General features: G+C 39.2%; 1 protein-coding gene and 3 pseudogenes across 3 annotated transcripts; 1 reads left to right on the top strand and 3 right to left on the bottom strand.

Annotated features, from left to right (window-relative positions):
• Positions 1-21,116: 21,116 nt before the first annotated feature.
• LOC101135021 (keratin, type I cytoskeletal 18-like) lies at positions 21,117-22,419 on the bottom strand (annotated as a pseudogene).
• Positions 22,420-37,276: 14,857 nt separating this feature from the next.
• On the top strand, positions 37,277-166,053 carry RASA2 (RAS p21 protein activator 2). Of its 3 annotated transcripts, none has more exons than XM_031009715.3 (24): positions 37,277-37,502; positions 62,449-62,566; positions 66,594-66,697; positions 79,942-80,036; positions 90,772-90,848; positions 104,053-104,136; positions 106,039-106,111; positions 109,082-109,158; positions 110,088-110,189; positions 121,128-121,284; positions 121,624-121,772; positions 122,835-122,949; positions 123,373-123,447; positions 124,164-124,287; positions 127,210-127,316; positions 130,581-130,664; positions 131,315-131,392; positions 136,227-136,300; positions 136,846-136,952; positions 158,335-158,417; positions 159,147-159,355; positions 160,078-160,181; positions 160,535-160,724; positions 162,997-166,053. In XM_031009715.3, the coding sequence occupies exons 1-24, from the start codon at positions 37,370-37,372 to the stop codon at positions 163,025-163,027; spliced, it is 2,550 nt and encodes an 849-aa protein (XP_030865575.2). In that variant the 5' UTR covers positions 37,277-37,369; the 3' UTR covers positions 163,028-166,053. The 3 variants fall into 3 exon arrangements, with proteins under 3 accessions (XP_030865575.2, XP_030865574.2, XP_055239081.2); XM_031009714.3 differs by having other exon boundaries at positions 37,282-37,502; positions 136,846-136,955; XM_055383106.2 differs by lacking the exons at positions 37,277-37,502; positions 158,335-158,417; positions 159,147-159,355; ... (1 more) ...; positions 160,535-160,724; positions 162,997-166,053 and adding an exon at positions 37,718-37,973 and having other exon boundaries at positions 136,846-140,210.
• On the bottom strand, positions 72,526-73,171 carry LOC129532650 (putative uncharacterized protein MSANTD5; annotated as a pseudogene).
• Positions 150,102-156,748, bottom strand: LOC101138179 (14-3-3 protein theta-like; annotated as a pseudogene).
• Positions 166,054-208,023: the final 41,970 nt, after the last annotated feature.

Genomic DNA, 208,023 nt, shown 5'->3' on the forward strand with positions numbered 1-208,023 from the left:
ATGTCGGTGGCTCAGGCAGCACAGTCCATCGCCAACACAGAGAAAATTACTGCCAGGCCTACCAGTGGCTGGCCAGTAGCATCAATTTTGTATTGGAAGGGCAATCCAAACCAGATTCACCAAAAATTTGATAACTGTTATCTGCTAAAACTAACTTCATTATGTACAAGAACAACAGATTTAATATTGAAAGAATCTGTAACAATTGCGAAAGTAAAAGCATAAAACAAAAGTGTTAGTATATTTTTTTCCATTACTTCAGATATTTTCATTCTTGCTACTCATCTTTTCTCATCACCTATTGATTGATTTAGTTGTACTCCCATCTGTCTCTTATCAGTTTATTTTTACAGAAGCAACAGCTCTTCCACTTCAGTTTCCTCCAAATCTGAGAATTCATCCCCCTCGCCCTCCCCAAATCCTGACCAGCTATTGATTTCTATTCTGGAGAGAGAAGCCTCCTTTACTCCCTCCCTAGTTTTGTACATCCTAACCCAGTTCTTCAAGCAAGATGGTCAGTGAGCAAGAAAGTTGGCTGGGTGTGCAATTTAGAACTATTCACTCTAAATTTAGACAATGAATGAAGAACTAGTTAGAAATGTTTTATTATTTCATTAGTAACATCTGAAACATTCTATTTAGAATGTTTTTCTGGAAAATCAAACACTTTTTTGCAATAATTTTAAAATATATGACTTGTATGTAATTATAGGTGAAAGTATTTTATTCCAGTTAGAGAAACTGGTAAACAGACATTTTAAAGATGTAATAATGTGGCCGGGCGTGGTGGCTCACAACTGTAATCCCAGCACGTTGGAGGCGGAGGCGGGAGTTCAAGAATGGGCTGGCCAACATGGTGAAACTCCGTCTCTACTAAAAATACAAAACTTTAGCTGGGCATAGTGGTGGGTGCCTATAATCCCAGCTACTGGGGAGGCTGAAGCAGGAGAATCACTTGAACCTGGGAGGCGGAGGTTGTAGTGAGCCGAGATCGTGCCTCTGCACTCTGGCCTGCGCAACAGAGCAAGACTCCATCTCAAAATATAATAATGCTAACTTATGTAAAATTGTAATTAATTCATTCAAAATATACTTAATTTTTACTGCTGAACTAGGACTACAGAGATGTGAGGTAGCTTGTGCCTTTGAGGAACTTAAGTCTGGTGAAGGAGATTGATGAGACAATAGATGATTATAAAACAAAACTCTGAGCTCTTAAGAGGCCTAGAACCAAAGCAGAGAGAAGTGATACTGAGCGGGGGCTGGTGGATCTGGGCTTCACCAGAGGCGTCAGGTCCAGAGAGGAGCAACTAAAACAAAGGAGCCACCAGGGAATGTAGGTTGTTCCAAAAGTCTGGGGTTTGGGATGATGAACCTGGAGAGGCACATGGGACATATCATCAGGGCCTTGGCTTTGCCAGAGTTGGACCTCTATCCTGACAGCATAAGGCAGTGGGCAAGCAAAGAAGGGGGCTGGGTAGTAAGAGATGAACTCAGAGAGAGTTAACACAATATCCAAGCAAGATGAGAAGCCTTTGGAGGACTTCAGCAGAGAGTGGAAAGATCTGATGGTTTACAAGGATCACTCTTACTGCGTGTAGTGAATAGACCACAGCCCGGGGCAAGGGTGGAGGCAGGGAGATGAGAAAGGAGACTGTGGCAGCACAGGCGGGAAATGACAGTGGCTTGGAAGAGGGTGGGAGTAGCGGGGATGGTAAGAAATGGGTCACATTCTGGAGATAGATTTTTAATTTTGTAATATGGAAATTTTCAAGCCTATGCAGAAGTAGAATAGTTTGGTGAAACCCAGTGTACCCATCATTCAACAATCAACAATTCACAGCCAATGTTGTTTCATCAATACCCTCACCTACTTTCCTTCTCCACTGTATTATTTTGAAGCAGATCATAGACATCATACAATTTCATCTGTAAATATGTCAGTATACATCTCTAAAAAGGTAAACAACATTTTTAATATAACCATATCATTACCATTCCTTAAAAATTAACATTTCCTTAATATCAAGTTCCATTCGTTAAACTTTCTGGTTGTCTCATCATTATATATATATTTTTTACAATTGGAATCAGAATCCAACTAAAGTCCCATACTACAATTAGTTGATATACCTGTCTTGTAATCTACAGATTTTCTATTTTTTCCCTTCGCAATTTCATTCCGAAGAAATTCTGTGTTCACAGTCTAGGAAGAAACAAGGCAACTTCTTAGGTTGGGTTATGTTCTTCCGTTAGGAGGTACACTCTGTGTGGCTTAGATATTGGATGTATTTTGAAGACAGATCTGATAGATTTGCTAATGGTGTAGATACCAGGGGTTGAAAAAGACAGGGATCAAAAATGACACCAAGGTTTGGGCCTGAACAATTAGAAGGATGGTGTTGCCAACTACCGGGGTTGGAAGTTCAGAAGAGGAGACTGACTTGAGGTAAGGATTTGAAAGTTGTATTTTATTCATTCAAAATATATTTGAGGTGGGAGTACAGCACAAGAATGGACAAAACAAATAGTCCCTGGAGCCTGTGACATAGTGGGGAACACAAAAGGCTAAAAAGCTGATTAATTACAACCATACTAAATGCTATGCAGAAGAGCTGCATGGTGCTCTGAGGACATCTAATGGGGGAATGTAACCTAGTTGGCAGGTTCAAGGGAGGCTGTCTTTGAGGAAGTAACTTTTTTTTTTTTCAGACCTAGACCTGAGGAAGTAACTTTTGAGCTGAGGTCTGAAAGATAAATAAGAGTTGAAAGGAGAGAGAGTTTCTAGGTTGAGGGACTAACAGATATCAAGGGCAGCCTGTGGAGGGAACACAGTTCTTTGGAGGCCAGTGTTGGCCAGAGTACATGATAAATTGATTTAAAATCAGACTAGAGGACAGGAGCCATACCATGCAGAACCTTCAAGGTCATGCTAAGAATTTGGATCTTATTCTTAAGATCCGGAAGATCTTAAGAGCATCAGAAAGCCATTGAATTATTTAAAGCAGGTCGGGACAAGAAGAGGTATATTTAATCAGTTTTGTATTACAAAAAAGTCACTGTGGCTGAAATGTAGACAATGGCTTGGAAGACAGTAGCAGCCAGAAGTAGAGCAGTTAGGAAGCTACTGCAGTTGTGCAGGCTGGAGATTATAGTGGCTTGGATTTGTTAACTGGAAAAACCTTAAACAAGTTAAATGTAACAGAGTTTAATTGAGCAAAGAACCATTTGTGAATTGGGGACCCCTAAGAACCAGAATAGGTTTTAAGAACTCCAGCCTACAACGTAGTCAGGCAGCATTTATAAGAAGAAAATGGAAGAAGTAAGGTACAGAGGCAGCTTCATGGGCTATAGCTCACTGTTTTGCCTTATGTCAATCAGTCAGCTGCCTGAGATTGACTGAAGCTCAGCTGCTGAACTGACTGAGACTCAGCTGTTAGTTTAGGCATTTAGTTAGTTTACATACTAAGTAAGGTTGCAGTTCATTTTGGACTTGAGTATGAAGGCATCCTTAGGCCAAATTTAGTTTAGTTTAACTGATGATGTGATTGCAGTGAAGATGGAGAGAAAGGGGAGGATTTGGGAGATACTTAAGGGAGAGAATCAGCAGGACTTGATGTTTGATGATATATGGGAAGTGAGGGCTAGGGATGGATCAAGGATAGTCTTTGGGTTTTAGAATTGTTGAAGCTAGGAGTGCAAGATGTCCCGTCCATGAAGCTTGTATAGAGAAGGAAGAATCCAGAAAACACCAATACAAATGACCCCTGACTTCTGAGGTTTCCACTTACAATTTTTTGACTTCATGATTATGCAAAAGCAATACACATTCTGTAGAAACCATATTTTGAGTACCCATACAAGCATTCCATTTTTCACTCAGTACAGTATTCAATAAATTTCATGAGCTATTCTACACTTTATCATAAAATAAGCATTGCATTGGATGAGTTTGCCCAACTGCAGGCTAAAGTAAGCATTTGACCCACATTTAAGGTAGACTAGGCTAAGCTATTTGGTAGATTTTTTTTTTTTTTTTTGAGATGGAATCTCGCTCTGTTGCCCAGGCTGGAGTGCAATGCTGCGATCTTGGCTCACTGCAACCTCCGCCTCCCGGGTTCAAGTGATTCTCCTGCCTCAGCCTCCGGAGTAGCTGGGATTACAGGCACGTGCTACCATGCCCGGGGAATGTTTGTATTTTTAGTAGAGATGGGTTTCACCACGTTGGCCAGGCTGGTCACGAACCCCTGACCAGGGGGTTGAGGGGCTTGCCCAGGCCAGACAGGACCAACTCTGAGCATTTTGGTCTCCAAGACACTGTTTTCATCCCCACCTACTTATTCCACATTGACTAAGGTATTTTTTGGAAGAACCTAGAGCTGAAACAATAAAAAATACTGTCCTTTCCTGAAAATGAGTGTTTATTGGCCTGAGACTCTAATACTTTCAGAGACCTAGGTCATTCCTTTTTTTATTCGACATATTCTATATGGCAACTAGTACTGCCAGGCGCTATTCTAAGCATCTAATGAAGATTAACTCATTTAATCCTCATATCACCCCATGAGGGAAACACTATTATCATTGCCAACAATGTTTAGTTTGGTTATCTTTTTGCTGCACAGTGTCACAAAACAGTGGCTTAAAACAACCATTTATTATTATTTCACATGGTTCTGTGGTTTGACTGGGATCAGCTGGGCAGAGCCTCTCACGCAGTTGCAGTTAGATGGTGATGAGGCTGGAGTCATCTAAAGGCATGACCAGGCTGGCATTAAAGCAGCCACAGCCCACCCAGTTTCAAGGGGTTGAAGGAGTAGACTCTAGTCCTCAGTGGGGGAGTCACAGACACTTACAGGGAGGGAAGGAATTGATGGCAGCCATCTTCAGAGGTAAGCTACAATGACGGGTCATTCCCAATGAGAAAACCAAGCACAGAGAAGTTAAATTACTTACCAAAGGCCACACAGCTGGTATGTGAATAAACAGAGTTCATCCCAGGCAGTTGTGTTCCAGAGCCTGCTAGGAGAGGCAAAAGGGATTGGAGCTCAATAGCGCAGCCCGGACTCTCACAGCAGAGTCAGGGTGTGAAGAGCACAGCATTATTCATAGCAGAACTGGAGAGTCCTAGAGTCATCTATCAGGGATTGGTGAAAAGGAAGAAATTCTAAAAATACTAGGAAATGTCAAGGACTGCCTAAACAAAGCTGTTATTATGTTGGGGGGTGAAAATATGGTCTCATGTGGCCCAAGGCAAGTGGAAGCCTTCATACTTTCATTTATCTTTTCCATCAAGAAAAAATGAAAATATGAGTGTTGGGGGGCAGGAGTGGGTGGGGTATGTGTGTGGTATTTTTCCTTATAAATAATTAACATCTGGAACCTTTAGTCAGATACTCAAAGGGGTCATATATGGGAGAAACTAAGGCTTGGACCAGGGAGTTAAAATTTGCAGTGCAGACCAGCTTCAGAAGGTATCTTCAAGCTCCTCTGCTAAACGTCTGGGTCATCGATGACCTTATGCACATTTGCTCCCTCTAATGGAAGGACAAGGAAATGACATGTCTACTTCAAAAAGGTTAGTCGCATCACAGGAGTAGTGGGTATTGCCAGAAATAAGTCGACTCACCTCTGGAGTGGTTGGTTTCTCTCTGGAACTCTAGCGACCTGAGACAGTTGGGTAGCTTAGGCCATTTTCAATGTCTAGCTTCTCAGAACTTCTGGGTCAGAAAGGGAGGTTCCACACATTGATTTGGACGTGCTCGACATCTGCGTGAGTGTGGTGAGTGGAAGAGCATCAGGCCATGTCCCAGGTCTTTCCAAATCAGACTCCATTATTTCTGACATTCCTCTTCCTAAAAACCAGAGGTAGGAATTCAGGGCCGCCATTTTCGTCGTCTCTTATCGCGATGGGAATCAGCGTTCTCTGCTGCTGCTCCTGCTGAACACGACGACATTCCAGCCACCGGGAAATGCTCGGGACTCAGTATCATTCTCAGACCTAGGCAGGAGGGTTCCGTGCTTGCCCTCCTCCACAGGTGCCCCGCCGCACGGGGCAAAGAGTCTGCAGGGCCAACAGGGATGTGCCCCCCCAATGTCCACGCCATCCCCAGAGACCGCATTCTGGTACCCAGAACCTGAGAATTCCCTGCAGACTTTCAAGGCCTGCTCTGGCCGCTTCCTTGCCAGTGCCACACCCCTGGGGCAGCCAAAGGGCAGCTGTTTGCAGGGGTTGTGGACCGAGTTTGTGATGGAGTTTCAGCGTCCACATGTGTGCCTGAGGCCCCTAGCAGCCTGGGAGGGAGCAGGGTGAGGGGAGGAGGGGATGGGAGAAGATCTGGCCCACCTCTTCCCCTGCTGTCTCGTTCCTGCAGGAAATGCCAGAAACTAGGAATTCCACATTCCAACACGGTCTTCCAGATTGCTGTGAAAGTATATTTGTCAAGGGAGGAGAATAGAATATATTTAATTAAGAACTTGCTAGCCTGGTTTATACCTTTTAAATATTTAGACACATGATATATACGCCTCCATCTGTACACTTGCTCCCCGCCTTGCGAGTGTTGAGGGGGCGGCTGTCATCACTCTCCAAAATGCCTGGCTTCTCATCACGCTGCCTGTGTATACAAGCTCCTGACCATGCTGAAATGTTCATTCCCATCCCTACCCCAGCCCCATCCACAGACGTGATCATTTCTCAATACCTAATTCAAAGGCCCCATCAAAAGCCTCTTCCTTGCAGTGTTGTGTGAGACAGCCCCTCACGCCTCTGCTTGCCTTGACCTCCAGGCCCACCACAGCTCTCTGGATTCAGCCGTTTTCAATTCTGCCTCTGCCGTCAGCCAGCGAGCTCCTCCGGGATGTTCCCAGCATCAGCATGCTGCGGTCAAATGCAAGTCATCTATGAAGTGTGCCGATTCGCCACTCCAGATGACCAACTGCCTCGGTGTGCCTCGCACTGAAGACTCTCCCAAGATGCAAAACATTCAGTGCTAAAACTGAGACAGTCCCAGGCAAATGAGGATGATAGGTCACCCTAACGGGGAAGAGCCTCTTCAGAAAGGAAGGGAGCATCAGCAGTCATGGTAGAAGTAGAACTCACTGGCCAATTTCAGTTTCAAACAACTAATAGGACGTTCTTTCCTGAGCAGTGAGGAAACACCTAGGCCACACAGAAATCTGGCCAGGCTGCACAAGTCTGGCCTGAGAAAATGGAGGGAAGAACCTTGGGACCCAATCTCCAGAGCCCTACTAAAATCCTTCAGTGATTTCACAGTCACTCCTACTTCTCTCATTTCTCTAAAAAACCTCCTGGGAAACCAAGCTCACCATACTGCTTCCAGCTGCCCACACAAGGCATTTGCCTCTCAGAATTTTTGATAGCGTCCACCCTAAAAAACAGTGAGTACGAGTCTTCCATTACATCCTGCCCAGTGTGGAGGAAAGCTACGGGTTTTCCTGCTGAGTCCTTTTCTATGTTTATGGGTGAAAGCATCTGAATTTCCTTTAGAAAAAACTCCTAACCCTCTTATTCATCAGCCCCACCTTCAGACCATATCTGAAATCAGGATCAGGTGACCGGTGGCCACCTGATGGGATTGGGAAGGAAGCATATAAGCCAGTTTCTAGCACGTGTTTTTTTAAATCTCAACACAAGAATGAGGAAACTGAGTCAAGACCTTCTCCATTGCCAGAGATAGAAATCCAGTTGTTCATGATATGGGGAGGATATAGCTGGCTTTAAGCAAAACTGAATTCAAGGGCTCTAGCAAAATGATATCTCTCTCAACCCCTCACTCTCTGTCCCTTTTCTCTCTTACTTTCCTCTGCATTAGCTTCAGTCTCAGACTGGTTCTCCCCAGTTGATAGACAAAGATATCCATGCTGAGTGAAATCAAGTTCTCCAAAACAAGTGAAAACACACTCTTCAAAAAAAAAAAAAAGAAAGTCTTCAAAGGGAGCAGAGATATTTCTAATGATAACCTCTCAAGAGAAGAGTCTGAATCCACATCCAGGACATCTAACATCAGAGCTGACACTCAGAATCTCTACTAATATAGGGTACGCACCTCCTTTCAGGACACATTAAAGAAAAATTTATCAAAATGACCACAAAACACTCTGCATCGAGCTAAGACTAACTGAGCCAGGCACATACTTTCATCTTTATTCAGAAGAACCTGGAAAGAAGGTCTTGTTTTCACCATTTAATCAATGCAACAAGTGAAGGCCCAAGTCCAAGGACTCTGCTGCTCTGAGTGATGACAATCCACACAGGAATGACAGCCCCAGTTTACTGACTGGCAGTTCCTCAACCTCAGATATCAACTTACTGGTGCTCAGACTACACTCTCCATGTTTCCCTTCTGCCCTCACTTTGTGTGGTTCCAGGAACACCAGCCTTCACTTCTTCCTGCCTTTACCTGGCCACTCAATGGTTTTTATGCATGAAAGCAAACATGTTAGATAGAATAGGTGACCCAACCAGTGTGGACATGTATGAAGATCTGCCTACCTCAAGTTCCAGGAACTCGTATGATTAAGAGAAATGACTACTCTGTAATTGTAGTAGAAAGAGAGATAATACATTTTTGTGTACTTGTGTATTATGTATGTATTTTAAAAGTTAATACATGTACACAGAAAAAATAATTTTCAAATACTGCAAAAGGGTACACAGAGAAAAATGGTCTCCCTCCCTCTCTGCCCCCAGGTTTCTCCCTAAAAGTATACACTGTTACCAGATCTTGGGTGTCGTTCCATAGATATCCCATGCATATCTAAGCATATATACATTTTATATATATATAATATATATATGTGTGTGTGTGCATTTAAACTTACAAATTTTTTCCTTTCTTTTCCTTGTTGTATATAAATGAGAGCACACTACACATGCCACTCAATACCTTATTTCATTTATTTAACAATAGATAATGGAAAACTTTCTATGCTGGGACATATGGATCTCTCTTATTCTTTTAGTGACTGCATAGTATTCCATTGTATGAATTTGTTTAGGCTCCCTCAAATCATGGGACATTGTATGAATATTTAACCCATTGTCTAATAATTGGCTAGCATTTGTTTCTAATCTTTTGCTTTTGTGTTTACATTTTAGACATATTTTTATAATAGAGATATAAACAAAGAGAAAAAAAGTTTTCTGCTTAACTGTTATTTAACCAGAAAATATGATGAACAGAGGCCATACAATATTCTGAGGGTTCTTGGTAGTTGGAATGAAGGTAATTCCAATTCTGAGCTCTCAAGTAAAACTTTTTTGGAATTCTTCTGCTGTGTATTAAATGCAAACTAAACAGAAGTTCGTGTCTTAGGGATCTTTAGTTGCTTAAGCAAAATGTGATGTTGGAAGGAAAAAAGATAGAAACTAAGGGAGGACAGGGAAAAGCTGGAAACAGGAAGCAGAAAACTTCCCTCTCTCCACCTCTTGTCATCTCTGTGTCCCCCGTGTCACCTTTCTTCATTTCTGTCTGTGCTAATCATCAGCCTTCTCTGCCTCTCCCTGCCTGTGGATGGAAGATACTAGCCAGCCCTATAGGACCTCACAGGCAAAGGAATCCACGGCCGTCCCTCCCCACCCCCACTAAAGAGACTGGTTCTCCCATGATCTGATGAGCTCTGGTGAAAGGGACAGAGCCCTATAGTAGAAGATAGCTGCAGGGGCCCCACCCCAAGGACAAACACGGTGATCACAGAAGGTTGGGTGGGCTGGGAATGGCCATCAAGTGCCACCACGTGGTCCCACGGGGACAAGAGCTTTGTGGACAAGAGCTGCTTAGTCAGTAACTCTGCATGAGGGACCCTCAAAGCCATCACGATGGCTTCAACTTGGCTGTCTAGCTTTCTAGCCTGGAGTATTCCATTATAGATATGTCAGGATGGGTAAGAAAAAGTTCTGCAGAGGCCTTGTCCAACAACAGCATTTCACACTTATTTGTGGGTAAGATGTGGTGTGCTGAATTGAGGAGTAGGATTCATGTATTTGTAAAGGATGCTTCAGCTCCTGTCCTCTACACACACACAAAAGTTTTGAGAGTGTTTTCACATCACCTTGTCAGATTGTAAATATGTTATTCTCAAGAAATGTCATGGATTTGTTTGGGTGACACCTGTTGTTGTTTTTGTTTTCAGACAAGGGCTTACTCTGTTGCCCAGGCTGGAGTGCAGTGGCGCGATCTCAGCTCACTGCAGCCTCGAACGCCCAGGCTCAAGCTATCCTCCCACCCCAGCCTCCTGAGTAGCTGCGATTACAGGTGCGTGCCACCAAACCCAGCTAATTTTTTTTATGTTTTGTAGAGATGGCATCTCACCATGTTACCCAGGCTGGTCTTGAACTCCTGGGCTCAAGCGATCCACCCGCCTTGGCCTCCTAAAGTGTTAGGATTACAGGTGTGAGCCACTGCGCCCAGCAACCCTTGTTTTGTTCTTTATGAGAACATATTTTTAAAGAAATAAGTTTAGATCTGAAAATGAGTAACGTAAAGAAGCCATATGTGTTTGAGAGAAAGTTCACTGAAGCAAGGGTAAGAATCTGTCTCAACTCCTGACTGCGTAACCCCAGCCCTTAGTGACAGTTTTAGCAGGAAAGCCCAGTCGGCCCTCTCCCTGAGCATCAGTCTTGGGGCATCTCTCTGAAGAACACTACTGAACCACACAGACTCCGAGGGAACTCCTACTCTGTGTGCACACTGGAGAGGAAAATCCTGCCAGCAGAGGTCACTGCCGTACCAGCTGGGAGTCAGCAGCGGGACAGCGTCATCCCAATAAGGCTGTGCCCACCTCTCCCCTGCCCTCTTCTTAACCTGATGGCTGCTTAGCTCAGTGAAGGAGATAAATGGCAGTGTTGCACTAACCAAGTGTGCGTGGGCCATCAGCAGTTTTTTTTTTCTCGGTAGTAGGCTTTGATATCCCAAACCTAAGGGTGTTTAACATTAATACTCAGAATAAGACACACAGAGAACAGCGGGTTCTGCTTTCACCTTGGATTGTATTTTTCCGTGTTTAGCCCAATCATAAACTTAATCCACCTGCTTCTTGCCTGGATGACTGAGAGGAGACTCCCACCCCAGGACACAAACCCGTGTGCATACACATGCACATACACACACCCCACACACACAACGTGGCCTGAGGTAACATACATAGATCCTCGTAGAGGAGGAAATGATACCATGATATGGCACCTCAAATATTTATCATTTCTTGATGTTGGGAACATTTCAAATCTTCTAACTATTTTAAAATATACAATGAATTATTGTTAACGATAGTCACCCTACTGTGCTATTGAACACTAGAACTTACTCCTTCTAACTGTATCTTTGTACCCATTATTCAACCTCTCTGATCCCCCCTGCTTCCCAGCTGCTGGTAATCATCATTATACTCTCTACTCCCATGATATCCACCTTTCAAGCTCCCACAAACAAAAGGCATCTATGAGCCACTTGTGGACCAACAGCTAGCCACAGACAGTACCTATGTATAATGGACTGACTTGCCAGCCCTCTCAAATGGCCACCATCAGAGCAAAGACATGTCACCAGGGCTCATCCACCAATTAAAGGTGGAGGGGAAGAAACTGTAAAATGTGGGAGGAAGCAGTTGGGCACCTACAGACCATTGAATTGCCACATGATGTCATCTACCTCACATACTGGCCAGGGCCAAGAGGCTGCCGGCCTCAGAGGCCAGGTGAAAATAACAACTACAGGAGCCATTAGGATGTATGGCCTGTCCCCGACCCAAGCACCAGGTAATTGAGCAGCCAGGTCATTGAACCTTACAGCCTTTGGGCAATGGATGTGTGATATGCTTGTTCCCATGCAAACATCTAGGCCATTCTGAATCTTTGTGACCATTCCTGACCCAAAGTGGGACCTAGCAATTGCAAGGCACAAATCTGAAATCTAAGATTAACACAGAGATAATAACTGTCCTATTACATGTTGTCTGCAAAAAACGACACATACTTAAAAGCATCTTATTGGAAATGAAGTTGAAACTGAAGATTTAGAAGAGATTCTAGCAGAAGAGGAATGATAAATAGAAATTAATTGGACCATTCCCACTGTTGTGAATTTAAAATGTGTAAAATATTACAAATATTCCCTTTATTCAAAGAAGTGCCTTTATTCCTTTTAGTGATGGTAAAAGATATTTAGGACATTTTCTTCTTTTGTTACTTTTTGGGTTTTTTTGTTAAAGTAAGACATGCCCACAGTACAGCATGCAAATCTTACATGCAGCTTAATGAATTTTAACATACGTAAAACGAGTGACAAGCTCTACGGATCTGTGTCCTCATTTGTCAAGTGAATGTTACTGAGACAGCATTTCTTAAGTCTCCTCTTAGAAACTTTCTTCTAAGCCAGCAAAATTCATTCTGCATGTTTTGATGCAATAGCTCCTATATCACTATTGCAGTATGTCTTTTACCCCACACCTAATGCAGTGGCCCTGGCATAATTGGCACTGGATAAATCTTTGTTAGGCTGAGTTATCCAGAACTGTCTCTGATGCTACCTCCAAAAGAGCCTAGCTTTGGGAGGAGAAGGATGTGAACCAAAGAGCCCACAGTCCATGGTCCACAGCAATGCCAGTCATCACAGTGCACACAGAGATCCCATCACCCCCACTGGCAAATGCTCACATGGAGGGGGCTTAATAGATATGGATGGATGGATGGATGGATGGATGGATGGATGGATGGATGGATGGATGGATGGATGGATTTCTGTTCCAAATTCTTCAGGGAGAGAAAAAGAACTAAACAAAAAAGGAAGCGGGTTCTGAGGTTAAAGGACTGTGGTCTTGACAGAAAAGGGGATTCCCTGGCCATCCAGCCTGATGCTGATTGTTCAAATCAATTTCCAGTTCCTCTGTAGTGTAATGACACAATGAAAAGAAATCAGAAATCCTCTGGAGTTCAGCATCTTGCCTGAAGCCATAACAATACCAGAGTGTTGATATCAACTATTTGCTGAAGGTTTTGTTTTGTGGCTGATTATGTTAGGTCAGCTGGGAAGAAGTATCTGTATCAGTTAGGAAGCTTCAGTCTGCAATCCACAGAAAAACCACCTTAACAAGGTGTCCCAAAGGAAGCAATTCCAAAGCCCAGCTGTGTCAACAAAGACTCAGGCCTTTATTCACACCTGTCAACTCTGTTTGTAGTATCTACCCTCATGGCCAGAAGAAGGCCAAAGCCAGTCAAAGCATCCAACCCTTAAACGAGTCCAAAAGCAAGAAGAAAGTGCAGCATGACAGGACCCTCTCCCTTCCTTATAGACCCTCAGCACTTCACAATAGCCCAATCCCTAGCAAAGAGGAAAGGGATGGCTCCTATGAGGGTTCTCCATTGACAGTGGTGGCATGGTTACTGAATAGCTGTACAGAATCGAGGCTCCATGAGCATGGACAGAGAAGACATGAGTTATGGGTAAACAACAAACATGTTCAACAAACATGGCCGCAGTGGCAGTCCTTGGCAATTATCCAGGCCAATCAAAACCCAACTAAATAAATTACCTTTTAACTTTAAATAACCAATTGCCATAGTAAAATTGGATCATAGGCCTTGACCAGGCAACCAAGGGCTCTGTGTAAAAAACTGGCTTCTGGGGTCAGGCATGGCGGCTCACACCTGTAATCCCAGCACTTTGGGAGGCCAAGATGGGCGGATCACCTGAGGTTGGGAGTCCGAGACCAGCCTGGCTAACATGGTGAAACCCCGTCTCTACTAAAAATACAAAATTAGCCAGGCGTGGTGGTAGGCGCCTGTAATCCCAGCTACTTGGGAGGCTGAGGCAGGAAAATCACTGGAACCCAGGAGGCAGAGGTTGCAATGAGCTGGGATCACGCCACGTCACTCCAGCCTGAGCAACAGATAAGACTCCGTCTCCAAAATAATTAACTAACTAACTAACTAAATAAATAAATAACTGGTTTCTGAAGGCCCTCAGTGACAATGTGGGCCTTCTTGCTCTGTTTACCACAGATTCGCTGCAGCAAATGCAGACACTTGATAAGTGTGCTTGGCCTCTTCCTGGCTAAAGGGCATGGCTTTAGGAGAAAGCAATTCATTGTGTGGCCTTGCAGAACAGTCATCGTTTGTTCCTTCTCAATGAAACTCTGCAGTCTGGGAACAGAATCGACTAACTTTCAACTTCCCTTGCTAGCTCCACCTCGAGAGCACACCCACGTGAGCCTGGATAAATTGCACTGTGAGGAGGAGTGCGGGGGTGGGCAATGACCCTGGAAGGACCAGAGGTGAGGGGAAAGGGTGATTTCCCAGGAAGTACCAAAAATGTCACCTAAGAGGTTCGTATACTAACAATTGGTCTTTTATTTCCATCCTTTCTCTGTAGTTATAGAGGCAAGACCAAGGCTATCCCTGAATGCCAGGACAGAGAGAGAGAGAGAGAGAGAGATCAGGGTCTGAGTCTGAGTGTGGTGAAGTGGGCAGGGCCAGAGTGAGTTATACCTGTAGCGATTAACCCACCCCCAGGGCTTGCGCTGGTTCCACAGGGTGCCAGTCTTTCCCCTCCCTCTCATGGTTGGGAGGAGGTCATGGGACCAACTTGGTAAAAAACAGGTGTGTTTGGGGTCATCATTGCTGTCACATGCTCTCCCAGCCTCTTTTCCACCTTCTTCTTTGTTCTGCTTCTACTTCCATCCTTTTTCCGTGACTCTGCATTGGCTGCAGTAGAAGGAGACATTTCCCTTAAGACCCCTAAGACCAGGGTATGTGTACCACAAGAGGTGCCCGAGATCATTTCAGTGGCACATTTTATAGTTTAATAGATATGCACTTATTTTACTTCTCTTTACCAAAAAACCACAAGTTGTGTGGTAGCCATATATACTAGTGTGTTCTCATGCTGCTACAAAGAACTGCCCAAGATTGGGTAATTTATAAAGGAAAGAGTTTGAATTGACTCACAGTTCCACAGAGCTGGGAAGTCCTTAGAAAACTTACAATCATGGCAAAAGGGGAAGCAAACATGTCCTTCTTCATGTGGCAGCAGGAAGGAGAAGTGCAGATCAAAGCAGGGGAACAGCCCCTTATAAAACCATCAGATATCATGAGAACTTACTATCATGAGAACAGCATGGGGGTAACCGCCCCCATGATTCAATGACCTCCCATCAGGTCCCTCCCACAACATGTGAAGATTATGGGAACTACAATTCAAGATGAGATTTGGGTGGGGACACAGAGCCAAACCATATCACCATAAGAATTCCATTGACTCTTGAGCTCTTCCTCCGGGAGGAGAATGCTGAACTCCCCATAGAGGCTGAGGAAAACAAGACCCAAATGAAAGGGACTTGCCTGGCATCTTGGAGCATAAAAACAGTGATTTCAGGATTAAAAACCATGTCTCGGGTTCCAATGCTTTTCTCTCCACACCACTCTTCTGTTAAATACATCTGTTTCATCTGGTGCACTTTCTATTTTTATATTAACAAAATTTTTCTTGTAAATTAATGGAAATGGCTGCTTTCTAGAGGACAATATAGAGAACTGGTAATTTCTGGATTCTAACCTGATTTGTAATGCCACTTGCACCTACAGCTTTTAACAACTCTCTGAATATCTTTCTATTTCCTCATCCAGGAAATTACAGGACATTTCTGACATTTCAATGAGTTTTTAGTTAGGGACTTTAAAGGTAATAAGTATCTATTGCCTGGTGTCAAAGGAAGCATAACTGAAATTAAAGTCTAATACACCAAATAAAAAGCTACATCATAGACAAGACAGCACAGCTTACATTTCTTTGTCAATCTGTTTTGTAAATGTCTGCATTTCTCATTGCAGACTCAATGTAACTGAGACATCTAGTGTTCAGTCCTAAGAAAAACAAATTTCCATGAATCTGGGTTTAAGGAATTCACAAAATCCCTTTTATGTTCCCTCTGAGTAAAACTGAATTCTTCTCCCCACCCCCGATCCTGGGAAAACTCTTTATGGCTCTTCCTGGGCTTAGCCCTTTCCCAGGTGAAAATTTTTTTCATATCACAGACGCTTATGAAATGTTTCCCACATTTAGTGTTCTTGTTATTATAACTGTGTTGTGAGTCACATGGATAAAACCCATCCCCTCAGTCCAACCTCACCCTCCTCTAACTTTTAAAGCAATTGTCTCAGATAGAAAATGCCTTTCCTCGGCTGGGCGCGGTGGCTCATGCCTGTAATCCCAGCACTTTGGGAGGCCGAGGCAGGTGGATCACGAGGTCAGGAGATCGAGACCATCCTGGCTAACACGGTGAAACCCCATCTCTACTAAAAGCACAAAACTATTAGCCGGGTGTGGTGGTGGGCACCTGTAGTCCCAGCTACTCGGGAGGCTGAGGCAGGAGAATGGCGTGAACCTGGGAGGCAGAGCTTGCAGTGAGCCGAGATCGCGCCACTGCACTCCAGCCTGGGCGACAGAGCGAGACTCCGTCTCAAAAAAAAAAAAGAAAAGAAAAAGAAAATGCCTTTCCTCTTCAATGGGGCTGCATGTAGGTCACACCTTGTTTTCTGGATTTCTAGTAATTAAGAATGTACACATAAACCCAAAATATTTAAATTATTTCATATGAATGTAAACAACATTAATTTCTATCACATAATGAATAATATTTGCATATCAGGATAACTTATAAAGGTGAATTGTATATTAAATATGGCAGCAAAAGCGCAAGCAACAAAAAATAGGTGAACTGGACATCACCAAAATTTAAAACTTTATGCTTCAAAGGGCACTATCAAGAAAATGAAGACAACCCACAGAATGGTAGAAAACATTTGAAAATCGTGTATCTGATAAAAGACATATTTAAAATATGTAAAGTACTATTACAACTCAAAAAGACAACCCAATCTATAAATGGGCAAGGAATCTAAATAGACATTTTTGTCCAAATTTTCAATTTGGGGTGATGAGTACAGTAGAAACCCGCCCACCATTATACAATATACTCATGTAGCAAACATGCACATTTGTATATTTTTTCAGATATACAAATGGCTAATAAACACATGATGCTCAACATAATAAGCACAAGATGTCCAACATCATTAGCCATTAGGGAACTGCAAATCAAAACCACAATGAAATACTACCTCACACCAACTATAGTGGCTGTAATACAAAAAAAAAGATAAAAACAAGTATGAGGGAAAATGTAGAGAAATTGGAACCCCCATGCATTGCTGGTGGAAATGTAAAATGGTGCAGCTGCCTTAGAAACAATTTGGCAGTTCCTCGAAAGATTAAACAGAGTTACCACATGACCCAGCAATTTCACTCCTGGCTGAAGTGAAATTCACTGAAAACAAATGAAAGCCTATGTCTATACACACACTTGAAGACAAGCATCCTTCATAATAACCAAAAAGTGTAAACAACCCAAATATCCATCAACTCATGAAAGGGTAGATAAAATGTGGCGTATCCTCACAATGAAATATCATTTGGCCATAAGAATAGGCTAATCTACAGAGACAGAAAGTTGATTATCAGTTGCTTAGGGATAGGGTGGGGACGGAATGGGAGGGAGAATGAGTTGGAGGGAAATGGAAAGTGACTCCTAATGGGTATGGAGTTTCTTTGGGGGGGTGAGGAAAATATTATAAAATTGATTGTGATGATGGTTGTACAACTCTGTGAACATACTAAAAAACAGTTAAGGTCAGGTGTGGTGGCTCACGCCTGTAATTCCAGCACTTTAGGAGGCCGAGGTGGGTGGATCACCTGAGGTCAGGAGTTCGAGACCAGCTGGCCAACATGATGAAACCCCATCTCGACTAAAAATACAAAAAATTAGCTGGGCTTGGTGGCAGGCACCTGTAATCCCAGCTACTTGGGAGGCTGAGACAGGAGAATCACTTGAACTTGGGAGGTGGAGGTTGCAGTGAGCTGAGGTTGTGCCACTGCACTCCAGCTTGGGCAACAAGAGTGAAACTCCGTCTCAAAAGAAAAATGTTTTTAAAAAAAAAATTAAAAACATTTAATTATATTTTAAAGTATAATGGGTGAATTTTATGGTAGGTGAATTATACCTCAACAAAGCTTTTATTTAAAAGTAGGTTATAAGTAGTAACTTTTTCCATTAAAAGTTCCATTTACATTTACATAAAAGAGTTAATTTCTTACTTAGTGGTTAGAAGTTCATGATGTTTTCTTTTTTAATTAAATTAATTTTTAAAATTTTTGATTCATAGGGTACATGTGCATGTTTGTAACATGGGCATATTGCATAATGGTGAGGTTTGGGCCTCTAGTGTACTAGTCGCCCTAAATTGAACATTGTCTCCAATAGGTAACCTTTCAACAATCATCCCCTTCCTCCCTTCCCCTTTTTGGAATCCCCAGTGTCTGTTATTTCCATCTTTATGTCCATGTGTATCCATTGCTTAGCTCCCACTTATAAGTGAGAACAGGCAATATTTGATTTTCTGCTTCACTTGGGATAATGGCCTCCACCTCCATTCATGTTGCTGTATGAAAGGAAATTATTTCTTTTTTTTATGGCTGCATATCACATTTTCTGTATCCAATCAACCACTGATGGATACTGCGTTGGTTCCTTGACTTTGCTATGATAAATAATAGTGCTGCAATAAACACACAAGTGTGGGTGGCTTTTTTTTTTGTATTATTTCTTATGTTTGGGGTAGATTCCCTTAGTGCGATTGCTCTATTTTTAGTTCCTTGAGATTTTTCCATAAAGGTTGAACCAATCTACATTCCTACCATCAGGGTACAAGAGTTCTCTTTTTTTGCATCCACGCCAACATTTGTTGTTTTTGACTTTGTAATAGTATTCTAAATGATGTAAGACGGTATCTCAGTGTGGTTTTTAATTTGCATTTCGTTAATGATTGAGTGATGTTGAGCATTTTTTCATGTGTTTGTTGGCTGCTTATATTTCTTCTTTTAAGAAATGTCTGTTCATGTCCTTTGCCCAGTTTTTAATGGAGTTATTTGTTTTTTTCTTGTTCAATTGTTTGAGTTCCTTGTAGATTCTGTATATTAGTCCTTTGGTGAAGGAATAATTTGCAAGTATTTTCTACCATTCTATAGGTTGTCTGTTTATTCTGTTGATTATTTCAGAAGTATTTTAGCTTAATTAAATCCTATCTGTCTGTTTTCATTTTTATTGTGTTTGCTTTTGACATCTTTGTCATAAATTCTTTACCTAGGCTGATATTCAGAAGTGTTTTTCCTAGATTTTCTTCTAGGATTTTAATAGCTTCAGGCTTTACATTTAGGTCTTTAATCCATCTTGAATTAGTTTTTGTATGTGATGAGAGAACGAGGTCCACTTTCCTTCTTCTGCAGGTGGCTAGCCAATTTTCCCAGAACCATTTACTGAATAAGGGTGTCCTTTCCCTATTGTTTATTTTTGTCAACTTTGTCAAAAATCAGTTGGTGGTAGGTATGTGACTTTATTTCTGGGTCCTCTATTCTGAACCATTGATCAATGTGTCTATTTTTGTACCAGTACCATGCTGTTTTAGTTACTATAGCCTTGTAGTATAATTTGACATCAGGCAATGTAATGCCTCCAGATTTGTTCTTTTTGTTTAGGATTGCTTTGGATATTTGGGCTTTTATTTAGGCTCCATAAGAACTTTAAGATAGCTTTCTTCTAGTGAGTAGTAACTTTTAAATTGATAGATAATAATTGTACATATTTATGGAGTACATGTGATATTTTGATACATGCATACAATGTGTAATGATCAAATAATGGTGAATAGAATACCCATTACCTCAAACATTTATCATTTCTTTGTGTTGGGAACATTTCAAATTTTCTCTTCTAGTTATTTTGAAATATATGATAAATTATTGTTAACTTAGTCATCCTCCTGTGCCATCAAACACTAGAACATATTCCTTCTATCTAACTGTATTTTTGTACCCATTAACCAACCTCTATTGATCCTCTGATCTTCCCAGCCTCTGGCAACCATCACTCTACTCTCCGCCTCCATGAGATCAACTTAAGATCCCACACGTGAGTGACAGAATGCGGTATTTGTCTTTTTTCACTTTTCTAACCTAGTTATTTCGCTTAACATAGCAATCTCTCGTTTCATCCATGCTGCTGCAAGTGACAAGATTTCATACTTTTTTATGATTGAACTGTATTTCATTGTGTATATATACCATATTTTCTTTATCCATACATCCATTGATGGACACTTAAATTGATCTCATATCTTAGCTATTGTGAAGAATGCTGCAATAAACATAGGTATGCAGATATCTCTTCAATATACTGATTTCCTTTCTTTTGCATGCATACCTAGCAGTGGGATTGCTAGATCATAGCGTAGATCTATTTTTAGATCTCAGTGTTTTGAGGAACCTCCACACTATTTTCCATAGTGACTGTACTGATTTATATTTCCATCTGCAGTGTATGAGTGTTCCCCTTTCTCCACATCCTCACCAGCATCTGTTATTTTTTGTGTTTTTCATAATAGCCATTCTAACTGGGATGAGATGAGATCTCACTGTGGTTTTGATTTGCATTTTCCTGATAATTAGTAATGTTGAGCATTTTTTATATGCCTGTTGGCCATTTGTATGTCTGCTTTTGAGAAATGTCTCTTCAGTTCATTTGCCCATTTTTAAATTGTATTACTTGGTTTTCTTTGTTTTGTTTTGTTTTTTGCTGTTGAGTTGAGTTCCCTATATATTCTGGTTATTAATCCCTTGTTGAATGGATAGTTTGCAAATATTTTTTCCCAATCTATAGATTGTCTCTTCACTTTGTTGATTGTTTCCTTTGCTATGCAGAAGCTTTTTAGCTTTATGCAATCTTATTTGCCTATTTTTGCTTTAGTTGTCTATGCTTTTGAGGTTTTAACCCAAAAAAATTTGCCCAGACCAATGTCATAAAGCACTTTCTCAATGTTTTTCTCTAGTAGTTTCAAGTCTTACATTTAAGTTTTTAATCCATTTTGATTTGTTTTTTCTATATGGTGAGAAATAGGGGTTTGTTTTTTCTTTTTTCTTCTTTCTTTTTTGACCTCTGAACTTTTTATTGGCCTCCTGCTCCCCAAAGGGCATCCTGCTTCTGCTGTCTTAATGTCTCAGAACTTTGGTGTCATTGGTCTCAGACACCACTTTGCCAACCACTGTCTGGCAGATGGTGGTCTTTTGGATGGTTTGCAAGAAGTTGCTACTGTCCAGGGCATCACCAAGATTGAAGTCCTCGCCGTCTTCCAGCAGGCGGCGGTGGGTGGTGCTCTCAGCCTCCAGCTTGGCCTTGATGTTCAGCAGGGCCTCATACTCCTGGGCCTAACACTGCCCCTCTGCCCGGGTCTGTGCCAGCTCTGACTCCAGATACAGCAGGATCCCTTTGAGCTGCTCCATCTGCAGGGCATAGCGGGCCTCCACCTCCTTCAGGGTGTTCTCCAAGCTGGGCTTCAGATTTCTCGAGTCCAGGTTGATCTCCAAGGACTGTACTCTATGTCTCAGCTCCCTGAGCATCATCTCAGCAGCTCTAATCTCAGCGGACTGCGTGGTGACTACTGTGGTACCCTCCTCAATCTGCTGAGACCAGTACTTGTCTAGCTTCTCTCAGTTCTTCTGAGCCAGCTCGTCATATTGGGCCCAGATATCTGCCATGATCTTGGCGAGGACCTGAGATTTGGGGGCATCTACCTCCATGGTCAACCCAGAGCTGGCCACCTGGGCTTGTAGGCCTTTTACTTCCTCTTTGTGGTTCTTCTTCATAAAAAGCAGCTCCTTCTTGAGAGCCTCGGTCTCTGTCTACAGCTGCAGCTGAGTAACATTGGTGTCATCAATGACCTTGGGGAGTTCATGGATGTCGCTCTCCACAGACTGGCACATGGCCAGCTCTGTCTCATACTTAACTCGAAAGTCAGCAGCAGCAAGACAGACATTGTTGATCTGAAAAACCATGCGAGCATTGTCCACAATATTTGCGAAGATCTGAGCCCTCAGGTCCTTGATGGTCTTAAAGTAATGGCCCCAGTCTCTGATCTGGGGTCCCTTCTTCTCCAGGTGCTCCTGGATTTTGCTCTCCAGCTTCTGGTTCTCTGTCTTCAGGTAGGAGGCCAGGCGGTTGTTCAGGCTTTGCACGGTCTCCTTTTCATTTTGGATGCCTCCCATTCTTACCAGACCCCCGGCCATCCCCGCAGCCAGGCCCCTGGACCCCAAGCCACCCTGGAAGCTGATGGAGTGGGACACAGAGATCCAGAAACCAGAGCCCCCCCACGGCTGCATAGACACTGGCCATGCTGCTGACCGGCCAGGTGCTGTAGCTGGGTGCCTGGACAGACCCCAGGGACCAGTAGTTGGTGGAGAAGGTGGACCGAGTGGTGAAGCTCATGCTGTCCAGGGAGGAGAGCAAGAGGACAGGACTCAGGCTTTGCTGATGACCGAGATAGGGGTTTCATCTTTCTGTCTATGAATATCCAGTTTTCCCAGAACCATTTACTGAAGAGACTGTCATTTCTCCATTGAATGTTCTTGGTACTTTTGTCAAAAATTTATTGGCTGTAAATACATGGATTCATTTCTGGGTTCTCTACTGTGTTCCATTGGTCTATGTGTCTGGTTTTATACCAGTACCATGCTGTTTTGTTTACTTTAGTTTTGCAGTATATTTTGAAGTCAGGTAATGCGATGCCTCCAGTTTTGTTGTTTTTCACTCAGGACTGCTTTGGCTATTTGAGGCCTTCTGTGGCTTCTTTTGTTTAAAAAAAAAATTTTAAGCTAATGTTCTTACTGGACTTCTGTGGTTTCACATGACTTTTAGGGTCATTTTTTCTACTTCTGTGAAGAATGTCTTTGGTATTTTGATAGACATTGCACTGAATCTGTAGATCATTTTTGGTGGTATGGTCATTTTCATAATATAAATTCTTCCAGTCCATGAACAGGGATGTGTTTCCATTTTCTCTGTGACCTCTTCAATTTCTTTCATTCATGTTTTATGGTTTACCTTATAGAGATCTTTCATCAACTTGGTTAAATTTACTCTTACATTTTTTATAGCTGTTGTAAATGAGACTGATCTCTTGATTTCTTTTTCCACTAGTCTGTTATTGGTGTATAGAAATGATACTGATTTTTGTACGTTAATTTTTTATCCTGCAACTTTACTGAATTTGCTTATGAGTTCTAAGAGTTTTTTGTTTTGTTTTGTTTTGGTGGAACTTTTAGGGTTTTCTATATATAAAATCATGTCGTCTGCAAATAGGGACAGTGTGACTTCCTCCTTTCTAATTTGAATGCCCTTTATTTCTTTCTTTTGCTTATTTGCTCTGGCTAGGAATTCCAGTACTATGTTGAATAAGAGTGGTAAGAATGGGCATTCTTGTCTTGTTCTAGTTCTTAGAGAAGAAATTTTCAGTTTTTCCCCATTCAGTATAATATTAGCTGTGAGTTTGTCATATATGGCCTTTATTGTATTGAGGTACATTTTCTCTATATGTAATTTTTGGAGGGTTTTTTTTTAATCATGAAGGGATATTGAATTTTATAAAATGCTTTCTCTGCATCTATTGAGATGATTTTTTATACTTCATTCTTTTGACATAATATATCACATTTATAGATTTGCATATGCTAAACTATCCTTGCATCCCTGGAATAAATCCCACTAGATCATGATGCATGATCTTTTTAATGTGCTGTTGGACTCAGTTTACTAGTATTGTGTTGAGGATTTTTGCATCTATGTTCTTTAGGGACATTGTCCTATAGTTTTCTTATATTGTTGTTGTGTTCTTGTCTGGTTTTGGTATCAGAATGAGCTGGCCTCAAAGATGCATTTGGAAGAATTCTCTCCTCTTCAACTTTCTGGAAAAGTTTTTTAAAAAGGTATAGTTCTTCTTTAAATATTTGGTAGAATTCAGCAGTGAAATCATCAACTCCTGGACTTTTCTTTGATGGGAGACTTTTAATACTGATTCAATCATGTTACTCACAATTGGTCTATTCAGGTTTTCTGTTTCTTCTTGGTTCAATCTTGGTAGTTTGTACATGTCTAGGAATTTATGCATTTCCATTATGTTTCTCATTTTTTGGTGTACAGTTGTTCACAATAGTCTCTAACAATCTTTTGGACTTCTGTAGTAGCAGTTGTAATGTCTCCTTTTTTTGTTTCTGATTGTATTTGTTTGGGTCTTTTCTCTATTTTTCTTGTTTAGTCTGCCTAATGGTTTGGCAATTTTGTTTATCTTTTCAAAAAAACACCTTTTTTCTTTTGTATTTTTTTGGTCTCAGTTATATTTATTTCTGCTCTTATCCTTGTTATTTCTTTTCTCCTACTAATTTTGAAGTTGGCTTCTTCTTGATTTTCTAGTTCCTTGAGATGCATCATTAGGTTGGTTATTTGAAATCTTTATACTTTTTTAAAGTAAGCATTTATTGTTATAAACTTCTCTCTTAATACTGCTTTTGCTGTATGCCATAGGTTTTGGTATGAGTATTTCTTCTCAATAATCTTCTTAATGGATGTGTTGCCATACCATCACTGTAGAGTGTATTTCTACCACAGATATCTGTGTCTTCAAGTGATCCATGCATGTCGCATAAGGTAATTTATTAATGCGATACTTCAATTCCCTGACTATTTTTGTGAATCAGAAATTTTACTACGATTTACTACATAAGATTTCTTTATCTGAAATATGGAAAATGGGGTGAAACAAAGCTACTATTTAATAGAGAAAGAGTGAGAAAACAGTAAGTTTAGCTGAGGAAATGAAGCCAAATATAAAAATTTGTTAATGCCAGAGGAGATGCCACAAAATTCAGATGGGACTACATGTTTCTTTGCAAAGGGAAAATGTGATTGTGCAAAAAGCCGAATTTTCTGTTTTATCCAACAGGGGGCACTACATTAGCACCAGGCCTCAGCTGCCAGGAACTACCAAGAGCACCTCACGTAACAGCAACTGTAGGATCCATTATTTATTTGTGTTTGATTGTGGCCTTTAAGAAGCTCATTTTGTTAAAAACAAACAAATATACCCCACACAGACACTCGGTAAAGTGTACTTGATGAAGAGATTCCAATTACTCTTCCTAGAAGTACATTCATGTGTTGATTCGTTTATTGAGTGCTTTTTTTTTTTTTTTTTTTTTTGAGACGGAGTCTCACTCTGTCGCCCAGGCTGGAGTGCAGTGGCGCAATCTCGGCTCACTGCAAGCTCCGCCTCCCGCGTTCACGCCGTTCTCCTGCCTCAGCCTCCCGAGCAGCTGGGACTACAGGTGCCCGCCACCACGCCTGGCTAATTTTTTGTATTTTTAGTAGAGACAGGGCTTTGCTGTGTTAGCCAGGATGGTCTCGATCTCCTGACCTCATGATCCGCCCACCTTGGCCTCCCTAAGTCCTGGGTTTACACGCGTGAGCCACCGTGCCCGGCCTATCGAGTGCCTTTTTTATATGTCAGGCACATACTTGGTGCTAGAGATACAATCGTGAGTAAAATAATGAGCCCTGTTCTTATGAACCTCATGGTTTAGTGGAGGAAACAGATATTAATGAGATGCTTATGTTAATGAAATAATCCAAATTGTGGTAAGTGACCCAAAGGAAAAAGGCAAGCCATATTATGATACAGGCACCAAGGTGGAAGGCCTGTGCAGATGTGGACTAAGTTCTGTACAGAAGAGACAGAAATTGTCTAAAATGTTCAAATCTACCTTGTGCATATTTGTTGGATTTTAAAGAGTGTCTGTGGCTCTCTTAAAAATCACCTGGTCCCCCATGGCAACCAACAGACACAATAATTAACAGACGTAGAAAAAGTGCCCCATTCATGTCACACTAGATGTTACACTTCAGCCAAAGTCTGGGATAGGTTCCATGCTTTCTTTCCTGAATGGCTTTCCTTCCTCTCACTTCTCTGCCACAAAATGCAGTAATTCCACCAGAAGCTGCACATAACCTACAACTTAAATTTCCCAAATATGGTTTCCTCTTAGCCAATTCCCTCTTCATTGAAACAGACAGAAGCTCTGACTTTCTCAAAGCTGACATTCTAGTCCTCACCCTGTTTGTTACTCAAGGATCTCCAGGACATGCTCCGGCGTCCTTTCGGTCCCACCTCCCATAGGCCCCCATGCAAATCCTGTGGGCAAAGAAGTATGCCTACTAGCCTTGGAATGACCTTGTTTATCTCCCTTCTCTGGATCTGTTCCATGCCTTTGCTCCATGCCATCCAGGCATCTGAAGTGGCTTTCTTGCTTGTCAGCAAATGACGCCTTCCTTAAAATAAAATGATCAACTTTTCAGGTATTAAACGAAACACTGACAATACAAATAATGCTTTTACTTTTTTTAAAAGAAACATTTACAATACAAATAATGCTTTGTTTTAAACATCCGTGCTTGGCAAAAAAAAAAAGTGATACTCCTATGTTAGTCCTCTTAGTAAAAATATTTTATTTTGCTAATCTTTTGAATTGTAGATTCAGGGAAGCAGAGCCCTACAAAGAAGTGTCCCTTCGAAGACCCTGGCCTGACTCCATTTGAGAGAGAAAATTGGCCCACACGTGGGAGGACTGTCCTGAGGCTCCTGTGAGGCCGGGCCAAGAAACCTTGAGATGGCCAAGAACCCTTGAGATGGCAAAGAATGCTTTCTCCTGTCTGCTAAGATTGCCCTCAGAGTTCTGGTTTCCTGTCTGAGGACCTACATCTTCTTCCAGCCATTGGCTGGACAGATGTGGTCTACCCACAGGGCTGTGGTCTCAGCCTTGCAAGCCTCTATGGAACAACCACATTAGAACATGATGTGCGTAGGAAAAATTATCAATGTATATAATGGTGATAATATCATTTTGAAGTCCCTCAACTCGCTGCCTTCTTTTACATTTTCTTGTACTTACCTTTCCCCCAATCTTTAGAGGTTTCCAGTTGCCTCAGGGAGGTTTAGGATTGTTACAGTGGGAATGCAAAAAAAAAAAAAAAAAAAAAAAAGAAGAAGAAGAAGAAGAAGGAGAAAAGAGAAAAAAACAGTTAATTATCAGCTTCTAAATAGGATTTGGGGGCTTTTTGGCCAGGTAGTAGCTTAAAAGCTAGGCTTTATAAGAGAGAGAAAAGACGTTCTCCATTCCATCTTGGAGGTTGTTTTCGTTTGTTTGTTTTGTTTTTTTGAGATGGCATTTCACTCTTGTTGCCCAGGCTGGAGTGTAATGGCACAATCTTGGCTCACTGCAATCTCCGCCTCCTGGGTTCAAGCGATTCTCCTACCTCAGCCTCCTGAGTAGCTGAGATTACAGGCGCATGCTACCATGCCCAGCTAATTTTTGTATTTTTAGTAGAGATGGGGTTTCACCATGTTGGCCAGGCTTGTCTCACACTCCTGACCTCAGGTGATCTGCCTGCCTCAGCCTCCCAAAGTGCTGGGATTACAGGCGTGAGCCACTGTTCCTGGCCAATCTTGGAGTTTTACACAAGGAAAGACAAGAAGAAAAAGAGGAAACCCCTTCCCCGCTATTCATCCCAGGGGACTACCTAGGAAAAGGGAGGTAAGGGAGGCCACATCTAATCTTCCTTTTCCTGATCCTGCCCAAAGTGAGGAGGTTTGTTAAGCAGATAGGGGAAAGGCTGAGGGCTTCGGAGTACTGCGTCTTTGGGACCCTGGGAGGAGTTCACCTTATTGGTTGCCTGACACCACCCCAGAAGTGGCTATATCAAAGTTTAACTCAATAGCACAGCATAGCTTGCAGGGAAAGTGGTGAAATATAATTTCCTGAGCTTCTCCCAAGACCAGTACGGACTAGACTGGACCAAGGAGTTCCCACATACTCCAGGGAAGAGGCGTGGAAAGCAGCTGAGGTGGTAGCCACCAGGCTTCCAGGCACTGGCCATCGCAAGGGAAAGGTGAATCAGCAGCGAGGCTGGGGAGAGATATTCTAGTGAAGAGCCAGATGGAGGATGTAGGGTCTGAGAGGCAGCCAGAGTGGGGTCTGAGTCATCAGGGAAAACAAGCAGGCGCTGCCAAGCCAGGAGGAACCAAATCATAGGTACTATAGATACAGCCTCAATAGCAGGCCCTCACACAACTCCCAGGATTGAGCCCGTCTCACCCTCAAAAGAAGTATCCAGAAAGTATCCAGACCACCCACCCACAACAGAAATCTGCAAAGATGCAAAAGATACTGCATTGATATGAGGACACCACCTCTTCTCTGTCTCTATGGGGTCATTTAGCCACAACTCCATCAAAAACTCAGACACCATCTCAAAAAAATAGAAAAAAAGAACACAGATATCTAACAGGCTGAGCATTATTTACCTAAATGGATGGACCATTTATATAATGTCGATTTAGGTCGCTGACACCTGTAATTCCAGTACTTTGGGAGGTCAAGGCAGAAGGATTGCTTAAGCCCAGGAATTTGAGACCTGCTTGGGCAACAAAGCAAGACCCCCATCTCAACAAAAAATAAAAATAAAAATAAATGGCTTATACCTATAGTCCCAGCTACTCAGGAGGCCAGGATGGGAGGATCCCTTGAGCCCAGGAATTCGAGGTTGCAGTGAGCTATGATCATCCACTGCACTCCAGCCTAGGTGACAGAGTGAGACCCTGTCTCAAAACAAACAAACAAACAAACTGGTGCATCAGAATATTTTCCCCTCTATTCAGTTATTGGAGACTCATAAGGAAGAGAAGAACAATTTTAGAGAAATGAAGATGCTACATCTTCTTTGCACATCTGTGGGTAGGATGAAAAAAATCTGCAACCCTTCACACATACTAGTGTTGCCAGTTTTTCTTGTCCTCCTCCCCACTGCTAAATTTGGTGCTGCTTGGGCTGCTCAGTTCCTCCCATCCACCCACACCCAACTGTAGAGAAGAGCATGGAGGGTCCAGACCGGATCTTTGGGACTTTCGATGCAAAATTTAAAAAAATAAGAGAGGAATAGAAATGACATAAGCCACATGGGTACATTCTAGGGAGAAAAGACTCAAAGCCAAGCTTTTCTTGCAAGAAGCAACTGAGAGTGGGGGCCATTGATGTGTTCAGAGGCATCAAGTGGGAGCAGGAGGACAGTCAGAGATAGAAAGAGAGAACGGGTGGGTGGGAGAGTGTGCTACTCTGGGGAAAGAGGGTGAGGGATCTTGGTTTTGTTGGATATTGGAGAAGATAAGATGAAAAACATTTTGATAAGAACTGCTCCAGCCTGGTGCTGTGACACACACCTATGGTCCCAGCTACCTGGGAGGCTGAAGCAAGAGAATCCCATAAGCGGGAGTTCGAGACTCACCTAGGCAACATAGCGAAACCCCATCTGAAAAAGAAGAAGAAGAAGAAGAAGAAGAAGAGGAAGAGGAAGAGAGGAAGAAGAAGAAGAAGAGGAAGAACTGCTCTAGATTATATACTTGTATCTCATTTTTTAACAGTAGAATTACTATCAGGACTTTGCTTCTTTGAACTCTACCCACTCAGGCACTGAACAACACAGACCTCAGCTTTGACAGGTTTACAAACACAATGACCCTGTTAATACAAGAGATGTATTAACATATAGCAGAGATTCTCGACGGGGCGGTGATTTGTCTCCCAGAGGATATTTGGCAGTATCTGTAGACATTTTTGATAGTCACAACTGGAATATGCTGGTGGCATCTAGTGGATAGAGTCTAGGGTGCTGCTAAATGCCCTATAATGCACAGGACATTTCCCAACAAGAAAGAATTACCCATCCTAGCCAAAATGTCAGTAGTGCCACAGTTGGGAAACCCTGAAATAGAGAAATGGAGGAAGGGCAGTTGTTTCCTTACAGCTTCCCTTTCCAATGACAAAATAAAAGACAGCTTTGTTTCATTCAAAACACGTTTTCAAGTGTGTGATATTCATTCTTAATCAGCACTACATACGTATAATAATCTCAGCCAAACCATATAAATCAGTTCCCTAAAACCCTTTAAGGTAAAAGAATTCCCATTGAAGAATTCCAGATCCTGTGGAAAAAACGGAGTTGAATAAAGAAGGCTCCAGAAAATTTTGGAAAATCTTTATAAATATTTGTATTTTCAATATGAAATATGAAAATATAATAAAACTAGCACAGCAAATAAAATAGCTATGACATGTAAGACATGCTTATTATGGGTAATCAGGTTACTCTCTATGCTTTGCTCATGGCTAGAAAGAATCCTCAGAATCTAGCTTATATTCCATCACGCCCCTTGAGAAACTTTAGCTGAGGTGTTAGTACGTTTGTTTTGCCTCATTGCAGATAAGACATTCACTAAGAAGGATTATTTGGAGTTAAGCGTGCTGGGGACAGTGGTATATTTGGCCTTCCATACAGATGCTCTATAAATGCCTCTGGATTTTTATTTCAATCTCCCTGGCCCCTCTCTCCAACAGCCCTTCCCAGTTCTATCTCTGCACAGACAGCCCAAGAATTCAGTCCTAAGGACCCACCTTACATGGCTTAAAACAACAATACACAAACTAGATGTTTTACGTTCTGGTGGCCATGTCGAGTCAATTATTTGATAGGCCACGAGCTTTCATTTGTGGCTGTATATCCAAGTCAGTTTTCCAAAATTCAGTTATATGCTTATAAAATAAGTACCAATGTCTTTAGAACTAGATAAAATACAATTTATTAAAATATTTTCTCTTTATATGTGTGATAAGGATTGAGGGGTTCACTCCCTCATTCCATCCCCAATCTTGCCCTCTTTTAGATGAAAGGCAGGAGGCAGTTGCCTAGGAGAGGGCAACCAATAGCCCTGGCCTAGGCAGGTCAATGCAGGCCTCTCTCCTTCCCTTGGACCCTCAACTGTGAGGGCTAGGATACCAGGCCGGGCTGTTCCTAAAGACTCTGAGCCCAAGCAGTGCAGCTTTGGGCCTAGAAATGGGGAGGTAACCCTTCTTGCCAGCTTTGCTGAAAATGTGGAAGCCCTGCAGGTTCTGAAGGATAACGCTCTCAGCTTGGGCCTTGATAGTCTCACAGCAGGCATCCTAAAGTGGTGAGGGTCCCTTTTTGTGACAGTGGCAGGGGGAGCCAGAGCGGGAGAGGAAGAATATAACAAATCCAGCAACCCCATCATGTTCCCCACACCCTACTCTGCCAACGTAACCCACTGGGCACTCCTGAAAATCAATAACTGGGAAGAGGTTTAATCATTTGGGCAGGTAGAAAGTGGAGACACGATAGAGAACTGTGGATTATTTATGTTGACAGGATTTCATTTGTAGCCACAGACTGACATGCTGCCTGGATATTTGGTCATAATAACAAGTATGAAAACACCTTGCAACTTTGACATCAGTTTTCCCAGCTTCTACAACCACCCACAAAAAATTGAAGACGTTTGTATCTAGCCTACGTTTAGAACACAGATTATGATCGATGAGCTTCTGCTCTCCTTGGCTGTCTGTGACAAAAATGAGCTGCTTGTGACAGACGCAGCCCCAGCCCAGTGTGAGGATTGGAAACCTCAGACCCTGACTCTTTCCCTTTCTCCTTCCTCATCCGACTCCTGAGCTATTGCCTTTTCTCTGCACCTAAGCTTTCTGCAAAGCCCAGACCCAGCCAGCTGGTTCTGTGGTCTGCTCTGATCTCCCTTGTGGATTTTAAATTCAGAATTCTGGGCTCATTTGTTAGCAGCTTCTCTGAACACATTATCTCATTTATTTGCTCATTCATTCATTCGTTCATTTATCAAACATTTAATAAGTGCCTTCTGTGTTCTTCTATATATTTTCTATGCGCTAGGGAGGCAAAGACAAAACATTGTCCAGTCTTTGAGATGGTTTCAGACAGGTAAACAAACAGGAATAGTAAATGTGTTATGAGCACTACAATGATTATGTGTATTCTTATATACATGGTACATAATGGCCTAAAGGAAAAAGAGGCCAGTTCTGTGAGACAAAGTCAGGAGGTGAAGATTGGGCATTAAATGTATTGAAATATTTTCATTTGAACTTAGGCACTATTATTGGAAGATAAGTATGTTGATATGGTGAACAGAGTTGGCTGCCTACTCCATGTCTTACTGCTCCCCTTTCTGTGTCACAAGAAAACATTGGTTTGGTTCAGGCTTCAGGTCTCAAGTAGCAATGTACTTTGGGAAGGAGGGTTCATCCCCAGACCCAGGCGTATCAATGTTGCTTAGACTAAGAAAATTATATATTCCTTGTGATTGTGAATGAGCCTTAAGAAGATACCTCATGGTGGTGATTTACAGGAAAGCTACCTGGAAAAGCATTCCTCCCTAATATTAGGTTGGTGCAAAAGTAACTATGATCTTGCCACTGAAAGTAATGAAAAAGACATTTTAGAAAAAAAAAATACACCTTCCTGCCGTTGGATGTTGAGATATTTGGAGGTACAGGAGCCATATTGTGACCACCAGGCAAAAGCCAAAAGAATTGCAAAGAAGCTAACCCAATAAAGTCCTGTTTATGAATGAATACAGAGTAGAAAATGAAACAAGCGAATGGCTGCACAACATTTCCAGTTTTCTTTTTACACTTGTTGTTTTGTATGTTTTTATTTGTTTGGTTGGTTTTGAGTTTTGGGGGTTTTTGTTGTTTTTGTTTTTTGATTTTTTTAAAAATAGATTTGGGGTCTCACTATGTTGCCCAGGCTCGTCTTGAACTCCTGGGCTCAAGTGATCCACCCAACTCGGCCTCTGAAAGTTCTGGGATTATAGGCATGAGTCACCATGCCCAGCCTACACCCATTGTTTTGTTTTATCACTAAAATGACAAGAATGCACTGGAGATGGAATGGATATGGCAAAATAGTTCAAAAGGAGGGGGATTGAGAAATAACTGAAGTCACACTGACCTAAGGGCATCAGCTGTATTGTGCTCAGATATTCAGGCCTTTAAAGTTCTCTTGCAAGAGGTGACAGAATTTGAAAAAAAAAAAAAAAATTCTATTTTTAGAGACAGGGTCTCTCTCTGTCACCCAGGCTGGAGTGCACTGGGATGATCATAGCTCACTGCAGCCTCAAATTCCTGAGCTCAAACAATCCTCCCACCTCAGCCTCCTGATTAGCTAGGAGTACAGGCAGGCACGTGCCACCATGCCCAGCTAATTTATTTATTTATTTATATTTGTAGAGACAGAGTCTCACGGTGTTGCCCAGGCTGGTCCTGAACTCCTAGCCTCAGGTGATCCTCCTGTCAAAGTTAGTATTACAACCGACTGTCGGATTACAGGCATAAGCCATCACATCTGGCCTTGAAAATATTTGTACCGAAGGAGTTGGAGGTTTTAAGGTAAAAATTTGTCCACATTTTTGTCCACACAGCCTTGTCAATGGCCTTATCTGGTCTTCAAATGAAATGTTGAAAGTACGTTTTCTGAACATTTAAGGTCTCTCCTCACCTTCTACCACTCCAATTTTATTTTTTAAAATGCCAGTTGGATTGAGAGATTTTTTTTTAATAATGTAATTGAGTGCATAATGCTTAACATCAAACAGTACCCTGATGGGGCAAATGGGGAAACCAAGTCATCAATGATCAAAGGAACTTGCTTTCCCACCAGTCCAGCAGAAACAGTTCTGTCTCATGAGTGTCCAGCCCTATGAAAATGATCTACATTTAAATATTAAAAAGAAAGCACATTTCTCTTCCCCCTACTCGCCAGAAAAAATGTAATAAATAACTCAAGGCCAGGAGACAACCCCTTACAATGCCATGTTATAGGTTGGTGGGTGCTGATTCAAAAATATGCCGTAACAGACAAGTTATGGAATTAGTTTCTAGCTGCAGGTTATAGTCTTCTTATTAAGAGACAATGTAGTTTTCCTACATCATCTGCCATAAAGCAAGCCGATGTATGGGTTGAAATGACTGAATGAGTTTAAAACTGGTGAAGAAATAGGAAAAGACATAGTAGTGAATGGTTGCTCATCAGAACGAAGAGTGGTAGGGATAGAAGGGATGGCCTTAAACACATTCATTAATAATTTGAGGAAGGAAGTGAAGTTCAAGTTTGTGATGATGCAATATTGTTCCAGTTACTAAACATCATGAAGAAAAGAGAGGAACTCTAGATGAATTTGAAACATAATGCAAGGGCAATAAGGGGAATGAGATGTAACAGCCTTCTTGTAATTATACCGTATGTCTTGTTAGTCTTTAGAAAACTTTATTTTCGGCCGGGCACGGTGGCTCACGCCTGTAATCCCAGCACTTTGGGAGGCCGAGATGAAGACCACAGTGAAACCACGTCTCTACTAAAAACACAAAAAAAATTAGCCGGGCGCAGTGGCGGGTGCCTGTAGCTACTAGGAAGGCTGAGGCAGGAGGATGGCATGAACCCGGGAGGCGGAGCTTGCAGTGAGCCGAGATCGCGCCACTGCATTCCAGCCTGGGCAACAGAGCAAGACTCCATCTTAAAAAAAAAAAAAAAGAAAGAAAGAAAACTTTATTTTCCAAATATTTTATATTAAGGAAACATTGACATTACCCAAGATCTCTTCAAAGTAGGCAAGTATCAGTAAAAACAGAATAATTAGAAGTGACTTCGGATGAAAAAGCAATGGAGTTTGGGGATTTTAGTGAAACGGTATAAGTCCGAAATCTGCAAAAGGAAGACTGTCTGGAAGAACAAAAAAGTGGAGTGTCCCTTTATGTAAAATTGTTTTCATACCTTTAGTGACCATTTAGTAACAGAGTTATGCACTTGGGGTTAAGCTAGTGAAAAGGAAGGGAAGTTAGAAGATTTTGACACTAATGGACAAAGATATTGATACTTTGTCCATTGGATACGTTTGTCCATTGGATACATTTGTCCATTTGTACATTGATACTTTATCCATGGATGCATTTGTCCAAAGGTTCAAATAATTTCTCTGTTTATTGGAGAAAGAAATAGATGGATGAGGCATCGCTTGGCCAAGCAGGAGGAAGGCCAGAATCAGGCTGGTGAGAAAAGGGGCTCAGTGTGGCTGGAGATCAGAGGAGTCAGGTAGGCTGGATCCAGTTCCAACTCTTGGCTGAAGAATTTGAACTTTAGTCATTTCTAGCATTGTTCATTACCTGTAGTGTGCTCTTGCTAGCTGGCTGAAGGGATAAATGAAGCCACTGATGTCCTCTTGAGCAGGCAACTGATAAGCTCCATTTTTTTTGTTAGGAAAGTTAATTTAAGTGGTATGTAGGAGGAATGAGAGGGATGGGGGACTTATTACCAGAGTTCCAGTCAAAAGCATGAGGTCAGTTACTGAGGTAATCCTACTACGTGCTCAGCATTCCACTAGACACTTCACATCCTGCTCCCAATAATTATTTAATCTTAATAACAACCCTTCAAAGAAGAAAGTTTAGCATTTCCACTTTACTGTTAAAGAAACAGGTTCAACCGGGCGCAGTGGCTTACACCCAGCACTTTGGGAGGCTGACGCGGATGGATCACTTGAGCCCAGGAGTTCAAGACCAGCCTGGGTAACATGGCAAAACCCCATCTCTACCAAAAATACAAAAATTAACTGGACAAGGTGGCACGCACCTGTAGTCCCAGCTACTTAGGAGGCTGACATGGGAGGATAGCTTGAGCCCAGGAAGTTGAAGCTGCAGTAAGCTGAGATCATGCCACTGCACTGCAGCCTAGGCAACAGAGCAAGACTGTCAAAAAAAAAAAAAAAAAAAAAAAAAAAAAAGAAAAAGAAAGAAAGAAAGAGAAGAAACAGAAACAGGTTTAGGAAGGTTGAGTAACTTGCCCAAATGTAAAAGGGGTAGAAACAGGCTCTGTGTCTGATTCTAAAAAGGGATGCCTTTAAAAATAAGGGGGAAAAAAACCCTGTAACACGTTGATACTCTTTAAATGAGAATAATTTTAACAAGGGCAATGACAGAGAATGGAAAGGAAGGAAGAGATTTCAGCAGAGTCGGAAGGATGTGGCAACTGAAAACAGCATTGGGACAAGGGATAAGAAAAAGTCAAAGTTTCTGGCCTGAATAACAGTATAAGATGTGAACTCAGATTTGGAAAGGGAGACAGGAAATTAAGTTTTGGACTTATGTTTGAAATGACAGCAAAACATTCATATAAGAGGAAGTGGTTCACTGTATCCAACAAGTGTAAAGATCACATGGGGGAATAGGAGTCACCTGCAACACAGGCAGAACTGGAAGCTTCGCTGGCCAGGTCCATGTTAAACTCTGACCATTCTCTGGGGCGGTCCAGCCTTTGCACAGGCGGCGCGTTTGTCTTCAGTTTTCAGGTTTCCCCGTCCTATTTCTTATCTCCCAGTGCCTCTGGCCTTTTCTGTGTCTCCCTCCAGAATGAGCTGGAGCTCTCTTCATCTTGACCTTTGTGTAGTCTCTGAGGTCTGAGGCCATCACTATGTCTGACCCTCAAAAAATATTTGTTGACTGACTGGCTTATTCCTGTTGTTGCCCTGGAAAAGAATTACCCTGCCCGATTAAGTCACAGTTTCTTCCTTCTTAGGGCAGCGTAGTTAACAACCTCAACACCAGGAAATTGTCTTCCTCATCACATACCAGGGTATTATTCATGCAGTTTACTCACTGTAAAGAGTTCCCTTGAAATAAAGCTAACAATTAGTCAAAGATTTACACATTTCCTAGGGTCAGTCAACTTTTCGACAAAGCCAACTTTTAGTAGTGGTGGTGGCGGGGGGGAGCCCTTCTTTGCTTTTTCTGTTCCTGAAATACAAAAGTGATGGTAAATGCTTCGGAATTTCTCTATGAGAGGGTCTCAGGCACTGCACTCACGCTGGAGTTGGGGGTGGCTGGTCCTTTTCTTGAACCAGGTTTTGCAGAGAAGTGGTCCTAGTAAAGAGCATTTGTGTGGGAGGAGTTTGGCTTGCTGGCGGGGAGTATTTGGATAATACTGGAAGAGCCTCAAATGCATCTCTTGCCTCCTTTTGAATAAGATACTTTTGAGGTCCACCCACCTGCCAAATTCCATTCTATTTTCTTCCCACAGGGAGTTTCCCTGATTGGGAAGGGCCTGTATTTCCCGCGAGCGTTAGGAGATGTGCAGGTCTATTCATTGGGGGAGCCCAATTCCCGGGAGGATTTAGGGATCACGGGAGGGCCGGGGCGTTCTCCTGGTGGGGATTTTAAGGCCGCTCAGAGCCACGACTGGGAGCTACCCTTAGCCAGCGCCCCAAGCCGGGAGTACGGTTCTCGGCACGGTAGCCCGGCTCGGGGGTGGCGAAGGCGGTGAATGGAGACCCGGGTGGGGCGGGGGCGGGGCCGCGGCGGGCGGGGCGGGGCGAGTCGGGCCGAGGCCCGGGGGCGGGGCCAGGCGCGCGGCTGGCCTGGGCCTAGGCCGCTGCTGGGCTCCGCCTCGCCCGGCTACGCAGGCGGCAGGGCTGCGGCACGGGCCGGGCGGCACCATGGCGGCGGCGGCGCCTGCTGCTGCGGCGGCTTCTTCCAAGGCGCCAGCGGCGAGTGCAACTGCAGAGCCCGAGGCCGGGGACCAGGATAGTCGCGAGGTTCGAGTGTTGCAGAGCCTGCGGGGCAAGATCTGTAAGCGGGGGCTGGGCTGAGGGGACGCCCTGGCGGCGCTGGGCGCGAGGCTGAGGGGGCGGCGGGTTCGCGGCGGTGGCGGCGCCGAGCTGCGCTGGGATCACGGGCCCGGGAGGGGGCCTGGGCCGGGCGCGGTTGAGGCTGGAAGGGGGTGTGTTGGGGGGCGGCGTCGCCTCGACGGGGCGGCGTGGGCCGGGGCTGCTGCTCTCCGGAGGGAGTGGGAGCTGGAGATGGGCCTGGGGTGGGAGAGCCCGGGCTGCGCCGGCGTGAGGGGCTCGGTCGTGGGGAGCGGCCTGGACGCGGGGACGCTGGAGTCCGGGGCGCGGCCGGGGGCGCGGTCCGGGGGCGTGAGGAGCTTCCGGCCGCCCTCAGACTCAGGCCTTCGCGCGGCTGCGGGCGCTGGGCAGCGGCCCCGCGGTGGGAGCCGAGCAGTAATTATACGGAGGCGCGGCCCGAGGAGGTGGCGGGCTGGTAAGTGGGGCTGGCCCGAGGGGAGGGGGCTGTTCGTTTCCTGGGCTCGGCGAGCCTGGGAGAGGTTGAAAAAGGCGCCCTGAGCTGCAGGAAACGGGCCGCCCTGGGGCCCGAGTGGCTACCGCGCGGTCTGTTCGCGGGTGAGCGCCCCGGGAGGAGCTCGGCGGGACACCTGTGCTTGCCCCACCTCGCTGCGGCGGGGACTTGAATCGAGGGACGGCGTGACAGGCGGGACTAAAGGCAGGATGTAGTGGCTTCCTGTGAGCAGGTCTCAAAACACAATCACCCAGCCCGCACTCAGCCCGCTTAATTCCCTTCCTTCTCATGCGTGTAATTGCTACTTTAGTGAGCGAGCCTACCAGTTGACTAAATACGAAATTTTGCTCAGAGTTGTCCGAGCATTACTGTGGACAGATCATTTGAGTTCTGTCATTTGAACATTTTAGTTTTAAAAACGACCCTTTGGTGTCAGGTTGCCATTTTTTTTTTCACGGTGGTTTATTTAGATGAAGTGCTTTTTGTTTTCTGTTTGTAAGAGAGATCAATAACATTTATTTTTGCATTTGTCGAAAATTAGCATTATTTTCTTCATGCAGTATTCTCAGATTGGAAACATGCTTCATGTTTTTTATAAATAACCCTCAATTATGAGGGCGTACTTTTCACTTTGAAGAAAATTGACTTGCATTAAAGTGGCTAACAATTCTTTCCTGGGCAGGATGTAAAATTTTCCTCTCCTCTAATACCAGTACTGTTGAGCTCACATTCTCCCACTTTTCCTCTTTTCAGGTGGTTCACGTATTTGGGATTTTATGAAACCTCAGAAGCAGACATGTTAACTTTTCTTATCTTTTTATTCCCTGAGGTAGTCCTGGGGCTCTTAAGAGATTACAGTTCTTAAAACCTGGAAAGTGACACCAGAGAGGTAGATCTTAGTTCCCAAAATTAAAGTTACTTTCTAGGGCATAAAACCTTTTCAGAATTCAGATTAAATTTTATTTATTTTTTCTTTTTTCTGTAACCTTATATTTGAGGGGAAAATTTTATTTTCAACTTTTGCATATATCTAATTTAACATTTGGGAAAACTGTAAATGGGCCAAAGTTTCTCCCTTTATATGATTTTCCAGATTTTTACCACTTTCTTAGTGCCACTTGATGCTAGGCATTGTCTATTGGAGACTCACTGGTACGTAACTGCAGGTTTTACCATGGAACTACATATACACATGTCTTGGAATTGAGGGTTAGGATTTCCAGAAGGACTTAGTTGTCCTGTGCTTTTGTCTGCCCCATGCCAAAGACCACTAAGAACAGTTTTGTAAGTGAAACTTGGGTCTACACATTAAAAGAAAGAAAAACAAAAAAACCACTTTGTTTCTATGGTTTAAAGCAACCCTGGCTTGGAGATTGATCATCCAGCTGCTGGGAATGATATTACTGCTTTAACCACAGTTGAAGTATTGTATCTGTTATCCTAGTCAGTTTCTTGCTTTTTAAATTGCTTATCTTATAGCTCAGGTTATGGAGTGTCTGCTTTCTAGAAAAAAAAAATGTATTTTTATACTTATATACAGAAGCTTCCTTCCCATTTCTTTGTCCTCCTTTTAAATGATGTAATCCACAGTTGGTTGACATTCAGAACCTTGTGAAGAGATGCTGTTTTCTGTTTCCCTGAAACTAACATGTGGGTTTTGTAGGGTGGGGACTGAGGGGTTGGAAGAGTCATTAGCAGGTGTCAAGGTCACAGAAATGAGACGGTGGTGGTTCTGACAAGATATTAAGCAGCTTGGGGAGGGTGTAACTGTGTCAGCTTTTCTCTTCACCACAGTAGGAAACCTTGGAAGAAAGCCTGATAGTGCCCACTAGGAGATGTGCTGGCAGATTTTATACTACTGATTGAGAGCCTCTTTTCTGGAGAGTTAGAGATCTGTAGGGGCTGAAAATTAGCCTGAAGAAATTTTCTTATTTCTGGACTTGCATAGGACTTTTAACTGCACATCACCCCAGTGAAAAGTGAGGATGGATTGGTTTATGTATCTTGAATGTTCAAGAGATAGTAGTCCATAACCTTCTTTAGGGGTTTCATTCCTGTAATTATTTCCCCTTATACTTCACAAGGTGAAATATCTGTCAGTTGGACAGATATTTGTCTATTGGACAAGAGGAAACTTAACAAAAAGTGGTAACCAAAAAGGTGGAGGTCACAAAATAACAACATGAGACCTCAATATATATAAAGGATGAAGCCCCAATACCCCTTTTTTGCTTGAGTGTACTTTTTTTTTTTTTTTTTGCCGGGGGGCTGGGGAGGAGGGAAGAAGGGGCATGCAAATATGTTTCAGGTGTTTTGTATGCGCTCAAACGAACCCAGGGAATTCGAGATCCATCTATAAGACAAAATATTGTCAGCAACCCTGGATTTGCTGCAGTTTGCGCTAGGAAACCATGACAGTTCTGAATTGTCTGCTTCCTTAAACTTTTTCAAGAGGTGAGTTTGGTTGTTTGATATCCTAAGGTTGTCATATGAACCCTTGATAAAGGAAATTAGGGGTGTACTCGACTCCATTCTTCGGTCTGAACTCCTGTGTAGCGAGTAGCAAGTATGCTAGAACACCTGAAACACATTTGCATGCTCCCTCCTCCCCTCAAAAAAAAAAAAAAAACACACAACAAAAAACCGTACTCAAACAGAAAAGAGGGATTGGGGCTTCCTCCTTTATGTATCTTCAGGCTTCATGCTGTTATTTGGTTACCTCCTTTTTGATTAGCACTTGTTAAGTTTCCTCTTATCCAATTACATTAGATTGTAAAAATGTTGCGGAGAGCACCCATGCCACCATATGTGTGGGCTTATCTACTCAAGGAATACCAGATCAATAAGAGAGCCAAATGGGAAAATTTTGTGTGAATTTTCAGATGTGTGATACAGTGCGAGATCTGTGGGACTGTGTGTTCCAAAACTCACTTAGTTTCTCTGGTGTTTTCAGACCAAGAATAGCCTAGGGTTATTTGACAGAGTAGGGAAGATCTCTAGGGTATGGTTAAGTGCTTGAGCTTAGAGGCTGGGTGAAGAAGTTAGTTACCTGGGTTTGAATCTTCACCTAATTTCCAACTTTTGTTAATGTCTTTGGGCCTTCATATTCTCATATATAAAATGGGGATAGTAAAAATACCTATCTCACAGGATTGTTATGAGGTTTAAATAAGCCTCCCTCCCTACTCTGCCCCTCCTCATCTCTGCCCGCTCTTTCTCACTCCCCAGGATCTGGGTCATACACCGACCATCTCTTAGGAAGGAGTAAAGTAGGAGATAAAAACTAATCTTTATCTGATGTTCTTGTCCAACGTATACTGGAGTTTCCAGGTGTACAAAGCTGATTAAAATCTGAAGACCTATATTCTTCTTTAAACGTTGTTAATTAATCTTCATATGGCGTTAGCCAGCTCACTTATCTTGAAGCTTACCTTCCACATCTTTTAAATGGGAATGATGCTTTTCCACTATCCATTGTATACAGGTTGTTCCCTCTGCTTGGGATTGTCTTTCTTCTTTACTCCACCCCACCTTTATGTCAGGAAGCTCCTACTCATCCCTCAAAAGCCTGCTCTATGTGATCTCCTTCCCAAAACCTTCTGAGACACTTCCAGTGCCATCTCTGGCCAGCATCTCTGCTGTTGGGGAATCACAATTCCTTGCTCATTTCCTTATGATAGCACATTTCATAGAAATCATTTGTTCACTTCTCCTGTTAGATTGTGAGCTCTTTCAAGATAGAATTGATTCTTGTTCATTTTTTAAAAATCATCCCGGTGTCAGCACAATGCCTAGAACAGAATAGGCCTTTAGAATATGCCCTACCTCACAATGTTATCCTGTGGATAATTACTAGATATGAAAGTATTTTATAAATTGTATACCTAAAAAAACTAGAAGGTGTTAGTATTAAGAGAAAACTGTATGAGTCTGCATCAGGAAGTTCATCCCTTTCAAAATCACAGTGCCCACTAAGCTTAGGTTTGAATTGATGCCAAAGTTGCCTTGTTACGAAAAAGATTAAATTTTTCTTAATGCTCTGATTACTTATTATTAGGGTATTTGAATATTGTTACTAATTGGTCCTGGAGCTTGGAAAAGAAAATCTCATATTCATACTTTACACATTAAGTGTTTTAATTTGACATGACAGGTTTGAATAAAACCGTCTATTTAATTCTGTGAAGTATAAATCAAAACATTTTATTGACTATCCAGTAAAGTTGAGTGGAAGAGATTAAAAAGGGTATATTCATGATAAGAGTTCATTTTTATCAGATATTTGAAATGAGATGATGAGTTATTTAGGATGGAGGAAGAATCCATCTTTCAGATGGATAGAAACTAGGGAGAAAAGGGTTCTTTGTAAAAGTTCACAGAGCAGTCTGCTAATCATTTGCTCTGTGGAAGACGGAAGGTAAACCTCAATGAGTTCATAGAGTTGTTTTTTTAAAACTCAGAACTCTTTGAATAGATCCTTAAGTGACTAATATAGCCAGAATAAAACCATCTTTTTATCCTTTAATCATAGCTGCTAATCCTATTTCCTTGTTAATGTGCTTTATGAAATTATTTGACAATAATATCAGATTACATGTTTTTGCTACTAATAAAGTTCTATTCCCTTTTGAGAACTGCAAACAAAATGTTGTTGTATAGTCATATATTCATGTAAGTTAAGCTTTTTATGTGTATTAAGACATTTTTATGGCATCTCTTTAGGTTTGTATGTAATTTTAGTTATCAAAAACCCCTATCTAAAGTGATAAACATTAAAAGTTTGTATCAGTACACATACAGAGAACCATAAATGACAAATTTGTTTTCCTGTCATTAATGACAATGACTTTGGTCAAATTCTTTAACCTTGCTGAGCCCGTATTTCCTTACTTGTGAAATTAGAGGTTTGGATGTGGTCTTTAACATCCCTTCTACCATTTTGATTATTGCTTTTTAACTTGAACCATTTGCTTTAAGGCAGTACATCAGATGCTTTATTTTAGTGTTTAAATGTATTTAGTACACTTGTTTTGCATGATTCACTGTTTTAAAAATATTTAAGATTTATTAGATAAGAGCGTTTGAATTCTAAATTTTTTTTCTGTGACTTAATTAATTCAGCAGCACATAATACATATCTAAGGGTCTGTTAAGAGACACTAACCCACTGGACTGAAAAAGCCATGAATCGGATGAAAGATCCTATTTTATCCTAAAGTCTATACTAAGCAATAGCTGTTTTTAGACATCTGTATTCTTAGACAATTATAGAAATTTAAAGCTGGAAGGTAGAGAACATGAAGGTAGAGAAAATAAAGGTTCTTACCCTTCATTTTACAAATGAAGAATCTAACAGAGACAGCAAGTGTCACACAGTTGATGGCCTGTTCGGCACTGGTCCACTATTATCAAAGTTCTTTCTAGAATGCTATATGAGATTAACTTATTACTATGAATGTTGCAAATGTACTACATTTAATACACAGAGATTATACTACTTATCTGTTTATATATTGAGAGGTGGTAAGATTTTCACTGTGCCGTCTACACACTCTCAACTGTTCCTTCTTAAGAACTTTGTGAAGTGGTTAGGATTAGTGATGAAACTATGGTTATGACCTAGGTGGAGATTGAACCTGGATGTTTAGTTACTTGTGCCATGGTCTACCTCAGCTATTTTCAGTTCTGACTGTCTGTCACCATGACCTGTGAACTAAAAAAATTATGATGCCTAGACTCTACCCTAGACCTACTAAGTCAGAATTTCTGGTTTCAAAAGTTCCATAGGGGGTGATGTTGGGCAGCTAGGATGGTGAATTTCAGCTTTTGTCACAAATAGATTAGCCACAAACCCTACCTAAATGATGGCAACCTGCCGTGCTATCATTTAAAAGGTATCAGTAGAAAGGTTGGTGTAGTTACAGTGAGATTTTAGTTTGTTTGCATATATATTTGATGTATTAATTCTATTTGATTAGATAATATGAACACTTGGTACAAAATTCAAGAGGTACAAAACAGTATATACATTGAAAAGTATTCCTTCCTTTCATTATCTTCTAGCCATTCCCTCCCAAGAAGCAAGCATTACCAATTTGTTATATCCTTTTTGTTGTGTGTTCTTCCAGAAATTAAGCATTTACAAACATAAATTTATGTGCACTAATATATTCCTTCCACCAACATACAAATTATATCAAAATATATACATTTTTCTGTATCTTGCTTTTTTACACTTAACAGCATAGCTTGAAGATTTTTTCACATTCACATAAAGAGAGATCTGCCTTATTTTTTAAACAACTGCATAATATTTCATCATTTGGCTGTACCACAGTTTGTTTAGCCAGTCCCCTATTAGTTGACACTTAGGTTGTAAACAGTCATTGCTATTACAGACATTACTACAATGAATAACCTTGTAAGCATGTCATTTTTAATATGAGTGTCTTTTTGTAGGATACATTTCTAGATAGATGTTAAATTGATGAATTGAAGGATATGTGCATTTTTATTTTGGAAAGACAATGCTAAACTATAGCAATTTAAGCTCTCGCCAGCAATGTATGACTGCCTATTTCTTTATACCCACGTAGGGTGTATTTTAAAACTTCTTAATCTTTACTGGTCTATGAAATAAAAAGGAACATTTAATTTGTAGTTTTAATTTGCACTTTTAAATGAGAGTGAGGATTGCTCTGTCACCAGGGCACGATCTTGGCTCACTGCAACCTCCGCCTCCCGGGTTCAAGCGATTCTCCTGCCTCAGCCTCCCAAGTAGCTGGGATTACAGGCATGTGCCACCACGCCCAGCTAATTTTTGTATTTTTGGTAGAGACGGGGTTTCACCATGTTGGCCAGGATGGTCTCGATCTCCTGATCTCGTGATCTGCCTGCTTCAGCCTCCCAAAGTGCTGGGATTACAGGCGTGAACCACTGCGCCTGGCCCTAATTTTTAAATTTTAAATTTTTCTAAGGCTTGAAATTAAGTTATAGGATCTCTTCATATTTTTAAGAGCCATTTTTTTTGATGTGCTATGTGAACTTGTCTATTTCTTTTGTCCTTTTTTTTTCTTGTGAGTTACAGTCTTCTTGATTTGTGAGAAAATGCTTTATGCTGTAAGGAAGTTAGCTATTATTTTAAAACCTGTGCAAAGATTTAAAAAATCTGTATACTTTGGCTGATGCCTGAATTTATTCTTAAGGTGATTGTGAGATCCAGTGAGGGCAGTCAGTTGTAAGTTTCATCTACTTATATAACGTCTGATGGTTGAGAAATTGAGAAAGAACTGCTTGAGAAAAGGTAAGTGAAGACTTATAAACAAAAGTTAAAAGACAATAGATTGGGAGAAAATATTTGCAGTGTACCCTTCAGACAAAGGAAATGTGTATAACACTTAATTATTTGCCAGGCACTGTTTTAAAGCACTTTATGCGTATTAACTAATTTAATCCTTACAGTAACTCTAAAAATACCATTATTATCCCCATTTTACATATTATGAGGAAACAGATACACAATAGCTAAGCTAAGTAAATTGACCAAGGTTAGATGGCTGGTGAATGGTGGAGCTATCAATCAGACTGGGCAGATTGGCTCTAGAGTCCATCCTGTTAACTCTTAACCTACTATGCTATTATGCCTCTCTATTTATTATGTCCAGATTATATAAATAATTCATACAGACTTAAAAACAAGAGGCCATTAGAAAAATAAAGGATACGAATAGGCATCTCACAGGAAAGGAAATACAAATGTCCAGTAAACATGAAAATATTGGTAAAGTAAAAATTAGGGAAATAAAATTTTGAAACATCAATTTACAAAAAAAGGAAAGTTTATCTCAGTCTTTGGTGAGGGTTTAGGGAAATAAGTATTTTCCTCGTTGCTGTGAGTTTAAATTGATAAAGCAATGTTGGAGAGCATTTTGGCTATATCTGTTAAGAATTTAAATGTCTATACACCATGCATTTTTACTTCTACCTATTTGCCCTGCATCAACAGTTGTACATTTAGAGAAGAGGCATATACAAAGATATTCAATGTTGCCTTGTTGGTAAAACAGAATAATTGGAGACGACTTAAATGTACATCGGTAGGAAAATGGATAATATGTTCATACACGTATTCTATAGCAACTAAAAAGAATGAGGTATATCTATGTTATGAAAGGAAAGAACTCCAGGATGTCTTGTTGGGTAAAAACAGCAAGTTGTAGAATAATATGTGTAGTATCCTGTGTATTTTTTTAAATCTCAAAACATTTTACTTTTCTGCATGTAGATGGATAAATACATAAAAAGAGGTCTGAACAGTTGTACAGATAGCAGTGATTGCCTCAGTGGTGGATAAAGGGAGTTAGCCGGTGCTGGGAAAACTGGCTAGGCATGTGTAGAAAGCTGAAACTGGAACCCTTCCTTACACCTTGTACAAAAATTAATTCAAGATGGATTAAAGACTTAAATGTTAGACCTAAAACCGTAAAAACCCTAGAAGAAAACCTAGGCAATACCATTCAGGACATAGGCATGGGCAAGGACTTCATGTCTAAAACACCAAAAGCAATGACAACAAAAGCCAAAATTGACAAATGGGATCTCATTAAACTAAAGAGCTTCTGCACAGCAAAAGAAACTACCATCAGAGTGAACAGGCAACCTACAGAATGGGAGAAAAATTTTACAATCTACTCATCTGACAAAGGGCTAATATCCAGAATCTACAAAGAACCCAAACAAATTTACAAGAAAAAAACAACCCCATCAAAAAGTGGGTGAAGGATATGAACAGACACTTCTCAAAAGAAGACATTTATGCAGCCAACAGACATATGAAATAATGCTTATCATCACTGGCCATCAGAGAAATGCAAATCAAAACCACAATGAGATACTATCTCACACCAGTTAGAATGGTGATCATTAAAAAGTCAGGAAACAACAGGTGCTGGAGAGGATGTGGAGAAATAGGAACACTTTTACGCTGTTGGTGGGACTGTAAACTAGTTCAACTATTGTGGAAGTCAGTGTGGCAATTCCTCAGGGATCTAGAACTAGAAATACCATTTGACTCAGCCATCCCATTACTGGGTATATACCCAAAGGATTATAAATCATGCTGCTACAAAGACACATGCACATGTATGTTTATTGCGGCATTATTCACAATAGCAAAGACTTGGAACCAACCCAGATGTCCATCAGTGATAGACTGGATTAACAAAATGTGGCACATATACACCATGGAATACTATGCAGCCATAAAAATGGATGAATTCATGTCCTTTGTAGGGACATGGATGAAGCTGGAAACCATCATTCTCAGCAGACTATCACAAGGACGAAAAACCAAACACCACATGTTCTCACTCATAGGTGGGAATTGAACAATGAGAACACTTGGACACAGGAAGGGGAACATCACACACCGGGGCCTGTCGTGGGGTGGGGGGAGAGGGGAGGGGGGAGGGATAACATTAGGAGATATACCTAATGTAAATGACGAATTAATGGGTGCAGCACACCAATATGGCACATGTATACATATGTAACAAACCTGCACATTGTACACATGTACCCTAAAACGTGAAGTATAATAAAAAAAAAAGAAGAGGGAGTTAGCCTTACCTGTAATGGTTTGATTTCCTATAGGGAGTATATTTATATATTATATTGTCAAAAGTAACTATTTATATAAATGAACTTGATACAGTATTAATCTTAAGCTGTGCCAGTCTCTGTTGCTCTACTTTGGAAGACTATCCTATCTGCAAAACAAGAGTAATCAAATGTTAGGTTTTGTAACATTTTGAGTGCTATAGAAGAAATAAAGTCAACTTTTCTGTTAAGTTTTTTTGGTAACTTTTGATATAATTTCAAACTTACAAATTGTAAGAATAGGCTGAGGAGGGTGGATGGCTTGAGCTCAGGAGTTTGAGACCAGCCTGGGCCACATGGCAAAACTCCGTTTCTACAAACGAAAAAAAAAAAAAATGCCAGGCATAGTGGTGTGTGTCTTTAGCCCTAGCTATTAATACTTGGAATGCTGAGGCCAGAGAATCACTTGAGCCCAGGAGGTTGAGGCTGCGGTGAGTTGAGGTCGCACCACTGCACTCCAGCCTGGGTGACAAAGTGAGACCCTGTCTCAAAAAAAAAGTAGGAATAATACAGCAAATTCTTATATACTTTGCCTGTTTGACTAATTGTTTATGTTAGAAAAACTTTTTTAAATTTTAATACATTGTTTCAGAGAAATGTGGTAAAAAGGGTCTGAAAATTTTTGAACCTTTAAAATATGACGTTTGTGTGAGTGGTACAGAATTTTAGTTTTGAATTTTACAGTTTTATATAAAATATTCTTGGTAGATGGGGTGAACTAATGTTTATTGAGTATTTACTGGTTTCCAGATGTAGTGTTAGGATACTTTGCAAAATATTTCATGTAATCCAATTTCATGAAGAAGATTGTTATTCCTATTTTAGAGAAGAAGCAACAGACAGAGGTTATTTGCTCAGGACTGTAAAGGAGCAGAGCCAAGTTTTCAGAAAGTCTTTATGTTACCAAAGCCCACATCCCTTTCTCTACAAAGCTGCCTGTCGGATGATATATTGGAAGGAATTGATGAATACATTTATATTGTCAAGAAGTTGATAATTACTCCTAAATTGGCTATGGTCTAATGTAATGGATATTCAATAAAATGATGTTTGAATGCCATAAGAATTTATCTTCTGGCCTGTTTTGGGGGTTCATGAATGTAATTATTTTAGCTGCCTAACTGCTTATGTGGGTTTGTATGTACTTTTGAGTGGTTCTTGGATATGTGTACACAGATACATACACACACACAGATATACACATACACACCTTTATATGCTCATGGGTGTAACTTCTTTATGTGTCTAGGTGTCTTTTTTTTTGTGGGGGTGGGGGTGAAGATCAATATGAATCCTATTTTGGCCCCCTGGATGCTGTCACCAGAAATAACAGCCATATCCCATATATAGCCTGTCCATGTAGCCCTGAGTTCTGCCAGCACCTGGCTTTTTGCCTTCCTTTTGTTTGTCATACCAGGCTCTCTTGGTCACCTTGGTAGCCTTGCTAAGCTTCTTGTAGCTATAGGTACCATTGGCTTAGCCCAGAAGAGATTCCTGCCATATGTACTTCAGAGTTTGGTTTGCCACTTGAGGAAGGGGTCTGTAGGGAGCTTGTAGATCAGCACACATTCAAAACTGAAACCGGAAGTGGGCAAGGCAAACCACAGGAAGATCCTGCCCGCAACTTGGTGACGTATCTATATAACCCATAGACACTTCCTGGCAATACCTTGTGAAACTTGCCTTTTCGCGTATAGTAGTTTCCTAACTTCTTGTTCTAGACTAAGCTTCAGTGAAAAGTGATTAATATGATAGCAATGTAGATAACTGTATGATAGTTATTGTGCACATGACTTCCATGCAGCAACTAGCCCCGATTATGTTCTGTAGACTTTATCACTGAGGAGTTGCAGTGGTATTTATGCATTTACTTTGTCTTGTCACTAGCCATTGTCTTACTTATGTGTAATTGTACTTATATATAGTTCAGGTTTTATAGCCACAAAAACCCTTGTGATATAATACCACTATACAGGATTGCCTTATTTATGTGGAATTGTACTTATATATAGTTCAGGTTTTATAGCCACACACACGAAAAAACAGTTCTTTGCTTCACTGAGTCTCAGCTAGCCACCCAAACTGTGTCATATTCCTAGAGTCCTGTGCCCACTCAAGTGTTTGCTCACTGGTACTACCTCATTTTATCATAGTGCCTTGTTCTTAGGCAGAACCAGATTTCTGGTAGGAGTTATTTAATGTGTTGATTTTTTTTTTTTTTTTTTGAGACGGAGTCTCCCTCTGTCACCAGGCTGGAGTGCAGTGGTGCGATCTCAGCTCACTGCAACCTCCACCTCCCAGGTTCGACAATTCTCCTGCCTCAGCCTCCCGAATAGCTGGGACTGCAGGTGCACGCCACCACATCCAGCTAATTTTTGTGTTTTTAGTAGAGGCGGCATTTTGCCATGTTAGCCAGGATGGTCTCGATCTCCTGACCCGCCCACCTCGGCCTCCCAAAGTGCTGGGATTACAGGCATGAGCCACCGTGCTTGGCCAATGTGTTGATTTTTTAAAGATTGCCAATCGAGTGGGATTATAGACTCTTGGATTATTTTACAGATACAAGTCATTTGCCAGGAGTGAGGAAAATTGCTTGACAACTGAGTTATCTCACCATGTTAATTTATGCATTGGAAAACTCTGCTTGCTGGTAGATATTCCAGCAGTCACCATATGCCTATTGGTACTATTTCTCATTCTCTGTCTGATTAATATCACAAATGTGTAACTTTCCAGTGGTGTTTTCAAGATGACAATTAAGGAGCCACTAAGGAAGGAAATAACAGCTACATAACTTTTTTCTTTTCAGTAGTTCTTGACAGTCCCCCCTCCTTTTTTTGTTTTTGTTTCTTCATACCCTGCAGCAATCTGATGTACTCTGAAGGGGGTAAATTTGAGACTCTTTGGAAGGTCATGTGTGATAAAGACAGTTCTTCTCTTCCTTTCTCCATTCAGAACTGTTAAAGATAAATCAATGGGAGTGTTTTTTTCTTGTGTAAGATTTATTATATACAAAATATTTTTTAAGTGTGTGAAAACTGATTAAATGATAAAGGCTAAGGTAGCATGTTTAAAGCATGGTTTTCTGCTACTTTTCTACTAATCACTTAACCTCTCTGAGCCTCAGCTTCCTTGTCTACAAATTAGGAATAGTAGTTTTACTAATCATATGGCATAGTTGTGAAAAGGTTAAATGACTCGGTATACTGCCTGGCATTTTGTGCTCAGTTAAGTGTTGGTTCTAACATGAGCAGTAGTGATACTCATAAAGTATCTTTTCATAGTTTTCTTAATGGATAACTTATTTGATAGAAATGTACTGGAGTATTCGTACTTACATGTATATCCAGTTCTTGTAGTGTTCATCAGGTTAAACTGGCAATAAGTGTTAATATCTGAAAGCATTAGAAATCAGTGTTACTCTGTGCTTTTTAAATTTCAAGTGTTGTCTCTCAGATTTTATTTTTTTATTTTTTATTTTTTTTGTCTCTCAGATTTTATAGCTGTGGAGAACCTAGAAGATTAACTGGCTAAGGAGTTGCAAACTCAAATATACACAGACCAGGTATAATGCAGTAAAGCCCAGCAGAGATTATTATGATTTAGTAAGATACACCTGTCTGCAGTTTCCACTCAAAATCGTTTTGCCAGATTTTGATTATTAAAGAGAAACCAGAAATACAAATTTATTTATTGTTAACTCTCAGTTTCTAGATGGTCACAAATTATTTTTTAAATTTGGTGCAGGCCAAACAAATCTCTGGCTAGCCAACCTCAGATTTGTATCCTCATTTTAGAGATGTGGAGCTTGAGGTATAAAGGTTGGACGTGTTTCCATGTATTTCCTATAATAGAAATGCATTGATTCTGTAACAAAGGACTCATTTTAAAAAATGACCTCCTCTGTTATACCCAGTTGTTACATTACAGGTTATTTTTGGTCAGGAGCTAATGGCTTGGATGAAGGGAATTGTATATAGATGCTAATTTTTAAGAATGTCTAGCCAAGAAAGGGCACTAATAGTTACTATCCATTGAATATTTACTCTGTCTTAGGCATTGTGCCAAGCGCTTTACCTTAGTTAATGCTCACAGCAATCTTGAAGCATTATAGTTACCTCTTTTTACATAAGAGGTTGAGAGTAAGGACATACAGATAGTTAAATGCAAAGTTCATGTTGAAACGCAGATGTCTGCCTCTGTAATGCATTCATTTAACTTGCTCTACTATACTAGTACTGTATATGTTTTTATAATTATGCATACCTTTTATCATATTGCAAAAATTGAAATTAAACTTTAGAAGAAAATTTCAAAGACCTTATGATATATTACTATTATATAGGATTGTCTTATTTATATGTAATTAGATTGGCACAACAGCATTTTAATTTTACTCTAAACTAGTCAATACCAGAGACTATATCATATTTTTAAATGTGCATTAGATTCATTCTTTCTCACTCTTTTTTTGTTGTTGCTGTTGTGAATGTAAATGACAAAATGTGCATATTTTATATCTTTTCATCACCTGAAGTTCTACTGTTCTGTTTAGGTTGATATTTCTATTACTGGTTGAGCATTCCAAATCTCAAAGTCCAAAATTCCAAATGCTCCAGGATGCAAAACTGAGCACCAACATGATTCTCAAAGGAAATACTCATTGGAGCATTTCAGATTTTCAGATTTGGGATGCACAACTGGTAAGTATATATAATGCAAAATTTCAAAATGTAAAAACATTTGAAATCTGAAATACTTCTGGTCCTAAGCATTTCAGATGAAGGATATTCGATCTGTATTAGAACATTATGTCCTGAGTCATTCAAGCCAGTTAATGCCAAATTCTGTGTATTTTGTCTCCATAGTAGCTCTTCTATTTTTTCTTTCCTCCTATCTCCCTTTGTTACCTTAATGTAGGCTCTTCAGACTATCAGAGTACTTTTCCTGAAGTATGAACCACACAGAAACTTTTAGCGACCCTTGTTGCCTACTGAATAAAGTTAAACCTTAGCTTGGCATTTTAGGTTCTCTGTTTGATACTAGCTGTCCTTTATAATCTTTTCCCTCTCATTCCCCCTTCATCTCTCTTTATGCTTTAGTCAGTTTATACTATTCACTGCCTCCTTGATGGTGCTCTTCTTGTTGCCACCCTCCAGAACTTGTTCACGTTATGCCTTCCTCCTGGAATGTTATCCTCCGATCCCCAATTTCTGTATTTTGAAAATATATATCATTCAGAAGAGTTATTGTGAAGATTAAGTAAAATAATATATATGAAGTCAATGAAAAATCTGTGTAATACATGTATTAATTTATTCAGTAAGTGGTAGCTATTATTATGATTTGGCTTTCTGTCACCCCAAATAATCCTTAACTTTGGATCATCTTGTCCAGGACCCTGGCTCTTTGCGGTTTTTCTAGGGGATTAATCCCACTGGGACCCATGTTGGCTCCTACCCTTGTACTTCAGGTAACCTTTGAAGCAGACCTGGACCTACTACATCTCTTTCAGATGGGAATAGTTTCTCAGCACAGCTGTATTCAGAAAGACCTTAAGAGTTGAATGGAAAGACTCTAGGCTTTGGAGTTTGATTTGTGCCAGATAACCTTACCAGCTATGTAACTGAATTTTTTTTTCTTAATTTATGAAAGGGAATAGTAATGCTTATCTCACAGGGTTGTCGTACCGATCAAATGAAACATTTGAGAAAATATTTAACACTGTCTTGGAGCATCTAACTACTTAATAAATCTTTATCTTCTTTTCTGTCTTATCCCTGTAGTGTCCTCCCCTAGGACATGAAGAAACATACATGCAAACCTTCAGGTATAAATGCATGCACATAATCCTCAAACATCCACATAGGCACATATGTACATACTCACATACATGAACAGAAGCATATACATCAGAATCTCTACCTTTGATAGTAGCCTGATATTGGAATTTTTGTCCTAGATAAAATTTATATGGTAGGATTTGAATTTACTGTCTGATGACTGTTACATGGAATCATTGATCTTGTACATAGAGAGTTGGCTGTTTTTCCATTTCTGTTAATCTTAACAGTTTTGATTTGATGGTGTTTATCTTCCGTGCTTTAAACTATTTACTTTTTAACAATATCTAAAAGCTGCTGTTTTCTATAGTTACATGTCTCTCCTCTTTTTTTTCAGGTATTTATGCCGAAGTTACTTTCTCAATGAAGCCTTCCTTGAGCTACCTCATTTCTTGTGGTGCCCATACTTATTAGTATTAGGCCATACATTTTTACTTATTTATCTTATTTGTTGTCGATCTCTCCATGTGTGTTAGCCTAATAAGGACACAGACTTTTTGTCTGTTTTGCTCACTGTCATATCCTAGCAGCTTAGTAGGTACTCAGTAAATATTTGAATGTGTGAACTTCAGCACTGGTTTATTTTCAAAACGTCTCTGTATTAATACAATAAAGATTCTTTAAGTGCTTTTGGTAACTGTATACAGGAGACTTTTTAAAAAATCTTTGGAGTAGTTGACATAAATCAACTTAAATGAAATGGAAAAAAGAAGCTTACATACAATTTTATGGTTTGTGATGTGGTGTTGGAACCTCTTTTTTGCCCATGCCAAAGTTATATACACATGCATTGATACTTATTCAGCAGCTGTTTCATTATATATCTTATGCTAAGGATGGTGCTAAGAATTGGTCCCCTTCCTCAAGAAGTTTATAGTTCAGTGAAGAGACAACCAAACTGCCTTTGCTTGGTTGTGTCTCATCTTTACCACCTCAAAACATTAGAGAGCCCTGAGGCTCAGTCTTCAAATTTCTTTTCTATATTTGCTCCCATTGTGATTTTGTATTGTCTCTTGGTTTTGTAAATTTTATGTACTTACTGATGATTCTCAAATTTTTTCTCTATCTAGGACCCTTTGTCCTTGGACAGATTGTCTGCACTTGGATGTATAAGGCATCTCAGATTTAATATTCAATACAGTCCCTTGAATTTGGTCCCCAACAAGAGGCTGTGTCTCTAGAAATAGCATCTCTATTCATCCAGCTGCTCAGACTAAGACTCTTAGAAGTCATTCTTGACTACTCTATTTCTCACACCCTACAGTAAATCCTGTTGGCTCCATCTTCAAAATACATGCCCAAATGACCCATTCTCTCCAGACCCGTGTCTGCTCTGCCCCTCCCCTGACCTGCAAGTTTTCGCTCATTGAGATTACTACAGTAGCCTCCTATCTAGTCACCTGCTTCTACTTTTCCCCTCTGCATTGATTTTAAAACAAAAAATCTTGCCATTTTTATGCTCAGAATCCTTCAAAACCTTACCATCTGACACACAAAAAAAGCCTAAGACTTTCCAGTGCCTGTAAGACCTTATTTAACCTGCCTCCTCCCATACCCTTACTCCATCTCTTACTATCTCCTCCCTCTCCCCACTTTGCTTATTGCTTTGTAGCCATACTGCCCTCCTTGCCACTCCTCCTGTGTGCCAAACTATCCTGTCTCAGGGCCTTTGCACATTTTATCCTTTCTGCCTGTCCGTGTCCTTCCCCAGATATCTGTATGGCTTATACCCTCAATGACTTCCTTCAGGTATCTGCTTAAATATTTTAATTGAAAGGCCTTCCCTGCTTCCCTATATAAAATAACATTGACCTCCTCCCTGTCTCTACCCTCTGGGCCTGCCATTCCCCAACTCTCTTAACCTGCTTTGTTTTCTTGAATAGCAATAAATATTTATTTCTTCCATGACAATAAATACTATATGCTTATTTAAGAGTTTGTGGTATTTGTCGTCCCTGTATATATTGTACAACAGTTTCGTATGGGCAGAGACCTGTTTTTATTCACTGTTATATCCCCAGCACTTAGAACAGTGCCTCGTGTGTTTAGGCACTTAGTAAATATTTGTTGAGTGAAATGCAACAAGTACAAAACAATATGATCACTGTAGTAGAGATGCAAGGTACAGTAGAAACACATGGGAAAGAGTGACATGACTACCTAGGAATTGAGGAAGACTTTGCAAAGATGCCCTTAAGCAGAGCTCTTTGGAGAGAAAAACAGGTAGGGCATTTCATACAAAGAAAATAGCATTGCAGATACACAGAGGAATGAGAGAACAGTGTGTTCAAGGAACTAAAATATAGTACTGCTACAGCATAATTTGTGGGGGTAAAGATGAACTAGATGAGGTTGAACATGTAGTAGATAGCACCTGATCATGGAGGGATGGAGGGTTTTTGTGCCAGACTAAGGAATTTTAGATTTTGTCCTGCCAAGTGGGCAGTGGTAGATAGTGTGAGCCATTGAAGACTTCTAAGCAAGGGATGTTTTATTTATATTTATTTATACGTGTCTCTGTGTTTGTGTGTGTGTGTGTGTGTGTGTGTGCGTGTACGTACGTATTAAAAAGGTAACTCTAGCAACATTGTGAAGGTTGAGTATCAAAGCTAAACAGCATTTTATTTAAGATATGTATGATTTAGGAAGATATGATGTAGAAAAACAATTACTATCACATGTGGGCGAGAGGATATTTCATTTTATATTTGGACAAAATCATGGATGTGTAGTGGGAAGATGTTCTTGGCATACTTGCAGTACATTTGTGAAAGAGAAGAAATGCACAATGGAGGATTATTCTGTTTGTCTTTGAAAATCCACCCTTTAAGAAAGAAGACTTTAAAAAATTATTTAACAGTTATGTTGTAAGTCGTAATGTACACTAGAAAAGTGCTTAAGGAGTACCAGTTATGAATCAACAAGAAAAGATGTTACAGAATAAAATAAATTGTGCTTGAATGTCAACCTCCTTTCTTCATAGAGGAACAGTTGGTTGTCATTGATATACCTCCTGATCTTGATTTATTGTTGAAGGAAATAGTGATAGTTGTACACACAATCAAATCTATACTGTTTGCTGTGGGAACAATGTATCTGCCTTTGTAGGACAAATGTCTGCTTTTGCATATTGCAGGACTCCGCATGCACAGAATTTTTGAAATGAGGGATGAACTATAAAAACATTTCTTCCTTTCATTCAAATGCAAGTAAAAGCCATTTTTATTATTTCAGCTGGCTTGCTTGTGTCATATCTTAGCAATATATTGAATTTCTTGAATACTTTATTCTTATTAATTTAGGGTCAAACTATGATTTGTGAATTTAAGGATAAAATAGAGGCACCCAAAATGGTGCACACGATTTGAATGTTAAGAATTTGGATTTGGCACTCCCAGCCAGGCATGGTAGCTCATGCCTATAATCCCAGCACTTTGGGAGGCCAAGGCAGGCAGATCTCTTGAACCCAGGAGTTCAAGACCAGCCTGGGCAACATGGCAAAACCCTGCCTCTCCATAAAATACAAAGCAAATTAGTCAGGCATGGTGGTATGTGTCTGTAGTCCCAGCTACTCAGGAGGCTGAGGTGACAGAATCACGTGAGTCCAGGAAGGCGAGGCTGCAGTGAGCCATGATTGTGCCACTGCACTCCAGCGTGGGTGACAGAGCGAGACCCTGTCTCAAAAAAAAAAAAAAAGAAAAAGAAAAAGAAAAAAGAATTTGGCATTCCAAATTCATGAAAATATGAATACTGTATTATTGAATATATTTTTAAAATTTTATCCAAATGCTACAGAAGATGAAGAAATATTTTGTGAAGGTAGATACAACTATATATGGAGTTAAGATCCATTTCCCAAGTTAAAGGATTCCCTTTTTAAGTGTGCTGCTATTCAACTCACTATCTGATGGAACAATGAAAATAATTTTCAGTGAAAAATTGCTTTGTAATTTCTGAGTCCATGTTTGATCCAGATAGCCACGTGTAGCCGGCGGATTTTTACCCAACCATGATGACCAGTAACTCAAAGTGGGATTTTCTAATTTGTTGGAAACAAAGGTTAGAAAAGAATTGAGATTAGGTGACAGCATCAACTCTAGTTAGTTTAAGCAGAAAGAGCTTTAATAAAAAAATTTTAAGTGGCTTATAAAATTGTTGACAAGGCTGAAGAAACAGACTCTAGATCTAGAAAAAGCCACATTGCATCTAGGCCACCAAGAGAGTTATTGCCTCTTTTAGGATCAGAAAGACTTTTGCAGAATTGTGAAACTGTAACTTTTAGATGCCTGTCTTAGAACCTTACCACCTCTGCCATGATCAGGAGTCTACTACTGTTAGGAAATAGCCATTAGCAAGCAGCCACCTTCATCAGTAAGCCGTTGTCGTTGCTGGCCCTAGAGCCAAGCCCTGCCTACCACAACCTGTACTGCAGAATGGATGCCTTGTGCCTTTCTTAATATTCATGAAATCTGTGACTGAATACTAGGACTTCAACAAATACTGCTGCAGAACATGAACATCTCCATGACAATGTTTGCTAGTAAAACAACCCAAACTCAACCTCCCTTCTCTTCTGTCCTTAAAATTTCTAGTGAGTGCATCTGGTTGGTGGAACTTAAATCACATTTACAACTGTAGCCACAAGAGAGGCTGGGAAATGTATTTTTTAACTTTCTCTTCTCTGCAGCACAGGAAGACATACACTGAAGGAGGTTGAAATGGATGTGAACAGTAATCTACCATATTTACTGCAGGTTTAGAACCTGGTTCTCCTTAAGGATGGCTGTCATTAAACGGGCTATAGATAAGTTGAGAAAGTTTGTAAATAATACCGTCAAACAATGTTGAGAAATCATGTTTCTTTGTATATTTTTATTGTTTTATAATGACTACATTAAAAAAAAAAAACTAGAATTTATCCTTCACCTCTATGATGAATTAAGTGGTCTGTGGATACCGAAAGTTTCCTCACGTTTAAGATGTGGTTAGTGGATAAAAAGCCCAAAAGAGGGAGTATAAGAAAAACCCTCATACAAGGTTACCTGAGCTGAGGAAAGGTTCGTGTTGTCAAATAATGAAGAGTGGTCAAATAAGGTGGGACTGAAAAGCAGTGATACGATTTGGGCACTTAATATTAGTGGTTTTTTGGTTTTTTTTTTTTTCTTTCTTTACTATTGAGACAGGGTCTTGCTCTTTTGTCCCAGGCTGGAGTGCAGCGGCAGCTCACTGCAACTCCCATCCCCTGGGCTCAAGCCATCCTCACACCTCAGCCTCCCAAGTAGCTGGGACCACAGGCATGCACCACCACGCCTGGCTAATTTTTTGTATTTTTAGTAGAGATGAGGTCTCACCATGTTGCCAAGGCTGGTTTCAAAATCCTGTGCTCAAGCAGTTTGCCCACCTTGGCCTCCCAAAGTGTTGGGATTACAGGCATGACCACTGCGCCCAGCCTGTTAGTGTTCTTCAAGGTTCTAAACAAGAAGTAGAGAAGTAGGATAAGAGGGCAAGTTGCAGGTTTAGGCTGTGAGTTGAAGGGAGCACTTGAAAGTAGAGATTATAGAATAAGTTTTCAAGAAATTTGGCAATAGATTTTTTTTTTTTTTGGTCCAAGGCGCATGCTCATTTATATACCAGAATTGGCTAGAGTTCATGAGGCCCTGAACAAATATCACACACAAGCAAGTACAGTCTTCCAAAGTTCTTCACTTTTGTCTGTTTGTGTAGCTTGATGTAAAGTGTGGCTCTTAACATATTCTCTTTATGCTTAGAGATATAATAGGCACAACATTACTTTTATTATATCTGTAACCATTACTTCCTTTTTGATTATGTTGTTTATAAAGTGCCAATTAATCACTACTATAGTTTGGAGTTACAGTATCTGACTTAACATATTTGTACAATTGATTGTTGAGCCGGGCATTGATTAGATGAATTAACTTTCAACAAAGTTTATTTGAACTTCATTCAGTCAGTGGTGGATATTTAAGAAGTACAGATTATGATAACTGCTTTTATAGGAAAGGATGCTTGGTACATTTTTTCATATGACATAGATCTTACATTTTTATTTATTCTGGATAAATATCTGATAATGTCAGGTTCATTGGATTCTTCAAAATAACCTCATTGTCTCTCTCTTAAGAGGGAGAGGGAAGTAGAATATGTGTAAATTTATATAATGTTGTTTTCTCAAAACTGCACCTATGTGAATGAAACAGAAACATGTTCAGGGACAGTTAGTGTTTCAAATTCTCCCAATTAGATATGGAGCATATTTATTATGGAGCATATTTATTAAGTAGAAAATTATTATGGTCTAATTCCAAATTTTTTATATTTTAGGTCCTATATTGTGACCTAGTTGGACTTTCGTTTAAAAAAAAGTCTAAATTATGCAGAAGGGAGACGTCAAAGAAAAAGGAGAGACTGAAGAACAAGAAGGCTGAAAGTAATGAAAATAGAATTGCTAGACAGTGTCCTGGAGGGACAAGAGGGAATGGGGTAGAGAGAGCACAGGTAGATGGATGAGCTTTGGATGAGAAGAGGAATAACTAGTCTTTGGAGGAAGAGGAAAATGGATGAATACCAGTTCAGATATAGATTATTTTTCTTAGTGACCTGATTTATTTGTAAGGACTAACCCATTTTAGGCAGTTAATTAAATTAATCATTTAAAAGGTGAGATTCCTCAATTCTGACTTGAGATGGACCTAAATTTGTTTATTCTGTTTAAGTAGTAACTTTATTTTTTTTAGTGACAGATTTAAGAAGTATCTTACTGGTACTATTCCATTGGTTTTCTTATTTTAATTTTATAAATAATGTGTTTACTGAGTTTTTTTATAGGTGCTTCTTAGGTTTCTAATAGACTTCTCTAAAATATATTGGTTTAAATGGCCTTTAAAGTTGATAAGCAGAAAGATACTTGAGTTTATCTAGTCCAAACCTTCATCAGGAAAGCTGTGATTGAGTGATTTGTCTGAAGTCATACAGCCACTTAGTAGCAGAGTAAGAGAGGAATATTGGTTTTATGGTTCTTGGGGTAATGCTGTTTCCCTTATGCCAACTGATTGCATAAGGGAACTAGTGTACTGATTTCAGCGCCCATACTTGTGTATGTCCTTTGAGCTAGAGTATCAAAGGACTTCAAAACTTCAAAACTAGACTTTTTAGGTTATTTAATATTCCTTCAACAAATGTTTCTGAGCTGTCTACTGTATGACAGTCACTGTTTAAGATCTTGAAGATCAACAAGTTCTTGGGCCTCAAGAATGAGGGAACCAAAAAATAAACACTGAATTAAAAATGAACAGAAATTTAGATAATCATCAGTGCTATCAAAGAAACAAAATGGAGAAATAGAATATGGTAGCAGAACTATGTGCTTTAGATAGAATAGTCAAGGAAGATTTCTCTGAGTTAGTGATATTTGAGCTGAGACTGAATGATAAGGCGCTAGCCATTGAAGATATCTAGGAGTGTAGCATTCCAGACAAAAGCCCTAAACTTGAACATGATGTGGCACAGTTGATGAATGAAAAAAACTAAACACTGACCGGGGTTGGGGGAATGGAAGGAGAAGAGATCAGAGAGACCATTAAGTAGGGCTTTGTAGACTGTGGTATAGAAAGATAATTTTATTCTAAGTGAAATGGTGTGGTATTGGAGGAGGAGAGTGAGTGAGTAACCTAAAGAATATGTTTCAAATATCACACTGCTTGATGGAGAATGGATTGTAGGAGGGCCAAAAGTGGAAGCAGGGGCACCAGTTAGGCAACTCTCACGTTTGTTCGTATAAAAGATTGTGGTGGCTTGGACTCGGTGATTCTGGTCAAGGCAAAGAGAACTGGTTGGATTTGGGATTTATTTTGGAGGTCTGCTGGATTTGCTAAGAGACTGGGTATGGGAGTTTGGGGAAATAGAGGATGGTGAGAGTAAGAGAGAAAAATGGTAGACTGGGGAAAGGGCACATTTTGGGGAAAGAAATCAGATGGTTTTTCTGGGACTTGTTAAATTTGAAATGCCTACTGGATATCCAAGGAGACAGTTAAATAGTCACATCTAGTGTTTGTTGAGGAGAGGTTAGACCTGGTGTTGCAGATCTGGGAGGCGTTCACATTAACACCATATACTGCAGAGTTGGCAAAGAGAAGGAAGAAAAGGTGGTTTGGAATTGAGGCATTGCATGTTTAGAGGTAGGCAGGGGGAGAAGTCAGCAGAGAGCCAGTGATGTAGGAGAAAAGTCAGAAATACTGTGTTGTGGAAGCCAAGAGAAGAGAGCATTTTAAAGAGGGATATTAATGTTCACTTGGGTTAAATCATGCCGCCTGGCCGGGTATGATGAAAACAGAGAAGTGACCATTGATTTGGCAATGTGGAAGGCATTAGTGTCCTCAGCTAGAGCAGTTTTAGTGGCATGGTGGGGTCAGAAGCTGATTGGAGAGGGTTGAAGAATGAATGGAAGGTAAGAAGAGACAACGACTAGAGATGATGCTTTTAAGAAGTTTTTTTTCCTTTTCTTTTTGTGTGTTTTTTTAAGTTGAGAAATTCCCATCATCGTTTATATGCTGATGGGAATGATCGCTAGAGAGGAAAATTAATGGTGATTTGGGAAAGAAAGATTAATTGTGTAGTAAAGTCCTTGAGGTAGCACTGGTGGAATGGGATAGAGAGCACAAGTAGAGGGATTACCCTTTCATAGGAGTGGGGATGCAATTATGTAATATAAAAAAGGGACCTCAAGTCACTTTACACACAGCCCCTCCCTTCAGTCTTAACAATCTCCTTTAGACCAGCTTGATCTTTCTGTAATCACTAGTGTTTTTTTTTTTCTGTGCCACATTAATATGTTCTTTCAGATTGAAGTCATCCTATATAAGGCTTAGTATGAAGCAGTTGATGATATTTAATAACAATTTTAAATTTTATGCCAACAGGTGAAGCAAAAAATTTATTGCCATATCTTGGACCCAACAAAATGAGAGATTGTTTCTGTACCATAAATTTGGACCAGGAAGAAGTTTATCGTACCCAAGTTGTGGAAAAATCTTTAAGGTTGGTAGAAAAAATTGGTAAATTATAATTTTTACTATATAGATTGGTAAATATTATGCATTTTCCAGATTATAATAATCAAGAAGACAAGATAGAAACAGTGCTTGCTTTCATGTGGCTTTTCATTGCCTCAAAGTGTATCTTCCTCTTAATTGTTCCTAATTTTATCTTTGTTTTCTGGAGAAAAGTTTTTTCACATGACAGGCTAAATATTGCCTATTCGTTTGAACTTTCCTCAAAGTACATCTTTATTTTATTTATCTAAAGAATAAGTTACTTAAAGTTCATACACGTTGCTTAACTTAGTAGTGCATTATCAGGGAATGAATTCTCAGATAGATGTCTCATCTTTGAAAGTGTAATTGCCCTTTGAGAGTATCATATTAAATTCTAATTCATAAAACTGGAATATACCACCTCTGCACCGTAGCAGTGTGAACATAATTCTAGTGCAGAGTTGTGCTGAGAATCTTGTTCAGAGACAACAGTCAAAATAAGGAGGCCGGGCGTGGTGGCTCACGCTTGTAATCCCAGCACTTTGGGAGGCAGACGCGGGCAGATCACCTGAGGTCAGAATTTCGAGACCAGCTTGGGCAACATGGTGAAACCCCGTCTCTACGAAAAATACAAAAATTAGTTGGGCGTGGTGCTGGGTGCCTGTAATCTCAGCTACTTGGGAGGCTGAGGCAGGAGAATCGCTTGAACCCAGGGGTCGGAGGTTGCAGTGAGCCAAGATTATGCCATTGGACTCTAGCCTGGGCAACAAGAGTGAAACTCCGTCTCAGAAAAACAAAAAACAAAAAACAGGGTGTGGGGTATTATTGGAATGAGCATGTGGTGGATGAAATATTGAATGCCATGCCTTATCTGAATCATATTTTAGGTCAGTTGTATTTTAGGGATCTGTTTTTTTTTATGCCTTTAAAAAAATATCTTTCTTTTACATTTGCCTTTGAAGTTTCCCTTTATGTCTTTATTTTCATTTTTTATAACTTTAAATATCTATTGAATTCTTCTTAGAAAAGGTATTGTATAAAACTGAAAATACTTTAGTAGCCCAAAAACATTTCAAGTAGTAAACTTGAAATCTTTAGTCTTAATTCTCATATTGTTCTTATTTGGCTTTAGAATGTACTTTAAACATAATATTTGAATGTGGATGTGATATATAAAGGAAATTCTGCATTTATAATTGTTTATAAAATAATGCAAAGAGATACATACCTACACATGTCTTGTCTTTCATATCATGTTTTCATATCATATTTGACTAATAGTTCTTTTTGCATTGATTTCTATGTTGAAATTAATTAGAAGGCTCTAGTTACTTTGTGAGACCAACTTTTAAAAGTTTAGTTTGGTTGCATTTGAAGGGAAAAATATAGTGACAAAAGTTCACCAGGCATTTTAACAACTAAAAAGCTGAACCAACTGTTTTCTAGACAAGATCAGATATGACTTCTGTAGGAGTATTTTACTTTATATTTCAGCTTCTCATTTAGTTATGACATCATAAAGATACTGCATTTCATAGCGATATTGCTAGAGAATCTTTTTGTTCTTTAAACTTTCTCAGGAAAGAGGTACACTTGACAAAAGAAACTATCATTTCAGAGATTCACGTCTTCATAGAAGAATCATAGAAGGATAAATATATCAAAATGGCATTCTTAAAATGAACTTATAAAAATAAGCTTTGCAACATGAGGATGGGCAAAGATTTCTTGCTTTGAATGCAAGAAGCACCACTAATTATAAAAGATGAAAATTGGTAAATTAGATTTTATCAAACTTAAAGGCTCCTTTTCTTTAAAAGACACTGTCAAGAAAATTAAATGGCAAGCCACACCTGGGAGAAAGTATTCTGACAAAAGACTTGTATCCAGAATTTATTTAAAAACAAAAACCCTGATAACTCAAAAGAAGACTGATGGCCATTTAAAATATGGGGAGAATACTTAAACAGATATTTCAGAAAAGACATGGCCAAGAGCACATGAAAAGGTATTGGACATTGTTAGTCATCGGGAAATCAATTTAAAACCATTTTTGTCACTATAGATTCTAGAACATAATCTGCAGTGATAGAAATCATATCACTGGTTGCCTGTAAGAATATGGTGGGAGTGACTGCAGAGTCACAAGGGAAATTTCTGGGGAGATAAAAATGTTTTGTATCTTGATTATAAGGTAGAGATTACATAGGTGTATACATTTTATCATGTTACATTCACTAGAATAGCTAAAGTTAAAGGCTGTCAGTACCAAGATGTGGAACAACTGGAGCATTGCTGTTAGGGGTGTAAAACAGTACAACCACTTTGAAAACAGTTTGACAGTTTCTTGTAAATTACACATTCACCTGCCTTTTAACTCAGCAGTTGCACTCTCTGTAATCAAAAGCATGTGTCTAGAAAAAGCTTTGTACAAGAATGTTCATAGCAGCTTTACTTTTGATAGCCCAAACTGGAAACAACTCAAATAACATCACTAGGAGAATGGATTTGGAATGCAATGGAATACTATGCAGCGATTAAAACAGTTGAACTACTATATACACAACAACATCGAAAAAATCTCACAGACATTAAGCTGAATGGACAAAGCTGGACATGAGTACATACTATATGATTCTATTTATGTGAGATTTTAGGATAGATGTATAGTGATAGAAAACACATCACAGGTTGGGGCAGGTATGATGGGGTAACTGAAGGAGAGGCATAAGATAACTTTCTGGGGAGATAGCAGTGTCCTGTATTTTGATTGGGGTGGAAGCTACACAGTTGTATAAATTTATCAGAAGTCATCAACCTCTATACTTTAAATTGGATTTTTATTGTTTGTAACTTATAGCTCAATAAAACTGATTTAAAAATACCTTGTTTTAATTTTTAAAAAATATTTTTTAAAGTTGATTTTAAAATTGCATATTTTAATTTTTTAAAAATAGCTTAATTTAAAAAAGAATTTTGAAGTAGCCTTTCACATAACATTGGCTGTTTTAGGTATTATGTATTGTAAATAATACAGCTTTACACATTTCTAAGACAAGGATGGTATGAATGACACTATCCTCACCTCTCAAGTGGTCCACCTTAGGTGAGCATGACCCCAGGCAGTTACTGTATCTTCTATCCACAGGACTGCTGAAAAGCTATTTGTTCAGAACTCATACTGGCAACTTAGATCACCTCAGTGTTCAGCTTGGTTTGTATAGAACTTAGTTGAAATTTAGCATTGAGAATTATTTTGGGGCTTTTCAAATTCTTTTCAATGGCATTTTAGTCCATAATTTCATTAACTTTATTGAAAGTGATATTATTTGGCCAGGAACATTAGCTCACTCCTGTAATCCCAGTACTTTGGGAGGCTGAGGCGGGTGGATCACAAGGTCAAGAGATTGAGACCATCCTGGCCAACATGGTGAAACCCCATCTCTACTAAAAATACAAAAATTAGCTGGGCGTGGTGGCATGTGCCTGTAGTCCCAGCTACTCGGGAGGCTGAGGCAGGAGAATCGCTTGAACCTGGGAGCTGGAGGTTGTGGTGAGCTGAGATCACGCCACTGGACTCCAGCCTGGCAACAGAGCAAGACTCTGTCTCAAAAAAAAAAAAAAAAAGTGATATTATCATTCTCAGCAAACTATCGCAAAGACAAAAAAACCAAACACCGCATGTTCTCACTCATAGGTGGGAATTGAACAATGAGAACACATGGACATAGGAAGGGGAACATCACACACCGGGGCCTGTTGTGGGGTGGGGATGGGGGAGAGATAGCATTAGGAGATATACCTAATGTAAATGACGAGTTAATGGGTGCAGCACACCAACATGGGACATGTATACATATGTAACAAACCTGCACGTTGTGCACATGTACCCTAGAACTTAAAGTATAATAAAATATATATATTAAAGAAAGTGATATTATTTGAGTATTTATACAATTATTATTGAAAGTGATATTAATTATTATTTATTTTATATTATTTGAAGTAATGAGCTTTCCTTTTCTTTCTAGCCCATTTTTCAGTGAAGAATTTTACTTTGAGATTCCAAGAACTTTCCAGTATTTGTCTTTCTATGTTTATGATAAGAATGTTTTACAAAGAGATCTCCGTATAGGTATGTACTATTCATAATTATCTTTAATCACAATGTTAATGTTTATATTCATTCGTTCTCAGTATAGTTTTGAAAATTGCAGAATAATATATGCTCAACATCTCTGATCTTTTTCTGTAGACTACATGTTCATTTGTGAAATTTCATTTTTAATTTGTATGTTCAGCTTATATGACACTTTCTCAGGGAGACCTTTGCAGCTCCCCTAGTCACTATGTCATATGTTTTTATAATTCCTGATGGTTCCCTTTCCGTGGTACTCATTATGCTTATTCGTTAGTTGGCTGTTTCATATCTAGGTTCTCTAGTTAAATGTGATATTTAAAAGGGCAGGGACTCTTTTTTTGTTTTTTTTTTGACACAGAATCTTGCTCTATCTCCCAGGCTGGACTGCAGTGGTGCGATCTTGGCTCACTGCAACCTCTACTTCCCAGGTTCAAGCGATTTCTCCTGTCTCAGCCTCCTGAGTAGCTGGGATTACAGGCGTGTGCCACCACGCCTAGCCAATTTTTGTATTTTTAGTAGAAACAGGGTTTCACCATGTTGGCCAGGCTGATCTTAAACTCCTGCAGGAAATCCACCTGCCTCGGCCTCCCAGAGTGTTAGGATTACAGGCATGAGCCACCACGCCTGGCCGGGCAGGGACTCTTTCTTTCGGAGCACCTTACATTTAGTAAGTGTTGGGTAAGTATTTGTTTAGTGGTTCAAATAATGTTTTTATAGAAAGATTGCAGTTTTGATCCTTCCAAAGAACATCTGTTGTTGAGGTTTTTCTAATAGAAGTAATAATTCACTTTAATCTATTTATACATTTTCTTCCTGTCTGTATTAGTGACTGTATTAGTCCATTCTCACACTGCCATAAAGACATACCTGAGACTGGGTAATTTATAAAGAATATAGGTTTATTGGCTCACAGTTTTTCAGGCTGTACAGGCTTCTGCTTCTGGAAGGCCTCAGGAAACCTACATGAGTGAAAGGCAAAGGGGAAGCAAGCACATCTTCACATGGCTGGCAGGAGAGAGGAGAGTTGGGATGTGCTACACACTTTTACAATAACCAGATCTCATGAGAACTCACTGTCATGAGAGCAGCAAGGGGATGTCTGCCGCCATGGTTCAGTCACCTTATGCCAGGCCCCTCCTCCAACAGTGGGATTACAGTTTGCCATGACATTTTCGTGGGGACACAGAGTCAAACCATATCGGTGACCAATAAATATATTTCTCTTTTTTTTTTGAGACGGAGTCTCGCTCTGTCGCCCAGGCTGGAGTTCAGTGGCACGATCTCAGCTCACTGCAAGCTCCGCCTCCTGGGTTCACGCCATTCTCCTGCCACAGCCTCCCGAATAGCTGGGACTACAGGCTCCCACCACCACGCCCGACTAATTTTTTTGTATTTTTAGTAGAGACAGGGTTTCACCGTGTTAGCCAGGATGGTCTCGATCTCCTGACCTCGTGATCTGCCCACCTCGGCCTCCCAAAGTGCTGGGATTACAGGCGTCAGCCACTGCTCCTGGCCAATAAATATATTTCTTAAATAATTGTCAGACTAGAGTGTGATCTGTGGGTATGAACTAGAACAGAGCTAACTGGCCACATATGTGTCACATTCCTGATCTTTGCACCACTATCTTTGTATTTTAATCATAGGCAGAGGTCTAATTTACATTTATTCTCTTTCTTTTTAGTATCCTAAATTTCATCTCCATTTCCTTTTTTATTTGAAATATGGTCAAGTCTCCTACAGCTTAAAAAATTAAGCATTATTTGGCCAGGTACAGTGGCTCATGCCTGTAATCCCAGCACTTTGGGAGGCCGAGGTGGGCAGATCACGAGGTCAGGAGTTCAAGACCAGCCTGGCCAATGTGGTGAAACCGTCTCTACTAAAAATACAAAAATGAGCCTGGAGTGGCGGTGTGCACCTGTAGTCCCAGCTACTCAGGGGGCTGAGGCAGAAGTATCGCTTGAATCCGGGAGGCAGAGGTTGCAGTGAGCTGAGGTTGTGCCACTGTGCTCCAGCCTCGGCAACAGAGCGAGACACCATCTCAAAAAAAAAAAAAAAAAATTAAGCGTTGTCTTTGTCCTCTTAGCTAACTTCTGATGTTTCTGTGTGTTTGATATTGAACTCCTTAACAAATGGTCTGTGTCAGTCCTCTGCTTGCTACTTATTTCTTTTAAAATCTCTATAATCTGGCTTCTATGTTTTTTTGATAAACCTTTCTTGAAATTTGCCAACATCATTTTAATCAAATAACCTTTAAAACAATATGTTTTTCTTAATTATAAAACTGTTATATGTTCTTAGTATCTGGTAGTGATTCTCTACAGAAATAACTACAGTTAATAATTTGGTGTATTTCTTCCATTCTTTATTTCATACATTTGTATTACTACATTTTATTCAGATTTTTTCCTTTTCGATTAATATCATAGTGATCCTTTCCCCATATCATTAATATTTGTCAAAACTATTTGTTACATAATATCCTTTATAGAAAAGTGCTTTATTTTAACCACATCCTTGTTGGTGAACATTTACATTTCCAAATTTTGGGCATCCTCAATGGTGTTGCTATGAACAAATGTCCTTTGGCATAAATTTTTGCATGTCTCTTTTTCCCCAGGATAAATTCCTAGAAGTGAAAATACTGAGTCAAGGGGTATGAACATTTTTATGATTTCCTCTGTAAATTTCTGTATTGCCCCTCTGCCCCACACAGTATCATACTAATATGGACGACATAAATGTTGTACTAATTTACATTTCCTCAAAGATGTCATGGGCATAACCATTTTACCACCCCCTGGCCATTCTTGCATATTATCATTGAAAAAAATTTGCCAATATGATAGGTGAAAAATAACACATTATTCTTTTAATGTGTGTTTTCTGATTTTGAAGGAATTTGAGGAATTTTTCATATGTTTATTGGTATTTACATTTTTCTTCTGTGAATTGATTGCTCATTCCTTTGCCTATTTTTCTTTTGGTTGGAGTTCTAACGTTTATCCTTAAGCCTTCTTATTTTTAGATATGTTAACTTTTGTCAGCTATATACATACCAAATACTCTGTCTCACAAAAGGCATTTTCTTAGTTTTTATTGTTATCTGCCTCTGTGTCACATTTCACTCTCTTGATTGCTTATTCGGTTTGTTGAAAGTGAAAGAAAAGACATTTTCATGGTGGTGTATTTTTTTAGATGTGTTTCTCCCTTTGATGGCTTCTTATATGCAGACTCTTCTGTTTGTAGCAAACCGTTGATTATAGATCACCCTTGAAGCTGTATCCTCAATTCAGTTTAACATTTACCAAACACTTCTCTGTGGCACACAAAGGATGGGACTTTTAAGATGAGTAAGACTCGTTGCTCATCAGAGAGGCAGACTTCTAGTCTAATACTAATATATTAATACTAATATATTAGGGTCTGTGCTGGAGATATGAACAGAATACTTAGAATAGTAGGGAGAACAACTCATTTTATTTGGTAGGGGAATAACAGAGACTACATAGGTAGGAAAAGGAAGAACAATTTCTTTTCTTTTTCTCTTTTTTTTTTTTTTTTTTGAGATGGAGTCTTGCTCTGTTGCCCGGGCTGGAGTGCAGTGACATGACCTCCGTTCACTGCAACCTCCACCTCCTGGGTTCAAGCGATTCTCCTGCCTTAGCCTCCAAGTAGCTGGGATTACAGGCGTGCAACACCACACCCAGCTAATTTTTGTATTTTTAGTAGAGTCAGGGCTTCACCATGTCAGCCAGGCTGGTCTCGAACTCCTGACCTCGTGATCTGCCTGCCTTGGCCTCCCAAAGTGCTGGGATTACAGGTGTGAGCCACCACGCCCCATCAGGAAGAACAGTTTCAAGGTGACAGGGATTGGCAGAAGCAGAGGGGGAAGAATGAATCATGTTTGTGGTGTACCTGCTGGAGGAGGGTGATAGAAGCTGAGGATATAAATTGGGACCAAACTGATGAACCCTAGAAACCATTCTTAATTCCAAAAGCTAAGGAACTTGGACTTTATTCTGTAGACAGTGGTTTTGAACCTTTTGAGAATGTATGTAACTATATATAACTGGAGTGTGTGTGTGTGTGTGTGTGTGTGTGTTATAATATACATGCATTTGTACTGCTAGAAACAGAAGAATCTGCATATTGTATTATATGATATACAGTTATATATAGTTACATACACAGTTATATATATATGCACACACATATATACACATACACTTATATACACAGATATATATACACACACAGTTATATACACACGCAGATATTATATATTCTAATTTAAATATGTAATCTATATACATTGAGTTTGTAGTACTGTTGTAGGCCATAAGAAGTTGTTGATTTGGAATAGGGAGCGGTTAGAGGCAGGAAGACCAACAGGTATGCTGTTATCAAATGAAATGAGTTAGGGCAGTTGCAGTGGAAATACAGATGAGGGAATGTACTTCAGGGGTTTCAAATAGGGCATAGGGACCAAGATGAACAGGAGATGTGAAAAGGAGAAGAGTTTAAAATGGTCTTGTTTGTATGGCTGTCATTAAATTAGATAAAGAACACAGCAAGAACATTCACTTTTGAGTGAGAAGGGGAGAGGATGACTTTGGTTTCAAACAAGTTAAACTTAGTATTACCGGGGTACATCTTAGTGGACATGTTGGTTGACAGTTGGAAATATAGATCTGAAGCTTAGAGAAAAGAGCTAGAGATGTAGATTTGAGAGTTATTAGCATTAAGTGATAGGTGAAGCCTGTGTTGGAATGAACGAAATTACCTGGGAGTGGATAAGGAGGGTTTCAGGGAAGAAGAGACTTGAAGATAGATAAGGCATATCAGGAAGTAGAAAGAAAGATGGGAGAGATTAATGTCAGAGAAGATAAGGAAACCTTTTAATGTCAGCAACTAGAGAAAGGTGGAGTCAGATAAGGATTGATAGAGGCTATTGGTAATTATTAATAACCTTTGAGAGAATGTATGACTTCGGCCATCATATCTTAAGAAAAATGTTTAGTAATTTTCATCTCTTTACATGTTATAATCTTAAGGTAATATTTCTTGAAAAGGCCTTTAAGGCCTTTTAAATAGCAGCATAAAGTTGAGGTTTATGATTTCCGGAAGTTGCCTTTGTTTTTTGTTTATTTCGAAAGTAAAAATCAACTTTAAGTAAAATAATTGCTAGTAAAAATCAGTTGTTTAGGGAGTGGTGTCAGAAAGCTGTAACTGTTGGTGTGATAACTTTTTCTTAAATGTTTATTCTTTCTAAGGGATAAAATTTATACATTTAACAGAAAATTCTTTTTCCTTTTGCATATAGACTTATTATTAAACACACTACATACCCTTTAAGGTTGGAAGTGGTTGATGGTTTTACTTATACATTTTTAACATTTTTCTAGTTCAGTATCATTTTCTTTTGTCATTAACACACAGGTTTGTTTTTTTTTTTAATTTTGAGCTATTGGAAGTTGAGTTTTCTTAATTTATAATTTGGAGCCACTCAATTGTAGATTAAACACTGACACAGCATTTTCTGGAAATGAAATTTGAGCTAGAATTTAGAGAATCATCTTTTAAACTTAAGATCTGAGATTCAGTACAAGTTGAGCATAGATAGATTTTAGGGGTTTTTTATTTTTAATTACATGAGTAATGTATGGATTTTTTTTTTGTCATTCATTTATTTCACATTTATTCTCATTGTACCAGGCAAAGAGAGGAAGGAGTCATGCACCAACACACACAGATTGTGCTGTTTTTCAGTCTTTCTAATAGAATCAGGATCGAGATTCTAACTGTCTTCTAAATCTGGATCAGTCAGTAGAGATGGACCACTGTGGTGGAGGGCCCGGGGCTGCTGAGAGAAAGGCAGGATACATCTGTAGAACTGACCATGGCGGGTTCATGTTCCAGGGCTCCCATCTGGGTACCTGAGCATTTTCCATATAGATCACAGGTGTTGGGGCCCACATGGGCTCCTGAAAGTCTCCGGGAATGCCATAGGCGTGGGGCTGGTGCTCGGGAGGTGCAAGGTCAGCCACATCAGCACAGGGAGGACCTGAGAAGACGCTGATCTTCCATCTGTATCCCAGAATCCTGTGCAGGGCTTCTCCATAAGGACATTGCAAGGGGTGGCACCTTGGCCTCTGGTTGGCCTCATGAATAGTGAAGTATAAGTCCTGCAAGCTTATCAGCATCTGGAGACATTCCTGCCAGCTCTTCCTTATACCTCTGTGTTTGAGATGCAGGGCAATTGCTTTTGATACTGTGTGATACTTCTTCACCCCGTACACTTCACGCTCAAGAAATTCCCATTCTTGCAGGAAACTCTGGACTTCCTGGCTACTCCATGGTTTAATTAACTGGACTGAGGGCTTTTCTGGTCCCTGGACTGCTTTTTTTCTGCTTCATTTTCAGGATGTTTCTGGTAGTTTCAGTCTGAAGTATCACTTTCTCCATTTTTATTCCTGAGTTTTCTTCTGGGATGATTCTCACTGAGTCTGCAGGGCCTGTTCCTGGGTTGGTGGAACACTGGCACTTACTCTGCTTTAATGGAACCTAGGAGAGTCAGAAGGAGCCTGAGTGTGGAAATGTGTTTGCTTCTCTCTGCTTCTTATGTATGGATATTTTTATTTTTGTAAAAAAATTTTAAATTATGGCATAGATAATCCCTTTTTTTTTTTTTTTTTGAGACGCAGGCTTGCCCTGTTGTCCAGGCTGGAGTGCGTTGGCATGATCTCAGCTCACTGCAACCTCCGCCTCCTGGGTTTAAGCAATTCTGCCTCAGCCTCCTGAGTAGCTGGGATTACAAATACCTGCCCCCACACCTGGCTAATTTTTATATTTTTAGTAGAGACGAGGTTTCGCCATTTGGCCAGGCTGGTCTCAAACTCTTATCCACCTGCCTTAGCCTCCCAAAGTGCTGGAATTGCAGGCGTGAGCCACCGCGCCCAGCCTAAATTACTTTTGACCACTGCCTCCTCCCAGTCCTCTTCCCAGAGGTAATAATTGTTATTAATTCGGGGCATAATTGTTTATATTAGGCATCTTTATATGCTAGGAACTGTTAGTACAAAATGAGAGAAAAAGAAAAACTTTAAGCATATATTTTTATTTCCAATGAGGATTCTAATAATATTGAAATTAAAACATAAATGTTTTACCTCCTATTATGTGTTTTTTAGTTATTTTGTTATTCAAGAGCTCAAACAAGTAAACTATGACTATTTTTCTAGAGCTCAAACAAGTAAACTGACTATCTTAGTAGACTCTGGCAGTTCTCCCCGACCCCTCACCCCACCTTGGTTCAGAACCGTATAGAAATGAAAGGATTTTACTAGAATGTCAGAGACCTGAATACCAGTCATGACTATGTCACTATCTATCTATGTGATCTTTATTGAGTAATTTTCTTAGGCCTGGTTCATCCATAAAATAAGATTGGGTTTAAAATTGCTAAGGTCTTTTCCAACACTTTGAATTGTAATTTCTGCTGACATTTAGCTTTTAAGCAAAATTTACTGTGTATAAATTGCTTATGGCTACACTTTGGTGTCTGTTTGCACAGGGACTATATCAGTTATCTACTGCTATGTAAGTACTCCAATACTTACTGGCTTAATACAGCAACCGTACATTTACTCATGATCCTATTGTTTGTCAGTTTGAGCTGAACCTAGCTGAGTGGCTCGGCTGGACTCACCTGGGGCTGATGTGCAGTTATCTGGGAGATTGGGGCTGGCTGGTCTGATTCATATGTCTGATGGTTGGTGCTGACTATTAGCTGGACCTTCCTAACCACATGGTCTCCTGATTGCTTCTAAGAAGTCAAGCCCTAATGCAAAGGTGTGTCACATTTGCTGATGTCCCATTGGTAAAAGCTAGTCACATAATCCAAGAGTCAGTGCTATAGGAGACCACACAATGGTGTAGATAACCAGGAGTTATGGAGGCCATTAATATACCAGTCTACCACAAAGACCAAAATATATCTGTCGAAACCTCGTACACTAAGGCTTCGAAGTGCTGCCATTGTCTCTAAGTTGCTGCTGTTGACTATTTGCCAGGATTTGTTCAGTCCTCTGGTCCTGTTTCATTTTTCTATAGACAGTAATATTTGTCACTGTTTTTGTTTGTTTTTTTTTTGAGATGGAGTCTTGCTCTGTCGCCCAGGCTGGAGTGCAGTGGCGTGGCATGATTTCATCTTACTGCAGCCTCTGCCTCCTGGGTTCAAGCAATTCTCTTGTCTCAGCCTCCCGAGTAGCTGGGACTACAGGCGCACACTGCCACGCTCGGCTAATTTTTTGTATTTTAGTAGAGATGGGGTTTCACCGTGTTGCCCAGGCTAGTCTCAAACTCCTGAGCTCAGGCAATCCACCCACCTCAGCCTCCCAAAGTGCTAGGATTACACGCGTGAGCCACCATGCCCGGCCTGTCACTGTTTTTATCTCCTCTTTTAGCCATTTCTGCTAGTGCTCAAGTAGGAACAGGACTATCAGGATTTTGCTAATTGGTGAATTGTATCAGGCTGAAATTTCTAAGAATATATTGTATCTAAAAATGGGTCCCAAGGGTAACACAGTATTTACTGATGGCAAGAAAATGTTGCTGAAAAATGGTATTAGAAAGCTAAAAATGCTTTTTTTATTTAAAGATCAACAAAGGTGGTTTCTGTGCCCACAGTTCCTTCATTTCCTTTTGTGTTTCCTTTCTTTGTCTGATTTTAAGGAACTAATACAGCATCTGGTGTGTATATGTTTGGTTTTAAGCTCTTTCTGTCCGTGAGTTTGTCAGGACAGTGAGGAAATGAAGTACTAAGTTTAAATGATTTGTTGGGACATTTGTTTCTTGTTGACTTTTTTTTTTTTTTAAGAGTTGGGGGTCTCACTGTGTTGCCCAGGCTGGACTTGAACTCCTGGGCTCAAGCAGTCCTCCTGTCTCAGCTTCCCAGGTACCTGGAACTACAGGCATGCACCACTGCACCCAGATGTGTTTGATTTTTTTTGAAGTTGATAACTTCATAGCTAGTGAAATAATGAATTAATTTTGTTTAAAATAGTAATCAACAACTGGCCACAGTGGCTCATGTCTATAACCCCAGCACTTTGGGAGGCCAAGGCAGTTGGACTGCTTAAGCTCAAAAGTTCAAGACCAGCCTCGGCAACATGGTGAAAACCCATCTCTACAAAAACTGTAAAAAGTAGCCGACTGGGACCAACTATAAAAGTTACTTCTGGCTACTTGGGAGGCTGAAATGGGAGGATCACCTGAGCCCAGGAGATCGAGGCTGCAGTGAGCTGTAATCATGCCACTACACTCCATCCTGGGCAGCAGAGCAAGACTCTGTCTCAAAAAAAAAATTTAAAAAAATACATAAATAAAAGAAAATAGTAAACACTAAACTAAAACAATCTTTGGGACTATTAGAGGCACAAAAAGGGTTTTTAAGATCATTAAGTTAAAAGTCATTTTAATGCAGAGGAGGCACTTCAGATGTAGAGTTTGAGTAATTCACCCAAGATTACACAGCTAATAAGTAACAGGATTGACACTAGGTTATGGAATTAGTGTTTGTGTTGGAAGGAGCACAAACAGGCATGCCTTGGTTTCGAAATCTGGCTGCAGCACCTGTTAGCGGCAAGTTTAAAAATATTGTTCAGCTTTCCTCATCTGTAAGATGGTGATTATACCCTCTACCTCCAAGATTGTTAGGAAAATTAAACAAGAAAATATATAAGAATGTCTCCTACCTGGTAGAGACTCAGTAAATGCTGGCTTTTCTTTCAGTTCAGTGCTCTTTCCACTGTGTCGGGCTGCCTACCTTTTACTGTTAATGCCTGCCAGTTTAGTGATTAAACAACAAATCAGAATTGTGAGGCTTTTTTTTTTATTCTATTTGTGTTTCAGAAACTTGTTCCTTCCTTCCCCATCCTCTCTTCTCCCTCTCCCGTACTTCCTTCTCATTTATCCTTCCACCTTTTTTCCTCCTTCATTCTTTGTCTGTCTTCCCCTCTCCCTCTTCCCTGTTTTATTCCCTTGGGCTGATGATGTATATTTCTTTTTATATGTTATATTGCCTGATAAAGTGCTGGACATGTTGTAGGTATCCTGCTACCTATTGACTTCAAATATTTTTCTTAATTTTCCTGTGCCATTCTTATATATCGTTTTCTCTAACTTTGTGGGATCATGTACTCTTTCTTCTCTGCTTCTTCAGGCCAACTGGCCTCATGCAACTAGATCTTTACATATCAGAAACTGACATCTTAAAAAGGAGCTTAAGAATAAGAGCTGGCAATAAAATTACAGATTATTCTCAACTCACAAATGACTTGTTTATGCAGCTAGTCAGAGAAGGGTTTCCCTCTCATAGGACAAGAAACATTCAACTCTTCAGTGACAGTGAATGTCATGATACTCATGATGCAGAATAGGAGGAAGAGGCTGCTTGCTTTAGAATATATTACCTGTGTGACTAAGAGAGGATTCTCTTTTGGGAAGGCACCTGTGACAGATGAGATGTATTTCCAGTGATCTGAGAGTAGTGAGTCATAAATAGGACAGGTAAATTTCTACTCTAGTTTTTAGCAGCATTGTTAGTTAAATAGAGTTTGGTTAGGGAAGCCTGGAAATCAAATCAGCATTTACAACACAGTGCCATTGTGATTGTTGAATGAGGGAATGAATTTGTCAAACCAATAAACTCCTAAATAAACTTTGTAGGCAACCCTCTTTTAGAATTTGGGACTTGTTTTAGTGGTGTTTGTATGTATTATATGAATGTACATATGTACATCTATATACATATTCATAAATTGTGTACAAAACTAAAAATTATGGAAATTGTAAAGTAGAAATTTCACCAGAAGTCTACTGATTCGTTTCTGGATGGTAAGTAAACTCTCTTAAAATTTTGTGCCAGATATTATCTGTGCCTTTTTCTGGGGAGAAGACGTAAAAGATACACAGTTACAAAGATTCTTAAAGGGAGGGGAATGGTTCTCAAAAGGTAAGAGCTTCAGCTATAGGATGTATAGATGTATTTCTGTATGTACATATATATTTTTTGAGTATCAAACTGTTATGCATTGCCTTAACATTTTATTTATGTCTGGTGTGGAATCTGTGGTAATTAGGACTACTTGATAGAATTATGGTAATCATTTGTGGTGTGCAATATTGAATACTTTGTCATAATTTTATATCTTAAGCCATTCCTGGTAATATATGGATTTGCCAGGAATTTGATACAATTCATAGATAAAACATATCCAGAGATTTGGATGATTTGTCTCTTAACCTAAATTCTTCCTGCAGTTTAAGGAACATTTGAGTATTCCAGTTAGTACCTGAATTTTATATTTGGCTTTTAATCTGTGTATTTAATACTATAAGAATTTCTGTTTTCCCATCATTTTTATCTTAAATTTAACCAAAAAAGAACTAAAAGACATTATTTCCCTAGTGTCATTTTCCATGTGATTTGAATGAACTATAAATGCTGTATATTCACATAAAGATTTTGATCGTCAATTACATTTTATCCAAAGTATTCAAAAGAAAGTTGGGAAGATATGTATTTGTTATCAGGACCAATTTATTTTAAAATTTTATATGTTTTAACTTCATGTATTCATAGACATATAAAGATGAACTTTCAATAGGCCTCCTCCGATTGTATTTTTTTAATACAGTTACCACTCTTTAATAAAATACAGCTGTGTACTTTACTATTTTCTTTAAAATTAGATGTATCGATTGTCTTTACAGTTTGAATTCCAAGACATGAATGAGAAGCTTATCAAAAACTGTAATGTGGTTACATTCTAAAAATAACAGTTTTATTGAGATGTAATTCACATACCATTAAATTCATCCTTTTAAGGTATACATTATATTTGCTTTTCAGTGGTTCAGAAAAAGAATCATTATATACGTTAGAGGGAGAGAAACATTATAAAAGTTAACAGTAGGGGAATGTGAGTAGAAAATATGGAAATTTTTAGTGTACGGTTCTTGTAACTTTTCTCTGTTTGAAATTATTTCAAAATACATCTTTTTTTCTTTTTTCCAGCACTAATGGCTTGGGTGAATTAAAATATTTTTTAAATTAAAAAAAGTATATGGTGTGGTGGGGGCCTTAATATATTCACAGAGTTGTGTAACTGTCACCACTATCTAATTCCAGAATGAAATTTTAAGCATAGTTTGTGTTTGTTTTCCTGTTCCTTCCTTTTCACTTGATATACAAAAGTTGACGTATCTTGACAGAAAAATTTCTTTACAAGTTTCTTAAAGTTTTCAAATGTTGAACTAAAAGACCAAGGTATATCATAAGTACAAGGAAATAAAGTAGAATTAGGGCGTATAAAATGAAAATTCTTACTTGACAAAAGAAAGTGAACTGCTTTTAACTTTATATATCCTTTGTTGAAACTTTTGTGTAGAATCCTGGAATAAATCATCAGTCTTATGCAAAACTGTGTCTACTTCTTAAAACTTGAATTGAGGAAGGAAATGCTTTGTACCAAGATGGCAAATATTTTATTATAAGAACATTTCTGTTTCTTCCTCTCATACTACTTTGTTCATTGTACTGTATCTTCCTCTGAGAGGGTTTAAACTCTTTAGAGAACTGCCTTAATTTTTGTATGTGTTGGAGCAATATAATCAGTGTTTGCAATGTTTTGATAAAAGTAAATTCTTAATAATAAAATTGTTATAATCTCCCATAATTTTCAAGTCAGTTTTCACTGTTGTTAATGATGTATGATATTGTTTTTCCTTTTCTCTTAATTGGAATTTATAAACTCTTACTAAATGCAGATACATCTGCTCAAAACTTGTCATTTGTTCTTAGGGTCAAAAAATTGGGAAGATTAGTTTGCACTACCATTGTACCTTGCTTTTTATAGTGAGTGTACTCTGGGTAAAAACATGAATCTGAATAAGTACTAAAAAAATGCAGTTGCCTGTAATACAACTGAGGTTTTATCTAATCCCCTGATTCAAAATGACCCAGACAAATGTCTGCCAAGGGGCAAGGAGAAATGAGACACTTTTTCATTCTTTAGAATGTAGAAAAAATGCTTTATAAAAATGGATTTTTATGTCAATAGGTACAAATCATTTTAAAATATTTTCTATAAAGTGTTATATAAAACAGTGCTAATGAGTCTTAGGATTATACGAAGCATGTTTTCTTATATTGTTTTACTTATTTTCTGTAGGAAAAGTAGCCATCAAAAAAGAAGACTTGTGTAATCACAGTGGCAAAGAAACTTGGTTTTCATTACAGCCTGTTGACTCCAATTCAGAGGTTCAGGTAAATATTAAGGCTTATGTAATACAAGAGATTGTCACAGGAAATGAGTAAAAAATGAACTAATTAAACTGGTTCATGTAAATAGAGCATATTATACCTTATTTTAAATTCTGGCATCAAATATTATAGACTTTTGGGTAATATAGGACAGGAAGGTAATGGCTTTGTCATATTGTTTCAAGAATAATACTCATGTATATGCATATGTGTAGATTTGTGGAGATTAGGGCATTTCTTTCTTACCTTCTGTTTGAGTCACAATAGCAAATTATTATTTTGTCTTTGAGGGGAAAAGTTTTAAGGGAAAATATGTGTTTTATTAACTCTGACTTTGGGGAGAATCCCTGGAAGTCTGATTTTGTCTGTCTTGATTCTCTGTTTACTCTCTAGTAAACTGGACTTGGGGAAATGTTATTCATGTAAACCCTGCCTGAGCCCACTGTGCACAGCCTTCACTCCCACACCCACCCTTTCCTGTTGTTCACCTCGCTTTTTATTTGAAAGGGTATCATTACTCTTTAATCTTTTTTTTTCCAAAATAAGAGACCTTTTTCAGATTCTGAGTAAAGATGTGTGTTTAGCCATGTAGCTGAAGTTTCTATTTGTTTTTAGAAAATCTGAGTTGCTCTTAGAAATTATTATTTCTAACTAAAGGGAATCTTTTTGCTGTAGCCTTATTTATTTATAAAATATGGTAAGGATTGTGAAACCATTTCCCGAGGGCATAATTGCAAGCAGGATTCTTCCTCTCTAAAAGAAGTTTTAATTTGCCACTGTGACTCAAACAGAAGTTTAAGACAAGAAAAAGTGCTACACCCACACCACAGATAATTTGCAAATAAGTGCCTGTGTCTCCATTTCCTCATAATCTCTCAAGCATTCTCTTTGATTAATTATTAAATTCTCAAAAAATTAAGTACTTATGCACTAACCCCCCTTCTTAACTGCAAAATTTAACATACTTTTCCTGTTTAACCTACTTTGCCGTGTTTTAATATTCTTGTCTTTCCTTATGACCATAGCTATTATTCACATCCCAATTGTACAGTATTGTAAATGATCCATGTGAGAAGCAATGTGAAGAAGTGGAAAGGGTTTAAATTAAAAGGCAGAAAACTTAGGTCCTAGTTTTTATATGTAGTTACTTAAATGACATTGAATTTCATTTCTATAAAGTGGGAATAAAAGTTGCTGTGTTTGATTCATATGGTTGTGAGAATTAAGTGAAATATCTGTAAGAATAGTTTAAAAGCTGTTAATGCTATACAGATGTAAAATATTGTCTGTTTACCACCAGTCAGTCTGGTGGCTATTTCCCTAATATTCCTTTACCAAAAGGCAGATATGAAAGTTTTAAAGAACCAGTTTTTCTTTGAATAGTTTTAAGAAAAGGCATGATAGGAAAAGGCTTTGAAAATTTAAACTGAAATTTTATGAACCATTACATTTTATAAAACTCATAAATTTTGTGAATTTTATGTAAATTTGCTAAACAGTTTAAGAGTTCCAGCTCTCAAAAGGTAAAAATCTATACAGAATATAGAATTCTTGGAGATGGTACTAAAGATTAATACAGAGACACAAGACTTTATTTGATGGTGTGTGTGTGTATATATATGTGTGTATATATATATATGCATATGTGTATATATATGCATATGTGTGTATGTATATGCATATATATATACACACACATTACATACACATGGGTATGCATATTTATAGATATACATATATATGCATATATGCATGTATATATACACATTTGAGAGATATATATCTCATCTATGAAACATGAAAATTGTGGAAGCAGCAGTTACCCAGATATAATATAGTCATTTAAAAATTTTGTACAAGTTATTTTCATGACTGTGAGTTATTAAACTTTACAACTCTTTTGTCTTAAATGATACTTACTTAATAAGATTTGCCCACTATTTAAAACAGATTTTAGAAGGAAAAGTACTTTGTGGGGTGGAAGAGACATATAACACTTTTGGGTTAATATGGTACCATTGAAAATGTTGTTGTCCCACTACTGATAAGGGAATACTAAATTATGAGTCTAGAAAAGATAGAAAATCATCCCATGGTTCATACAAATCCTACTTTGTTAATAAATTTGTTCACTTCCATAAACTTTATAAAATTTTACAAAAACACCATGAAACATAAGAGCAATTAATAGGGAAATAGGTGAAAGCTATGAAACAGATTGCGTTCAACAGGAACTCAGTCTGATAATTACTGTTAGTAATTATACCAGTATATCCTAAGCACAGTACTAAGTACTTAATGTCATTTAACTTTCAGAGTAGCATTATGAGGTAAATAGCATCACCTGCATTTTACAAATAAGGCAAATGAAATTCAGAGGTTAAATGTCTTCTCCAGAGTCACAGAACTACTAAGTAGTGGAGCCTTGATTCCAAAAGAGATCTGTCTGATTCTAAAACTCCTAACCACAGTGCCTTTACTACCTTTCACCATTCTGTACTTAGTCATAAAAAAAAATAGATTAGGAGTATCACTTAAGTAACATCTGAGTGTAAGGAACAGAAGCCTGCTCAGATTTGCTCAAAGAAAATGGGAGAGGCCATTGGAAAGCTCCTAAAGAGTTTCTTGGAATGTCATCATAGGAACTTTACATTGCCAGTGTGAGCTAGAAAGTTGTCAGGCATTTGCAGAGGAGATGCATCTTAAGTGGAGGCTAGATTCTTAGAACAACAGACATTAAAATTTGCCTAAGTTCATCTGTAAAATGAGTATACAAAATGAAAAGTTAAAAATTTTTGCGTAAGTTACAATTATTTTTGAAAAGAGTTTAGTTTCTTATAAAATACCCTAAGGTATTTGGGTGGTTTGTTTGTTTTTGGTTGACTACCACATAAAATAATTGGCTTGCATTCTGGGCCATGGTAAATGAAAACTATATACTGTATCTTTAAACTGTAGACCTGCCCCCTGCCCTGACTCAGTACAGCAATAGATACTGCAAGTGGCACATGGAAACTGAGACCCACTAATCATTTCTTCTATTCTATGTTCACTGTGCTTATTCAGCATAAGTTCTCACTGTTTAAATATTGTTTTTTTCTTTCCCTTTCATGAAGTGAATAATGTTTTCTCTCAGTCTTTCCCTCTCGTTTTAATAACTATTCGCTTTGCAAAATATAAAGGAAAGAAAAAAACACCATTTTGAGATTCCATTGTATTCTTTTTGTGTGTATGATGAGACATACATCATACATCTTTTTGTATGTATGTCTCTTCCTCTGCTTCTCTGTAAATCTACTCCAGTCTCTTTTTGAGACCTAAAAGAGGCCACCCCAATTTTTGAGTCCGTATGACCATACAGCTTCCTCACCTCCAACATCTGACTCAGTTTTCTGCCACAGTCTAGAAAGAAAGTTTGGCTAAACTTGGGTCAGATGTCTACTTCAATCTAATTTGATACGGTTGGAGGAAAATTCACTTTAGGGCTTTGAGTAGGCATGTTCCCTAAGGAAGGGGTTTGAGTAGAGGAAATGATTGGCATTGCTACCTCAGAGGGAGAGATGCTTGTTTCCTAGTTCTACCACTAATTAGCATTTGTGCCCCAAATAATCGCAAGCCTGTTACCTGAGGATCTTCATCTATGAAATGATAATGTCAGCGCAAAGGGTTCCCTTGGTTGTGAAGTTCTAGGGAAATAACATGCAGAAATGTAATTTAGCTTTCCAGTGGAAAGATCCCAATAGTACTAAGATGGGCTTTATGCCAAAACAGTTGAAAAATTGTTTAGAACTATAACCTCTTACCTTGAATTGTCTCCCAGAGATAATTTTTTATTATTGCTGATACTGTTATACTTGTCAATAATGTTAATAGTTCTTTTCAGTTTCATCTTCAGTAGTTCAAAATATTGTTAGTAACATTTCATGAGTGTATTTTTCTACTTTTTTTTGGTATTTAGGTTTTGGCTTGATTCTACCTTTTGTAATTTTTCCTTCTGGGCTGAACCATTTTTTTCCTCAACCTATTCTAATCTGCTTTCAGACTCTGCAGTGGGTCAGAGAGAGAGCAGAAGTGGTTCTTTTTACCAATGACATTGTGTCAATAAGTCTAGTGGACATTTTTCAGTCCTCATCTTACTTGATCTTTGAGCAGCTTTTGATACTGGTGACCACTCCCTCCATTTTGAAGCATTCTCTTCCTTAGTTTCTGATCCTGTTTATGGTCCTAGTTATCATCTATTTCATTTGGTATTCTTTCTCAATATTCTTTGCCACATATGTGAAGTTAATATGGGTTGTGCTGGTGCCTTCTATAAATCCTCTTTTGGCTTCAGTGAACTACAGCCGTGCTATTAGTTATTAGGTCCTGTAACTCACCAGGAACATTAGGTATTTATCCTTTCTTTATTTCTTAGGCACTGTGATAAAAAGCATACTTTACATATGGTTGATTAAACCAGGCCGGGTATGGTGGCTCACTGTAGTCCCAGCACTTTGAAAGGTTGAGGCAGACAGATTGCTTGAGCCCAGAAGTTTGAGACCAGCTTGGGCAACATAGCAAGACCCCATCTTTATAGGGGGGGAAGAAAGAGTGATTAAACCAAATCTCCCATATGGAGAATTTGCTGCTCTCATTAATTAAGGAGTTTGTCTCACACAACTTGTCCAAGCAGTAAATCCAGATGTGCTATCAACCATGTCCTATATGATGCAATTACTTAGTTAATAGGTCTTTACCAACAAGCATATCTTGAATTTCTGGATCATGCCATAAGTTATTGATTGTTTTATAGGTGTTTTTTTTTAAAGACCTCTGCCTTACCTGTTTAAAAAGACATTTAAAAAGAAATGCAATGATTATAGCTAATAATAAATACATGAGGATTTTTAAAACATGCCCTATTCAAGACATAACAAATGTAAAAACATAATTCATTATTGCAGGTTGATTTTTTTTAACTTCATTTTAAATTTTTGTATGTGAATTAATAATGAGCCATTCTAGATCATATTAAATACTTCTTTAAAGAGAAAACAACACCTTCATAAAGAACTGCTATTAATATAAGAGATACTAAATAAAATTTGTATTTTGCTTTTTCATCTGATGGGCGATTGTGTCCAAAATTATTTATAGAGGTAATTTCTACGTATTAAAACATCCATCAGAAACTCCGAAGTTGGGATATTTTTCACCTCATGTACAGGCATACCTTCTTTCGTTGTACTTCACTGTGTTGTGCTTCACAGATATTGCATTTTTTACAAATTGCAGGTTTGTGGCAACCCTGTGTCAAGCAAATCTATCTGCCTCATTTTTCCAACATCATATGCTCACCTCATTTCTCTATGACAGCCTTTTTTAGCAATAACATTTTTAAATTAAAATATGTATATTGTTATTTAAGACATATTGCACACTTAATAGACTGCAATATAGTATAAATGTAACTTATATGCACTAGAAAACCAAAAAATTTTTGTGACTTTCTGTTTAGATATTTGCTTTATTGAAGTGGTCTGGACCCTTAGACAGTATTTCCAAGGTATGCCTGTAAAAACATTTTTTACCAGTTGAAACATACTGAGTTATTTTATATGGAAATGGTTGTTAAAATTTAGTGTTTTGTGATAAAAACAAAGTTTAGACTTGAGAGGATTTTAAGTGCATGTATTATGTTTTGCTCAAATACCTCTATATTAGTCCATTTTTGTGTTGCTATAAAGGAACATCTAAGGCTGAGTAATTTATAAAGGAAAGAGGTTTATTTTGGCTTACAGTTCTTCTGCAGGCTGTACAGGAAGTATGGTGCTGGCATCTGCTTCTGGTGAGTGCTTCAGGAAGCTTACAATCATGGTGGAAGGTAAACGGGGAGGAGGCATATTACATGATGAGAGAGGGAGCAAGAGACAGAAGGCAGAAGTCCCAGACTCTTAAACAACTAGATCTCACATGAGCTAACTAAGCAAGACGCACTTATCACCAAGGGGGTGGCACTCAGCCATTCATGAGGGATCTGCCCCTATGATCTGACACCTCCCACTAGGCCCCACCTCCAACACTGGGGATCACATTTCATCATGAGATTTGGAGGGACAAACATTCAAGCCATATCAACCTCTGTTCATCTTATTTTCCCAAACTGTATGCAGAAATTTACACAGTATCTTCTATATGGTACCAAGAATATATGTAATACACAATTGAAATAATCACAGATATTTTTGTGTGAAATTCTTGTAAAATGAATTGAAATAAAGTTAGCATATAAAATACTAAATCTTCAAATAGTACCTGTATTAGCCCGTTTTCACGCTGCTGATAAAGACATATCCAAGACTGGGAAGAGAAAGAGGTTTAATTGGACTTATAGTTCCACATGACTGGGGAGGCGTCAGAATCATGGCAGGAGGTGAAAGGCACTTCTTACATGGCAGTGGCAAAAGAAAATGAGAGAGAAGCAAAAGCGGAAACCCCTGATAAACCCATCAGATCTTGTGAGACTTATTCACTCTTATGAAAATAGCACAGGAAAGACTGGCCCCCATGATTCAATGACCTCCCCCCAGGTTCCTCCCACAACACATGGGAATTCTGGGAGATACGATTCAAGTTGACATTTGGTGGGGACACAGCCAAACCATATCAGTACCAGAGTAATGTAAGTTCCTCAGAATGCCCCTTAATATAAGATAATGTGATATTATAACTGCATGTATCAGCCTAACATAATCAGTGCTATGGAAGTCATATAGAGCAATACCTTCCAAGAATTTGGTTTATTTTTTATTAAAGACGTATAATACAGTGCAAGGTATCTGATCTTCCAACATTTTCTGACATACATGAAAAGTATACTGTCATTGAGCTTCCTTTAGGAGATTGAATAATAAGAATGCAGTTGTAGACCAAATCACATTACATGTTTATTATCAAACATAGTACCTTGTTAGATTCTTTTTTTTTTTTTTTTTTGAGATGGAGTTCTGCCGGAGTGCAATGGTGTGATCTCAGTTCACCACAACCTCTGCCTCCTGGGTTCAAGTGATTCTCCTGCCTCAGCCTCCCGAATAGCTGGGATTACAGGCATGCGCTGCCACACCCGGCTAATTTTGTATTTTTAGTAGAGACGGGGTTTCTCCGTGTTGGTCAGGCTGGTCTCAAACTGCTGACCTCAGGTGATCTGCCTGCCTTGGCCTCCCAAAGTGCTGGGATTACAGGCATGAGCCACTGCGCCCAGCCTCCTTGTTGGATTCTTAATGTTACTTCTTTGTAGGTTCTTTATTTTTCTTATTTGTCCCTAGGAGTTCTTGAATCTGTGGCTTGTCTTCTATCAGTTTTGGAAAATTCCAGGCAATTATCTTATCTCCTTTTTTTTTCTGCCCTGTTCTTTTTTTCTCTTCTCTGCTGTGACTCCAGTTACATGAATAATAGGCCATTTCACCATGTCTCATATGTCTCCTATGCTTTTTCCCTCTCTGTGCTTCATTGTGGATATTTTCTACTGACCTGTCTCCCATTTCACCAGTCCTCTTTTCAGCTGTGGCTACTCTGCTACTAAATACATTTTCATTTTGGTTTATTGCTTAGTTTTAACTTCTTTATTTCATTCATTTTATAGTTTCCAGGTATCTGCTGGATTTTTCATTTTGTTTTACGTCTTTTAAAAAATAGCTATTTTAGGCTGGATGCAGTGGCTCACACCTGTAATCCCAGCACTTTGGGAGGCCAAGGTGGGAAAATTACTTGAGGTCAGAAGTTCAAGACCAGCCTGGCCAACATGGTGAAACCCTGTCTCTACTAAAAATACAAAAATTAGCCGGGCGTGGTGGCACATGCCTGTAGTCCCAGCTACTCGGGAGGCTGAGGCAGGAGAATCGCTTGAACCCGGGAGGCAGAGGTTGCAGTGAGCTGAGATCACGCCACTGCACTCTGGCCTGCGTGACAGAGCTAGACTCTGTCTCAAAGAAAAAAAAAGCAATTTTAAATTCTGTCAATTCCAATATCTGCGTCTCTTGTAAGTCCACTGCTTTCCTCATTTTTTCTCTTGGTTTTTGATCTTCTGGCATATTCTGTAATTTCTAATGGAATGCTGGAGAATAAAATATAAAATATATTGGAGATAATTTGAGGGCCTGAATGGTGTATTTCCTCTAGAGAAGAAGTATGATTCCCTGCCAGCAACTGCTGTTTCTATCTTGTTGGCCAGAACTACATCATATGGCTATCCCTGATCTCAAGGGAGGCTACAGAATGTCAGTTTGCTGGGCTCATAACTGCCCCATCAAAAAACAAAACACACACACACACACACACACACACACACAGACACACAAACTTGTTTTGCTGCAATTCAAATCTATTAAATGATTACAGATATAAGTAAAACTGAACTTTTGTGTGAAAAGAGACTAAAAAGTATTCTAAAATGTTCACTGATTTGAGTTTCTAAAACTGAAAAGCAGTTTTAAATAATTTAAAACTTTGTTCATTTTTCTTTACTAAGAACAACACAGTAGTAGTAAAAACTTTGAAAATTAAATTGGTAGTATAAACTTTTAAAATCTGAAAATTAAATTGGTAGTATGAACTTTTAAAATCTAGAGCAAAAAAGCAAAGAAAATCTTCTGAAATTTCACCAACCAAAGGTATCTTCTATCAACATTTTGGTAGATGATCTTGTAATTTTATACATATATGTTTTTTATTTTTATAAGTTAACATTATAGTATGTACCCTATTTTGTGATTTATTTCTTTTGCTAAGTATAGTATGTATTTCCTTGTTAAAGTATATAATGAGTTAGTGTTTTACAGTTTAGAAATTATAATTTCCTTAATTTAACTCATAATGCCTTTTAATTTAGTGTTCCACCCTAACAGTATGTGTTTTGTGTCTGTCTGTTCTGTCCTCACACTTTTCTTGACCAGGTTAATATATAATTATGTTATTGTTGATTAATACCTAAGGAATGTTTTATTTACCAGTCAGTGGGAGTAATGAACATATTAGGTAGGCTCTGACTCAATAATAATGATTTCTGGCAGAATCTCATTAAATATCCTTTTGACTTGCTATAATACTATGATTTTAGTTGTAAATAAAATTATTATCTTTTTCTACTCTATTGTCATAGTTTTTATTTCTTAGAACTGGAATAGATCCTAGACATTTCCTGAGAGACAGTTGTGTTAGCATACGATTTCTGTAATAAAATGTATATATGTTAAAATTGTAAAACTGCAAATTTTTGTGCTGTTGGCTTGGCTCCCTTGCTAGCCAAGTAATACATACATGCTGTCACAACAGAAAATATGATTTCAAAATTCTAGTTGAGTAATATTACAAATTACAGATCATGGACCTTCAAGATCACCCTTGAATAGTAGAGATTGTAAATACTAAATGCAGGAATAATGAAAGACCTAGTTTACAAATTATATATGATTTTATGAATATTTGTGCCTAGATTTTTAGTGGAAGATTTGCTTAATTTAGTGCCAGCTCCACATAACTGCTATTAATTTTTCTACCACAGATGTGTTTGCTCCTTTAGACCTTAGCTTTCTCAGGCAGACTTTTGTTTTAAGATCCATCAGTATTTATTGCTCATCTCTTACTATTCATCTAACCCTGAGCTTTGTACCTGGTGGACCTCAGATTCATTCTTGTATAAGTCCCCTTAAAATAGTGAGGGTGTTTCAGGTTAGGTTTCTGTGAAACAATTTTTGAAAGGGGTTGTTCTAAAGAGGAACAGTGACTAGATAATGAACTTTCCTACCTCTAATGAAATCACTCACGTCATCAGTCCCTAGATACCACTCCCCTGAAATCTCCACATGGCAATGTGAGAATTTGTCTTGTCAACTGGATGGAGGTAATCCAGTACTGTTTCTTAACCAGTTTAGAATTGCTCATGATTAGCGCAGAATTGCTCATCACCAGCGGCAGGCACAAGCTCTAGATTATATTGTTCCTAAGCCTTTATTTCTTGAGAAGTTGATTGTTTGAATTCTTTTCAACTTACACTACTTAATTTTTAAAAATTCGTCTATTAATATCTCTTTAAGAAAGTACTCCTTTATTTTCAGTGTCCCATCTTTCCATCAAGACTCTTGGCCATATGTTATCTTTTGTTTATTGTCTTCCCAACTAGATTGTACGCTGCTTGTAAGCAGTGACTTACATCTTTAACATCTATGGATTCCTACCCACTCCCACAGTGCCTTCTGAAACATAGTAGACATTCCATAAATCTTTATTGTTAGATCAAAGTAAGTAGTGACAAATTGAGTTTTATTGGCTGTAACTTAGTTTTTAGTTGTTTTAGAATTGTATGATTTCTCTGTCTTTTAATGATACTGCTTCTCTCCTTAATGCTGCTTTATCTTCTGGAAAAAGCATCCTACATTTTATAATTTGGTTTTATCTCAAAATTTCCTTAAATTTAGGTATTGTCTTTCCTTTTAGTCTATGATAATTAGATATATAAATATTTATTGAATTGGACATAAAATTCTTAAATTTGAATACCATGTTTGACATAAGTATTTGTTTCATATCTTTCAGAACTTTGATCTCTGGTTTTGGTTATTATTCATTTAACAAGTACTTAGTGTAGGCAAAGCCATGTGCTAGTGGTCAGTGGATAAATACTGTGGTGATTTGAAAAGGCACATACCTTTAATATTTGTCAGTAAAATAGACTACTCAGTTTGTAATCTTTTTGTCATTATAGGGTAAAGTTCACCTTGAATTAAAACTGAATGAACTGATAACGGAGAATGGAACTGTATGCCAGCAGCTTGTTGTACAGTAAGCATTTTTTTTAACCAAAATCAACTAGAAATAATTCTCCATTTTGTATTCTTTCGATTTTAAGCCAACTCCTTATTTTAACTTCAGAAACTTTTTTCAAAAATGAAATTCTGCTATGTCATTCCTTTTGTGAAGTTGATTTTCAATTTAATTTTCTCATAGTCTACTCAGGTTGTGGTGAGTCATTAATTTATTCAACTAATATTTATTGAATATGGGTTAAATGATATATATGGGCATTAAGGTTAAGGGTGTCTGACTCTCTGGCAGTGGAGAATTGGAAAGGCTTCCCAAAGAAGGTCCTCTAGAAATTGTCATACCACAGAGCAGAGCTTTAGAGACTTTGGAGCTAGAACTAATGTCCACTCAGAGATGACCAGTATTGATTCCTACCTACTTTGAATTCCTTTTTACCTCTTCCACCCTCAAGTCATTTTTTACCACCCAGACTCTAATCTCCTGGCTGTTCTGGAAATCTGTTGTAGCCCAATCCCCTACTCTTTTCCTCCCCTCCAAACCCTTACTCTGTGATATCAATAGACTGCCAGATAACCTTCACTTCTTCTGGGTGTTTTCTGTATTTTTGCATTAGTTGACATCTGAATATCCCACAAAGTACAGCAGTTTCACAGCCTTCTCAGTTAGAGGCTTTGTTTTTCTTCATGTCCACATATTGTAAGGTCAGGGAGTAGAGTAGATATTACTCTCCTATTGCTGCTCCAGACTGTAACTTATTCTCATCAATTGTGAACCCCAGCTCCTTTGAGGTATTCTATCTGTATATAAATATGTCTGTTTGCTACTATATATAATATTTATTTCATTAATTTTTTCTGACCTTTTTGAAAGAAGATTGCATGTGTATGACTCTTAATATATCAGTATGTATTTCCTAAGAATAAGGAATATTATCTTAAATAACTCCAGTACAGTTACCAAATTCAGGAAGTTTAACATTGTTACAATACTTTTTAAAAATCTATAGTTATTTTCTAATATTTTAATCTGCAGTTATTATATTCCACTTTTGTTAACTGTCCCAATGATGTCTATTAAGGCATTTTTTTCCTTCTAAGAAAGGATCTGCTCCAAGATTATGTTTTATGTTTAGTTGACATGTCTCTTTAATCTCCTTTAACATGGAATAGTTTTTTGCTTTTCTTTGATTGTATTAACATTTTTTAAGAATATAAGCCAGTTTTGTTTTTTTTTAAATGTTTCTCAATTTGGATTTACCTACTAAAAACAGTTCAAGATCTGTTTGCAGCTTTTTCTGCACAGACTGACTCTATAGACCAACTGAGAGCATATGGTGAAAGTATCTGGATTAGGTCTTCCACTCCTCCCTCCCCTGCTTCAGTTTAATTATAATAGTAATTTGAAATATAGTTAGTTTGGTTGGTTTGGTTTGTTTGCATTCAATTTAAGGGTTTTCTTGTGCCCCTTCCCCCCAGTTTAAGTTTTTTCCCCCATCCTTCTAGGCTTAATTTTATTTTTGAATAGAATATTTGCATGATTTCAAAAACGAAACTATAACAAAAGGTGTTACTCAGAGATGTGTAGTTCAGTTCCCTCTCCCCACACCCAGCTCCAAGCAACCATGATCTGATTTCTGTCCCTACAGTTTTTGCCTTTTCCAAAGTGTTATTTGAACAAAAGTATATGATATGTCTTTTTTGTGTCTGCTGTCTTTCACTTAGCATAATGCTTTTGAGATTCATCCACACTGTACATATATCATTTCCTTTTTGGCGTGTTATTTGTTTCTTGCCATAATTTGGTAGATACTGTTATCCTCATTTTGCAGATGACAAAACTGATGCCCATATTGGTTAAATAAGCCTAATTTCACACAGGAAGTGTTGGAGCCTGGCAGTTTGATTTTTTTCCCCCAACTTTAAAATTTTGAAATAATTACAGATTTACAGAAAGTTGTAAGGATAGTACAGAGAGGTCCTGTTTTTACCTTCATTCTTTTTCCCTCAGTGGGTACATCTTGCATGACTATAGCACAATACCAAAACCAGGAAATTTACATTGGCATAATGTATGTATATAGTTATAGATCATTTTATCATGTGTGTTGATTTGTGTAACTACCACCACCAAGATACGAAACTCTTCTGTCACCATAAAGATATCCCTCATCCCATAGCTTTATAGTCATAACCACTCCTCTCTTCTAACCCTTGGCAACCTCTAATCTGTCTTTATATCTATAATTTTGTCATTTCAAGAATGTTATGTGAATGGAATCTTATAATATGTGACCTTTTGAGACTGGCTTTTTTTACTCAGATCTATCTGAATGACTGTGTGTAGTTTTTTGTAGACAGAATATAGTTGGGTCACTTTTTAAAAAAAAATCATTTTTGCCAATCTCTGTCTTTTTTTGGTGAGTTTTTTCCATTTATTTTTAAAGTAATTATTGAATATTAGGCTTAACTATGCCATTTTTTTGTTTTCTGTTTGTCTCCTATTTTATAGTTTTCTGTTTTCTTTTTCCTGTGGGTTACTTGAACACTTTTTAGAATTCCATTTTGATTTATTTATATTGTGTTTTTAAAAAATCTATAGTCTCTTTGTATAGATTTTTTTTTAGTGGTTGCTCTAGGTATTACATTATACATGCATAACTAATCATAATGTACTGATGTCAACATTTTACCAATTAGAATAAAATGTATATACTTTACCTTTCTTTAAATCCCTTTACCCTCCCCCATTTGTAATATACTTTGTCTTGAATATTTTGTCTACATATATTGAGAACCACATCAAACAATGTTATAATTTTTGCTTCAGCCATCTAACACAGTTGAAAAGAGTTAGAGAAAAAGGAAAGTGTAAGTCTGTTGTCTCTACCCACATTTTTGCCCTTTCCATGTTATTTTTTTCCTTTCTGATGTTTCAAGATTCCTTCTGTGATTAAGTGTATAGAGTTTCCTCTTAACATTCTTTTAGAGTAAGTCTCTTGGTGATACATTCTCTTGGTTTTCCTTCATCTCAGAAGGTCTTGATTTCCTCTTCATTTGTAAAAGATAATTATACTAGATATAGAATTCTGAGTGGACAGTTCTTTTCTTTCCACATTTGAAAATGTACCACTTCCTTGTGTCCTCAATGGTTTCTGATGTGAAGTTCATTGTCATTCAAATTGTTTTTCCCTATAGGTAACACACCGTTTTTCTCTGCCTTCTTTTAAGGTTGTTCTTTGCCTTTAGATTTCTTTTCTCTTTTTCTTTCTTTCTTTCTTTTTTCTTTTTTTTTTTTTTTTTTTTTTTGATATGGAGTCTAGTTCTGTCACTCAGGCTGGAGTGCATTGGTGTGATCTCAGCTCACTGCAACCTCTGCCTCCTGGATTCAAGCGATTCTCATGCCTCAGCCTCCTAAGTAGCTGGAATTACAGGCATGCACCATCATGCCCAGCTAATTTTTACATTTTTAGTAGAAACGGGGTTTCGCCATATTGGCCAGGCTGCTCTCGAACTCCTGGCCTGAAGTGATCCTTCTGCCTTGGCCTCCCAAAGTCCTGGGATTATAGGTGTAAGCCACCACGCCCAGCCTGCCTTTAGATTTCTATATGTTTTAGCTTGATTGTGATGTATCCTGGAATAGATTTCTTTTAGTTTATCCTGTTTGGGGTTCGCTCAGCTTCTTGACTATGTATATTTATGTCTTTTGCCAGATTTAGGGAATTTTCAACCATTATTTCTTCTATTAATTCTTTATCACCTCTGCTATCTTTCTCTTCTTCTTTCAGAACGCCAGTGGCACAAATGTTAGGTCTTTTTTTTACAGTCCCAGAGGTCCTCCTGAGGCTTTGTCCTTTGCTTTTCACCCCAGTCTATTTTCCGTCTGTTGTTCAAATTGGGTGATTTCTATTGTTATGTCTTCAAGTTCACTGATTCTTTCCACTGTCTTCTTCATTCTTCTGTTTAGCTTATCTGTTGAGTTTTTTATTTTGGTTATTTATATTTTTAAGTTCTAAAATTTATGTTTGATTCTTCTTTATAACTTTTTTCCTTTGGTGAGAGTTTCTTTTGCTGAGACTTTCTTGTTTTTTTGTTTCAAACATATTCATAATTGCTCATTGCATTATTCACAATAGCAAAGACATGGAATCAACTTAAATGGCCATCAATCGCAGACTGGATAAAGAAAATGCAGTACATATATGCCATGGAATACTAGCCGTAAAAAAGAATGAGATCATATCCTTTGCAGGAACATAGGTGGAGCTGGAGGCCATTATCCTTAGCAGACTAACGCAGAAACAGAAAACAAAACCAAATACTGCACGTGCTCACTTATAGTGGGAGCTAAATGATGAGAATGCATGGACACATAGAGAAGAACAACAGACGTTAGGGCCTACCAGAGGATGGAGAGTAGGAGGAGGGAGAGGATCAGGAACAATAACTAATGGGTGCTAGCCTTAATACCTAAGTGACAAAATAATCTGTACAACAAACCCTTGTGACACAAGTTTACCTATATAACAGACCTGCACATGTACCCCTGAACTTAAGTTAAAAAAAAATTGCTCATTGAATTATTTTTATGATGGCTGCTTTCAGATCCATGTCACATAATCATAACAATCATGTTATCTTGGTGTTAGTGTCTTGTATTAGTCCACTCTCACATTGCTATAAAGAAATACCTGAGACTGGGTAATTTATAAAGAAGTTTAATTCACTCAACGGTTCTGCAGGCTGTACAGGAAGCATGGCAGCATCTGCTTCTGGGGAGGCCTCAGGAAGCTTCCAATCATAGCAAACACCAAGCGGGAGCAGGTGTCCTACATGGCAGGAGCAGGAACAGGAGAGAGAGTGGGGAGGTACTACATACTTTTTTTTTTTTTTTTTTGGGGATGGAGTCTCGCTCTGTCGACCAGGCTGGGGTGCAGTGACACGACCTCCACCTCCTGGGTTCAAGTGATTCTCCTGCCTCAGCCTCCGAGTAGCTGGGATTACAGGTGTGCACCACCACACCTGGCTAATTTTTGTATTTTTAGTAGAGTTGGGGTTTCATCATGTTGGTCAGGCTGGTCTCGAACTCCTGACCTCGTGATGTGCCCACCTCAGCCTCCCAAAATGCTGGGATTACAGGCATGAGCCACCAAGCCTGGCCCTCTTTTAGTTATTTTTAAATGTATAATAAATTATTGTTGACTGTAGTCACCTTCTTATGCTGTTAAATACGAGATCTTATCCATTATATCTAACTATATTTTTGTACCCTCACTTCCCGTCCCAGCCCCTGGAAAACATTGTTCTACTCTCTGTTATCATGAGTTCAATTGTTTGAGTTTTTAGCTCCCACAAGTGAGACCATACGAGGTTTGTCTTTCTGTGCCTGGTTTATTTCACTTAACGTAATGATCTCCAGTTCCATCCCTGTTATTTTGAATGACAGGACCTGATTCTTTTTTGTGACTGAAAAGTACTCCATTATGTATATATACCACATTTTCTTTATCAGTTCGCCTGTTGATGGACACTTAGATTGCTTCCAATTCTTGACTATTGTGAATAGTGCCACAGTAACCATGAGAGCGCAGATACCTCTTCAATGTACTGATTCCCTTTCTTTAGTGGGATTGCTGGATCATATGGTAGCTCTATTTTTAGTTTTTTGAGGAACCTCCAAACTGTTCTCCATAGTGGTTTTATTAATTTACATTGCCACCAGCAGTGTACAAGGGTTCCCTTTTCTCCATATCCTCACCAATATTTGTTACGCATGTCTTTTGGATAAAAGCCATTTTAACTGGAGAAAAATTATAATTTCATTGTAGTTTTGATTTACACTTCTCTGATGATCAGTGATGTTGAGCACCTTTTCATAAACTTGTTTGCCATTTGTATGTCTTCTTTTGAGAAATATTTATTCAGATCTTTTGCTCATTTTTAAATCAGATTATTATATTCTTTTCCTGTAGAGTTGTTTGACCTCCTTACATATTCTGGTTATTAATCCCTTCTCAGATGGATAGTTAGCAAATATTCTCCCATTCTGTGGGTTGTCTCTTCACTTTGTTGATCGTTCCTTTGTTGTGTAGAAGCTTTTTAACTTGGTGTGATCCCATTTGTCTATTTTCACTTTAGTTGCCTGTGCTTGTGTGCTTGTGGCAACCATTATGCAAGAAATTTTTGTCTAGTCCAATGTCCTGGAGAGTTTCCCAATGTTTTCTTGTAGTAATTTCATAGTCTGTGGTCTAGATTTAAGCCTTTAATCCATTTTTATTTGATTTTTTTAATATGGCGAGAGATATGGGTTTAGTTTCATTCTTCTGCATATGGATATCTATTTTTCCCAGCACCATTTATTGAAGAAACTGTCCTTTCCCCAATGTATGTTCTTGGCACCTTTGTTAAAAATGAGTTCACTGTAGATGTACGGATTTGTTTCTAGGTTCTCTGTAATGATCTGTTGGTCTATGTGTCTGTTTTTATGCCAGTACAATGCTGTTTTGATTATTATAGCTCTGTAGTATAATTTGAAATCAGATAATTGTGATTCTTCCAGTTTTGTTCTTTTTGCTCAGGATAGCTTTGGTTATTCTGGGTCTTTTGTGGTTTCATATAAATTTTGGGATTTTTTTTTTCTGTTTCGATGAAGAATGACATTGGTATTTCAATAGGGATTGCATTGAATCTGTAGATTGCTTTAGGTAGTATGGACATTTTAACAACATTGATTCTTCCAGTCCATGAACTTGGAATATCTTTCCATTTTTGAGTGTCCTCTTCAATTTCCTGCATCAGTGTTTTACAGTTTTCATTATAGATATCTTTCACTTCTTTGGTTAATTCCTAGCTATTTTGTTTTATTTGTAGCTATTGTGTAAGCAGTATTACTTTCTTGATTTATTTTTCAAATTGTTCACTGTTGGCATACAGAAACCCCACTGATTTTTGTTGTGTTAATTTTGAATCCTGCCACTTTACTAAATTTGTTTATCAGTTCTAATAGTTTTTTGGTGGAGTCTTTAGGTTTTTTCCAAATAAGATCATATCATCTGCGAACAAGGATAATTTTACTTCTTTCTTTCCAGTTTGGACGCCTTTATTTCTATCTCTTGTCTGATTGCTCTAGCTAGGACTTGAATAACAGTGGTGAAAGTGGGCATCCTTGTCATGTTCCAGATCTTAGAGAAAAGACTTTCAGTTGTTCCCCATTCAGTATGATACTAGCTATGGATATGTACTATATGGCTTTTATTGTGTTGAGGTTTGATCCTTCTGTACCTATTTTTTGAGGGTTTTATTATTATGAAGGACTGTTGAATTTTGTCAAATACTTTTTGGCATCAGTTGAAATGATCATATGGTTCTTGCCCTTCATTCTGTTGATATGATGTGTCACACTGATTAATTTGCACATATTGAACCATCCTTGCATCCCTGAGACAAATCCCACTTGGTCATGATGAATGATCTTTTTAACGTGTTGTTGAATTGGGTTTGCTGATATTTGCATCAAGGTTCATCAGGGATATTGGCCTGTAGTTTTCTTTTTTTGATGTATCTCTCTCTGGTTTGGTATCAGGGTAACACTGGCCTCATAGGATGAATTTGGAAGTGTTCCCCTCTCTATTTTTTGGACTAGCTGAGTAGGATTGGTATTAGTTCTTCTTGAAATATTTGGTAGAATTCAGCAGTGAAGCCATCAGGTCCCAGGCTTTTCTTTGCTGCAAGACTTTTTATTGTGGCTTCAATTTCATTGCTTGTTATTGGTCTCTTCAGGTTTTGGATTTTTTCATGGTTCAATCTTGGTAGGTTGTATATGTCCAGGAATTTATCCATTTCTTCTAGGTTTTTCCATTTATTCTTTTTTTCAAAGTTTCTTAAGCTTTTGCTCTCCATACTCACTGTCTTGTAGCAGCAGAGTTCCAGTGGTAGCTTTATGGAATTTATTGTTGATTTCTCATCCTTATAGATATTCTGAAATTCATGACATTCTCTGTTTTTTAGTATTGCTAAAGGCATGGTTTCACATATGGCTTTCTTTGTGCTTCTTGCTGGACTTTGGTTTTGGGGGAGTAATGTATGGGAAGATTCATATCCTAGTAGTTACTATTATCCTCCAGACCTAGAAAGTCCCCACTACAACATTTTTTGAACTTTAGTGAGACCTCCCTGCCATCCATTGATCTTCACTGTGTTCCTGTTTTCACTTCTTTCTACATCTTTTTCCGTGACCTATTGTTGTAGTCATTTTCTCGCAGGTTCCGTAAACTCCCCTATTGTTCTCATCATTCTTATTTATCTGGAAAAACTCTGATTGAAAATGACCTCTTCCTCTGTGTTCAGTCTGCACATGAATATAGCTGGAGAAAATCACGTAGGCTGATTTCACTTTAAATTTATCATCACAGGCCTCACATGGGCACTTATATCTGCCCTGGAATTTAACTGTGCTTCTCTAATACAGCTATAAGATTCTCTACCACCACAGCCTGGAAATTGCTTACATCTTCCTGAATCCAAATCTATAAACCTAATTTGCATCCATAATTTTGTCCTTAGAGCAGAGGAGGTACTCCTTTTCTTGACATTGAATTCTTCCATCTGAGCTCTGGATTCCATTTATTTCCTCTACTTAATGAGTTTTGCTCCTTCAGTTATGCCTTCTTTTTCTTGTTTTGTCAGCTTTACCTTCTCTCCTACATGGTTCTCACCACAAATAAACATGGTCTAGTATCTCTATCCTAAAAGGCATGCCTCCCCAGACCGCGTCTCTGCCCACCCATACCCCAGTCCTTTTTATCATTCCCATTCCTCTGCTCTCCTTTGAAGGCAGACTTCTCTAGGGAAAAATAGTGGTAGGGGTGTGTATGAGTGTGTGTGTGTGCATGTGTGTGTGTGTGTTTGCAATTCTCCAGTCAGCACTCTCCAGTAGATTTTTCTGTGATGTAGAAAATGCTTTGTATCTTCACTGTCCAAAACAGTAGCCACTAGCCATGTGTGGATATTGAAAACTTGAAATACAGCTAATGTGACCAAAGAGCTGAAGTTTAATTTTGTTTAATTTTAATTAAATGTAAATAACCACACGTGGCTAATGACTACAGCATTAGTGCAGCTTCGGTAAAAGAACCTGGACTCCTTTTTAGCAGTAGCTTATTTCAGGACTTGGGCAGGGAAAATATGAGATGAGTCTGGAGCATCTTGGGGTCTGAAAAAGTAAGAAAGTACTAAAAAATAATGGGGATATGTAAAAAGGACATTGAAGCCAATGTAAAGGGACTTCAAATGACCAAATCTGGAACAATTTGAGCTTCAGAATAAATAATAATAGTGGATTAAAACTTACAGAATAAAATAAATATAAGCGAATACTGGTACAAATAAACAATTAAAAACTCAAATACTTGGTAGGGAGAAAGGACTGATTTTTCCTATAGTAGAATTCTAATTAATGAATGTAGGAGGAATGATGGAAATGAAAATCAACATTGGCAAACATCACAATAATAAGTGGGTGAGGGGACAATTCAAAAAATCATCTATGGATGCTAAGTGAGCATAAGTATGATGACAAGATGTCTGATAGATGCCATCTTAATTGAGTGATCAAAGTTAACATCACCAATAATGAGACATCCAGTACCTCCCAATAGGATGCATTGAGAAGGACACCAAGATACATAACCTCAACCTAATCATGAGTAAACATCAGACAAACTCAGATTAAGGAATACACTACAAAATAACTGGCCAATACTGGCAAGATCATGGGGCAAAGAAGGAAAACTAATGAACTGTCTCAGGATGGAGAGGAATAAGAAGACATGACAACTAAATGCACTATGGGATCCTGTATTGTGTCCTAGATCAAAAAAGGACATTGGTGAAATTTGAGTAAGGGCTAAAGATTTCAGTAATTCTGCTGTGGTTCTACAAAATGTTAACATTTGTTGATGAGTATACAGAAACTATTATTTTAACAGCTTTTTTGAATATCTGAAATTATTTCAAAATAAGGTTTTTAAAATTGCCTGTACCTTGTGCATTCAACCCAGGTCTGTTTTCTGAGTTTCAGATTAATATGTCTACTTTGATGAATCACATTGCAAACTTAACACATTTAAAACTGAAGTACAGGGAGACTGAGGCAGGAGAATGGCGTGAAACCGGGAGGCGGAGCTTGCAGGGAGCCGAGATTGCGCCACTGCACTCCAACCTGGGCGACAGAGTGAGACTCTGTCTCAAAAACTGAAGTACTGATTCTCATGTCTATCCAACTCCTCCCCCAAAGTCTTAGCAAATGTTTAATTCCGCTCAGTATGTTTTTCATCTCTAGATTTTTCTATTTTTATTGTCTTCTGTGTCTGGATGGATCATATGGAATATAATTATAACTTTTAAATGTCTTTGCTAGTTCTATCTTCTTTGTCATTTCTGATTCTGTTTCTGTTGATTTTTCTTTTCATTATGGATCATAATTTCTTAGTTCCTTGCATTCCTGGTTATTTTCTGTTGCATGCCAGACATTGTGAAGTTGCTGGATATTTTAATATTTCTATGAATGTACTTGAGCTTTGTTCGGCACTTGGTTAAGTTACTTAGAAACAGTTTGATCCTTTTGTGGTTTACTTTTAACTTTTGTTAAACAGACAAGCACAGTCTTTACTGGAGGGCTTATGTTTTCCTACTATTAAGGCAGTACCCATGAATTACCAGGTTTTCTACTGTGGCTGATGGTACCTCTTGCTAGCCATGTGTGGGTTTTAGGAACTGTTGCCTCTATTCTTTTCAAATGGTTCTTTCCCCAGCCTCAGATGATTTCCTCATATATATACACGTATGAATACTCAGCTGAATACTCAGTGGGGATTCTTGTAGCTCCCTGGAGGTTTTTCTTTCTCTGTGCAACTTTCTTCCCTTTAGTACTCTGCCCTGGGGTCCCTAGTCACTTTGACCTCCTCCTGCTGACACTTTGTCTCTTCTTCTCAGAGAAACCATTTAGCTGTAAGCTGGGGCAGTTGGAGGGCTCACCTGTCCTTCACTGCTGATTTTGTTCAATTTGTTTTGAGTGGAGAGTAAATCTAGTTCCTGTTACTCCATCTTACCTGGATGTAGAAGTTAAAATTTTCTTTTAGTTTAAAAAAAAATCCAAAGAAAAGAATTAGATCAGTCTTATTCTAAACTGTTTATAATATTTTCTTACCTTTGTAAATTTTAGATACTATATTGTAAATGCTTTATATGTCACATATAAATAAAATATCAAATTCCTTATATTGAGGTTATTTTCAACATTTGTTTTCTGCCCATCCATGATTTATGATATGAAATTGCTTGACTTACAGATTGGAAGAACAGTGCTATGCTAGGTAATTAGAAAAATAATATTTCCAAATATATGTAATGAATAACCTATATTTAATAATATTACTTAAGTTTTGCAGAAAACTCAATTTTTAACTGTTTTATATTTAAAAATTAAGAGTATTGATGATTTCTGTAGGGTGCACTTCTGGTTTATGGGCATCCTTGTTTTGGTTTGTGGGTATTCTTATCCTTTCATAAGTTTTTTATAAGTCAGTACTGCATTTTCCTCTTTTTTTTAATACCTCATAAAATAGAAAATTGGATTTCTGTCATTAAGGTTTCTCATAATTGGTGTTTATGTGAGATAAATGTGGTATTACAAGGACAGTAGTATTGTATTTAGGGGCACAGTGGGAATGTAGAAGGGCACTGGACTTCAGTAACAAAATTAAAAAGTAGAAGTTGAGTCTTGGCCAGCTTCTTACAAGTTACGCTACCTCTTTGAGCCTTACCTTGTAACTTCCTCACATAACCTGTGAGCCTTACTTCTTTTAAATGGCATAATTCTCTTCACAAAGGCAGTTGTGAGAATTAGGTGCATTTTGTGAAAGTGCATAGTAAACTGCAAATGCCGTATCAGATATCATTTTGAGGTTTAGCCTGAGAAGGGTAAGTTTTAAGCAGTATGTACAGTGGGAAAATCTGACTGTACCTCAACCCAGCATTAAAACCCAGAATTATCTTGGCTTGTGTTTTCTTTGGCTAGTTTCAAAATTTCTTTATTTTTTTATGCTCAGCTATAATAGAAATGAGTCGTATTATCATTTCTGTCTTTACTCTGCAGTATACCAATAGCACTTCACTCACATCTGTGACCTGTGGGTTGTGGAGAGAAATAAGGATGTTACTCAACAGCTTGCATCTTTCAACAAAGAATACTTTTCAGCAACACTCATGAGTTTCTCTTAGGCATTAGAAAATGCAGACCCTTAGACATTAAACTAAACTCATAAACTCAGTAATATTTAGTGAGAAAATTGGAGGAACAAATCACTAAAGTTAGATTCTGTGTTCTCTGTAAATGCCAACAACTGTGAGCCATGGAGTAGATGAGAAGACCTTGGTTTTTATGGTGTAAAACGTTTTCTACAGAATGGTGCTTACTGAGGAGCTGTTTACTGAGAATTGGAATAAAAGGCTACAGAATTGTGTGAGGCTTGCCCTATATTTATGAATCAGATTTTTATGTGGAAGCCGCAGTTGTTTCCTTGTTTGTCATTCATGCTTTAGCAGAGGATATGATGCCATAGAGCTGGCTTGGTTTGTAGCTTCTCATTTAGGGTTTGCACCGCTTTCTTTTCCTTTTTAGAGGCCACAGCAGTTTTGATGTATTATCAAACCGCAAAATGTACCTTGTTGGGTATTTAGCAGAAGGAAATGTGTTGACTATTACACATCCCTTATCTACAATGCTTGAGACTGTTTTGAATTTCTTATTCTTATTGTTTTTTTTTTTTGAATATTTGCATTATATATACTTGCCCATTAAGCATCCCAAATCCAAAAAGCCCAAATTTGAAATGCTGCAGTGAGCATTTCCTTGGAGCATCATGTCAGTGCTCAGAAAGTTTTGAATTTTGGAGGACTTTGGATTTTTGAATTTGGAATGCTCAGCCTGTGTTTGATAGTTTCATTAGTGATTGTGGCATTCCTGTTTAGTCTCATTTTGAAAATACAACATAAATTTAAAAATGCATGCATATATATGTATGGAATAGGTAGTATATAGCCATACAACTGCAGACACATGGAAAACAATTCTTAACCTTTTGAATGTATTAGTTTGTGTTTAAAGATAATGTTTTATCTTGTTTAACTGGAATCTAATATGTTAAATCTCTTTTATTCTACCTTAGCATCAAGGCATGCCATGGGTTGCCTCTCATAAATGGCCAAAGCTGTGACCCTTATGCAACAGTTTCTCTAGTGGGCCCTTCTAGGTAATGTTTATTGAATTATTATTAGGTTTTAAAGTTTTGATGTTTGATTTAAAAATTTAAAAAGTAAGATTCTACGAGCAAATGATAAATAGCTATTTATAACACACAGTAATAAATGCTTTGAAAGAAAAATCTTTAGTGAGTTCTATTATACACTTGTCAATAACAAAGCCCTCTTTTTACAGACAGAAATTGGTACCCCATTTTAAATCTGCCATGCTCTTAGGCTTTAGGGAACAACTTCAGTTTTATACTATTACAATGTAGTACTTTAAAACATAAACTTGACTTTTCATGCATCAGCATTCCTACTTTTCAAATATCCTGAATTTTATGCATGTAAAATCCTGTTTTAATGAATGCCAGTTCGGAATAACAAGACAGTTTATATATTTTTATCTGGAAGGCAGCTCAGGACTGAAAATTGCCTTTTCTACTCATGAAATCTGTCCTCTACAGAGAGAATTCCAACTGTAGAAAAACTGCTGAAGTACTAGAGCATGGCAAAGTGTACCATATCATTGATTTAAATGATTTATAATAATTCGTGAAAAAACCTATAGCACTTTGTAATACGGTGTGTTATATGACTTCATTATGGTTTCTTTAAGGAACTGACACATCTGAAATATGTCTACAACTTGAAGGTTTAGAATCAGGAAGCAAGAAACACAGTATTCCCTCTACACACACATACATGCATACACACACACCCCTTTTCCCCATCCCCAGAATCTCTAGTTATTCTTACTTTGTAGAAAATCACTACTAAGTCACTTTGAAAAATGTATTTATGTATGTATGTAAAGTACCTAGTACCATGCCGGTATTTATTAGGTGCTCAAACAATAGTATGCTATTAGCAGATACTCAGTCGTATGACATTAAATGCTATTAGAGAGATTTTTTTGTGTGTGTTAAAAATGTTCAATCTAGTGGAGCTATTTTTGTTTTTTTTTTTAATAATCTCTACCTGACAAATTATTTGGTAACATACAGTTAGAGACAATTTGGCATATGAATTTGTGTTTTAAAAAGTCTGGCCAGGCGCAGGTGGCTCACGCCTGTAATCCCAGCACTTTGGGAGGCCGAGGCGGGTGGATTACCTGAGGTCAGGAGTTCGAGACCAGCCTGACCAACAAGGAGAAACCCCATCTCTACTAAAAATACAGAATTAGCTGGGTGTGGTGGCTCATGCCTGTAATCCCAGCTACTCGGGAGGCTGAGGCAGGAGAATCGCTTGAACCCTGAGGCAAAGGTTGTGGTGAGCCGAGATTGTGCCATTGCACTCCATCCAGCCTGGGCAACAAGAGCAAAACTCCATCTCAGAAAACTAAAAAATAAAAAGTCATTGTTGGTTTTGCTATTGTACTGTAGTTGTGTAAGATGTTAACACTGGGAGAGGCTGGGTAAAAACACAAGATTTCCTTATGCGTTTTTTGTGACCTCCTCTGAATCTATAATTAAATTAAAAGTTTTTTTAGAAGTCTCTATTATACCTGAAGCCCAAGAAGTAAGCTGAGTTAAGAATGTTTTTCAAGTTCCTTGGGTATTTTTCAACATAGATGAAGGTACTCTAAATCTTATTGTCTTCCTTCTATTTATTCTGAGTTGCTTATAGAATAGAATGTGTTTTTGAAACCCCTGAAAAAGGTTGGCAATCTAGTGTGTCCGTAGAGAGAATGATACAATCTTGGCACATAGGGGATGCCTAAAGCTTATATATTCTTTGATTTGAGTTTATAAGGACAGTTACTTTTTTCCAAGCAATATTTAAAACTGAATCTTCCCTGAGTCACCTTAACTTTTAAATGGAGGTCAGGCTCCCTGGTTGGAAATAGCATGTTTTATAATTGTGTACTGTTAAGTTCTACAAGGTAAAACTCTACCACATTGGAACAGGAACGACCAAAAGAAGACAAAAGTAAAGAAGAAAACAAGCAATCCGCAGTTTAATGAAATCTTTTATTTCGAGGTAATTTTTTGTTTTACGTAAATGTTAACATTAAATATGTAATATTTAATGCTAGTTGATTTCTTTTTTCAAACCACAGTCATAGTAATCATTTTATCAATTAATGCAGATAAGCATTTCTCTCCTGAAAGCAGTAGAACCATGGTGTGATACAATGGATGCCCAATATATAAAATGAATAAAGGCAGAGCTCTAATTTGGGATCAGGAAGGGCCAGGGCCATACCCACTCCCCAGTCATCCTCACTATCATGCCCTCCTTTGCACCCTCCCTTACCCTACCCAGCTCCCTACCTAACACATAGTGGCCACAGGATTCTTCTGCAGGGTACCCTTTGACAGTCACTAGTGAAGTAAGTGTAATTATCACTCAAGAAATCGGAGTTCCAGTCAAGTTGACTGAAAGAGTCACTAAATGTGACTCAAGTTTCTTATCCTGTGAAAGAATAATCGGAAGGGAAAATAGCAGCACTACCTGACTCAGAGTTTTTGTAAGACCCAAAGCATGTGAGAATCCTTTGAGACCATAAAATACTTTATGATTACAGCCTTATTATTACTTTTTTTTTTAAGCCTAATTCATTCTGTGGACGCCTGCTTATCTTCGTAGACAGCTTCAGCTGCCTTGAAGTTGTCCCAAATACAGTTTGGACAAAAGCTTTGGAGTGCTTTTCTTTGGAGCATTTGTTAAAGAAATCCTTTTTCATATTATTTGCAAACTACAGAAAAAAAAATCAAACTCTCAAAAAGATTGTATTCTAATAAAGCATGTTGCAGTTCATATCAACGTGTAGGGAAGGTTTGAAAAAAGGAGTTACATTTTGTGCCTTTTCTTCTGTGTGTATTTTTCTTGGTATTTCACAGTGGAGAGAATAAGGGTACCTCTAGTCATGCCTGATTGCTGTACTTTAATAAAGGAACACAGGCCGAAGAAAATGCCAAAAGTGAAGCAGGAAGAATTGTGGAGGGGGAAGCAAGGGAGAAAAAAAAACAAAAGAAAAAGTACCAATGTGAGACTTTTCCATTTCCTGGCTAAGGACTTGGTGCAGTTGTTCTACGTTTATTAATGGCGGTTGCATCTAACCTGGAGAAAACAAAGAAGGCAGCAATGTAAAGGGCCGCTGACTAAAGGCACTCACACTCCCCATTAGCCCACATACCTTAAACCTCAGCTGGATGGAATCTACTCTGCTTCATGGATCCTTACAGTCAGCAGATGACCTTTTAAAAGTAGAAGGCCTGACCTGCCTGCTGTAGCAGGAGTACTTGTTAGGCCTTGCAACATTCATTCAGAGGGCCTTTTGTTGGTTATAAAGATAGATACATTTCCATCTCTGTCCTTTAACTAAAGCAAGGAACACAAAGCAGACATATGTGCATATACACAACAGTAAAATGCAGTAGATATTGGGGAGGTCAGATGAACTCTGCTCCATTAAAGGCTTGAAGAAATATTGGATTTTCTAAGATTGAGGAAAGAGAGTATTAGAGATGATGAACATTTTGAGCAGAGGCACAGAGACAGAAAAGCAGAAAGTTATGTCCAAAGTACAGTGAGTACTGATTTTACTGGGCTTGTGTAAGGAAATAATGGGAACTAAGATTAGAAAGGTAGAGTAGGGCCAGCTGATGAAAGGCCTTGAGTGCCTAGTTATGGTGCTTAAGTAAATGATTTTGAGCCTATAAGTTATGAGTAAAACAGTGTTTGGGAAGGAATTAACTATGATCTGAGGTCCAGGTGGCTTAGGGAGAAAGAACAAAGCTGGGGAGACTGTTGTACTTTAGGTGTAAGAAAAATGGGGAGGGGATGGGGTATCTTTCAAGAGAGTGCTATGGAAATAGAGAGGAAGAGGCAGATAAAAGAGAGAATGCAAAGGGCAAGGTAACAAATTGGTTATAGAAAAAAAGAGAAAGGAAGTAGTTGAATGCTGCCCCCAAGGTTCCAAATCTGGAAAAATCGAAAAGTAGGGAGGAAGGAAAATAAAAGTGGCTTAGTTTGGAGCATAATTAGCTTGAGGGCTGACATTTTAAATCCTCCAGTAGGGAGTTTATGACTGAAACTTAATATGAGTGATAGTTATTGACCAACACTCAAGGTTTGTTTATATAAACAGCCAAGAAAGCCAAGAGAATAGAGGTATACAATACAGGAGAAAAGTGAAGAAACTAATTTCTGAGACTCAAGTATTTAACTTTCAGCATGTCATTTAATTTCTGTACTTCAGCTTCCTCATTTTTAAGTGAGGGTAATAAATCTAGCCCTGTCCGCCTCTGAGCAGCGTTCTGATGAACAAAGGAGATAATGCATGTGAAAGCACTTTGTAGATTTTACAGCACTGTGCAGCTCCAAGTTGTTTTTAGTGCAAAATAAAACATAAAATTTTGAAGAATAATTTATCTATAGATTCTGAAAAAGAAACAAAGACAGCAGCATAAGGTTGCCAACGTAGTGCCCAGGTAAACTCTATAGAGTGTTTCTGGGAAAGGAGATACAGTTGTATGATCACTAAATTAAATAGGAGATCAAGGGAGATAAGAACTGAGAATTTATCGTCAGATTTGGTGATGAAGAGAGATTTTAGGAGAGTGATCTGTGAGGAAGCCAAGATTATAAGGAGTTACTATAGTGAGTGGGTGGTGAGGAAGTACAAGCTGTAAGGATGGATTACAGTTTTCAGATATTTGTCTGAGAAAGGAAAGAGATAGGAAGACCATAATTTAAGGGGAGAATTTTTCTTCGACTTGAGTGAGATGAACAAGCTGGTATTATTTTGATTTTTTTTTTATACTACCTTATTCTTTTCTGCTACTTCCATAGTTGCTTTTATATTCAGCTATTGAGTAAAATATTACTTGGACATTTTCCTCTGCTTTTATCCACAATTGAATATTTTGCAGATGATCATTTTTAAGCTGTAGGAAAAATGTATTTTTTTAAAAAAAAATTTTTACTAAAATATTTTGTTTACAGGTAACCAGATCCAGTAGTTACACCAGAAAGTCCCAGTTCCAGGTAGAAGAGGAGGACATTGAAAAGCTAGAAATCAGGTATGTGCCTTGGGGTTTTACAGAATTGCTTTTTTGTATACCAAAAGAAAATCCTAGATTCAACCAAAAAAGGTAAACCAACTTTAATAGAATTCTCTATAGCAAGTTAGTTGATGAAACTTAGAGGAATATGCAACTAATTTAAATCCAGATTATCTTTCCAAAGTCTGATTTGTTTACAGAAATAGTCAAGGTGTATTAATTTTATAAACAAAGATGATCTAATTTTCATCTGTTTTATTGTATTGATTTTTAATTTTTCCCAAATTGTTCCTTACATTTCTGGATTATAGTGTAATGGATGGAAAGGAAGTTATATCTCAGCCAATTTAGAAATTTTTTTTTATTCTTCTTAACATATCTGCTGTCTAACAGAAATTTCAGTGAGGTAAGAAGATAATTCAACAGGTGCATGTGTTTGAAGTTTGTGCTGTTTCCTGGGTCTTAAATATCTATGCCTTTTGCAAAGGAAAAATCTTATAAATGCATGTGTAGGTGTGATGTTAACAGTGTGTTCATCTAGATGGTATATTAATCATGTGTTTGGAGTGATCAGGTAATGTATTTTTCTAATTTTTCTATATATATTAATTGGTGGTAATCTAGAGAGAAACTGTAGTCTTATTGTAGTTTCTTTCTGTAGTCCTTATTGCTATAGGTTAAAATAAAGCCTCGACTTTCAAACTAAGACAGTTTAAGTGCCTTCTTTCAGACTATTTAAAATTACTTTCTGTGCTTTTTAAATTAAAGCTGCTGTAGTATTTTGCTTCTCTAGTCTGGATAGTGAGGTATGTATATGGTGTTGCTAACATCTTTTAAGCATGTAAAATTAATGCTATAATACAGATCAAAGTAATTTGAAGCTGTTTTGTGGTGTGAACTCTCTTAAACATTGTTTGCAAAACATAAAGCCAGTTTTCAATTTTCAGGATCGACTTGTGGAACAATGGAAACCTAGTCCAAGATGTTTTCCTAGGTGAGATTAAGGTTCCTGTGAACGTATTAAGAACTGATTCCTCTCATCAAGCCTGGTAAGAGCCCAGCATTTTAGTGAACTCCATAGTTTAATTCTCTTTAGTACAGTATATATATGCAGATAAATGCTTACTCTGAACATATTTTAAATTTGCCATGTAATAAGCTAAACGTCATTAATATTGATATGTTCATTAATTCATTGTTGCAGAAGTAAATTGTAAGTTTTATGACTTGACCTGTGGTACTGAGATAAAAGAACTGAATCATCTAGGAATATTTTTCTGTTCAGAAGTGAAGACTTGACTCTTAAGGAGAAAAATGGGAAACATTTAAAACATTACATAAGAGTTGTTCATGTAAGAAAACACTTGGTCACAAATCAGTGTCTGCATTTCAGAAGTTTTATTAGTGGTCATAGGAACTGTGGGTATTTGAAAGGAAAGGATTTTATTTAGGGGACTCAGTTGTTTATGGGAACTAACCACTGTTCTTCCTTCACCACACCCCATTGAAATGTACTGTAGATGGCCCTAATGTTACTTTTTGAATGTCTAAGGTCTTATGTTGTTGAGCTGGCACTTTTTAGGGCTCTTGGTTTTCAATAATGACTATAATATTATTTTAGTTTTCAGTGACTCTAATAATAACATTACACTGATGTTAAATTCAAATTAATGTTCAGACATTACATTGAGCTAGTTGCCTTAGCAGAATCAATGTGAAACTATTGTTTTTTTCTGTCTATAGCACTTAAAAGCGTGTGTATCCTTTCAGTATGTTGCCCAGCATCTCTCTTGCTAGATTTTGGTTTCAACTGGATATAAATGAACATGCCTTTCTCATTTGCCTTTTAAAGAGCACTTTTTGGAGCTCAGTTTCTGCTGCCTCAAAGAGGAGTGTTTAGGTGTTTCTTATGGATATCAGTTTCATCTGTCCCTAAAAGAGCCTGCCTCTTCTGATTGGCCATCAGACATCTTCATTTTAGAGTCTTGTCCTAGAGCAGTTATCACTTGTACACTGATATGGAGACTCTCAAAATTTTTACTTTATTTTTGCCTCTCTGTAGTCCAAGGCAGATCTAAGATTTATTGGTCTTTATGTTGGCATTTTGTGTATTATAGTTTGTAAAATGCATCCACAGAGGGGGAAAAAAATCAAACGTAGTCACTATGAAAAATTGATGAAGATTTGGGACCTGTCATCCTCCCACTACACCATGTCTTCCACCTTCCATCAAATAGCATACATTTTAAAATGAAAATTTCTGAGCTCAGTTTGTCAAGTTTTTCAAATTATGTGCCAGACCACTCAGTACAGAAGAGAAAAACGCGTTGTAGTGCCTCCGGGTCCCTCAAAATGAACTTGAAATGTGCCACATAATCTGTTTTTTAAGTAAGACTGTCTCCAGAGATGCCTTCCAAATTTGGCAAAACTTTGTGCAGCTTCCTTGGCAGTATGTTAGAACATTAACAAGCTAATTTTATTTTTATAGATGTTTTTGGCCCATGATATTTTAAAGTAACCTGCCAGAAATATAAGTGCTGAAATTTATATAGCATGAAATAGGAACATCTGGTAATTCATATATAATTCCACAGTTGTAAGGAAACATAAAAATGTGAATGCCACTTCTTTTGAGTTGGAAATAAAACTCTTAACCTCCTCCGTCAATTGTAGAGCCATAGCATCCCCTTGTGGGGTTGTTAGTAACTGCATGAAAACTCAAGAAAAGATTTATTTACCCTCAGGATTTCAGGCAAATTCTTTCTAATCTTGATGTTAAGAGAGTAATCATCAGTAATTTAATTCTGTTGTTTGAAAAGTCTCAAAATAGATATAAACATCTTTTCAGTTTTAATTTTTAAATTTGAAAGTAAGATTCAAATAATAGATAAAATGAATTACTGGGTTTTTCTTTTCAACAGAAGCACTTTATACATGATTTTAGACTAGATGAATATTTGATATGATTTAGCTTTCCAGTTTGTTAATTTTGACACCTTTTGTCCTCAAACTTTTTTTTGGTGGGGGGGGTCTTAACTTTTTTTGAGACAAAGCCTCACTCTGTTGTCCAAGCTGGAGTGCAGTGGCATGATCTCGGCTCACTGCAATCTCCACCTCCCGGGTTCAAGCGATTCTCCTGCCTCAGCCTCCCAAGTAGCTGGGACTTCAGGCACACACCACCATGCCGAGCTAATTTTTATATTTTTAGTAGAGACGGGGTTTAACTACGTTGGCCAGGCTGGTCTTGAACTCCTGACCTCGTGATCCACCCACTTCGGCCTCCCAAAGTGCTGGGATTGTGAGCCACTGCGCCCAGACTTTGGTCTCACATTTTTAACATATCTGTTTAATATTTGAATTTAGAAAATATAACAAGTCTCCTGTCTTCAGTTAAAAAAAAAAAAAAAGAAAGAAAGAGGCCTGGCACGGTGGCTCAAGCCTGTAATCCCAGCACTTTGGGAGGCCAAGGCAGGCGGATCATGAAGTCAGGAGATCGAGACCATCCTGGCTAACACGGTGAAACCCCATCTCTACTAAAAATACAAAAAATTAGCTGGGCTTGGTAGTGGGCACCTGTAGTCCCAGCTACTCAGGAGGCTGACGCAGGAGAATTGCGTGCACCCGGGAGGCGGAGCTTACAGTAAGCTGAGATCGCACCACTGCGTTCCAGCCTGGGAGGCAGAGCGAGACTCCGTCTCAAAAAAAAGAAAACAAAAAACAACAACAGCAAACACAAAAAAAAACAGAAATAACGTTCAACTTTTTTTTTTTTTTATACGGAGTCTGGCTCTGTCGCCAGGCTGGAGTGCAGTAGCGCCATCTTGGCCCACTGCAATCTCCACCTCCCGAGTTTAAGCCATTCTCCTGCCTCAGCCTCCTGAGTAGCTGGGATGACAGGCATCCGCCACCACACTCAGCTAATTTTTGTATTTTTAGTAGAGACGGGGTTTCACCATGTTCACCAGGCTGGTCTTGATCTCCTGACCTCGTGATCCCCCCGCCTCGGCCTCCCAAAGTGCTGGGATTACAGGCGTGAGCCACCGCACCCGGCCCACGTTCAGTTATTGATAGAACTGCTTCTTTATTCTCTCATTTACATAGCATTATGTACAAATAATTGCACTTTGGGTTTGTCTACCTCAATTTTAATTACACAGACCCTATGGTTAGAATTGTTTAAATGCTGATTTTTTTCTGTTAAGGGACTGTCAAAACTGCTTACTCTTGAGAGCATAAGGATTGCTTTTATGCCTGTGAATGAAAAGTACATGTTTAGAGCAACTGAATGCTACTTTCAGTTAAAAATTTCTCTTTATTTCCTGTTTCTTTTTCTTTCAAACGGAAATATTTCATTCAAAAACTGACATATATGTATGAGTTTTTTGTTTTGTTTTCACTTAGAAATGCCAGATAGTCCTGAACTATTTAACAAATCTTGAGCCTTTTCTCTTTAGCTCTAATTCATACAGAATTATTTAATTCACAAGGATCCTTCAGGCAGTTTATTAAATTGAGCTTTTGTAATAATATTTTAAAATAATCACATTTATATAGTTATACAAATAACTATTGATAGTTATTCATATATTTAAGTGGTAATAGTTATACATCACATATATAAATGTTATATGTGTAACATTTACATAGTGATTACTGTGTGCCAGGAACTATTCTAAGTGCTTTACTTATAATAACTTTTTTAGGGCTGTTGTAGGGTTTTAATGTGTTAAGACACTATTAATACTCCTTATTTGACAAATGAGGAAAAAGCACAGAGAAATTTAGCAACTTGTCTAAGGTCACACAGCTGGGATTTGAACCAAACTGTTTGACCCCGAAGTTTGTGCTTTTAACCAGTGTACTGGAAGTTTGAACTTTGGCATGTTTCTGAATATATTTAAAACTCAAAAACATTCTTTTAAGCCATTAGCAAAGATTTGAGTGTCCCTTGCTTATAAAATATTATATAAAAAAGAATCAGAGAGTTCCCTACTCATTTAAAAAATGATCTTTTCAAGGGATGGGTAAAACAACAACATGTTGTGAAGTCTTTTTTTTTTTTTTTCAAGTAGACATAGATGAGATATTTTGTCTATGGGGATTTCTTATCCTGCAAAGAAAATCCAAGGAAACAAGTTTAGAAAGTATGGCAGGAGTGAACCCTTCTGGAGTTCTTAAGCATCCAAAAACAATGTGTGCATAAAAATGAGTAATTGGTATAGCACTACCCTAATTCCTCTACATAGAGCAATGCTATGTTAAGACTGTAGGCCTGGTAATTTTCAGTTATATGAGAGTAAAGAGGGATGTCATACCCCTCCGTCAGTTATTTGGAGCTAAAGGAAATAAAGTTGCGCTCTGAGCAAAATTTCTGTAGTAAAAACCAAAACAGAGTTTGTTTTGACTGTAGAGTTTAGAGACACTGTTTAAGATGGATAGGGATGGTCCCAGAGAGGCAGAACCAGTTGTAACTGAGTAAGCAGTAATACAAGTAATGTTACTCTACTGTGCATGGAAAACATTAGTTCAATAGGAGGAAAAGATTCATCTAGAGTAATAAAAAAGGATTCCAAAGAGGTAGTCATGGTACTGCCTATTCAAGCACAATTGAGGGGGTAGGGGATTCTGGTCCAGAAGAATTACTGTTTCCTTGGCAAGACTATTGTCTTAGCTGAGAGATTAAGGCTGCATAAAACTCCTTGTCATGCCTCTGTACTCACCACAACGCCTTTTGATAATTTGCCTTTCCAAATAGCCTACCAACAGGTAAAAAAATACAGTGAAAGATATAGATGAAAACCCTATGGTAAATGGTGATAATTGTTGTAACCAAGTGACGAGCACATGGGGGTGGTGGTAAGAAAGGGTGTTCATTATTACTATTATCACTCTTCTCCCTACTTTTGTAAGTGAGCATTTCTATAATAAAATGCATTGGTCACTTAACAATCCAGGTACTTATGCCACTTGACTATATTTCTTTTTCATAAATTTAATAATTGACCTGCTTTTAAGTATATCAGGCTCTGCACTCAGTCATTGCAATTCAGGTGCACCTTATTCTTTTTTTTTATTTTTTTGAGATGCAGTCTCTCTGTCGCCCAGGCTGGAGTGCAGTGGTGCTATCTTGGCTCAGTGCAACCTCCACCTCCTGGGTTCAAGTGATTCTCCTGCCTCAGCCTCCCAAGTAGCTGGGACTACAGGCCTGTGCCACTATGCCTGGCTAATTTTTGTATTTTGGTAGAGATGGGGTTTCACCATGTTGGCCAGCCTGGTCTCGAACTCCTGACCTCAGGTGATCCACCCGCCTTGGCCTCCCAAAGTGCTGGGATTACAGGCGGGAGCCACCACACTTGACCTTCAGGTTCACTTTAGATGTGCTGATAAAACGAGATGTCTGAATTTGCAAGGTTGCCGAACATGCCCTGGATTGTGAAAAATTGACCAAAGTATCAATTGTCAGGATGCTTGGTCATCAACCAGCTAAACTTCCTGATATGGTTTGGCTGTGTCCCCACCCAAATCTCACCTTGAATTGTAATCATCCCCACATGTCAAGGGCAGGGCCAGGTGAAGATAATTGAATCATTGGGTGGTTTCAAACCCCCATACCGTTCTTGTGGTAGTGAATAAGTCTCACGAGATCTGATGGTTTTATAAATGGGAGTTCCCCTGCACAAGCTCTCTTGCCTGCCGCATGTAAGACGTCCCTTTACTCTTCTTTGTCTTCTGCCATGATTGCGAGGTCTCCCCAGCCATGTGGAACTATGAGTCAATTAAACCTCTTTCCTTTATAAATTACCCAGCTTTGGGTATGTCTGTATTAGCAGCATAAGGACAGACTAAATACACTTCCCTTAGAGGTACTTCTGAGTCACCTTTGCTAACAGGCTTGTTTCTAATTATTTCATTGACCATATCTTTACATCACTATTTCTTAAATCAGACAGTAGATGTTCTGAAGGTTGATCTTCCTCTTTTGTGGGATAGTGATGTAATTTCTTCTTGTATTAACCATCCCTTCATCCTTTAAATTTGCCTTGGTTAATTTGCTAGTTGTCTTTTCTGTCTTTATCTTATCTTTCTCAAAGCTAATAAATGTTCTATTAAAGCCTTCTTCCTTCTATTTTTAAATGAATTAATATATTAGAGGAGGTCATAGCTGATAAATATATAAATTAAGTATTAAAACTACTGTTTCTTTTATAAAAAGCATCTCAGCATTCCAGCTAAGTGAAGGAGGAGTGATAGAGTTATAAAATTATCATTTTGATGATTAATGGCTCTAAGCCGTGATCATCAGTGGCTGCTGATATTGCAAAAGGAGAAACAACCAGACATTTGTGCCTCTTGGTAGAACTACACAGCATTATCAATGAAGCATTCTTGCCAGAACATCAAATCTGAATCTAACCAAGCCTCTAGATCTAACTACCAATATAGAGGAAATACAGAGAGGATGGAGGAATATGGTAAATGACATTGTGGAGGTAGAGATAAGAGTTAACACAATTCCAAAGGTGGAAAACTCTATAGGACCAACAGTGAGGAATCTGTAGAAGAGACTTAAGAATGCTATTACCAATTCTAATCTATGCACCTTATTTGGATTCGAACAAACTGTAGAAAAACATTTATGATAAGTTTGGGGAAATTTGAATACTAAGTGAATAGTGATGACTTTTAAAAATTATATATGAAATTATACCTGGAAATTGCTTTAAAACAATAATGCAGGAACAGGATGGGAGAGTGAGTGAAGGTATGGCTGAAACAAGATCAGTCTTTTATTAAAAAAAAATCAGTGTATGTATTTTTAAATTTTGTTTGGCATTGCCTTTAGATAGAGAATAGAGAAGATGGCAGCTTTTTTCTCATGTTAGTTAGAAACTTCTTTCTAATTGCTTTCAAAAAGTGACCCAAGGCTTCAAAACCAAAGCATTCATTCACTCACTCTCTAGTCAACATCCATGGAATGTCTACTACTAAGCCCATGTGCCCTATGCTGACCTATCTACTGAAAATAAAATCGTGGGTTCAAACAGCAATGCTTAAAAAATTCAAACTGCTTAAAAATATTGCACCTGTGAATCTGTTTTAGTATTTTTAGGGAATTACTTTCCTACTGGGCTTTGTAATTTTAAACTTCAGAAAGGCCTTAGCGCAGGATTTATAAAACTTGAAAACTATGAGTATAAATAAATAATTCCAGGCCAGGCATGGTGGCTTACACCTGTAATCCCAGCACTTTGGGAGGCTGAGGCAGGTAGATCACCTGAGGTCAGGAGTTCAAGACCAGCCTGGCCAACATAGTGAAACCCTGTCTCTACTAAAAATACAAAAATTAGCCTCGTGTGGTGGCACGCGCCTGTAGTCCCAGCTACTCGGGAGGCTGAGGCGGGAGAATCGCTTGAACCCAGGAGGCAGAGGTTCAGTGAGCCGAGAGCATGCCATTGCACTCCAGCCTGGGTGACAGAGTGAGACTCCGTCTCAAATAATAATAATAATAATAATTCCAAACATTCTACATTCTTAGATAAAATATGTAATTTATTTCTCAAACAGTATAGGGGAAATATTGACAACATTTAAAATGCATTTTAATGTATTTTAAAACTTTTTAAATGTATTTTTAAAACATTAAAATGCATTCTTAATGTATTTTACATGTATTCACAAAATATAAGAAAATGCAATTCGTGTCATAATTGTGACATGATACCAAAAGAGAGAATCCCTCCCTTTACTGTAGCAAGTGTATACCATAGAGGCAGTGAGTAAGAGAGGAACAGAATAGAGCAGTAACAAGATGAAAATGGAAAGACAAACTCTTCCTCAGTATAAGTAACCAGTGCTATAAATTTGCCGTGCCTAGTACAAATGTTGAACAATTGTATAAACAGAGGTTGAGGATTTTCTGCAAATAATAAAAGAAGTATCAGTGCAGATTATTCTGGGAGAAGAATGGCAAAGAAAATCCACAAAAGCATTTTAGCAGAACTTGGGTAACAGAGGACTGAGAGAGAGAATTTCCCAGACCCACAAAGCAAATAAATAATTTTCCCCAGTCTCTTAGTAAGGAGGGTTGAAATTAAATTCAAAATTTTAATGTTTGCTGTTTATTGCTTTCTGAACACAATTATTTTTAAGTTACTTATGGCCTATTAAGCTGTATAGCATTTTCACTTCACAAGACAGTACAATTATTTTTCATTATATTCATAAATACCTCTCTTAAAGAACTCGAGTCCATTCATTGCATGAATATTATGTACCCGTTAAAAAGAACAAACTGGATCTATGAAAAGTAGTTTCAGAGAGTTAACTAGGAAGTGCTTTCAGGTAAAAAAACAAGATACAGGAGAGTAGAATATGATAACATTTTTGTAAACTGACTAATAGGCTCAGAACTCATTTATAAATGTGTATATATGCACACATTTTTAAAAATCTATATAAAATTATATAAGCATGAAGAAAATAGAGAAGGGTCCATAGTAGGTAGTTAACAGGTTCCTAAGAGAAGCGGAGGTGCAGAATGGTAGTGTTTTGAAGATAGGAAAAAAGATAAGAGAAAAACAAAGTTAAAAGAGAAAAAAAAGAAAACGTTCCTTAAAAAAACAAAAGCATTGATTTGATGACATTGTTTATATATGTATGCATCGTTATCTATTTGTCTATGTGTAGTAAGGATTTTTTAATATTAAATAAAGAAGATTCTGGTTCAAAGAGTGATGAAAATAGTAAGTGGCACTCCACACAGATTCTTTCTTGGTTCTTGAAGTTTGAGCTTCACTACAAAAAGAATCTCCATTCAGTTGCTTTTATCTACCCTACAGCGTTTGTTAATAGCAAATCCAAATTTGTAAATTTAATTTGGAGTTATTTCTGAAAATAAATTTTGTGGGCAATATGATGATAAGCCACAGGAAAAAAAATATGCAGATAAATATTTATAAATAAATTCCCTTAATATATTCTAATTGTGATAGTTTCTGCAGCATGATTTAAAATTATGCTATTTTCAGTGTCCAAATAAGGATGTTATCAGTGTTAGTATTGATCATCTGGCTGCACATAGTAACTTAAAATAATTTTGTTTTAGAATGTACTAATAAAAGACATATGTAATACAGTTTTTCTGCAGTTTGGTTTCTGGTTATAGTTAAGTAAAGCAAAGATTCACTATTTTATATACAGCGCAAGAAAACGCCTTTTTAAAATAATGAATTATTGAAGAATAAGAATACAGTTAAGTTTTTTTTCCTGGATGTTTTTAGATATTTTGCTCTAATGTTATAAAGGGGATGAAGTATTTGTAATTGGCATATTATTTTAGATAAATAAATTTTTAAGAGTTTGAACAATTTTTTAACTCCTGGAACTCCTGTGATATCTTGAATGAGTAGCAAACTTTTTTTTTTCCAGTCCTAGAAAGATATATTTTGGCTAAAACCCAGCAATTCTGAAGTTTTAATGTCCAAATTAGTTGAGTTCAATTGTTTTTGCCAACTTAGGCTACTTTAAGAGTAAAAATTGCCTTTCTCTAATCCTGATATAGTCTAGAAAAAAATAGGTATTTACACTAACAACAAATCATAAATTTCAAATTTAGGCAAACATATTGCTGAGTATCCCCCCAAAAAGGAAATATGAATACTTGATTGTCAATGGTACTTTACAATTTTTATCAGCCTTCATCCAATTTTGTTTTGTTTTGTTTTTTAATTTTAGATTCAGGGGTACATGTACAGGTTTGTTACATGGGTATATTGTGTAATGCTGAGGTTTAGGCTTATTATCCCTTCACCCAAGTAGCGAACAGAGTACCGGATGGTTTTTTCAATCCCTACCCCCTATCTCCCTCCCCACTTTTGGAACCCCCAGTGTCTATTGTTACCATCTTTGTGTTTGTGCATACCCAGTGTTTAGCTCCCACTTACAAGTGAGAACATAGGGTATTTGGTTTTCTGTTTCTGCATTAATTCGCATAGGGTAGTGGCCTCCAGCAGCATCCATGTTAGTGCAAAGGACATAATTTTTTTCTTTCTGTGACTGCGAACAAGATTAGTCTTCAGTTGATAATTGTTTAAGCTAGATAATGGGTACATGAGAGTTCAATATTCTCTTCTCTTTTGTTTGTGTTTTTAAATTCCCATGATAAAAAGCTTTTTTTTTTTTAAACTCTTAGATTTCTGGTTTTGGTCCTGCAAATTTCTCTTAAGTTCAAATTTTTGGAAAAAGAATTTACTTTAAAACAAGGTTACTTATGCATTCTGATATGTCTTATCTACTTTTTTTTTTTGAGACGAAGTCTTGCTCTGTCATCCAGGCAAGCCCAGACTGGAGTACAGTGGCGGGATCTCAGCTCACTGCAACTCCGCCTCCTGAGTTCAAGTGATTCTCCTGCCTCAGCCTCCCAAGCAGCTGGATTACAGGCAGCTGCCACCATGCCGGACTGATTTTTGTATTTTTAGTAAAGACAGGGTTTCACCATGGTGGCCAGGCTGGTCTCCAACTCCTGACCTCAAGTGATCTGCCTGCCTCAGCCTCCCAAAGTGCTGAGATTACAGTCATCAGCCACTGCACCCGGACTGTCTTAATTTTCAGCTAAATGCCTCTTTCTTAAATTTAGTTGGTAAAAATTTATTTTTGATAATACATTGGATTTTAAATGTTTACCTTTTATTATCATTTTTTCTAAACCTGCAAGCTAATCAAACTCTTGTTCAACTCCTTTGAGATCTTAATTTCTGTAATATCTATGCTTTTTGTTTCCTGGATAAAAATGTGTTTATAGCTTTGTAATCCAATGTATAACCAATATTAGTTTTCTGAAGATGAGTATCGTGCTACTTATGAAGCTTCCTAACCGTAAATACTAAGTTGACTTTTTTGGTTTAGTTTTTTTATAACTTAACTCTTAACTTGCCTCATTGGCTTGAATGCATTTCCATCACATGGAATCACTTATATTTTTACTTTAGGTACTTGCTACAGCCAAGAGACAATGGAAACAAGTCATCCAAAACTGATGACCTGGGGTCTCTTCGATTAAATATATGTTATACAGAAGACTACGTGCTTCCTTCAGAGTACTATGGTCCTTTGAAAACTTTGCTGCTAAAATCACCAGATGTTCAAGTATGTTAAGAATCTTAAGGATATGATTTAACACGAAACGGCTAAAATAATTCTATAAATGATAAGGAAAAGATTTCAAGAGTATCAAGTCTTATTAAAACAGTAAAAATTATATACATACATATATATATACACACACACGTTTCTATTTATCTGAACCAGAGTACTATGATTCCTACATGTGCTCCCACAATCATCTCTGATAAAAAATTTCGAAAATTAAATGTCCTGTATAACAGCTTTAGTGACATTATTTCAGTTACTTTTACAGGCTAGTGATTGAACAGTTAATCATGTTTCCTTGATGTTTGTGCTTGTTTTCTACCTTTCTGTATTTAGCCAATATCTGCCTCAGCTGCTTACATTTTGAGTGAAATATGTCGAGATAAAAATGATGCTGTTTTGCCCCTTGTACGACTGCTGCTGCACCATGATAAACTTGTTCCTTTTGCCACTGCTGTGGCTGAATTAGACTTGAAGGATACACAGTAAGAGTTATATTTTATTAAATGTTAATTACATGTTGTTGAAATTGGACCTTAGTTTGACAGATTGATTTTGTAGTCTGAATTTTTTTGTATTGATCAGCCTTACTGTATAGTAGGCTGAAAAGAAGTACTTAACAAATAAAAAAAGGCAGTTAAACTATCAAACAGTATTCACCTACCTTAAGGACAACAATTAATGAAGGATGTTTTTCTTTAACTCAGGAAATTTCATTTGTTACTAATCTGCTGCTTAGTGTAATGATTCATGTGTCACGAGTTAAAACACCAGAGCAGAAGTGTTTTTTTCTTTATTCATTGTGTATCACCCTTATATGCATATGTATGACATTCTAAAAAGCAATCAAGTGACTTCTCATTCACATCATAGTCTAACACTGTTGTTTTTTTACACACAGAGACATACATATACTCCACATTTTTGGTTCATAAACATGATTTGCCTTTTTAAAAAAACATATATATATATATATACATATATATATATATATATACACACACACACACACACACATATGTATTGAGTTTTTTGTTTGTTTGTTTTTAAGACAGAGTCTCGCTTTTTCACCCAGGTTGGAGTGCAGTGGCATGATCTTGGCTCACTGCAGCTTCTGCCTCCTAGGTTCAAGCGATTCTCCTGCCTCAGCCTCCTGAGTAGCTGGGATTACAGGCACTCGCCACCACACCCAGCTAATTTTTGTATTTTTGGTAGAGATGGGGTTTCACCATGTTGGCCAGGCTAGTCTCACACTCCTGACTTCAAGTGATCCACCTGCTTCGAACCCCCAAAGTGATGGGATAACAGGCATGAGCCATCACACCTGGTCATTATTTTAATATATTTTTGGTAAGTTTGAAAAACCTAATGGCAGCAAGCTTTTAAATAAATGGTAAAAATTACTAAAATTGTAGGTCACTTATGCCTTCTAGTATGTCTTAATCTATTTCAGCTAAATGCTTCTTTCTTAAATTGGTCAAGTATGTTATATTATTGGTTTCAAAACCTTTGTTTACTACATTTGGTTTCATCTATTTCTATTTCAGAGATGCAAACACAATTTTTAGAGGAAATTCCCTGGCTACCCGATGTCTGGATGAGATGATGAAAATAGTGGGAGGGCACTACCTGAAAGTAACATTAAAACCTATTCTTGATGAGGTACAGAATATATCTCCAACAATGATAGTTTGTGGCCTTATGATAGTTGTTCTTTTATCAAGTGATCTATTGATGGGAAGGATTTATTCATTCATGTGTTACTGAAAAAACAGACTGAACACTTTAGAAGCAAATTATTTACTTCTCTGTCAATGGATTTTTACTCAAAAGGTACAGTATAGTATAATCTACATTATTTCTTTGTTATGGGATTTCTATTTTAGCTAGAGTGTCAAATATATGACAAATACTTTTTGATATCATGTTTTAAGAAAATTGTATATGTTATCCCTGCATAGGACATTTTACGCTTTGCTACAATTTAAATTTCTATAATTAACTTTTATTATCAGAAAAATAAGTTATTTTCATTTTGTCAGACTACTTAGAAAAAAATCATTAACTGAAAAATTTATTTTTCAGATATGTGACTCCTCAAAATCCTGTGAAATCGATCCTATTAAATTGAAAGAGGGAGATAATGTAGAAAATAATAAGGTAAGTCCTTGTTATATTATTTATAATTGCATTAAAATTGGTCTTAATGGTGTACCTTTCTCCCACTTACATTATAATAAAGCCATATAGAGGGAAGCAGTGCTGTTTATTCTTCACATAAGCCTTTATTATTAGCAGCACTTCCTAGGATTAGTTTTTAGAATGTTATTTCCTCAGTGGTTTCACTTTATTTTTGTTCTTGATTGTCTCTTTTTGGCTCTAGTAACAATAGTGAGCTTAAGCTATAGCTAGTTGCAGCCCCCATTCTAGCCATTCCTTTGGGCTCAAACTGATCAGGCTAAGTGACACAGTGACTTTATCAGTCAGTAGTTTCAGTGGCCTCTGAAAAAACAATGATTGTGTTAGGGTCACAAATTTTTATTGCAGTGGATAATAGTGTCACAATGTCCTTGTGCTTGTGTATCCGAGTTATTTTGTGATTTCCTTTTGGATCACTTTATTCCCTCTTGCTTCTTGTGAGGTTTATTCATAGATTCACCTCTTACGCCTAGCAAATCTAAATTTAATTTATTAAATTAAGTCAGTATATAAATTGTCCTTAAACTGAATGAGTTTGGAAAAGGGTAACAGTACTTTAAAAAATGTTAGATAGTGACTGTCTAATAAACCTCATTTTCTTACATTTTTCTTTCATGAAGGCTATTGAAGATGTGTGAACATCAAAATCTTAATGTTTACCTTTTTAAATCCTGCAGGAGAATCTGCGCTACTATGTAGACAAGTTATTCAATACAATTGTAAAATCAAGTATGAGCTGCCCCACTGTAATGTGTGATATCTTTTATTCTCTAAGGCAGATGGCTACTCAGAGATTTCCTAGTAAGTGCCTTGTTTTACTAAAACATGCCATTTATTTTTCTTTGACTTTTTTGTAGATATTAATTACATGTTTGGTTTGTGTGAGATATTTAAGGTTTTTATTTATTTATTTTTATTTTATTTTATTTTTTTTGAGACGGAGTCTTGCTCTGTCACCCTGGCTGGAGTGCAGTGGCGCTCTCTTGGCTCACTGCAACCTCCATCTCCCGGGTTCATGCCATTCTCCTGCCTCAGCCTCCCGAGTAGCTGGGACTACAGGTGCCCGCCACCATGCCCAGCTAATTTTTTGTATTTTTAGTAGAGACGGGGTTTCACCATGTTAGCCAGGATAGTCTCGATCTTCTGACCTCGTGATCCGCCCGCCTCGGCCTCCCAAAGCTTCTGGAATTACAGGCGTGAGCCACCACGCCCGGCCTAAGGTTTTTAAGTACAACCTTCTTTAGTTTTTCAAAATGATTCTATCTTTCTCATAAGAAATCTGATTTTTCTTGAAATCTCAAAATACATATTCCATTTTATTTCAGTATAATGCAACTTTATGCAAAGAGCAAATCAAAATCACTATTAAAGAAAGGCAAAAATTCAGAACTGTAACATTATATAAGTAAGCACTTATACCAGATGCTTATGAGAGTTAAAAATACCTTTGTTATTTATACCAACTATCTTTTCCAGCTGCATGCATTCAGATAGTGAGAATCTTTAGTTCCATAAAATTGACTAGATTTGACAGTTTGAGAATGCTAATAAGGTTTTGGTGGTGAGAGGTTTTTACAGAAATGGTCTTAGACATTAGAAACCTTTCTGTTGTAACGTACATAGAGTTTTAAGGTGCATATATCAGTAACTGGCATATTTTAATTTTGAAAAAGTAGCTATGTCAAGGTTTTGCTTAGAAACTTTTCATAAAATTAAGTGTTACTGTCGCTGCTAATACTTAGAATTATTCACATTTTAATATATTTCTGATAAGTAAATAAACTTGCTATAGGTAGCTTTCCAGATCTGCCTATAATGGGAGGTGGTGGGTAGGAGGGTAAAATTAGGCAGGTACTTAAATTATCAGTCTTAACCAGCTGTGCAAAACTGTAAGTTTATTTCTGTAACCATCTGAAGAGATTTTGCAGTTTTATGTTCTTTTAAGCATGTGCTCACCCTGTACACACATGTGTGCAGTTAACTGCACTTCTACTAAATTGACCCATTACTAAATTAGTGGGGCTGAGTTGTCTAACATGTAGATAAATTTAGATCTAAATGTCTTTGCTAATTATAGTTGCAAATAAGTAACTAAATCTAATCTTCATAACAAAAATAAGGGGAGCCAGGGGCACACGGAAAGGTGAAATGCTCATTGAAATTATATTTTTAAATAGTTAAATCATGATAACCACATTGACTACTTAGTAACACACACAGTGTTAGCATGTTAGCCTCCATTGTCTCCTATTCTCATCTTCACAAAACCACATGAGGTAGGTACTACTCCCATTAGGTGAGAAACTAAGGTTTAGAGAAGCTGAGTAACTTTACCAAGGTCTATGGCGTGGCCAACAGGCAAGCAGGGCCTCAAACCTGGGCCTAGTCTACTCCAAACTACATGCTGCCATTCACTATACTCTATACTAACTGGTGATCTTGGCCTTAAATCTGTTTTAGCAGTTTAATTCTTGTTTATATAAATGATCTTAAACACTTTATGGGGTTTTTTTGGGTTTTGTTTTTGTTTTTGTTTTTGAGACTGAGTTTCACTCTTGTTGCCCAGACTGGAGTGCAATGGCACAATCTCGGCTCACTGCAACTCCGCCTCCCAGGTTTCCAGCCTCCCAAGTTGCTGGGATTACAGACATGTGCCTCCATGCCTGGCTAATTTTGTATTTTTAGTAGAGACAGGGTTTCTCCATGTTGGTCAGGCTGGTCTCAAACTCCTGACCTCAGATGATCCGCCTGCCTCGGCCTCCCAAAGTGCTGGAATTACAGGCGTGGGCCACCGCGCCCGGCCAACACTTTATGTTTTTATATACATGCAGATGTATCTCTTTAGTTATGTTTTTGTTGACTTATTAATATGGTTATCATATCCTCAGTAGACTATAGTAGTGACAGTTTTGTTGCCATAAGTGTTTTCATATTCTCTCGTTTTTGTTGTTCTTACTACCCTAGAAGAATGGGGGAAGGAGGGCAGGGCAGACAGCAGGTAGAAAGCAGATATTATTAAAGAATGACAAATTAAACGACTTGTTAATGGTTACCTACTGAATGACTTAGAAGAGTTAAAACTCGAACCAAACCTAAAGATTCTTTCCCTCACCATCTGCTTCACCACCATCTGTCTGATTGTTGGGTAAAGTGTTGACTCCAGTCTGAAACGAAAGTTGTAGGTGAATGATCAAAGCCACCAGTAGTCTTCAGTTCATCTGCATTTTTATTTATGGACTGTTGATAGCTTTTTAAAGTAAACATTTCTGCCTAATTGTTTTTGTTGCATAACTTTTGATGTTATCAAGATTTTTGGGGGGGAAATTGAAACAAGAACCTAAAACTGAAAGTAGCCTTGTATCATACTCTTAAGGGATTCAGTGTTACCACTAGGTAGTGCTAGATACTACTTTTATTTCTGTTGTAATTTTAGCAGTCTCTTCTTGCAGGTGAGGAAAGAGGTATTTTTCAAATTAAAATATTTCTGAAAACCTAGCAGCTTTGTCTTTTTTCATATTATTTCTTACTTCTTTTGGATTTTTTTAATCATAGGGGTTTTCTTTTAATTGAGTCATAAATATCACTATCATTTCATCAACTCAGTTCTTACTAGACAAATTATGTTGCTCTCCTAGTTTACATGTCTTTTCTATAATTTTTAATTTATCATCTTTGTTTTTTAATTGTTTTTGTGCATGACATTTCACCATTTTTTTCCTGCAGATGACCCTCATGTTCAGTATTCTGCAGTGAGCAGCTTTGTATTTCTTCGTTTCTTTGCTGTAGCCGTAGTATCACCTCATACTTTTCATTTGCGACCTCATCATCCAGTAAGTGTTCGTTCTTCTGAAAGCTTTATTCCATTTTTTAAATTTTTATTAAAATGAAGAAAAGATAAAATAAACCAATTTCACTAGGCTGTATTTTCTTACAACTGATACTTAAATTTACTCAGCATTTTTCTTGGCCATTTCAGTCTTTCAAGTGAGGCTAATAATCCTATTTTTTGTTGTTGTTAAAAGATGTTCTACAAGAGTAATAAAATGTTGTTAATTATTGAAGCTTGGTGATGAGTACAAAGGGGATTTATTATGTTTTTTCATCTGCTACTGTGTGTGTTTGTAAATTTCCATAAGATTTTTTTTCATTACTTACAGGTTTCATTTTGATAGGTTTTTTATTTAAATAAAATCTACTTTCCTGATTTATTAAAATAAGTTAATTTTGCAGATATTTTTAAATTGCACAGAAATTTGAAGAGGCTCTTCTCTAAGAAAGAAGGCTACAAGAGAAATTCCATTTAATTTAGAAACAGCATCTAAGATAGATTTCAGTAGCAATGAAACTGACAGCATATAATTAGAAAATATTAAATGGCAGGTGAACTGGATAAGCATTAACAGTAAAAACAGAAAAAGAAACCAAGAATGCAGTATAGTGAAAGGCGTAGGAACTTTTATTGGAATATAACTTGTTAAATATATCAGTATTTTCACTTTTTATTTACCTGAGGTAATACTGTAAACATGAGATTTAAAAATTTCTTAAGCATATAATCTTTGTTCTGGAGTCCTATTTAATTACCAAAAATCTAAATCTCCCCTGCATAGATTTACATGTTTATTCCTTAATTTTTAAAATTCTTTATTTTTGCTATACTTCTGATTCCTTCTTATATGGTGTGATTTGGCTGATTCTTTAAGCTTTTATGTTCCAAATACTTTATAATCTTATCTAATTGCTCCTAGTTGCTGATTTGTATAACAAATAATAACAATAGTCCACATTTATTTAGTGCTTTGTACTAGGCCTTGTTCTAACTACTTTATGTTTTAACTTATTTGGTCCTCCTAGCAACCTGGTAAGGTGAATTCTGTTATCATCCACACGTGCAGATAAGGAAATCACAATACAGTAACTTTTCCAAGCTCACACAACTGACAAATCATGATTTGATCATACTCAATTTGAACTGGATTTAACTGGGATTCAAATTCAGTCAGTCTTTATCATCTGTGAGCTTAATCCTATGCCTTCCAACCTCTTAGACAGATGTTCAAGTACCTATAATGTATCATTCCATGCTCAGTACTGGAGATGCAGTGATGAGTAAGATACTCTTTGCCCTTAGGAAACTCACAGCCAAGAGGAGTTGCTCAATAGTGTAGGGAAAACACATGAGTTTTAGAGTTAAACCAGCTTCTGAATACCCATTTCTTCTCTCAACGGCTACATGACATTGACACTCACTTAACTTTGTGAGAACTGAATAGAACCATGTTGCAGTGGCAGCACCACGCCCTTTCTTGCCAAAGGATAAATGGTCTGTGAGTAGCCCCAGCAGAGAGTGGGCCAGTGTCCTTTTGTTCACAGGGCTGTCCATTCTGTGGCTTTGTTACTAAAGCTGTACAGAACTCTGAGGCAGTGAAAGCGTGGTAGCAACATTCTGGACATAAACAGAACACCTACTTCTGAACTTGTGAGTCTGCCTTGTATTCATACTTGAATTTGCATATTCCTGTAACAGATGTTGGTGGATACTTAGGTTGGTTCTATGACTTTGCTATTGTAAATAGTGCTGCAAGAAACATGAGTGCAGGTGCCAGGACATCTTTAAGAATATTATTTTCTTCAAAGACAGAGAATTGTAGCGACCTTTTATAGATGTAATGAAATCCCAGATGTTACAGCTAAAATGTTTTCTGAATAGCCTTAATTTAGGTGTGTATCTACTTTATAAGTATATTATAAGGATCATATTTCAGATATTCCTTCCTTTCCAGATTACCTTATATTCTGGTCATCTCTTACCCTTCACATTCATTGCCTGTTTTCAATGTGGGGGTTGGGGGGATACTAAAATATCAAGGAATGGGAGCCAAAAATCAAACTAAAGCTTTTCTGTATCTAAATTTTTCTGAATATGTTTTTAGATGCAAGATACTGTTTACTTGAATCCTTAAAACAAATAAAAATGGTCTGTGTTTTGATAGAAACTTACACAAATGTATGGATTGGTGAAAATTCAGCAGGGTATTCGTTTAATACCTATTCATTTTGTCATATGTAAATTATATCTCAATTTTTTAAAAAATGAAGGAGCAAAGATTCCTGAGGGAACACCATTTAGTCAATTTTATATGCTGCTATATATTACTTCTTTCAGATAGACAGGCCTGAAAAACCTCTTGGATAATAGACCCAAATAATCACCCTCTGGTAAGATCCAAAAATAACTAGGTGACTTCACATTTCCTAAGCTGAATTTAGGTCTTTGCTTCCATGGTGAAAAGAGTTAATTGCAAAAGCCATTTAAAGTATTGAATATGTTTAGAGGTGAGCTGAGCACAGAAAATTTGGAACACCTAAAACTGCCATTTTAAGTTATAAGGTAGTAAAGTAGAAGTGACTATTCCAGAAGTGACTATAATTTGCCAGGTAATCCAAGGTGCCATACTGTACAAAACAACTTATATATAATATTGATAAAATTATGGCTTTTGGCTGGTGCCAAAAGGCTCATGCCTGTAATCCCAGCACTTCGGGAGGCCAAGGTGGGCAGATCACCTGAGGTCAAGAGTTCGAGACCAGCCTGGCCAACATGGCAAAACTCTGTTTCTACTGAAAATGCAAAAATTAGCCAGGTGTGGTGACAGGCACCTGTAATCCCAGCTACTTAGGAGACTGAGACAGGAGAATCGCTTGAACCCAGAAGGTGGAGGTTACAGTGAGCTGAGGTTACGCCACTACACTCCAGCCTGGGCAACAGAGTGAGACTCCATCTCAGGAAAAAAAAAAAAAAATATATATATATATATATATATATATATATATATATATACGTGACTTTTAAAAGCACCACATCTTTAATAATTACTTTGGGAAGAATTGTTAATTATATATGGTTTCTTTAGTCTCTTAATTCCTTAGGCCGGTGAGTTGTACCCAGCCTTAGCTAGATTTTAACTGTGTGTGGTTTGAACGTTTTTGAGTCATTGTTTTACAGCAATGTAGTCCATTTACTCTATTCTACTTTTTTATACAAACTATTTTCTTGAAAACTTAGTAGTTTTGGTCTCTTTTACATTCTTTAGGATGCACAGACAATTAGAACATTAACTCTCATCTCAAAAACTATACAAACTTTGGGAAGCTGGGGGAGTCTGTCCAAAAGCAAGGTAAATCCTTACATCTTTTATTTTGTTTTTACACTTCTAAATGTTGTTATATCCTATGATCCCTTATCCTTGACTTACCTTCTTCCAAATTAAAAACAAAACATACACACACACACACACACACACACACACAACAGCTGTCTTTTAAGTAGATACTCTCTTAGTCACCTGTTAAAGAGGACAGTTTCAGAAGCTGGGCATGGTGACTTGTGTCTTTAATCCCAGGAAGCCGAAGCGGGAAGATGACTTGAGGCCAGGAGTTCAAGGCTGTAGTGCACAATGATGGCACCTATGAATAGCCACTGCACTCCAGTCCCAGCAACATAGCAAGACCCTGTCTCTAGAAGTTTTAAAAAGAAAAAAAGTTTAATGAGAACATTAAAAAAAAAAAAAAAAGCAGACAGTTTCATGAAAACTGCTAAACAAGACAAGAGAGCCTAGTAAGGAGGTGCAGGACAGTCTGTCTGTCTGCCTGCTTCGGCCATAATCACATGACAGCTTTGAAAGAAGTCTTCCACTCCAAGCCCTGAACTCTCTGAAAATATATAATTGAGTCCTTTTAGGCCTTAATCCTCAGCTTAAAAATACAGTCCATTCTATTCTTAATTCTCTGTTTAACACATATAAACCCTGTGTTTGTTTTTTCTTAGTCAAGTTTCAAAGAGACATTCATGTGTGAATTTTTCAAAATGTTTCAAGAAGAAGGATATATTATAGCAGTTAAAAAGGTATGATGGTTTTATTCTGGAATTGTTAATATTTATTTCATATAACATGGGGAAGTAACATTTTATATATATTATTATTATCAATCCCCAGTTTAAATAATAATGTTTAAACTGTTCATCAAAAAGGCTTCCTTTTTCTTTTTTCTTCTTCCACAAAGCTGTGCTTTTCAGCTTTGAAAATACCTAAATAAGTTTAACAACAACTACTTTTGCCAGTGCATTAGAAACACAAATTACAGATGTCTAGGGTTAGGATTTCTCAAAGGGACACTATTGGCATTTGGGGCCAGATAATTCTTGATTCTGAGGGGCTGGCTTGTGCGTCTCAGGATATTTAGCAGCATGCCTGGCCTCTACCCCTTAGACGCAAGAAGTATGCCTCTGTTTTGACAGCCAAACATGCCTCCAGGTATTGCCAAATGTTCCCTGAGGGACAGAATTGCCTCTGGTTGAGAACCTCTGGTCTCTGGGGGTAAAGGCTTTGTATGGGGCCTGATGTAGAGTGGGCACTTAATTGCCATAGTAAAAAATATATACATTATTGAACATTTAATGAACAATATAAATTTATGGTAGTAACCTGAGGAAAGTTACTATAAATGTACAAAAACCTGTAGTATATAATATCCTAACACAAGGCCTGCAGCATACAAAAATCACTGTACTTAGAAGTTCAGAATGTTTTGAAAGGATCTTTAATTTCTTGAGTCTTTAGTCCTGAATCATCTAAACAAAATATAGCATTATAGTAAAATGCTGAAAATTTATAAAGAAAAGTTACCTTTGAAGTACTCTATCCCATATAGTCTAGAAGTTAAGAATTAAAAAATAAGGGAAGAAATGAATTACATCTAAACTGGGCCTGAAGAAAGTACTGTATTTTATGTATCACAGTCTTAACTTAATGAATCCAAATTAGCAAAGCCAAATGTTAAAGACTTCATTCAATTTCTGTAGCACAACTAGCAGTTGGTTGCCAGAGTATTTATTTTGTTGAGATACATGTTTGAGCCTTTTTTTATACTTAGGATTCTTACAGAGACTTAGTAAGTGAAAAATGATGATTTAAAAAATTCAAGTCCGTTGGAATATTTTTCATCTGGAATAGTGCCTGTTTAACCAAAATTTTTTTAGGCAACCATTGAAGGCTTTTGAGGAGAAAGTCTTTCAAAAGAATAGGCAAAGAAAAAGCTGCCCTTTTATTTTTCAGACATTGTTGAAACATTTGTGACACTGTAGGCAGACTTTTATTGGCAAGATTATGATGTACTGTCTTTTGTTTGAGGGTTGTTTTTCCATGTTTTGTGACTGAGGCTATGGTAGCATCTGATCTTTTTTCCCCTGATATAATCAGAATGTTTAGAGTTGATAATGTCAGTGGAGAAAGGATTTAAGGGTTCCAGGAGTTTAGTCTGTTCCTGATCTGCTCTGACTCACCCACTCACATTCTGATGGACTATCGCCATAGTGTGCCTCTGTCTCAGATTTGGTTCTAGATCCCTAAGCTGACATAGGGTATTTTGCCCTAATATCCTAGTTTCCTTTATTATTTAGTAGTTACAACAAGATATGTGCAATGCTATAAAGTGTAAAAGCTTGTGAAGCTCAATTTCTCATTTTATATTGGCACTCTGCCTAGTGACATTTACTATTGATGCAGAAGAAAATAAGAGTATAACTGAATCATATGCTATTCCCTGCAGAGTTTAGAAAGGATAACCTGGATAGTTCTAAAAACAAGGTGACCATATAATTTGATGTCTAAACAAGAACACTTTTAAGAGTGAAAAATACTATTAGTGATTATTCTGGGATGATAGGAATGGTCCTAATAGGGATGGTCCTGAGCAAACTGGGACCTATAGTCACCCTGCCTATAGTCCATCTTAATTACTGGGTTTTCTTTCACTTTGTATCTCTGTATTTACCCCATAGTTCCTTAAGAATTATAATAAATAAATTATTGGCTGGGTGCAGTGGCTCATGCCTGTAATCCCAGCACTTTGGGAGGCCAAAGCGGGCCTTGGAGGTCAGGAGTTGGAGACCAGCCTGGCTAACATGGTGAAACCCTGTTTCTACTAAAAATACAAAAAATTAGCCAGGCCTGGTGGCACGTGCCTGTAATCCCAGCTACTAGGGAGGCTGAGGTGAGAGAATCGCTCAAACGCAGGAGGTAGAGGTTGCAGTGAGCCGAGATCATGCCATTGCACTCCAGCTTGGGCAACAAGAGCAAAACTCTGTCTCAAAAAAATAAAATAAATTATTATAAATAATAAATATTTGCTAACAAATCAGTGACTTCAGGTATATATTAAGAAATAAAATATTCACATAACTCAGACTCCATTAGTGCATGGTCCATCTGGGAGAATCGATGCTGTGATAGGGCGCTTCTTCAGTTCCCTTGAATACTTGTACCCACATTACCCACATATAATGCAAAAGGAACTCTGTTCTTGTTCTTTCGCTTACCAATATTTTCTCCCAGCAAATAGAAGTAAACATTCCATTTCAAAACTCCTTAAGTCTGAGCTCTGGCGGGCAATTGTCAGCCAGTCTTAGGAGAAAATGGCTGTGCCTACAAATTCCACTTTAGAATAGGCACTGGAGCCTCAATACTATCCTTATTGGAATGTGGTTTGTTTTTAAGTCCTAAGCAGAACAACGTAGAGAAGTATAAAGGAAAAAGCAAAGAAATGCAGGCCCTCTCTGAGTTTCTGAGTTTGTAATATCCACCTAATGAACTAAATAAATGGATAGCTCATTTAGGGGGCAAAATAGGATTCTTCTTTAAGAACAAGAATTGTTCCTCAAAATCAAAGTAATGGTAGATTAAAAAAAAAAAAGAAGAAGAAAAGAAAAGAATTGTTCCAGCCAGGCATGGTGGCTCACGCCTGTAATCCCGGCACTTTGGGAGGCCAAGGCAGGTGGATCACAAGATCAGGAGTTCGAGACCAGCCTGGCCAATATGGTTAAACCCTGTCTCTACTAAAAATACAAAAATTAGCCGGGCATGGTGGCAGGCGCCGGTAGTCCCAGTTACTCGGGAGGCTGAGGCAGGAGAATCACTTGAACCTGAGAGGTGGAGGTTGAAGTGAGCCGAGATCGCACCATTGCACTCCAGCCTGGGCGACAGAACAAAACTCCATCACAAAAAAAAAAAAAAAAAAGAAAAGAAAAAGGAATCGTTCCTTGAACTGCTGATTTCCCTTTCCCATGAAGAGACAGCCAAATACTAAAAAGCCCTTGACCAGTCAGGGTAGCATATTTATGAAGTTAAATGTTTTTCACTAGCTGACTTGGTAAAGATGGATACTATAAATTTTCTTGATGGGAAGTTTATAAATGGCGATTAGATTTCGATTATCCCAGATAATCTGTTTACACTTCAGTCATGACTGTGAAATACCATCTCTCAGAGCTAAAGTCAGTTATATATGATAGAAGTTGGCAAACTCTTTTCTGTAAAGGGACAGTGAGAAAATATTTTAGGCTTTGCTGATCACATAAGGTCTCTGCCACTTAGTCTTTGTTTTCACAACCCTTTCACAATCCTAAATGTAACCCTAATTGTTACATTTAGAAATGTAATAGTTACAGGTTGAGTATCCTGTATCAAAATGGTTGAGACCAGAAGTGTTTTGGATTTTGGATTTTTTTCAAATTTTGAAATACTTTTATTCATTCTCTCTCTCTCCATATATATTTTTTTAACTGATTGAGCATCCCTAATCTGAAAATCCAAAATTCAAAATCCAGAATGCACCAGCAAGCATTTCCTTTGAATATCCTGTTGGCACTCAAAAAGTTTTGGGTTTTGGAACATTTGGGATTTTTCAGATTAAGGATGTTCAACCTGTATTCTTATGGGCCTTACAAAAACAGGCTACAGGTCAAACGTGGCCCTCTGAGCCATACTTTGGTGATTCTTAACCTATAATAAAGGTTCACAATCTTATATGTAAAATCATTGGGACCAAAAGTATTTCAGAATTCAGTTTTTCAGAGTTTCAAAAGGTAATCAGTATATACTATATGTAACACCCCCCAGTGGAGCCTAGGGTAGAGCACCCCACAATCAAATACATTAATTCTTATAGCACAGTGTGTGAATACTTAGAGTAAGTAATATAAGTAGAGTGTAAATAGCCTTACACCAGCTCAGGTTAAGTTATACCCCTAAATGAGTACTTCAAATCAAAGACAAGATTTAAAAACTTTGTATTCAGAATGTTATGTATTTCAGAATTGCAGTTAAGGAATTATGGATTGAATTATTCCTACAAGGAAGTATGTTCTGGGTTTTAAGTAACTTAAGAACAAAGTTTTAGGCTGGGCACGGTGGCTCACACCTGTAATCCCAGCACTTTGGTAGGCTGAGTCAGGCATATCACTTGAGGCCAGGAGTTCAAGACCAGCCTGGCCAACATAGCGTAACCCTGTCTCTACTAAAAATAAAAAAAAATAGCTGCCCATGGTGGCACATGCCTGTAATCCCAGCTACTTGGGAAGCTGAGGCATGAGAATCACTTGAACCCAGGAGGGAGAGGTTGCAGTGAGCTGAGATTGCACCACTGCACTCCAGCCTGGGCAACAGAGTGAGCCTCTGTCTCCACATAAATAAATAAATAAATAATACTTTTATAATACTTGTCATTTGTAAATTAGGGATTTCCTCTTTAATTAAATACGTGTTTTGTTTTATAAATTACTATTATGTGTATTCATTAATAATGAAGAACTTCCCATTATAATTAATGACATGTAAGATAAACTGAATTTTTTATAATGTACTTTATCACACAGTGTAATATTTGCCCATTTCCCCATTTAGTTCTTGGATGAAATTTCATCTACTGAAACTAAAGAGTCCAGTGGTACGAGTGAGCCTGTGCACCTGAAAGAAGGGTAATTTAATCAAATTAGACGTGAAAGTCATATATCAGTATAGATATTAAGTAAGTACAAAGAGCGTGGGTCTAAGTGAGGAGATCTGGCTTTGTGTGCTGTGTTAGAACTGCCAAAATTAGCAGTCAGGTAAGTCACCTTTACTGTCCTACAAACTTTATGTCAAAAAAGCATGATTTCCTGTGCATACAGTCCTAGAGTTGTTTTGCAATTATAGTGAGATGATGGGTATTTAGAGTACTTTAAAAAAGTAACAGCACTATTAGTCTTAATGTAAAGTGTTTTTTATAAGTTAAGGGGGGGAACCACTCATTTGACCCTTTTTTGTTCTGTATAGTACAATTAAAAATATTAAATTAATTAAAGACCTTATTCCTTTAGTGTGGCCAAAATAAATGCAACAGTCATGGATAGCAAAAACATTTTTATATATTTAATATAATCTTACACTACTATTCATGTCATTTAAAGTTAAAGGATACTTCTTTGTTTTGGATTAACTTTTAATTTTTATAGCTGAATGTTTACATCTGTTATGTTGGCAGTGAGATGTATAAAAGAGCTCAAGGAAGAACTCGGATTGGAAAAAAGAATTTTAAGAAACGATGGTTCTGCTTAACAAGCAGAGAGCTCACCTACCACAAACAACCAGGTAGTTGTGTTTATGCTTTATTGTGGGGTTTTTCCTGGTTCTCAGTGAAGGTTTCTTTGCCACTTATTGTGACTCTAGTGAATCCTTTCAGTAATATTACTGTAGTTTATGGTTTCTCACACTGATACATACGTACTAAGAATGAAAAAATATTTGACAGTAACCCCATGTATATTATGTTTTTCTCACATTAAATTTCTTGAGTTTCTGAAAAAGGTGTTCCTTCAGTGTGCTCTGTTTTCTAAAAATCCATAGTAATCCATACTGTTATTTATCAAAGAGCAACAGCTAAACCTCTTTGAACATGGGAGTTTCTTTAACTCTCAGAGGCAAAATTAGCAAGATTCCATATCGAATAAATGAGACTATTTCTGTCCTTTGCTGGGAAATATCAGCCAAAAATTCCCACAGTTATACCGTTGATTGTGATCCCTATACAGTTGTCAAATTCATCCTAGGCTCTTAGCTAAGCTAACCCCAAGGTGGATGACTTAATAATTTGCCTTGTGAGAAGACTCTGTTGCCTTTACAAGTGGGCTATTTGTGTAAATGAAGCCATCTTCCTGCAGTGTGATTTGAGAGCTGCAGAGAGGCAAAGCTTATCCTTCAGTAGACTGACACAGTCCTTTAAATAAACTACTTTTAAGTTTATTCCGTTGGGTTAATTTTCCACAGAAGGCCAGGTGTGGTGGCTCATGCCTGTAATCCTAGCACTTTGGGAGGCCAAGGTGGGCGGATTACTTGAGGTCAGGAGTTTGAGACCAGCCTGACCAACATGGCGAAACTCCATCTCTACTAAAAATACAAAAAAATTAGCTGAGCATGGTGGCGCATGCCTGTAGTCCCAGCTACTCTGGAGGCTGAGGCAGGAGAATCGCTTGAACCCAGGAGGGAGAGGCTGCAGTAAGCTGAGATCGTGCCACTGCACTGTAGCCTGGGTGACAGAGCAAGACTCCATCTCAAAAAAAAAAAAAAGGAATTATCCACAGAAGGCCATTAGCTTCTGATATTTTAGCAAGAAGAATTTAGTATCTAGATGACAGATCACATCTATATAGTAGAATCCCTTCTGTCCAAAATGATCAGGATCCAGAGATGTTCACTTAACCAAACTGAAAGGTTGGTTAAAGTGAGAATCATTTTAAAATAAACAAAAAGATGCATATAGATCTTAATTTATGTATTTGTTTACCAGCATTTTGGTAGAGAACCAAGATTATTTCTTTTGACTATGGACCTATAGATCAGATTTCCTGTCTTTCTTGTGTAAATATACCCATAATGCATCAGTTTTCAGGATGATTTCTCCAAAGTAAATCTGGAACTTAGATACTTGAAAAGTAATTCAAGCACAAAATCCTCTTAGATTTTCAGGATAGTTACATTAGTCTTTTACAGCTGTCTTACCTCCACATAAATCAGCTTTATTTGTGGAGGTATGCGTCTCCTTTTTAGAGGCTTTTCAAAGCATTTACCTGATTTTCAAATAAGTAATAAACCTCTTGGTAGTGGGCACTTACTTTGTCTCTTTACATAAAGTAAATTATAATTACAACATAGAAAACTAGCATAAATAAGTTTAGCAACAAACCCAATGGATATAGTAAGCAAAACAGCCTAACCGATGGAAGTAGAAGGGTGCAGGCTTAACAGAGTACCTGAGCAACCACAAGCGTGTAGCACCCCGTGAGCAACATTCAGTATGTTTTACAGAGGAAATAGAGAGTCTGTTAATCTATCAAATCTGTTAGGTAAAGATCTGTTAAGAGAGCTTCTGCTGTAAATTCTGGAATAATACATCAGACATAGGGTGCTTTAAAGAGGATATAACACAGTTAAGTAGAGTGCTTCAGTGGAGACTCTTGAATAGTGGAGTGATAAGAAAAAATTTTTATTCCATAATTCTTCCTTAGGAATGGCTTAACCAGAATGACTACATGTGCCCCAGTATATTAGAAAGATATAAGAAACCAAATGCATTATACTTTTGGGTATATTACCCAGATAATTTGTTACAACATTTACATACTCAAATAACTAAAAGTCAATAGGCTACATACATGCCCTTCCAGATAGCTTTTTATTTATTTATTTTTTTTTTTTGAGGTGGAGTCTCACTCTGTCACCCAGACTGGAGGGCAGTGGCATGATCTTGGCTCACTGCAACCTCTGCCTCCCGGATTCAAGCGATTGTCCTGCCTCAGCCTCCCGAGTATCTGGGATTACAGGGGCCCGCCACCACACCCAGTGAATTTTTGTATTTTTAGTGGAGACAGGGTTTCACCATGTTGGCCAGGCTGGTCTTGAACTCCTGACCTCGTGACCTGCCCCCTCAGCCTCCTAAAGTGCTGAGATTACAGGCATGAGCCAGCGCACCCGGCCCAGATAGCATTTTTTAAGCTAAGCATATTTTGAATGTTTTAGAAGTTATAACTTACTGAATACTATATAAATGTTCTCACCTATGCATAGCACCGGGTGCTAATTATGTTTACATTAATAGTACATTTAAATGAAAAGGTAAATTAGTCATTCTCTATGAATAAATGAGTTCTTTTTTCTTCATTTAAAGCATTTTCTAATCTAAACCAATATTCTGAAGTATTTTTTGGTTTATAATCTTCTTTAAGAATTAGATAGCTATGGACCCCTTTGTCTAGAAAACTGTACCTACAAACATAGACAAAAAATTTTGCATTTAACTTCAGGGAGTTCATAGACACAAAATTTTGCATATAATATCAGGGAGTTCATAGACCTAAAGTTCATCTGTGATTCTCAAGTTAAGAACCTCTGTTCTGGCCGGGCGCGGTGGCTCACGCCCGTGATCCCAACACTTTGGGAGGCTGAGGCAGGCGGATCATGAGGCCAGGAGATCAAGACCATCCTGGCCAACGCGGTGAAACCCCATGTTTACCAAAAATACAAAAATCAGCCAGGCGTGGTGGTGTGCGTCTGTAGTCCCAGCTACTTGGGAGGCTGAGGCAGGAGAACTGCTTGAACCTGGGAGGCGGAGGCTACAGTGAGCCAAGATCACGCCACTGCATTCCAGCCTGGGTAACAGAATGAGACTCTGTCTCCAAAAAAAAAGAAAAAAAAAAAAAGAATCTCTGTTCTGTCCACTGATTTTAAGAGGACAAAATTCTCTAGAATGATGAGGCTACTAGAGGTATAAAACAGACGCATTAGAAGCTATGTTGTTGTTAAGCATTAAGAGGTTTAAAATTTTGGAATGACATTGGAGGAATGAGATATGAAGTTTCAAGCTTATTTACCAAAGCCTGCAGTTTTAAGCTTCCATGCTTTTTGTTTTAACTATTTTGATGGATTTTTCCAAAATATATTACATGCTTCCCTGCCTTCTAAAAAAGAGTTCATTGAACGTAAGTTAACATCTTCTAGATGACTTGGGGCTACCATTGATAATATTAATTGTTATATGGATTCTGACTTAGTGATATTTTCAGGGCTGCTTAAAGGTGTGTGCAACTGTTTACTCCAGCTAAATGCATTTACTCCACAGCTAAATGCCTTGGACTGCTGTGCTTTTTGTGTTCCTATGTTCGCTTTATACAGTTTTTCTGTATCCTTTGTGGTAAGGCTGTGGCCTTAAATTTCTTGTGATGTCTGTGAACCATAATATAACGCCTTATTCCCATCCCATCACCCACCTCTATTTTTTACAGCAGTGTCCTATAAGTGAGGATGCAAGTGCTATGTTTGTTTAAATTATGCCTAAGATTAAAAGGCTTTGAATGAAAACGTCAGGACTTTCTCCTGTAAATAAAATACCTGGGCTTTGCATTCTCTGTTTGGTTGTTGAGCAAATGTTTTGCTTACTTCCAATTTCCCTGCTGTTTTCTAGATAGCCAAGACTGCTAGTTAATTAGTCTTTTGCTACACTTACTATGTGACTTTGGTGTCTGAAAGAATACCTCCCAAATTTCCTGTAACATAGACCTAAATCATTGAGTCTTTCACTCTATCTTCCTAATATACAGTAGTATTGTGAATCAAGTATTTCTGTCACTTAGTGTCAAATAATATGCATAGTCTTTTCCCAATTTGCTGGAAAATGAATTAGTAGAATTTTCTCTGTCTTAAGGATTTTTCTTCAATAAGTTTTTAAATTTTTGAGGCCCGTTTAGGCAAGTGCTAACAGGCAATAGTAAGCAACTAATCAGTAGAGTTAAATTAACGTGTAGCAAATGAATATTATCAGACACTCAGCCATCAGTCATGATTACCTTGAGAGATTTTTATGGCCCTGTGTACTTACAATTATGATTTTATATTGCTATACTATAATTTAGTCATCTTCTACAAGTAAAAGTTCTCTTAGTTATATGCGGAGATCAAACTAGTTATTGATGTTCCAGCCTCCTTCTCATTCAGCCTCATCTTTTGCAGTATCCATATGTAGTTTCACCAGACTACTTTTTGCAGTGCCTTCTTTACATCTTTTGCATGCTTTTACATTCATGCTTTTGCATATGTACATAAAAATATCTACCTAAAAATTCCTTTATTTTCTTCTTTACCTGTGTAATCTGTTGTCCTTTAAGTCTTAGATCAAGTGTCAGCTCTTTATGGAAGCCATTGTAAGCCTCATATGGTTACCTCAGTGTAGCCATTCCCTTACTGTGTATCTTTAGCTACGTGGCATTAGTGTGTGGTCATTACTTTTGCCCATCTCTTCCCCTAGTCTTTAAGATCCTCAGTGGTAAGGACCATATTATTACTAGTGGCATAAAGGCATATAGTAAGTATTCTTCAAAGAACACCATGTCTTCCATATATGCTGTCATCTGAATTACGTTAAGAACTACTTGTCTTTCTAGAATTTCTGCCAGGCATACTAATTCATCTTTGAAATTCTGTTCTGTAGAATTTAATTAGATATTGTCTACTTTGGGGAGACCTGTTATACACATACACATACACACAACTTTCATGTGACATTAAATGCCCTAGCTTATATAGCCAGCCCTACCCTAGCTCATATAGCCAATGGACATTGTAAAAGAAATGTCCATGATATTTTAAACATAAATGTTCAATACACTGAAGTTGACATGGTTTTCACCTACCTGTATTTTCACATACAGGGCTCTGCAGCTTTTTTTTTTTTCTGATAGCTAAAGAACAAAATACATCATTGATTCAATCATGCATTTATTCAACAGGTATTTTATTGAGTGCCTACTATGTACCAGACACTGTTCTAGGCTCTGGAGAGAAAAATAGTAAACAAAACATACCAAAATCCCTGTCCTTATAGATCTTTACTAAGACAATAAACAGTAAAAAAAAGAAAATTATATTTATGTTGGATTATAATAAATCAGATGAACAAAAAAGAAGCAAGGACAAGGAACAGAAAATGATGGGTTCAGTGAGGTGAGTTAAAATATTAAAAGGTCTAACCAGGGAAGGCTTTACTGAGAAAGTGACATTTGAGCAAAGACCTAAATCTAAAGATGGTCGGGGAGTGAACCATGTGGATATTTGGGATAAAAGTGTCACAGAAATAGCTAACAGCACCCAGAACAAATGCCTTGAAATAGAAGCATGCCTGGAGTGTTAAAGAGATAAGAGAAAGCTCTTGTGGCTGGAAAATTGAAGAAGAGGGTAAGTCATAGGAACTAAGATCAAAAAGATCATAGCAGTGCTAGATTTTATAGGACCTTGTGGGCTTTTACTTTGAGTAAAATGGAAAGACATTGGAGAGGTTTAAGCAGAAGAATGACATTGTTTAACTTATGTCTTAATAGGGTAACTTATGTCTGTGGAGTGTTACATGGAGAATGAATGAAGGGCACAAGGAGAGCAGTTAAGAGACTATTAAAATATTCTAGAGGAGAAAAGAGAATGGCTTGAATCTGTTGGTAGCAGTAGAAATGATAAAAATGGATCACATTCTGAATCTATTTGAAAAATAGTACCCAGAGGAGTTAGATACTGGGAGTGAGAGAAAAAGGCAAGTTAAGGATAATTCCAAGGATTTGGGCATGAAGTTGCCTTTTTAAAAATAGATAAAGAACTCTTTTTGAGGAAAAAAAAAAAAAGAAGTAAAGAAGGGGAACAGAAAATGATGGAGTCAGTATAAAACTGAACTTGAAAAAAAAAAGGAGTCCTGGTAATGGTAGAAAAAACCAAGAGTCCTGGTAGTGGTAGAGAAGCTTGTATTAGACTAACTCTCATAGATAACAATTATAAACCTTGAGCAGAATATATATAGCAATTCTCTGAAGAATTTGACCCTTGAAAGAAAGGAACCATGCTGGCTAAGATTGATTGATTGAGATGGAGTTTCACTCTTGTTGCCCAGGCTGGAGTGCAGTGGTGCAATCTCAGCTCACTGCAACCTCCACCTCCCAGGTTTAAGTGATTCTTCTGCCTCAGCCTCCCCAGTAGCTGAGATTACAGGCATGCATCTCCATGCCCGGCTAATTTTGTATTTTTAGTAGAGACAGGGTTTCTCCATGTTGGTCAGTCTGGTCTTGAACTCCCAACCTCAGGTGATTCACCCACCTTGGCCTCCCAAAGTGCTGGGATTATAGGCATGCGCCACTGCGCCCGGCCTAAGATTTATTTTTAGACAGCTTTTCCCCTTGAAAGCACTCCCAGTCTAGCCAGTTTGAGGTGGTGCTAAAATGCAAGCAGAAAACTAAGCTTTATTGGCTTGAGATACCAAAGGATGGAGTTTAGGGCTACCAGAGAGGCTGGAAATTGAGGCATAAAGAGGAGTTCTTCAGTCTGCATGTGAAGTCCTCTGAAATATTTAGTTGACTCTTAAACCGCTAATGCAAGAGGGACCTCCAAAGGGGCTAGTGAAAAGCAATAACTGAAAACTTGAAAAAGATGAGCAGAGACTTCAGTTTCTGTCCGCCTCAAAGGAGACAGAATTTGGAATTTTACTTAGAGAGCTTAGCAAACACTTAAATATTTTCATCAAAATCTCAAAAGAGTGGTGGCGCAGTAGTAAAGACTATATTCTAGGATTAAGAATAAACAAAGTATAGTATAAACAAAGTATAAAACCAACCCTCACGATAATCCCCAATGATGTAACTTTAAGGGAAGGTAACTGAATCCATAGTTTCTACAATGTTTTATTCATGAAGGCCAGTATGTAATGGAATATTAACAACTCAAGAAGAAACACAGAATTATAATGCATAATCTGGAGAAAAGGCGATCAGTAGAAGTAGACCCCTAGATGATCTACATGTTGGAATTAGCAGACGTGAACTTTAAAGCCTCTATTATAAATATTTCAAGGACTTAGTGGAAAAGTAGTCATCATGAGTAAAGAAATGGGGAATCTCAGCCAAAAAAGAAAATAAAAAGGGAATCAAATGGAAATTCTAGAATTGAAAAGCACAATACCTGACATGAAAAATCTGACAGGCTTAACAACAGATTGGTTCACTGAACTTGAAGATAGATCAGTAGAAATGAACCAATCTAGAACACAGAAAAGACTGGGGGGAAATGAACAAAACCTCAGTGACCCTTTAGTACAATATCAGGTAGTCTAACATATGCATGGTTGGTGTCCTAGAAGGAGAGTACAGAAAGAATTGGACAAAAAAAAAAAATTTTTTTTTTGAAGAAATAATGGCCTAAAATTTCCCAAATTTGATGAAACAGTATCTTATAGATCTGAGAAGCTCAATGAACTGCAAGCATGATAAACGCAAAGGAAACCGCACTTAGACATAAAATAGTCAAACCAGAGATAAAGAGAAAATCTTGCAAGCAGAGAAACAAAAGATACATACACAGGGGAACAACAGTACAGTTGACAGCCAACTCCTCATAAAAAGCAACTAAAACTGGAGGACAGTGGAATGACCTGTTTAAAATGCTAAAGGAACAAAAGTCTCAACCTAACATTCTAGAGAAAATTTTCTTTGAAAATGAAAATATATTTTAAATAAATGAAAGCTGAGAGAGACTCCATTGTGAGCAAGCCTGCACTGTAAGAAATGCTAAAGGAAATTCTTCAGGCTGAAAGGAAATAATACCAGATGGAAACTTAGATCTACAAGGAGTAAAGAGCACTGGAAATGGTAAATATGTGGGTAAATGTAAGAATGCCTGTTTTTTTTCCTCCATTTGTTTAAAAAGCAACTGTTTGATGCAAAATGTATAACATTTAATTATAGGGTTTATAACATCTGGATATGAAATATATGACAGTAACAGCACAAATTATTCCAAGTGGAGTAAATTATTCCAAGGGTCTTATATTTTATGTGAAGTGATGCAAGAATAATTTTAAGTAGACTGTGATGAGTTAAGGCTGTATATTATAATATCTAGAACAAAAATTTAGGAAAATACTTGACATAACTAATCCATCCCCTCTCCTCCTCCCAAACAATAAATAAATTAAAATGTGAGGAAGGGAAGAACAGAGGAGCAAAAATCAGATGAGACAGACAGGAAACGAATAACAAAATGATAGCTTAAACCCAGCCATATCAATAATTACAGTAAATGTAAATGAACTACATTACATTGAAAGTCAGAGACTGTCAGACTATATTTTAAAAAGCAAGATCCAATAATATACTTTCTACAATATATCCACATTAAATATATTATAAAAGCACAGATAGGTTGAAAGTAATTGGGTGGAGAAAGATGATGTAAACAGTAAGCAGTAATCCCAGACCAAGTAGATGTCAAAACAACTTTTACCAAATATGTTTGGGCACATTTTATAATGGCAGAAGGAGCACATAATCCTAAATGTGTACATACCTAATTACAACTTCAGTGTAGTTGGAGAAAAAAAACAGAATTGAAATAGGACATCTACAATTCTAGTTGAATTTTTTTTTCTTTTTTTCTTTTCTCTCTTTCTTTTTTTTTTTTTTTTTTTTTTTGAGACAGGGTCTTGCTCTGTCTCCTAAGCTGGAGTGCACAGACATAGCTCACTGCAGCCTTGACCTCCTGGGCTCAAGAGATCCTCCTGCCTCTGCCTTCTGTGTACCTGGGACCACAGGTGGACGCCACCACATCTGGCTGATTTTCTGATTTTTTGTAGCTGCAAGGTCTCACTTTGTTGCCCAGGGTGGTCTCAAACTCCTGGACCCAAGTGATCCTCCTGCCTCGGCCTAGAATTACAGGTATGAGCCACTGCACCTGGCCTGTACTTGAATATTTTAATAGTCTTCTCTCAGCAATTGTTAGAGCAGCTGAGCACAAGGACCAGTTTTCTTACAGAAGTTTGAAATAATACTATCAGTCACCTTGATCTAATTTACATTTATGGGACACTAGGCCAAACAGGTGCAGAATACATATTCTTTTGAAATGTGCATTGGAACATTCAGTAAAATAGGCCACCATATGCTGGGCCTGGAGTCTCAGTAAATATCAAAAGATTGACTTTTTACAAAGTATGTTCTCTGATCACAACAGAATTAATGACAATATGATATCTGGAAGAGCCCCAAATATTTGGAAATTAAATAAAATACTTCTAAGTAACCTATAGATTGAAGAATTCACAAGGAAACTCAAAAATATTTTTAACGTAAATGATAATGAAAATGCAACAAATATATCAAAGTTTGTGGGATACAGCTAAAACAGTATGTAAAGGGAAATAGAATGTTATTTATATTAACAAGTGAAGAAAATCTTTGAGCCTTTACAGGTTAGGCAAAGATTTCTTACATAACTAAATGTGTGGTCTATAAAAGAAAATATTTGATAAATTGGATCTCATCAAAATTCAAAAACATTTCAAAAGAGGACCATTAAGAAAATGAAAAGGTAAGCAACAGACTGGATGAGTATATTTGCAAAACCCTTATCTAATATACTTGTATCCAGAATTTTCAAAAACCCAATTTAAAAAGAGGACGATAGATATGAACAAACATTTTATCAAAGAGATTATACAAGTGGATAATAAGCATATGAAAAGATGCTCAACATCATTATTAGGGAAATGCAAATTAAAACCACAATGAGATACCATTTCACACCAACTAGAGTGTCTGTAATAAATAAGACAGACAATACCAAATGTTGTTGAGAATGTGGAGAAACAGAAACCTTCATACATTTCCAGTGGGAATGTAAAATAGTCAGGGGCTTTGACAAGCAACTGGGCAAGTTCTCAGAAAGTTAGACATAAAACTACTATACATGTAACCTAGCAATTCCACTGTTGGTTACCTACCCCAAAAGAAGTGAAAACATATTCCCACACAAAGAATCGGAGTGAATGTTCAGAGCAGCGTTATTCACAATAGCCAAAAACTAGAAGCAACCTAAATGTCTATCAGCTGGTGAATGGGTAAATAAAATATGATATGTATATGCAATAGAACACTATTAGCAATACAGGCTGGGCGTGGTGGCTCACATCTGAAATCCCAGCACTTTGGGAGGCCAAGGTAGGAGGATGACTTGAGCTCAGGGGTTTGAGACCAGCCTGGGCAACATGGTGAAACCCTGTCTCTACAAATAATAATAATAATAATAAAGAATACTACTAGCAGTAAAAAAGATTGAACTACTGACACATGCTGCATCATGGATGAACCTCAAAAAATTACGCTAAGTGAAAGAAGTCAGAGCCAAGAAATTACGTACTGTATGATTCCATTTATACGAAGTGTCCAGAAAAGACAAAGGTATAGGAACAGAAGTAGGTTAGTGGCTGCTTGGGACAGGTTGGGAACCAGTCCCAAGTAGCCGATTGGGGTATAAACAGGCATGAGGGATTTTATTGGTAGAATGAAGCTGTTCTAAAATTGATTTATGGTCATGGTTATACCACTCAGTAGAGTTACAAACAAACCTTCATTTGTACACTTAAACTGGATGAATTGATATGTCAAATAGGCTCACCTTAATAAAGCTTTTATTTTTAAAAAAAGAAAGGATAAAATCAATTATATATTTTCAACTTAAACTAGAAAATGAGAAAATAAACCTAAAGTTAATTGAAGAATGGCAAAAATAAAGATGAGAGTACAGTCAGTGAAATAGGAAACAAACTAATAGTGAAGCATAACAAAGCCAAAAACTTTAATAAAATTGAAAAATGCCTAGAGAGACTGATAAAAGAAAAAAAAATCAAACACAAAATTACCATGATTGGGAATAAGACTACTACAAATTCTAATGACATTAAAAGACTAACCAGAAACTAATATGAGCAACTTTATATCAATAAATTTGACAATTCAGATGAATGGACAAATTTCTTGGAAAACAATTTACTAAAACAGATGCAAGAAAAAAGTAGAATATCTTAAAAACCCTGTATCTCTGCTTGTGATGAAATGTGTCCTAAAAAAGAATGCCAGGCTTAAATAGCTTTACTGGTAAAGTCGGCCAAACACTTAAGGAAGAAATAATGTCAACCTTACCCACAAAGTCTTTTGGAAAACAGAGGGAAAGAATACTTGCCAAGTCATCTTCTGAAGCCTGCATAACTCTAGTACTAAAACTAAAGATTTTTCAAGAAAAAATACATATAATGAATTAAATCCAGCAGTATATGAAAAGGACAATCCATAATGAAGTGGGGTTTGTCCCAAGTATATAAAGTTGGTTTAATATCTGAGAACTAATCAACATAATTTATCTTATTAACAGACTAAATGTATTTGACAAAATTTAACACCTGTTTGTGATTAAAGAAAATAAAAACTCTGAATGACGTCTAAAAGATAATCTCCATAATCTGATCAAAAGTGTATGTAAGAAATTTGTAGTTAAATGAAGGATTATCCCCTTTAATAAATTCTGTTCAATACTGAAGATTTTAGCCAATGCAGTAAGACAAGAAATAAAAGGCATATAGTGTTATATTGAAACTCCTGAAGAATCCTCAAAACAGCTACTTGAACAAATAACTGAATTTAATTTAGCAAGGTCTTGGGATAAAGGATAAATATGTACAAATCAATTATATTTCTACAAGTTGCAAACTGTTAGAAAACAAAATTTTAAAAATCATACCCTTTACAGTAGTTCCCCCCCCAAAAAAAACCCTAAAATACTTAGGAATAAATTTAACCAAAGAAGGCTGGGCACGGTGGTTCACACCTATAATCCCAGCACTTTGGGAGGCCAAGGTGGGCAGATCACTTGAGGTCAGGAGTTCAAGACCAGCCTGACCAACATGCTGAAACTTCGTCTCTACTAAAAAATACCAAAAAATCAGCTGGGCGTCGTGGTGCATGCCTGTAATCCCAGTTACTCGAGAGGCTGAGACAGGAGAATCACTTGAACCCAGGAGGTGGAGGTTGCAGTGAGCCAAGATCGCGCCACTGCACTCCAGCCCCAGCGACAGAGCGAGACTCTGTCTCAATAAATAAAATAATTAAAATAAATTTAACCAAAGAAGTAGAACACCTCTACACTGAAACTACAAAACACTCTGGAGATAAGGTAAAGAAAGTCTAAATAAAAAGAGACATGTCATGTTTGTGGATTGAAGATTGAGTTTCTTTGTTTTTTGGGTTTTTTTTTTTTTTTTTTTTTGGTTTATAAAGTGTAATTTTATTTTATGTTACTCTGCTGTTACATAGGGCATAACATTTTCACAAGGCTTTTTTGGGACTACAGTCAATGATTAGCAACACACAATAGTGTTCCAACTCTTAACAATCACTAGACAAACAGGACACCCTCTCACGTGCACAGATCTGCATAGAAAAGTACAAAAGTTTTAAATTTAGACTTGTGTACTTTAATTTGTTTCCCCTTTCTAGTGTATTAAAAAATGACATGCACTTTAATTTGCCAAAAGCAATGTTGTATTCTGGCAGCAACATGCTACTTCTATTACGTAGTAAAGTGAATACCAGAACTACAAAGACAGGAGGTATAAGTGAATTTTTATTGGGAAGGGAGGTTGTCAACTTAAACAGCAGCAAATAAAGAGTGAATAAGGAAACTCCCTGTTGCCACAGATATACATGACCTCCTTCTGTGATAAAGGAGGCATTTCAATTTGTGAACCATAGCCAGAGATGGCAAGTGCGTTTTCATTCAGTCTAATACTTGTGGATTCCTACTAAAAAGGAATACATTAAGAGCATGGAAAAATTGCTTATTGAAAGGAAACCCTTGAAGAGTAAGGGAGGGAATGTAGAAATTAAGTTATGTGGAATACTCTTTAAATTGTAATTAACTACATTTTTATATCTTCACAGTAATACAAAACACAGTCATTTGCAGAACTGTTTCAGATTACTTAAATACCAGATACATTTTTAGTCCTCTGCATAAGTGTGTGGAAGTTACTTACATTTATATGAAATGAAGCTATTAATACTTTTCTACAGCAGTAACTGCACACCAGGAAGGCCAAGACAAACACAAATCAGGGAATGAAGTTTTCCCAAAGCTGCAGTGTGAAAAGACTAAAAACAGTTGATTCCAAACACATGAATCGGTTTCTTTGCTATAGGAAATCCAAGTGGAATAAGGAATGGAGATGTGTAAAAAGGTTTCTTGAAGGAAAGAAGGATGACACCCTGTATGTATTTAGTTTTCAGCCCCTTCTACTGCCTCACATTCTTCTCCTGCACTGTCTGATGTCCAAAGTGTTAGGTTGTCTCTAAGCAATTGCATGATGAGGGTTCTGTCTTTGTGAGTCTTCATTTGGTGTATCAAGTTCAGCAATGGCCTCATGAAAAGCCATTTTAGCCAGCGTGCAGGGAAGCTCTGGGTTATTAAGAATCTCATAGTAAAATACAGAAAAGTTAAGAGCAAGCCCCAGGTGTATTGGGTGTGTGGGTTGCATCTCTTTCTTGCTTATATCAAATAGGTAAACTCCTTGGGAATTATCTATTGTTTGTTTTCAATCATCACCACATGCAACCACATACAACTTCAGCAAGGTACTGGAAGTAATCACCCTTCATTTTCAGATAGAAGACCTTACTCTCTGGATTAGTTGCCTTGGCTATTAAATATGTATCCAACAATTCCAGGATGGTGGTGCAGATGGATCTCAACTCAGACTCCACTTTCTCCCAGTAGTCCTTAATCAGCTGCAGCTTCTTGTCGGAGGTGTCAGTCTTCTGCTCGATGTTCGAGATGAGCCTCCAGGCGGACCTGCAGCCCCCGACCACATTCTCATAGGCCACAGAGAGCAGGTTGCGCTCCTTATTAGACAGCTCGGCGACCTACTTGGTCACAGCCTTCATGCAGGTGGCCATGTCATCGTAGTGCTCTGCTTGCTTGGCCAGCTTGGCCTTCTGGATCAGCTCCCTCTTCTCCTTGGCGGGTGCAGGGCGGAGGGCAAAGAGAGCAAGGGCAAGCGCCGACCCGGAGCAGGAGGAGTCCTTCAGAGCTTCACATCTCCGTGGCCACAACTAGAGTCCCACCACTTTGATCTGCCTTTTAGATAAGTATTTTTTAAGAAGCCACATCTCCCTGAATTCATCTCGATTTTAGCACAATCCCACTCCAAATCCCAGCCAGTTTTTAAAATAAAAATGGACAAGTTGATTCTAGAATTTACATGGATGGAAAAATAAAGGTCTTAACCATAGCCAAAGCAATGTTGAAAGGTAAAACAAAGTTGAGAGCTAATTTAAAGACTTACTGTAAAGCTGCAGTAATCAAGATTGTAGGTTTAGGATAAGAGAGAAAGAGATCAATGGACAGAGCAGAAAGAAACACACACATAAATATGGCCAATTCCGTTTTAACAAAGCTGTCAAGGCAATTCAGTAGGGAAAGAAAAGGCTTTTTAACATATGGTGCAGGAACGACCCTGATAAACATGGAGGGGAAATGAACTTTACCCCACCTCACACAACACAAAATTTAATTCAAGATGATGGGGCCGGGCACAGTGGCTCACACCTGTTATCCTAGCACTTTGAGAGGCCGCGGCAGACAGATTGCCTGATCTCAAGAGTTCAAGACCAGTCTGGGCAATATGGTGAAACCCCGTTTGTATTAAAAATACAAAAATTAGCTGTGCGTGGTGGCCCACGGCTGTAATCCCAGCTACTCAGGAAGCTGAGGTCCGAGAATCACTTGAACGCTTGAACTCGGGAGGCAGAAGTTGCTGTGAGCCGAGATGGCATCACTGCGCTCCAGCCTGGGCAACAGAGAGAGACTGTCTCCACTGTCTCCAAAAAAAAAAAAAGAAAAAGAAAAGATGATAGAATCATAGACCTCAAAGAAAATGTGGAAAAAATATCTTCGAAACCATGATATGCTAGGATTTCTTGAAGAGAACATTAAAAGCACTGAACATTTTTCTTAAATGAATTGGACTTCATTGAAAAGAAAGATGTATTTTCTCCATTATTCATTGTGATTCCTTTTTCTTTTTTTAATATGATGACCATAAAATGTATTACTTGGTGGTTGAAATTTTTCAAGAGCTTGTTGGGGTTTGTTGAATTTTTTGAACCATAAGATAATGTTTTTCACCAAATTTGGGACTTTTTTGACTTATTTCTTCAAATTTCCCCCCTTTTTCTTCTAGGGATCCTCCAATTTATGCTGATAAATTGTCTCATGGATCTCACTGAGACTCAGTTCATTTTTCTTTTATTCTCTTTGGTCTCCAAATTAGATCATTTTTACTTAAGTTCACTGATTTAGCTCATGTGAATTTTTCATTCATCTATTGTACTTTTCAGCTCCAGAATTTCCATTTAGTTCTCTTTGTACTTTAGATTTTTCTGTTGAGAGCCTATATATGTTCAGTTGCTATTAGTATATTTTTATTGAATTATTTCAGCATATTTAGAGTAACTGCTTTGAAGTCTTAGGCTGCTAAATTCAGTATCTGGACCCATTCAGAATCAGTTTTAGTTGGCTGCCTTCTTTCCCAAGTTATGTGTCACACTTTCCTGTTTTTTTATATGTCTTACTTTCTTATTAAAAGCTAGACATTTTTAAGATCAGCAGTCCCCAACATTTTTGTCACCAGGGACCAGTTTCATGGAAGACAATTTTTCCACAGACTGGTGGGGGGTCATGTATTTGGGATGAAATTGTTTTACCTCAGATCATCAGGCATTAGATTCTCATAAGGAGTGCACAACCTAGATCCGTTGCATGCTCATTTCACAATAGGATTTGCACTCTTGTGATCTCATGCCACCCTTATCTGACAGGAGGCAGAACTCAGGTGGTAATGCTTGCTTGCCCACCCACTGCTGCTCCTGCTGGGTGGCCCAGTTCCTAACAGGCCACTGACCAGTACCAGTCTATGGTCCAGATTTTGGGGACCCCTCTTTTAGATAGTACACTGTAGTGTGTCTGCATTTGGTTTGTTCTGAATGCTTGCCTAGACTAAAACTGCAGTCTCTCTTACTTACAGTGTATGTCTCTGTTCAGATGTTTCCCTCTAACCCTAGCTAGCTCCCTAGGGGGCCTCACCTGAACTTGATTAGTTTAGTGGTCAACAAATGAATTGATCAGGCAGCTCAAATACCTCAAAGGCTTCCACCCTCTGTCATCTGAGCTGTGTGTGGATTAGAGAATACATTCAGAGTCACAGCAAATTGACGTCTCCCCAGGCTTTCAGTTTTTGCCAGACTCTGGGATATTCCACATACATGCCTACGTTAGCAGTCAGGCAGGGATCTGGCAAGTTTATTATCAGGCTTTCATAGCCCTCTTGCTTCCAGATTTCATCCTTAAATGGAATCTGTAACCTCCAGCCAGTAAAACTCTTGTATTTTCATTGCCTAACTTGGGGATAATGAAAACACCCCCAGGTAGGAAGACCATAAATCCACAGTTCTTACCCTATGCGGTTTTTCATGAGTAAACTTATCACCGCTGGTTGTTTTCCCGTGCCCTGAAGTTGTTTTTAATAATTTGCCCAGTTTTATACACCCATCTTTCTTAACACTATTATAAAAAATACAGTCATGATAACATTATTTTAGCTGTGTCCCTTGGGGCCAATATGTAATTGGACATTCATTTTTATTGTGGTGATAATGGTATTTTTTTAAATTTAGGCCGGGCACAGTGGTTCAGGCCCGTAATTCCAGTACTTTAGGAGGCCAAGGCAGGTGGATCACCTGAGGTCAGGAGTTCGAGACCAGCCTGGCCAACATGGTGAAACTCCATCTCTACTGAAAATACAAAAATTAGCCAAGTGCGGTAGTGGGCGCCTGTAATCCCAGCTACTCAGGAGGCTGAGGCAGGAGAATCGTTTGATCCCAGGAGGTGGAGATTGCAGTGAGCCGAGATCATGCCATTGTACTCCAGCCTGGGTGACGAGAGCAAAACTCTGTCTCAAAAAAAATAAAAAATAAAATTTAGATATAATTCACATACCATAAAATTCACCCTTTTAAGGTATACAGGTGATTGGTTTTCAAGATATTCAGTGTTGCGCAATCGCCACTAATTCCAAAGCATTTTCACCACCCAAAAAGAAACCCTATACCCATTAACAGTCACTCCCCATTCCTCCCTTCTCCCAGCCTCTGACAACCACTAATATACTTTGTCTCTATAGATTTGCCCATTCTAGACATTTCATATACATGGAATCATATGTAGCCTTTTGTGACTAACATCTTTCACTCAGCATAATGTTTTGGAGGTTCATTCATGTTGTAGCATGAATCAGTACTTTATTTTCATGGCTGAATCATATTCTCTTTTACAGATAATACCACATTTTGTTTATTCATTCACCAGTTGGTGGACATTTAGGTTGTTTTTGGTTTTTGGCTATTGTGAACAATGCAGTTGTGAACATTCATTTACAAGTCTTTGTGTGGATGTGTCTTCAGCTCTCATGGTATATACGTAGGAGTGTAATCAGTGAGTTAATAGGGTATTTCTGTTTAATTAGGAGGTAATGACAACTTTAAAACCTGATTTCAGCCATTTAGTAGGAAATTTAATGCACTCACATTTATTGTGATTACCATTACTACTACTTTGTTTTGTGTTTTCTATTTACTAGGCTTTTCTGTTTCTTGGGTTTATTTTTCCCTTCCTTTTTATTGGAATAGTTGAGCATATATGGGTGTTTGCACTCTATCTTTCTGTCTCTATCTAGTGAGGAAACTTGACTATCCTATTTTTACTTTTTAAATTGTTAACAAATTAAAACTTAAATGTTTATATTAATGTCTACAGTTGATCCAAGTCTCCATTCAAGCTGGGAAAGAACATTATCATGATTTCAATTATTCTTTTCCTAGCATCTCCCTAAAGAAGTCATCTGGAATTTTAATACTTGTTTCTCTTGTTTCTTTTACCTTTTTTACATTATGTTTTAATGATTTTGCATCCTTGCCTATCAATTTTCCTGATTTCTTTGGCCCAACACTATTTTTTGTATAACACATCTTTTTCCTGGATTCATTATTATTTTGTGGGAGTACTTAAGGAATTCTTTCAGATAGGCTTTATGGCTGATAAGTTTTCTGAGTCCTTACATATACAAAAATGTCTTTTACCTGGGGTGTGGGGAGCGGGGAGGGATGGCATTAGGAAATATACCTAATGTAAATGACGAGTTAATGGGTGCAGCACACCAACATGGCACATGTATACATATGTAACAAACCTGCACATTGTGCACATGTACCCTAGAACTTAAAGTATAATAAAAATATATATATATATTAAATAAATAAATAAATAAATTGAACAGGAATTAAAAAAAATGTCTTTTCCCCTTACTCTTGAATGATAGTTCAATGGAGTAAATATACTCCATTGTTTACTAGCTTCCATTGCTGCTGATGAGGATTTTGATGTCACTCTGATTCTCAGTCTTTTGACTCTTCTATCTAAAAACTCTTAGGACTCTCTGTAGCCTTCAAGTTCTAATGTTTGTCTGCCTAGTATTTAGGTGGTTTTCTTTTTTCTTCCATCCTGCTTAGTACTTGGTGGATAACTTTCTATTTGAAGATTTCTGACTTTATCTTGGGGACATTTTTATGTGTAATTTTCTCCTGAATACTCTTATTTGTCAGATATTAAAACTTCTAAATCCATCCACGATGGTATTTAACTATTCTATTTTTGCTTCTTTTTCTTCTTGTACTGTATTTTTGGAAAGACCTCAGTAAAATCTTTCATTTTCACTAACTCACATTGCAGTTCACTCCAGTTAACACTGTTAACTGTGAAATTAACCCTAATGATATCATGACAGTATATGTGCCTGGGAGCAATGCCCTTTCTCCACATATGCTGTGTTACAATTTGTCCAGAAATGAATAAATATAGCAATTTTCAGGGTATGTGCATTCTTTGGGTATTCAACAAATCTAAAGACAGAAACTCCTTGAAAAATTTTAAAATTCTCTGACTATAATGCCCCCTGTAAATTAGTACCCAAAGACATAGGTCTCTTCCCCCCCAATTTCTTAAACTCCTGATTTCCTCAGATGTTATCCTCCTCTGTTGCATGTATGTCTCTTCTTCAGAGTGATGAGTTTCCTTAACTGGTGATTTTTTTTTTTTTTTTTTTGGTGTTTTACTCATCTTTGTGTTTTGCAGTCCATTTACCTACTTGAGTGTTGAGTAGCTTACTGCCAATGATTATGAGGGAGGGACAGGACAAGCTGCTGAGGGGGAGGAGTGCTGTTGCTTGTCTTCTGGTGTGGGTATTCTCTCCTTCCCTTCTGAGAGTTAGCAGCTACCTGTGACATTGCACTGCTCTGCAGCCCAGTATGCATCCTTGCTGCTTTAGCCTGTGAATATATGCCTCTGTTGACTGCTGCTTAGCACAAACCTGGGAATGGGGAGGGCCTGATTGACCCAGCTGTTCCACATGCAACTCACCGATTAATCATCCTGATGTATGTTTGAGTGCCCCCAACCTTCAGCTGTCTGTGTCCACTGGCTCTGGCTTGAAACTCTTCCTTAACCACTCCTACTTTTGCAGATGTCTTATCGTACACCTGGCTTAGACTATGGCTTCCTTCAGTTACTGCCTCCCTGCCCCACCATTCAACTCCCCACCCCCATAAATATAATCTCGTCTGATTCTAGGAGATTGCTGATAGTCTTTCCTTATTATCTCATGCATTTATGATTTATATTTGTTAACTTGTAAATGTCATTTCCTCAGAAAGTTTTTTCCTAGCCACCCAATTTAAAGTAATTTCTCACTTTCTATCACATCACCTCAGTTTATTTTCATTGTAGCATTCATCTCTGTTTAATATTTATGGTCTTTTGTCTTTCCAGACCTAAATGCATACTCCTTTAGGAGCCTTATATGATCTATTTACAGCTATATCATAAGTGGTTAGAACAGTGCCTGATATTTAGTAGACATTCAATATATGATAGTTGAATTAAGTGACTTTATCTTTTTTAAAAACATTATATGTCACATTTGCTTGAATTACATAAATTTTAGATTTTATACCAGAAACCAGGCTTATCAAATATTCTATCTTAACATCTCTGTCAAGACAAAAAAAAAAGAAACATACCTTTATTAACCAAATAGTTTTCTTTGCCCAAAACTATGCAATTAATTGGTTAAATAATATAAAATGTAAAGTTTCTTAACCTCCAGCACGTCAATCTATATGTCATTCAAGCAAAGCTTGGGGGTGAAATAAAAGCAAAGCTTTGATTTTTCTAAGAACAATATTACAAAATGACCAGAAGTTAGAATTATGTTTGCTTATAGTTTCTATGACTATGTGAGATATAATTTATTCTTAGGTAAATCGTTAAGTTGAAATGCATCATATTCTTATGCCATATTATTATGGAGCTCCTTTAGCAAACTCAAATTTCCTTAATGGAATTTCCAAAGTCTTAGGTTAAGGATTCACTCTACCAGATAAGATTTTTACTTTTTTTCCCTACATCTCTTAAATTTTGTAGCTTTTGATCAGGTGGCTGATCAACCCATATGGGATAATAATGAACAGTTTTTCAGTTTAGAAATATTGTTTTGAGGGTTAATCCCTTCATTAAATTTAGGTTAGAAAAATATAAAAATGCACATAGGTAGTCATAGTCACTGCTTACATAGTAACTCCTCCATGAAAGAAAAGTCCTTGTCTAGGCAAGTTTTGAGTTGGCCTCTTTTGCTGAGTCTGTTATTTTTTCAGTCCCCATATATAAAATTTTGTAACATTCTTACTTTCTACCAGAGATCAAATTTAGTCCCAGATTTTTCCTTGAAAATGTTTTAATATTATATGGCAAAGAAAAGCAGTAGTCACTTTAGAAGACAATCAAAATTCATCTGTTCCATGAAACAAATGTTTATATATATGCCATTTGTAAGTCTTCTGTAGGTTATTTACACTCCTACCATCAAGAGGATGAGCTTAAACCCTACAGAATTAACCTCTCATCTTTATAATTCTGATGGAAATTACTTTAATTTTGTTTTACTTCTTTTATTATTTAGGCAAAGATGCAATCTACACAATTCCAGTAAAAAACATTCTTGCTGTGGAAAAACTGGAAGAGAGCTCTTTCAACAAGAAAAATGTAAGTTATGTAAATAAATATTTAAAGCTTTCTGAACTGCATATATTACTTAAGTATTTGTATTTCGAGGTATTTGGTAATACCTTGTATTTGTATCACCTATTACTTAGATATTTGTATTCAAATTTTCAAGAAGTTGTTTATTGGATTGTTTACCATTAATCATTAATAGTTTATAAATAGCTAGCTGAAACTCTGTCTTAAAATTGTCCTTTATTGTTGATGCCTCATATAGCTTGCCTAGTTTGTTAAGTTAAAGATACTTTTCTCAAGATTTCCCTGTTATACTGCTGTACGTGATATTCAAGTCTCTAAGTAATACAGTCCCAAGCTGTCTGTCCAGCTTTGTCTTCTGCTCCCATTCAGTGCATACCATACACTTAAGCCAACCAGGATGATTTCCTTGTTCCTAAATATTTTTCTACTGCTTTTTCTTTATACTTTTTCTTCCATTAACAATTGCCTCCCTTTATTCTTATCTATATGATAGTCCATTCCTTTGGATATGTGTGGCTTCTAAAACTTACATTCTTTTGTACTGCTTAGTACCATGTGACTCAGATTATGCTTGGGACTAACTTGCTTGAAACATAATAATTTCTAAGACATCTTAGCACCAGTTATCTAGCCAAGCAAACTAGATTCCTTTAGGTACTTTTCTTCTGTTTTGTACTGTGTGTTGGTTTTTGGACTCTTGTCACTAACTTTTTATCTTAATTGCCTATGAAGATGTTCCAAGTAATACATACGGAGAAACCACTCTATGTCCAGGCAAATAACTGTGTCGAAGCTAATGAATGGATAGACGTACTCTGCAGGGTGAGCCGATGCAATCAAAACAGGCTCAGTTTTTATCATCCCTCTGTGTATCTAAACGGAAATTGGCTCTGCTGTCAGGAGACCGGTGAAAACACTCTCGGCTGCAAGCCATGTACTGCGTAAGTTTCTTTCTGATTATAAAAGCAGTGTGTCAAAATTTGATATATCCATGCAATGTTAGTATTATTTGTCCATGAAAAGGAATGACATACTGATCCATGCTACAACAAGGATGGGACCTTGAAAAATTATGCTAAGTCAAAGAAGTCAATCATAAAGGCCACGTATTATCTGATAACATTGATATAAAGTGTCTAGAATAGGTAAATTCATAGAAACACAAAGTAGATTAGTGGTTACAAGGGATAGGAAGGGAGGAATGGGGAGTGCTATTGGATGCAGAGATTCTTTTAGGAGTGAAGAAAATGTTCCAAAATTAATAGTGGTTGCACAAGTTAAAAAATTTTAAGGCAATGTTTAAATAGAAGCATGAGCTTGAACCAAGATATCAAGAAAGAAGGGTCCTTAGCATTCTCTTTCTAATTGTATGGAACAACCATTGTATTTCTATAGACTTAAGTAATAATATATTGTTTTGTGATGAAGCATAGGTTGTGGAAATGATTTTACTTTAAAATTTCCCTCCTTCTGATTAGAGTCACATAACAACCAAAACTCTCCTTGGCCCCACTTTATTTTAACTGTCAAATGAAACTAAATTTCCAGACTTCCTTCTGCAAAAGTCTGTGGTTCTATTTTTAGTCTCAAACCATCAGAAGTCCTTGGCATGTTAACAAAATAAAATTTGTGTAATATCTTTATTTTTTTATTTTTACCATAGAGGTGTCCCTGCAGACATCCAAATAGATATTGATGAAGACAGAGAAACAGAAAGAATTTATTCCCTTTTTACCCTCAGTTTACTTAAGCTGCAGAAGATGGAAGGTAAATACACAATCTATTTTTATATAACCATAATCTTTCATTACCAATTCCTAAAGTATTGCTTTAGCATTATACAAAAGTTGAAAATACTCATAGATTTACCAAAATGTTATTTATTGAAAGTTGACAAACCCACAGAGAGGCATTTTTCATTGACATTCATGAAGTAAAAATACTGTTTTTGCATGAATGTGATGATCCTAATAAATAAAATGTATATATTTTAGTTATCTCGGCTCTGCCAAGGGAAATCCCCTCAGCATAAGACACTTGAAAAATTCTTATTTGTACTACATATTGCATTTATAGAATTTAGTTGTCTGATGAGAGATTTATTTTCCTACTCTTTGTAGAGGCTTGTGGAACTATTGCAGTCTATCAAGGACCACAGAAAGAGCCTGATGATTATTCTAACTTTGTAATCGAGGATTCTGTAACAACCTTTAAGACAATTCAGCAAATAAAAAGCATAATTGAGAAGCTGGATGAACCTCATGAAAAATATAGGAAGAAAAGATCCAGTAGTGCAAAATATGGGAGCAAGTGAGTAATTTTTAAGCTATTGTAAACATATTTTTAAACGGAGTTTGAGATTGCCTCTCCTGCCCCAACCTCACACCTCCTGCTCACCCACATCTGTCAACATCCAGCTCAGGGCCATTCTCTGGTGCAAGTTTCCCTGGCCACTCAAACTCAAAGTGCTCTTTGTGTTGTTCAGTTTAGCCATCATTTCACTGTGTTGGTGCTATACTTTATCGACTTTTTAATTTCATATATATGTATATGAAATTATATATGATATATGTATATAAATATATATTTTATATATATTATATATTATATATTTATATAATATATATTATATATTATATATTTATATAATATATATATTTATATAATATATATTATATATTATATATTTATATAATATATATTATATATTATATATTATATAATATATATTATATATTTATATATTATAATATATAAATATATATATTTAGATTTATATATTATAATATATAAATATATATATATATATATTTAGTTTTTGTAGAGACAGGTTCTTGCCCTGTCACACAGGCTGGAGTGCAGTGGTGTGATCATAATTCACTGTAACCTCCAACTCCTGGGCTCAAGTGATCCTCCCATCTCAGCATCTTGAGTAGCTAGGACTACAAGTGTACACCACTGTGCCCAGCTATTTGTTTTATTTTTTGTAAAGACAGGGTCTCGCTATGTTGCCCAGGCTGGTTTTGAATTCCTGACCTCCAGAGATCCTCCTGCCTTGTCTCTCAAAGTGCTGAGGTTACAGATATGAGCCAACACTACCAGCCTGTCACCAGTTTTAATGTTACATTCAATCGTAATTCATTTCTTGAATACTTAGTAGCTCTTCGTTTTGTTTTTGTTTTTACTGATCCTCCTTCTACAGTACATAATAAGAATTGACAAAACTCACCCCCCAAAAAAATAAGCTGTAAAAGTGCTAGAATTATTTTATAGTTGATTTTTTGGACCACTTCAGGTGTAGATGGATACTGCAATGGATAACAACAGCAACAACTCGCATTTATTGGGAACTTACTCTACCAAGGGGCACTGTGCTTATAGTACTTTACAGCTTATGTAGATTGCTTTTAGAAGCAAGTTAATGAAGTCCCAATTGAGGTGGCTTAAACAATAAAACTATTTACTCTTGCAAATTAAGTAGTTAACTTCTACAGTTGGTTAATTCAGCAGCTCAGCACTGTCATCAAGGAACACCTGCCACTCAGCCAACCTCAACAAGGTGATTTCTCTCCTCCTCAAGCTTGTTCCCCCGTGGTCACAGATGAGCTGCAATAATTCAGAGCCCCACATTTTTATATGATAGCATCCAGAGGCAGAAAAGGCTGTTTTCTCCGTACTAGGAGAAAGGAACCTTCTCTAGAGTTACCCCCAGCTTTCCCTGAAACACATGGCTACCCAATGTTAGAGCAGAATCAGGGTCTGTTTACAAAGAAGTGGATAGGGAGGGGATTGATCTTGGGCCAGCAAGTAACAGTGTTTGCCACAGTGAACACTCATTGATCCTCAAATCAGCCCAACTTGGTTTTATCCTCATTTTACAGCTAGAGAAACGGAGGCTTAGGGAAGCTAAATGTCTTGCCCAAGGTCACACTGCTGACTAGGGCTCTGAATCCTGGCCCTACCACTTTAAATGTTCTTTGAAAAATATGTGAATTAATAATTATATTTTTTATTCATGTACAATAAAAATCAATTTGACAAGTATAAATATTTATATGTTCTTCCTAGATAGATGCCTCAATTAGAAAGGTTATTAGAAGCATCCTAATCCTGTCTTTTCTGTATTAATGTAATTGGTTCTCTTCCAACAGTAGTAATCCAGTTTCCTTGGAGCCCTGGGAAGTTTCCATATGAGATCCCAGACATTCTTTCTTAAATAGTACCTCTCCACTCATACCCATACACACCATACCACTTCCCAGCTTTATTTTTCTCTATTAAAAAATATCAACCTCTACCGTACTAAATATCTTATTAATTTTATTTACCCTATACCAGAGTGTAAGTTCCATGATGGCAAGGGTTTTCTTGGTCTGTTTTGTTTACTACTTTATCTTTAAGTTCTATACTAGGGTCTAAGATTGAATAGGTGGTCAGTAAGTACTCGTTGAATTAATGAAACAAGATTTGGCATGAGAGATTATCCAGGGAAAATTCTAAATACTTAATGGATTATATATTTGTCACCCTTTAAATTTTTGTATTTCTTAAATTTTGAAAAATGACTTTTTTTCTTCTCTAGGGAAAATCCAATTGTTGGGAAAGCATCTTAGAGTTTAACAGATTGGTTCAGAAGAACTGGAAAATATTATTTTTCTTGGAGCTTTTCAATTCATCATATATTTTGTTCATAGTATTTAAGAATGAGCATCCGCTTCAATGTCATCTGCCTCCACATTGTATTTAATATTTAATAATTGAAATTAATTGTTTGGGAATCCTGGTATTGATGTATTACTAGAGAATTTAAAGCCCAAGATTCCCTTCATACCTGTGTGACCAAATCCATGTTTCTGCAACTTCTTTTTAATCGAAAGAATCTTCCTAGAAAAGCTTTGTAACAAAGGGAGAACTCCTCCGTAGCAAGAAACCATCTCTTCTTGTAACACTCTGTTCTGTGGACTTGTTTTCACTACCATCAGTGCCTGCTCTATACTGCCAACATTGTGTTTTACTAGAAAATTCCAGTTCATGACAGTTCAGAGCTTTTCATTTAGTTCATGTAGACCCTCCCACTTTAAAAAAGAAAAAAAATAAGAAGTGTTTTTCCTTTGGTCCATCAGTCATTACAGGTTCCATTCAAGACAGTGATAGAAACTTTAGAAAACTGCCAGAGCATACTTGAAAGTTGGTAGATCCTTTTGCCTAAAGATGTAAACAAAACTCAAGACAGAAGGAATCAGGGAATATGTGCTATTGTGTGCATCTTGTTTACATTTGGGATCAGTGATGGCAAAAGAAGTAATGAGACCACTGAAATTGTTTTCATTGTTTTAAATACCAGGTACTCATTTTCTTGATTTGAAAGTTTAACATGACTTCTAAGGACATCTCTTCAAAAAGAAAGTAAACAGGGAATGAAGGTGGTGGGAAAATCACTTCACTTCACCCACTATTTCATGTTGTAATAAGGGCCACCATAAGGATGCCCTCCTCATAGTGTTCGGTTCTGATCTTACTCGAGAACAGTCACTTGGCGCACTTTAATAATCTGGACTGCTCCAGATTTTACTTTAGATACTCCATGGTATCTAATCTTTATGATCAGTTGAATGATCAGTGTTTAAGTCTAAAAATAATGCTTTCCTGAAAATGTTTATATTTCATTGCTGTTTCCTTATTGCCTGCTAACCAAATGGAATTTGGGCAAGCAACTCTTTGAAGACTTTTTTACCCTAGAAATTTACTTTTGTCCTAAAAACCCTAACTGTAAATAAGCAGTCGAAGCAAGTTGCCACCTTGAAGTTGAGGGATACACTTTGCTTCATCAGTATTAAAAACCATGGTACTCTTATTTTGTCTTTTTTAATTCAAAACATTTTCTAAATGTGGTACTTTGAACCTTGGAGTATTTACATGTTTCTGTTCAAAACTGTGACTTATTAATGTAAGTCTGCTAGTAGTACTTTTTTTGTCTGAGCATAAGCTATATTTCAAGATATACTTTGCCAATTTTGTTATTGGTGGGTAATCATTTTTAAATTATATTGTTATTAGGTAATTATTTTTAAAGACTACTGGCATACAATCAAAGTTGTTCCATAAAAGAATATAACTGAGCAATGTATTTCTCTAAATGACTTGTAAAAATCAATGAATTATGTTTAAGTCTGCATTATGGTAGGTTATTACTCCCAGCTCATTTTAAAGACAAGTTTGAAAGAGTCCTTTAAATTTTATAAGCTTGTAGATTCCATAAACTACACTGATTTATACATTTGAAAGAATTCAGCCATTTAATAAATTTCTTATTCTCAAATTGCATTTAGATTAAAATTCCTTTTAAGAGTCTCTGAAATGTCTGCCTGCGAAGAACATGTAAACATTGCCAGATACCAGTCATTATTCTTTAGTGTCTTTTTAGTCCTCTGCTTTTTAAGGCAAAAGAAATATGCATCTAGCATTTCTAATACCAAATCCCCAATTGTGATTGTTTTAAAGATCATGGTATGATCACAGGGACCAAGGCTGTGTGCATATATAACTCTGGATTTGAAAGGAGGAGAGTTCAGCCATCTAGTTCTTTTCTTCACATGACACTTTTAAACAGCCACTTTGACTGGAATTAACCAACTTGGCACAGCCTAAAAAAGGAGTAATGTGAAATTAAATTATTTTTCTTTGAAAGTCTTTTGAAATAAGAGACCATGTAAGTAGGACCCTAAGACAACCAAGGAATTTGCTTCCAGGGCCCTCATTCCTCTGCTGTTACTTACAAATGTTTTAATTTTTACTACCTGATATTCTTTCTCTACCTTTTCCACATTTGAAAATATACAAGGCAGCTCACTTCATCCTAAAAACCTAAAAACTCCAGGAAGGAAAGAAAAGGATGATATGGGGAAATTTGCCATAAATGCCGGTTCTGGTTCTTAGTTTAGCCATTTCCATCAGTTGAAATTGTGGTGTGATCTGTTGCTTGTTTCGTTGTTGTTTTGTTTTTGTGTAGCTTTGTTTTTTAATATTCATTTAATAAGATGATGGGCAATAGCAAACATTTTTACTCCCAGGAATATAATTTATCAAATTGAACTATTTTATTTGCCAAAGAAACTTGTTTTTAATATCACGGGTAATGGGTAAGTGTGAAAACTAGGCTTTTTTTTATGAAACAAAAAAAGGTGACGAATAATATGGCTTTTGTTTCTGTTTCTGAAGCCTGATTTCATTTATGCCAGGTTTTGAAAAACAGATCTTTTTCTTAAGTGAAAGCACCTTTAATTTGCTCTAACGGTACATCCTGTAAAGACAGAATTCTGCATAGCCTTTTAGGTGTTTTTACAGTATGTGAAAAATACAAGACTCATTCTAGAGTTAAATTACCAATCTTGGTTGATATTATCTGCTTCCATTTTTATTAATTTGGAAATTAATATGTTGCTAGTAAATATTGGTTTTTACAGTACCCAGTTTGAAAATGTAAGTTATCAAAACTTAATGTAGTGAATTTGTGTAACCATGTTGTATTGTTGAGAATGTATTTTTATTTAAATTTTATTTTCTTATCAAGAGTATTATAAAAATTAACTTTTGTAACTGTCGCTTGGAAATAACTCAAATAAATTACAAGAAGCCTGTCTGTTCTTTGTGAGACTGTATTTTCTTACTGATTTAGTAATTTCTTCTTAAAATTATTATACCTTTCCTATTAGTAAGGGAACTGTGGAAGTGAGAAGTCTCCGGTAAGAATGATGCAATCTGAAAAGTGTTCAGTTTTCTTGCACTTAACTAGGCTGATTTTTGATGGGTGTGTTCTTTTTTTTTTTTTTGAGACGAAGTCTTGCTCTCCCCAGGCTGGAGTGCAGTGGCACAATCTCAGCTCACTGCAACCTCTGCTTCCCGGGTTCAAGCGATTCTCCTGCCTTAGCCTCCCGAATAGCTGGAACTTCAGGTGCGCACCACCACGCCCAGCTAGTTTTTGTATTTTTAGTAGAGATGGGGTTTCACCATATTGGCCAGGATGGTCTCTATCTCTTGACCTCGTGATCTGCCCACTTCGGCCTCCCAAAGTGCTGGGATTACAGGCGTAAGCCACTGCGCCCAGCCTCTAATGGGCTGTGTTCTTACATGTTCATTCATTCAACAGACTTGTTTTGAGGACCCATGGTGTTCAAAACACCTTGCAGGCTCCTGTCATTCCCTAGAGCCATGTACAACTGTCATGGAGGAATGTAATTCACTTGTGTCTAGATAAAGTTTAAAGCTGAGTTTTCCAGACTATGTTTGCCTTTTTAAAGAAGAGTAGAAAGAAGAATTCTTTCAGAGCCTATGGTTACTCAGGCCCTGCACTGACCCGTGCAGATTAACCTACCCCATAGCTTGACCTTCAGGATGTTAGAATTTGCCCGTGTTCTGCCATTTTGGTGAGATGCCTGGAGAATATAAAGTGACAGCACCAGAGACCAGGTTAGTGGGTATAACTTGTGCCCTCAACAAGAGAAGCCAGGATCCTCCCTGATTCGTGCCTGAACTCTTTTATAATAGCATCCCTGAAAAACCCTTCTATAAAACAAAGTGCCTGGGCTCCGGAGGAATTTAAGGTTAACAAAGTGCAAAGGATAGGGTTCTGAATCTCTATATTTATTGAAACATTAGAATTCCTCTCATACTAGCCCATGTATAGAATAGAACTTGTGAAAAGCATCAGATTTAGGGTTCTAGTCTATGATAGAAGTAAACTAGGCATTTAAGGGAGAGGGGACCATACTCCTATTTCAAATTGTATGATTCCAAAATGAGAGACACCTAGGGCCAGAGTCCCTTTATTACACAAGAATAAGAAACAAGACATACTTTGGCACTCCTGGTATATGTTTTTCTACTCCAGTGGCAAATACTGAACTCCTCTGGAAACGTTTCAGAGAATAACCTGTCGTGGGTGCTGATCATATTCAGAGATCTTCGGTCTTAATTCTTCATACATACCTTCACCTGAGGTTTGCTCTTTTGTGGCCAAAAAGTTCATTCTTTGGCTTACCATTTTGCCATTTGACTTCACAGTTTGGGGACACCATTTGCCATCATATTTTGAGCTTATGCCTATTTTTTATATTGACAGCAGAGGTGTGACTTATTTAATTAAAGTACTATTAAGATTTCATCACTTTTCTGCCTTGTATTTCAAACCTTTGTACTATTAGGCAAAGGCTTTGTGCTTTTTATTGATCTGCTTTTTGAGATGGAGTTCAGTCTTAGATACATAAATTTTACTCATCAAGAAAGAATTCTGTTGTCTAGAGCAGATAACATTGTTTTCCAAACTTAACATTTTTCTCAACTCCATCCAGAACCAAGAAGACCACACTGCCTGCAGAGTTAAAGGAGCAACCATTATTTTAATGGTTCCCTGTGCACAATGAGGTAAATGATCCCTAGACAGACACCTCAGAATCTGCATCAGAATGTAGTTTTTTTGTTTTTGTTTTTGTTTTTTGAGGTGGAGTCTCGCTCTGTCGCCCAGGCTGGAGTGCAGTGGTGGGATCTTGGCTCACGGCAACCTCCACCTCCCAGGTTCAAGCAATTCTCCACCTCCCAGGTTCAAGCAATTCTCCTGCCTCAGCCTCCCGAGTAGCTGAGATTACAGGTGCCCAACACCACGCCCGGCTAATTTTTGTATTTTTAGTAGAGACAGCGTTTCACCATGTTGGCCAGCTGGTCTCAAACTCCTGACCTCAGGTGATCCGCCCTCTTCGGCCTCCCAAAGTGCTGGGATTATAGGTGTGAGCCACCTTGCCCAGCCGGAATGTAGTTTGAAAGACATCGTCAATATTATTTTACGTTTGGAAATGCAGAATGTCACCTAATTTTATAATACAAACTACCAAAAACAAAGGTCAACAAAATCATCACTGAGAGAGAGTCATAGATGAGGCCATAATTCTCACCTGGAGACCTTTGGGGCCTGAGGTTTTGGTGTTAATGTGGAACATTTGCTTTTAAAGCTTGGAAAACACAGGAATATAGGCTAAAGTAAATTCCAAATCTTGACCTAAAGTCTTAGTAATAAACTGCCTTCAAAATTATGTGTCAGGAGTAAGAATACAGCAAAAATCACTGGTCCCTTACAGCTTGTACTCTGGGAAATTGAAGAAAAGTAAAATATGACAGATGGTGGTATGGAGCAAAGTAATGTGCAGGAAAGAGACAGGGAGTGCTGAATAGGACGAGGGGTCGAGGAAGGAGATATTTTTCAACAAAGACCTGAAGAAGGTGAGGAAGGAAGTGATGTGGATAGGAAGTGAAGTGATGTGATATGAGGGGAAGATCCTCATAGGAAGAAGAAATAAAATTACACGGTATACTCAAGAACAGCAAGGGGATTGGTGTGGCTGAAGCAGGATGAGTGAGAGGGAATGGGAGACAGGAGACCTGGGTGATGGAGAGGTCAAGTGGCTCAATGACGTGATTCACTTACCTTTTTTGGATTGCTCTGACTGCTATGTTGAGAAACATCTCAAGGAGGCCATAGGAGGAAGAGGGGACAGGGTAGGCCAGTACACTCATCAGGTGAGGGGTGATGGTGATAGCGAGTGCCATGGGTGATTGGAGTGGTCAGGTTCTGGTTATGTTTGATGGTAGAGCCAACAGGATTTACTGACAGGCAGAATGTGGAAGAAAGGAGTCTGGGAAGATCCAGTAGCCTAAGCAACTGGAAGAAAAGGGGTCATTCACTGAGATGGGAAAGACTATAGGAGGAGCAGGATTTTATGTGTTTTATCTATGTCCATGTTAATGACTCCTGGAAGCCAGGTCCACTTAAATCACTTAGTAGCAGCACGTATTTTATCTAGTTTTAGACATTTATCATAACTTCCTCACCAGATTGTAAATGACTCCAAGGATAGGGAAGGGCTTTTATTATACCCTACAACCCTTGCTCTTAGTTGCAAAAAGGCGCAATAAACATTCCATGAAGGAATAACTTACTGTGGCTGATGATGGAACAGCAAGGTCTTGGCTGACAGTGATGACTCAACTAGAAACTACATTTATGATCTTGGTTAAATAACCTCTTTGGGTTTGTGTGTCTTTACACATGTAAGATTTTAAAGATTATATTGTCTAGAAAAAGTATCGGGCCCCTGCTACGCACTACACACCCTGCTAAACCCAGGGGCCCTAAGATGCTGCCCTCAAGCTGCTCTGGGTCAAGCTAGGGACTGGACCAGAGGGACCTGAGGATTTTTCACAAGTTCAATGCCCAGACAACCCCTAGGGCCCCTCCCACCCCCCAATTATTTGTGTAGATCATTCAATAATTCCTCCAGTGGACTCTTCCTGAGAGGATGTTCCCAGCCTTCCCCAAAAACTCCATGACAATGGACCAATTTAGTAGCATCTTTGACCCTATAGAATGTGTTGTCATGCTTCCCCCAGAAGAGTCCTGGTCATTCCTGAGATTTTCGGCTTAACCGATGAAAGAGCCTGATGTGGGAAATGAACCCAGCACCCATTCCGCCAACGTGTATGGACAAAAAGCAGCCTTGACCGGGTGCGGTGGCTCACGCCTGTAATCTCAGGGCTTTGGGAAGCTGAGGCAGGCGGATCACTTGAGGTCAGGAGTTCGAGACCAGCCTGGTCAACATGGTGAAACCCCATCTGTACCAAAAAGTACAAAAATTAGCTGGGCATGGTGGCGCACACCTGTAATCCCAGCTACTCCGTAGGCTGAGGTGGAAGGACTGCTTGAATCCAGGAGGCAGAGGCTACAGTGAGCCAAGATTTTACCCCTGCACTCTAGCCTGGGTTGGACAGAGTAAGACCTTGTCTCCAAAAAAAAAAAAAAAAAGAAAAAAAAAAAAAAAGCAGCCTTATGACTCAAATAAGGAGTGGACTGACAGTTGCATTCTGTTGGCACAGAACACATCTTGGATGATAATGGCCCTTCCAGTGTGCGGCATAGATCCAGATATTCTCTCTTCTGGCTGGGCAGCCACTCATCTACCCCTCCCACTGTTTTCAGGGAACATGGAAAAAATTAAAACGTGTGGCCAGTAAGAGTGTAACCATCATTTGGAGACTCAACTGGATTTTTCTGTGTGGTGGTTTAAAAGAAAACAAAACAAAAATGCTACATTTCAAAAACATTTGCAGCAAAAAATAAAGTAAATCGTTATCTCAAGCTAATTTTTATAAGTAAATGCTCTGTTTACTTGTATCTTGGAAAGTTTCAAAACATTTTATTTTATTTAAATGCTTAAGGAAATGTAGAGATTTGCTCAGTTATGAGATAGAAATGCTTAAATCTAATCACTCTATTTGAAACATTTTATCCACATATTGAGAAATATGTGAAAACTTTTACCAACAGACCACTAAAACATAGTAGGGAAGCAAATCATATCACCTGTGTACCCTAAATTCCTAAAGTCTATATAGCAGTCAGTGAAAGTGCCAACATTCAGTTAACCTTTGTTTTTCAGCCACCCTAACAACAGCAAGGGGTGGCGGGGAGGGGGATGGAGTTCACGTTTCCAGTCATAGTTCAAGAGGTGTTTTCTCAAACCAGACCCAGGCTTCCTACAATTTCCTGCAATTCCAATACAACCAGCCCCACAGGGTTGGGGCTGGGAGGAAGAGCTTGTCCTTTGGCCTCCTTTTCACTGGAACCCTTCACTTGTCATCTTAAGAAGACAAAATGGCCTGGAGGTGGGGGCTGTGGGGGCTCCTCAGGCACCAACAGCCATTTACAGAGCCTGGGAAGGCCTGGCCTGCACCAGCCTCAGACCCCACAACCCTCCTCAGGGCTTCCAGGGCCACTCTTAGGGCCACATAGGTGGGCTTAGAGGATCAGTGCTATCGTGCCCTCTGCTGAACTAGTGCACATAATAAATTCTAAATAAATGTTATTATTACTACGAGTCCTGAGACAGACACCCAATCTCATAAGAGGTGCCCAAAACACTTAGGTAGCCCTCCTTCAAACCCTTGATGCTAACTCAACCTGTGGGGGTTTTGACTGGGGGTCACACTTTGAGAGCCATTGGCTGGTCCATCTCTTCATGAGACTGGCTCTGCCTGTGACAAAGCAACACCTGGACCACCTTAGAACAGTGGTTCTCAACCAGGGATGGTTTTTGCCCCCAGGGGACATTTGGCAGTATCTCAAAAAAAATTTTTTTTTTTAGTTTTTGAGACAGTCTCGCTCTGTCGCCCAGGCTGGAGTGCAGTGGTGCAATCTTGGCTCACTGCAACTTCCGCCTATGAGGTTCCAGTGATTCTCATGCTTCAGCTTCCCAAGTAGCTGCAACTACAGGCATGCCCCACCATGCCCGGCTAATTTTTGTGTGTATTTTTAGTAGGGGTTGAGGGGGTTCACTATGTTGGCCAGGCTGGTCTCGACCTCCTGACCTCACGTGATCCTCTCATCTTGGCCTCCCAAAGTGCTGGGATTACAGGCATGAGCCACCATGCCCAGCCTCAAAAAATTTTTGTTGGTCACAACTAGGAAATTGCTGTTGACATCTAGTGGGTAGAGGCCAGAGATGCTGTTAAGCATCCTACAAGGTACACAACAGACCCCAACCACAAAGAAGTGTCAGGTCCGAAATGTCACTAGTGCCTAGTGTATCCAACAGTTAAGAGCACACAGGCCTAAGGGACAGACCTGGTGCCACTGGCCAACTAAGCAGCCTTGGCCTTGTTCCCTAAGCCCTGCAAACCCCAGTCTCCAAGCATCAAATGGGAATGATAATGATATCCGACCTCAGAGTTGGTGTGTGGAACATAAACAGAGTCACACAGCTCAGGTCCTTGAGCACACAAGCAGGTGCTCAGTGAGTGCCAGGCTTTATTTTCGGGTAATCCAAAGCTGTCTGCAAGGGGAACTCCACTTTGCTCTCTCTGAGCTACAGAGACCTTGTTTTCACAGATCAGGGCATCATGACCCCAGGTTCTCCATTTGGCTGTGCCCCTGACTTCTCCTCTCTATTACCTTTGCTCAGTGCTAGGGATACTCATGCAAGCGTGCAGGTGGAAGCCTACCAGGGGCGAGAAGTACACAGAGAAATCTCCACCCTGCTGAGGAAAGCAGCATCATTACCACGCAAGAGCTCCAGAGAAACCTCTTTTCTCAGAACTGCTGGCTCAGCGGAGCAAAGGTGACTTTGTGGGACTCTGTGTGGGTTGAACCAACTCTAACTAGGATATTAGGAGCCATGCTGGTCCCCTAGTAGGAGGCTCCAGGCCTAATAGTGGGGCCTCAGGAGGAGTGGCCTCCACACCACACCTGAGAGGAGGGAGGTGGGGAAGCTGCTGGGCCTAGGGGATGGACAGCTAAAGGGCTCCCTGAAGAGGAGAGATCAGAGCCCCGCCCGAGGCCCTGGTGGCCAGAAGGGCACAGAATGGGAGGCACGCCATGATGATGACCCCAGGCCAGAAGGAAATTTCTTTTCTTTCTTTATTTTTATTTTTTTGAGATGGAGCTTTGCTCTGTCACCCAGGCTGGAGTGCAGTGGCACCATCTCAGCTCACTGCAAACTTCTACCTCCAGGGTTCAAGTGATTCTCCTGCCTCAGCCTCCTAAGTAGCTGGGACTACAGGCATGCACCACCATGCCAGGCTAATTTTTGTATTTTTAATAGAGACAGGGTGTCACTGATACACACAGGAGACAGGGAAATACTGGATAGAAGAGGGCAGTTCCCTGGCAAAGGCCCACCCTCAAGCCTGGAAACCTGCGGCCCTAAATGAGGACAGACATTCCTGTTTTTGCCCCCAAAAGTTGCCTTTTGACCTGCCATGCTCCCCTATCCTGTACCCATATAACCCCCAAACTCCAGGCTCCACAAGCAGATGAGATGAACAGAAGAGCAGAATGGCAGAATGGCCTGGTGGAGAGAAGAGGAGTGTGTGAACACGGAGAAGAGTTCAGCTGGGGAAAGTTGGAGAGGAGATTGGCCACTGAATGGCCAAACTCGAGGGGAAGATCATCTTCCCACTCCATCCCCCTTCCAGCTCCCCATCCATCCCACTGAGAGCCACCTCCACCACTCAACAAAACCCCTGCATTCACCATCCTTCAAGTCCACATGCGACCTGATGCTTCCTGGATGCTGGACAAGGACCTGGGTACCAAGAGGGCACTGAAGTTGGTTAAAACTTGAGCCGTCCATGGACGGCAAGGCTAAAAGAGGGCACTGTAACATGCACCCACTTGGGCTTTGGGGGTCGCAGACACCCACCCCTGGGCGCTGCCCTGGGGCTGGAGCCCAGGGGTATTCGCCCCAGCTCCTGCACCTGCCCATTTGCTCCCCCTCCCATAAGGGGTTTGAATGCATATGGCAGCCAAACAGACGAGCCACACTCCTGTCGCACATCCTGTGTGGAGGGGTGAGGGGACTCTCCCGTTTTCATCACCATGTTGCCCAGGCTGGTGTCAAACTACTGGACTCAAGCAATCCACCCACCTCAGCCCCCCAAAGCGCTGGGATTACAGGCGTGAGCCACCACCCTTGGCCTCCAGGAGGAAATTTTTTACTGTGTCGAACCAAAAACTGCCTCCTGCAGGCCCTGTCCTTCCCCCAGCCCTCTGTCCCTCCACCCTACCTCTTGAAGGCAGCCCCACCCAGTTCTGGAACCGTCCTGGGGGCAGAAAGGACTTCAGAAGCTCCCACCGCAGCAGCATGTGGGTTCCGCCTGGGCTAGGGTTAACAGATTTAGGAAATAAAACATAGGACACCCAGTTAAGTTTGAATTTCAGAGAAACAACAAGTAATTTATTAGTCTAAGTATGTTTCATGCAGTACTTATGTATTGTATCTGGCAGCTCTCCTCTCTCCACACACACAGGACACAGTCCCTCGGGAAAAGGAGCCCCTGGGGAGAGGCGCTCTGCCCTTGGCCTGCCTGTGGCTGCTGGTTCTGAGGGGTGGAAGGTGCCTGTTGGGGGGTGCGCCCCTGAGCTCTAAGCAGGATGCAGTCAGCTTATGAGGGACCATCTTCAAGTCTCCAGAAAGTCCTAAGTTCAAGGAAGGGATAAAACTCCAAGCAGGCCCAGGGTAGCCCCAACCTCCCTTTCCCAGCCCTCCCCTGTCCCATGGACCCCTCCTTCCTCCCTCCAGCAGGGCCTCCCCGCCCAGCCTCAGTAAGGACTTGGCCCCAAGAGGCCTCTCTCAGGTGACTCACTGGGCACCCAGCCTTTGCTCCATCGGTGGAATTGCACTGGTGCAGATGTGTCTCAGAGCCTGGAAGCTGGAGTCAGGGCCCTAGGCTCCTTTCCTTGCTGTCATGTCTCCTTAGACAAGTCCCTTGCTCACCCAGTCTCCACTCCTTTCGCTGGAAATCGGAGACTAAGGCCTCTGCCTCCCTCAGGAAGTGTGTAGTTGGTGGTAAAGGAGGACACCTGTGTTCGGGGCAGTCATTATTCTTTGGGGCCCTAAATCTAAGTCCATGCAAGGGGTCACCTCTACGGCCATCTGCTCTTTCCCATTTGAAAACGTAATAGCGTGAAGAGTAGCTTTGGGACAGGCTCCAGGGACCCTTTAAACTCTTCTAATAGAAAAGATGCGGCCAGGCGCGGTGGCTCATGCCTGTAATCTTAGCACTTTGGGAGGCCGAGGACGGTGGATCACCTGAGGTCAGGAGTTCGAGACCAGTCTGGCCAACATGGTGAAACCCTGTCTCTACTAAAAATACAAAAAAGTAGCTGGGTGCAGTGGCATGTGCCTGTAATCCCAGCTACTCTGGAGGTTGATGCAGGAGAATCGCTTGAAACTGGGAGGTGGAGGTTGCAGTGAGCGAAGATTGTGCCACTGCACTCCAACCTGGGCTACAGACGGAGACTTGGTCTCAATAAAAGAAAAAAGAAAACAAAAGAGAGGAGAAGGGAGAGGAGGGGAGGGGAGGGGAGGGAAGGGGAGAGGAAGGGGGCTCTACCCTGTATAGAAGGATTAGTCACACCTCAGAGTAGAAAGGCCCCCTCCATTCCTTGCAGTTCAAAAACCCTCATTTTGAATCTTTTCACATTCCAATAATCATATTTGCAGAGCATCTTTGACTCTTTTTCAAATTCCCACATCATCTAAACTTTCATGGCCTTGGGGAGAGAGCCTAGTCCACCCTTCTAGCCTCACCCGGCTCTGCCTCAGTGCACAATTCTGCCAGTATACAGCCCACCCACAGTCCAGATCACCAGGTGCAGGCAAGGTTCAGGTGCCAGACACTGGGGTCAAAGTGGACCAGAGTTCTAGAAGCAGGGATGCGAGCTAACGCAGAGGGCATTCCTATGCATTTCATGAGCACTCTCTTACATAATCCTCACAACAGTCCTGACACCGAGGGAGATTCTGCTGCCCAGAGAGGGTAAGTGGCCATCCCAACAAGGAAGGTATGGCCCAGAGCAGTCCAACTCATCAGGCCAGCGGGTGGAAGCCTGAGTGCAAGGCTTAGAAAACTTGAAGGCAGGCTAGCACATGCTCAGTGCCTCTGTGGGAGGCTCAGCTACCACCGAGGAGCAAGGGCAGAGGCACATGAGGCAATGGGGCCACTGACCAGCCTCCGAATGCAGGGGCCCAGAAGGGAACCTGGAGGACCAGGAATGGGGGAAGCTGGATGAGGAAACAGGAAGCATCATGGCAGGCACCTGTGATGTCTGACCTGCAGCCCACCTCAAAGATGCCACATCTGACACCAGACAGCCCAGGAGTGCGCCCCTCTCAGGTCTGAATGGGCCCAGCAGGAGGTGTGCAGGACAGCCACGTGAGACAGCAGGGGCCCAGCCAGAGCCCAGGGGGACAGGTGTATCACCGGCCCTGGAGCCCTGAAGTTCATCCCTCACATGCCCTGGTGAAATGCTTCCCAGCACCAGACCTAAGCTGGGCCCAGACACAGGGCACTGTGCCAGGATGGGCCCTGAGTCACCCCTGCCCTCCCAAGCTCAGAAGCCACCTCCACCCTCATTTCCCCACACTCTGCTCTGCTCCTTCCTCAGTGTAGACTCCTGACGAGCCCACTGTCCCTGCACCTCCAGGCCCAGGCCTCAGGCTTACTGGACACTTGTTTCTAACTCTCGTTCACTGACAGAGTTTTCTGCCCAGTCCTGCGGATCTGCCCACCCCGGACAGGCAAGGGGCCAAGGTCAGGCCTCAGACTCCCTCCTCTCTGTGGCTCAGTCCCAAAAACTGACTGGGCTCAGATACTTAAAACTTTAAGGACTCTCTCCCAATATCGTGGATGCTCTGTCCCAAGTTCAGACAGCCACAGAGAATCCAGGATAATCCTCTCCCAGCACAGTCATCCCAGGGAGTGACCACATCTGAGTACCTTCCAGGAAATTGTCAGGTACCAGGCAGATTCTTGACCCTTGAAACAACCCCTTCACCCAGAGCCTGGGAATCAGCCAGAGGGTCCTTTCTCACTCGCCCTCCTTAAACCTCCTATTGCAGTTCAATCCCTGGGAGATGGAGTGTTTCTTCTCAGGCTTCTGAAAATCGGTTTCCCATCTGACAGTTAACATTTTAGGGAGCTTTGGAAAGAAAGAGAAACATTAGACCAGTGGTTCTCCAAGTGTGGTCCCCAAGACTAGCAGCATCAGCATTACCTGGGCACCTGCTAGAAATGCATCTTTCCAGCCAGGCGCAGTGGCTCACACCTGTAATCTCAGCACTTTGGGAGGCTAAGGTAGGTGGATCACAAGGTCAAGAGATCGAGACTATCCTGGCCAACATGGTGAAACCTTGTCTCTACTAAAAATACAAAAAAAAAATTAGCTAGGTGTGGTGGCACACGCCTGCAGTCCTAGCTATTCAGGAGGCTGAGGCAGGAGAATCACTTGAACCTGGGAGGCAGAGGTTGCAGTGAGCCGAGATCACGCCACTGTACTCCAACCTGGGTGACAGAGCCAGACTCTGTCAAAAAAAAAAAAAAAAAGAAAGAAAGAAATGCATCTTTCCAGGCCCCAGCACAGATGAGTCAGCCACTGCAGGGTGAGCCTGAGCCATCTGTTTCACAGGCCTTCCAGGTGATTCTGACGGTGACTCGAGTTGGAGAACCCCTGCTTTTAGCACCCTCCAAGCTGATCTGGAAAGGTGATCAGGTGCTGTAGACCTCCCTGACACCTGCTGCCAAAGGGAAATCGGCCGCCTGCCTCTGGAGGGCACAGGCAATTCCTGGAAGCACCGGGTCGTCCTGCAAGCCTCCTCTGACTTACTGTAGGTGTTAACACTGAGGGGGAGCCCCGAGCTGAATCCAAGTGGCATGGAGCCACCCAAGATAAAAAATTAAAGTTCTCAAAATATTATTGTTGGGAGTACTTGGGAAGGCTCTAGTGTGGTGCCTTTTACACAAATATTGTGAATCACAATAACTGTGTTTATCTTCTTTTTCCTTCAGCAAATAAGGAAACATCTGTGGGGGTGCTGATATTTATTTATTTTTGAATGAGCATCATAATAGTGGAAATATTTTGTATGTGATTATAGAACCCTGGGGCTAAAGCACTGCCCCTGAGGAGGAGCGAGGAGTTAATTGGTAAATAATGTAGACATTCCCTTCTAATTAAGAAGACTTAAACGATAAATCCTTGTTTTTTAGGTGACATCGCTTGGGGCATCTCTATAAAATGCAAGGTCAGCCCAGTGGGGAACGAAGGCAGTCCTAGCAGAGTGTGCCTGGCCCGACAATCTCAAATTATACTGCCTTTTCTGGGCCTCAGTTTTCCCTTGTTTCTCTGCCTCCTGGAGGAGCTGAGAAACCAGGTGTAGCTCTCTGAACTCAAGCCTCTGATCTTGTCTGGAGCCAGCTCCTTAGGAAGAATCCATCAGTGCAGACCCCCCTGTGGCCGCCATAAACCTCCTGCCTAAGAATCACATTTAACTACATGATTCATGCACTCAGTGCAAGCGAAAAGAAGGTGCTCTGTGTCCTGGGGTGACAGGGCAGAAAAGAAGAACAGCCTCTTAAACACCCACTTAAAGAGAGCTTGATCCTGAGGCTGGATGTGTGCTCCGACTCTGCAAGATAAAGAAATGCATAACAGACCGGGCCCAGTGGCTCACGCCTGTAATCCTGCACTTTGAGAGGTTGAGGCGGGCGGATCACGAGGCCAGGAGTTCAAGACCAGCTTGGCCAACATGGTGAAACCCTGTCTCTACTAAAAGTAAAAAAATTAGCCAGGTGTGGTGGCGCACGCCTGTAATCCCAGCTACTCGGGAGCCTGAGGCAGAATCGTTGGAACCCGGGAGGCAGAGGTTGCAGTGAGCCGAGATTGCGCCACCGCACTCCAGCCTGGGCAACAGAGCAGGATTCCATCTCAAAAAGAAAAGAAAAGAAATGCATAACAGGTACATGTAACAGGAGGAGTGAATCTCAGCACCATTATTCAGAGTAAAATGATTAATAATTGCTGGACAAAAAAGAGTACTTGCTGTGTGACTTATTTATATAAAATTCTAGAAAGTGAAGACTAATCTATAGTGACCAATAGCAGTGATTGTCTTGGGGGAGGGATTACAAGGGGTCCAAGAAATCTGGGAAGTGAAGGAGATGCTCACTGTCTTAATTGTGATGATGGTTTTGATGGGATTCAGGACTACCAAAATATGGCACTGTAACTGAGGGGTGAAGCCAGCTGGACTTCCTGGGTCAAGTGGGGACTTGGAGAACTTTTCTGTCTAGCTAAAGGATTGTAAACACAGCAATCAGCGCTCTGGGTCTAGCTAAAGATTTGCAAATGCACCAATCAGCACTCTATAAAAACACACCAATCAGCACTCTGTGTCTAGCTAACAGTTTGTAAATGCACCAATCAGCACTCTGTAAAAACGGGCCAATCAGCACTCTGCAAAATGGACCAATCAGCACTCTGCAAAATGGACCAATCAGCAGGACATGGGCAGGGCCAAATAAGGGAATAAAAGCTGGCCACCCAACTCAGCAGCAGCAGCTAGTTGGGGTTCACTTCCATGCTGTGCAGGCTTTGTTCTTTTGCTCTTCACAGAAAATCTTGCTGCTGCTCACTCTTTGGGTCCGTACTACGTTTATGAGCTATTAACACTCACTGCGAAGGTCTGCAGCTTCACTCCTGAAGTCAGCAAGATCACGAACCCACTGGGAGGAAGAAACTCTGGACACATCTGAACATCTGAAGGAACAAACTCTGGACACACCATCTTTAAGAACTGTAACACTCACCGCAAGGGTCTGTAGCTTCATTCTTGAAGTCAGTGAGACCAAGAACCCACCAGAAGGAATAAATTCCGGACACATAACCACCCAACAGGTTCCCCCTGCCCATTGCCTAGACGGTGCCAATTTATCAAGACAGAGGAATTGCAATAGAGAAAGAGTAATTCACGCAGAGCCAGCTGTGCAGGAGACCAGAGTTTTATTATTACTGAAATCAGTCTCCCCAAGCATTTGGGGATAGGAGTTTTAAGGATAAGTTGGTGGGCTGTGGGCAGCCAGTGACTCAGGAGTGCTGATTGGTTGGATGCGAGAGGAAATCATAGGGAGTCTAAGCTGTCTTCTTGTGCTGAGTCAGTTCCTGGGTGGGGGCCAAGAGATTGGATGAGCCAGTTTATCGATCTGGATGGCAACAGCTGATCCATCAAGTGCAGAGACTGCAAAATATTTTAAACAGTGATCTTAGGTTTTACAATAGCGATGTTATCTCCAGGTGCAATTTGGGAAGGGTCAAAATCTTGTAGCCTCCAGCTACATGACTCCTAAACCATAATTTCTAATCTTTGGGCTAGTTCGTTAGTCCTGCAAAAGCAGTCTAGTCCCCAGACAAGAAGGGGGTTTGCCTTGGGAAAGGCCTGTTACCATCTTTGTTTTAAACTATAAACTAAGTTCCTCTCGAAGTTAGTTCAGCCTACACCCAGGAATGAACAAGGACAGGTTGAAGGTTAGAAGCAAGTTGGAGTTGGTTAGGTCAGGTCTCTTTCACTGTCTCAGTTACAATTTTGCAATGGCGGTTTCAGTACATTGGCATATTGAATTATGTTAAGCTGAAAGAATTTCAGAAGATAGTCCCATTTCCTTTTCTCCACCCGTCTCTCCTGAAGCAAGTCATTGTAAGGTCAGCTGAGAGAAAAGAAGAATAGACCCAAAGTCAGGTGAGTACGTTTATTGAACCTGCCGGCTGCTCCATCACACTCAGAGGAAGCAGCCCTGAGCTTACAAAGTGAGGAGTTTATATTGGGGAGGGGTGTTTGAAGGAGTTCTTTGGTATGGCCACATTCTGGGGTTGTTTGCTGTTTAATTTTGTCACATATCACTTTGTGACGTTTATGGTAGCAACTAGGTGAACAGCAGGAATTTACAGGTGTAGGTAAAGTTTGTTTATGCTTCCCACGACCTCCCCCGTGCGGTTCGGATGGTTTGTAATTAGGGTTTGCTTATCGCAGCAAGCCCTGATAGGTGAAGTCTGCTGCCTTCACCCTGGCGCCTGGTGCCTAGATAAGGGCTTAGAAATGTAAAGGGGCTCAGGGGGAAGGGTGGACGGCACAGAGAAGAGTTGCAGAGCATTAGGTGGAGGGGTGGGCAGCATGGAGAGGTTTGGGGGAAGTGTCAGCAGTACCAAGAAGCTGTTGGGGAAGTTTGTCCTTAACAGTCATAAAACCTAGGAGGGATTTTCTGACCTTCCACCAAAGCAGGTCACAAGACACTCACTTGAGAGGTGCCCTTCCTATACTTGGAGGAAAGGAACATCCTTATCTCTGAAATCATGGGGTCAAAGAGAAGAATCTGAGCAAACAGGCCTTGCTAAATCCCTCCCAGTTCATCACCAGTAGATTACACCTTTGTTCAATTATATTCCTCCATGACTGTTCACTCTTCATCAAAGTTAGCGTAAAAATATGCAAGTTTAACTGTTTCTTCTGGTCTTCATTTCCTTATGAAGACTCTTGTGTCATGTAAAACTTACATAAAATAAATTGAAGTCCAGGCGTGGTGGCTCATGCCTGTAATTCCAGCACTTTGGGAGGCCGAGGCAGGTGTATCACCTGAGGTCAGGAGTTTGAGACCAGCCTAGCCAACGTGGTGAAACTCCCGTCTCTACTAAAAATACAAAAATTAGCCAGGCGTGGTGGTACACACTTGTAATCCCAGCTACTCGGGAGGTTGAGGCAGGAGAATCGCTTGAACCCAGAAGGTGGTGGTTGCAGTGAGCTGAGATCGCACCACTGCACTCCAGCCTGGGCAACAAGAGCGAAACTCCACCTCAATAAAATAAATAAATAAATAAATTGATATGCTTTTTTTTCTAGTCTGCCTTTTATTATGGGGCCTCTGCCATGAACCTAAAATGGGTAAAGAAAAAATAATTTTCCTCCCCTACATTTCTATTAGTGGTCCATATGTCAAAACTTTTCCAATTGTACACTTAAATATGAAGTCTATTATATGTCAACAGTGCCTTAAAGCTTAAAAAATAAACAATTCTGTTTATTTGAGAAACTGTTCACATATGTGCTAGAGTTCCTCTTCTTCCTGACTGAGTTTGAATCATACAGATTTTTGTGGTGAGCTGTTATCATCAAAAGAGACATAAAAAGATATTCCGGGGTGAATGGTGCAGGTGTTTGTATAAGAGGTAGGGAATGAATGTATCTTCTCTGTATCAACATTAATATTGGTAATCAACAATTTGAGCATTTGTTATCTGCCAGGCTGAGCATTTTACAAACATCATATTATTTAACGCTCACACAACCTTTTGAGTAGATATTATTGGATCCATTTTCCAGAGGAGGAACCTTAGTCTCAGGGACACTAAGTAATTTCCTAAGGGGCAGCAGGCAGACCCAGGACTTGAACCAGGTTCACAGATCTGCATTCTGAGATGTTAAACTGTGGCCATTTCTGGATGGCATGATTACAAGTGAAATTTTTAAAATATTTTTTATTTTTATGTATTGCTAAAACTTTCTACAATGAACATGTACTTTTTTTCTTTTTTATTTTTTTTGAGATGGAGTTTCGCTCGTTTCCCAGGCTGGAGTGCAATGGTGCGATCTTGGCTCACTGCAACCTCTGCCTCCAGGGTTCAAGCGATTTTCCTGTCTCAGCCTCCCAAGTCGCCGGGATTACAGGCACATGCCACCATGCCCGGCTAATTTTTGTATTTTTAGTAGAGACGGGGTTTCATCATATTGGTCAGGCTGTGCTTGAACTCCTGACCTCAGGTGATCTGCCTGCCTTGGCCTCTTAAAGTGCTGGGATTACAGGTGTGAGCCACAGTGCCGGGCCTAACATGAACTATTATTAACAGAAGGGTTTTTAAGCCTTTAAGTTATTATAACTACTTTGTAACAATACTTTAAAAATTCTTCTCCAGTAAAGATAATCCATTCTGCTTACTGAGCCTAGTAAATGCCACAAGCTTAATCTGTCATTTTAATCTACAAAGTAAAAAATGGGAAGCTGAGGCTCTGAGTAGGTGAGTTGTATTCCCAAAATGACAAGTGTGGGAGGCAGGATTTCAACTCAGAGCACTCTGGCCCTGGAATCACTTATTCTTAGCATGGCACCAGATACCACCACATCTGACCAAACGCTCTACAGCCATTTTAACGTCTCTGAAGTCCCTGTCCAGTGTTGGTCAGGTGTGCACATGTTTAGCATAGCTGAAGTCACTGCGTCTATCTGTCATGGTTCTATTTTTCCCCACGTCAGATGGTTTGAGAAATATTTTCCACATTACTTTTGAACTTTTTCCACTTCTCATTGGTTCTTTAGAGGACCATGCAATACTTCATGCTGTTGATGTACTATAATCACTGCTTGGCCGTTCTTAAAGAGTGATTTGCAATGAGCTTTTCAAGGAGCCAAAAATCTACCTAGTAACTTACATTCCTCTTCAAAAGGAACGGAGAGAGAAGGGGCAAAATATACGTTTATGATTAGAAGCAGGTCAGTCACATTCCAAAATGTGACAGGGAAAGGCTCAGAGAAATTAACTTTTTCATCCTCAAGAAGGAAGATTTAGGGAAAAGCTCAAAATATTTCTCCATATTGATGCTTGCGGACCATCAGTCCAAGTATTTCTACTCTTCCATAAAATAGCACATTTTCTTTCACTTACAGTGAAACAGATTATCCACCCAACCTCTTCCTTGAGGACGACATGGATTCATTATCTCACCACATGCCAACCCTGGAGCTTCCTCTGACAGTGGGTCAACTTGGACTGACACTTGGAAACCACAAACTAACACACCAGTGGCCACACAGCTATGAAATCCAGCTAATCTATCTGCCTCCTGCCTGCCTTCTGGGCTGTCAGCTGCTTACTCAATGAAGACATCTGTCACCCACCTCATCTTAGCCATACCCGTCACCTCATTTGGCCTCCCTGGCATGCAGGCAGTGCTCCAGCATGGCCTTATTCCTTCCATGATGCCTGCGTCTCCATCACCTCCAGACTCGGCTGAAGCACTTGCCTCAGAAACTGAGATCTGCTTCCACAGTGGCTGCGCTGAGAGCCAGGTGGCACAATCTAGAAGTGCAGGTGCAAGGGGCATGAAATTGACCAATAAGAGATAGGAGGCAGGAGGGAGCTGGCAGATAAATTCTTTTCTCTTCCTCTTGACTCTGCTGAGGTACAGCGGTTGCATTTAGCTTGGCCATAAACACAGCTCTGACTGTGATCAGCCTAGGAATGTACCACTTTGCATTTGCTTTTTCTCTTTCTGAGCCTTTTCCCTCACATTGGTTGCCCTGGGCTTGTAGTTCCAACTTGCTTTTAGGGAATACAAGGTATGACACCCATCAGGTCCATTGTTTGATATAGTAATTTCCCCAGTGATTCACAAACTTTTACACAGCCTCAAAAGCATGACTCTATGCATAAGAAACAAGTATTTTATGAAATACCCAGGAATGGTGGATCTATCTATTGCTTTTTTTTAGTTTTCCTAAAAGGTATCATATCATTCACTTCATAGGAAAAAACAACAACAAACATATGGCACATGTTAATATTCGATGACAACCACTATAGCAAAAATTACTTTTTAATATTAATTTAGTGCATTCATTACAGTGTCTAAAAAATTTAAATTGATTTAGGACACATTTTGGGAGTAGCTGGTGTATGTCAAGGCTTTTTACCAATTACTCATAGTATAAATATCCTATCTCTAATATATAATGAACTTCTAGAAGTCAATATAAAAACCAAAATAGAAAAAAAGTAAAGAAAAATAAGCAAAGAATATGCACAGTAGGTTTACAGAGAGGAAAATATGGCTTCCTCACACATGGGGAAATGTTGAATTTCACATGTAATTTTTAAAATACAAATTAAAACTACAAAATATCATTTTTTACCTATTAGTTTTGCAAAAATAAAAAGTCTTACACAGTGTGAGCTAGGGTGTGAAGGAATAGTTACTTTTAGGTATTATGTTAGAAATATTTGCCTCCATGATGAGATCTTGCCACATTAAAAAATAAAAGAAATATTTGCTTACAGCGGGCAATTTAGCAAAATATCGACCAAATTATAAATGTACACCTTTACTGACTGTGCTGTTCCATTCAGACATTTATCCTGTGGATATCCAGATAGGTGTGTGCAAAAAATCATCTGCATAAAGTTATTCTCTGCAGCCTTGTTTGAAATGGCAGAAGACTGTAAACATTCTAAACATCCAGTAGGACTAATTAAAGAAATGTTGTTACATCTATACAGGAGTATAAAAGAATGAGAAAGACTTTTATGTACTAATAAGAAACTAACTCTGAGATTTAATGTTAAATTTAAAAAAAAAAACCAGAAAAGTGAAGAACAGAAGGTTGAGTGTGCTATCACTTGTGTAATCCTGTGTGTATTCTTTATGCATAGCACATCTTTAGAAGGATATTGGATATTTTTAAAATTAACATTGGTTGGAGGTAACTGGGGGATGACAGAAGTGCTTACTTTACATTGTATACCTTTTTGTGCCTTTGAATTTTGAAATATGTGATTATATTACCCATTCTTCAAAAAAATTAAGAGTTTTTAAAAGACAAAAGAAGAAAACAGAAACTTCCCACATAGAGCATTATGGCAGACTGGATGGATATCCTAAAACCCTCTAACAATAAAACACCTAAAATTTTTTTTAAATAGTTTGATTTCTTTATTTGTTTATTCTTTTTTTGAGATGGGGTCAGGCTGGAGTACATTGGTGCAATCTCGGCTCACTGCAACCTCTGCCTCCCAGGTTCAAGTGATTCTCCTGCCTCAGCCTACCGAGTAGCTGGAATTACAGGCACGCACCACCACGCCTGGCTAATTTGTGTATTTTTAGTAGAGACGAGGTTTCACCATGTTGGTCAGGCTGCTCTCAGACTACTGACCTCAGGCGATCTGCTAGCCTCAGCCTCCCAAAGTGCTGGGATTACAGGTGTACTCCACCGCGCCCAGCCCTTAAAAAATAGTTTTAAATGCATGGCTAAACTGACATGAAATTAAGAGAAATCCTCAGAAGCCAAAACCAAAGAGAAAATACAAAACTAGGAAAGACAAAGCTAAAGCCATTGACTGCCCTAGGGCATCAGGAAGTCCCTGGAGATGAACAGCTTCTGTTTTCAAGGCCCAAGAAGGGGGCTGCAAAATAACACCTAAGGAGCGAGTTGGCACATAGTGTCTCAAATAAAGCTGGGGCCTTAAAGACAACACCCTTAGTGAAGGAGTAATCTAGGGAAAACATCCACTCCACAAAGGGGATAGCAAGAAAACTTGCCAACCATGGCCTTGACTTTGGGTAGAAGGAACGAAAAGGCCCCTCTGAGAAGTCTGAACTCTACAACTCATTTTATAAAGTTAATATGACCTTGATACCAAAATAGACAAAAGGCAACAGAGAAAGAGCTAATCTTGCTCATGAACATACATGCAAAATCTTTTTTTTTTTTTTTTTGAGACGGAGTCTCGCTCTGTCGCCCAGGCTGGAGTGCAGTGGTGCGATCTCAGCTCACTGCAAGCTCTGCCTCCCAGGTTCAAGTGATTCTCCTGCCTCAGCCTCCCGAGTAGCTGGGATTACAAGTGCCTGCCACCATGCCCAGCTAATTTTTGTATTTTTAGTAGAGACAGGGTCTCACCATGTTGGCCAGGCTGGTCTTGAACTCCTGACCTCGGGTGATCCACCCGCCTGGGCCTCCCAAAGTGCTGGGATTACAGGCGTGAGCCACCACACCCGGCCCAAATTCTTAAATAGAATATCTGCAAACCAAACCTAGTATTAAATACAAAATGTAATACAACATGACAAAGTTGGGTCTATCTCTGACCAAGGTTTAATATTAGAAAACCTATTAATGCAACTGACCACATGAACAGATTAAAAACGAAAAATAATATCTCAATAGAGACAGAAAAAGCATTGAATAATGATTAAACAAACCTATAAAAACACTAAGAACTAGATAAAGGATAGTTTTGAAATACTATGGCAAATGTCACACTTAATAGTGAAACAGCTGGGTGTGATGGCTCCCATCTGTAATGCACACCTGTAATCTCAGTACTTTGGGAGACTGAGACAGAAGGATCACTTGAGCCCGGGAGTTCAAGGTCAGCCTGGGCAACATAGGGAGACCTCATTTCTACAAAAAATTTAAAAGTTAGCTGGGTGTGGTGGCACACACCTGTGGTCCCAGCTACTCAAGAGGCTGAGGTAGGAGGATAGCTTGAGCCTGGAGGTTAAGGCTCCAGTGAGCCAGGTTCATACTATTGCACTCCAGCCTGGGCAACAGAGCGAGTCTGTCTCCAGAAAAAAAAAAAAAGAAAATGAAATATTAAAAACTGAAAGCTTAAAATATGAAACAATATAAGAATGCCTGCTTTCATAACTCATCATTGTACTAGAGGTCCTAGCTGGTATAAGAAAAGCATAAGAAATAAAAGATGTGAAGATTAGAAGAAATAATTAAATCAGTTGATAGTTGTAAAAGTTGCAGATACCAAAACTAAACCAGTTTTTGACAAACCCAAACAAATGAGAGGTGGGCAAACACTAACAGGGAGAGCTCATGCTTGCATGTCTGAGATAAAGACTGTCTCAAGGACTTTCTGAAATAAGCCCACAAGAAATTCTTTTTTAGGACTGTAGCAATTCAGACAAGATACTCTCAAAAGAACACCTGCCCAGGCCGGGCGCAGTAGCTCACACCTGTAATCCCAGAACTTTGGGAGGCCAAGTGGGGAGGATCACTTGAGGTCAGCAGTTTGAGACCAGCCTGGTCAACATGGTGAAACCTCGTCTCTACTAAAAATACAAAAATTAGCCAGGCATGGTGGTCCATGTCTGTAATCCCAGCTACTTGGGAGCCTGAGGCAGGAGAATCGCTTGAACCTGGGAGGCGGAAGTTGCAGTGAGCCAAGATCACACCACTGCACTCCATCCTATGTGACAGAGTGAGATTTTTGTCTAAAACAACAAAAAAAAACAAAAGAACACCGGCCCAGTAACAGCATGAGTAACCAATGAGCCGATGCTGAAAACCAATGAATTTTGTTTTCAAGCAACTTGTGTAAACTTCACTTTTCCCAGTAAAAGGTTCCCTTTATCCTCCCCTCTTCAGGTACATATGTGGCTTTCCATAACTGTGCATCTTGGATTTTAATCCTTTTTTCTAATTCCCTAATAAACTCAACATGTTTGGAGATGTTTGTGTCTGATTTTTTTTTTTTTTTTTTTTTTTGAGGCTGAGTCTCGCTCTGTTTCCCAAGCTGGAGTGCAATGGCACGATCTCGGCTCCTTGCAACCTCCGCCTCCTGGGTTCAAGCGATTCTCCTGCCTCAGCCTCCCAAGTAGCTGGGATTACAGGCACATGACACCATGCCCGGCTAATTTTTGTATTTTTAGTAGAGACGGGGTTTCTCCATGTTGACCAGGCTGGTCTTGAATTCCTGACCTCAGATGATCCGCCCACCTCAGCCTCCCAAAGTGCTGGGATTACAGGCGTGAGCCACCACGCCTGGCCTTGTCTCTGATTTTTTTTTAGGTTGACAGAGTCCATATAAAAACTCAAAGAATTGCTCCAGGTGCGGTGGCTCACGCCCCTAATCCCAGCACTTTGGGAGGCTGAGATGGGTGGATCATCTGAGGTCGGGAGTTCGAGACCAGCCTAATCAATATGGAGAAACCCCGTCTCTACTAAAAATACAAAAATTAGCTGGGCGTGGTGACGCATGCCTGTAATCCCAGCTACTCTGGAGGCTGAGGCAGGAGAATCGCTTGAACCCGGGAGGCGGAAGTTGCAGTGAGCAGAGATCACTCCATTGCACTCCAGCCTGGGCAACAAGAGAAAAACTCCGTCTCAAAAAAAAAACAAAAGAAATAAAACTCAAAGAACCTACAGCCAAATTAACAGAATTAATCAGAGATTTGATCAAGACTGATGGACATAGGATTATATATAAACATTGATTATGTTTCTGTATACTGGCAACAGTAAAAAAAATTTTTTCTTTTACAAAATATCATATTCAACATTAATAAAACAGTTAATGTACCTAGGAAGAATCTAATGAAAGATGCATAAGGCATTTATGAAAAAAATTTTGGAATATAATGGAAAGATACTGCATTTCTTAATGTAAACTAACTATTCTAGCAAACTTCAAACTCAGTGGTGTAGCACAGTAGAAGTGTTTTTCTTTTACTTTTTTGTTTTGAAATGGAGTCTCGTTCTGTTATCCAGGCTGGAGTGCAGTGGTGTGATCTCGGCTCACTGCAACCTCTGCTTCTCAGGTTCAAGCGATTCTCCTTCCTCACCCTCCCAAATAGCTGGGATTACAGGCACCTGCCACCACACATGGTTAATTTTTGTATTTTTAGTAGAGACAGGGTTTCACCATGTTGGCCAGGCTGGTCTCAAACTTCTGACCTGAAGTGATTTGCCTGCCTGGGCCTCCCAAAGTGCTGGGATTACAGGCATGAGCCACCACACCCTGCCAGAAGTGTTTTTCTTGCTCTTCCAACAGTCCCATGTGGGTGTTCAGTGGGAAGACTTCCACACCATGACGAGGGAACCCAGGTTCTTTCATCTTGCGACTCCGTCATTCCTTAGGGTCTCAGAATCCTCTTCTTGATCCTCTGCATCCACCTACAGTTGAGGGAAGAAACAGAGCAAGGCAGATCACAAAGGAGGGCCAGGCCTGGAGGGGTTACCTGTCCCTTGCTCTGCCCTCATCCCATTGCCCAAAACTTACCTTGGCCACAACTCACTTTTAGGGAAGCTGGGAAACACAGCCCAGCTGTGAGCTAAAAGACAGGGGATTGGGCTTGGTGAACCACTGGACAGTTTTCTGTCACAGACAGGTCAGACCTACATAAATGTTTGTTGATAGGTTGACTTGAAATTACAAAAGTGTGTCAGGCACAGTGGCTCACGACTGTAATCCCAGCACTTTGGGAGGCTGAGTGGGGGGGTGGGGGGCAGATCACTTGAGCCCGGGAGTTCAAGACCAGCCTGGTCAACATGGTGAAACCCCATCTCTACCAAAAATACAAAAATTAGCCAGGCATGGTGGTGCACACTGGTAATCCCAGCTACGTGGGAGGCTGAGGCAGCAGAATCGCTTGAAGCCGGGAGGCGGAGGTTGCAGTGAGCCGAGATCACACCACTGCACTCCAGCCTGGGCAACGGAGCAAGACTCTGTATTAAAAAATAATAATAATTTAAAAAAAGCTGACTTTTTGATTCAATGCAATGCCCACCGAAATTCTAACAGAGCTATTTGCAGAATTTGAACAGCTGATCTTAAAATGCATGTGAAGAAGGAAAGGGCCGAGAATAGCCAAAATTGTCCTGAATGTGGGGAGAAACTACCTTGTCAGGAAAAAGGGCTTGCTTTAAAGCTATAATAATTTAAACAGTGTGGTATTGGTTCAAAAACAGAAAACTATACCAATAGACAGGATTGAAAGCCCATAAACAGAGCCCCACATCTGTGAGGGACACAAAAGTAGGTGAACCACAGATGAGCAAATAAAGAACAGACTTTTCAATGAATGCTGCTGGAATCAATTGAGTGTCCTAATGTCCACATTACTATTATCCAAATTATCCATTAGTTGCTTTTTTTGTTGTTAAATAAACAGGTAAATGTGAATGGTAAAAACTTCAACACTTTTAAAAGAAAATATAGAAGAATGTCTTTAAGACCACACAGAAAAGGATTTTTAAAAAAATAAGTCACAAAAGGCCAGGCGTGGTGGCTCACGCCTGTCATCCCAACACTTTGGGAGGCTGAGGTGGGCGGATCACTTGAGGTCAGAAGTTTGAGACCAGCCTGGCCAACATGGTGAAACCCCGTCTCTACTAAAAATACAAAAATTAGCTGGGCATGGTGGCAGGTGCCTGTAATCCCCACTACTCAGGAGGCTGAGGCAGGAGAATTGCTTGAACCTGGGAGGCAAAGGTTGCAGTGAGCTGAGATCACACCACTGCACTCCAGCCTGGGCAACAGAGCAAGACTCCGTCTCAAAAAAAATAAAATAAATAAATAAGTCACAAAAATGTCATATGAAAAAAGGAAATGATCGACACAAAAATTAGGAAGTTGAGTTCATCTAAAGAAGACATAAAGAAAATGAAAAGACAGACCAGGTGCGGTGGCTCGCACCTGTAATCCTAGCACATTGGGAGGCCAAGGTGGGCGGATTACTTGAGATCAGGAGTTCGAGACCAGCCTGGCCAACATGGTGAAACCCCGTCTCTACAAAAATACAAAAATTAGCTGGGCATGATAGCATGTGCTTCTAATCCCAGCTGCTAGGGAGGCTGAGGCAGGAGAATCGCTTGAACCCAGGAGGCAGAGGTGGCAGTGGGCCGAGATTGCACCATTGCACTCCAGCCTGGGCTGGAGTAAGATGCCAACTCAAAAAAAGAAAATGAAAAGACAAGCCACAGGCTAGGAGAAAACATTCATGACACATACAACTGACGAAGGAGTAGTATCCAAAATATATAAAGAATTGCTACAAATCAATAAGAAAAAGAAAACAACCCTATAGCAAAATGAAATAAAGACAGGAACATATGTTCACTAAGAAAGGAAACCCAAATGACCAATTAAACACATTTAATGATGTTTAGATTCATTAGTAATTGTAGATATGGAAACTACAGGGTGCATTACAATGCAAATTAAAATGACAATAAAATGTTTTCCACTCACTAGAGTGGCAAAATTGTAAAATCTAACAACTGGGGAGCAACAGGAATTCGTTTACACAAGATGTGTACATATGGTGTAACTCTATAAAGAAAAAGAAGGGAATAGGCTGGGCGTGGTGGATCACACCTGTAATCCCAGTAGGCAATTTGGGAGGCTGAGGTGGGTGGATTACCTGAGGTCAGGAGTTCCAGACCAGCTGGGCCAACATGGCAAACCCTGTACTAAAAATACAAAAAAATTAGCTGGGAGTGCTGGCACGTGCCTGTAATCCCAGCTACTCAGGAGGCTGAGGCAGGAGAGTCACTTGAACCTGGGGGGTGGAGGTTTCAGTGAGCCAAGATCATGCCATTGCACTCCAGCCTGGGTGACAGAGCCAGACTCCATCTCAAAAAAAAAACAAAGAAAAAGAAAAAGAAGGGAATAATAAACACCAAATTCAGGATAGGGGTTACCGTAGGAGGGGTGGTATAAAGAGAGAGGGGCACCCAGGAGGGCCTCCCAGTCTCAGTACATAGGCAACGTTGGTTACATAGATGTTTCTATTATTATTTTGTATACCTTATATGTGTTTAATATAATATTCTATTGTACACATATATGTGTGTTCTATTATGTATATATGAAATATTCTATCATGCATTTATTTATTTATTTGAGAGAGAGCCTGGCTCTGTCACCCAGGCGGGAGTGTAGTGACGCAATCTCAGCTCACTGCAACCTCTGCCTCCTGGGTTCAAGTAATTCTTGTGCTTCAGCCTCCCGAGTAGCTGGAATTACAGGCATGCACCACCACGCCTGGCTAATTTTTGTATTTTTAGTAGAGATGGGGTTTCACCATCTTGACCAGGCTGGTCTCGAATTCCTGGGCTCAAGTGATCCACCCGCCTCAGCCTCCCAAAGTGCTGGGATTACAGGAGAAATATTCCATCATTTTAAAATTAAGTTACTAAAAATAAGATAAAATAAAGATACTATTTTGATTCTGGAAGGGCTTGAAATATTGTCAAGAAAACAGAAAACCAAATCATTCCAATATAATGTAGGTGGGTATAAGATGCCATGGGACCCAAGAGGAGAGACATGCTAATTCTGCCTGAGAAAATTAGAAAGGCCCTATGAAAGAGGGGAAACTTTGAGTTGGGTCTTAAATAATGAATAGGAGTTTTCTGGGTCATTCGATATCAGCAGCACTAGATTTACAAAGCATAAGAGAGAGGAGGCCGGCATAAGACAGCATCGTGAGGAATTGCAAGAACTTCAATGCTTTGCTCTCACAGATATATCCATGCCATGTTTTTATTTTTGCTGTTAGGCTGAAGGCAAAATGGTTGGGTCTTTTGTGTTTTTCAAGCCATTTTGCCAGTATGAACACATATAAACTGAAAATTGAATTTCCGAAATAAATGAGATTGTGGTATGGGCATGAAACAGTCATGTAACCATGATCAGCAGAGTCATCTATGGTCAAGGTGGTGGAGTGACCCAGCCAGTCAGTCTGCAGGATGTGCGATTGCACACCGTTCTTACCAAGCAAATAGAGGAAGCTCAAGAAGGTATTTGCAGAGCCTCAGAAAAATGCTGTGGTTATTCTGAGTAAACTTAAGCATGGCTTTGAGGGAAAAATAAAATTTTGGATTTTGAGATCTGTCTAAATTTTGGATACTTTATATCTAACCACATTACACTTACAAAAAAAAGCAGCAATTTTTTTCTCATCAAACCTCTAGCTAGCCTTATTAATTATTGAAATGACTAATTTAGGATTCAGCTTTCCTCCACAACCCCTGCCATTCTCTGACAGAAAGAGGAAAAGGGAGAGGAGAGAGGATACATTTCTAGAAGGCAGGTGCCCTGAGAAAAGTAACTGGCCACTGTGGTTGGCCATCTGCACAACCACATAAGTAACTGACCTGCAGAAACATCAGTCCATAAGTAAATGACCTGCAGAAACATCGGGGAAAACAGCCTGAGCCAAAGACCTGCAACCGGAATCCGTTTAATTTTAGGCCTGGTGCGGTGGCTCACACCTGTAATCCCAGCACTTTGAGAGGCCAAGGTGGGCAGAACATTTGAGGGTCAGGAGTTCAAGAGAAGCCTGGCCAACACGGCCAACTAAAAATACAAAAATTAGATGGGTGTGGTGGTGAGCACCTGTAATCCCAACTACTCGGGAGGCTGAGGTGGGAGTATTGCTTGAACCTGGGAGGTGGAGGTTGCAGTGAACGGAGATTGTGCCACTGCACTCCAGCCTGGGTGACAAAGCAAGACTCTATCTCAAAAAAAAAAATCCCTTTAATTTAAAAAAGTATCTTCCACTATTGTTAGAAAATCATCTTACTATTATCCAGATTCTCCAAACATTGTTTTTGTTTGATAAGCCTTCTTCATATACCCTGGGTTTGGCTGAGGGGTTTAGGGTTTTAATAATATTATTACAATTGACCCAGTAAAGCAGTCAGAATCCATGGAAACTTAAACTGGCTCTAACTTTTAGCTGTTTTGGTCTCTCAGCAGGAATCAGGCAAAGAATCTCAGAGGAGTCTGCTAACCTCTCAAAAGTGACAACTGGGATAAGAATGTCAGAAATCCCTCAACTACCCTAGTTATTGGAGAATGAGGGTATTGTGGTGCATTGACTGCTTTTGATTAAGTAATCTACATTTTGGAAGGCTTTCTGTTGCTTTTTCTTCTATGGTGGTTAATGATTTTGTTAAATCCAAAGAGGTAGTAGCAACTAAGAATGTGGGTTTGGAGTCTGACCAACCTGGTTGGAAGCCAGATTCTATCCCTTTTAGTTTTAGTAGTTTCCCTATCCAAATAAATGGACTATAATTTCTTTTTTCTTTCTTACTTTCTTTTCTAGAGACAGGGTTTCACCATGTTTCCCAGGCTGGACTCAAACTCCTGAGTTCAAATGATCCTGCCACCTCAGCCTTAAATGTACCATAATTTCTTAACCACATAGTTTCTATTTCTTTGTATTTATGAATAACACTATATCAAATATCTTCGTGTGAAAATGTTGGTTCCCTGTGGCAGACACCATTGGCAGCTTACCCAAAAGAAATTTACCCTCCTTCCTTTGGAATGCTACCCCACTGGTATTCAGGCAGCCATGTGCCTGCTGGGCTTTGAATGGCCTGAGCCCATCATGGAGATCTCACTCCTCTTTGTTAATGATACACACCCAGAAGGTGAAGGGAAGTGTTTACAAGCTTCTGGGAAAGGCATTTTTGGAGGTCTGTTTTGCCCCACTCTCTTCTTTTGTATTTGTCCATTATCGTATGAGAATAGGATGCTGTGAGTGCTACCATGAAGGGAGACAACATGTCCCCCCAACTCTGGATGGCAGAGTGGGAAAAGAAAGATCCCAGGTTCTTTGTTATACCATGGGGACACAAAACCACTTCCAGGATTTCTTACTACCAAACTTATATGAGCAAGAAATGTCTGAATGCTGCAGTCACATTAGCTGAGTTTTTTTTTGTTTGTTTCTTTTTGACAGAGTTTCGCTCTTGTTGCCCAGGCTGGAGTGCAATGGCGCAACCTTGGCTCACTGCAACCTCTGCCTCCTGGGTTCAAGTGATTCTTCTGTCTCAGCCTCCCCAGTAGCTGGGATTATAGGTGCGTACCACCACGCCTGGCTATTTTTGTATTTTTAGTAGAGACGGGGTTTCATCATACTGGTCAGGCTGGTCTCGAACTCCTGACCTCAGGCGATCTGCCTGCCTCAGCTTCCCAAAGGGCTGGTATTACAAGCGTGAGCCACCGCGCCTGGCTGAGTTTTCTATCACTGGCAACTGAAAGCATTTGAGCTCTTACACCTAAATTTAATTTATTTCCTAGAGTAGGTTCCCACCTGTGGAACTTCTAGACCTCATCTATACAGGCAAATCTCACTCGAGAAAAGCCTCCATTTATACCCCCATCAGCATATAGGAGACTACCTTCTCACCACAGTCTCTTCAATATTGAGTCACTGAGTATTACAGACTATCATTCTTTAAAAATCACTGCTAATTTGGTAGGCAGAATCTGCTTTTTCAAAATTAGTGTTTGCTCAACTGGAGTTGGTGGAGCACAGTGTGACTGGACTTGGCATAAGAGAGCCTCCTGGCGGCCCGCCCAGGCACTGCAGGAAGAGGTGTGGTCAGTATTAGGCTTCCAGAAGCAGTGACAGTGACGGGTAAGGGTCAACAGTGAACTCACATGGCAAGGATCAAGAGCTCTTCCAGGTGAGGCCAGAAATGTGAGGGCAAGGGTGTAAAGCTGGCCTGAGCCGGCAGGAGGTGACCAGGGATCACAGACAAGGGCAGGCCCCAGGGAGGAGTGGCCCTCTGGAAGGCTCCAAAGTCTTGTGTCTTCTCAGCCAGATTGTGTGCCTCTGCTCTGTGTTCCACCCAGAGATGATCTTAAAGATGCTCCTTAGCCCCTGAGGATCTTTCTTTCTCTCTCCCTTTTTTTTTTTTTTTTTTTTGAGACAAGGTCTCACTCTGTTATCCAGGCTGGAGTGCACTGGCACAATCTCAGCTCACTGCAACCTTGACCCCCTCCAGGCTCAAGCCATCCTCCTGCCTCAGCCTCTCGAGTAGTTGCGACTGCAGGCGTGCACCACCACACCCGGCTAATTCGTGTATTTTTTTTGTAGAGATGAGGTCTCACTATGTTGCCCAGGCTGGTCTGAAACTCCTGAGCTCAAATGATATGCCCAACTGGGCCTCCCCAAGTGCTGGGAGTATAGGTGTGAGCCACCACACCCGGCCAAGATCTTTCTTGATAAAACCCGAAAAAGAGGATGGGCTTGGTGCTCACGCCTGTAATCCCAGCACTTGGGGAAGCCGAGGCGGGCAGATCACCTGAGGTCAGGATTTCGAGACCAGCCTGGCCAACATGGTGAAATCCTGTCTCTACTAAAACTACAAAAAATTAGCTGGGCTTGGTGGTAAGTGCCTGTAATCCCAGCTACTCGAGAGGCTGAGGCAGCAGAATTGCTTGAACCCGGGAGGCAGAGTTTGCAGTGGGCCAAGATCGTGCCTCTGCATTCCAGCCTGGGCAACAAAAGCAAAACTCCGTCTGAAAAAAAAAACAAAAAAACAAAAACAAAAACAAAAAAAACCCAAACAGGAAAATTGAGGAGGCCAAGATGACCTAACTACTGTAAACTGTCTGCTCAAATTTTAAACAGAGCCAAAATTAAATATGGGAATTAAGTTTCCTTAGATTGAAACTCAGAAGCAACACTTGTGCCTTTTGTATCAGTCAGAGTTCAGTCAGAAAGACAGAAAACACTCCAGTTATTTCAAACAGAGAAAATTTAATTTGGGAATTTCTTTTCTTTTTTTCTTTTTTTTTTTTTTTTGAGATAGAGTCTTCCTCTGTCACCCAGCCTGGAATGCAGTGGCTCAATCTCAGCTCAGTGCAACCTCCACCTCCTGGGTTCAAGTGATTCTCCTGCCTCAGCCTCCCAAGTAGCTGGGACTACAGGCATGTGCCACCATGCCTGGCTAATTTTTGTATTTTTAATAGAGATGGGGTTTCACCATGTTGGCCAGGCTGGTCTTGAACTCCTGACCTCAGGTGATCCACCCGCCTCTGCCTCCCAAAGTGCTGGGATTACAGGCGTGAGCCATCGCGCCTGGCCTAATTTGGGGAATTTTCAACAAAATTGTTAGAAGGGCTAGAAGAGCAAAAGGTTGAAGAAAGAGTGCTGGAGAAACAAAACAAAACAAAAAAAGAAACAGTGATACCCAAAGACCAGAAGCTGCTATCACCCTGAGTGGGGCTCTGAGACCCTACATCTGCTGCCACAATTTTGGAGTCACCATTGCAATTAGTTCTAAATCCATCAAAGAGATGAAGAGATAAAACCACTGAAAATGTTCTGCTTCTATCTGGGCTTCTAGGGCCTCGGAATGACCCTACTTCTGCTGCCTCAACAGCAACTGCGAGGACCTGCCAACAACTGCCAGGGAATGAGGGCCAGTGTAAGACTCTCCTCCCTTCTCCCTACCCTCTGGTCTCCTGCCTGTCCTCTGATTGGAGGAGCCCACGGATATCCAGTTGGCAAAGGGGCCTGGGAAATGTAGTTTGCAACCTCTCAACCCCAGTAGTTCAGAGTGTACCAGGGCAGGAATGAAGCTGAGAATAAACAGGAAGTAACTTGCACATTATCATATCCAATTCTACAACCTCTATTTTTTGCTCTAAATTGGACTATATAACTTATTTTTATATTTGATTCTGGGTGAATTTCTCATATGAATCTAACTCCCCTCCATGAGAGTTTTTCATAAAAGTTGACCACGAAAAACAATTTGTGTTGGCCATTCTACACAGAACACAGGAGCTTGGCACTGAACGGCACTGTCTTTTACATATGGCTGCACTGAGGACCCATGTCAGTCAAAGACAGCATTTGAGAGGTTCTGTTTCAAGGTGTACTTTGATAGCCAACATATCTACCTCAAGGAACCTCATTCTAGGGAATGTTTATTGTTTTTCCTCTGACCTGTTTCCTCTCAACCTCTTATCTGGCAATAGCACCCCACACCTTGCAATAGAAAGACCCAGCCAATTCTTCCTCTTTCAAGAAGTTGGATCTTGAATAGACACAGACACAGATCATGGTGCTGTGGAGTCATCTAATGACACATAGTATAGTGCAATGGTACATGCCCAGGTCCCCAGGGGTGACCTGTTTTCTGCCTTTCCCAAGGCCTAGTTGTTCAGCTGTCCCTTAGCAGTGTATTAGTCAGGGTTCTCCAGAGAAACAGAACCACTAGGATGGGGGTGGGTGTGTCTTGAGAGAGAGACAGAAACAGAGAGAGAGAGAGAGATTTTGAAGAATTGGCTCATGCAATCGTAGCAGCTGGCAAGTCTGAAATCTGCAGGGCAGGCCTGCCAGCTGGAGACCCAGGGGAGAGCTGAGGTTGCAATTCAAGTCCACAGGCAGTCCAGAGGCAGAATTCCTTCTTCCTCGAGGGACTTCTCAGTCTTTTCTCCTAAGGTCTTCAACTGACTAGATTAGCGATCACCCACACCATGGAGAGTGATCTGCTTTACTCAAAATCAATTTATTTAAATGTTAATTACATCTAAAAAATGCCTTCCCGGCAACATCTGGACCAGTGTTTGATCAAAAACTGGGTACCATGGCCTAGCCACGTTGACACTAAAATTACTTATCACAAGGATTCTGCCAATACATTCTCTTTTTTTTTTTTTTGCCCTAGTTAATTGGAAATATTTTCTGTTGCTTACAACTGCAGAACACGAACTGCTACAGAATGTAATTTGTTTGAACACCAGTCTGTCCAAATTGAACTTTGACCTGACAGGTTGATAATTTGCCTCAGTAAACAGAGATCTGACTGTGAGTAGCGGGGGTTCCCTTTCCTATGGCATCACTTAATTTTTATATGAAAATAAGGCATATGTTAATAATAGCAAAAATACTTTAAAAATAATATATGGCCTACCTCTCACTAGTTCTTGACTTTACTTGCTATTTTTGGACCTCAGATCCCTGGAAGTTCCTGGGAGATGTTTTCGGGTGTTTCACACAGATCCCCCAGCTAGCCCAGGCAGCTGAAGTGTTGCTCTGCTTTCCTTCTCCTCCCCTGTCATCTGCTGGGCCCAGACACAGCTCTAATTGGTCATCGCTGTTAGCGCCGCTGAGCCACCCTTTCCTCCCGAAGACTGCCACCAGGCCATGTGAGGTCTTGAACTACCCAGGGCCTGCAGGGAGGCTGGGAGCTTGGCTAGGGTACCACACTCCCTTGCTCCTCACTGTCTGCTCTCCCACATCAAACCAACCACAGAGGCATGCTTATTAGTACATGTACACTTCCCCCTTCCACAGATAAGGCTAGTTCCTTTTTCCTTTAGGAAACCTCCCTGGTCTTCCACATCCAGTCAACTTCAGATAGCCCATGCTGTCAATTCTTCAGATGTGCCCAACAGATCTGAAATTTAGCAATGGTCCCATCAGGGGCTGGGATGAAGCCCCTGCTATAAGAGCAATAGAGCTACAGACCTGTGGCACCTTGGATAATCAAATCAAATTTAAAACATTGGGGCAAACCATTGGTTTGATCTAAATCATCCATACTCTCAGACTTCAAAACAAACCAGGGCTGGGCGCGGTGGCTCACACCTGTAATCTCAGCACTTTAGGAGGCCGAGGTGGGCTGATCATGAGGTCAAGAGTTCGAGACTATCCTGGCCAACATGGTGAAACCCTGTCTCTACTAAAAATACAAAAAAAATTAGCTGGGCGTGGTGGCGCGTGCCTGTAGTCCCAGTACTTGCGAGGCTGAGGCAGGAGAATGGCGTGCACCCGGGAGATGGAGGTTGCAGTGAGCTGAGATCTCGCCACTGCACTCCAGCCTGGTGACAGAGTGAGACTCCATCTCAAATAAATAAACAAACAAACAAAAAAAAGCAAATCCATATGCCCATATGCCTGTTAGCTAGACTTCTTCTTCTCCAACTGGATATAAAATTGAATGGAAGCATTACTCACCTTCATGGATATTTTGGCTGGGAAGGCAGCTCATTAAGTTCACCAAGGAAAGATTAAACTATCTGGGGGAATACAAAGCATTAACAACTACAGAATCTGAAAAGTAACAGAAAGTTCACTAGTTGCAAATATGTGAACTCATATAATAGGAAATACTTTCTGATGCTTGCAACCACAAGACTAATTAATGAATCTGTTCAAACTTAAATTTTACTTAACAAGCTGCTACTCTACCTCAAGAAATTATATATTGTATTTGAGAATATACCCATTTTCAGCATATAACACTTAACTATTTGTGGAAATGACTATGTTTTAAAAATAAAACAATTTCATGCATTAACAATACCATAAAGAATTATGTAGAATAGTGAGGACTGAATGACACAAAGAGAGTTCAATAATGAGAATGTCATCTTCTCCATTGTGGTGTCTTAGGCTTGTGAGAAAGAAAGCTGTGGGAGTTAAATAAAATGTCTAAAACTAACTTTTTAATTCAGTAATTTTTGTCTGGATTCTAAGCTGAATTTTGAGTCAGCAAAAGCAGGAGCTATTTGTCTCTGCCGTCCCACACAAAGCCCACAGGGAACATACCTTTCTTCTCAGGCTTTGCAAATGTTCTTGTGCACTCAGATTTCTGAATCTGCAGGGCTTTGCACGGCTGCCACAAGGACACTCGCAACATGAGAACTTCAGTGTACAAAGGTGGTGATTGCAAATCTACAGTGAAATTCTATTCTTGGATTCCACAAGAATGAAAAAGTCTTTGCTCCTCTTCTGTACCCAGGAAAGGGAACCTAGGAAGACCACTGGAGCGAGGACAATTATGGAACCATGCAACTGGACTTCCAAATTCAATGAATTGCACGCCTGCAAGCTTTCTCCATGGTCCGTAGCCCACATTCACCTCACAAGATGGGGGAAGAGATAAAACACTTTGGTTTTCTTAATGCAATGTTGGTGTTTCTTTAAGAAAGTATAGCCTAGACCAGGCTGGGCGCAATGGCTCACACCTGTAATCCTAGCACTTTGGGAGGCCGAGGCAGGCGGATCACTAGGTCAGGAGTTCAAGACCAGCCTGGCTAACATGGTGAAACCCCATCTCTACTGAAAATACAAAAATAAGCTGGGCATGGTGGCACATTCCTGTAATCCCAGCTACTCGGGAGGCTGAGGCAGGAGAATTGCTTGAACAAGGACCCCGGAGGCGGGGTTTGCAGTGAGCCGAGATCACGCCACTGCACCCCAGCCTGGGCTACAGAACAAGACTCCATCTCAAAAAAATAAAAATTAAAAAAAAAAAAAGTATAGCCTAGACCTTTATCACAAGCACAAAGTCAAGGCACCCAAAGTCCAAACACTCCTTTACCTCATGGAGACATCCAGTCTTCCAGCCCAGAGTCCACAGTGGTTTGGGAGTGGCTCCCCTTTGTCTTGAACTCATCTGACCCAGATTCTCCAGGGACATGGTCTTCACAGGGAAGCCCTTGGGGCTCCACACCTAAGAGCCCTCCAGTTCCTTGGCCCTTTCTCACCTTCTTCCCCAGGGCCCTCTTTGCAGCTTCTCATCTATGTGGACAATCATTCCATTTTCCTCTTGATGGTGTGGGAGGAAGACTGTGGTCCTGGAGATGAGGCATCTACAAGGCAAGTAGGCCTTCATGTTGTAAAAAATGACCCCCTCTTAGCAGTTTACTGTGTGTATTGAGCTTAAACTATGTTATTATACTGAAAAAGGGAGGGGATGCTGAGTTGCATTACCAAGGCCATATCTGTTAACTCAACTTCAGTATGCAGCAGGAAAGCAAAATTGCTGGGAACTGGGGAGGATGAAGGGAAGAAAAAAGTTCTGTCCTATTACCAAATATAAAATTGAATACTCAAATTTATTTGAATAAGATTTAAGTTGAGTTAATTAATTTGAATAAGAAAAAGTTGTCAACTTCAGCAATAAGACTTTGACCTCATATTTTTGCCCTGTTTACCAACAACTACTAAAAGAGGTGCCTGATATTTTGCAGCAGATAGCAAAGTACAATAAGATCTTACCTGAAGAAAAGGCAACAAATTTTATTCTGCCTGGCTCTTCTGGTATGCTGCTTCTGCTCTGTGATCTTTTAAGGTGACAGATTTATTAGGTTTCTGGATATTACTTCCTTGCAAATACTTGACACAGAGAACTTGGCCATGAGAACAGAAAAGATGGGGAGATAACATTTTTAAAGCAGGCACGCCGGATTTGGAGAGGAGCAGAAAGGACCTCCAAAACAGTTAGGGTGCTCTAGAGACTGAGCCAACAGAATGTGTGTATAGATAGGTTTATCATAAGGAATTGGCTCACATGATTGTGGAGGCTTGGCCAAGTTCAAAATCTGATGGGGCAGGCTGGAGACTCAGAGAAGGGTGGGAATTTGAATCCAAAGGCAGTCTGCAGGCAGAATTCCTTCTTTCTGCGGGGAGGTCAGTCTTTGTTCTAGTAAGGGCGTTAACTGTTGGGAGGAAGTCCTCCCACATGACGGAGGGGCAATCTGCTTTACTCAGAATCCACTGATTTAAATGTCAATCTCATCCAAAAAAACATCCACACAGAAACATCTGGAATCATGTTTGACCAAATATCTGGGCACCATGGTCTGGCCAGATTGGCACATAAAATTAACCATCATACTAAGGAAATGGTGATAGGTCCAAATTCCCAGAAGGAATGGCTCCTCAGGGAACAAAATCCGGGACAATGCTGGGAAGGCATGCACTAGTGGCCCCCAGGCTTATGTCTGGTGTTGATGGATTTTCAGTTGGGGTACTGAGGAAGAGCAGTGGTTTCTGTAGCAATCAGAAAGACCAGGTACCAGAGAATCTCAGAACCAGAAGAGATTTTGGAATTTACAGGGCAGAGGTCGTCAGACTTAAGCATGCTTCAGAATCACCTAGAAGCTTTGTTATAACAGATGGCTAGATCTTGTCATACTCAGAGTATCAGAGTAACAGTCCAAAATTTTGCATTTCTAACAGTTTCCCAGGTGTAAGGACAATGGCCGCACTGCAGTCAAGTATAGGCCGAGGTACACATCCGGCACAGCATGACACAGCAGGATTGGAGCACAGGCACACAATCCTGTGTATTAAACCACCACAGCTATGTAGCCATAACATGGGAGGGCTCATCACATGACTCTGAGCCACTGTGGTCTGTGAGGTGCATAAATGCAGCACCGACAGTGTGAAAGAGCTGCTGAACAAAGCCATGTCCCACCTGCCTGTGGTCTCTCGAGTGTTCTTTCAGCTGCCCTCCCCTCATCCACCGACTCCCCTTGGACCTCAGCTTGGGCCGGAACCTGACACCAGGTGATGCTGAGGCTGCTGGTCTTGGGACTACATTTTGAGAACCACGGACCTAGGACCTTGCTATTCCATTTATAGCCCACAGACCAGCAGCATTAGCAGGATCCATGAGCTTCTTAGAAATGCAGGTCTCAGGCCCCACTCTTCACCTACTATACCAGACTCTCACGTTGACAAGATCCCCATGTAACTTGTGTGCACATTAAAATGTCAGAAACACTGATATTGCAAATGAGAACAATGAGAGTGGTGGAGTACCTTGCTTGACAGTGGAGAGGACTGATTCCTGATTCCTGGTCTCAGCACTCTTCCACACCCCTGTGCCTTTCCACGGCTGCATGTTAGAACCACCTGAGAACAAACACTGTTGCCCCACCCCAAGGATAATGATGTAACTGGTCTGGGTCAGGGTCTCAGGCATGGACATTACTTCCAAACTCCCAGATGGTTCTAATGTAGCACTGGGGTTAAGAAGCACTGATATAGCCCACATTTAAGGCTTAGTTTTGTATCATTACCCCATTCACCTTGCTGAAAAACTATTTGAGATTTGTTTTCAAATGTCTTTCTCCACTGAGTTTTTTATTGGAAAACATTCCTGCCCTTTAGTTAAGAAGTTTATTTGAGATTTTTTTTTTCTGATCATATCACTTCTCAGAAACACCTGCAAATGGTTTGCAAGGCCAGTCCTCACTGAGCCCACAACACCTAGTGCCTGTGAATTTCAGATATGCCCAGCCCCAGGAAAACCTCCTCTTCCTTCTAAGCACACCCTAGAAGAAAACTCTTCCTTAGCCGCCTGATGTAAGGGTCTCACCGTTTCCTCACTGAAGATTTTGCTTTTTTTGGCTTAGGAACCCTGTCAGGACTGAATGACAACTACAGAAAGAGCAGAAAAGAGAGAGAGCTTCCTTCCCTGGAACTCTGCTGGGGGAAGTGGGCTGGGAAGATGGTGGCTGCTTGTTTAAGGGTCCAGGTCTTCTCCTTTCTCCTCCTGTTGGTGCCAGAAGAAACAGACACATAGATGGAGGACAAGTTATTTGAGGCCAAGGTTGAATGAGTTTCCAAAAATTCCAACTCCTGCCAGGGCTGTGCTCTGTTGCCTGCTCCTCCCACTCTCATCAATTCCTGACCCTGCTGGAGCCCATAAACAGGGGAGGGGCTTACAGCTCTGGCTTTGGGGTTCTGTTAAATGTCACTGACCAAAGATTACCAGGATTTCTTTGATCTGCAGTCCAAAAAAAAAAAAAAAAGACGTTAGATTTACTGGCCTTCCTGCAACAGGAGCAAATGTCCCCAGAGGAACATGGGGACTTCAGGAAGAAGGAGTTGGGAGAGGTTTCTTACAGGATTGGACTCACATGGGGTGACTCTAGGAGGGGAAGAGGAAAGTGGGGGGCAGTCCTAGATTTGATGCTGTCAAAGAGTACGGGCAATTTGTAATCATATGTGAATTTTATCAAGACTATAGGAGCACTCCAGATGGCCGTCATTGGTGACGGACAGCAGTCATTCAGGTCCATCAGAAGAGGACATTTAGTCACTTTTGTGCTTGGAGAATGGCCTTGTCTGTCTTGCCCCAAACATATTATTGGGAGGTGGGAGCAATGCTTATGTGCAATTTGGAAGCCACAGTCTGGCGGCCAGCAGGGCCAGTTGTCACCTTTTTAGTATTCAAAACTCAGTGTTCTCCTTGAGAAAATGAAACAAGACTGGAGATTGTTTCCAAATTTCTCTTTTTTTTTTTTTTTTGAGACAGAGTCTTGCTTTGTCGTCCAGGCTAGAGTGCAATGGTGTGATCTCGGCTCACTGCACACCTCCGTCTCCCAGGTTCAAGTGATTCTTCTGCCTCAGCCTCCCCAGTAGCTGGGATTACAGGTACCCACCACCATGCTCAGCTAATTTTTTGTATTTTTAGTAGAGATGGGGTTTCCCCATGTTTCCCCATGTTGGCCAGGCTGGTCTTGAACTCCTGACCTCGGTGATCTGCCCACCTCAGCCTCCCAAAGTGCTGGGATTACAGGCATGAACCACCACGCCCAGCTGTGTCCTAATTTCTTACCACTATAATCCCTGTTCTCTTCAGAACAGTTTCTGTAGGTTTCAGAGACAGGTGAACAACACAAATTCACCAATCAAAAATGTGATACTACCACTGCATACTTTCTAAAATTTGGAATTGAGTGTTTGCACATTTCTAAAGATGCATCAGTCAAGGAGTTTTTGTATCTGTAAATCTTAGAAATCCGAACAGTTTTGCTTTATGAAATGAGAATCCAGGCCAGGTGTGGTGGCTTAGGCCTGTAATCCTAGTACTTTGGGAGACCAAGGTGGGAAGGATCACATGAGGCCAGGAGTTTGAGGCCAGCCTGGGCAACATAGTAAGACCCCATCTCTTAAAAAAAATTTCTGTTTTAAACTTAGCCAGGAGTGGTAATGTGTGCCTGTGGTCCCAACTACCTAGAAGACTGAAATGAGAGGATTGCTTAAGCCCATGAGTTCAAGGCTGCAGTGAGCTATGATTGTGCCACTGCATTCCAGCCTGGGTGACAGAGTGAGACCCTGTCTGAAAAACAAACAAACAAAGAAAATACAGAAGAGGGCAACTCAGACTGGTTCAGGGGCTTCATGATGCTACTAAAGACCCAGACTCCTTCCATCATCTGCTCAGCCATCCAAGGTGTGTTTGACATCTAGTGATTACAGAACGGCAGCTTAGTCTTCAGCACCATGACTGTATTCCAAGCAAGAAGAAATGGAGGAACAAAAGACGGAAAGGTCAAGCCACCTGGATCTGCCTCCTTGTAAAGAGCCTTCTGGGAAGCCTCTTTCATCAATGTATGCATATGTCTCATTGGCCAACGCTATGTCACATGGTTACCCCATCAACAAGAAAGCCTAGGGAATGTTGTTTTCCTGGCTTGTGGGCCCACATACCAAAACTGAGTTCTGTTAGCAAGGTAGAAGAGGAGAATGGATATTCAGGCACTTTGGCCATGCACCGTCTAGAACCTGTGAATCTTCCATTATGGAGAAAGAAGTTCCTAAGTGTGTTAGTCTTATATTGGTGGTACAGCAAATTATTCTACAATATAATAGCTTTATACAACAAGCACTTATTATCTCACACAATTTCTGAGAATCAGGATTCTGGGAGTGGCTTAGCTGGGTGGTTCCAGCTTAGAGTTGCTCATGAGGCTGCAGTGACTTGAAGGCTTCACTGGGCCTGAAGAATCCACTTCCAAAATGACTGTTGGCTGGAGGCATCAGTTCCTTGTCACATGCACCTTTCCCAGGGCTTCTTGGGCATTTTCACAAAACGGGGGCTGCTTCCTCTCAGAGCCAGTGAGCCAAGAGGAAGAACAAGAAGGATGTCGTGATGCCTTTCTGACCTGGTCACACACTATCACTTCTACCATGTTTTATTCACTAGAAGCCAGTCACTAGGGTTAGCCCACACCCAAGGAAAGCAGAATGAAGCTCCATCTTTTGAAGGGAGGAGTAGATGTATTTGTGGATACATTTAAAATCCCCACATCAGGAGTGGGTCACCCCTGAACTGGTCTGTTCCTTTGACTTCACCTTCCTCCTTTGTCTCTTCTCCCTCCTATTCTCATTTTCTCTCTTTCTTTCTCTTTCTCCTTTCCTTTTCTTCTCTCAGGATTTCTCCCCTCTGTCATACAATCTCCTGTGTATTCAGTAGCACAACAGCCCCTCTCCACCAAAAGCAAAATTCATCTCAAAGGCCTTTTAAGAGTTCCAGTGATGGATTAGCAGGGAGCAAAGGCACCCGGTGGGGTAGGCTGATATTGATTCTGAGTACCTGATCATGTTTTTAAGAACCAAAGAGATTGTGGCACATCCATCTTTCTCTTCTATGTAAGTCAAAAACCAAAACAGCACTGCACTGCAAAATATAAATAATGAAGCCCAACAAAGTACTGATTTTTCCCAAAACTATTTTGCTAGCTTTTTGTTTGTTCGTTTGCTTGCAATATGAAATAGCAAGTTCTTTCCTTCTCATTGCTATTGTTTTGTTTCCAACTTTGCTGGAGCCCTGCACACATGCTTGGTTAGCCTCTTAGGTAATTCAGCCATGGTGAGTCACATCCAAAATTACAACTGTTAAATGAGTTCCAGGCTGCCCCTGATTTACAAATGCTCAATGTGTGAGAAATCCACATAGTACTGATAGTGACAGGAGTCAGCCAAATGCCTAGGGAGATAGGGGCGGGTCCCCAGTGAAACTCCACCTCCAAGCCAAAGAAAGTTTAAAGCCTGAAAGCCAAGCTACATGTCAAATCCATGGACCAGATTGAGAACCCGTCTTTCCATTTGGCATGCTTTCCTCTAATTGATCCCCACCCTTCACCTATTTTACATATACCCACACTTCCCTAAGGGTTTTCTACACTGTTCTGTGCACCTTTGAGTGGTATCTTCGCTTTAAACTTTTTTGCATACTCACAAACCAGTCAGCACACACTTGCCATTCTGAATCCATAAAAGCCCTGATTCAGCCACATTGGGAGAGAAACCCACCCAACTGCTGGCATGGGGGA

Source organism: Gorilla gorilla, chromosome 2, assembly GCF_029281585.2.
Source record: "Gorilla gorilla gorilla isolate KB3781 chromosome 2, NHGRI_mGorGor1-v2.1_pri, whole genome shotgun sequence".
Classification (NCBI taxonomy): Eukaryota; Metazoa; Chordata; class Mammalia; order Primates; family Hominidae; genus Gorilla; species Gorilla gorilla.

Excerpts from the sequence above, each read along its gene's own strand:
- RASA2 (XM_031009714.3), top strand. The coding sequence starts at position 37,370 with ATGGCGGCGGCGGCGCCTGCTGCTGCGGCGGCTTCTTCCAAGGCGCCA. Across the intron at positions 37,503-62,448 it reads GAGCCTGCGGGGCAAGATCT|GTGAAGCAAAAAATTTATTG; the intron begins GTAAGCGGGGGC and ends TTATGCCAACAG. Across the intron at positions 159,356-160,077 it reads GGCTGCAAGCCATGTACTGC|AGGTGTCCCTGCAGACATCC; the intron begins GTAAGTTTCTTT and ends TTTTTACCATAG.